Source organism: Ascaphus truei, chromosome 4 (genome assembly GCF_040206685.1).
Source record: "Ascaphus truei isolate aAscTru1 chromosome 4, aAscTru1.hap1, whole genome shotgun sequence".
Taxonomy (NCBI): domain Eukaryota; kingdom Metazoa; phylum Chordata; class Amphibia; order Anura; family Ascaphidae; genus Ascaphus; species Ascaphus truei.
In genome coordinates, this window is record NC_134486.1 from 385644147 (window position 1) to 385911955 (window position 267809).

General features: G+C 43.5%; 2 protein-coding genes and 1 long non-coding RNA gene across 4 annotated transcripts in view; 1 reads left to right on the top strand and 2 right to left on the bottom strand.

Moving 5' to 3' along the window:
* The first annotated feature begins 474 nt into the window (after positions 1 to 474).
* Positions 475 to 43243, top strand: LOC142493846 (uncharacterized). The gene is made up of 5 exons (XR_012801219.1): positions 475 to 582; positions 35132 to 35178; positions 38353 to 38468; positions 39890 to 39940; positions 42930 to 43243. It is a non-coding gene; the product is annotated as an uncharacterized LOC142493846 (long non-coding RNA).
* On the bottom strand, positions 37570 to 132847 carry OPN5 (opsin 5). The gene is made up of 7 exons (XM_075598493.1): positions 132367 to 132847; positions 86558 to 86710; positions 60771 to 60890; positions 50540 to 50710; positions 44823 to 45157; positions 42910 to 43136; positions 37570 to 41090 (listed from the first exon to the last, which is right to left on the bottom strand). Exons 2-7 carry the CDS (start codon positions 86685 to 86687, stop codon positions 41042 to 41044), a joined length of 1032 nt encoding a protein of 343 aa, XP_075454608.1. The 5' UTR covers positions 86688 to 86710; positions 132367 to 132847; the 3' UTR covers positions 37570 to 41041.
* A 119642-nt stretch (positions 132848 to 252489) lies between these two features.
* ADGRF4 (adhesion G protein-coupled receptor F4) overlaps positions 252490 to 267809 on the bottom strand; it is an 18383-nt gene continuing 3063 nt past the window's right edge. The window contains exons 2-5 of one of the 2 annotated variants that reach the window (XM_075594857.1): positions 266286 to 266326; positions 262827 to 262883; positions 255363 to 255431; positions 252490 to 253374 (exon numbers count right to left, since the gene is read on the bottom strand). In XM_075594857.1, coding sequence (XP_075450972.1) covers positions 255393 to 255431; positions 262827 to 262883; positions 266286 to 266326 — 137 coding nt within the window. In that variant the 3' untranslated portion in view covers positions 252490 to 253374; positions 255363 to 255392. The other variant, XM_075594858.1, reaches the window with a different exon arrangement.

A 267809-nucleotide genomic window follows, 5' to 3' on the forward strand; every position in this document is an offset into this window, starting at 1 on the left:
AAAGCCTGCCTCTGAGACAGGAAGTGAGACTTAGTCCACAACTGAGCTGAACAAGGAGACAGGCGTCTTGAACCTGCCAAAAGAGACTGCAAGCTGACAACAAGACACAGGGGATAATACTTCTATACTTGGATCCTGACATTGCCTTTTCACAAACGGGTGTGGACACCAGGAGAACAAAGAAGCCTTCCCCTACAGCAACCCAGCTAACAGATAAGACTTTTCTTTTAAGACTATTATCTATGTCTATCTAAGTATATGAATGTCTCTATGATTTGGGCTGGTGAATCGCTGGGCTAACCATGCAGTTAGAGAGCTGGATCAAAAGTGTATATATACTCCAGAGTGGAGCGGATTTTGTTTGCTGATTTACATGTTTGCTGTGTTTAAAGCAACAGGCGCAATAAAGCCTTATTTCATTTCACCTTAAAACAGTCTCCATTGCATACCTCTGAACACGTCTCTTACAGGGTCAAAGGAAGAAAAGATAAAGCACAGTGGCAGTGACTCTCCTGAACAGTTGCTCCAAATTCAAGTTGGCGCCCTCACAGTGAAGGATGCTGGGGACTTAAGATGCCCTTGGTGGGTGAATATTTTTATTTTTAGGATTGTGTTACTAATGAAGAATTAAATCCTTGCTAGGAGAGACACCTGGGGTTTTCCTGCAAAATGATTTGTAAACTGCTTTATTTCTTAAAAAAAAGACTGAATAGTAAGGAAAAGATCCTGGCACTTGACCGGTATCAAATCTACAGCTCTGCAACCCTGCAACTCTTGACATCTCTTATTTAGTAAGAGCCTGCATGCAGTAATCATCTACTGCAATCTGAAGGCTAATAACTCCCAATATATGCTGTTTCCATTCCATCACTGAGATGTCAACACTGCCAGGAGGGTGTTGCATCTACTACAGTAGAAACACCCTTTGCATCTTAAGTAGCAATAAGGGAAGCATAACAGACCTAGAATATGCTCTGTGCAGGAACTTGTCATTGCATTTCTCTTAGCATTCTGAGATATCTAAATCATATGATTCAGAGTAACCGTAATCTTTTGAATAATAAGGAAAACCCAATTTAGATAACACCACAGTCACCATAAGAGAATGGGGGATTCATTGTGGGTCTTTACGGAGGTTTGTGGGGGATAGTCTAGGAGATGCGAGTTTGTCCTTGTAAAACCGCATGGTTTGACGTGGTCATTAGACGTGGATTCAAACTAGCCAGAAATCTGTATTCTGTATTACAAATCGCATCTATAAAGTTAGACGGAGGACGATTTCATTTAGTAGTGTCTCAAGTTGTATATACACTGTGTGCAGGAAAAAAGGGAACCCTTTTGTTTTTCACCATATCGTTTATATTTCTCATGAATGTAAATTTGCACAATTATAGGTGTATTATGTACATTAACACTATATAAGCAGCACAATGTAGACAATCAATTGATGTCAACTAAATTGATGCCACTGTATTATGTCAACAAGTACCAGACACATTGCGGTATGTTCATGATGTTCATCAATGAAAAATAGGAGTTTTTCCTTTGTACTGTAGCTCATAAATGCGGTAAACTGTGGTATTCTATTCTGCAATACTAACTTTTCTCTAATGTTTGAGTTCAAAGTATGATTCGTGTGTGTTCAAAATGTCCTCCTGCTGAAACGCACGCACAAAGATGAGACCGGCATTGTCTGATTGCATAATCGATAATGCGTTGATCCAGCTGCTCCCACTTCTAAACGATACAAATTAGTTTTCTCAGTCCTCCTAGCGACCATCCATTATCAGGAATCATTTTATGTAAGCGCTTTGGACCATAATTCTGTCTCTGTCTCAAGCACTTTATAATGTGCTTATCTTCTTCACTAAATGCCATTTTGTAACTATGCACGCCGTCACCAATGCCAAAGAATATTTATTAGATTATCAAATAATTCTTAAATGTAATAATCTAATGACAGACCTATAATTGCTAAAAGTTTCATGAAAACGGAGTGATTTTTGAAAGGTATTACAACAGAATAAAAAGGGTCCACTTTTTTTTTTTTGCCTGAACACAGTGTATATTGCCTCAAACGTCCCTCTATATAACATAGAGAGAGACCCTTGTGTTCCATAAGGAGCACACCTGAGGTACCTGGGATAATTCCAATGAGACATGCAAAGGATATTCTAAAGAATCACACCGCTTAAAATATTTCCATAAGACTACTACTACCAAGTTGATGGGCACTTGGGATGAAGGGGTACTGGTGTCAGGCCCAACAGGATGAAACACCACAACCTCTGCTATTTTGGACAGCAGCTCAAGCATTGAACATAACCAGATGCTGGACAACTCTATTATTACTGCATACTTTGGAGCTCTACTACTCACATCTGTAACCCCCTCCCCTGGCTTCCTTTAAAAGCAGACCACTTCCACTTCATGTTTGTGGAATAACAAGAGCAGTGGGGTGCGGATACACAGCAGTGGGGCGCAGTGAATGGCAGATTTAAAGCAAACAAAGTAAACCACGGCAAGGTCCTTAAGCAAACAAAACCTGGTGCAACAGCTTAATTCCTTGGCAAGTAAAGTTGGACACAGCATGGGACAGAGCAGTGGGGCAAGGTGAGACGCAAATTAGGCTTATAACAAATAAAGTAAACTGTGGCGAGGCACATAAGCAAACAAACAAACAAACTGGGAGCTCTATATTCAATACACTACTGTCTCTTTATTTGGTTAAGGTGCAGTTAGCATTGAGGTGCAGTTAACAAGGTCCACAACATTGAATATAGTACATTTTGTTCAGGACACTTGTAAAATGTTCGATGTCTTTGGTGTTATCACAGGACCTTAACAAACTCAGCGTTCCGCTTTTAGCACACACAATAAACGTTTAATTCTGAACAAAATAGAGGAAAAGAAGGACCATACAGGAGACTTGTTTTGAGTTTTAAAAAACTTCAATAAAGTATTCACAGCATCAGAACTAATAAACGTAACATTTCAGGACTAATGCGCCCCTTCCTCAGACCCAGCACCCTGGGCACCCACTATGGGGCCTATGCAGAGAGCAGCGCTATTTCGAAATTCGCCATTTTTTGGAGAAAATCGCGCAGAAAGCAGCAGAAAATGGCGAGTTCCGAAAAACGCGCCAATTTTTCTTTTCTATTTGTAAAACTCGCCTCGCGGCTGGCGAGAACCTCAATCTCGCCAGTTTAAAAAATATCCGTATGCAGAGAGGCGCGAACGGCATCTAGCGGCTGTTCGCGCCAATAAAATGGCGCGATTGTCTCCGTTTTGCCTCGCCAAAAAAAACTGCCGCTCGCGGCCATTGTAAAGGGGAAAAAAAAGGCGCGAATTTGTTTTAACACATTTCTGAAGCGCGCATCTCGCCAATTTAAACTCGCCACACGCATCCATGTTAAACATAGCAGAATTCGCACTTTTCTGCATATGGAGATTAAAACTCTCCAAAAAAGCTACTTTTTAATAAATTCGCCAATTTTAAAATTCGCTGCTCTCTGCATAGGCCCCTATGTCGTTTAATTCTGAAGATAATTACTTACATTCGGAAACAGTAGAAAAATGGCTGTGCCGTCAAATAAGGTGTAATATCTTCAAAGATGGTTGCATAATCATTCTTTTCCTGGAGTTAAAGCAGCATTCCAAGCTGTCGTTTTATTTTTAATATGTGCACACACCATGATAAGTAATTAGCTAAGTTGCTGATCGATCCATTCTCCTGTGATCAATCAGCAAAGATTCGGCTCGGGATTCAATGAATGGCTGTATCCTGCAGTCAGTGGAACGCATTTGCCTATTAATATGACAATGTTCTTTGGGGAAGATCGTGTGACCAGGCAGTCACTAGATACAATTAAACTCTGTACTGCTTGAGAGAGGGCATGGTTCAAAAAGGGGTGTGCCAGAGCCAGTTTCCGAAGAGGAAGGGGATGTGACTTTGTAAATTGTTGCTATTGAAACAAAAAAGACTTGTTACATTATAATACTGTACATTATTGTAATTCAGAGGGTTTTTTTTTTTTAAATGCTACAATTATTTTCTCATAGTACAGAACTGATTTATTTAAAAAAAACAAACAACACATGTAGCATATTGCTTGGCCTGCAGCTTTAAACCTCTGTATGATCTTGGTGGTATATCTTCACTCCCTCCTGGTGTTAACCGGTTTCCTCTAACTAACTAAAAACTGCCGAATATTTATCCAGACAAAATCACCTAGTCAGTCTTCCTACTCCTAATTCTATGACCAGATATGGTATCATCATGTGTCTTTCAGTTTAAGTCTTGTATCATATCTGAAATAACTACCCACCCGCCATACAAGAAATACACTTATATTACAGAAATGATTATCTCAGCGTACCAACAGCTGTCGATTGTAACTCAAATGTCACTCTCAGAGCCTCTTCCTCAGACAACCCAACAAAGCTGCAATCCCATTATAATTTTAACCCTATCTTAATGTAACAATGAATCTACAGAGAAGATTTAATTACTAGTAGAATAGATCAAGTATGCGACATAGGGGTCTGTGCACTAAGCTCCGATACGTCACTTATCGCCACGTTATCACCACAGAAGCCTACTGCTATTCAGTAAGCTCCGATAATTCAATGATAAGAGAGCTTTTCGGCAAAATTTTATGGAGAAAAAAAAACCGACCAAACACGCGACGATAAGCCACTTATCGCCAGCTTTTCAAACTCGCGGTATTCTAGTAGCCCCAATAAGCTTATTGAAGCTAATCACCACTCTAGAATTGAGATTTCCTCTCAAAAACCTGCCACCAGAAAAAGTTGGCATGGGGGTGGTGAGAAGCTGCCGAAAAGCTGCGAGACGGGACTTAGAAAATAAAATGCATATTTCCTGCATCAGATTATGCCGGGAGTCTATGGAGCTGATATCCATTAATATCAGCACCGGAGACCCCCAGCATCAATCCCATGCAATAAAAATGTATTTACAGTCAATGTCTAACCGCTAAGGCAATGAAGGGGTTAATGAATAACAGCAGCTTTATTGGGGGAGAAGGGGGTGAGTGAAGGGGGTACTTGGCCTTTCAATCACCTCCTCTGCCCCCAATAAACATTACAATATGTTGGAATCACCAATACACAACTCACCCCCTTTGTCCCCACATGAAACCATTATTTATTTATAAAACAGGATTCATACCAGAGGCCTGCAGGGGTCCCCGGGTGGTCCCCACGGGTCTCCGGTGGCCCTAATGAGGTGCTCAGGTGGTCCCCGTGTGCCTCCAGTTGGTCCTTGTGGGGGTCCCTGTGTCATCCCCACGGTTGTCTGGGAGCCCTCAGGTGGTTCCCACGGGTGTTTGGGGCCCTCGGCTGGATCCAACGGGTGTCTGGGGGCCTCACAGGGGTCCCCGGGTGGTCCCTGTGGGTGTCCGGGGGTCCTCGGGTGGTCCCAATGGGAGTCCGGGGGTTTTAGGGTAGTGTGTCGGTGTCCGGGGGTCCTTGGGTGGTGTCCGGGGGTCCCCGCTGACCTGTGGTACGAATCTTGTTGTAAAAAAAAAAAAAATGTGGCATACATTTCAATAAATACACCTCCCCATCCCACCAAACATATACAGTATAGTAATGTGCAAAATAATTATTCTCCAGATATGGATAATAGCTCATTTGCCATTATTAAAACAAACATTAGCTAGTCAGCATAAAGTAAATAAAAACCATTCTACTTATCCAATACCATCCAATACATATTCATAATCTTATACAACAAAAACAAACAAAGATGCCAAAGCTACTTACAATGTGACAAGGGAGGTACGTCACATCTTTCAAACCATGAGGCTGTATCACATGGTATTACAGCCAATGGGATTGAAGACAATCCCAATTGTTTGCTGCACCATGTGATAGGTGATAGGTTACCTTAGTTCAAAAGGATGTGACATCATCCTTTAAAGCAGGGGGGCACAAACTTTTTTCCTGCGCCCCCCTACTGGCGGTCCCCTCACTCCTGCGCCCCCCCTAACCCCCACTCACCTGCACTCTGGCATCATGACCTTCCTGCGTCATTTTGACGCCACGTTGCCATGGCGACGCAGGAAGGAAGCCGCCGGAGCCAAGGTAAGTGAAGGTTTACAGAGGCCCTGCAGCTCCCCAGCACTTAATTTAAGTGCCTTCGGGAAGCGCGCGGGGCCTCTGTAAACCCCGCGCCCCCACACCTGTAGTCTCGCGCCCACCCTGGGGGTCGCGCCCACCAGTTTGCGCACCGCTGCTTTAAAGTGACGTCACATCCTTTTGAACTAAGGTAACCTATCACATGGTACAGTAACCAAAGGGATTGTCTTAAATCCTATTGGCTATAATACCATGTGATATAGCAATAAATATTCACAATCTTATACAACAAAAAACAAACAAAGATGCACAAAGCTACTTCCAATGTGACAAAAATACACAGTGCAATACCTAAATATTCTCTTGAAAAAGGGTAATTTAGTTTAACTCTTTGGCCAAAGCGTTTTAATCCTGCTGCCACTTTCAAGGCATGACCGTTAGCAGGTCCTAACACTCTCTGAGTGAAAATTCTTATTTACCTGTATACTTACAGGAAGAATGATCTGCATTTATCTGTCATAATCCAGCAAAATGAAACTGATGTGCCAACTTGGAAAGTGGGGAGGAGCGAGCTTAAACCTTGGGGGGGGCACTAACCTCCCCAAAACAGCTGCGGCCAGTTGCACATAGTTAATAAACACACAGATACCCAACAAGCTCTGAGAAACCCCAGCTCATGATGACCCCAGATGAAGTCCGGTGGGATGAAACATGTTGGGTCTTTTTTGATGCTCTGAGGCCACTGTACCCAATCACCTGAGAAGCCCTGATTGGAACGAGACTGCTGAGACGGCCGTGACGTGGCGGAGTGCCCCCACTGCGGGTGAGAGACGCTGGCAGAGGCAATCATGGTCTGTTCCTGACTGAGAAGTGGAGCGGTCGCATCGGGTACTGTTATCTAAGGATAAGGGTTGAAGTGCGTCCGAAGTCACTTCTTGTTTACTTACCAGCGGGGAAAGTGTGAGTGTGCTACCATCCCCTCTGTGTTGTTTGTCATCTTAAAGTAAATGTTATTGCACTATATCCTTGCATTTGTGTTTCTTCATAGGAGGCTCTACAAAGAGTCTGCTGACCTGGAGAATCTTCTACTTGGAGTTACAGTATTATGTGTTTTTCAGTGCTAAACAACACTGGGTTCATTTGCACATATTAACTGTTTTATCACTTTGCGCCATGAACACTGTTTTTGTTTAGGTATATACACGCTAAGTGTGCCTACTCTGATGACGCTGGCACTTTGTATATATTAATTAAAGCTGATGGAGATTCGCAGTGCCTAAACAGGGCTTTTGCATTATTTCCACCCCCAGGTATTTTATCTGTTGACTCAATGAAGGCAGCGGTGAGGGGCAAAACCAGTGTATGATCAATTTAGTCCACGTGTCTCAACTTCTGGAGCTCAGTAACATCACTATTTGAAACCTCCTTATTTCACAAATGTCTATGTGGAATGATCAGATCACTGATACTATATTAGGTATTATAAATATATCCACCTATCCACCCACCCTCACCTAGACACTGGGGTTTAACCCTTTGATGCCTGAACCAACTTGAGTATTATGACCGTGCATAGTTTTTATTATCAATGTGTGCACTTTCATACGATTTTAATGCAGTACATGTTTGAGTGATTGCATCCTCTATATGGCCTCATATCAGGCCACTAAAAGGGTTAATTTTTGTGCTCAAAACAACACAGTCAATTTGGAGTTTATTTCTTGTGTTCCAAATCCACACAGTGAATTTGAAGTTTATTTTTACAATAACACAGTGATATTTAAATACTCCACCAGACAGGTAAAATTAAACCTCCAGGTGGATTCACTAAAAAAATTATAATTGCAGTCATCTCTCTGCATCAAATCTAGATACATTATACATCTAGAAGTGTTTGTCCTATAGATTGGCCACAGACAATACCAAACCAATCTAAAACCATTTTTATTTGTTCCAATAAAGGGTTTTAAATTGACACTAATCACACAGAGTCTCACCGAGTGCATTCTACAGGGATTCTGTTTCTCTTCTGTGTACTATCTTCCTAGAAGTAGACTTTATCCATGATACCTGGCGATACAATAAAAACATTGTACACTGTTAAATATAGAGATGGGCGTATCAGCCCAGATGTTTTTCTCGATTTTTTCTCTTATTCTCCCACCAAATTCCATTTCATGGTGTATAATCCACAAACGGATTTGATCGGTTTTAATCCATGCGGATTCATCTAAAACCGTTATTATATATGTAGCACTCTTTCTCCCACCCTGAGTGAGATATGGCGACTACAGTTTGTGTGGTGCATTGGAATGGGGTATTGTTGTTGCCTGGAGCGCCGGGTCACTGCATTTTGTATATAATTGTGTGGTGCATTACCTCACAAAAGGCCTGAATCTCCGCCGCTGGGAGCCTGGGATGTACCTGATTCTTATGGTGAAAGCGCCTCCACCTGTAAGGAATCCCGACTTGGAGGGATGGACTCTCACAGGAACAATACTAATGATACACGCAAACAAATATATGCTAACAACCTTTTATTGAACACAGTAACATGGGTACCCTGTACCACAGAGTAAAATAGGCCCCAACCTGATAACAAAAGTGAGTGTCCCCAGAGCACATTGGGTGCCAGGCACAAATCCCTTGATGTCCCTTTCCCAACGTCAAGGCCCACCCAAAGTGTTTGAGATGGCGCTATCCTGTGGATTGTTAGTGCACTTGGTTAGGTACCTGCCCGGGGCTCCTGAACCTGGGTATTGCGGGATAACAATGAGGATCCATCTGATCCAATGTTGTCGCCCGCGATGGCGTCTGCCTCTGCGTGGGGTGAATTCCGGCGTGGAAAATATCAACTTACCGTCTTTACCACATAGCTGGTCTGGTCTCAGAACACAGGCCGCAGTTACTGCATGGCATCTCACTGGTGCTATACCTACTATATTCAGCTATTGGGGATAGTCTATAGCTATAGTCCCTGACTTTGGGATTTCCCTATAGCAGCCACAAGCTACAGTGAGTAAGGGTCTAGCTGGGGCCTAACGGGGGAGATCTGGCCTAGTCCAGGGGAGCACTGTCCCCTTCACACTACCTACTCCTCAGAGGTCCCTCTTCCGACTGCCTAGCGTGGTCCCAGCGCGCAAAATGTATCCATAGCTGAGCAAGGGATTCTCACAGCCCTATTGGTTGATTCGTGCCATGCGACTCACTGCCCTAGAGGCTCATGGGATATGTAGTCCCCGCAGAGGGCCTCTCCCTAATGGCCGCCGCTTGCGCTACCTTCTGTGCATGCGTGCTATTTGTAATGGCCGCCACACTATGGGAAGACACTGCGCATGCGTGCGCAAAGACAAGATGGTGGTGCCCTGAGTACTTGCTCCCTTCGGACCTCTGGCGAGGTGCTTGCCACCCCGGTTGCCCCCATACTCTCCCCACAACCCCCGCAGCACTCCCATCCGCAGCGGAGATGAGTGGAAGTGAGGAGGACTAAAGGGAAGCCCAGAGGGGGGACCTGGGCTATATATACAATCTGTTGATGGATTTGTAGAATTCAGTCTGTGGTTCAGCAATCTGTTGGCGGATTCTTAAAAATCTGTATTGGCAATAATAATAAAAAAAATCTGTTCAACGCGAATCGCCCTTTTTGAGATTGATCCGCAGAAATCCATCAACCAAAGGAACTAGTCAATCCACTGCAGATCCAAATCCACCCCCAAATTGTGCCCATCTCTAGTTAAAGCTGCAGTTCAGGCAATATCCTGCATGTGTGGGGTTTTTTAATAAATCACTTCTGTAGTAAGAAAAAATACTTTTAGCATTTTTTGTTTTAAAAAACAACAACTTTGAAAGACCAATTTTCTTGTATTCTATTTTAACAACCATTTGCTAAGGCACTGCCCCTTCATGTCCTGTCACAAGCTCTGGCACACCACTATGTGAGCCCTGCCCTCCCTCTTGCACATGTCAGTGCAGGAGTGCTCATGAATATTCATGAGCTTCCACTGAGTGACAAAAACAGAGGAAATACATTCCCCATATTTAAAGATGTCGCCAAACTTCGCTGATCAATACACGGAGAACGAATTGACCGGCAGCTAGGAAGTTTTTTACGTAAGTAGAGATTGCCAACATGAAACTATTGAAGTAAAATAAATAAATTAATTAATTTAAAAAAAGGGAGCTTGAACTGCAGCTTTAAATAGCAAAAGGGACACAGTCATGCTAAGATAGAGTTACTGTATATAGAAGTGCGGTAACCTTAACAGATAACAAGAGGTCCTGGGCTGAGTCTAGAGATTGCCCACACACATTAACCTTTAGTGTGGGCTTACATTAGGTCTCAGTTTCAAAGGTAAATTAATGTCTTTTTGTGGAATGCCACAGTGGAGAATAGCTCCAGGGCAACATATGTTTCATCAGAAAATAATATATCCTCAAACGGTTCTCCAGTCCCAATCCCTGCACGTGCTTGGTCTACTCTTTTTTTTGTTAACATCTCTTATTATTGGACGGTCTCTGCAGTAACAAAGAAATATGTAGAAAAACAAAAAAGACTAACCCCAAAGGATGGGCAGTCACAAGAAGTCTTCCAGAATGTTTATTTTCAGGGTCTAGCATGAATTAGGTCTTAACAGAATTATTGTCATGTGTATATTTATCGGGCTGTTGTGTCTCTATTGTTTCTTTATTGTCACAGTAATTATCATTCATGGACACACAATCCCTGCAAGCTCTCACAGGTAGTGTTAGGACCTGCATACTGGTCATGCTGTGACGTGGCTGCCGGCTTATAACACTTTGATCAAAGTGTTTAATTAAATGACCCTTACTCATGAGAATAATAACATTAAAGTATTTAATTATGTACAGTATTTTGTCACATTGTATGTAGCATTGGGTATTTTTGTCTTCTGTACAGGCATACCCCGCATTAACGTACACAATGGGACCGGAGCATGTATATAAAGTGAAAATGTACTTAAAGTGAAGCACTACCTTTTCCCCACTTATCGATGCTTGTACTGTACGGCAATCGTCACATACGTGCATAACTGATGTAAATAACGCATGTGTAACAGGCTCTATAGTCTCCCTGCTTGCGCACAGCTTCGGTACAGGTAGGGAGCCGGTATTGCTGTTCAGGACGTGCTGACAGGCGCATGCGCAAGCTGACGTTTGCCTATTGGGCGATATGTCCTTACTCGCGAGTGTACTTAAAGTGAGTGTCCTTAAAGCGGGGTATGCCTGTATACATTTGGCCATGCTCAGTAGCTCTCTTTTTGACACAAATATATCTATGATGTGATGGGTTCTGGGGTTAGAGCTTGCAAGGATTATGTGTTCATTCATTTTTAATTTTCAACTGGTATCAGTTGATTGAAGGTTAGTGGCCCCTCTTCCCAGGATTTAAGCTCACCCCACCCCACATTTTAAGTAGCAGGTTTTTCCATGTATAGTACTGTGCAGGAAGGCCCATTGAGACCACCACAGAAGAGGTAAATGAGAATTTTCCCAGGTAGTGTTCAGACCTGCATACTGGTCATGCCGTGACGTGGCTGCAGGCTTATAACGCTTTGGCCAAAGAGTTTAACTAAAACTAAACCCTTACACGTGAGAATACTAATACTAAACCCTTACACGTGAGAATACTAATACTAATAATGTATTTTGTCACATTGCATGTAGCATTGGTTATTTTTGTCTTTTGTTGTACACAGTAATTATCAGACTGGTGTTGATCAAAACCTACTGTATTTCAACCAATTGTGTCTCATAAGTTTCATGTTCAGGGCTACACTTATGTTGAACAATTTCTCCAGATGGCTCAGCATCTGCATCTTGGAGTTCTTGTATTTCAGATGATGGTGCTGTACTCTCCTTCTTTTGTGTATCAACAATGTATTCCTCTCAGGCACCTCGGTTCTTGCCTAGCTCGGATTCTGAGAGCAAAATTTAGGGGCCTCCTGAAGTGGGGGGTCCGGGGCAGTTGCTCGATTTGCCCTTATTGCCAGGGGGCGCATAAGATTAAATTTAGTGCTTCCATTTTTGTCATATGCATTTAACATTTTGAGAAAATACCAATCTCCTCCAGAGTTTTCATAATATTTTACATTAATATCAATTGTTGAGTGACTATTTACAAGATGTCATCCGCATATAGGGCAATTTTAAACTCCCTAGCACCTAGCCCTGCTCCTGAAATATCAGGATTTTATCTCATGGCTTCAACCAGGGATTCTACTACCAAGACAAATATTAATGGCATTAGGGGACCCCCGTGTCTTGTCCTATTATGAATGTTAAATGAGTCCGATAATTGTCAATTGATTTTAACCCTGGTTGTGGGATTACTATACAGTGCTTCAACCCAGGGGTATGCAAATTTGCTGTGCATCCTTGCCTGCTCAGTCCCAGTGCTTGCGCTCCCCCTTACGTAGGAACCGGTATCAAATGACACCGTGACCCCGCGACATCATTTGATGCGCGTTGCCATGGCAACACATCGCCCGAAGCCAAGGTAAGTAAGTTACAGAGGCCCCACATGCTCCCCGGTATTTCATATAAATGCCTTTGGGGAACCGCAGGGCCTCTGTAACCACAGCGCCCCCCCAAAAAAAAAATCTTGCAGCCCCAGTTTGCGCACCCCTGCTTTAACCTATTGAATGTTCAAGTACAGTAGATTAAACGTATATTCCCATTTTACTCTAGCAAACATCTTTTCTGCATCTATGGAGAGCCTTATGTAGGTATTTTTGAAGCGTGGATATGATTGATAACGTATATTATGCGCATTCTATTATCCTTTGCTTGACGCTTGGGAACAAAACCCACTTGGTCCAAATTGATTAGATCAGGTAAAATTTTGTTGAGTCTGTGTAGAAATTCTCTTCTAAGGAGTGTATGATTGATTATAGACAGCTTCTGTGATAGATTCTCTGAGCGTAAAGGGTGTGACTTTTAACTCCTAAGGATAGTGTGGCCGGAACGATTATATGAAAGACAACTGTTGATGGCTAGCACTGTGGACATGACGACTCAGTGACTTTAACTTTTAAAAGTCGTTACAAGGTTGACTTCCTTATATGAAAGATGCTATTCATACAATATGACAGATAGACAAAAACATAGTAAGGCCTTATACAGAGAATAACACTCAGAATAGGGAATGCTTACGAAGGTAGGATCCTCCATATAAAGATGTAGCAGAACACCAGGTTAGACAAGAAGGAATCCAATGGAGAAGGAATGAGTCACAAGTTACCACCTAGCAGCAACGCATGTAAGAACTTGATGTGTATACCATATATCTGGGAGTATTATTGAGGAATAAATGGTTCTTTTTTTGCCAAAACCTTGAATGCTAAAATTTATAATCTCAGAAAAATATATAATGACAAATAACATTTAACAATCTGCTTGCTAATATTTTCACTTATATTAATACCTACATTTATAATTGAGATTGGCCTGTATATGGCGCAGTTTAAGTTGTCTTTACCCAGTTTCGGTATAACAGGTATGGTGGCTTCAGACATTCATTGCGAGAGTGATCCCGATATGCTCAGAGTTTAATAGCTTTTGGAGTAAGTGTAGTAAGGTTTAAGAGATTAATAGAGTTTTATAATAGATACTTGGGAATACATCTGGTTCCCAGTTCTTCCCTGAGGGTTGATCTTTTATTAATCTTTAAGTACTTTTTCAGTTTCTTCTCTCGCAATGGGGGATTCTAATATTTGTTTGGTGTTCCTATTTATCATTTTAAGTTTTACCCCCTTTAAGAATTGGGTGATACAGGTCGTTTAATTATATTTGTCTCTGACTGGGCTTGTTACACCACTAAAGTATACAGTTCCATTTAAAGTGCACAGAACCACACTTTAAATAAAGCAATAATAAATAACCAGGACAAGATAAATAACAAGCAGGGGTAGTTAACTAAAACATGGGAATAAGATCTATTCTCCATATTTGGCAATGAGTATCAGTGTACCCGACATGGATTACACTTTGTGCTCTGTGTCAGCATTCCAGTGTAGTAATAACTTTGAGAAACATAATGAGAGGTGCAAAAAAGGGGAATAGTCCCAAGCCCCAACACTCTTGCCTCCCTGTGCCCCAGGGGAATATCTATACTGTATGTTTTACCCACATAAATTTACATTTAATACAATATTTGACTAAATATAGTTACAGTACATTTAACACTCTCAAATATTTGAATATTAATGTAGCCCTGTTTCCCCCTGAACACAGAAAGCTACTGGTGCTGCCCTCTTACCTGTTGGATCCCAGGAGGCCTGAGCCTCTGCCAATGGGAGCCTGGGGTGAATTACTTACAATATGGTGCACCACCTCCACCTGTGCAGGATCCTAGAGTATAGAATAACCCCTGACACAGAACCCACATACAGTAACCACATACACCGAAGTATAAGTATAACCGTTTACTATATGTTAGAGAAGAACATAACAACATACATCAATATATCACAGTAGTGTTCCTCTATGAAACTGACCTCCTAGGGCCATAAACCCACACCCTATACCCAGGTGTCCCAAGAATCCCAAGAGTCCCACACCCCACCCCTTAGGTGTGATCAGCGCCATACTAGATGAGGAGTATAATTGGTGCACTTGGTGTATGTACCTGCCCGGAGCTCCTGCACCCGGGTACAGCAGAACCACAGAAAGAGGATCCATCTGCGTCCACCGCCGAAGCCTCAGTGATGGTGTCCTCCCCCTGATAGGACGTCTCCCTCTGAATGATATCCCCATACAGACACTCTTATCTGTAGTGAAATAGGTCTGGTCCAAGACCACACTTGTCACACTGGTCAGAGCCGCGCAGCACTGTAGCTGTGTCCCTGACTTAACTAACTACTTAAAGGGCAAAGTCCCTAACTGCAGGGGACTTCCCTAGAGCAGCCACAATCTGAAATGACTAGGTGCCTAGCTGGGGCCTAGGGGGTAACCTGGCCTAGGACAGGAGCTGCTTGCCTCCCTGCACCTACACCCTCCCCTGTCTGTGTCCCAGCTCCTACTGGTTTCCTGAGCTCAGCACGCGAAAATGTATCTTTCTAGCTGCAGGGGAATCTGACTATCCAATTGGCTCCCTGGCATCATGTGGTTAGCAGCCCCAGTGGCTGCTGGGGGGTTGTAGTTCCTTCAGAGCCTCTTTAGCATTGGGGCCGCATGCGCGATCGCCACTGCGCATGCGTGAGTGTGTAATGGCCGCCTCAGCTCTTATGTCTACACTGCGCATGAACCTACCGCCAATCCCAACATGGCCGCTGTGTCGCTTCTGCGGTGCATGTGAAAGCCTCCGCGCATGCATGAACACATGCAAGATGGCGGCGCCCTGTAACAGATGCCACCGGGAGCCCCCAGCGACGCGCTCGCCCCCGCAGCTCCCCGACATGCCATGGGGGTCCCCGCAGAGTAGAGCAGGTACGGGGGCACCAGGGGAACCCTGCTACATTAACATTGAAGAATTCAACTGTTTGCTGCACAGGACAGGTTTAGCCTTCTGTACTAGGTTGCAGACCTACAAAAGTAAATCAGAGTTTACATGTGTGGCATGTCAGGGTTTGCAGCTTCTCCTCCTGCTCAGTCACTTTCTGTGCTAGGAGCTCGTGTGCATCTGCAACCACATCCTCCACCATTTCTAGATCTTCGATTGTAGTACCTACCGTCCATCCTCATGTCATTTCACTGTTTTTGTTCTTTGGAGACACCTTCAAGGGTTTAGAGGTATGTGAGACCAAGTTTGGAAGGTTTCTGAGTGGTTTATTCTCCTTTCCTATCTGTGCACTTTGACTCCACTACGCAATACATTTTGCATGAAAACACACCCCTATAAATCCTCCTCACACATCTAATGTTCTTCAGGTAACTACACATTTAATAGTACACTTTCTAACAATTTCCTCTCTGTACATGACTTATTTTTCTCTCACTCTGCTCTTCTTTGCTGTAACTGAGACCTGGCTCACTCAGTCTGACTGCACTGCAAGCTTCCCTCTCTTATGGTGACCTTTCTTTCTCCCACACTTCACGCCCTGATAGCACGTCCTGTTTCCTCCGCTCCTCAATCTGCCATTATCGAACCCTTCCTATATTCCTCCCTATCTTTCTTTCCCCTCCTTTTAAGCTTTTTTCTCCTCTCCTCTCAATGTAGCAGTCATCAATTACCCACCTACCTCTACTCATCCCCTTCTGTCTTTCTCTCTGACTTTGAATCCTGGTTCACCTTCTTTCTCTTAACTGACTCCCTTTCTCTTTTCCTTGGGGACTTCAACAGCCATATTGAGGACTCCTCTCTCCTTGAGTTTTCTTTATCTAACTTCTTCTTTTGGCCTTCACCAATGGACTGCAGCCAGTACCCACAAGGATGGCCACTACCTGGACCTGGTTTTCACAAAAAACGTTTCTCTCTGATTTCTCCATTTCCCACTTTCCTGTCTATGATCATCATCTCATCTAATTTTCTCTCTCTCGCTTCTCCCCTTCCCCACCTCACCCTCATTTCGGCAGAGACCACTGCTCTTTTAATCTACCGGCTCTTGATTCCACTTTGCGCTCCTCCCTCTCATCTCTCTGCTCCGCTACAGACTATGACAACTGGGTCATGAACTACAACTCTGCCCTATCCTCCTCTCTAAATATACACTCCCTTCTTTTTCTCTGCCATTTTGACATTCTAACCCCAGATCCTGGATAAACTGCTACACACGCATGCTGCGCTCCTGCACTCGCTCCTCTAAACACCTGAGGATATCTCACACTCTCTGTGACTTCCTTCACTACAAATGTATCCTATTCTGTTACAATTCTTCCCTCTCCCAGGCTAAACAAACCTACAAAGTAACACTGACAAGTCTAACCCATGTTGCCTCTTCTCTGTCTTTGATCACCATCTGTTACCTGTTTTTCTTCCCCCATTTCACCTCAGGACTGCTAATTATTTCAAGAGAAAGATGGATTCAATTTGTCAAGACATCACCTCTGTATCCGCCTCATATTCTACATCTCTTCCTAACTCTCCTCCTGCCTCCCTTGACTCTTTTTCCTCGGTCAGAGAGGTAGATGTTAATATACTCTTCTCCCTCTACCACTTTCCCTTATGACCCCATTCCCTCCCATCTCCTCAAGCCTCTCGCTCCTTCTCCAATACCCACACTCACATATTTTTAACTCCTCCCTCTACTCTGCTAACTTTCCTTCCTCCTTCAAGCATGCTGCAGTTATAGCCTTACTCAAAAACACCAAGCTTAATCCTACCTGTCTCTCTAACTATCATCCTGCCTTTTGCCTCTAAACTCATTGAACGCCTTCTATTCTCTCGCTTGCTTCTATTTCTCCACTCGTTGATCCTCTACAATCTGGTTTCCACACTGCTCATTCCACTAAAACAGTCCGCACTAAAATAACTAATAACCTTTATGCTGCCAAAGACAGAGGTCACTACAGTCTGCTCATACTGCTCAACCTCTCTGCAGCCTTTTATACTATGGACCACCCTCTTCTCCTTCACATGCTCTATTCTCTTGGTATCTGTAACAGAGCTCAATCGTGGATCTCCTCTTACATCTCCCATCGTACTTCAGTGCCTCGTTTGCTAACACCTCCTCTTCTGTCGATCTCTCTGTACCCCAGAGATCTGTCCTGGGACCTCATCTCTTTTCTCTTTGCAAACTCTCTCTTGGTGACCATATCACCTCTATGCTGATGACACATACATTTACCTTTCAAGCCAACCTTACACCTGTTGTACTGTGCAGACCAAAGTCTCTGAATATCTCTCCCCTATATCATCCTGGATAGCCCTCTGCCAACTATAACATGTCAAAAATGGAGCTCCCCATACTTCGTCCTACTGTAAGCCTGGCCCTATTGCCCCCTTCTACATTACTGTTAGTAGTACTATCATAGACCCAGTGTCCCAAACACATTGCCTAGGGGTCACATTTGACTCCTCTGTCACATTCTCCTCTTACATTCACAATGTAGCTAAAACCGGTCGTTTTTCCTCCGTTACATTGCAAAGATATGCCCGTTCCTCTTTCGCTCTATTGCTAGAACTTTAACGCAGGCCCTCAGTCTCTCCCGTCTTGATTTTTGTGACCTTCTACTACTGTTCAGCCTTCCTGCCTCTCACCTGTTTACCCTACAATCTATCCAAACACTGCTGCTAGAATCACTTTACTCTCTCCTAAATCTGTCTCGGTGTCTCTCCTGCTGAAATCCATCTCCTGGATTCCTATTAAATCCAATATTTCTCTCAATTTTCTCCTCTCTTTTAACGCTATACACTCTTCTGCCCCTCCTTACATCTCAGCCCTAATTTCTCGCTATACACCTGCATGAGTCTTGCGTTCCACTCAAAGATATTTTCTTTCTACTCCCTATCAAAATCTCACTCCCATCTAAAACCATTTTCACTCACTACCCCACACCTCTGGAATGCCCTTCCCTTCAACATCCAACTGGCACCCTCTCTCCACCTTTCATAAAACGCACCTCTTTAACAAAGCATATGGGTGATGGCTGATACTATACATCTCATATTCACTAACCTTAACCCCATGCAGATTCACTTACCAGAACACCCTCCTTCTGTCTCTGTAAATTCTCCCCACTTATCACTTAGATTATAAGCTCTTCGGGGCAGGGACGCCTTTTCCTATAGTTTTATGTCTGACGCGCTTATTCCTATCATGTGTTATAATATTATTTCATGTGTATTACTGCTGTAATGCGCTATGTACTTGGATGGCGCTTTATAAATAAAGACACACATACATACATAATCTGTCTGGATTCCCCCCGGACAAATGGATCTTAAACTCTGCGCTGGATGCCGCCGCACTGACACATGTGCTGACGTCACCTTGAGAAAGCGTCAGAGCGACGCGAAACGGCCGTCGGTGGTGGGCGCTCCTCTGTGACGTCAGCACATGTGTCAGTGCGGCGGCGTCCAGCGCAGCTCCGAGGCAACCTTGACAGGGTTGAGCTATATCGAGGCGCGCTGCTACTTACAATTATACTCTTCTCCACCCGGCTAGCTAATGTTCTGTGGTGTTCATTAATACACCACGCCGGGTGGAAGCCTTCTACATATTACTCGATCAATGCAGTGAGTGCCACGGAGTTTGGTCCTACTTATACAGGTACTATTCACTGTGGAACAACCTAAGTATGGTACACAGTAGACCATAACCTAGACTTACACTACGCAGTCGAACAGGAGGTATTCAGTGACCTGTATGGATGTATTTAGGCTAACAGATGTATCTGCCTGCCTGACACCTTGTTAATAGCGCTATTTACAATTATATTCCTTTCCATCCGGCTAGCTAATGTTCTGTGGTGTTCATGAATACACCACGCCGGGTGGAAGCTTTTTATATACTATCTGACCAATACAATGTGTGTCATGGAGCTTGGTCTCACTTACACAGGTACTATTTAGTGTGGAACAACCTAAGTGTGGTACACTGTAGACCATAGCTTAGACTCACACTACGCAGCTGTACAGGAGATAATCAGTGGGTTCAGAAGTAACTCTTCAAACAACAATTGATATACTTGTAAATACAATTTAATACTTACTTACCTTCACTCAGTCACCTGTGCTGTTTCCACAGAGGATCCTGAGAAGTAGCTCATTGTGCATTATATAATTGTATGAGCACTTCTATATAGGCTGATGCACTTTATGGTATTAACCAGACATTATTAATGTGCCTTGCGGAAGACCTTTGTACACAGTAAATCTTAGGCTCCCAGCTTGAAGATCTATTTCCCTAGCTACACAGTAGCTTTATAGTCCTATTTTAACTTATTCTTTGCGTCGTCTTTAGGGACCCTTTTTTATATATTGTTTACTCTTGTAGATTTGAGTACCATCTCTATATATATCTATCCCTATATATATATATATCTAGTATGTGAGTTTTGAGATACTGTGCACTTATCACTCACTATTTAATCACCGAGTACTCTCTTAGAGTTACAATTCATTCAGCTGTGGGTATCCTTATAAGTGTCTGTCCAGTACATCATTGACAGACACTATACTAGTTCCAACATTTATACCACACTGAGGCATAAGCCAAAATCCATTCCGCATATGCCAGTTACTATAGGGTTCCCTATATCCTTATGGTAACCAGTCTGGTACACAGGACTGGGAGCTAGCTATTTAATTCTGGTTTTAAAGTGTTGTGTGTTTCCCTTTAAACCCTATATATTATTAAAGGTTAATTTTATCTATTTCCATTTATCACTATATGAGTGCTTGTTCTAAAGGGGTCCTTTTTCTTGCCTAGGCAAGTGTAGTCCATGTTACTAGTTCCCTTACCCCTGGCACCGTTCCTTAGACAGTAGCTTGAGCTCATTCCCTCACTCCCTTTTTCCCTATTTATTTTACCTAATTCTATTGTGGCAGAATAAAAAAATATGTAAAGTGAGTAAAAATATATCAAATACATTCCACTGACTTAAATGTGCATTGTTCCCAGGTATCTCAGGTGTGCCCCTAGGTATCTCACCACATAGTTTAATCTGGTTAGAAGTGCTGTATAGTTTTACTGTATCTGTTTAGAAGTACTGTATATACAGTAATTAAATGGAGCCTTGGTCTCTGGTGTTTTTCACTCTCTTTTTCCCTCCCTCTTTCCGAAAAAGAGCTCATTTGCATGACATTTACAATGTCGGCCAAGTGAGGCAGAGAAGGGACATCCTTAAACAGATCTCAAATTTTTAACAGAATAGGACAGTAGAACAAAACTGAGAGAGAGGAGTGCAGACTGGGCATTGATGTAAAGCACTGTGATTGTAATGCTAATGAAAGGTGTTTACTGGTGGTCAAAAGTGGAAAGTATGGTGTATTGTAACAGTCCTGTCCTGTGTACTTATTGGTGTGATCAGAAACAATGTGGTAGAAATTGAAATTCACTTTGTGAAGTCTTGGGCTAGGTCCCCAGTACATGCTGCAGCATGCGCTATGGTGTGTGCTGCAGGAACAAGAACTGCCCCTCAATGGGGCCGGGCCCACTAGCTGCCTTGGCGTGCAATTTGCCGCCGCGATGCTCGACAGATTTTTCTGAAGACGATTGTCTTCAGAACTGATGACGGAACGCTGGCCACGCCCCCTCGGCGGTTCAGCCAATGAGGGCAAACCAGCTGGGTGACATCATGGCTGTGCCCCTGCCACGCCCCCCCCCCCCCCCCCATTGCAACCTCTTGCAGTTCAGCCACAGACCGGAGATCGCGGTTCACACAGCTGCACACGCCGCCAGCCTGCGACGCGCGCGTGCAACAGCTGACACTGGGGCCATAGCCTAAAGCCTGTCTTACTACTGTAATTGCACAATCTTATGGAATGAGGGTTGAGGGTCATCTATACAAAGAAACCACTGCCTCAATTTTTGTGCTCCACTAAATGTGGAGAAACGACATTAACTCTTACTTGGTACTATTGTTTTGTTACAATGATATTTTCAATCTGCTCTGCCTTGCTAAAGAAAATACCATTTTATATTTATAACTAGTGTAGCGCACTTTCCCCCACCTCCTGTGAGATGTGTGGCTGCAGTGTGTGTAGGGTGCAATAACTGTCGCTCACAGGAGGCTTGAGCCTCTGCTGCTGGGAACCTGGGGTGTACCTGAGTCGATATCGGTAGCAATTCCACCTGTACGGGATTCTCTTAAACGTATACATACAACCATCTGGTCACACACGACCATCCACTTCAACACTCTTTTTGTGCCCACACTGGATACGCAATCCCGAAAGTACATAGGGGCCCTCAGCACCTAAAAACCCTGGTGTCCACAAGAAATTAGTCCCGCCCAAAAGTGTGGTACAGCGCTGCCCACTAAAGTGTATGGTTGGTGCACATTTTGTACCTGCCCAGGCGCTCCTGCGCCCGGGTATGGTGGAAGATGATGGGGATCCACTGATCTAGCGATGTTGCGTAGTCTCTGCCTCTATGGTGGGTGGGTCCCACGTGGATTGTACCACCATGTATAATGTCTCTGTATTGCAGCTGGGTGATCTGGCCCTAGATCACCTAAGGCCAGGATGCAGCCGCTCCTGCCTGTGTACCTCACACTGAAGCTACAGGAGCAGTGTCCCTATCTCTAGGCCTGTCCCTGCAGCAACCACAAGCTAAGGGGAGTCAGGTCCTAGCTGGGGTCTAACAGGGGGTCTCTGGCCTAGTGCAGGTGCCACAGACACCTGCACCTACACAATCTACCTTATTGACGTCCCAGCTCCGACTGGCGTGCTCCTCAGCACACCAAAAGTATCCTGCTCCATTAACCCTGCAGCCCTATTAGCTGTGTCGCGCCTCATGATTAGCAGCTCCAGTGTCTTCTGGAGCCCTTCCATCTAATGGCCGCCACTCGCGCGGTTATACTGCACATGTGCGAGTCTTGCGCATGCGCAATAAATTGCAAAATGTTGGTGCCCTGGAGAGGGAGCCTCCGGCGAGCCGATCGCCACTCCACACCCCCCACAGTGACTCCTGCACCTATCCCTGCATCCGCTGTCAGGCACGACCGCACCGAGAGTTAAGGGGAGAAAGTGGCACCAGTGAACCCATGTTATACTAGAATATTTGGAGCAACAGTGATGTCTCAAGTCTGGATACATTGGACATTTTTTATATACAGTACGTTTATTTTATCTTGATACTTTCAGTAGACAGCTACCCTATCTTGTATTAAACTAATCTTTTGATATGGAAATCAGTTTTCAAACGAGCTACATTTCAACTTGAAAGAAGTGAAACAAGTCCAATATGGAAATAAGACTTTCTGATATTTATGTATTTCTGTTAGCCACCCAAATGTCCCTTTTCAGTGAATCTGAAAGAAATACAACATTAGGTAGTAATACAGTTTATTTTGTTTGGTGCTTAAATAAAATGCTAATCTGATCATTTAATACAAACAAATGAAAGGTGTTAATGTTATACTGTATGTACTACACAGACACAATTTGTTAGAGAACAAATATAAAACATTTTCATGTAGAAATAATTTCCATCAAAACAATTTATTACAAATCTGTTTATTCTTTGCGTTATTTCATGGTGCTTTAAAAAATATATAATTGCATTTTTTCTGTCACATTTTAAGTATGCAATATGAAGCATGATGGAGCACTGTAATTACTTATTTCTAGTGAGGTGGGTCAAGATTACTAAACAATGCAAGCTTAAATGGACCTTTTGGTGTACTAATGCTTAGCACTATTTAGCCTAAAAGGACAAAAACAGAAAAAAAGAGTCACTCAGAATACTTCTTGTTGTCTTGTTTAGCTACTGTGACATAGTCCCAGGATATTAGGCAGCTTTGTGCTCGATTTAGGTCAGAAAGTACAGAAATAGTCTAAATGGATCCATCCCACAGCTTCATATTTACTGAGGCTGGTGGATAAAGAATCAAGGCCAAAGTTTATAGTGGTTCTGGTTCCCCCTCACCTGCTCACCTAATTACAGGAACATGTGTTTAGGGCAGAAAGGGTTGCTGTTTCAGTCTCTCCTAGAGCCTGGAGATAGCGCCACACTCCCCTGTATCCAGTTTGGGGAGAACGCCCCTTCATGTTTTATAGTATATGGAAGGATTGCAGAGAATCTATTGGGAGTCTGTCCCCATCTATCAGATAAGAAATCAATGTATATGTCTGTGCCTAAATACTGTTGATATTATTGAGTATATAGTAATCCTAAATGGAAGTGTGTTATTTAAGCTGGGGAACAAGGTTTGTTGGCCAGCAACAATTAGAGAGAGACTTATGCTGCTGTATAGTTAGTTTCCCTAAAAGGGATATGTGGTATTTTTATGATTGGGTTTCTTAAAGTGACAGGGTGACAGAAACATTGAGTGTCACTAATGTAAGAATAAACTTCTGAAGGTCAATGGCTGAGTGACCCAATATGTACCTGTTGAAGCTGCAGTCCCCTACTGGGACGCAGCTCCATCCCCAACAGTCAGTATGACCAGGAGAAAGAAACCTGGGAAAGGCAATCTGATGGGACCCTAGCGACGGGATTGGCAGAGTTCCTAAATGTAATGAGGGATGCGTTGATTCACACTTGGAACCAGTGCCAGGAATAGATGGAGGCTCTGAGAGCAGAATTGTGAGAGGTACACAAGGAACAGGATTCTCTCACAAGTTAACTAAACTTGTTGAAAAGGGAGTAAAGCATTTGAATAATTCAGGAGTACTGGAAGCTCTTATCCAAGGAAGAAGAGAGAAAATTATCAGCGTAAACACGCCGCAATTGTCGTCCTACAGGATGCCTACAGAGGATTGAAAATTCGTCAGTTTAATCGCCGAAATAAAGCAACCTGTGTTCTTCAATTATTCTATCGTGCCCACATTGTACGAAACAGGTTCCTTATTATGAAAGGAGCCAATATAAAAATTCAATCTCTGACTAGGATGAGACAGATCAGTATTCACTATCAAACCCTGATAAACACATCACTGGTTATCCAGCTGCACTTCCGCCTGAATAAATGTATGCCTCAAGAAAGAGAGGCCCAAGACGACATGTCTGCCGACTGCAAAGGAAAGATCCTAAGGGGTACAGCCAGAGTTAGTGAGAACACCATCAAGATTGAGGTGCTCAGGTTTAATAGTGCTTCATCTTCTAAGTACCGTATAATTGCCCCAAAGGGAAAAGCCCACATTTCTGATGAAAATGGTCTTGAGAAAAGAAATTGCAGTAAGCAGAGTCAAGAAGGTTCAAAGATTGGAAAGAAAAAGTGACAAAGGTCAACTCTAGCCTTGAATAGTTACAGATCTCGCCACTCTGGGCCACAATATAAAGAGAAGAAGAATCTATCCCGGAGTTTCGGCTGAATCTAAAGAGACAGTCCAACCATGTGCAAGAGACAGAAAGCGTTAAAATGAAGTCTGAAGATATAATGGACTGGGAATCAAGAAAGGAGAAAAAAAACACGTGTTGGAACTAACTTATTAGGTTACACGTGCGGACTATGTCACGGACTGTTTAGCCTTGCAACACAATTCGCTAGTTCAGTGACAATATATCGTATATTGGACCCCTAGAATGAGCAGTGCGTAAATATTACAATATTGTATGTTTCTCTTCTTTGAAAATGTAGGTTCGACTACAAGTGAATATACAGGGCTTACGTCTTTCAAGATTACAAGGCTGTATCTTCTAAAAATATTGGTAGTCCACAATGTAGTATAAAACGTTAATGGTTTATTTTTCCTGTAAATAAGTAATATTTGGTCATATCCTACAGTAGAGAAAAACCCAGGGAGGTGAGAGAAACTGTCCGGTTTCGTGAGTACAGGCATACCCCGCTTTAAGTACACTCACTTTAAGTACACTCACTTTAAGTACACTCGCGAGTAAGTACATATCGCCCAATAGGCAAACGGCAGCTCACGCATGCGCCTGTCATTACGTCCTGAATAGCAATACCAGCTCCCTACCTGTACCAAAGCTGTGCGCAAGCGGGGAGACTGTAGAGCCTGTTACAAATGTGTTATTTACATCAGTTATGCACGTATATGACGATTGCAGTACAGTACATGCATCGATAAGTGGGAAAAGGTAGTGCTTCACTTTAAGTACATTTTCGCTTTACATACATGCTCCGGTCCCATTGCGTACGTTAATGCGGGGTATGCCTGTATATACAGTTAATGTTTATCATATACTGGGTTATAGGAAATTGTTGCTAGAAAAGTATTTTTTGAAAAAAGTTCCCTATTAGAAGGCAACAAAATATTAGACAAGAATAGTATATTATAAAACTTATTGTAAAAGAAAAATAAGATTGCTAGAAAAGTATTTTGCAAGTGGTTGTTTATTAAAAAGGCACAACATATGGTAACTAAGAATAGTGTGTTATGACGAAACCTAATGTCCATAATTGCCACGCAGGCTCAAATGAAAGTCCTAGGAAAAAGGGTCACATACGTTTTCAGTGAACGCTTAATTTTGGGGAGTTAGCTCAAGTCTTTCAGATGACACCCCAGTATATATCCATGGCCGCTCCCCCCAGTAGGTGTGAGCTGGGGAGGGGGATATGTGACACAGTTCCAGGATACTAGGCAGCTTTCTGCCCGATTTAGGTCAGAAAGTGCAGAAATAGTCTATAAGGATCCCTTCCACAGCTTCTCATTTACGAGGCTGGTGGATAAAGAATCCAGTCCATAGTTTATATTGGTTCTGTTTCCCTCACCTAATTACAGGAACAGGTATTTAGGCAGAAAGGTTTGCTGTTTCAGTCTCTCTCTCCTAGACCCTGGAGGCTGGGGGTATTGCCACTCCCCTGTATCCAGTTTGGGGAGGACGCCCCTGTCATGTGTTGCAGTATCCAGAAGGATTGCAGAGAATCTATTGGGAGTCTGTTCCCATCTAACAGATAAGAAATCAATGTATATGTCTGTGCCTAAAGACTGTGGGTATTATTGAGTATATAGTAATCCTAAATGGAAGTGAGTTATTTAAGCTGGGGAACCAGGTTAGTTGGCCAGCAACAGTTAGAGATGCTTATGCTGCTGTATAGTTAGTTTCACTAAAAGGGATAGGTGTTATTTTTATGATTTAATTTCTTAAAGTGACAGGGTGACTGAAACATTGAGTGTCACTAATGTAACAGGGTGAGCGAGTGGCTCAGTAATTAAAGACACTGACTGGCACTGAGTTTGAAGCAGGGGAACCTGGTTCAATTCCCGGTGTCGGCTCGTTGTGACCTTGGGCAAGTCACTTTATCTCCCTGTGCCTCAGACACCAAAAAATAGATTGTAAGCTTCACGGGGCAGAGACCTGTGCCTGCAAAATGTCTCTGTAAAGCGCTACGTAAATCTAGAAGCGCTATACAAGAACATGCTATTATTATAAAGAATAAAATGCTGAAGCCAGACTCAGCCAGAGTGCCCCAATATGTAACTGTTGAAGCTGCAGTCCCCTATTGGGACAAAATAAAACAGGCATAAGCCTGAATTACACAATATAATGCTTTGTATTATTCTGTTGTTCTCATTAACCCTAGAAGAACGTGTCGTGGAGAGCCCAGACAGACGTCAGCGCTACAAAAGAGGTACGTGTGTCGTATTACATAATCCATGTTTACCGTTTATTTATTTCTCATAGGACCAAACAATATTCCCAATTTTTTGCAACAATACTTCACAAAACGGATCCAAATTGTTCCTAAGAGTTATTCCTAGTAGTCTTTGCAAAACATATTTTCATAATACTGGTAATGTGATAGAAAACCACATTTATGAATAGGGAAAACAATTTGATCATGGATATTAGTTTTCATTTTCACAAAAATGGAGAAGGGAACAAGGAAAAGAACGAGCTTTATTTATTTTTTTAATGATAAATGTATTTCCAGCATTCAAGGTGATGGCAATCCTGAGATCATATGGATATGCCACTTATATATTTTATTACATTTATGTAGTTTTTTTTTTTTAAACAAGGTGAGTAAGACTATCTCAGTTAAGTGAACAACCCTATAAGATAATTATTAGCCCCTTTATAGAAAAATGTACTGTGTTTATTTAATTAATTACTCTTCTTTTGTTACTACAGTATATGATTCATATTTATTGTCCATTTGAAGAAAAGAGTTACACTGGCGGCACACTTTATTCTTACCTGGCTGGAGCCGCAAGCCGGGAGGTGTCCCGGCTTGCTCGTTTATTTCCCTCGGCGTGCCGCGCGTCATCGATGCGCGGTCACGCTTCATCGGGAGCGTGCGTGCATGGCGCGCATGCCCAGGGCTCCCCGAGGGAGCCCTGGTGTCCCACGATGTGGGGGATTGCGGTGGGGGGGCTCCAGGGGACCCGGCGGACCCGGAGAGGGGAGGGGAAAGCCCTGATCGGAGGATCGATCCTCCGAGGCTCCGGCGCGCGCCCGGGACACCTCGTTTCTGTCGCGGCCGAGACCGGGCAAAGGTAAGAATAAACTCGGCCGTGACAGTAGTGTTTAATTTGTTGTAACTGCCAGCCCCTACACACTGGTAACAACTAGGACACACTTCTACGACACTAGGTAAAAAGTCCTTACATTTTCATAAGTTATGGCTATTCTTTAGCGTTTACATTCTTTTGTTTGACATAGGTGAAAAGCCTCCAGTGCTTAAGTGAAAGCCTTCGCATAGGCCAATTGTATGTTAAAAGTTACAGAATATAAGTCATTATTTCATTTTGAGAATTGCTATTATACTAAGAAAACTGACATATTGTAATTGCTACAAGCACACTGCTTTCTCATGAGATATATATTGTTTTATAACAGGGACAGCCAGTTCCAGTCATCAAGGTTTTCAGGACATCCCTGCTTCAGCACAGGTGGCTCAATCAGTTGCTCAGTCAAAGACTTATTGAGCCACCTATGCTGAAGCAGGGATATCCTGAAACCTTGACCTGTTGGTAGCTCTTGAGGACAGGAGTTGGCCACCCCTGTTATATACATTAAACTAGTATGAGAACCCTCTTAGACAAAAAAAAACAAAAACCATGTACAGGTAAGGTCCTATTCATTAAAATCTGATAATGGCATTTCCAAGCAAAAAGGGGTGTTTTTTTTCCAGAATTCCATCTGGCCGTGTACACTAAGCAGTTATTGCATGTCCAACATTTGCCAAAACAAATTGCACGTAACATGTTGTATGCAAATGAGAGAAGCTTGCAAAATGTCATATTCACAGGTTAATTACTCTGCAAGATTGTATATTGCCTGGAAAGTCGCAACCAGAAATCTCTGAGAGACAGAGATACGTCAATCAAATAGCTGGGAAATAGGCATATAAATAATTTGGGGACTTGTTACATATTTTGAGTTTACAATTTCCCTGCTATCACTCTCTCTCTTGCAGTACTTGGCCCACACCTCTGGAATGCACTCCCCCTCGATATCCGACTAGAAGCCTCTCTATCCACTTTTAAGATCCATATTAAAACCCAACTCCTTAAAGAAGCATACGAGTCGCTCAGTGGCTGATACTTTACACCTCATACATAAAGCTTGGCACCCTGCTGACGCACTTACCAGAACAACCCTCCTACTGTCTCTGTACGTTCTTCCTACTTACCAATTAGATTGTAAGCTCTTCAGGGCAGGGACTCCTTTTCCTAAATTTTACTTTTATGTCTGAAGCTTTTCTTCCCACTATGTGTTATTTGTATTATTTGTTATCTATCGGATTGTCACGTGTATTACTGCTGTGAAGCGCAATATGTACATTAATGGCGCTATATAAATAAAGATATACATACAGGTAGTCTCTCTCTCTCTCTCTCTCTCTCAAATTTGCATGTCTGATTGAGGAAAGATTTCTGGTCGTCACTATCCTACTGTAATTGCTTGAAATCGGGTGTAAAGTAAATGCAAATTAAATATGTCAGTGAACGTTTGTGTAGATGATTCTTAATGAATATGGCGAAACCGCCAGATTTTTCCCCATATCAAATTGCATTCTATTTTCGGGCGTTTTTGCAAAAGCAATATCGGAGTTTAATGAGTAGGCCCCATAGAATAAAAACGAGTGCTGTGTATCAAAACAATAGAAAAAAATAACATTTAGTTCCTGAAATATCGGGCTGCTTTTAAAAATAATAATAATTTAATTCCTCAAATATCTGACTGCTTTTAATTGAGTTTTTTTCCATTGTTAAACGTGGTGCTTTTTTTTTTTTTTTTTAACTAGTTTTACAGCCAGGAGTCTTTGATAAACAAACAACCCCAAGTGATTTGGGGAATACATTAAAAATCAAGATTATTCACAGCAGTCTTTTAGCAAATCATTTCTTTATCCTTTTGTGTGGGATGTAACAGCAAGTTTCTTAAGAAATGTTACAAAAATAACTTGCTAATTTACAAAGATGAGCTACATTACCATTAGCATTAAATACCAAGCAAGTGTGAAATACTAAAAACATACACAAACACAAGTGGAATAAAAAATACATGGATAGTCGTATTAAATTCTTCCACTTACAACACATTGCTAGTGGGAAATACATCTATGCATGTGTTACTGCAATGCTTTGGTTTTTATGTACATTACAGTATGTACATATGTACTTTTAGTAAACATATCATAAAGTATTTAAAGCTCATGAAAAAATCAAACATTTTGTGTGTGTATATGTATGTGTGTGTGTGTGTATATATATATATATATGTGTGTATGTGTATATATATATATATATATATATATATATATATATATATATATATTATACACACACCATACCCATATTATATAACATACAATCAAGCTATTTATATTGACAATAACTTCAAACCACCTTGTTTATGTTTATGAAAACTACCTTTGTAAGATGGGGCTTTTCTCTGATTCATTTGGGACATTTTTTCCCACACATTACAAAGACTCCAATAATTTAATCAGACTTAATTATTGACAGTTTTGCCACAGTGTAGCAATTTCATGAATACAGATATAGCCAATGCTATTGCACCTGCTGGTGGGTTCCTACGGGTGAAATAATTAGTTATCCGCGTCTCTTTCTCGCGCGTGACTAATTCAAAACAATGGCCTCTTCTCCCACTTGTGCGATGTGTATGACACGCAGCAACGCCCCAGCAGGAGTAATAGCGTTGGCTGCAGTACTTTTATAGTTTATTTTGAGGGATTTCAAAGCAAGAGGTCCCGCGTGTCATGTGACAATATCACGTGATGTTGCATCGCCAAGGCAATGCGTCATTGTGTGGTAGCAGGAGGTGATAGGCCCAGTGCACACACTCAGGGCCACCAACAGGGGGGGACAAAGGGTACTGGCGTCCCGAGCCCCACGATTTCAGTTGGCGGCCCTGCACACACTGCACCGGGCCCCACCATACTCCCAGCAAGCCCTGATTATTTGTTTCACTTGCTTTGTGTCTAAATACTTTAGGCTGTAGAACATGGCTACAAATGCATATTTTATTTAGCTAAAAGTATCCAAGTTCCTTGAGAGAAAAACATCACAAAACGTTTGCAGTATTTGAGACTTTTAACCCTGTCTCTAACTTCTGAAATCACAAAGCAGATTCATTAGATAATGTTATGTAAATCGTAGAAGCTGTAATAATATAATACACTCTATATGTGGAACTCACCACTCTGTATTATTAGTTGGATCAAATTTCAAACTAATCCTTCACTATATAGTAAACGTCAAGAAATGTTACTTGGGTGCTGTATATATCGTATACATACTGAGGTTAATGAAAAGAGGAATTTAATCCCATACTGTACATGTCACATTCCTGAATCAACACCAATAATCTCAGGAAAAGTACTATACCACTGCGGAATATGATGGCCCTTTACAAATAACAGATTGTAATAATAATAATAATAATAATAATATGAAAAGTATTCACTAACATATGGAAGCCTTTACCACCGCTATTAAAAAGAGCTTTGTGCTTTGATTAATACTCCAATCGGTGTATTCTCGAATTCTGAGAACACTATTCACACCGTATGTCTCTATGCTATGACCTCTCTTGTGATTTTCTTGAAGCCAGTAATAAAACCCACCAAGGTGACCTTCTTACTGAAGAAATATAAATCAATGTGAGATTTACATAAAATAAATGTTTTCTCCATTTTATAGACTTGGATATATTAAAGATCATTTTTTTTAAAAACATAAATGCAAATTGGCAACTGAAATACTTTAATGCTGGACAAACCCCCAATGTGCCCATGTATAAACATGTACAATGTGCACTGTGTCTGTTTACCTTTGGTTAAACAACATAGATGATGGAAAGGGAATGATAAGGTCAAGGACGTCATTCAGTAAATCATGGCCCAGAACCCCAAATTCAGTGTAAACACACAGGGCACTGTACTGTACTGTATTTCCGTAGCACCAACAATACTGTATGCTTCATTACATACAGTAGAGCAGCGTTTCCCAAACTTTTTTTTCCGTGACCCGGTTATTTTTGAACTTCTCCTTCGTGACCCACTAAAAATGTATCGCCTATAGGTAAAATAAAACAGTTATGAATGTCCATACAGATTTCATATATTCTCCCAATCCCCTCTATTCTCTCCCCCCCCCCCCATTCTCTCTCTGACCTGCACAGACCAACACAGACACTGCTGGCCTACACAGGTACACACACAGCCACTGATACACACACAAAGCCACTGATACACACACACACACAGACACAGACACACACAGACACAGACACACACACCCACAGCCACTGATACACACACACACTCTCCCCTATACACACACAGACATAGTGAATTACAGGCAGCGACGGATGTGAGTGACTGGAGTTGGGGGGGGGGGGCGTGGGGGGCGCGGGGGAGAGAGGAAAGGACGGCGATCCAAGCAGGCGGCTCCACTGCCTCCCCCTGCCTGCCAGCAACCGCGTAGCCACTATTGCCTGACCGCACGCCTATCTCCCGCACCAACTGACTGGGTGGGTGGGAGACAGTGACTTGGTGGGAGAGAGTGACTGGGTGACAGTGACTGGGTGGGAGAGAGTGACTGGGTGGGTGGGTGACAGTGACTTTGACAGTGACTGGGTGGGTAGGTAGGTGGGTGGGTGATAGTGACTGGGTGGGTAGGAGACAGTGACTGGGTGGGTGGGAGACAGTGACTGTGTGGGTGGGAGAGAGTGACTGTGTGACAGTGACTGGGTGGGAGAGAGTGACTGGGTGGATGGGTGACAGTGACAGTGACTGGGTGGGTAGGTGGGTGGGTGACAGTGACTGGGTGGGTGGGAGACAGTGACTGGGTGGGTGGGAGACAGTGACTGGGTGGAAGACAGTGACTGGGTGGGTGGGAGACAGTGACTGGGTGGGAAACAGTGACTGGGTGGGTGGGAGACAGTGACTGGGTGGGTGGGAGACAGTGACTGGGTAGGAGACAGTGACTGGGTGGGTGGGAGACAGTGACTGGGTGGGATACAGTGACTGGTTGGGTGGGAGACAGTGACTGGGTGGGTGAGAGACAGTGACTGGGTGGGTGAGAGACAGTGACTGGGTGACAGTGACTGGGTGGGTGGGAGACAGTGACTGGGTGGGTAGGTGGGTGGGAGACAGTGACTGGGTGACAGTGACTTGGTGGGTGGGAGACAGTGACTGGGTGACAGTGACTGGGTGGGTGGGAGACAGTGACTGGGTGGGTGGGAGACAGTGACTAGGTGGGTGGGAGACAGTGACTAGGTGGGTGGAAGACAGTGACTGAGTGGGTGGGAGACAGTGACTGGGTGGGTGGGTGACAGTGACTGGGTGACAGTGACAGTGACTGGGTGACAGTGACTGGGTGACAGTGACTGGGTGACAGTGACTGGGTGGCAGTGACTGGGTGACAGTGACTTGGTGACAGTGACTGGGTGACAGTGACTGCGTGACAGTGACTGGGTGACAGTGACTGAGTGACAGTGACTGAGTGACAGTGACTGAGTGACAGGGTGACAGTGACTGGGTGGGTGACAGTGACTGGGTGACAGTGACTGGGTGGATGACAGTGACTGGGTGGGTGACAGTGACTGGGTGGGGTGACTTACCTTGCCGCCGGACGCTTTCCCCCTGCTGCACCCGATATCCCCGCGGCAGCTGCCCGGGACGGGAGGTGGGCTTGGGGGCACGGGAGGTGGGGCCACGGGGAGGGAGCACGGGAAGCTGGCCGCGGGGGAAGCGGGCCGCAGTAGGAGCTAGTACTTCCCCCCTCCGTCCCACGTAACGTGCGGGCCGCAGAGGAGCTGGTACTTCCTCCTCTGTCCCACGTTGGGAGCGCGGGGGAATCGCCGCCATTTTTTTTTAACTTGAGCGGGGGGGAGGGGGAGGGAAGGACGACACCGCACGGCCAGCCTCGCTGCGACCCGGCAATTTTGGTTCCGTGGCCCGGTGCCGGGTCGCGACCCACCATTTGGGAAACGCTGCAGTAGAGCACTGCTAACACATTATTGTATCTAAAACTTTGGTCTTAGCAAGCAATCCTCACAATACGCCAAACTAGTACAAAAATAAATATTACATTTATATTAAAGGTCTATACTTTTTTTTTTTTAAGTGAAATATGTGCTATGCTATTTACACGGTTTTATCATTTTGTTGAGTCCAACTGTAAGTTACTAAGGGAAAATTCCCACTGACTTCAATGGGAAAAATGAAATGGGCTCATTATTGCCTAAATCATAGTTATTCGAGATTTAGTAAACTACTACAGTATATGGTTAGTTTAGTAAACTACTACAGTATATGGTATATGTCAGAAATTAATGCTAAGATTTGGACTGGGCACTGTTAACCAATTAGCTGTACAGCTGCAGCGGCCGTTATTCAAACGAATCACGCGTTGTGTACATCGGAATACTGATGTCATGACGCGGGATGTCTTCCAACCGTTCCGCCTTAAAATGCGAGTGCAGAAAATGGCATTTTAGAGTTCTGGCTTTTAAACACCTGAAATTGACACAGAAGCACACATTACAATTCATTCATATCATTGCACCCAAAGAAACAGAAACAGAATCCATTTAATTCAAACAAAGCAATCGCGAAAAGCGCGTGTTCCTTGGCCGATTGGCCGCGTTCATGCCGCGTGGAGTACAGCAGCGCACACGAAAACGGCGCCGTGATTTGTTTTAATAACGGCCGCTGCAGCTGTATACTGTATATTGGGATGTTATTTGGCAGCCTTTTTACTTTCTGAAATGGCTTTGTTCCTAGCAGTGCATAGAGGCAAATAAAGTAGAAAAAGTCCCAGCACCCCAAAAGGATGCTAAGCTTTAGCACGCCTCAGGTCCCATTCATATGAGTGGGAGTAAAGGCTTGCTAAAGTTTAGCACACTTTTGTTAACCTGGGCCTAATGGAGATATACAACCAAGGGAGATAATCTATTTCGTAACAGAAAATAAAAAACTGCTCAATGTGCAGCCAGTCGTATGAAAATGTTTTTACAGAAGTATGTTTCTATTCATTTGATAATTACTCTTTGGCGTCTCTTTGTAATCCCCTAAACAGGTGTTGGAACCAAATTCTCACACCAAAGAAGTCATGGGATAGTAAAGGTAAAGGAAAGCAAACTGTAAGCATTGTCCAGCCTAATAGCTCCAGCTCCATCTTGCCATTAAAAACAGGGCAAACTACAATTTTAGGCGAGCTAGTTATTGAACACTTTGGGGGTTATCTTGTAACGTTTTATGCAAAACTTGTGCAAAATGATTGCACCAGATTTATCAAATTAAAAACTCCAATTGCATTCAATTGTATTCTTTTGATAAATACACTGCGGTTTTCTCCACCAGTTGGAAAACGTTAGTAAGTAGGCCCCTTATTTGATACATTTTACTAGGAAATGATTGACAAATGCAGATCAGGGCAGATTTAAAGTTAGTCACAGCACTAATTTATGTGGAGATGGGAGGTTTGCGACTCATAAAATAAGAACTCAATTTAGAGTTAACAAAAAAGACCAATAACATTTTGTGCGACAGTTGTTAAAATTCCAGCCACAGGTCAGGCCTGCCCAACACAAATTTATTTAAATTCATTCTCCTTGGGCGTACACCTGTTAAATAGCACCTGTCTTGAATTGAGAGTTATTTTAACGTCTGTTCTTGTGTGCTTAGACGGACAAGGTGCAAATCGGTCTATACTGTGGGTTCTCAACTCCCGTCATCAAGATTCAGGATATCCCTGCTTCAGCACAGGTGGCTCAGTCGAAGACTGACCTTTTGTGGCTTCTTGAGGACTGGAGTTGAGAACCCCTGGACTATACTATAAGAGCACATGAACCATGGCTGGCCAACTTCAGTCCTTAAGGTCCACCAACAGGTCAGGTTTTCCAGATATCCCTATTTGTGCCTGAATCAGTGGCTTAGTCAAAGACTAGGCCACCTGTGCTGAAGCAGGGATCTCATGAAAACCTGACCTGTTGGTGGCCCTTGAGGACTGGAGTTGGCCACCCCTGCACTACATGAATTCTTTACAGAACAATAGATCAAGATGTAGGAGAAAGGGCAGCATGTACTATGTGAGGCAATTCTAGTTGCAGATGAAGGTCACACCCAAAAGAGTTTAGTACTTAATGTAGCAAAATATTTTAAATATCTTACGTTTTGTTTTTAAATACATTTCTGTAGTGTTAGATAATAGTGATTGATTTTATTCAACTCTATATGCCATTTTTTAATGAGTTTTAAAACATCCTTTGATTTCAATAACAGGTTTTTAGCCCAACTCGCAAGCAGTGCAAGATCTTTGCAACACTTTTATATTTGTGATAACTTGTTACCAATGTGCCCAGCAGTTTGAGCCATAAACTGTAACAATAGTCAATGTTACCTTAGCAATATAAGGATACATTATAGCTGCTGAGTTACACTGACTTTAAAAAAAATTAAACTTAAATACAGATATTATGTTAGGGACACAATCAGGATTTTGATAGATTTATAGCAGGAGAACCAAATGATTGCCAGCTAGGTAAGAATGTACATTGCCACATGCTTTACAAATAAAAAAATAAGAGAAAAGGAGGAATGTAATAATGCTGCGTTAAAGGATGCATCCGATAATACAAACGTGACATACATCACATGCGTAGCTGTTACGCACAGTCATACTGTATATCTGCAACAGAAGTGCACACACGCATGAACAATTCCTCTTCTTTATCACCTCATTCTGCCCAGATCCTAATGACTCTGCAGCTCCTAACACTACATTGCAACGTAAACACAGAAATGACTTGGGCGCAGAGCTAATATTTGACACCCAGAGCTATTTTTGCCTTTCTGACAAAACTCTAACTCTTTCCCACAGACTGCATCTTCTTTGGGGGATTTACATACAGTATAACTGAGTATAATTCTGCCAGGCAGAGAACGCAAATGAGAATTAGTATATAATACCATAGCATAGTCAAAAATAAATTAATGCGAGTAAGAATATGGGGCATGTGGATCAAGCTAAAAGAGGTCCGTTCTGGGGCACAGAATCTGCACTATATACAGCAGATCAAAGAAAAATATCCAATTGAAATCAATGGAATTTGTGTCTGATACAGTACTGTACATCAGCTGCAGTTTGTGTTGCACCAGAATTGCACCACATTTTCCTTGATATGCAGTATAGACCCCTATGTGTTTTATGTATTAAGACTTCATACAGGTGCGCCGACGAGTATTTTAACACTTGCCTTAAACTTGCCTTGGAAAATCTGGGTCTATTACCAACAAGATCCAGGTACATGCTGGGTACATGCTGGGTACATGCTGCAACATTTCAGTGACATTTCTGCAGAGACTAATGGCTCATCGGATTAACACAGCAGGGGTCCCTGGCAGTCCCATTCAGTTTGAATGGGACTGCCAGGGACTCCCGCTGTTAATCCGATGGGCCATTAGTCTGTCTGCAGAAATGTGTGAAATGTTGCAGCATGTACCCAGCATGTACCCAGCATGTACCCAGCACATACCCAGCACATACCCAGCACATACCCAGCATGTACCTGGGTCTTTTTGGTGATTGCCCCCGGTTTGTTTTAGAATAATCGTCGGCACTATCGTACATGACGCGTCCATTTTGTTTTAAATAATGTGTTGCATCATGTTGAATACCTGATTAATACAGCCTAAATGAAAACAGAATGTGTGTATTTTTTTTATGAATAACTACTATTAGTAAATGTACACAGATGGCAAATGTTACCGCCCCGGGTAACCTCAAGCATTGCGTTAACGCTGCTTTGTTATTTAACAAAAATGCTATTGAAAGCAGGGGTTAAGGAGATCGCACGGGTTATTGTGTGTGGTAGTTCACAGTAACGGGGGTAGTAACATCTGCTTCATGTGTAAATTATTACTGTAATATTACTAGGTTACTGTGATAATAATATTTTAACTTATGTAATATACCATCTGTGCTGTGACAAATAATACAGTAGCAACTGAATGAACAGTCTGTGTATGCTTTACCCCAACTTAAACTTGACGGATGAGCCGCACTTTCTCGCTTTTCGCAGCAAAAAACCCCATCATGTTCTGGCACATACTGTACCATTTACATGTGTATGCTGAATGCAGTCCAACTCTGTACCGCAAACACATTCATAAACATCAATCCCCACAACTGTACCAGTAATACACAGGGAAACAATTTGATATACAATGAAAGTATATACGGTGAAAATGAGTCAGTAGGTAATCACTTACATCTAAAAAGAAACATTTAATAAACAGGAGTCAAGACACCCGAACAAGCAAAAATGACCAGAATGGGACCTTTCTCCAACCCCGCTCCACCACTGTCGTTCAGCCGTCAAGAACAGTCAGTCGCCGGCCATTTCTCCCCTTAGGTAAGAGATTAGCAATAGGGGTTTTAGGGTAAGGGGGTTACGTTTTGTGGTAAGGGGTGAGGTTAGGAGCTTAGGGTAAGGGGTTAAGCTTTGTGTGGTACGGGGTAAGGTTACGGGTTTGGTTTAAGGGGTTAAACTTTTTAGGGTACGGTTAGGCATTTAGTGTAAGGGGTGGGGTTAGTGTAAGAGGTTAGGGGGTTAGTGTAAGAGGTTAGGGGGTTAGTGTAAGAGGTTAGGGGGTTAGTGTAAGCGGTTAGGGGGTTAGTGTAAGAGGTTAGGGGGTTAGTGTAATGGGTGGGGTTAGTGTAAGAGGTTAGGAGATTAGTGTAAGAGGTTAGGGGGTTAGTGTAAGAGGTTAGGGGGTTAGTGTAATGGGTGGGGTTAGTGTAAGAGGTTAGGGGGTTAGTGTAATGGGTGGGGTTAGTGTAAGAGGTTAGGGGGTTAGTGTAATGGGTGGGGTTAGTGTAAGAGGTTAGGGGGTTAGTGTAATGGGTGGGTTAGTGTAAGAGGTTAGGGGGTTAGTGTAATGGGTGGGGTTCGTGTAAGAGGTTAGGGGGTTAGTGTAAGAGGTTAGGGGGTTAGTGTAAGAGGTTAGGGGGTTAGTGTAAGAGGTTAGGGGGTTAGTGTAAGAGGTTAGGGGGTTAGTGTAATGGGTGGGGTTAGTGTAAGAGGTTAGGAGATTAGTGTAAGAGGTTAGGGGGTTAGTGTAAGAGGTTAGGGGGTTAGTGTAATGGGTGGGGTTAGTGTAAGAGGTTAGGAGATTAGTGTAAGAGGTTAGGGGTTAGTGTAAGAGGTTAGGGGGTTAGTGTAAGAGGTTAGGGGGTTAGTGTAAGAGGTTAGGGGGTTAGTGTAAGAGGTTAGGGGGTTAGTGTAAGAGGTTAGGGGGTCAGTGTAAGAGGTTAGGGGGTTAGTGTAAGAGGTTAGGGGGTTAGTGTAAGAGGTTAGTTGGTTAGTGTAAGGGGTTAGGGGGTTAGCGTAAGGGGTGGGGTTAGTGGAAGGGATGAAGCTTTTTGAGGTTATTGTAAGAGGTTAGGGTAAGGAGGTAAGCTTTTTGATGTAAGGGGTAAGGTTAGAGGGTTAGTATAAGGAGTTAAGTTTATTGTGGTAAGATTAGGGGGTTAGGATAAGGAATGAAGACTTGAGTAAAGTTAGGGGATAAGGGGTTAAGGTTTTTAAGGTTAAGAATAGCATTATCGGTTAAGGTTAGGGGTTTTAGGTTAAGGGGTAAAGGTTAGATTTTAAAGTTAGGGGGTTTCAGTATACATTACCTTGGGGGTCAAAACTGCCGGCAGCTAAGTGTCCTGGTGGCTAAACACCAGTGGCTAAACGGCGGTGAAGCGGCGGCGAAAGGTCCTAGACGCAAAATGACAACTTGTCATTTGTGCAAAAATATATATTGAAACAGATATCTTTCACAGTAGGACAAACAAGTCCTGGGCATAATCAAGACATAACTTCACCGGGCAAAAGGGGTAAGTATAAACAACAATGGAAATACAAATAATGCATGGAGAGAACACCTTAACATACAGGAAAAAAAATGTATATATAAAAGGCTGACACCTCACAGACTCGAGGTTTCAGGCTAAAAGTGAAGCCGTTTATCAAGAGAATAAGTCACTAAGGTGTCAGCCTTTATTTGTTATTTTTCTACATGTTGTCATTTTTGATGGTTTTGGTGCATTGACTGCAGCTCGGTTTATTCACCCAAAAAAATGAAACAACACAAATTTCAGATTAATACAAAGACGTGCACACACACATTTGCAATTAAGTTAAGCAATTAATTAAGTTTTTGGTGCGCAAAAAAACCCAGTTTGCGATGCTTGTACGGTCCCTACATTTTTGGTAAAGTAAGCGATTATGGAATTCTACCCCACTTTTCCTTTTCTTTCCGTCAATATTCCTCCTCTCTGGGTTTGACATTCAAATTCCAGCCAAAAACGTCACCAGACATGAGCATTTATTTTTTTTAATTAAGGGAATTTTTTTTTTATTTTTTATTTTTTGTTTCCTCTATGCAAAATTAAGTCAATTATCAACTATGCAATAATTAAGTATAAAATAAAATTATAACATATAATTTATGTATGTGCTGCTGTGCAATTCATAATATATTACTTGAAGTAAAACAGCTGTACTGCGTACGTTTCTTAAAATAATAATTTATAGTTTTTAAATAACGTTTTCCTTTTTCTACAACAATTCGAAGATTTGCGTGTAATGACGGTCCATTAGTAATTCACAGTTACTACTTGGGATTTGGGAATATTCTGTTCTATCATTGACAGACTGTGTGACAGTGTTTGCATATAAATATTCAGAGAGCAATTTCATGGAAGGTCATTAGGTAATTACACCATAACTTATAAATAAAGGTTTGCTGGTCTTACAGGGATGGCCCTGCCATTTGCCAACACTTTCTTGACCTATTCTTCGTTACCATGTGCAACCATAGGAAAATAAACATTTTATTTAAAATACACAGGTTTCTTCTTATTCACAATTGTTGTATTTACTGTAAACCATCATCAATAATCTACGTTTCAATGGCGTCTCTCGACGTCCATTGCTTATTCCTTCACCGACAGCGATTTCCTGGATGTACTTATTGTGTAGACCCTGTGGGAAAGATAATACACATGTTAACGCATGAAATACATCATATACATCATATACTGTATTACAATCTAGAATAGATCTTTAGAGGCCGATTTATCAAAGTGTTCAGGCCAGCGCCGGTTTAAGAATTGTAGCGCCCATAGGCACTGACCTCCCCCTCTTGCAGCATTCCGATGTCACGTGGTGACGTGTTTCCATGACATCGCGACGCTACTGGAGGAGGAAGTAAGAGACCTTTACAGGGGTCCCGGTAATCAGTTTAATTGTTGTGGAGAAGAGAGCGGGGCCTCTGTAACCACAGCACCACCCCTCTTCCCTCCCCCCAGCGAAATTTGCCACCCTAGGCCCGAGCCTATACCTAATTACGGACCTGCTTCTGGCAACAAAACTAGGGCAAATCCGTGCAACACTGCACCATATTGATCAAACTAAAGATATCTCATTGATTCCAATGATAGTCCTGGAACTGTTTTTTTTTTGCCTCAAGTGTGTAGCCGTGACACTTCAGTAAATAGATGCCTCAATTGTAAATGAATGTTTAATTCCTAGGCATCAGATCAAAAACAAAGTAAACAACTTATCAGTGTAGTTGGCTTACTTGCAATGATTCAACTCCGCTTGGTAACTGTTTTACTTATTTTTTTTGCAAAAAATAAGAACAAAACCAAGAAAAAACTATTTACTATTTGTAGCGTCAATGGCTGACAAACAGTCTTATCACTAAAATATATTAGATGGTTATATTTTGAAAAGGGTATTTTAAAAAAATGCATCGTTAGCGAAACTGTAAATTAGCTACATTTAAACATACCACTGCCAAGACTAAATTCCTTTTTGCTCTAGGAGGGAGTGCCCCTTTAACATAATGCTATTTCCACATACAGTATACACATGATGGGCCGTATTTACAGGGTGTAAAGGCAGAAGGCATTTATGATCTTTACACATGAATGTGCCTCACACCTTAGCACTCCTTAGTTCATGTCAACCATTGTGTCTAGATACATGGACCTCAAATGCTACCGGTTATACAGATGCAGCAGCCATAATTTTACGAAATCACGCGGTTTATACCTTGAATACCCATGTGATGGCGCGGGATTATTTCCAACCATACCGCCTTAAGACGCAAGTGCAGAAAACACCTGGAATTGGCACAGTAGCACAGTACTGTACGCATTACAATTCATTCATTTCATTGCATATAATTGCACACAATCCATAAAGTTCAAACAAAGCAACCGCGATAAACGCGTGTGCCTGGGGCGATTGGCTGCGTTCATGCCGCGTGGAGTACAACAGCGCACACGAAAACTGCGCCGTGATGCCTTAAAATAACGGCCGCTGCATCTGTATAAAAGAACAACCCCATTATATAAAATGCATTTAGCACAGAAATAACACCGTACAAGGCCTGTAACTCGTACGAATAAGTAACCGATTAAATAAATCCCTATGACAAAGGAAGTTTCTTTCAATGTAAAATAACGGACTAGTGTGCAAGGTATGAGCAGAATATACTGTGACACCAGCAAAGATAACAGGAAGAGATGTCTTTTTAATGTATCTGTGCTGGTGTATTGCCAGGGTGGCCAACTCCAGTCCTCAAGAGCTACCAACAGGTCAGGTTTTCAGGATCTAGTCGCGTCAGTACTGGTGGATCAATCAGACCCTGCTTCACTGAAAACCGGACCTGTTGGTAGCTCGTGAGTACTGAAGTTGGCTACCCCTAGTGTATGATGACTGAGTGTATAATATGACTGCATGGGTGCTCATGCCCTGTTAACTTAGGAATCAGAGAACTGTAAATCATACATACGTTGAATGTTTCTTCTGCAGTGATTTGCCAGTTTTGCAGCATGAAAATTTACAGCCAATGACTTGGTAAATAATCGGATTGTACATAGCCGCTGATTTTGCCAGCAAAGTTGGTACCACTGAAAATTGTATTGGAACAGAGTCTGGTTGTCCAAAAGCTGACCAAACAGATACAACCGCATACGGAATCCAAGCGATGAGGAACCCTGCACAGATCAACATTGCCACCTTGTGGGAGAAAAAGGAACAAATGAAAGGGAAAAAAAAAAAAAGATTACAAAATCAAGTTCAAATGTATTTTTCATACAATTAATTTTGCAGCACAAATATCAACTTTCACACAGAAAAATATCTTTATGTTTAAATCTCCTTACTTTTTATACAGAGGCTTAACTTTCACTTGCAGCAAATAAACAATGTTCAAAGAAGGAAATGTCTGTCATTTCTTCCTTCCTGCTACCCGTAACCCTAATATTTCTATACAGTATCCACTCATTGGTAAGCCAAGGTAAGTGCAGCAACAGAGACCGTTAAAGAGTGACTAATACACGCACAGTACTACGGCAATTCTGTAGCAAAGGTATTGCAGAGACATTTTCACTTTGCTCTTCTTTTTGTCAATGTACTGTATCCAAGCACTTTGTCTCGATTTTGCACCATGTGCACTAGTTTGCAGAGTAGTTATCAAGTGCGCATATAATAATGTCTTGCACAAATCTTGCTCCATTTTTTTCCTTTTATTTGTGCAGAAAAAAAATGCATCCGGCCAGATGTAAGAAGCTTTGCAGAAAATTGAGCAACTGCACCAAATTACATGCATGCCTGTTATGTTTCTGCTGCACAAAATATTTAACTGTGTTGCCACTGTTATTTTAAAGGAGCAATACAAGCAGGCTCAATTAAAAAAAAAAAATAAAATAAAATGTCATTTTTTTCCCCCCATAGGATTGAAGCAGGGGGTCTCCGGAGCCGAACCTCGTTCATTTCAGCTCCGGGGACCTCCTGCTTCCCGGGATACTTAACTCCCTAGGGGGTGCTGGTATCTCCTGCAGGTTTAAAGCTCCAGCATCACGTGGGCCAATAGGAACCCGCACCAGATGACATCACAGCTTCCTATTGGCCCGCAGGACACGGGAGCCTTGAAAAGCGGCCAATACGTGAAAACCAGCAAGTGTGCTGGAGCGGCTACCGGCACCCCGCATGGAGGTATCTACGGAAGACGTGGCTCTCCGGATCTGAAATTAATGGGGTTCAGCTCTGGAGAATCTATGTAATATATATATATAATCTCCAGTTTGGGATTGCAACTTTAAACTTGTGTAGATTTTACACACAGTCTGTTTTTTCATAGAAGCAGTGAACCCTTCAAATACCGACGGTTCCGGTAGACTCTTTAGTAAGGGGAAAGAGGGCTACACATGATTCTAAGGAATACATGTTTACAGTGGCAAAATCTGACATATCCATGCAAAAATATTGTTAAAACGGCAGGCATAAGCTTATAGGGGTCCATGTTAAAATGGATAAGAAGAAAAAGGTGACACTGTGGGCAGGGTTGCAGACCTGTCTCAGACATGTGAATGTGCTCACAAGTGGTATTTTTATTTGCTATAAAAATGGCATAAATCACAAGCTCACATTTTGCTCATACAAGTGAACATCTAATGGTTGTGACAAATTGCAAACAAACCAGTCTTCATACAGTACATTTAATAACATGGATTATTCTAAAACGTATTCACTGTGGAATGTACGAACACATTAGACATAGTGAATAGCATGCAAACTTGGTGACATTAGGGTCCACAAAAACATATAAAATACAAAAAGATCCACAGTTTAACCCCTTGTGTGCCTGAGAGACCATACTACGTAAGCGCTATGTATACATGCTTTTAAAGGATCGTAGCATACCTTGGTCAGTTTTATTTCCAGTATGTGGCTTTTTTGGTTCCTGGTGTCAAAGTGAGCAACTTCTTTGGCAGACGATTTAACTTTGGCAATGATTTTTATGTATGAAAAAACAATGACTGCAGTTGGGAGTAGGAGACAGAAAAAAAGCATGCTGAGAACAAAGACCTTTCCACTTATTGAGGCCTGTGCCAGCCACCAATCCAAAGTACATGATGTTCCGAATGGCTCGGGGGCGTAGTTCCCCACTCCAACTAACGGTAAGGTCGCCCATAATGATGCATAGGACCAAATGATTATTAAGCTGATGAAAGCGTGATGTCTTTTCAGCCAGGTGCCTAGAAGACAAAAGACAAACATAACCAGGTAAACACCAGTAGCATGGGCTCCACTTTCGTTAATTAATGTTCTTACACAGTTTGGCATGTTCAAAAATAGCGGAAAATGTGAAAAAAAAGCCCTATTCCCTATTGCAAACCGCATCTTCTAAACTACAACTATAAAAAGGGACAAGCTGCATGGTTTAACAGCCAAAACGACCAGATTGTACAGGTTTTAGAAGCGGAATGACCTGAGGCTGTGCTAACCCCACCCCCAGTCTGACGTATAGGTGCTGCTCCTTCAGCCGACCCCATATTTCGGGCTCGAGAAGTAACTTGTAATACCAATCTCACCACATTTGAGGTGGCATGAAAAAAATAATTGAGTTTTTAGAAGCGGTTTGCATAATGGAGCGACAAGAATTGTTGGTGTTGTCCAAAAATGCGAGTTGGAGGCTTTTTTGACAAACCGATCGGATTGGCAGAGCCAGAGGGAAGCCCCTGCTGGAAAAAAACCTTTTAGACACGGATTGGGCATGCAAGAAGGGTTTACAGTTCAATTCCCGGTGTCGGCTCCTTGTGACCTTGGCAAGTCACTTTATCTCTCTGTGCCTCAGGCACCAAAAAATAGATTGTAAGCTCTACGGGGCAGGGACCTGTGCCTGCAAAATGTCTCTGTAAAGCGCTACGTAAAACTAGCAGCGCTATACAAGAACATGCTATTATTATTATTATTATTATTATTATTATTAATAATAATATTACAGAATAGCAAAGTATGCCAGTCCGATCGGAAAAGGCTCTTTAGCAGCAGATTGACACACTTCGAAGCTACGAGAATAGGCCCCAACGAGTGTAAAATAAGTCACGGACAAACGTTTCCATCTGTTAATAGGCCTGCTGCAATGGTTAGAGAAGACTGTGGTGGAATGAGTGACGTGGAGAGCTTACGGTGTAACTGAAGTGTGCATTAGTAAGTATTGTGAGATGAGAAAATCTATTACCAGGAACTTTTTGAGACCAATATTATCGGTGCAATCCTTTATTCAACGTGATGCCAATAAAGACTATAAAGATTTCAGTAACAATAGGGAAGAGGCAAGAAGGTGCTGCTGACATTAAAATCAGTCTACCTGTGTCTGGTTCAAAGAAATAGGGGAAGGATAGGTTGAAGGTGATGGCAGAAATAATGGCAGGAATGACAGCTGTAAGGAAAAGACAGCTAAAGTTTGGAAAAAAAATGCAATTACAATCTGTTCTACTGGTGACAAAAGAAAATAAGTCAGATGAGAAGTCCATTACAGGAAAAGTTCAAGTCATTACCAGGTTACAAGGTTGAAGAAAAACAAAGCACAGCAGCAGCAAAAAGTGAAGGGGCTACAAAAAAAATGAACTAAAAACATTTTTATTGAAGTGGTAGCAACATGCCCCAAAGACTCTCTTTCATGGTGAGCAACATTCCTGCATATGGTTATTAACCCCCACACACCATACTGTAATTAGGATTTTCTCTACAAGCAAGTTTATTCCTTCAGACCAATTTCAGTATTAATACTAATTCAAATGTGTAAATCATGTTTTAGCAGCACCGATTATGGAACATTGTTCTGTTACTATATAATTACCAGGTTAGGCAGCCTCCCTAATATCTACTGTACACGTTATTGTTGCATCACTTCTGGATCAATCCGGTGCTGAGAGATGCAGTGGGGGTGAGAGATGGAGGAAGCTGAGAAATGCCGGGGATGAGAGATGGCGGGGGAAGATTTATGAGGGGGGCTGAGAGATGCAGGGGGGCTGATAGATGGACGTGGATGGATGGAGGAGGGGGGCTGAGAGATGCAGGGGGGCTGAGAGATGGAAGGGTGCTGAGAGATGGACGTGGATGTATGGATGGAGGAGGGGGCTGAGAGATGCAGGGGGGCTGAGGGATGGACGTGGATGGATGGAGGAGGGGGGCTGAGAGATGCAGGGGGGCTGAGAGATGGATGTGGGCAGAGAGATGGAGGGGAGAAGAAATAAATGGAGGAAGAAGGGGGAAAGAAATGGAGGAAGAGAGAATGATGGGGGTTAGGAGGAGGGATGAAATGAATAGATGAAGGGGGAGAGAAAGATGGGGAAGGAGAGAGAATGTGGGAGAGAAACTGTGTGTTTGTCACTAAAATATATCGGAAATGTATGGCTTTAAATAAAAATTTCCTACTACATTTCAACATCCCCTATCATAAAAACTTAAATGTGGCAATGCTAAATGTGGCTAGAATGTTAGTGGTGGTTACAGAGTTAACGAAAGATGTGTAGAAACACCAACAGTTGAAACAATTTATTGTACCACATAAACACATGAGACTGAGAACGTAGGATGTACCTGATAGCATACATACACTTACACATGGTATATAGAGTTCAATACTGATGATATTGTAAGCTGGTATATTTTTTACTTTTATGGCTGCTACACTCCTGACCAAGGATATATAAAGTCTTACAAGTACTGAAAGTTTTATAAGAATTTAGTCATCTTTACTGAGCTGTTCTAAGTCATAGGATATCTTACGACCTATTCAAGGGAGTAGGCAGAAATGTGACTTGTGGCGCCTTAATGAGGCAATCCAAACATGCAATTTTTTATTTTGAATGTAGGATTAAAGCAGGTCGTCTCCGGAGCTGAACTACATTAATTTCAGCTCCTTTGACCCCCTGCTTCCGGAGATACAGACCTGTGTTTGGGGTGCTGGTAGCCACTTGGCTAGAAGGGTTCATGTAATGGCGGAATTTCAAAGATCTTGCACCCAGCTGGCCAATAAGAAGCTGTGATGTCATCCACTGCAGCTTCCTATTGGCCCACGTGACGCAGGAACTTTAAACCTGCAGGAGATACAGGCTCCCCCTACAGAGGTTAGTATCGCGGGAAGTAGCAGGTTTCTGAAGCTGAAAATAATAGGGTTCAGCTTCGGAGATCCCCTGCTTCAAACCTACAGTATGTTAAAAATAATAACTTTAAAAAAAAAAAGGGCACGAATTGTTCCTTTAAGGTGTCAAAAAGCTTAAAACGGGAATGGTAAAAATGACACACTTTACTGCAGAAATGTAGAGTCCTGGTAAGAGTACAGTATACGTAATGCAATGATGTACGGCTGGAAGGCCGGACCCGCACAGCTGCAGCTAGATGGGACAAGGCAACCAATGAGTGGCAGAAAGTCCTTCATGTAGAATTGTGAAGGAAATGCAAACAAGATGTTGGAGTAGCTACACTGAAAAGGAGCATTTCTGTGTTGATTTGTCCCCCGTGACTTCGAGAAGGAAATTGTCTGAGCAGAATCACTTCGTAGTGATTCAGTGCTAATCGTCAGCAGTGTAATTGACACAAATGATATTCTGCATTTTTGTGACAAATTATAAGTAGTTAAGATGAAATTACTGTCAATGATGCATAAGAGATATTCAAATTTCAGCTAAATTGCACCGCATGAACAAATTCATTGCTTGAGTTTTGCTGTCGCGAGGCCGTAATAGACACTTAAGTATGTAAATTGATTATGAGAATATTCACTAAATAGCTTCCTACATTTGAATAGTGTAGCATGTTAGCACAAACTTCTTCATGAGGACGTCACCTCAAATGCTTGCTGATTTATGCTCGTTAAGAATGCCACAGTGTGGAACTTCATATACGTAAACCATATGCTAGTGGTAATAATTATATTATCCATGGTTCCCCATTGGCCCCATGCTGCTGTATACTGTACGATGCACCCCCATATCTGCCACTAAAGGAGGTGGGAAATGTTAGGGTTTGCAAGTTGCTACCATGGAGGTCCAAAGGGCACTGATCATGGGAAACTTTCAAACAAACAGATATTATTTATTTAAATAGTTCATTTCAATAAATATAGTAATGCTGTTTTTGCTTGAAAAGTGTCCATGAGTGCCTTTGTACAGTTGTATCTAACAGGCCTATTGATGCACGTGGGCATCTGTTTTCTGAAGGGCCTCTTTCATTTTTAAACATTAAGGAAAATGTGTTATCGTGTCTAAGTACCGCAGGCACCAGCACTAGAGGTTTCCAGTATAAGTAATTTCATCTATTGCACGAGATTCCCTTATATAGGATGAACTTCATGAGACGCTGCCATATGAGTCATCTGCACAATGTTAATCCTCTTAAGGGTCCATTAGACATGAAATAGCAGCTGCATTGATTACAACAACGCACGCTGCTTCTAAGGCACTTTCACTTCAGCTGGGAAATTGACAGTTCATTACCCAGCATAGAGAGATTTGGAAAGGGATGGCATACTAGTGATCGGGACATCATTTTTTTTTAGCAATGACATTAGTATATTAATATTCTTGCGACTTTTGGATGTTGTAATCCGTAACTCTGACTTTCACTTTCTGCACGGCTCATTTCATGACATCATAAATGAACCATCTGTATCATGTCACTTCCCAAATTTACAACATCTGAACCATAGACTAGGTCAGGCTTACAGTTTTGGTGCGAGCACCGATCTGCTGTATTCTGTTTACTTTTGGAAATATAAAGTACATCAGTAGACCTGGTATTAGTCGCACATGCTCATTACAACTGAACATGATTATGTTGTCTGTATTTCCTGTTTCTTTACCGTGCTGTCCGGCCTTCCTGACGCTTATCTGTCTCCCCTACAATATATCCTAAACGCTGCTGCCAGAATCACTCTACTCTTTCCTAAATCTGTCTCAGCGTCTCCCCTGCTGAAATCACTCCCCTGGCTTCCTATCAAATCCTGCATCTCACACTCAATTCTCCTCCTCACTTTTAAAGCTTTACACTCTTCTGATCCTTCTTACATCTCAGCCCAAATTTGTCGCTATACACCATCCCGGCTCTGGTGTTCTGCTCAAGGATGTCTTCTCTCTATGCCCTTTTGTATCTAAAGCCCTCTCCCGCCTTAAACCTTTCTCACTGACTGCCCCAAACCTCTGGATGCCCTTCCCCTCAATATCTGACTAGCACCCTCTCTATACACTTTTAAGACCCACCTTAAAACACACCTGCTTAAGGAAGCATATGAGTAGCTCTGTGGCTGATACTTTACACCTCATACATAAACCTTGGCCCCTTGTAGACACACTTACCATAACACCCTCCTGTCTCTGTACATCCTTCCTACCTACCAATTAGATTGTAAGCTCTCCGGGGCAGGGACTCCTTTTCTTAAATGTTACTTTTATGTCCGAAGGATTTCTTCCCATTATGTGTTATTTGTTATTTATATGATTGTCACATGTATTACTGCTGTGAAGCACTAAGTACATTAATGGCGCTATATAAATAAAGACATACATACAAACATACAGTAGATGTCAAAGGATTAAATACAGTAAACATATTTGAAAAGAAGTCTTACTTACCATATCGTAAGTGGCAGATTTTCAGGTACCTGTCCAAGCTGACGACAGTCATTGTAATGAGGCTTCCACAGCCAAAAAAGAATCCAGCCCACCCATACCAGTGGCAGCCACTCCATCCAAAAACCCAGCGGTGGTTGAAGCTGGACACGATACTAAAAGGCTTTCCTATAACTTAAACAGAATAAAACACATTAGTACAAGTAAGTGATTGTATCTCCTTCAAAATGTATAATTAATGGCAGATCACATGGTATGAAAGAAGTACAGCTCAACCCCGTTATAACGCTATCAGTTACAACGCGAATCCGCTTATAACGCGATGCAAGCGTGGCTCCCAATTTTCGTATTTATGAATACTTTACAACACGATTATTGGTGTCTTAAATACTTGATTGTACAATGCATACAATTGTACATTATTTCTAACGCGATCCGCTTATAACGCGATGTGATTCTTTGGACCCCAAGCTCAGCGTTATAAGGGGGTTGAGCTGTACATTTTGTGGATGATGCACATGAGTTTTCAGTTGTTTGAAACGATAACACAAAAAAAACCCAGAAAGTATTGTATTGTATTGTATGTCTTTATTTATATAGCGCCATAAATATACATAGCGCTTCACAGTAGTAATACATGTTGTAATCATATAAATAATAAATAATATAAATAACAGGTCATGGGAATAAGTGCTTCAGACACACTGTAAGAGTAACATTAAGGAAGAGGAGTCCCTGCTCCGAGGAGCTTACAATCTAATTGGTAGGTAGGGGAACGTATAGAGACAGTAGGAGGGAATTGTAGTAAGTGCGTCTGCAGGGGGCCAAGCTTTATGTATCATGTGTCCAGGCTGATCCACAGTGCTATTCATATGCTTCTTTAAGCAAATGTGTCTAAGGCTGCGTCCAGGGTTGCAGCAGCCGTACGGAGGCGCGCTAAGGCTGAGGGAAAGCGGGTGCTTTCCCTGGCCTTGGTTAGCGCGTCATCTGTGGGCGTATCGGGGGGGAGCCAGTGACGTCACAGAGCTGGTTCGCCCTCATTGGGTGAACCGCTCACGTGACCGGCCCTGCACTCCCATGAGCGCGAAATCTCAAATTCGGATAAGACCTAAGCTTCTGCACGCTTGTGGAAGCGTAGGCGAGCCCCTACTAAAGCCGCTCTCATTGCGGCTGCAGGGGCTCACTGGTAAGCACCAGCGCGCCTCAGCACGGGTCAGCGCCTAAGCGCTGACCATGCCCGAGGCCTTAAGTTGGGTCTTAAAGGTGGATAGAGAGGGTGCTAGTCGGGTATTGAGGGGAAGGGCATTCCAGAGGTGCGGGGCAGAAAGTAAAAAAGGTTTAAGGCGGGAGAGGGCTTTAGATACAAAGGGGGTAGAAAGAAGACATCCTTGAGAAGAACGCAAGAGTCGGGATGATGCATAGCGAGAAATTAGGGCTGAGATGTAAGGAGGGGCAGAAGAGTGTAAAGCTTTAAAAGTGAGGAGGAGAATTGAGTGTGAGATGCGGGATTTGATTGGAAGCCAGGAGAGTGATTTCAGGAGGGGAGATGTTGAGACAGATTTAGGAAAGAGTAGAGTGATTCTGGCAGCAGCGTTTTGGATAGATTCTAGAGGAGACAGGTGAGAGGCAGGGAGGCCGGACAGCAGGAGGTTGAAGTAATCGAGACGGGAGAGAATGAGGGCCTGAGTCAGAGTTTTAGCAGTCGAGTAACAGAGGAAAGGGCGTATCTTTGTGATATTGCGGAGGAAAAAGCAACAAGTTTTAGAAACGTTTTGAATGTGAGAGGAGAATGAGAGAGAGGAATCGAGTGTGACCCCTAGGCAGCGTGCTTGGGCTACTGGGTGAATGATCGTATTTCCAACAGTGATGTGGAAGGAGGTAGTAGGGCCAAGTTTAGGAGGAATTATAAGGAGCTCTGTTTTTGCCATGTTAAGTTTCAGTCGGCAGATGGCCATCCAGGATGATATTCCAGAGAGACATTCAGAAACTTTGGTCTGTATAGCAGGTGTAAGGTCAGGGGTTGAAAAGTAAATTTGTGTGTCGTCAGCATAGAGCGGATATTTAAACCCAAAAGATGTGATTAGGTCGCCTAGAGAGAGTGTGTAAAGAGAAAAGAGAAGGGGTCCCAGGACAGAGCCCTGGGGTACCCCCACAAAGAGATCGATGGAGGAGGTGTTAGCAAAAGAGACACTGAAAGTACGATGGGAGAGGTAAGAGGAGATCCAGGATAGAGCTTAGTTCCGAATACCAAAAGTATGGAGAATGTTGAGGAGAAGAGGGTGGTCCACGGTGTCAAATGCTGCGGAGAGGTCGAGTAATATGAGCAGAGTGTAATGACCTGTCTTTGGAAGCATGGATGTCGTCGGTTATTTTAGTGAGGGCTGTTTCAGTAGTGTGAGCAGTGCGGAAGCCAGATTGTAGAGGGTCTAGAAGAGAATAGGTGTTGAGAAAGTGTAGCAATCGAGAGAATACAAGATGTTCAAGGAGTTTGGAGGCAAAAGGCAGGAGGGAGACAGGTCGATAGTTAGAAGAACAGGTAGGGTCAAGCTTGCTGTTTTTGAGCATGTGGTATAACGGTTGCATGCTTGAAGGAGGATGGAAAAGTACCAGAGTAGAGGGAAGAGTTAAAGATCTGTGTGAGCATAGGGATTATAGAAGGAGCACAAGGTTTTAGGAGATGGGAAGGAATGGGATCAAGAGGGCATGTGGTAGAGGGAGAAGAGGAGATCAGCAGTGACACATCCTCCTCCGAGATAGCAGAAAAAGAGTCAAGAAAGGCAGGAAGAGAGTTGGCAAGCGGATTGGGATGGGAGGAGGCAACAGATGGGATGTTCTGACGTATGGATTCCACCTTTTCCTTAAAAAAGTCAGCAAAGTCCTGAGGTGAGATGGAGGAAGAAGAGGAGGCAGCCGAGGGTGGTCTGAGTAGAGAGTCAAAGACAGAAAAGAGTCGGCGTGGGTTAGACTTGTGCGTGTTGATTAGTGATGAAAAGTAGGTTTGTTTAGCCTGAGAGAGGGCAGAGTTGAAACAGGACAGCCTAAATTTGTAGTGAAGGAAGTCTGTGAGCATATGAGATTTCCTCCAGAGGCGTTCAGAGGAGCGAGTGGAGGAATGCAGCATGCGTGTGTTGGAAAAGTCAGAACTAAACATCAAGGAGGGGCCTGCACATTAAACAGGAGGATGTAAGTGGTTTTTAAGTGGTATACGGCTATAGCGCTAGAGATTTTTGGGGTGGATTTAAATCCGGCCCGGAGCAGCCGATTCCTTTAGGCCCGGGGATTTTCATGTCCCAAAAAAGGACAATCAGTAATGGCGTCTTAAAATGTCCCCCTTTCCTAATTTAAATCGCTGTGATGCAGGGCGTCTCCGGAAGCGAAACCCCATTCATTTAAACCGCAGGGACCGCCTGCTTCCTGAGCCACCTGTAGGAGGTGCCACTTCTGTCTACATCTGCGTCATTCCAAAGGCAGGCGTCTGAAAGGGTTCCCCAAGAGCTGCTCCCCTCTGCACAGAACCAGCGTGCCAAGGGTTAACACCTGCAATTTCTTGCTATGTGTTTTGTCAGCCCCCCCCCCCCCCCCGGAGTGTTTCCCGACAAATAAATGCCCATTACATTACATGGGCTGGACTTTCATAGCACAGCTGAATTAATTCGAAACCCCTTCAGCCTATATCTGCGTCACCCCAAAGTCCGCAGACAAAGAGTGTTAACTATTTGCTGCCATTCGCTACTGCTTGTTAATGTTACAGCTGCTCTGTAACAATCCAAAACACACCAACCGTCTCATCCTCCTGTACTCTATATTCCTTCCTTATAGATTGTAAGCTCCTTGGGACAGGGCTTTTCTAGCACAAAACATTGCAGGCCTATACGATCACTTCTTACACCATTTTAACTTTGTCAGTAACGGTTACAAACGCCCATAATCATATTATCTCTAACTGTCCATGAAATGTCTGTAAATTGAAGTTACAGTATTACCACTGTTCATTTTAATGTAACCATGTATTGTCATACTGTAATTCTTTGCCCAGGACATACTTGAAAATGAGAGGTAGCTCAATGCACTGTGTTACTTTGTGGTTAAACATTTTATAAATGTAGCCAGGTCCCCCTCTGGCTCTCCGGTTCCCTGTTTCCCATCTGTTACCTCCGCTGCTGTGGGGGGTGTGGGTGGTGGGCGACAGGTTCGCCGATGGCTCCCTCTTCATGGGGCCACCATGTTGGTGGTGCATGCGCATCGCGAAGGGTCGCGCATGCGCAGTAAGAGACGCGGAGGCGATTGTATAGTTGCGCATGCGCAGTAAGCTAGGCGCACACTGCGGCACTAGGAAAGCGGCTCTGCGGGGACTGCAGCCCCCACAAAGCATAGGGGCAAGGAGTCATATGGGCGCAAAAGGTCAATAGGGCTGCCAGGATCATGGGCAGCTAGGAGAGAGGTTTGGCGCGCTAAGGGCTTGTGAGTGAGTCGGTGCTGGGACACAAGTAGGGGAGGGTGTATGTGCAGGGCGTCTGTGGACCCTGTACTAAGCCATAGACCCCCCAATAGGCCCCAAATCTCCTATTAGCATTGCGGCAGCTACAGGGACTGGCCCCTTAGGTAGGGACACAGCCCCTTTAGCTGGTTAGAAGCAGGGACACAGCTACATCGCTGCAGAGCCTGTGGAGAGTGATCAGGGCTCAGATCACTTGGCAAGATACCAAGACTGTCTGTAAGTGGGACACTCCAGCTGGATACCACCCACACGGAGGAGGACCCACCACAGAAGCATCGCTGGATCAGCGGTGTAACGGTTATGCTCACCACAAACCTGGACCGGACCACGGGGCTGAGGTGGGGATAGATATACACCGACCTTAGATCACAAAGCCGGATCCAGGTTGCAAATTCCATGGTCGCTTCAGCGTAGAGAGCAGGAACTGGAGCTACTGTTTCAGTGTAGAGAGCCGGACACTGGAACTACGCCACTTCAGCGTATAGGGCAGGAACCGGAACTGCGCCGCTTCAGCGCAGAGAGCAGGAAACAGGAACTGGGGATCCAGTGCTTCAGCACAGAACAGCACCCCCTAGCCAGGTACAGCTGAGAGTGGTGGAGGCCACTGGAAGGTCACCGGGAACAGGAACTGCAGACAGGACAAGAAACACCGGGTGCTTCAGTGTAACCGCTTCAGCGTGGCAGCATCTGCCAGTAGCACAGAGGATCCAGCACTTCAGCACAGAACAGTACCCCCTAGCCGGGTACAGCTGAGAGTGGTGGAGGCCACTGGAAGGTCACCGGGAACAGGAACTGCAGACAGGACAGAAACACTGAGGGCTTCAGTGCAACTGCTTCAGCGTGGCAGAGTCTGCCAGAGACTAGGAGCAATGGCAAGAAGGCCAAAGCAGGCCAAACAGAGATGCTGTGGCAAGCACAGTTAATTGAGAATGTCTATGTTCAGCAACTTCCTGGGGGAGGGGAAGGAGTTAAATAGAACAGGCAGCCAATGAGGCAGAGCTGCATAGGAGGCAGCAAGAAGCAAGCTGCAGTCTAATTGCAGGAGCAGGTGATTCTTGATTGCAGGTTCAAGGGGGGGTTAACAAATAACAATAAAAAACAAGTGCGCAAATAAAAATGAACTAAAAAATGTGCATAACAGTGATTACAAATTAACACCAAATTACCCAAATGAGTGATAAATAAGTGATAATATTGATAAACCTATGTTACCAATCAGTATGAGAGCGTCTGCTGCTGTACAGAGGGTAGCCCAAGACCCTGGGTAACTAGAGACAACAAAACAAAACCCAGTGCACAACGCTCATCGTGAATTAATAAAAAACCAGTGTTTATAAAATAGAGGTTTTAAGGTTCTGCGTACATCAAATAGAAGGTAAACAGGCACAGAATGCTACAATGTAGCTGTTACCACTCGATGCGACCTGGAACTGCAGAGGAATGATGTCGTCAGAAATCTTGCTTCACATCATACAGCTATGGCCAAGATGAAATCACAGCCGATGTACAGCTGATCCAGTGCTCAAATAGTCTTTCAAAACAGTCACCAGAGTCCAAAATGATGTAAATAGTACTCAATGGGATCAGAGAGTAATAGTCTCAACCCCTAGGACCCCATTGCAGGTACTAACTATGGTCATGCCTTGAAAGTGGCAGCAGGCTTAAGACGCTTTGGCCAAAGGGTTAAACTAAATGACCATTTTTTCAAGAGAATATATAGGTATTGCACTGTGTATTTTTGTCACATTGGAAGTAGCTTTGGCCACCCTTGTTTGTTTGTTGTTGTATACATTTAGCCATGCCCACTAGCACTCCTTTTCACACTTATATACGTATATATATATATATATATATATATATATATATATATATATATATATATATATATATATATATATATATATATAATGTGGTAATGGTAGGGGTTTCTCAGAGCTTGTTGGGTATCTGTGTGTACAGCAAATAGTGAACAGACAGTAGAAAACATGCAGGTGCACCATGTGGCAAACGTAATTTAGACTGTAAGTATTCCAAAAAGCATTACCAGCATTTTTTAAAGCAGCATTAAATCAGTGAAAATAACATAATGTTAGCCAAACCAGGAACATGCATTAAGTCTATATTCACTTAGCTACAATCATTTGTATGCAGAAATAACTTCAGTAAATCAGTTCATGAGAATATGATTAACAGGGGAGAACTATTTGATGTTCCCCCTTGTCCAGTATAAATCTTTATTATAAGGAGGACATAAAATTATGGAGTACTGTTATTTTTTTATTTATTTTTTTAATTGGTGTGTATGTGGTTTTGCAAGTAATGTGCAAATATAGTGATTTTAAAGTGTGAAGCTGGGGGCAGTTTTGTATTTTATGGATTTTGGGATTATTGCTATGGATGAATTGTTCATAATGTTTTGATTCCTTGGGTGGTCTTGCAACTTGAAACAAATAAGTCAGAACTAATATATCTACTGGACCTGTGCAAGTCTGTCAAGTAACCCAGGGGGGGCTCAACACCAGTCCTCAAGACCCCCAACAGGTGAGGTTTTCAGGATATCCCAGCTTCAGTTCAGGTGGCTCAATCAGAGGCTCAGTCAAAGGCTCTTATTGAGTCACCTGTGCTGAAGCAGGGACTGAGCCACCTGTGCTGAATCAGGGATATTTTGAAAACCTGACCTGTTGGGGGGCTCGAGGACTGGAGTTGAGCACCCTTTAACTAAGCAATGCTTGGGAGTAAAATAATTGCGGTATTTCCCAAAGTTAACCATAATACTTTAGTGGAAACGAATCTGTGATGACTTTGATTTACGTCTTTATTATCTCATTGACATAATACGAGTAAAAAATAATGCTTACTATTTTAGAGCATAATACACTGATAAATAGTATGTTATTTGCTTTGGTGCAAACCGCATTAATAAGCACATGTCTAGTGCAGGTGTGCGTAAACATTTCCATCAGTGCCCCCCTGCCTGCTCTCACCCCCTGCTCACAGTCATCCTCCCTCCAACCCCTTACCTGCTCGCTGACATCACAACGTCATTTGACGCTGCGTTGCCATGGCGACACGTGACCAGAAGCCACCGGAGACCAGGTAACGGAGTTACAGAGGCCTTTACTTTAAATGCATTGGGGAAGAACGTGAGGCCTCTGTAAGCGCCGCACGTCCACCCACCCCAGAAAAAGTTGTGCACCCTGCTCTAGCGGCATGTTAAAATGCAAATAATCTTTGATAAATCTGAAACAGTTCTGTGCATTTGGAGAATACAATGAAGTGTTAATAGCTGTGCCTTTTATGATAGAAACTTTTCTTGTTTGTAATGAGATTTGGCACATTTCCTGCTCGTGAACATGTAAGATAGATAATTACTGAAAAAAACAGGTGTATCCAGGATTTTGCCCGGGTTAGCACTTGTCAACTTGATGGTAGGGTGTGACTAAAGCCCTGTGCAAGGCACTGCTACCGGAGCAGATTAGTGCTGCGCTAAGCACGGCTTGCTGCAAAGGTTACCTGGCATTGCACCAAAACAGTCAGGTTATACTCTGTGGCACTGTATAGTGTAGTCTCAGAGGATAACCTGACACAGAATATAACCTGCACTAACCACTGACACTAAGTATTACTTGACTTCAATGCAGTCAGGATATACTCTGTGTCAGTGTACGTATAGTGCAGTCATATTATACTCAGGGTCAATGTACAGTAACGTCTGAGACAGCACTATACACTGAGTACAACCTGACTGCACTGGCCCAGGTGACAAGGCTCTCCTCCCCTGGCTGCCCCTGGTCTCACTCTTTGAAAGGGGGTAACACATGGGAGAGGGGGGCACATGGGGGTGGGGAAGCAGTGGGTGACACACAAGGGGGAAAGCAGTGGGTGACATGTATGGGGTTGTGGGGAAGAGGGTGACAGATGTTTGTGGGGCTGGGGATGACACACAGGGGGAATAGGGCATGGCATGTGGGGTGGGGGCTGTGTTTTTAATACAGCACGGTTCCCTGGTGCAGTTTTCAGTGCCCGTATTGCGTTTTTCTTAAATGATTTGAATATGTAAAGCATGTGACAATGTATAATTAATTCTACATTCTTACCCAAGGGCCGTTCTATAGTGTGTGCGGCCCTGCGCGTGCCTGTGCGAACGCGCATGCACGTGCCGCACGCTTTGTGTGTGTATGCTGTGAGCGAGGGAGGTATTGTGTGTATGTATGTGTGTATGTGTGTATGTGTGTATGTGTGTATGTGTGTATGTGTGTATGTGTGCGTGTGCGTGTGCTAAATAAGTTTTAAAATAAATAAATACATTAATAAATTGTTTATTAACATTGTACATATACACACACATACATACATACACACACACACACATACATACACACATTTCAGCGGCGGTAGCGGCACAAATTCTTTATTTTACTCATCTTCCCCCTGTCGGCCGGTTCCACGCTCCCTGTCGTGCGCCCGCGCGGCACCATTATAGAAAGGCTGACTAACCTCAGCCAACTAAAACTGCCGCGTGCACGGCGCAGTAAGCACGCGCACTATAGGACAACCCTACGGTGGCAGTAGTTTGGTGCTCCTGTTATAAATCTGTATCAATCCGGATTGTGTGCCTAACATAATGGCCGCCTTTCAGTTTCAGTCAATCCTTCAGTCGGTGTAACTCTGCAGCTACAATGTATCCTTATATTACTAAGGTAACGTTATCTATTGTTACAGTTTGCAGCTCAAACTGCTCAGAACATTTGCAACAAATGATCACAAACAGGAAAGTGTTGCAAATATCTTGCACTGCTGGAGAGGTGACCAAAGCCTGCTATAGGAATCAAAGGATGCTCAAAATATTAAAACTCATTCAAAATGTAATTATGAGTTGAATAAAAAAAAAACACAGTCACTTATCTAATACTATAGAACTGATTTATATTTAAAAAAAACAACAACAAATAAGATGTTTTGCTTCTTTAATCTTCCTTGTTGCTCTATCACCTTAATAGTAATTTAACAGTCAGAGTCTGTTAAAATGTTTAACAACGAGATGGAATGTGGATAGTGTTATCCAGACAAGTTCCTCTATTCAATATGGTGTAATCATTATTTATTAAGGAAGTCATTTCAATACATTCCTTGCTCAGGGAGATTGCAGATGAAGGGACCTAAAATAGTCCTGAAGAAGGGAATGTGGTTTCACCGTTGGAAGAAGCCAGCACACGGACTTAAGCAAGATGCTTTATTATCCCAAGTGATCCGACGTTTCGGCAGTGCAGCATTTTACAAGGTAAGGACCTTACAGTACCTTGACACATGGGGTAATGGGGGCCTTTACAAAAGACCTTACCTTGTAAAATGCTGCACTGCACGGCCAAAATGTCGGATCACTTGGGACAATAAAGCATTTTGCTTAAGTCCGTGTGCTGGCTTCTTCTTCCAACGGTGACAACTACTGGGACTTAAGGAGCACCCTGAATGTCACGCACCGGCAGCTAAGTACCCCACCTACTAACCTCTTATATAGTGTGCATGCATCATCCCTACTACGAATGTGGTTTCACAATATATTAAATAGGGGCCAGTGCATATGTGTGATTTTAAAGTAGCTAAAGTACAAAAACAATGCAGAAAATATATTTAAAATCAGATTTTAACCACTCGACTTGATTTTTGTCTTTTTTACTTAACACAATATTTTTTGGGTAAAACAACATTTGCATTTAAAAACATGAAGGGCATTACCTGAAATCCCCAGGTCACATATTGCTAAATTGACGGTCATTATCTCAGCTGGTCTCAGTTTCTTTTTTCTTTTGAATGATAAAACAATGACATAGCCATTTCCCAAAGTTGAAAGAATACCTGTAAAACAAATGACAATGAAATGCAAATTAAAAAAAAAAAAAAAAACAATCTCTAAGAAGTCAAAGAAAGTGCCTAAAATAGATCGCCCTACAAAACAAATATTTTAGCTGTTAATGTGAAAAAGCTGACCTTTAACATTTTACTACCAGTGAATCACAATATATTTGCTGCACAACACAACTGTGATAAATACAAATATTAGTACTGTGCAGTATGCAATTCGATGCTTACTTGATCAATATAGAATGTTCCGACAAAATATAGCCTCAGGGAAAAACACTGAACAGAAAGATTACTTGTTATTGATTACAACTAGATGTTCTGTGCCAAACATTTCACAGAAATCAGTTTTAAAGAAAAATTCAATCATGTTTATGCCCGCCCCTATGCCTGGCTGCTGTCTCTTTAGGCCTGGGCCCCTTCTGTGGGCCTCCAGGGGACCTATCCGCGGGACTGTAGAGCCCTCCCCTTCTCCGTCTGTCGCTCATACAGCCTGGGCCTCTGTTTTATGTGCCTCTAGGGCTTTCCCACTCATCAACCGCGTTCCTCTGGCCCAGGCCTCCATTTTTGCAGGGCTCCAGCGGGCTCATCCACAGGCCGCAGGTAAGGCCACGGTGCCTCAACGTACTATGCTCCTTGCTCACCCAGACCCATTACCTCCCTATACCCCTCCTCCCTAGGTGTATTATCTCCCTATATCCCTCTTCCCCAAAGGCATTACCTGCTTTAATCGCCCCCCTCCTCTACCCCATGCCCAGAGCTTCTTCAACCCAGTTCGGCCTCCCCATTTGCCCATTCCTCCTTTTACCGCCTCCCCGATGCACCCCCCAAGCTTTAAACCCCAGTCGTAGCAGCTATCGTTCACCTCTGAAGACCCGAGGCCTCAAAAAAAGTGTAGAAAAATAATAAAACATTGGATCGCTGTAAGAGCTGCTCAGAGAGACACAGAGAGAGACAGCTTCTCTCGGGGACACCTCTATGCAGCTATTACAGACTCTCAGGCTCAGAACAATTAACACTGCTTTACTCCTCCCGGGCCTCAAAATGTACAGCTTTCAGGTGCCACACAGAGGCTGCAACTTTGAGGCAGCTCTGTATTTACATCTGTATGTAAATACTGTACCTATATTATTTAAATGTCAGACAAAGAAAACAAGAGAATATTAAATATTAAACCGTAGAAATTGTGTTTATGAATACGAGAACTACGTTTTTTTGTTGTTTTTTTAAAGTTGTTCTTTATTTTAATTTTCTATGAAAAAAGGTGGGGGAAGGGGTACAGAAAATAAAAGGGCAGCATGTTACTCATATTTTACAGACATTTATAAACACACGTACGATACCTTTATATTAGTGTAGACATGAATAACAGCACTTTAATACAATACAAAAACAACAAGCTAAACACTATCAAATGATAAGACAGAAAAAGGAGAAAAAAAAAAAACTTAATTACATGTATAATATTTTCAACGCTTTGGAAAACATATAATATATAGTATATTCAATCCCTTGGTGGAATATAGAATATCCTTCCGGGTCTGCTGTAATATTTTGTTAAGATTCAAACCACATTTCACTGAAGATACAGTACTTCCATAATTATACCTTTAATTTTAATTTGTGGGTCTCTATGTCTTTCCTACTTTGTTGCTGTTCAAATTTGAAGAGTTCCCCTGGTAAGAAATCTATCCCCTATATACTGTAGTTCCTCCATTGTTCCCACACTTGTAGGAAATGCTATGTTGTCATGCTTTACATTTGTATAGACCTCTGTTATATGTATTAACGCACTTGCAGATCACAAGACAGTCATGTATTTTTCCTGTGACTCATTACTGAATAGGTTTTAAGAAATGTGAATGATATGAGTTAATGTGATTAACATCATCATTATTCCATTCACACAGCACAAGATTGTTCTTACCATTCTGGTCTTCTGCAAATAGTGTTATCTTTAGCTGCAGTATCTAATCCCCAAGTGTTAAACTATTAATTTTTTTTTTTTTTTAAAGTCTCAAAACAACAAGAAATTCTTGCTTCAGCCTAAATTATCTGGGAAGGGTGTAAGCACAAGAGTAAACACACAGGAAATATAAAAAAAACGGGATAGAGACTCATTTGTCAATGCACTCAGTACACACACTTTATAAAAGTTGAAATGTAAGCTTCAATAGTATTTACCGATATAATCAAACATTCATTCATGAAAAAAGGCCCACACTGCTTCATTGTGCACTAATTAGGACTGATGTGTAGTTGAAGCTATGAATAGCTAAATCCAGAAAATAAACCATCAATACCCTCCACTAAGTAGCACTCAGACCAGACGTTTCAAAGAAGAGAGAGTTGTGTAAGTATAATATTTTCCTAATACTATTATGTTTAAAGTGCTTACTCCCATTATGTGTTATATTATTATGTCATGTGTATTTCTGCTATGTACATGGATGGCACTATATAAATAAAGATATACCAACATAGAAATGTAACCTCCCTCCTGGTGTTGGTTACTAAAGTAAACAAGGAGTTAACAGTGAGAGTAGATGTTAAACTCTACCCCGTGGTAACACAGCAGTACTGTGTCAGGAGAGGAGCAGAGGATTCTGGAGGGTGGAGTTCCAGCATGGAAGAAAGAGGCTTCACAGAGTAAAGCGGGGGAAGATGTTCCCCAGAGAATAGCATAGATTAGGCCCCCCTTTTATTGTGTTTCAGATAGGGTCAGTGCCCTTCAGATAGGATCCAAAAGCATGGCAATAAGGCTGAGTCCATGGTGACTTCAGCCGTGCGGAGGCGCGCTGAGGCTGAGGGAAAGCGGGTGCTTTCCCTGGCCTTAGTTTGCGTGCTGTCCGGGGGCGTGTCGGGGGGGGCGGGTCAGTGACATCACGGAGCCCTCATTGGGCGAACCGCTCACGTGACCGGCCCTGCGCTCCTGTGAGCGCTGAAACTAAAAAAAATTAAGAGCGATGCCTCCGCACGCCTGCGGAAGCGTGCGCGAGCGCCTGCTAAAGCCGCTCTCATTGCGGCTGCAGGGGCTCACTGACAAGCAATAGCGCGCCTCAGCACGGGTCAGCGGATAAGCGCTGGCCATGGACTCAGCCTTAGAGAGAAGAGCAGGTCCCAGTAACGGCAATTCCTCAGGGATGTCTGGGGACCAGTCGTACTGTATATGTAGATTCCCACCCACAGTATTCAGAACCCCTGAGGGTTCCCAAGTAAGGGTTGGAAAGCAACCGTAACGTTTTCCAGAATAGGCCAGGATATCAGAATGGGCCCACAGTAAAAGGCTCTATAGGATTTCCTACTTACAACAGATGAAAAATAAGCTGGCAGTGGTCTGACTCAGTCAGGATATGAAGAGGTTAAATTTCACATGTGTAGCGGTCATGTAAAATGCCTACAGTCATCTCTCCTGCTAGCAGTAAGGCCTGGTAAGTGTGGGCATGCCAGCAGTAATCATGGAGGTTTTCCCTCACACCTTGGTGGGGTGCCCTGTGTATGGATGGGACTGGTCACATGCTCTGAGTCCATGGTTAGTGATGTCAGAGGTGTGTCAGCCTCAGAAGTTACATAAGGCACAGCACTGTGTTCTAAAGTGAGTTCTACCTGAAGTCTGAGTTGAGGAAGGAGTTCGGCTAAGAGGAGTAGTTCAAGTTCTGCTAGAGTGTCAGTTATGTTATAGTAACTCCATGGGAGACTGTGTCCAGGGACCTGGCACAGGGCAGTGATTCCTGCGGGAATAGTGAATCCCTGATTTAGGTGACATACCTATCAAAGGGGAGCACGGGCGAGATGATCGGCTAAATACACCCCATTGTGGAGGGCAGCTATGCCCACCGTGACAATAAAGATGGAGCTGATCAGAGAAACCCCTGTGTGTGAGAGTCAAATGATTACACAGGAGGTTGCACCACCGAGGAGTTCCTCACCAGGACCATCCCCATGCGGACGCAGGGACCCTGATGAGGTGGAGGCGCTGCACTGGAACTAGGTGAGACTCAGCACACTACCTCAGCTGCCTGTCTGGACGGGTCCTCCCCATACACCATCATGCGGGAGACTCAGGAGTCCTGTTGCCAACAGGTGCACCACCAGACACTACCACACTGTAATGGGGACCGGTTAGACCACAGGGGCCAATGTGAGATTGGGTGGGTCAGGCCGGGTCAGAAACACCGTTACACATGTAATGGTATATTCTGGCTCAGGAAACACTCAGAACACGAACCTTGTAGATGTCATGTTGCTCAAATCCAGGTGAGATGGGATATATGTGGAATATATAAACAAAACGGACCAATGGTCTAGATTGCAAGGAACTTTTATCGCACAGAAATGGAATAAGAGATGTACTTACAATAAGTACATTGTAAGTACATCTCTTATTCCATTTCTGTGCGATAAAAGTTCCTTGCAATCTAGACCATTGGTCCGTTTTGTTTATATATTCCACATATATCCCATCTCACCTGGATTTGAGCAACATGATATCTACAAGATTCGTGTTCTGAGTGTTTCCTGAGCCAGAATATACCATTACATGTGAAATTTAACCTCTTCATATCCTGACTGAGTCAGACCACTGCCAGCTTATTTTTCATCTGTTGTAAGTAGGAAATCCTATAGAGCCAAGACATCCACTAAGCTCCGATTGTATTGATATACTGCACAATTATTGTTTTTATTTTTCTTTATTTCTATGATGTGTTCCTGATCTCATCGCTCCCTTCCCACCCCGAACCAAGACTGCATCTGTAGGAAATCTTTGCAAATTTCCCGGAAGGTTGAGAAGTATTTTTTTGGGTTACACTTCATATTTATTATTTATATGTTGAAATTTACATCTGTCAATTTTGTAGGAGATTTGGCGCTTATTCAAATCAGTTGGATTCCCACAGTAAAAGGGACATTAAGGATATTGCTAAGCAGGGAGGTCCGGTCAACAACATGAAGTCAGTAAGCAACAAGTAAATGTACCTCCCATGTGTGTTAAGAGTGGGCACCCAGGGAAGACCATATCAAGAGTGATAGGAGTATGCATGAAAAGGAAGTGCACCTACAGTATGTCAATCTACATGTACTGGGACTGCAGTGTTCTCAAGCCCGGGAATATAAATAGAAATTGAAGTTGTGCTATAAAAACTCCTGGCACCCATCTTTTCCATTGGCCAGCCAATCACAAACAGCACCCTAAGACAAGGTAAATAAATTCTGATGTTCAATACACCACTACGCAAATTTAACCTCTCTATGGAACTGGACAGGGAGGGTTACATTTGGCGCCCATCGTGGGGCTGGACAATTATAAGTGAGGATGTTTTGTGTTTTGCTCATATTGGAGTTTTTGGAGCAAAGAGTTTCTTTTATATGGACAGTAATTCAATATGTGTTTTTGTCAAAAAGGAAGTTAAAATGGTAGATGACTAAGGGTGGCTACATGAATTCCCACCCAAACAAAATGTCACCCCTCCCAGAAACATGTGGTACGGCAACATAAGAAAAAAAAATGTGGCAAAATGGTTGCTAGTAACAGTCAAGCATGGATAAACTGTGTAGTTAAAATGGGGCTCCTTTCAAAAATAGGATGCTGTGAAGAGATGACGCTAGCAGTACGGTGTCACGGTTGTGCTCGCCACAAACCAGGGTCGGACCGCGTGGCTGAGGTGGGGTTGTATAAGCACCGACCTTAGACCGCGCAGGCTGATCCGGATTGCGCAGTTCGTAGTCGTACATAGCAGGGTCGGGACTGGAGAAGGCAGCATCATCAGTGGACGAGCCAGGGTCAGGATTGGAGACTTCAGGGTAAACGTAATCCAAGCGGAGTTTCGGCAACAGGGAGTCAACAAGGTCCCGCTTCAGCGTAATAGCTGCAGGGCGGGAGCGGGTTCTGTGCGTGCGGCGACCACGGCCCATGGTACTGGTCACAGGAAGGGATAGGCAGACCGGAGTGGGCACACCGCCTGGCAGCACTGGTAAACCAGTGCTTCAGCGCAAGAGTCCAGAGCGGTCCTGTGCAAGGCGAGAGAGAGCTACAGACCTCAGGACTCGTAAACCGGCCTCTGCTAAGGGAAGGGCAGCAGGCCTCAGTAAACAGGGAGCTGAAGTATACACTGGAGGTGCTCCGCTTCAGCACAGGAACCAGGACACGGCATCTGCAATGGAGAGAGAGCAGCAGGCCCCAGGAACCGGTAGATAGGCCTCTGTTATGGAAGGACAACAGGCCTCAGGAAACAGGGAGCTGAAGCACACACTGGAGAGTCCTCCGCTTCAGCACAGGAGTCAGGAACAGGCCTCTGCGTGAAACTAGCAGCAGGCCTCAGGAACCAGTAGATAGGCCTCTGCTATGGAAGTACACAGGCCTCAGGAAACAGGGAGCTGAAGTCAACACTGAAGAGTACTCCGCTTCAGCACAGGAGACAGGAACAGGCCTCTGTGTGAAACTAGCAGCAGGCCTCATGAAAGCAGGTCTCTACGTAGAGAGTAGTAGCTGGCCTCAGGATACTCAGAAAACACAGGCCCCTGCATGAAGACTAGCAGCAGGCCTCAGGAACTAGGGAATAGAACTAGAGAGGTTAGTACACAACGGAGCCAAGCCTAGGGCTTGTGGCAAAACACGTGTAACATCCAGGAAGGATTATGCTCGGCAGGGAAGCATTGTGGGAAGGCTGTATTTAAAGGTCAGTGAACCAATAGCAGAAGGGGCGTGTGACAGTATTGCTTTAGTGAGTGAATCCAGGCTGCAGTAAATATCAGGGGAAGTGTTCCAGGACTGCACAGGTCTGTAAGGCAAGGTAAGCAGTAAACTAAGGTGCGGATCCGTTATATATGGCAGCCAAAAGAGGTGACAATGTTTTAGTTCAGAAAATTCCAAAACGACATTGTTTTAAGAAAGTTGATGCACAGACTGTGGACCCAAACTCCCCCACTACTGGAAACTGTTGCTGGATATCTAAAAGACTGAGTTACCCACCAAGTGAATGGGATTGAGAGTTTCCACCAGGAAGATTCTTGCCATCATGCTAGCACTCCTTTTGACACTTAAATACATATATAAATTATGTGGTAATGTTTGGGGTTTCTCAGAGCTTGTTGGGTATCTGTGCCTTTATCATCATACTAAGATGCAGCTAATTGTAAAGTCTGTGAACAAATGGTGCAAATATGTAGCTACGCCCCTTAGCTACGCCAATGACTGTCCATTGCAGAAGCGTTAAATAGGATTTGTTAGGGTAGGGACCAAGGACTTGAGCTCTCCCACCACATGTAGCATACTGTAGCATGAAGGATCGAGACCGCACTTGAGGTCTCAGTGGCAGAGACATCCCCAGCACGGAGATAGTAGTACTGAGAGTTGGAAAACAGCACAAGATGTCAGTGGCAAACTGTCCATATAAAAGAAACTCTTTGCTTCAAAAACTCCAAAATAAGCAAAACAGTTACAAGGGTAGGATAGTGACACCACACAGGGGAGCTGTGCTGCAGAAGCTCTTGGGGAAGAAGAATGTATGAAGTCTGTCTTGTCAAATAAAGTCCCCTGGCGCCCTTCTTACTGTACATCAGCTTACAAAACCAGCCAGCTCGGACGCCTTCGCCGAGAAAAAGGTATGAGAGTCTAAGCACTAACACCCTGCACCAATCTATTCCACGAACTTCGTTCGAACCCTCCTTAGTGGGAGCCGGGCAAGGAGGGGTTACATATATAAATAAAAGAATACGGTGTAACTGGGCTATGCAACAATGTTTCAACCAATAAATGGTTGTTTCCTAGTTTGTTATGTAGCTACACGTAGGAAGTAGAACTGTATCTCTAATAATATAAATAGCATTGAGTGTTCTCAGAGCACAAACCTTTCAGAGCTAATTAATGCAGCAAATACACACTGCACATCCTTACAGAGGAATCGATTAGTGTCTTTATTTGTGCAACTGAGTATTACACAACTGAAGACAGAAAACTGGCCTCAGGTTAACATTGTTCCACAAGTATGTATTTACTTCCTTTTTTCAACCTCAACAAACAGTTTAGTATAAAAGTATTATGTACTTTTTTTTTATTTTGATGAAAAAGTGACAATTTTTGTGTGTGTGACGGTGAAGGGGTTAACCAGGCTCACTAATAAAGGTTAAGCCCACTTGGTTACCCCTGTTCCATGTGCTAAGGTCCTAGAGTGTCAGCTCTTGGACCTAGATGTCAGAAATACTTTACTGTGACTGTGTGCAAATTATGCGACATTAAAGATTTTTCTGTGTTTTGCCTTTCTTGGGGTGCTGGGACCAAGAGATTTCTAGGCTGTAAGTTTCAGGGTGGGTTTGCCGGAGAAAGTCTTCACAGAATGTGTCTATGTATCGGGGTTCCAGAGTTATGGGATACCCCAAAAGTTGGATCGGGAATTGAGTGAGATTCTCATATGCAGCCAAGCACATTACTCCGGGCAGACTCTGACCCTGAAAACGTTCTTGCGACTCACCGCCAAGATCCCTGCTGCAGTATCTTCCAGACAAGGTAAACGGGCATGAAGGGGTTAGTGTATACCTGCAAACATACAGGGGGTCCCTAGTATACAGACGGCTCCCTTATATAAGGAAGGGTGTCTAGGTACATGCCCAGGTACCCTGAACTTTGTATAGGGGTTCAGGGGATGCCCAGCTATATGATAAGGCGGAGAGTGATTGCTTGTGTGTAAAAAGATTAAAAGTTATTTTTAGAGTGTGCCAAGAATGGGGCTAGTGAGTGTTGGCAGTATATCCCCTCACTCAATCCCTGACACCAGAATAAGGATACAGGTCACAGTATATTTTATTAAAGATTTATGTTTAATAAGTATATATGCTGATAACCTGTGAATGAATTGTGGGATTTCCAAGTCAAGGATTCCGAGGGATCAGCTGGCTACCAAGCTTGGTGCCTATGGGTCTGTGCGGAGTTCGGACTTGAAAGCCTCAGGGATGCCAAAGTGTTAGAATGGGAGGGGTACTGCAGTTCTGCTTGAGTATCCGCATCCTGGGCTAACACAGGGCTATCCGTCCACCATTTGCCAGAGCCCAGACTCTGTGGAGCCTGGCCAGCGGGTGGGCTTCAGTATGCAAAGAGGCAGCGGTGCCAGTTTGGCGCATGCCCCTTTGAAGAATTATAAAAGTTGCCCACCCGGCTTTACAATACCGGCAAATCGGTGATTGGCTAATTCAATGATGATCTGTGCTGAATAGACGCAAGCCAGCTTCAAAGATTTTGAGTGAGAAATTTTTCCCACTTTTGAGAACGTAGCGGTCGGGGCTGGCATTTCATGCCGAAATCAGTTACAGGACGTGAGTACCTCCAGGTCATTGGAAAGGGCTCCTACAGAGGTATTTTTTGTGAATTTCATTTATTTAAAGGACAAGTTTATTCTTCAGCCCTGTTCCCAGTAAGTGTGTTAACAGTGCAAATTGTATTACATTATGTGTATGTCTTTTCCTGAAAAAAAAATACAATTTCTTTTACCTCCTTGCTTTGCTCAATCAATGATCCCGGTATAAAAAGGTGTTGATAAACCTGGTCTCCTGTGACAGTGTGGAAAATGGCAATCGCTGTAAACACAGTGCTATCAAATCTAGCCTCGATTTACTGTAGATCTGGAAATGCTGGTGGATTCTTTCCTCATCGCGGTGAGATACCTTTACAAGCAACAAACAAAATAAAAATATACAGGAGTACATGTTTTTTAAACCAATATGTTTGCTATTGGTTTGTTTGTATGTATTTGCAGGCTGTGGCTACAAGGTTGAGTACTTCACTACAGCTCAAATACATGTTGCTAAGTAGAGCTGTATCAGTGGTGGATTAAGACCCTTTGGGGCCCCCAGGCACCATGACTTTGGGGTCTCTTTCTCGTAGTTTGTTTAAAATATATATATATTTTAAAAGCCCGAAAATGTTTTAGTAAAGCTAAATAAAGTTTTCAACATGTAACCTTAAATGTCACCATCCTACATAAGTGTAAAAATAAACCATAAAACGGAAGTGGTCAATTTCCAGAATAGCAAATAAAATCATACAGAAATGCACTGTAGTCTATCTCTGACCACACCTTGAATATGGAGTACAATTTTGGTGACCACTCCTTAGAAATGACATTATGGAACAAGAGAGACGGAACTAAAGAGAATGCAGAGAAGAGCCACCAAACTATTAAAGGGAATGGGCAATCTAATTTATGAGGAGAGGCTAGCAAAATTAGATTTATTTACATTAGAAAAGAGGCGTCTAATAGGGGATATGATAACTATATACAAATATATTTGGGAATAGTACAAGGAGCTTTCAAAAGAACTTTTCATCCCAAGAACAGTACAAAGGACTCTGGGCCATCCCTTAAGGTTGGAGGAAAGGAGATTTCACCAGCAACAAAGAAAGGGGTTCTTTACAGTAAGGCAGTAAAAATGTGGAATGCCTTTCCTATGAAGACTGTGATGGCAGATACAATAGATTTGTTCAAAAAAAGGTTGGACATTTTTTAATATGTACTTTAATGTGGTATAGTTTATTTTTATTCACCTATTCCATGTTGGTTTATTTCAGGGATGGAAATTTCTTGCTCAGGCACCTACAAATGCTTGCTCAGGCACCTACATTTTGTGTCTATGGCGCTGTCAATCACCACTGCAGCTGAACACAGCGCACCCTATCCTGCTTCACTTGCCACTGCTTCACAAAATCGGATTGGGCGTACTGTGTGCAGTGACAGGTAGTGTGGCATTTGTGAGGGGAGGCCGGAGAAGTGAAGAGTGGGTGCCATGAATGGAGGTCACTGACAGGTCTGGGAGAGCAGTCCCGTTTAGTGTGAGCTGGAAGCAGAGGCACGTCAGGGCTTGGCGAGGGGGACAGGGGAGAGTTGCAGGACTCGCCCAGTTTCTCCTTGAGGTCAGGGTCAGTGGGAGGAGCTTAGAGTTACTGTGAGCATGTGACTGATCTGTGTCTGTTACTAAAGCTAAATGTTGAGCAGCAGGGGACGGGGAGGGGGGGCGGCCTTACCCCTTGCCACTTAACAAAACTTTGGCTCCTACAAATTCTAACTGGCCCCTACGTTTTTTTTTTTAAATATATGTAGCCCTCTTACCCCCACCCTAAGTGAGATTGAGGTGGGTAGGTGCATCTGACTACTTATCAGTGTGGTGCTGTACCTGTTTGTAACCAGGAGGGCTGAGCTTCCGCCACGGGGAACCTGGGGCAATACAATACTATGGACAATCACTTACAATAGGTGCAGCGCCTCCACCTGCGATGGCTCCCACCAGAGGGGGATTGGTTCCTCGCAGGACAATCAATAACCACGTACAACAGAATTGATAATGACTAATACCTTTACTACTATGCATAGAATGAATACAACATCAACACATATCACCAGGTGTCCCTCGCTAAGGGCAACCTGACCAGGGCGTCTCGCCGGACGCTACCTTGCACTACAGCAGTAGCCCACACTCTATGCATCGCGGCGGACGCTACCACCTTAGGCGCCTCGGCGGACGCTAACACATAGGCGTCACGGCGGACGCTAACCTTAGGCGTCATGGCGGACGCTAACCTTATGCGTCACGGCAGACGCTAACCTTCCAAAGAGTGATCCCACCCTGTGTCCAGCAACCCCAACCCAATGTCTCGTGCTCCCAAGTCATATACCAATGTGTGTGTGTGACTGCGCAGTCACTATGTCTGGTGATAGGCCTTGTTGGTGCACGTGAGTTTGTGGGTTACCTGCCCGGGCTCCAGCCACGGGTGCCGCTATACCACTGGGGGTGGGATCCGCCGGGATATCCTCCTACGCGTGGGGTGAATTCCAGCGTGGATAATATCACCGCAGCTCCGCACCGTCTGTACCTTGGCGAGGATCTGTCTGCTGCCAGCAGGCCGCAGTCACTGCTAGCTTGGTCTCCGTGGAGATAGTCCAGCTCCCTCTTAGCAACCGATCAATGTTCGTGGTACACTACTAGCCAATAGATAATGGGGCAGGGTCCCTAACCTAGGGCCTGTCCCTACAATACTCAGCTAGGATGACTCAGGGCTGTCTGGGCCCTAGGGGATTGCTGGCCTAGTGCAGAGAGTCACTGACCCCTGCACCCTACCTCCTTCCCCTAGCTGCTCCAGTCACCAACTGACGTGTGCAAAAACCCCGCGAAATGTATCCATTCCCTGCAAGCAGGGAGCTCCTGCAGCCCTATTGGCTCCCTGGCGTCAAATGGGGTTCCCTAAGGCTCATGGGATCTGTAGTCCCTGGCCAATCCCTTACCTGGTAGGCTAGGGCTTCGCGGCTTTATTTAGCTCCCTTCTGCACATGCGCGAGCTCCCTAGGGCTTCCTGACTGTTCCCTATTCTGCTCCGGCCGTCCAGTGCCTTCCCTGCGCAAGCGCGAGTGCTGTGGAATGGCGGCGCCCTACTCACCGGCCGCCGGGACCCCTGCAACGCGATCGCGGCCTCGGCAACCGGCCCGATCGCCTCCCCGGCATCCGGCCCGCTTGAGTCCCCGGCAACCGGCCCGCTCGTGTCCCCGGCAACCGGCCTGACCGCGTCCCTGGCAACCGGCCGCACAACAGAAGGAGGGGGTGAGTGCTCAAGGGGGGACATGGCTACATCCTCCCCCTAGTAAAATCCCCAACGTCCTCGCTTGGGACACAACTCAATGTAACTATATACAGCAGTTATATAATGAAAATGCATTTGAAAACATAACTTAGCGCATGCATGACTCTACACGAGATTACACAATTCTGTGAGCATCACAATCACAGATTGGATCTTGCTCCGAGAGCACTGCTGAGCCTCATAATGGGGTGCCCCCATCTGATCATAGGTTACCCGAGTTGGAGGGTACCTGATTCGTTGGCTCCGTCGGAGTTGTTCTTCTGCAACTCCCTCGGGGGAGTAATAAGCACAGTCCTGAGGCTCAGCCTCTTCCCTTGAGGGGAGAAATGTCTCTGCACAGTCTGTTAGGCACAAAGCTCGGGCTCTGTGGATCCAAAGGCTGGCCTGTTGGTGCCACCTTAGTAGGCGTTGGCCTAAGGGGGCCTTTACCCATAGCTCCTCCGGGAGATGCCCCTTCTGTGGAGCAGTCCCTTTGAGAGGGTCCTTCCATAGGATCTTCAGGAGTTTCAGAGTGGGTCTCGTTATTGACAGTCTCTTGACCCAGCTCTGATAAGTCGGGTTCGCCGTTGAGCGGTGTAGCCAGTATCTCTGTCTCTTCATCTTCCACTTGTGGAATGGGGAGAAGATGGTTGCGGTGCCATAACTTTACCCGGCCGTCAGTGTCTTTGATGCAATAGAATCCTAGATGCCTGGCCTTCCGGTCTATTTCATAGACTCCGTCTCTCCATCGATCGGCCAATTTGTGTTTGCCTGGTACGCCCAAGTTCTGAAGCAACATAGCATCTCCTGGCCGAAGTTCCCGATATCTGACCTTATGGTCGTATCGCCTCTTATTTTCAGCATTTAGCTTAGTGGTGGATTTCTCTGCCTGCTGGTACGCCTGCTGCAAGCTGTCTTTGAGTCGTTGCAGATATTTGAAGTGGGTAGCATTATGTATCCCATCCGTTGAGACTCTAAGACGCACATCCACTGGCAATCTCGCCTCTCGCCCAAACATAAGGAAGTATGGGGAGAATCCAGTTGACTCGTGTCTGGTGCAATTGTACGCATGCACCAAAGCTTTCACGTGTCGACTCCACTCCGATTTCTGAGCACTCTGTAGTGTTCCGAGCATGTCTAGTAAGGTCCGATTAAAACGTTCGGGTAGTGCATCCCCTTCGGGGTGATACGGGGTCGTTCGGGATTTGGCAATGTTCAGCATTTTGAGCAGTTCCCTGATCAATGTACTCTCGAAATCCCTTCCTTGGTCACAGTGAAGGCGGTTGGGAAGGCCGTAATGTACAAAGTACTTTTCCCATAATATCTTCGCCACGGTGATGGCTTTCTGGTCTTTAGTAGGGAAGGCTTGAGCATACCAAGTGTAATGGTCTGTGATGACCAGCACGTTGCATATTCCCCGGCTATCAGGCTCAATACACAGAAAATCCATACACACGAGGTCCATAAGACCAGAACTTTTTAGATGGCCCATGGTGGCGGCTCGGGTAGGTAGGGTCTTGCGCTGAATACACCTAGTACAGCGGCGACAGTGATGTTCAACGGCCTCTCGCATCTTGGGCCAGAAAAAGCGATCTCTGACTAACCCAAAAGTCTTGTCTATACCAAGAGGTCCATGATCATCATGTAGGGACTTCAACACCAGGTATTGTAAGTTCTTAGGGAGGACTAGTTGTCGCCTATCCGGGTGGTTGTGGTATTGCACCACCCGATAGAGCAAGCAATTGTCTATTTCGAATTTGTCCCATTCCCGCACGAGCAAGGCCACCAAGTCACTGGGCGCGCGTTTCAGAAGGGCTGGGTTCTTCTTTTCAACGGCGTTCCGGATGATACTAACGACCGGATCTCGTATTTGGTAGTCTACCAGATCTTTCCACCGGAACACCTTGTCGTGCGTGAGGTGCATCCCTTTTGGGTCGCAGTAGGCGGCTGGGACAGCCTGCGACTGGCATCCCAAGGAGTCGGCCACTGGTAATTCTGAGAAGGCCACTTGGTCATTAACTATTGCGGCAGTTTTACACATAGCCCGCACTCCGGGTCCTGGGAGTTCTTCCCATTCCTCATCATCTGGGGTAGCAAGTAGTCCTGGCCTTCGGGAGAGGGCGTCCGCCCCGATATTCAATGGTCCCGGCTTATACTTCAAGGAGAAGCTGTAGTTGCTGAGGGCGGCCTGCCATCGGTGGCCTGCTGCATCTAATTTGGCCGACGTATTGATGTATGTGAGGGGATTGTTATCCGTCCTTACCTCGAAGGTGACACCGTACAGGTAATCGTGGAGCTTCTCGGTGATAGCCCACTTGAGAGCCAGAAACTCCAACTTGTGGACGGGGTATCTCTGCTCACTGGGTGTCAAGCTGCGACTGATGTAAGCTACAGGCCGCAGACCCTCCGGATGCTTCTGGTGCAGGACGGCGCCTAGTCCATTTAGACTGGCATCCACATGCAGGACGTATGGCTGTTCGGGATCCGCATATGCAAGCACGGGCGCTTCGGTCAGACACTTCTTCAGTTTCAGGAAGGCCTGCTCACACTCAGATGTCCATTTGTCACCGAACGGTTGGCGGGCCGATACAGCCTTCTTCCCGGTCTCTGAAGGGTATATTTTCAACAGATTGTTCAGGGGTTTAGCCTTGCTCGAGTACCCTTCCACGAAGCGAAGGTAATACCCACAGAACCCCAGGAAGGATCGCAACTCTGTGACGTTCTCTGGGCGAGGCCAGTTCACTACGGCCTCTACCTTGGCAGGGTCGGTGGCGATCCCTTTGGCGGACACTATGTGCCCCACCTAGGTCACCGAGGTATGGCAAAATCGGCACTTGTCTAGGGATAATTTCAAACCTTCGTTCCCCAGACGGTCGATCACCTTAAACAATCGCTCTTCGTGCTCTTCCAGAGTCCTTCCGAAGACGATGATATCATCCAGGTATACCAGACACTCCCGGGGAATCATGTCCCCGATAGTCTTTTCCATCAACCTTTGGAACGTAGCAGGCGCCCCACATATACCTTGCGGCATACGGGTAAATTGATAGAATCCCAGGGGGCAGACGAAAGCTGTTTTCTCCTGGTCTTCCGCATTCATAGGCACCTGATAGTATCCCGATCGGAGATCGAGCACGCTAAACCAGTGACTTCCATTCAGCGCATTCAGGATCTCTTCAATGCGCGGAAGGTTGTACTGATCCGGGATCGTGCGATTGTTCAGAGTTCGATAGTCGACACACAGTCGTACGGACCCGTTCTTTTTCAGCACCACCACTATGGGCGACGCGTAAGGTCCTCGAGATTCCGTCACAATCCCAGCGGTTTCCATGTCTTGTATGGCGTTCCTCACATCATCCACATCCCGAGGGGTGATGCGATGAGAATGTTCCCGGAACGGAGTGGCATCACTCATTCGAATGGTATGTTGGGCACTGCGGCTGCACCCCACATCCATCTCGCTCGTGGAGAACACATTTCGTCGTTGAAGCAGCTGGGTGGTCAACCGTTCTTTCCACTCGGTGGACAGCGTCGACTCGCCGAAGTTGAAGTCCAGATCGACTACCCGCTCATGCGCGGCCGCCGCCTTCACCTGAGGCGTGGCTTCCACCGGGCTGACCGGATATATGCATCCCAACTTCTGATCGACATCAAATTCCATCGGAAAGGGGGAGAGATTCTGCACATACACGTGGGTTCGAAGAGGGATCTTAGCCGTCCATTCCCTCACTTCGGGTAGTACTCTATACCCTCTATGAACCTCCTCTTCTTCAGGCACACTCTCCAGCGAGAACAGTTGGTCGTTCTCGTCTCGGTCGGGATAACAACACCAGACGGCCATCTTTTGCACTCCCCCTGGTAATATGGTCGTCAGTCCGCGTTGACGATTGTAGAGGTCCCCATGACGCTCCAAGGCATATACCCGGTGGCACTCTTCTCGTAAAATGGGGTCTAGGAGCGAATCGGCCAGCGGCAATTCGTTGGTCTCTTTCAAGTAGGCTCGGATTATAGCTTGTACTATGTCCGCATTGGTTCCCAAGATGATTGGGTACTTGCAATGGTCTTGGGGCTCCGGGCATACCATGGCCGCTACCTGCATGGGGTGCTTCTTGCCGGTGAACAGTTGGAGTATTTCCAGCTGGACCCTTACAATCCCATCGATGGGGTAGTCTTCATTACTTAACCCCCTAACCTTCATATGTTCGGCCGGCCTCAGGGGGCAGTGTTGAAGGTGCTGGTCATAGAACTTGCGATATATTATGGTTACTTGTGACCCTGTGTCCAATAGGGCCGATGCGTATATCCCTTCCAGTACCACGGGCACGATGGCCGCAGGGCCCACTTGACTGTAAGCTTCACAGGGTGAGGCGTCATCACTGGGGCCAGCGTCAGAAGGGGCATCCGTGGTTCCAGAATGAGGGAGTTCGGGGTCAGCTTCTGCCATAGGTACACTGCAGACCATTGATCGGGCTGATTTCCCTCTATCGGAAGGGTGTTCCTCTGGATGACCTTCTCTTTCTGGACAGTTACGGAGGACGTGACCCTTCTTACCGCAGTTATAGCATACAACCGGGCGGCTTTCCGGACGACTCGTGGACGGGGAAGGTGGTCGGTCAGGGGGTCTTGGTTTGTACCCCTTGGACAAGGCAGCAGACTCTTCCTTCTTTTCCGTAGAGCCCTTTCCTTTGGAGGCAGAGGGGCTCTTAGGTTTAGTGGCTGAGTGTAGCATAACATGAGCCTCCTTGCCGCAGCAACTCGGTGAACTTATAGGGGCCCCCGTCCATTATCTTGCTGCGGAGCATGTTGGCTATGGGGTGAGTGGGGCTTGATCCCCGCAGATACTGCTTATGGAGCGCTTCATCCATCCCAGAGGCGGGAATCAGCTTACGATTGAGGAGGGTTCCCAAGACCAGCTGTAGGCGGTGAATAAAAGCCGACAAGTCCTCTCCCTCCTTCTGATAAAGATGGAAGTACTTCGTCCAGATCGCTCCTTCGTCTTCTGCTAGCCCGTACGCTTCCAACAGGAACGCCACCATTTCCAACGCCGTCAACTCGGGGTGTTGGGCCCTGTGGATAGTCACAATGGTAGAGGCGGGAGGCCGAAGACATTCCATGATACGCTGCCGCTTTACATTGTCAGTGCACGGCCATTCCTCTACGACTTTTACTGCATTCTCCCTCCAAAGGTCTATTCCCTCCTCCCCCTGGGGTATTGGAAGTACTCCCGAGAAGGCCTTAAGTTTCCGGTAGCCTTGGGACTGGGAGGCCAGGGTGAAAGCTTCTACGAATTGAGGTAGAGTCACCCCCATTATGGAACCTTCGTTCGTTACCCTCTCTCTGGTATGCCTGGGGTGTACCTCGTGGGGTACGGGGTCGGGTAGAGAGGGCGGACTGTCAGCCCAGCTATCCGCTTCCGTGAGGGCGCTTGGGGTAAAGGAGACTTTGGGTAGGGGACGGTCACCCCGGTTTGGGGTACTTGACACGGGTGCAAGTGGTGTCCAGGTACTGGTGGACGGTTCATCTGGATCTTGAGGAGAGGCTCTTAGTGAAAACATTTCCCTTATTACTGGTAAGTCCGAGTATATAAGGGGGTATCCTTCTGGCGGGCACTCGGGGGCTACTAGAGTGTTCGGGGCCGCTTCTGGGCATATGTCCCGCCCCACGGTGAATAGTAGGGCGCTCCAATGACAAGTAGAGTCGAACACCCGGCCACGGTACCATATTTTATCTGGCCCTAAGAGCTTTCTCAGTGAGTCCCGGATGTCAGTTTCTGCCACTAACGCCACAACATGTTTAGGTGGTTCACGGACGGTGGTAGCCCACGCGTGCACCTCTTGACGTGAGGGAATTACCATGTTGCTGATCTTTGGTGATACTGTTTTGAATAGGGCACCCCAGGTCTGAGAATCTCAGCAGCGCCTCCAAATGTAGCCCTCTTACCCCCACCCTAAGTGAGATTGAGGTGGGTAGGTGCATCTGACTACTTATCAGTGTGGTGCTGTACCTGTTTGTAACCAGGAGGGCTGAGCTTCCGCCACGGGGAACCTGGGGCAATACAATACTATGGACAATCACTTACAATAGGTGCAGCGCCTCCACCTGCGATGGCTCCCACCAGAGGGGGATTGGTTCCTCGCAGGACAATCAATAACCACGTACAACAGAATTGATAATGACTAATACCTTTACTACTATGCATAGAATGAATACAACATCAACACATATCACCAGGTGTCCCTCGCTAAGGGCAACCTGACCAGGGCGTCTCGCCGGACGCTACCTTGCACTACAGCAGTAGCCCACACTCTATGCGTCGCGGCAGACGCTACCACCTTAGGCGCCTCGGCGGACGCTAACACATAGGCGTCACGGCGGACGCTAACCTTAGGCGTCACGGCGGACGCTAACCTTATGCGTCACGGCGGACGCTAACCTTCCAAAGAGTGATCCCACCCTGTGTCCAGTAACCCCAACCCAATGTCTCGCGCTCCCAAGTCATATACCAATGTGTGTGTGACTGCGCAGCCACTATGTCTGGTGATAGGCCTTGTTGGAGCACGTGAGTTTGTGGGTTACCTGCCCGGGCTCCAGCCACGGGTGCCGCTATACCACTGGGGTTGGATCCTACGCGTGGGGTGAATTCCAGCGTGGATAATATCACCGCAGCTCCGCACCGTCTGTACCTTGGCGAGGATCTGTCTGCTGCCAGCAGGCCGCAGTCACTGCTAGCTTGGTCTCCGTGGAGATAATTCAGCTCCCTCTTAGCAACCGATCAATGTTCGTGGTACACTACTAGCCAATAGATAATGGGGCAGGGTCCCTAACCTAGGGCCTGTCCCTACAATACTCAGCTAGGATGACTCAGGGCTGTCTGGGCCCTAGGGGACTGCTGGCCTAGTGCAGAGAGTCACTGACCCCTGCACCCTACCTCCTTCCCCTAGCTGCTCCAGTCACCAACTGACGTGTGCAAAAACCCCGCTCCTGCAGCCCTATTGGCTCCCTGGCATCACATGGGGTTCCCTAAGGCTCATGGGATCTGTAGTCCCTGGCCAATCCCTTCCCTGGTAGGCTAGGGCTTCACGGGCTTTATTTAGCTCCCTTCTGCACATGCGCGAGCTCCCTAGGGCTTCCTGACTGTTCCCTATTCTGCTCCGGCCCTCCAGTGCCTTCCCTGCGCATGCGCGAGTGCTGTGGAATGGCGGCGCCCTACTCACCGGCCGCCGGGACCCCTGCAACGCGATCGCGGCCTCGGCAACCGGCCCGATCGCGTCCCCGGCAACCGGCCCGCTCGCGAGCCCATCAACCGGCCCGCTCGCGTCCCCGGCAACCGGCCCGACCGCGTCTCTTGCAACCGGCCGCACAACAGAAGGAGGGGTGAGTGCTCAAGGGGGGACCTGGCTACATATATATTTTTGTCCATCCAGGATTTTAGGTTATTTTTGTCTTTTGTGTATAACACTTACACCCCCCACTAAGGGTGATTTGCATGTTACGTTATGGTGCTAACCTGCAGGCTCACAGAAGACCTGGGCCTCCACTGATTGAGAGCTTGGGTATGCAGGGTGCAGCGTCACCACCCGTGCGGATCCCAGCGTTGTTGGGATGGCTCCTCACAGGAACATATACAGTAATAACCACAACACAGCAATGATAACCAATACTATTTACCAACAGGTCCCTCCTGATACACATACAGCAATGAACATAACACAGAAATAACAATAGCACACAACTGGTAGTGCACCCCAATTGTCCTTGGGCACCCCAACAGGCTGGGTGTCCAACAAGGCAATCCCAAATGTATGTGAGAGCAGAACTACCCTCCCTGCTGTATTTGGCAGTGCACGTTGGTTACTTCCTGACTTCAATGCCATAGCCAGGGTATCCTCTGCTGATATCGGGAGCGGTATACTTGATTCTACATAGCGGGGCCTCCCAACAATATGCCTCTCACTCCTTACTTCCGGCAGCCTCACTGTAGTGCTCCCTCACAAGTCGTTTTGCTCCATCGCTCCACTGGTACTCAACTACCAGGAATGTCCCTGAGGTTCGGCTGTCCCTAAAGCACTCATCTAGGGTGGCTCAGGGCCTAACTCGGCCTATGGGGTTCGCTGGCCTAGTCCTGGGTCGCCTACTGGCTCCCCGGACACAACCGTCGTCTCCAAAGGTCCCGTCAGGTCTGACACACTGTTCCCAGTCTCCAAAGGATATCCTGTTCCGCCAGGGGATATCCTCTCCGTCTAGTCCTGTGGGAGTTCCAGCATGGCCGCCACACCTCTGCCTAAGAGTCCGAGGAGCTGCATCAGCTCCCCTTAGAGGTGTGGAGGACTACCCTGCTACATCTGTATTGGCCAATATGTCAATAAACTGATTTTTTTTTCTTTCTCACAGCAGTTAATAAATATCTAAATGCAAATGTTCTTGAAGTGGCTTTTCTGCATGTTCCTGGAGTTTGATATCTTGGAACAACATCAGCTGGAGGTTCACTTGTTCATCCTTTTTACATGCAGTCTTTGAGAACAAGCCAGGTCTTTGTAAAATGTAAATTGTTTGCATACAGTAGTTGGAAGCACTAAGTGGAGCAATTCTGGAGCAAAATAACTGCACAATATCGATCAAAGAAAAAAAAATCCTATTGATTTCAAAAACCCTTTTTTTTCCGATAGTTTGATACATACAGTATGGTGCAGTTATTTTGCCCCAGAATTTCTCCTTGTGATGTGTTTTTTGCAGGTTCAACTGGAATCAAAAGGAGCTAAAGAATCAAATGAAAACATCAAAGGTAAGAGCTGGCAACATCACGATTCTCTCTCCAAAAGGCTCCAAAAAGCTCTACAACACAAGATCTGGTCCAAACCCAAAAGTAAAAAAACATCACAAACTAAATCCCTCCAGACGAAAAAATTCTGTATATACGAATTTACAGAGGCAAAATCCAGCAAGGAAACACATTAGTAGTATTAAGTATAATTAAACAAGGAAGTGGTGCAGCAACGTTTTAAGGGATTACTACTTAGAAACATATTTTTCAAATGTTTAAGTACAAGCTGTATACAACAAAAGATGCATACTCTAAATAACTACTTCATTTTACAAATGTAACATATCATATAGTCTGTGCACAAAAACAGGGATCGGTTGCCTCACTGAACAGGTGTAAAAGTGACATTCATTACCCTCTGCCCCTTTTTCTCTGTCACGGAAGCTCTCATCCCCTTTTGTGTGAATGGAGCTCGGCTTCCCTGACATAAGCAAGTGGCTTTGGAGCACTTTGAATAGGTGTGGTAGTAATTGTATTAATTGGTATCTTTTATTACAATAGGTCATGGGACTGGCATTAAAGCTTCCACTAACATTCACCATGGTGTTCTATCACGGACATCGCAGGAAGTTTAGCTGGGTTGTGCAGAAACGAGGAGGGAGGCTCTCTCAAAAGATAAGGAAACCATTCTTTAGTGTAGAGTGAAACCTTTAAGAGAAGTGCAGGGATTCACTAGTACGTCCACATCAGTTCCTGCTAAAACCTAATTTGTACAAGTCTACTATAATGTCCTATTTCTCATGGCCCCTTTCATCCTTATTGCCCTGTCTGTCTATTTATTTACCATTCTCTATACCATTCCTTTCCCACATCATGTGCCTTAGATCAGGGGTGCGCAAACTTTTCAGCCTGCGCCTCCCTGCCTGCTCTCCCCCTCCCTGCTCGGGCCCCCATCTTTACCTTGTCTCCAGTGTCCCATGACGCCACGGGTTCACGTCATCATGTGATGCCACGTTGCCATGGAAGACAAAGTAAGGAAAGCTGGAAAGGCCTCATGTGGTCTCCCGGCATTTAATTTAAATGCCTTGGAGAAGAGCGCAGGGCCTCTGTAACCGCTGCACCCCCCCCCCCCCCCTAACAAATCTTGTGCTCCCCAATTTTGGACTTGTGTATCAAGGCAAACCAGGTGGAATATTGGGGCAAAGAAATGCTCTGCTTATATCAAAGAAAACGTTTATATTGATTTCAATTGGATTCTTCCCTTTGATTTATATGGTGCAGAATCCTTGGTCCTAGAATTGTTCCGTTTTTGACTTGATATATACAGTGGATTCATTAATAGAACCATATAGATTTCTTGTCCATGTGTATGGTCAGAGCTTTGGTAACCTACATGTCTCCCCTAGATTTGTACCGCTATGGAACATTAAAGCTTCATTAATTTCACTGGGGCTTAACACTTCCCCCACAAGGGGAAGACCTCTTTACAGCATATTGAATAAGGGCCTAAACTGCTAAGCAGCATCTGCAATAACATTTTAGTTGTGCCATGAAAGATTGTGAAATCTCACTTTTTAATAAACAGATCTTTTAGCTACACAAAACTCTAACTCAGCCGCCAAGTACCAACATTCTCTTCATAGCATACAGTATGTTCTAGGATGGTAAACCAAGGTCAGCTACAGAAGCCCAGATCTACAAATCTCTTAAATCACTTAATGTGAGGTTAAACTAACTTAATGGGACGTTAAAGGTGCAATTCATGCAATATCCTACATGTGTTTTTCTTTTTTAATATAAATCTATTCTGTATTATTACATAATACTATTTTTTTTAAACTAAACTCTTAATGCCATTTTTAATGAGTTTTAATATAATTAGCACTCTTTGATTTCTATGGCAGGATTTTACACTTCCCCAGTGTTCTTTGCAACACTTTCCTGTTTGTGATAATTTGTTGTCAATATTCCCATCAGTTTGAGCTGCAAAATGTAACAATAGATAATGTTACGTTAGTAATTTAAGAATACATTGTAGCTGCTGAGTTACACTGACTGAAGGATTGATTGAAACAGAAAGGCAGCCATTTAGTGAACCTACGAAGCAGGATCTTTGCCGATTGATGATGGCAGAACTAATTGATCGGCAGCTTAGGTACAGTAGTTCATTTTGAATAAAGGAAATCAAAGTCTGTGTATATTAAAACAAAAAGCAATGTATTTTTTTTTAAGTGCCACGCGGACTGCCTCTTTAAAAAGAGATTGTTTCCGTTATTTCCTCCCAAGTTAAGGCCAAGCTGCCAGAAAGCCTTTAAAAATAACGATTTTTCAATAAAAAGGCAATCAAAAGCTGTATATATTAAAACAAACACAACATAAATAAATAAATATATATATTTTTTAAATTCTGCTTGGATTGCCTCGTTAAGAGTAACATTTCAGAACAATGTTAAGTTTTCTCCAGTAAAGAGTATAGCGTTTATTATCGCGGCCATTAGTGATGACATGCACATGAGGACTTATCTTAACATTGCATATCTACAAAGTGTGTTATGGTTAATGTGGGGACTTAACATTACATTAGTTAGGTGAAGGTCCTATCTAAACTCTCATTTCTAAACTCTCATATCTAAACTCTCATATCTAAACTCTCATATCTAAACTCTCATTTCTAAACTCTCATATCTAAACTCTCATATCTAAACTCTCATATCTAAACTCTCATATCTAAACTCTCATATCTAAACTCTCATATCTAAACTCGGCGTTACTTACAAACAGGGTCTGGATAGGTGTAACACCACAGTAAGCTATGATTGAACTAACATAGCGTTATTTCCCTATGCTTTCCTCTCTTACACCACTTCAGTCGAAGACCTATTTCCGGGTCTTTATCAGAGTAACACTGAGAAAAACGTATCACTGTCACGGGAGACCAGGACTCTTTCACGGGACCAAGTACCAGACAGGACACAGAGATCAAATAAACGGGTGTTTATTTCAGCCAGAGCCAACACACGCAGAACAACATCACAACAGAGCTTATACTCACAAACGTCAGCACAATACAGAGGTAATCCCAACCGCTTAGGTGTCCGGTGCCACCAAAATGACTTTGCCAGAGCAGCTTCCACTTCTGTAGAAAGTTCAGAGTATCCAGGCAGCGCTGGATGCAAGTTGGAGCAAGTGTAAATCTACCACTTCAAAAAGGCAAGCAGCCTTGTCTTGGGTGTCTCTGGCATAACCTCAGAGAACACCATTTAGTCCATCTCCACGCCAGTCCAGGGGTGATCTGGGGAACTGAGATCAGCCGTCTCTTTTCTAGATTTCTGTCTCCCTAGGAAATCACGGGGAATAGATGGAGACAAACCACAGCGTGGATTCTGCGTGGTGACCAATCATAGCATGGATGCTATGTGGGCCAATCAGGGGCCAATCAAGCGAGCTAGATAGGCCAATCAGGCCAGTGGGAAATTCAAACTAACCAACCACTGAGAGCAGAGAAGTTGTCTTCCCTAAAACTTCTGTGTTTCAGCTGGATACCTCCTGTGGAAATGGATACCTCAGAGTCTGATCTGAACAATGGCCCTGCCTTCAGAGTCACAGTTTCCCAGGACTGAGTACACACCCCTCCCTGAGTCCCAGCAATCGCCATTTTTCCAGACGTGGCTAAACAAAGGGTTTTTCAACCCTGCATGTCCAGAGACCTTGTCTATGCTTTAAAACACATTTTATGCTTGCTGTTTACACATATACATTACTGGGTTTAACACATAATATGTTGGCCACATGAGCCACAGGTAGATGTGTGTACAGGGCAATCCTACAGATAGGGGCCAAAGACTGGGCTTAACCTTTAAAATGCTGGTCTCTGCTCCCCTATCGTCACAATCACGTTCTTATAACATATTGCTATGTTATGCTACAATTACGTGACGTTAAACCTATGCTGATGAGATGTGGAGCAGTCATTATTTTTGCATGTAATAAGCTTTGAGGATCCTCGTTATCTTCAGGGAACAAAACGTCTGTTCTCATTTTAGGTAACATCACATTTTGAGCCCTGATTTTATGGAGCTTTGTGAATTGAGCCCAGTGTGTGTCGCTCAAGAAGTAATTAAGCCCATAAATGTGTGTCTTCAAAACCAACACTTTAATCACTACATGATAACTCCTTCACTTTGAATATGCTGAGGCCATAAAAAAAAAGGGAGAGTCCCCTATTACCTATTATGGGATTCTTTTTATCGCAACCAAACGTATGCCAAAAAACAACATTTTTCTTAAAATAATCAGCAACCTTACCAATGACTGTTAGGTAAACCCCAGCAATGATGTCCGCTTCCACGGAGAGCTTTGATGCAAAGGGGTCAGCGTCCTTTGCATAGTGCGGAACATAACCACTGTTCTGCAAATTACTGTTATTCAGTGCCATTCTGCTCCTATTTTCATTGGTGCCTGGAAAGAAAAGCATTGTTTATTGTTTAATTGTGTAACTTCAAATGCACTGGATAATCATGGACACATGATACATAAAGCTTTGCCCCCTGCAGACGCACTTACTAGAATTCCCTCCTACTGTCTCTGTACGTTCTCCCTACCTACCAATTAGATTGTAAGCTCCACGGAGCAGGGACTCCTTCCTTAATGTTACTTTTACAGTATGTCTGAGGCACTTATTCCCATGATCTGTTATTTATATGATATGTATTACTACTGTGAAGCGCTATGTACATTTATGGCGCTATATAAATAAAGACATACAATACAATACAATTTTGTGGTGACAGAACCATTTGTTACATTATTTTCTGAAGTCATTTTGTAAAATGATTCACGATGAAGTTGCTACATGAAAGGAGACTGATTAAAAAGAACAAACATTCTGTTCTATTCCTGCTAATAAGTGTATCATTTGTATCAGATCAATCTACAAAAATCAACACCTGCCCCTGTGTCTTCAATGACATAACTAGCATTGTGTAAGTAATTGCTGAATAACTATTTTGTAACTCCACTATATTACCTCAATATCTTAATCCCTTCTAATAAGGTGAGGCAATTACTGCTCATAGTGCCCAGATCTCTTTCTGGGATTAGCAATATCATTCTTGCATTTTACTGCAGCCGATTCAAATGTCTATTTTGTTGTTTTCCATAGCAGTAGGTTTAACTACAGAATGTGCCGGCAGAGATATAGTATAATCCGTATATTTTTATTCCGAGGACAGAGTGGGGATGAATTACTCCAGTTTTTTGTTCTTTTCAACGCAGCATCGCAGTTTGCCCTTGCTTTCACTCGGTTTCTAAAGATTGAAGAAAACGACTTTTATGGTGCTTAGATAATTGGTATATTACAAACTTTATCTGTGAATTCAAACCCAACATGGGCTAGTGTTCTGCTCCGCTGCTTGAAACTCCCCCGTAAATCGTGAGGTGGTCATACATGCAGAGAACTGGAAAAAAAAGTGCAAACACATTGCACTATCCCAAATAATTCAACATTAATCCATACTTGGGGTGATGGTATCAAATATTGGGAATAGAATATCCCTGGTATAAACCAGAACTTGGCTTGAAAACCCGATGAAAAAATATTTAGTAAAAGCTGATTAAAAACAAATGTATGAACAAGTTTTAAAAAAAACAAAAAACAAAAAAACAAACATGACATATTTGCTGAATTATACTTTTCTTGGCATCAACGACGGTAAAATTGAAATCTACTCACGAGAAATTGCTTGAACATGAGCCAGATAAGCAGATGGTCATGGTGTGTATGTAGCTGCTGGCTGGCTTGTTCGTGTGGGCATGCTGAATCGGCTTCTCCTCGCCGGTTGCGTTCGCAGACCAGCCTCTCTGGATGACGTCACCGATCACAGCGGGGAAACCTCCAAAATCAAGATTTTCCAGCACCCCTGAGGAAGCTACACTCTAGTCGTGAAACGCGTAGGGTGAAGGGTTAATGCAGGAGTGGTTTGGAGGTTTCCCAGCTGTGATATACAGCGCGTTCCACTTCTCTGCATGTATGACTGCATCATGATTTACGTAGGATTTTCAAGTAGCAGAGTTCCAAGAACACCAGCCCACATTGGGTTTGAATTCAAAGATCAATTTTGTATTATACAAATTGTCAAAGCGCCATAAAAGTCGTTTTCTTAAGTTCTACATTTTTTTATTTCCCTTGAAAAATCAGTAGTTTTTTAGGCAGCTGATGGACACTAAATTAATTTGTCATTGAACACTGAATGATTTAATTTATGGGTGCACCCATCACTTTTGTATATGTTATACCTAGCACTTTGCACTAATTATCACTTCACAAGTTTCTAACGATATTTCACAAATGTGCAGATACAGTAGAAATAAGGTAAAGGAACATGAAGTGAGCAATAAATGCAGCCCTTTAGGTAGGCCACATCTGTGCTTGGAATCTCTTGCAATATGTCACTAGGTGTGCAGCTCACTTCTTGCCAATTGTTATGGTTACAAAGATGAACTAACGCCAGATTAAGCACAAGTTTTGATGGGAATGCATCGTGATCCAATTTGCTTGCCATACATGTTGCGTTACAACTTGTGTGTTTAAAACTGACACAGTAACACTTGTTTTCTGTTCCATTAATGTGTTTTAAGTAATGGGTGCTACAGCTGTACAATTTTGCAGCCCAAAAAGCTTCTCCATTAAGTGAAAGTAAAATTAGACAATCTAACTTGTATAACATTAAGGCCCATTGATTCAGCCACCTGTGCTGAAGCAGGGATATCCTTAAAACCTGATCCTGTTGGTGGCCCTTGAGGACGGGAGTTGGCCACCCCTGCACTACTGTATTTGCATCTGACCATCACAGAGAGTCTGCTCTTCCTTCACTTTTTGTGTATACTGTATAGTATGTTTTAATCAATTAGTCTGCATAGTGCTAACAAGTTAGGGACCATATCTTACTTTCTTTTCCTCTTCCACCTTCAAAAGTGGGAATTTATTTAAGAGCAGTAGTGCTGATCAGGCACTCCTGCAAGGAAACGCCCATCCAAGTCAATGAACGTTTTTCTAGAGTATTGCCTAATCGGCTTGATCACACATGAATGCATAACCCCCAATGAGTAATATAATGTCTTAAAAGACCACTAGTTATGGATATGTAGCGCATATATAATAAATTAGGGAGCAACCTTGTGGACAAAAGTGTATTTAATAAAATGGTCAACCTCTCTGTCCCAACCTGGACATTTTTCATCTTGAGAGAGGTCCAGGTTGGGACCGAAACATCGACCATTTTATTAAATACACCTTTGTACAAGTCCACGCATGTGCTCTCTACCTTTATTATTTAAAAGATTACTTTTGTCCAGGCATTTTGTGCCTTATATGTATAACATTGCTCGTCTCCAATAGGAAGCAGACCCAGAAGAGCTAAAGGTAGGGTTATATGATCACCGACCAGAGCCAGGGGACAGAGTCCTGTTAGAGAAGTCATAGTCGGGATGCAGGCAGAGGTCAAGGCAGATGGCAAAGGTGCAAAGTCGGAGTAACAGGCTGGGGTCTGCAACAGGAACAAGGCACTCACGGGGCCCAGGAACACATGGGATAGAAACAAATGATCGGGCCGGGGCTGGGAGTAACTGACTGCTATTTAAAGCCCTGGAGCCAGTTACCAAGTCCAGGAAGAGATTTACCAGGATCAAAGATGGCTATAACAGCCACGTATGGGCAAGGTCCAGCAAAACCCAGCACTAGAACCCTTACAATATGTTTGCATTTGATTGTCTTATAATTCACTGTATGCTCCATTCTTAAGTTTTTAAAATGATGGAAAATGTCAACCATTTCAAATGGGTGGAGTTACCTTGCTAACCCAATGTGGATATGTATTGTTGTGGGTGCAGCCTAAGAAATGTTTTTGTAAACATATTTGTGTGCATAGTGCCACACGTAGACAGAAGTCCTATATATGGTGCACACCTACTGGTAATAAGTATGTTTGACAAAATGGTTGATTAAATAAAATGTAACTTTTAATATAGCTTTGTACAAAAAGTACCCTACAATAAGAAAACACTCACAAATTCTGGTACTAGTCTATACTTTAATTAAGTGCATGTGAGTGTTTAGTAATAAATATAAAAAGATAGCCCCATGGGCAGACTGTGTCTCCTTACTGGGAGTATGACATATACCTCAGCCTGATTCTTAGGACAACTAGAGCATAATCCAGCTCTGTATACAGCTGAATAAGGGGCAGGACCCTAAATCACACAGGTGTAAGTAGTGTGTACCTGTTTCAAAAGGCACACACTAATAAAATATGCACTTAACACCCAAAAATCTGTTGTACCAAAATCTGATTCAGAAAATGTAAATTACTCTCTACAAAATGTGCAAGTTTAATCAGAGCCTATATATATATTAAAGTTTAGAGTAATATACAAAAGTAGTACAGTGCTTAGTTTACAGAAAAAGATTATTACAAGAACATGCAATACAGTAAAAGCAGACAGTTTCATCAAATAAAAAGGATAAACAAACAGAATTCCCTAACATACGTTACAAAGCATTTGAGGGTTCCCTCAGGGTCTTGAGACATCATTTAATTGCAACTGTTACAATAATGAATCTGCCATTTTTATGATAATTCAAGAATGTGAGGTTTCTTTGAGGCTGAGAACCTAAGATCTGGGCATTGTCACCAGACTTCCATGATATACATATTTCACTTTGACTGGTCCACCCATGAAATACACAGGTCAAGCTCACTTTCAAGATCAACATAGAAACAGAAATAGTCTTTACCTGTCATAAAAACAATTCTTGCATTTTTAAGACAATTAAGGCTAGAAAATATGCTTTTTCTAATGAGGCAGGTATTGCTCATTAGATTTAATGTCCCGTTAGAGACTTTCTGGACTGTATCCAAATTTATGTCTGTATTATGGGAGTTAGCTAAAGATCAGGACTGGATATTTCATATTTCCTTGCATCATTTTCAGTACCAGATGGTACTCAACTGGACTCTTAAACATTGTACTGTATGTATGGCCTGTCCCAATATTATATATATACATATATATACATATATACATATATATATATAATCAAAAAATAAATAGATGATACCATTCTGTGGCTAACGAAATGCTTTTATTTGTGCGAGGTAAAAAGGGATAGGTGTTTGTTGTTTTCAAAAGTTTCGCTGAAGCAGTGAATACAGATGGTGACCCACGAGTGGTACTGATTTTGCAAATAAAGGTTGCCACAGCTTTCGAGATACACTGATCTCTTCTTCCGGAGATGTTACAATGAATGAAGCAAGGACATCGCCGGAAGAAGAGATCAGTGTATCTCGAAAGCTCGCACAAATAAAAGCATTTCGTTAGCCACAGAACGGTATCATCTATTTATTTTTTGATTATTGAAGCTCGGCTAACACGGTACTGATACCTCTACATGTGTATATATATATATATATATATATATATATATATATATATATATATAATCAAAGGCTCCTTACCAGGCAGACCAGAGAATCCAGGGAATCCAAAGCAGGCACAGCAAGGAAGAGACAGCACACTTGTTAGCAAAAAGAATTGTATTAGTGAAGCAGGCACAAAACACCAGATGTGTGCCATCTGCTCTGTTACCTATATTTGTTTATTATGAGATGTGCACCTAAACAATTATGTGTGTTGGATCCCTGGATTAGTGGATCCTTAAACCTAGATCTATTATCTATTTTTCCTCTTTTTACACGGAGTGACCTATTGTGGGATGGAAGATTATCCAGATATTACTGGGATTTTGTCTGGTGTTTTGTGCCTGCTTCACTAATACAATTCTTTTTGCTAACAAGTGTGCTGTCTCTTCCTTGCTGTGCCTGCTTTGGATTCCCTGGATTCTCTGGTCTGCCTGGTAAGGAGCCTTTGATTATATTCATTCATATGGGACTAAGCACCTGTCTTCATCTGTATTTGTGTGCCATCTGCTCTGTTACCTATATATATATATATATATATATATATATATATATATATATATATATATATATATATATATATATATATATATATACACACACACACACACACACACACACACACACACACACACACACACACACACACACACATATATATATATACACACATATACACATACACACACACTGTGTGAGCGGCGATGCATCAGTTTAAAGGGGCTCCATGTGAATGGATATTCCAGGCAAAAGGTGACACATTGTGTGCTCATTTGCATATAATTTCCCAGAATCCCTTGCTGCAGTGGGAACACTGTATGATTGGTGATAATGGTTAAAAGACAGGGTTGCAGACCTGTCTAAGAATGTGCTCATGATACAACAATGGGGGAAGGGAAGGGGATGAAAACCCTCGCATCAGCCTATAATTAAGTGAAATAAACAACGGTGCAATAAGGGGAAAGAACAGGATGAATACTAGAAAACAAAGACACCCTCAGGGCAGCACTCGTTGTATATGAAAATGTAGTGATGATAGACTTAAAATTAAAATGCTTTAATTATGTTAGTTAAAATAAGTGTCAAAATCGTTGAAATAAATGAACAACTGACAGTGGTAAAACAACACACAAAACAGACAAAAATACACAATACTTAAACTGACATCTAGGGGGAAAGGTAGAGATCCTACCTATCTGCTAATTAGCAGTGATGAACAATTATTAACTGAATAGTTTGCCCCCTGGTTCAGCAATAACAAGGTTGAAAAGCCTGTAAAATAGATACAGGTGACGGTGGACTGACATGCAAAGATATATGCCAAAAAATGTAATGCAAAATATGCAGTAATAGAGTGAAAGCTCACTGGTGATGGTATAGTGCAGCCATAATCAACTAAAATGTTGAAATAGCTCTGGTCGTGGAGGATCCCTAATTATGGGATAAAACAGCTTTAACTGTAAGTTGGTAAAGTAGGTGATCTAAGTGTTGATAAACAGTGTGCACAAGAGCTCACAAAGTGTGATACTTAGCTCTGGGGCACGGTTCTAGTCCGTATCCAGTTATAGCCCCCTAGTTCAAATGTGCCATTGTCACGCTTATTGAAGCCTCTTAACACGCAGAAAACACAGATAGTTGAATAGTTAAATGACTGTCGATAGTTAAGTGCACAAGAGCTTACAAAGTGTAATATCCAGCTCTGGGGCACGGATCTCGTCCGTATCAAGTTATGGCCCCCTAGTTCAAATGTGCCACTATAGCAAATCCGGTAGCAGGTAGCAGAACCAAAGTGAGCAGCCACATATAGTTAGCAGAGGGAAGGAAGGGGTACATATATTGCAGTAATAGTAATATGCAGCAGTTACATTTGAATATTCAGGGTAGGGTAATAGTAAACACACCGTGCCCCTATCATAAGTATATACCAAGCCCTCGTCAGAGCTTGCGCAATGTAGTAACGCTGATGTGAGTTAGTTGCCAGCTCAAAATTCAACAGGCAGCGAAACAACATAAAATACAGAGTGTCTATTGCATATAAACATTGTATCCCTTCATGCATACATTGTATGCATATATCGGCACTTAGCAGTGCCTCTCACCCTCTGCCCGGCAAGTGGTGACGTGGAGAGCTACACACAAGGTATATATAGCATGTTCCAGGATGAGGGATTCACTAGGAGCTGGGATAGCATTCTGGGCAAGTGCTCAGTCTCACTTATGAAATTATTAATTGAATATCAGAATGAGAAACTTATCACCGTAAAGGCAGATATAAGAACACATTTGGATAATATTGATCAATGGAGAGATAAAACTGATTTTATTGAATCAGAAAACAAACTACAGACTAGTATTGACAAGTTCATAAAAGAGCTGAAAGAACGTAAAGCAAAAAAATTTCATAGGGACACTATAGACTACGAGGGGGGTAAAATCTACAGACACCATTTTTCTGAAAAAAGACACAGACCCAATCATAATGATTCATCAACAGATTGGGACACCTCAAATGATGAGGCAGAAAATAGTGACAGACCTATCAATAAACCAGACTCAGAAAGGATGAATTTTTTAGAGCAAGGCCCAAGCTATCCCCTGTTTTACAAAAAGGGAAAACAAGGAGAGGGCAAAAAGGATGGACTAAGAGACAGAAGTGTCTGGGCTTACAGGGGCAGACAGAGAAGACGATACAGGAGACAGAGGTAAATTCCCTTATCACCAATAAATCGACGAATAATCAGGTTATCAACTTATCTGACAAAATTTTGACATCGGATCAGATTCTAGCACTGAACAAAGGCCTGTCATTCTCTCCGTCAGAGAATTTCAAGATCTTTGACTGGGTAAAAGATACCAATCTATTCGGGAGGAAACTCCTCCTACATAAATTCTTTAAACGACGTGAGACATTTCAACTTAAGAATGACGGTCTACTTCATCTTGATCAGTTGCATATTGATAATATGCGGGACCTTACAGCACTCCTGGAAGAATCTAATCGAACTGAAGGAGAAGGCCCTTTCTCTGACCTGAAACCCAGGTCTAAATTTACTCCTCCACTTGTAACAAGTCCAAATGTGGAAATATTTATGAGACTTGTAACAAGTGATCTGGAGAATCTGAATCCTATTAACAGATTTGATAACCTTTCTGCATCCGAACGTCAAGGTCTTAAAGACCTACAAAATGATGTCACGATCACTGTGAAACCCTCGGATAAAGGGGGCAACACAGTGATCATGAACACTGGTGACTATGTGACAGAATGTACACGCCTCCTGTCTGACCCCACATGCTATAAGACGCTCAAAAAGAGTCCTACAGAATCTTTTAAAAAAGAACTCAAAACCATCCTAACAACAGCCTTAGAGTCTAGGATCATATCCAAAAAAGAATATGAGCAACTCCTAACCCCCGCACCAGTCCTTTCCACCTTCTATTGTCTACCGAAGATCCACAAGGGAACCTTGCCCCCCCCTGGGAGACCCATTGTGTCCGGTATATCTAACCTTACGGAACAGAGTAGTAAATACATCGACCAGATACTACGACCGTTTGTTGACAGTTTACCATCGTTCCTTAGAGACACCAAGGACGCCCTTAATCGACTAAATGACATAGTACTTGATAAGGACACACTACTGATTAGTCTAGATGTTGAATCGTTGTACACCTCTATTATACATCAAGTGGGTATAGACGCAGTCTCCTACTTCCTCAAAAGCCGTAGCTGTGAATTTGTGAAACACAACCAGTTGGTACTTGACTTATTGCGTTTTATACTGACACATAATTACTTCACCTTTAATGGTGTCATTTACCACCAACTGAGAGGCACGGCAATGGGGACCACCTGCGCTCCCACCTATGCGAACCTGTATTTAGGTTGGTGGGAGGCGGAGGTGGTCTTCCATGAAGCCAATGAAGCCTATACCATCCAGATTTTACTATGGGTCCGTTTCATCGATGATGTCCTGGTCCTATGGCAGGGGACCAGGGCGTCATTTATTGAATTCATCAACATACTCAACAATAACGAGTTTAACCTCCACTTAACCTACGAAATCGATACACAGGAGGTTACCTTCCTTGACCTTAAAATCTCTAGAGGGGCTGGTGACCAGGTGGAAACTACAATCCACAGGAAAAAGACAGCCACCAACAGCCTCTTGCGCTATGAAAGTCACCATCCAAGGCGACTTAAGGATGGTATCCCTGTTGGACAGTTTCTGCGGATCCGCAGAAACTGCTCTACCATCACAGCTTTTGAGGATGAAGCATTAAAGATGAGAGGTAGATTCAGGGAAAGGGGGTACAGCAACCGGTGTATAAGAAAAGCCTATCGGAGAGCAAAATTCACGGATAGAACCTCTTTATTGAGTAACTATCGTCCCCCAGTTGAAGACTCTAAACTTATCAGATTTGTGGGTACCTTCAATAATCAATGGTCGGAGATTAATGCCATTTTGAAGAAACATTGGCCGGTCCTCTTGGAGGACCCAGACTTTAATGATGTCCTGCGACCTACACCAACGTTGGTTAGCAGGAGGGCATTAAATCTCAAAGACCAGCTAGTTCATAGCCATCTAAGACCACTAACATCAAGTACATGGCTAACTAATAGATCAGTAGGGAACTTTAAATGCCAGGGATGCAAGGCCTGCACCCACCTGTCGCTTTCTAAAACCTTCTTTAATTGGAACAATACCAAATGTTTCAAAGTCAGGCAGTTTATTAACTGCAGGACTAAGGGGGTTATCTACCAAGTCAGTTGTCAATGCACCAAAAAATACGTGGGCAAGACCATCCGTGAGTTCCGCCAGCGTATTTTGGAACATCTAGGGGCAATACGGAATCATCTGGACACCCCTTTAGCCAACCACATACATCAGGTGCATGGTGGTGACATTACTAACCTTTGCTTTACAGGGATTGAAAGCGTCCCCCCAAGTCCGAGAGGGGGTGACTGGAATCGCCTCATTTTACAGAAAGAGTCCAAATGGATCTATCTATTGGGTACTTTGGCACCTAGAGGGATTAATGAGGGTTTTCTATTCTCTCCCTTTATTTAGAGCACAAATATCACCACACCTAATCCCCTGGGCCCTCTGGTCCCCGATATTTAAGAAACATCTACCCTATACAGGGTTTGGCCGCATGACCATATTCTGCGACCCTGTTTCCCTAGATACACCACAGCGTTCATACAGCCTCTGAACCAATAAATATCACGTCTTGTCTGTTCTCAATTTTATTGCTTGGTGCAGGCTTCCAATAGGTTCCGTCTGCAGCACCAAGTACTTCACCGTTCTCCTGCAATAGAATTAACTGGTTAAACTCAGCTGCCCTGCATTAGCTGGTCATTCAACACACACTATATATACCTTGTGTGTAGCTCTCCACGTCACCACCTTTGAAAAAGCGCCCCAGCGAAACGTGCGTCAGGTGGGAGGCGGCTACAGGACTGACGTCATCACGTATTGACGTGTACTTGCCGGGCAGAGGGTGAGAGGCACTGCTAAGTGCCGATATATGCATACAATGTATGCATGAAGGGATACAATGTTTATATGCAATAGACACTCTGTATTTTATGTTGTTTCGCTGCCTGTTGAATTTTGAGCTGGCAACTAACTCACATCAGCGTTACTACATTGCGCAAGCTCTGACGAGGGCTTGGTATATACTTATGATAGGGGCACGGTGTGTTTACTATTACCCTACCCTGAATATTCAAATGTAACTGCTGCATATTACTATTACTGCAATATATGTACCCCTTCCTTCCCTCTGCTAACTATATGTGGCTGCTCACTTTGGTTCTGCTACCTGCTACCGGATTTGCTATAGTGGCACATTTGAACTAGGGGGCCATAACTTGATACGGACGAGATCCGTGCCCCAGAGCTGGATATTACACTTTGTAAGCTCTTGTGCACTTAACTATCGACAGTCATTTAACTATTCAACTATCTGTGTTTTCTGCGTGTTAAGAGGCTTCAATAAGCGTGACAATGGCACATTTGAACTAGGGGGCTATAACTGGATACGGACTAGAACCGTGCCCCAGAGCTAAGTATCACACTTTGTGAGCTCTTGTGCACACTGTTTATCAACACTTAGATCACCTACTTTACCAACTTACAGTTAAAGCTGTTTTATCCCATAATTAGGGATCCTCCACGACCAGAGCTATTTCAACATTTTAGTTGATTATGGCTGCACTATACCATCACCAGTGAGCTTTCACTCTATTACTGCATATTTTGCATTACATTTTTTGGCATATATCTTTGCATGTCAGTCCACCGTCACCTGTATCTATTTTACAGGCTTTTCAACCTTGTTATTGCTGAACCAGGGGGCAAACTATTCAGTTAATAATTGTTCATCACTGCTAATTAGCAGATAGGTAGGATCTCTACCTTTCCCCCTAGATGTCAGTTTAAGTATTGTGTATTTTTGTCTGTTTTGTGTGTTGTTTTACCACTGTCAGTTGTTCATTTATTTCAACGATTTTGACACTTATTTTAACTAACATAATTAAAGCATTTTAATTTTAAGTCTATCATCACTAAGAATGTGCTCACAAGTCATATTCTTTATTGGCTATATGCTAACTGTGGAGGTTTTTTGTTGCCTTTTTCACCCACCATAACTTAAAATGTATATTGTAAACCTACCCAGCCTAGAAATATTTAAAAGCAAGTGTAGCCGTGACCCCTGATCAGCCCCGAAAGAGCGGGAGATTGCACGTGTAGGGTTCTGCAACAGCCCGCGAGGGAGGGGGAGCGCAGTTGGCGGGAGAGGGAGTAGATCCTTGACCCAGCAGCCCCGGGGGGGGGGGTGTCATGGATAGGAGGGAATAAAAGGAAGTGGTTGCGCGCACGTGAGTTAGAGCGCGTGGGAGAGGAGAGGAGATGGATTGTTGGAGTAGGGGAGGTTAAGCCGCCCCGGCGTAAGCCGTGTGCCCCAGGCCCAGTTTAGCCCTGAGTCACCGTAGGGACGAGTGGAGTCAGGGATCACCCTAGATAGGTTCCAGTTCACTACCCTTTGTGTACTTGTATCCGGACAATCCTATTTGGCGGGAAGTCGGGGATCATATCCCGCGTGGTGTTACTAGTGTCCGGGTGGGATCGCCCTGGACCAGAGAGAGAGAAAGAGAACGGGAGGAAGGCATCGTCTGGCGGAGACCCTTTGTGAAGATCATGCAGATCCGAGTACTGGTGTGCTCGGCAGGTATTTCAGCAAGGGCCCCAAACGGTACCATTCCCTAATCCAAGACACAGTGGCTGTGCAGTCACCAATACACACACAGAGTGATTATCTGTGAAGTAACGGGACAGTGTTGTTTGGGGAATTGGACACGGGGTGGGATCACCCGGTGGCGGGTTTGGGGATTGTGGCGTCCGCCGTGGCGCATGAGTGTGGTAGCGTCCGCCGAGGCGCGAGTTGGTGTTAAGCCCGCCGTGGCTTGTTATGTTGGGTGGATTCAGGGGATATTATTGTGTGTAAATATATCTGATCTTGGCCTAAGAGTAAAGGAAGTTGGTTACGGTACTTGGCTGTGTGTCAGCAATTATTGCTTAGACGTCCTGCGAAGACCCACTCCCCCGCTGGCGGGAGCTGTCGCAGGTGGAGGCGCTGCAGCAGTGATACTAGTTGCGCATACCCCAGGCTATCCGTGGCAGAGACTTAGGCCCTTCGAGCCTACAGGTGATACAGCACATAGTAGTAGCTTGCTAGTGATAGGAAGCAGGGCTACACAAGCATAAACCAACCTCACACTGATGATACCCATCAAGGTTGAAACATGTCTGTGAGTGGTTTGTACTTGCTTTGCTAGTCCCATGCTGTGTTTAAAAGCTGTGTGAACAGCGATGCATCAGCTTAAATGTACTCCATGTGAATGGATATTCCAGGCAAAAGGTGACACATTGTGTGCTCATTTGCATGTCATTTCCATGTCATTTCCCAGAATCCCTTGCTGCAGTGGGAGCACTGTATGCTTGGTGTTAATGGTTGAAAAGAAGGGTTGCAGACCTTTCCAAGACATGTGAATGTGCTCACAAGTGATATTCTTTATTGGCTATATGCCAACGGTGAAGGTTTTTTGTTGCCTTTTTCACCCACCATAAATATATATATATAAATATGGTGAAAATTTATTCTCGACATTTCGGCTCCCAGTGGAGCCTCTCGTACACTAACCCACATTTATACATTACAACCCCTGGAAAAAAAAATGCCAAAATCCCACTTGCCAGTTTTTTCAGGGGTTGTAGCACTGGATTAGTGTATAAATGTGTTCACTGTTGTTTGACTTGTGCTGCTCTTGAGAAAGGCTCCAGTGGGAGCCGGGGAGAGAGGGAACACCACTGACTTGATCAAACATATATAATAAAGGGTGCAAACCTGTCCAGAGGGATGTGTACAAGGACAGGCACACCAGAGCAAAAAAAGTGATTAGTGATAAACGAGTTATTAAACATCACTTATTTGCTTTGGAGTGCCTGTCCTTTTTTCCCTCTCAAACCACCTGTGTCTGTCCTTTTTTCCCTCTCAAACCACCTGTGCTCAGACCAAAAGAATAATATAATTAAATATATAGAACCTTTTTGGAGTCAAATAACAGCAAGTAAATAAAAAGAAAAAAACTCCAAATAAGATGCTGATTCGACACAACATGTACTTCTCTTTGATTACATTGGTGTACTATTCTATGGAGTTTGCACGCTCTCTGCTTTATACCTTGTTTACTCATACAAAGCATATCTGAAAACATCACAATTGGGGATCTAATCACTAACATGTGAGATGGCCACTACCAATTGAATACACCTCCAAAAAGTCATACCACACTAATATTTTGTTTCAATTTATTGTGGTATATTTCGTACTTTGCTTTATTTATAATATGTAGGGTGAAATTGTATTTTTTAATCCGAGAAAAGTTATAAAATACAAACGACTGTAGTTTCCATTACAGTTCCATATCCTGTAATTCCTGAGAGAAAACGTCTTATTACAATGCTATGTTCCACCCAGGCATGTGAAAATGAACCTGGCACACAATAACTGGCAGCACTTCTTAAAATACATTTTGAGAGCAAACGTTTGCAGTTCATTCTGTTATAGATTCTCAAAAGTATTTAACAGTAACAACAAGGGACCCATTTGTTAAAATGTCGTGAATTGTACGTTAAACAAAATTATCATAGTTTTGTTTTGTTTTTTTTAGGCATCAGCAATTTAGTTCATACAATTTAGTATCACTGTCCTTATTGGACCCGAAATTGGACTGCTGCCTTAAATGTACAGTAGGTCCATCTTTGATGAGGAAGGATTTGGAATTAGAAGTGCTTGTAGACAACGGGCTTGGCAATAATGCTCAATGTCAGGCAGTAGCTGCAAAGGCTAATGGGATATTATCATACACAAAACAGGGAAAGGGAAAGGGAACACAGCATAATTGTACCACTATATAGATCCTGCGTAAAACCACACCAGCATATGGAGTACGTTGTTTGCAACTCCCTATTTAAAAGACATAATGGTACTGGAAAAATTGCAGAGAAGATCCACCAAATGAATAAAGGGGGTGAAAGGTCTGATTTATGGGGAAAGACTACACAAATTAGGCAGGCGTGAAAAAAATACTTATGCTACTACCTCTGGTACGTAAAGCTCTGCTGTATATGTTAGAGCATACACTCCCCCTTTCCTGCCAATGGCGATCATTAGAGCTGCATTGTGGTGGGGAGTGTGTGTATCGCCATTTGTGTGTCTCTCCAGACCTGTTCAACACACTCCCCTCCTCTAACTCCCCACCGCGCTCTCTGTTCCGCGCTTCTGTCTGCATCAGAGCAACAGGAACAGAGTTAGGAGAGAGTAAAGGAGTTTCTGGCCCCTTCCGAAAGCATGCAGCAGCTGCAACAAAGCATACAGATCTACTCTACCTTGAAAGACAAGGACCAGAGGGTCACGACCACTGTACCTCAATTCCTACCTCCTCTTGGGACTATAGATGTACTGTAGCAGAGATCAATGCTCCCGCTTGGGCGTTGTAGCACGACACACACAGAGAACCAGCGGCAGTAGACACCTGTGTGTTTACATTAGCCCTGTGCCAGCAAGTGCAACAACATCTGTACATCTTAACCCCTTCCCCAACCTGGGACTACATCTTAATCCCTTCCTCCCCCTGGGACTACATCTTGAACCTCCTTTCCCAGGACTACATTTTAACACCTTTACCTCCCTGGGATTACATTTTAACCCCTTTCAGACAACATTTTAACCCATTGTATGTCTGTCACTGTGTGTGTGGGGAGGGGGCGTCTGTGTCCTTGTGTGTGAGGAGGGGGTGTCACTGTCACTGTTTGTGTGTATAGAAACCAAGAATTTGAAAGCAGATAAGAACCACAAGGCCCACCTAATCCTGTATTATGCCTTTGGATTTTTGTGACCCCATTATTTTGCACTTTTTGGCATTATATCGTGGTTACTACACTCTTCACCATTTCTTCAATCCACCTAAATCCTTAGTGATTTTGTTTGCCCCTCTTCCCCCCGAGTGTCAACCCTCTTCTCTATTCTACCACCTTAGAGTCTAAGCCCAAGCATTGCAACTTTTTTATCAGTCGTCTATGTGGGACAATATCAAATGCCTTACTAATATCTAGGTATGCTAAATCTACTACTCTACCCTGATATATTACCGTAGTCACTTAGTAAGGAAAAAAATAGATTTGTTTGACATGATCTCCCCCTAGTAAACCCTGCTGCTTGAAGCTTGTAGGACTTTAGATAGTCAACAATTCTATCTTCCAGAAGTATTTCCATTCATTTTCCTCACATGCCTGTACTTACAGTACCAGCCTCTTCCATGCTTCTACTTTTGGGATGTGGACTATACTTTCTCTTCTCCAGTCATCTGCAACTACACCTGTTAATAATGACTGGACAAATAGTTCTGTTAACAGTGTTGCCGGCATACACCTAAGCTATTTTAATATCCTTGAATGCATCCTTTCTGGCCTCATTGACTTGTCCACATTCAGTTTTCAAAGCTCCAGTATGACTTTCTCCTTCGTAAATTGACTTGTGCCCAACTCCTTTCCATTTCCATTCCTGTTACCCAACTGTGGTCCCTCCGCTTCACCTTTAGCTGTAAAGACTGAGCAAACATAATTATTATAGTGGTCTGTTGCCCTCAATAAGATTGTTTTTCTCCTAAGGACAGAAGGGAACAAAGGAGGAATAGCAACACTTTCGCTTATATACAGCACCACCCCATTACCTCCCCCAAAAAGTTTCTATATTGACCGAGTCATTTTCTCTTCTGCTTGAGCTTTTGCCAATTCTGATTATTTGCTTAGCCTCCTTCTGCCTAGCCTGATATAGTTCTCTATCCTGGAGAAAAACGTCAGTTTAATTGAATTTATCAAAAGAAGACAGTTCAAGGACCTGTAGTTTTTAGCATTATATGCAATTTAGTCAAAGCTGAAAATGACACCTATAACAGCCTCTGTATTGTGTACTTTAACTTATAAGCAGGTAAGTAATGTAAGCTCTCTGAGAAAGAGACTCCTATTCCTATTGTGTGATTGTATAGTTTATGCATTTTTTGTATTATAATTCCCTGTATTCGAATATCTATTTTGTAAAGCACTGCATTATTTACATACATACATACATACATACATTTTTCAGCCAGCAATGTGTGTATTATACAACAACTCTCTCCTACAGTATTTATCACCGAACTGATAATTACAACCAGTTTTGATTTTTAAGATTATATTTATAACAAATTTGTTTTAGTATTTACAGTATAACCCTTGGTTTGTCCACACAATCCCAGAGTGATCACTGATGCTTACCAGACGTGTGTGAAGATCTAAGGGCTTAAGTGAGTTATGAAGTTTTCAAGGAAAAATTCAGATTTTATAGAGTTGGCAGGTATATTGTGCTGTGCTGTTTCTATGCTGAGTGTGTTAGATTATATATGGTTAGTCCCTGGAGGGAGTTTATAACATTTTATTTTAGAACTCCACTTTTTGCAGTTATTCCTTTGGTGCCTTTGGAACAAAATGTATTGGCTTAAAACACAATTTCTGGAGCCTTTTCAAAATAACTAAAAACAAACCACAAACCACATGCACCTAGTGGTTCTCTGCACTTACAGTATAGATTATGAATAATTAAGCTGACACTATTCTGAAAGATACTGTACATCATACGTTTCTGTATTTGTTGATATGTCAAATATTTTAGAAATCTGTGCAAGGTGTACAATACTATTTTATGTTCCCCAAAATTCTGCAGGCAAGTCGTTCTGCTACTGCCGTCATACTTGCCAACGTTTTCTCTGTGGCAGTCAGGAGGTTTGGCAAATAAAAGTTTATTAGCCCTTCTCCTCCTTGGCCAATCTACCATACAGCACCTGCCTGGAGCTTCCTCACTCTTCCTTAGTGCTGGAGACAGATCTAATCTGCACCATTTTCTCCCTGCATTTGCACCAAGTGTGAGAGAGCATTTTCAACATTTGACAAAGAAAAGTTTGCACCACTGAAAATCTGGCAGGTTCTATTTTGATGCTAGTAAAAAGACATCAAATGATAACACTGATGCAGAATTTGACACACGCCAAACATAGAGCTTTGCAGGCACACTCAGTCTCTGTCCCATGCAGCTGAAGTACAAGGAGATTGAGTGAGTGGCCAAGGTCACAAGGAACTGGAACTGGACCAGGTTATCCGCTTCAAACGGTAGGGATATTACCACTGAGCTCCTCCTTCAACCCACTGTAATATCTGCATCATGTACAGATGAATCCCAACTACCTTTCCAACCCACGGAAACCCCTGGCTGCAGAGAAAGCAGCAGGCTAAAATGGAGCAGCAACGGTTGTGAGAAATTGAGTTTGTGTAAGGAACCAGGAGTCACGCCACCCTCGGCGCACTCCCACCTTACCTTCACCGTTCACCGCGCTCTCCGCTCCCGATGGCTCATCCTTGGGACCCGCGCTTCCTCCCCGTGGTTCACACCCGGCTCTTGGCCAAAGACACTGGCGGACAGTCCCGCCTCCAATTTGCGCTCGCACAGCAGCGGCGTGCGCACGTGATGCGTGCACAATGCACACAAACTCCACATCAACAGTGATAATCCCTTACATAGCCTACACCTGTCCCTGCACCTCTGCCTATCCCTGCTCCCGCTGAGGACTCACCTCCGTTCCGCCTCTTCTCCCATTCGTTCCTCACTTCCTTATATGCTGAGCTGTGCCACTGGCACATCGGCTGAGCATAGTTCTTGTTACGTTGTGGTTCTCCTCAACTCTGCCTCCACAATATTGCCTTGCCTAGCTGAACCTTGTTTTTGTACTGACCCAGCTTGTTTCCTGGACTCCGCACCTCAGTACTCCTGACCCCAGTTATTCCTGACCATCCGCATCTCTCCTACCCTGACCTCGGCATTCGGACTATGACAACTCTCCACTCTTCAACCCTGATGACGGCTAATAGTACCTTCAACGATCCTGACCTCTCCTACCCTGACTCCAGCAAGTATAATGACAATCCGTACCTCTCCAACCCCGACCCGGCTACCTCGACCAACCTACACTCCAGACGCGCCCACGTGGCTGTGGGTGGCGTTTATACCTATTTCCACCTCAGCTCCGGGGTTCCGCCTTGTTTGTGGGGAGCACAGCGTGACAGTATGCTCAGCCCTACAAACATGGACCCAACTGAGGTGGGACGCGTCTTGACTGCACATGCCAGCACCTTTACTAGACTAGAAATATACCTACAGCAGAATGACCGATGGATGGACCTGTTACAGCAGAATCTTTTGGCTCTCATGCTTCAGGTGCAAACTTCCACTCATACGATCCCATCGGTCTATCACCTACTCCGCTGGTTGACGCTATTTCTTCTGAGCCTAGAACCCCGACTCCTAACTGCTATGCGGGTGATCCCCATGGATGCGAGGGTTTTTGAGCCAATGTGTTATACAATTTGAAATCAAGCCTTCTCGTTTTCCTTCCCAAAGATCCCAAGTGGCATACATCATCTCTTTACTCCCGGACGATGCTCTGGCTTGGGCTTCCCCCATCTGGGACCAGAGGTTGGATCGAACGCAGGACATCGAACGATTTGCCAAAGAATTCCGAAGAGTTTTTGACACACCTGGCCGCAAGGTAACGGTTGCCTCATCTCTATTTCATATTTCCCAGGGAAATTGCCTGGTTGCCAGATACGCCTTAGAGTTTCGTAGCATTGCTGCAAAGACAGATGGAATAATGAGGCATTGTCATCAGCTTTCTGACAGGGTCTTTCGGAGTCACTAAAGAATGAACTCGCCGCTCAAGGGCGTCCAACAGATTTGGAAGAACTCATCGCTGTCTGCATCCGCGTAGACCAACGCCTGCAAGAAAGGAGATACGAACGTTCTTGCCACTGACAACTGCTCTCCAGGTCGCCTGCCTTCCATTTCGCTACGCCAGAATCTTCTTCCTCTGACACTCTGGAACCCATGCAACTGGGTGGTATTAAGTTGTCCTCGTCCGAGAAGCAACGTCAACGCACTACCGGACTCTCTCTCTACTGTGGCAATCCCAGACACCAAGTGCTCCTTTGTCCCCACAAGTCGGGAAAAGCCAACTCCCAATAAGGTACAGGGGAATTTCATTGGGAACAATCTCCAAAGAACTCTTATCGACCAGAATTATGATCCCCGTGTCTCTTACGGGTGAGGGTTTTCGCGCCACAGCATTGGCATTTATAGATTCAGGATCTGGAGGTAATTTTATCGACCAGGGTATTGCGGAGAGAACAAACATCCCACTCATCCGCAAGAGGGTCCCGGTAGGATTGGAAGCCATCGACGGTCGGCCATTACAACCGGCTTTCATCTCACCACAGACTATTTCTTCCTTGTGATCCTCGCCTACTAAAAGAAAGAAAGCAATCTACATGGATGTGATTCACACTCCTTCCGTTGAAATGATCCTGGCCTTCCATGGCTTCAACGCCATAATCCCCGCATTGACTGGACTAACAAGGTACCTATTCAATGGAGCACTCATTGTGCTGACAGCTGTGTGGTTCCTGTTCAGAAGATTTGTGGGTTGGTCACCCCTGGAGAGGAGACAAGTATCCTACCCAAGATATACGTGGACTTCCTGGACGTTTTCGATAAGGCACGATCCGAAGTTTTACCGCCTCATCGCCCTTTCGATTGTCTGATTGATCTTTTGCCAGGTTCTGTTCTTCCCAGAGGAAGGTCTTACCCACTCTCACTTCCAGAGACAAAAATGTCAGGATCGCTGCTAGGCTCCCCCCTCATCACGCGTCATTACCTGTGATGCACGCAGACCTCTCTCTGTGCATGCGCACCGACGCGATACTCCGCCCAAGGAGGCACACCCCCACTGCATCACCACGGTGCCTGATCTCCCTGGCGACATGCCCACCCTAAGCCACGTTCCTCGTGGGTGCGCATGCCGCGTGGCAGCGAAGACCAACAACATAAGCTGTGTTACACTTGCAACCAATCCAGCACCATCCTATCGGCTGGTAGCTTATATCTAATGTCATCTTTCTGCTATCTCCTGATTGGTTCCTCCTCCTCTATTTACCTTCCTGATTCCCGTGCATTGCTGAGCATAAACTAGTGTTTATGTGCTTTGCTCGCTGCTTCCTGTATTTTGCCTGTTCCTGTGCCTTGCCTGACCCGTGTTGTGACCCCTGCTCTGGACCCATCTCTTCTGTACCCCTGGACTTCGGCTTGTTATTTGACCCCCGCTCTCTCCTCTCCACAGCTTACAGATACTGACTACTCTCCTCTCTCCAACCCCGGACCACAGAAGTACGTCGACATACCCGAACTCTCCTACTCTGACCAGCAACACAACTCTGACTCTGCACTCCGGACGTGGCTCTGTGGTCCTGTTTGTGGTGAGCACACATGACACTAAAGACATGAACGATTACATCCAGAAAAATCTTATAAGGGGTTCAAACAAAAATCCTCGTCTCCAGCCGGGGCAGGGTTCTTTTTTGTCAAGAAAAAAGACGGATCTCTTCGCCCATGCATTGACTATAGAGGGCTTAACAAGATCACCCTCAAGAACTGATCTCAGAACATTTTGATCGTGTTCAAAGCTCAACTATCTTCCCCAAGTTAGATTTGCGTGGTGCCTATAATTTGGTAAGGATTTGTCAGGGGAACGAATGGAAGACGGCCTTCAACACACGAGATGGCCATAATGAGTACTTAGTCCCTTTGGTCTCTGCAATGCTCCGGCTGTTTTTCAAGACTTTGTCAATGAGATCTTCTCAATCAGTTTCTCATTGTCTACCTCGACGATACAGAGGCGGCACACTTTATTTTAACTCGGCTCGAGCCGCAAGCCGCGTGGAGTTCCGGTTTCTTCATTGTTTTCCCTCGGCGTGCCACGCGTCATCGATGGAACCCTGGGTTGCTCCTAATGTGGGGGATGGCGGTGGGTGGCTCCGGGGGACCCGGCGGACCCAGAGAGGGGAGGGGGAAGCCCCGATCGGAGGACCGATCCTCCGAAGCTCCGGCGCGGGCACGGGAGAATGCGGCGGGCCCGGTATCTCTCACGGCCGAGACCGGGTAAATGTTAGAATAAACTCGGCCGCGACAGTATAATGCTTTTTTCCAAGTCTCTTCCAGAACACATCAGTCATGTCAAACAGGTACTATTACGCCTTAGCGAGAACCATCTCTACGCCAAAAAGGAGAAATGCCAATTTCATCAAACTTCCACTGCATTTTTGGGGTATATCCTTTCTGACTCCGGGTTCTCCATGGATCCAGTTAAACTCAAGGCAGTTATGGACTGGCCATGCACTACCACTCTCAAAGCTATACAACATTTCTTGGGTTTCGCGAATTACCGCTGGTTTATTCGGAACGTTTCTTCCACGGTAGCCCCCATCACAGGCTTGACAAAAAAAAGGGGCGGACGCTGCTTCCTGGCCACCAGCAGCCCCTCAAGCCTTTGATCTCTTGAAAAAAAAGTCTTCATATCTACATCCATCCTCATTCATCTGGATCCTAAGTTGCCGTTTACTTTGGAGGTGGACCTCATGCCAGGCTCCACCTCTGAGCCTTTTTTTCTAAAAAAAATTATTCGGCTGAGCAGAATTATGACGTTGGTAACTGGGAACTTCTGGCTATTGGAGGGTACAGAGAGTCCAATCACCATCTTAATGGACCACAAGAATGTCCTCTACATAGAAGGTGCTTGACGTCTAGGTGCTCGTCAGGCTCATTGGTCACTTTTTTTATTCTGTTTCAATTACATCATATCCTTCATACCAGGTTCCAAAACCCTGAAAGCCGATGCTTTCTCGTCCGTTCTTAACCGAGGACATGTCCGAGGACCATATGGAGACAGTTCTTCCGTCTAAGTACATTTTATCCACAAACACATCTAGACATTCTTCTGGACTAATCCAGTATTCCAGTGGGTTTGGAGTCCCAGAGGGCCACCTCTTCGCCTCACCACATCACTGGAGAAAGGTATTGGAGTGGGGTCATTCATCCAAGTCTGCTGGACATCCCGGTACCAGAAGAACCGCCGATCTCATCGAACGAACCTTCTGGTGACCCGGCATTCAAGGAGATATTAAGGAATTCATCAAATCATAGTCCACTTGTGCTCACAATAAAACTCCCCGGAGCAAGCCACCTGGTCTTTTACACCCCCTTCCCATCCCAGATCGTCCCAGGAACCATTTGTCTATAGACTTTATTGTAGAGTTGCCTGTTTCCAAGGGAATGGACACCATTCTTGTCATTATTGATCGTTTCTCCAAACAGACAATTTCATCCCTTTAAGAGGTCTTCCTACTTCTTCCAGTGTGGCGGATATTTTTGTCAAGGAGATCTTCCGTCTACATGGGGTTCCACAAACCATAGTATCCGATCGGGGATCACAATTTGTCTCCAGATTTTGGCATTCTTTCTCTCAAAATATGGGCATTTCCTTACATTTCTCTTCTGGATATCACCCCTAACCAATGGTCAAGGTAAATGTGTATGAAGTGGTTAAACTATATCTGTGGTTATACATGGGGTCAGTAGTATAACAGGGGTTCCCCAACATAGCAGAGATACCCAGATGTATACCCAGGTACACTGAACCTAGTGTAGGGGTTAAGGGCTGCTCCAGCGAGGTTATAAAGCTGAGCAGATTTTACAGTGTCTAAAAGTTTAACAGTATTTTCTCATGTGTGCCAAGAATGACGCTAGTGACTGTAGGGAATATATACACTCACTCCATTCCTGACACCAGAATAAGGGCTCATAACTTTTAGCACACAGAACACAGGACACAATAAATTTTATTAAATGGGTTCAGTTTAATATGTATATCTTTTGTTAACCTGTATATGATCTGAGGGATTTTCTAAGTCCTGGATTCCAGCCAGTCCAGATGGCAACCAAGCTTGGTTCCTCTGTGTCTGTGCGGGGTCCGTACTTGAAAGCCTCAGGGATGCCAAGGTGTTAGAACAGGAGGAGTACCGCAGTTAGCCCAGGACGTGGGTACTCAAGTATAACACAACGCTATCCGGCAACCATTTGCCCAATCCCAGACTCTGTGGAGCCTGGACAGCGGGTGGGCTCAGTATGCAAAGAGGCAGAGGTGCCAGGTTGGCATATGCCCCTTTGGCAGACTGATAAAAGGTGCCCTCCCGGCTTTACAACCCGGCAAATTGGTGATTGGCTGGCAGGAGAAATCCCACACTATGATAGACTGTAGAGGTTTGTGAATGGAAGTCAGAAACCCATAACAATCTTTGCGGCCAATCAGGAGCGCAGATTCCAAGCGCCAAACCAACAGTGGCAAATTCAAAGATGCTCAGAACTGAATAGACGTGAGCCGGATTCAGACATTTTCAAGTCAGAAAAGTTTCTAAGTCCCGATTTTTAGAAAGTAGCGGTCACAGCAGACCAGTCATTGGAAAGTGCTCTAAAGAGGTAATCTTAAGGAATTTCGTTCCAGAAATGGATTTATTCGTTAGCCCCATTCCCAGTAAGTGTGTTTAACTTGAATTGTGTAACTTTGTTTGTCTTCTAAGAGAAATAAATTACCATTTATTTTACCATCTTGTTTTGCTCAATCAATGATCCCGGTTATCAAAAAGATGAAAAGAAACCTGGTCTCCCGTGACAATGATCAATTGCAAAATACATTAATTGCATTAATATATCACCTGCAGTGAGTATTCAACACACGAAAATAAATACAGCCATGTCGTCTGAGCCCTTTATATCTCCCAACTAACCCCTAGATGTCAGTACATATTGTGTCACAGCTGGTTCATTTGGGGGGGGGGGATTTGAAGTGCTATATTGTTGCTTATAATGCATCACTTTAAAATTGCAAACATAAGTGAATATAACCAGCTTGATATGGTTATAAATCACAGGTATACAAATACAGCACCTTCCTAAAAATGTTGTACACATGCTCATCAATAAATAACACTGTCCTGTTTTTAGTTACTTTTCTTAATAAGGATCACATTCAGAATAGTTGTAAAAGGAAGTAAAGGAATACAAGACCTGTGAGGTTTTAAAAGTTCTGTACCCTATCATTTCAATTAAGAACCTAACATTGAATAACAAATCTAGCTGGACAGGGAACACCAACCAGTGTGTGTGTGTGTGTGTGTGTGTGTGTGTGTGTGTGTGTGTGTGTGTGTGTGTGTGTGTGTGTGTGTGTGTGTGTGTGTGTGTGTGTGTGTGTGTGTGTGTGTGTGTGTGTGTGTGTGTGTGTGTGTGTGTGGGATAAGCTTTGCCAGCATCGCAAGCCAGTTAAAAAAAAAAAAAATAAACTGCCTGCCTGCCAAAAATGTCTTTGGCCTTTTTTAAAAGCTTCACATATCTAGCAATCACTATCCAAATACCAAGGATTATTTAAGAAAAATTAAAATACAATGAAATCCATGTTCAGACTGTAAGCTCCTTCGGAACAGGAGAGTCTTTTTTTCTCTCCAGGGTCTGGATAAGTGTAAGACCACAGTTAGGCAAGATCTACCCATCATATTGTTAATTACAGACTTCTTTTCATCTCCTGTCTTTTACTTGAAATAACTATTTAAGGACCTGATAGAAGTAAGACAGGCTTATTTAACTCCATGTTATCTGAAGCTAATGCACGGCCGTGCTAACTTCACATAGCGTTAAGCCATGCTAATGAGATCCATAACGACCATTGTTTTTATATCTATTTAGCTTTGCGGGACCCGTTAAATGGAGGGAAACTAACGCCTCTAACCTAATTATGTTTAACGGACCTCTGAGGATCTACCCCCTAGTTTTAAATATTTGGGGGGGGGGGAGGTTGCATCCGATTTCCTCTCTCTCCTTTAGCTACAGTACATAAAACAGCAATTTTATGCGGTCAGCGTGAATGCATTAGAAAATATAGTGTCAAAATTTTTTTATTTACAAACCAGGAAGACCGGTACTTTATATTTACAAACCCAAGGTACACATAATTTTTATTTATAAACTCAAGAAAACAGTACTTTTTATGTACAAACGCCAAAACTTCATTTTTTTAAAATCTATAAACTTACTGTACAACTTGATTTTCAAATTTCCAGAATTCAGGCACAGTACCACTAATTCCTTATGGATATTCTGAGTATGAAGATTCACAATTTCTCAAAATAAAGCTGTGTTTAATGTAATTTTTTTTTTTAAATGCAAAAAATACACACATTTTGCCAAATTAGTGTAACACATGTACCCCCAACCTCTAGGTCAGGGCTGCACAACATGCGGCCAGCCTGGGCTCTCTGTGTGGCCCGCGGTGACTCCGGCCGGGCGCCAGTTAATTAATTAAATAAATTTAATTTTTTTTTTTTTTAAAGTTGAAAAAAATGGCGGCGATTCATCCCCCTCCCCTCCTCCACTGCCCCCCCCTCCTCCACCGCCCCCCCCCCCTCCTCCACCGCCCCCCCCCCCTCCTCCACCGCCCCCCCCCCTCCTCCACCGCCCCCCCCCTCCTCCACCCCCCCCTCCCCGCCCCCGGGTTTTGCAGTGCGCGGGGGCAGAAGCAGCATGAGGAGGATGCAGGATGCCGGGGAGGTCAGAGCTTGCTTGGGGGCGGGGCTTAGTGCCGGGGAGAGGATGTGCTGATCTAAAAGAGGTAGAGGTGTGTGTGTGTGTGTGTGTGTGTGTGTGTGTGTGTGTGTGTGTGTGTGTCTCTGTGTCTCTGTGTCTCTGTGTCTCTGTGTCTCTGTGTCTCTGTGTCTCTGTGTCTCTGTGTCTCTGTGTGTCTGTGTGTCTGTGTGTCTGTGTGTCTGTGTGTCTGTGTCTGTGTGTCTGTGTTTCTGTGTGTGAGAGAAAAACGGGCTGGTGGGGGGTGGGTGTGAAAAACGGGCTGGTGCAGAGGTGGGGGGTGGGCTGCTGACATGTGAGGGGGTGGGCTGCTGACATGTGAGGGGGGGGGTCTTGACATGTGAGTGGGAGTGGGCTGCTGACATGTGAGGGGGGTGGGCTGCTGACATGTGAGGGGGGGGTGGGCTGCTGACATGTGAGGGGGAGTGGGCTGCTGACATGTGAGGGGGGGTGGGCTGCTGACATGTGAGGGGGGGTAGGCTGCTGACATGTGAGGGGGGGTGGGCTGCTGACATGTGAGGGGGAGTGGGCTGCTGACATGTGAGGGGGGGTGGGCTGCAGACATGTGAGGGGGGGTGGGCTGCTGACATGTGAGGGGGGGTGGGCTGCTGACATGTGAGGGGGGGTGGGCTGCTGACATGTGAGGGGGGGTGGGCTGCTGACATGTGAGGGGGGGTGGGCTGCTGACATGTGAGGGGGGGTGGGCTGCTGACATCTGAGGGGGGGTGGGCTGCTGACATGTGAGGGGGGGTGGGCTGCTGACATGTGAGGGGGGGTGGGCTGCTGACATGTGAGGGGGGGGGTGGGCTGCTGGCATGTGACGGGGGGCTGCTGGCATGCGAGGGGGGGCTGCTGACATGTGAGGTGCAGGGGGGGGAAGTGATGTGAGGTGCAGGGGGTGTATGATGTGAGTTGCAGGGGGGGAGAGAGTGTCATATTGAGGAGAGGGGGAAAGAGTGTCATTGAGAGGAGGGGGAGAGAGTGTCATTTAGGGGAGGGGGAGTGTGTCATATTGAAGAGAGGGAGAGAGAGATGTCATATTGAGGAGAGAGAGTGTCATATTGAGGGGAGGGGGAGAGAGTTATATTGAGGGGAGGGGGAGAGTGTGTTATATTGAGGGGAGGGGGAGAGTGTGTCATATTGAGGGGAGGGGGAGAGAGTGTCATATGGAGGGGAGGGGGAGAGAGTATCATATTGAGGGGAGGGTGAGTGTCATTGAGAGGAGGGGGAGAGGGTGTGATTTAGGGGAGGGGGAGAGAGTGTTATATTGAGGGAAGAGAGACATGGGGGGGATGCTGACTTGGGGGGGGGGCTGCTGACATGGAATGGGCTGGGGGGATGTGGAGGGGGTATTGTGTTTTTGATGTGGAGGGTGGTATTGTGTGGGTGAGGGGGAGAGATGGGGGTATGAGAGATAGATGAGGATGATGATGATGGAGAGGTGCTGGAGGAGAGATGATGATGATGATGATGATTTAACCCGTGCGGCCCAAATTTTTCTTCCTTGGAGCAGTTCGGCCCTTCTCACTTTACGAGTTGGGCAGGCCTCCTCTAGGTGATACTGCTTCAGCTACAGGTGTTTGTGGTGCGGCATACCTGTGAGGGTTCAGGAGAGCTGTGTAGTCTGAGGGGATATGGAGACCAGTACAGGCTTTTGGTAACCTCTGATGCTATTTCTCTGGTGATCAGCGCCTATACTGCTGCGGCAGACTTTATTCTAACAAATCACCGGTTTGTACCTGGCAGGTACCTGGAATGTGACACTGTTCACCTGGAGCATGCCACGTTCCAAGCCAGGGGTGATGCCCGGCTGACGCGCGGCTGATGTGTTAATTTATAATGGTTCAGGATTTATTAGGCTGCAATGCTTCGCGTGTCCGCCAGATGGCATAAAATCATGAATTGTAATGCAGTATATATATACTGTACAGTATATATATATATATATACTGTATAACAACAACCCCTATAACCCCTAACATACAGTACTGTACACATACAGTACTGTATATGCACATCAATGATACTATGGGCCGGCGGGGCGAGATGTGTTTGTAGCAGAGAGAGATCCGCTGCTCTCTCTGCGCAAACATCGGCACATTAAAAATCTTTTCAAATACATTTTTATTCATAGTGTAGATGTGCAGGGGGTCTCCGGAGCTGAAGCGCATTGGTTTCAGGTCGGGGGACCCCCTGCTTCCCGAGATACAGCCCCCTTTATGAGGTGCCGGTATCCCTCTGCGTTTAAAGGTTCTGATCACGTGACCGTGACCTGTAAACAAAGCAGAGGGATACAGGCACCCCCTAAAGGGGCCTGTATCTCGGGGAGCAGGGGGTCCCCGGACCTAAAACCACAGCGGTTCTGCTCCGGAGACCCTCTGCACATGTACAGTATGAATAAAAAACAAATATAAATAAACACTCGTTCCTTACCTTAGCGGCTATGTGCTACGGTAACGAAGCAGCATTTCTGTATTTTAATAATATTGTACAGTGAGCAGGGGGTTCCCTGAGCCAGAAATTAATGCTCAGGGGACCCCCTGCTCCTGCATAATATTATTAAAAATACAGAAATGCTGCTTCATTACCATAGCGTATAGCCGCTAAGGCAATGAAGGGGTTAACCCACCGTGCCCGCTTTATTGTGGGTAGCGGGGGTGGGTGAAGGGGGTATTTGGCCCTTGGTGTGAGTTTAGGACTTGCGGGGGGGTTGCAGGTGCACTTAACCCCTTCACGACTGTAGCATTTAATACCGCTACGGTCATGAAGGGGTTAAGCCTTCCCGCTACCCCCCGCAAGCCCTAAACAACCACCGTTGGGGCTAATACCCCCTTCACCCACCCCCACTACCCACAATAAAAAAAATCACACACAGCAGCTGCCCAAAAAATAAATAAATAAATCTAAATAAATAAATAAATCAATATAAATAAATATATTTGAAATACATTTTTATTTATAGTGTAGATGTGCAGGGGGTCTCCGGAGCTGAACCGCGTTGGTTTCAGGTCGGGGGACCCCCTGCTTCCCGAGATACAGCCCCCTTTATGAGGTGCCGGTATCCCTCTGCGTTTCAAGGTCCCGATAACGTGACCGCGGCCTGTAAACCAAGCAGAGGAATACCGGCACCACATAAAGGGGCCTGTATTTCGGGGAGCAGGGGGTCCCCGGACCTAATACCACAGCGGTTCTGCTCCGGAGACCCTCTGCACATGTACAGTATAAATAAAACACACACATCAATAAAGAATCGTTCTTTACCTTAGCGGCTATGTGCTATGGAAACGAAGCAGCATTTCTGTATTTTTAATAATATTGTACAGTGAGCAGGAAATAAATTAATGCTCAGGGAACCCCCTGCTCCTGCACAATATTATTAAAAATACAGAAATTCTGCTTTATTACCATAGCGTATAGCCGCTAAGGCAATGAAGGGTTAAGGCAGAATAAACAATAAATACATTACATACATATTTTTAATGTGTGTTTTAAACCTCCCTGCCTTCACTGTAATCTATGTAAAAAACCCTCCCCCTATTGTGTGTGTTAAGCTTCCCTGCTTTGACTAATCTGTGTAAGCCCCCCTCCCCCTATTGTGTCCGTTAAATCTGCCTGGCCTGTGTTTCTGTGAGTGCAGTGTACTGTATGTAAATGTGGGGAGGGGGATCCCGTGTAAATAACCACACCCACACCCACTACCCACTACCCACCTGCACATGGCCCCTCTGCTGCTGCAAAGTAATGTCCCCTAACCCCTTAATCACCATAGCGGTTATTAACCGCTACAGTCATTAAGGGGTTAACCCACCCTCACCCACCACTCGGGATGCCTACATACCCTCCCACACTAACCCCCCCCGTGAGGCCTAACCACACAGTACCCTACAAGGGATGCCTACCCACATACCGTTTGGGTAAACACCCCCCCCCCCCCCACCCCCAGTACCCACAATAAAAACAATACACAGCCCCACAATAAACAGCATTATATTTATTAAATACATTACCCACCCCCTGTGCCCCCCATAAATACAAGATTTATTCTTTTACATACAGGGTTCATAACGCAGCCCCACGTGAGTCCCCGGTGGGCTGGTGGGGCACCTGGACAGACCTACAGTTTACCAGCAGCCCTTTTTACACAGGTTCTGGAGGCCTGCTGGTGGGTCCCGCCAGCACCATGGCCCCCAGGTGGTCTCCTTGGGTCACCGTGGGCCACAATTGGGTCCCCACGGTAGGCCCGCGGATGTCTGGGAGCCCCGGGTCAGACCCACAGGTGTCTGCGGGGCCTCAGGTGGTTCCCTCGTGGGTCTGGGGAATTCACGAGTGCTCACTACGGGTCCGCGGTGCCCCCACAGAAGTGGGACCACACATCATCATCCCCGCACATATGGGTCGGCGGTGCCCCCACAGAAGTGGGACCACACATCTTCATCCCCGCAGACTACGGGTCGGCGGTGCCCCCACAGATGTGAGACCACCGCTTCATCCCCGCATGTGTCACCCATGGAACCACCAGCCTGATACCCTTGGGATACCCGAGGATACCCGCAGGTGGTCTCCAGAGGTCCCACGCAGAACCACGGAACCAACCCTGAATGTAAAAAAAATAAACCTGGCTTATACATTCAATACATACACCCTCCCCCCAACACCTACAGTACAATAATGTGCAAAATAACTATTATCCAGATATGGATAATAGATTAATTGCCCATTATTAAAAACATTAACTAGCATATTCAAATAAATAAAGTACTACTGACCTCATGAATACGAAGTGTCCGTCGCCAGCAACATCCTTGTCTTGCCCACAACATACATAGCAAATACAAAACCAATACATTGCAAGTACATTCAGATATCAATTAACCCCTTAAACACCTTATCAGATAATAACCGCAAAGGTGATTAAGGGGTTAAGCCACACTGGCCCGATACCCACCCTTCACCCATGAATTTGTACAGTGGATTCATCATGCAACTATATATATATACTGTATATATACAGAGAGGGAGAGAGAGATATATATATATATATATATATATATACAGTATATATATATATATATATATATATATAAAGGAAAAAAGAGAGGAGAGAGCGCACGCCCATAGCGTAAAAGAGTAAATTTAATGAAGGGAAGGGGGGAGGGGGGGTAAAAAACGCACTTACAAGAAGTACAATATAATCAAGCATATGTGATAATAATCACCACCATCCGGTCTAACTGCAAGCTCTTGGGGCAGTCCCAGGCTCCGTTGGTGAAGGAGCAGCGTCTCAGCAGGTTTCCAGGACTGATGTAAATCATCCGGTCAAAGTGCAGACTTTTGGGGCATTCCCAGGCTCCGTTGGCAAAAGAGCAGCGTACCAGCAGTTTCCCAGGGCTGGTGTGCTGTAGATAGTCCAAGACAAAAGTTCCGTATTGGTAGTGCCTGTAGCACTAGCGCTTGGATCAGTCCGCTCCAGCGCTGGGTGTAGACTTCAATGTCAGTGCGTCTGACGTCATGACGCTCCCTGACGCCACAGGGGGTGAATACCGCATCAACTGCCAATTAATATATGCAATGTCTAAACCTATCTTAACCAGAAAAAGTAAATCTCAACAAAGATGGCTGATACTGTCAGCACCCTTTCAATGCACATGAGCGGGATGTGGTCCCCTGGTCTCGCGGGATTTCGTGATGTCATTCAGCTCTACATTCAGGAGCATAGAGAATACAGCATGTATTACGAGAGGTGACTTTTTCTGGTTAAGATAGGTTTAGACATTGCATATATTAATTGGCAGTTGATGCGGTATTCACCCCCTGTGGCGTCAGGGAGCGTCATGACGTCAGACGCACTGACATTGAAGTCTACACCCAGCGCTGGAGTGGACTGATCCAAGCGCTAGTGCTACAGGCACTACCAATACGGAACTTTTGTCTTGGACTATCTACAGCACACCAGCCCTGGGAAACTGCTGGTACGCTGCTCTTTTGCCAACGGAGCCTGGGAATGCCCCAAAAGTCTGCACTTTGACCGGATGATTTACATCAGTCCTGGAAACCAGCTGAGACGCTGCTCCTTCACCAACGGAGCCTGGGACTGCCCCAAGAGCTTGCAGTTAGACCGGATGGTGGTGATTATTATCACATATGCTTGATTATATTGTACTTCTTGTAAGTGCGTTTTTTACCCCCCCCACCCCCCTTCCTTTCATTAAATTTACTCTTTTACGCTATGGGCGTGCGCTCTCTCCTCTTTTTTCCTTTTTAGATATCCTGTGGACGTGGTGGTCCACACTGAGAGCTGCCGGAGACCCTGCACACCAGCACCCATATTAATCATCGGAACTATTTGAGGACTGGTTTATCCTTTCATTTGCTTTTTTCATGTGTTGTTGCTGTATGTTTGTTATGGGCCTATCTTATGTTTATAGGTCCGTATAACCTTTACATTATTGCTTAGACAATTCAGGTTTTACACTAGATAATTCCAACATAGACATACATAGTGTATATGTTCCTTAGAGGCGCAGCTTTTTTCCCTTCTGTTTGATATATATATATATATATACACACAGTATATACACACACGATGACCCAATATACAAATAAATGTAGAAGGGTTATCAAAACCATAATGTCCTACAAATAACACTTCTCCATAGAACTTCTCCATAGACACACCACATTAAAATCAATTTCCTTTAATAATCCTAACTGATTTTACAATCTAAATCATCACAAACCAATGAAAAGCCAATTAAACACCTCACATTCCAATATAAATGATGGATAAAATCTATGCGCCATATACATTCTGCAAATGAATCAACCAAGTAAACAAAAATCAATTAGCAATCATTATTTACATCCCTAAACAATTCACACTCCATCCCGAACAATGAAACAATTAACTAATTCACGCCTGGAGCAGAACAATTTAGCCTGTGAAAAAATATAAGTACCGGCCAAAATACAACCTTTAAAACCAAGGCTATCCCTGACCTCCCTCAAACACACAATACAATACCAAGGAATACATCTATCTAATTTTAAAGTACTTTAAACTCACAATAATGCATAGCAGCATAGACAAATTAATTTAAAACACATCAAATCAAGCTTTTAAAACAACATCATTTCTTACCCTGTATGTATATATCTCTCTAGACATATATACATACATACATACAGTGGCAAGAAATGATATACCACAAAAAAAAAAAACACATGTTAAAAAACCGTTTGAAAAAATTAACAAGTTATATAAAATACATTTCTTTAGTTCACTTACCATTACTTGCCCCCACCGATTCCCATTGCGCAGCTTACTCACGAACCAATCCACCAGGCACAGGAACCCATAAAATAATAAACCATAAAAAAATAAACATTAAACTAAAAATCCAAATCAATCCACGGGTCTTTTACTTGTAATCCATCTTCATCTGTATTCTTCTTTCTTCTATCTTCTTCCGGGCGGGGCGGGGTCTTCTTTCCATCTTCGGCCACGCCCTGGTCTTCTTACCTCCCCGGAGATCCTTCCTCCGCGGCGTCTGGCTTCAAAATGAGACGACATAGGCTTTTAAAGGCCTATGACGTCACATTTTTCATCATGGTTCCCACGGTCCTGATTGGCCCGTGAAAACCATGTGTTTTGGCCGACAAAAAAAAAATGGTGACGTCACTTAAAGGCAATGAAAGCACAGCCAATCAGAATGGCTTTGCTTCAATTGCCTTTAAGATGACGTCATTAAAAGACACATGGCCGTGCACACATGGTACTAGAGCCAATCGGAGCGTGGGAACTCCATCCCTACTCTGATTGGCTCTAGTATACCATGTGACAGAGGCTTGGGGGAGAAAGGATGTGACATCAATGAAAACCTGTCACATGGTACTAGAGCCAGAGCGTGGGAACTCCATCCCTAATCTGATTGGCTACGGTACCATGTGACAGGTTTTCATTGACGTCACATCCTTTCTCCCCCAAGCCTCTGTCACATGGTATACTAGAGCCAATCAGAGTAGGGATGGAGTTCCCACGCTCTGATTGGCTACCGTACCATGTGTGCACGGCCATGTGTCTTTTAATGACGTCATCTTAAAGGCAATTGAAGCAAAGCCATTCTGATTGGCTGTGCTTTCATTGCCTTTAAGTGACGTCATCATTTTAATTTTTATCGGCCAAAACACATGGTTTTCACGGCCCAATCAGGACCGTGGGAACCATGACGAAAATGTGACGTCATAGGCCTTTAAAAGCCTATGTCGTCTCATTTTGAAGCCAGACGCCGCGGAGGAAGGACCTCCGGAGAAGAAAGAAGACAAGGGCGTGGCCGAAGACGGGAAGAAGACCCTGCCCGGAAGAAGATAGAAAAAAGAAGAATACAGATGAAGATGGATTACTAATAGAAGACCCGTGGATTGATTTGGATTTTTAGTTTAAATGTTTATTTTTTTATGGTTTATTATTTTATGGGTTTCTGTGCCTGTGGATTGGTTGGTGAGTAAGCTGCGCAACGGGAGTCGGTGGGGCCAAGTAATGGTAAGTGAACTAAAGAAATGTATTTTATTTAACTTGTTAATATTTTTTAAAGTTTTTTAACATGTGTATTTTTTTTTTTGTGGTATATCATTTCTTGCCACTGTATGTATGTATATCTACAGAGATATATACATACAGGGTAAGAAATGATGTTGTTTTAAAAGCTTGATTGATGTGTTTTAAATTAATTTGTCTATGCTGCTATGCATTATTGTGAGTTTAAAGTATTTTAAAATTAGATAGATGTAATCCTTGGTATTGTATTGTGTGTTTGAGGGAGGTCAGGGATAGCCTTGGTTGTAAAAGTTTGTATTCTGGTTGGTACTTATATTTTTTCACATGCTAAATTGTTCTGCTCCAGGCGTGAATTAGTTAATTGTTTCATTGTTCGGGATGGAGTGTCAATTGTTTAGGGATGTAAATAATGATTGCTAATTGATTTTTGTTTACTTGATTGGTTGTAATGTATTGATTGGAATGTGAGGTGTTTCATTGGCATTTGATGATTCAGATTGTAAGATCAGTTAGGATTATTAAAGGAAATTGATTTTAATGTAGTGTGTCTGTATGGAGAAGTGTTATTTGTAGGACAGTATGGTTTTGATAACCCTTCTACATTTATTTGTATATTGGTTCATCATGTGTGTGTATATATACACATTATATATATATATATATATATATATATATATATACACTGTATATATAGTTGAATGATGAAGCCACTGTACAAATTCATGGGTGAAGGGTGGGTATCGGGCCAGTGTGGTTTAACCCCTTAATCACCTTTGCGGTTATTATCTGATACGGTGTTTAAGGGGTTAATTGATATCTGAATGTAATTGCAATGTATTGGCTTTGTATTGGCTATGTATTTTGTGGGCAAGACAAGGATGTTGCTGGCGACGGACACTTCGTATTGATGAGGTCAGTAGTACTTTATTTATTTGAATATGCTAGTTAATGTTTTTAATAATGGGCAATTAATCAATTATCCATATCTGGATAATAGTTATTTTGCACATTATTGTACTGTAGGTGTTGGGGGTTGGGGGTGTATGTATTGAATGTATAGGCCAGGTTTATTTTTTTTACATTCAGGGTTTGTTCCGTGGTTCTGCGTGGGACCTCTGGAGACCACCTGTGGATCTCCACGGGTATCCCACGGGTATCAGGCTGGTGGTTCCACGGGTGACACATGCGGGGATGAAGCGGTGGCCTCACATCTGTGGGGGCACCGCCGACCCGTAGTGAGCACTCGTGAGTTCCCCAGAACCCCGTGGGAACCACCCGAGGCCCCGCAGACACCTGTGTGTCTGACCCGGGGCTCCCAGACATCCACGGGCCTACCGTGGGGACCCAATTGTGGCCCACAATGACCCAAGGAGACCACCTGGGGGCCATGGTGCTGGTGGGACCCACCAGCAGGCCTCCAGAACCTGTTTAAAAAGGGCTGCTGGTACCCTATAGGTCTGTCCAGGTGCCCCGCCAGCCCACCGGGGACTCACGTGGGGTTGCGTTATGAACCCTGTATGTAAAAGAATAAATCTTGTATTTATGGGGGGGCACAGGGGGTGGGTAATGTATTTAATAAATAGAATTATGCTTATTGTGGGTCACTCTATTGTTTTTATTATGGGTACTGGGGGTGGGGGGGATGTTTCCCCAACGGTATGTGGGTAGGCCTCCCTTGTGGGTACTGGGTGAGGGTGGTTAGGCCTCACGGGGGGGGGGGTTAGTGTGGGAGGGTATGTAGGCATCCCGACTGGTGGGTGAGGGTGGGTTAACCCCTTAATGACTGTAGCGGTTAATAACCGCTATGGTGATTAAGGGGTATGGGGACATTACTTTGTATATTTAAATTTTTGTCTCTGTTTTGCAGCAGCGGAGGGGCCATGTGCAGGTGGGTAGTGGGTAGTGGGTGTGGGTGTGGTTATTTACACAGGATCCCCCTCCCCCTCCCCACATTTACATACAGTACACTGCACTCACAGAAACACAGGCCAGGGAGATTTAACCGACACAATAGGGGGAGGGGGGCTTACACAGATTAGTCAAAGCAGGGAATCTTAGCAGACACAATAGGGGGAGGGGGTTTAACATAGATTACAGGGAAGGCAGGGAGGTTTAACACACACAATAGGGGGAGGGGTTTTTACATAGATTACAGTGAAGGCAGGGACGTTTAACACACACAATAGGGGGAGGGTTTTTTACATAGATTACAGTGAAGGCAGGGAGGTTTAACACACACATTAAAAATATGAATTTAATGTATTTATTGTTTATTCTGCCTTAACCCTTCATTGCCTTAGCGGCTATACGCTATGGTAATGACGCAGCATTTCTGTATTTTTAATAATATTGTGCAGGAGCAGGGGGTCCCCTGAGCATTAATTTCTGGCTCAGGGAACCCCCTGCTCACTGTACAATATTATTAAAAATACATTCATGCTGCTTCGTTACCGTAGCACATAGCTGCAAAGGTAAGGAACGATTCTTTATTGATGTGTGTGTTTTATTTATACTGTACATGTGCAGAGGGTCTCCGGAGCAGAACCGCTGTGGTTTTAGAGCCGGGGACCCCCTGTTCCCTGAGATACAGGCCCCTTTAGGGGGTGCCGGTATCCCTCTGCTTGGTTTACAGGCCGCGGTGACGTGATCGGGACCTTTAAATGCAGAGGGATACCGGCACCTCATAAAGGGGGCTGTATCTCGGGAAGCAGGGGGTCCCCTGACCTGAAACCAACGCGGTTCAGCTCTGGAGACCCCCTGCACATGTACACTATGAATAAAAATGTACAGTACTGTATGTTAGGGGTTATAGGGGACGGCTTCAAAGACAACAGCTCGCAAACGCCCCCTTGTGTTTTTACACGGCATTGCAGTATTGCAGCCAGCGGGAATAAAATGCTTAAATCACAGCCGGGAAAATAACGCAATACACTCCGGGCGAAAACGATACAAAACCGAACATCACCGGGATATTCTGAAATTTGCGGAACTAGCCGAGTTAGAATAAAGTGTGTCGCCTCTGTAGATTACAGTCAAGGCAGGTAGGTTTAACACACACAATAGGGGGAGGGGTTTTACATAGATTATAGTCAAGGCAGGGAGGTTTAACACACACATTAAAAATATGTATTTAATGTATTTATTGTTTATGTATTTTAAATACACAGGGGGTGTACTGTATGTTGTTTATTGCAATGTTTATTGGGGGCAAATGTCCCCAATTATCATGCTATTCTGCCTTAACCCTTCATTGCCTTAGCGGCTATCAGCTATGGTAATGAAGCAGCATTTCTGTATTTTTAATAATATTGTGCAGGAGCAGGGGGTCGCCTGAGCATTGATTTCTGGCTCAGGGAACTCCCTGCTCACTGTACACTATTATTAAAAATACAGAAATGCTGCTTCGTTACCATAGCACATAGCCGCAAAGGTAAGGAACGAGTGTTTATTTATATATGTGTTTTATTTATACTGTAGATGAGAGAGGGTCTCCGGAGCTGAACCGCTGTGGTTTCAGGTCGGGGGACCCCCTGCTTCCCGAGATACAGGCCCCTTTATGGGGTGCCGGTATCCCCTCTGCTTGGTTTACAGGTCACGTGATCGAGACCTTTAAATGCAGAGGGATACCGGCACCTCATAAAGGGGGCTGTATCTCGGGAAGCAGGGGGTCCCCGGATCTGAAACCAATGCGGTTCAGCTCCGGAGACCCCCTGCACATCTACACTATGAATAAAAATGTATTTTAAATAATTTTTAATGTGCCGATGTTTGCGCAGAGAGAGCAGCGGATCTCTCTCTGCTACAAACACATCTCGCCCCTGCCGGCCCATAGTATCATTAATGTGCATATACAGTACTGTATGTGTACAGTACTGTATGTGTACAGTACTGTATGTGTACAGTACTGTATGTTAGGAGTTATAGGTGACGGCTTCAAAGACAACAGCTCGCAAACGTCCCCATGTGTTTTTACACGGCATTGCAGTATTGCAGCCAGCGGGAATAAAATGCTTAAATCACAGCCGGGAAAATAACGCAATACACTCCGGGCGAAAACGACACAAAACCGCACATCACCGGGATATTCTGAAATTCGCGGAACTAGCCTAGTTAGAATAAAGTTGGTCACCTCTGTAGCTTCAGTGTACTCCAGGGTTTCTTGAGACTGTCCCCACCGAAGCAATCATATACACCGCTACCCACCAGACTGGAACTCAGGCAGGAGTATGTAGAAAAGAAGGGTTTTATTAAGCAGTCACTGCAGATGGGTCAAAACAGCGGATGCAGGGTGTCAGAGGATTTCAGTCCTCTGGATGGTGCTGGCTCTTCCGTAATGCAAGGCCTCTGATCTTCCTGTAGCCAACCATCCATGAGAGTCTGGCTGGCTTCTCACTCCCAGCCGGGAGGAGACGGCCCACACACCTCCACTCTCTAGGAGAGGTGTGAGAGAACTACCTGAATTTGGCACTGCCCCTCTGAGGAACCAGAAGGGGAGGGCTCAAGGTCTATACCCTGATAGGCTACACACAGACCACAAATCACCACCACCACCATCCCTCAGAGAGGAGCATGAGGGGGGGTTACTACCTGCAGGTCTGTCTGTCACAGCCTAGACTGCTAAGGACTTATGTGACAGGGGGGAAAGAGAAGCAGGGTGGACTAACCATGTTACACTAGTAAACATTTGCGAACAGTTCACACATCTCTAGCTGGGAACCGGTGCTGGAAATATTACTGAAACTTTTCTTTTAACCAGAAGGTACTGTTTCCTGGCTGCAAATCTTGGACAATACTAGTGCCCAAAAAAACACATCATTAGATTTTTTGTTTTAGATGATGATACAGCATGTGATGTTTATCAAAGCCTCTCTGTTTCAAAACTCTTGCAATATTGATTTACTAAAATGAATGGCATGTGACACAGATATACATATCTTAATTGTCTCCTCCTATTATTACTCTGCATAACCATCATCAAATCTCATTGTCATGGGAGAGGGGGTTTGGCCCGGTATTAAAGGGGTTACACCCCATTTGGCCACCCCCTGCTCTCACGTGGGAAGCAAGGGGTTAACTGGACTGTGGTCCAGTAATGTGTTTTACCCCACTTCAGCACCCAAATGTGTATTCCCCTGTAAATATGTATTGTTCCCATTCCAGTGTCTGCACCAACACATACACTGGGATCGACGCGGGAGGGAAAGGGTTAATAGTTAAGGAGTAATTATAGCCCTTTGTTCCATTTTCCCACCTTTGCAGGCTCCATTTTGCAGCTCACCATAGGTGCCGTTGCAGCTTCATACGATCCTATGGGGAAACTGGCGATTTGGGCCCATTTTCATCAGAAGACCTGCAGGTGGCGCCCGAGAGGAGGAGCGGCGGTTCCCCATTGTAAGTCAATGGAGCCATTCATTTCAATGGGGATTCCTCGACGTCGACCTCCAGGAACGGTTTGGCAGCCATCCAAACCGCAGAAGCAGATACAATATCTAAAAAAGAGCTTTGATCACACTGAGTCAAGTTCACGTACAATTGGCGTGGGAAACTTAGGTTCTAGGGCACCCAGGAATAAAATTCTTTTTGCCCCTAGACCCTAGGAACCCCCACACTCGACCACCACCGGGTCCGAGAATGAAGGACCCCGTAAAGGGTCACGCTCACCACGAGGGTCGCACCATTGAGTAATGGGAGCGGAGGTCCCATTGAATCCTATGGCTGCGCCGGCCCATGCATTTCCTATTGCGGCGCCGGCCATATTGATTCTAATGGAGGAAAGCCGTGTGGCTTTGAAATGGCTAAGTCCGAAAGTGTGAAAAGTGTAAACCCATATCTCCGGTTCTGTGAATACCAGCGGGCTGGGATTTTGGTCGCAGGTAGTCACTGTTCCGGCATGACTGCATGGCCATTTCCAGCCCTCTCCGATCAACCAGATGGAGAATGGGCAAATGTTAAAATTGTGATCTCCCCATTGACTTCAATGGCGGAGTTGCTCCATTGAAAGCCTATAGCGGCGGAGCCCATTGATTTCAATAGGAGAAAATACTGTTTTGCAAGGCTAGTAGAAAGCCCGGGAAACGTTACTGGCTCTGCTTTATGTCAATGTTCAGGGGGGAGAGAAGTGGTCTACAATAAACCCTCTGATCAAAGACTTGACCACTCTGATTGTGTACAATAGGGCGGGGAAACGCAGAGCCTGAGTGGTCTGTAAGTGACATAATTCACACTTACAGACAAAAGGGTTTCCTGACTACAAAGAAGTCTGCTATACTTTCAGGCGCCCAAAGGTTAAGGTATGGGGCTGAAACTCCATATAAATGAGTGTAAGCCCTATAACCATTGTCTTTCGTGATATCTTCATCTGAACCTGTATTGCTGAATGAATTGAAAATCCTGTACCTAATTGCTTCATTGTCCAACCCTTAAGTAAGTGCTATTTATTGTCTGTTATTTGTATCATCTTGTGTTCACCTAAAGAATAAACTCTCTATATTATATCTAAGTCGTGTTCAATTCAACCCAGATATTTTGGTGTGTATTATAACCTATCACTAGCTACCGTGACACTCATACAGTCATATGCAGAGCAAAAGAGTACAGTACAATGAAACAAAGTACAATGAAACATGTATGCACAGACAGCACTGTCCATAGCAGGAGTTCTCAAACTGTGATCCATGGAGCACCAGAGGTCTTAAATGACTGATGGTTGACACTAAAACCTCTTAAATTCAGACACTCCCACCCAGAGCCGTCTACAGAAGAGAGAGCCAGTTATGCTGTCACAAGCACTGTTGGTTTAGGGGCCTGACCCCCTTCTCACATTTCGTCTGCCTGCAGGGGGCTCCTTGAGCTGTATCCCTTCCTTTCTGCTGAGTGTGACGAGCCACAGGGAGGAAAGCAGTGTAGGGCTGGAGCATGTGGTAGAGACAGGCTGAGAAAGAATGGCCAGATCAGCGGGAGAATGGCAGACATGCAAGGGAAAGAAGATATATACAGTAGAAATGAAGAGAAAGGCCAGCAACGAGAAAATAAAAGGAGAGAAGAGAAATACATAAGAGGGAAAAAGAAAGACACGAGTGGAGAATAGTAGAAATAATGATATGAACGGTGTAAGAAAAGAAAGATATGCTGGGGGGACAAGAGAGAGAAATACTGAGGGTAGAGGAGAGAGAAAGAAATGCTGAGGGGAGAGGAGAGAAATGTCGAAGGGAGAGGAGGAATATGCTGGGGGAGAGGAAAGAGAAATACATGCTGGGGGGAGAGGAAAGAGAAATACATGCTGGGGGGAGAGGAAAGAGAAATACATGCTGGGGGGAGAGGAAAGAGAAATACATGCTGGGGGGAGAGGAAAGAGAAATACATGCTGGGGGAGAGGAAAGAGAAATACATGCTGGGGGGAGAGGAAAGAGAAATACATGCTGGGGGGAGAGGAAAGAGAAATACATGCTGGGGGGAGAGGAAAGAGAAATACATGCTGGGGGAGAGGAAAGAGAAATACATGCTGGGGGGAGAGGAAAGAGAAATACATGCTGGGGGAGAGGAAAGAGAAATACATGCTGGGGGGAGAGGAAAGAGAAATACATGCTGGGGGAGAGGAAAGAGAAATACATGCTGGGGGGAGAAGAAAGTGAAATAAATGCTGGGGGAGAGGAGAGACAAAAGACATGCTGGGGGGGGGGAAGAGGAGAGACAGACATGCTGGGGGGAGAGTGGAGAGAAACACATGTGGAGAAAAAGAAGAGAAAGACATGCTGGGGAGAGGCGAGGACATGCAGGGGGAGATGAGAGATACATGCTGGGGGTGGAGAGGAGAGAGAAATATATGCTGTGGGGAGAGGAGAGAGAGAGACATGCTGTGGGGAGAAGAGAGAGAAAGACATGCTGTGGGGAGAGGAGAGAGAGACATGCTGTGGGGAGAAGAGAGAGAGAGACATGCTGTGGAGAGAAGAGAGAGAGACATGCTGTGGGGAGGACAGAAAGACATGCTGTGGGGAGAAGAGAGAGAAAGACATGCTGTGGGGAGAATAGGGAGAAAGACATGCTGTGGGGAGAAGAGAGAGAAAGACATGAAGGTGGATGAGAGAGAAAAACATGCTGTGGAGATGAGCGACAAAGACATGTTGGGGCAGTGGAGAGGAGAAAGACATGCTGGGGGAAGAGGAGAGAGAAAGAAATGCTGGGGAGAGTAGAGAAAGACATGTTGGGGGGAGAGTAGAGAGAAAGACATGCTGGGGGGAGAGTAGAGAGAAAGACATGCTGGGGGGAGAGTAGAGAGAAAACATGCTGGGGGGAGAGTAGAGAGAAAACATGCTGGGGGGAGAGGAGAGAGAAATGAAAAAAGTACTACTTTGCATCAAATATATATATATATATATATATATATATATATATATATATATATATATATACATACAGATGGCACACACGTAAAGCAAAAATAGGTGCTTGTCCCATACAGGAAGTATGCATAAATAGACTCCTTACCAGGTAAATCCAGGATCCCAGGACCACAAAGCAAGGAAGAGACAGCACACTCAGGAATATCAAAAAACGTGTATTAAGAAGAAAAAGCTGGCACAATCACCATATACATAAATTATATATATTCGATGCAAAGTAGTGTACTATATTGGAATGGGTGATGCAAAAAAATATTTTATTGTGTTATCCAGATCGGCCGGTCAAGCAAAAAAGTGTGTAAATGTACAAGGATGCAACCACTCACAAGTAGAAAAACATGGATGGAATAGAACCTGCCTACTAAAGAAAATCCAAGAGGGGCATATGTCTAAACCACTGCATCGATGATTTAAAGATCAGAACACAGGTTTTTCTCAGAGCTTGAACAAGCTCAACAATTCAAAACAAACTCCTGTATCAGAAAATAGTAGACCGCAAGCAGAAGTTTACTGCAACACAGTCCAGAATAGTGACGGGTCAGCAGGTCAGTAAGAAACAAGGAGCATCAGTGAGACAGCATATCAACTGTCTTTTAGCGGAGGTAAGGAAGGGGTCCTCGCAGACCACCCCGACATACACATTGTGTGCTCATTTTCATGTCATTTCCCAGAATCCCTTGCTGCAGTGGAAGCACTGTATGCTGGTGATAATGTTGAAAGGCAGGTTTGCAGACCTGCCCAAGACATGTGAATGTGCTCACAAGTGATATTCTTTATTGGCTATATGCTAACGGTGGTGTTTTTTTGTTGCCTTTTTTTCACCCACCATAACTTAAAAAAAATTAATTATATATATATATAGGTTTGTCGAACACTGTGTATATATATATATATATATATATATATATATATATATATATATATATATATATATATACACACACACACATATATATATTTATATATACACATACACACACTGTATGTATTAAATAGCCTGTAGTGGTAGTACCCCACAATGATTATGAGCATTAAAAAGGCTTTATAACCCCTCATCTACAAGACAGAGAATGGGATTTTAGTTTATGCCCATAGTTTTGCAACTTTAATGTTTTTGGGATGTTTAGATAAATGAAACATTGAATATTTAACTTTTATAAAGAGACACCAATATATCTGCTATTTGTAATTGTATGTTAATTAAGCTAATTCATCTGTTAGCTTTATACAGTATAATACACCTGATTGTGTTTTTTTACATATTCCGATGATGGCGTCTGAATAAGCTGAGATCGGTGCTTTTTTAACATTAAAAATACAATATTTAGATGTAAAAAATTTTTTTTTAAATCGATGGGGATTTTGGTAAGGAATATTCCTTATCCCATCACGAAGGGTCACGGAATAAATATCAAGTTACTTTGAAATAGAAAGATAGCATATATTGTGAGTAAAATAGAAGATCCCAGGTATTCCTTCAAAGATCCTTGGAAGGTTTATGTTTATGACGTACATACCTGCAATTACTCATGAGTCCAATTGAATGTACGACAACAAAAAAAATATGAGCTGCTTTGTCTATCTAAATCAAAGCAAAACAGTTGTACTATCAATGTAATGCTGAAGCCAGCCTCTATGGAACTTTAATACATACAGTATCCCACTTTCTTCCTATTTTTCTTCTCACCACCATTTAGCAGTTTTTACCTAGAAAGGCTGGAATAGTTCTGACCCGGATGAGAAAACTTGGGCAAAAATAAAATGCTGCAAAAATTATGGGCATGATCACAAAGAAAATGTAACTTAGCACATGACCTAATAATTCCTGTTCACTGGAATCCTATGTTCTGTAAAACACATGCTTCCCATCCTGATTTGTCTAATGTAATAAATGTGGGGAAATGCACAGTTTATACTGTATGTCCTACAACAAATAACAGATTACAACCATTTTGCACAATGTTAACACTTTCCTACCAGCATATAAAACAATGCAGTTGATAGAATGTCATGTTCTTCATACTGTAACATAATAGTTTGTGTGTGAATAGCATGCATCTTCATATTTATAGAAAAGTGTTATATTTTTCTGGATTAAACCAAACCAAACATATCTGCTTTGCTAACCTATCCCTTTAAAATCATCAATTAGGAAGGCAAACAGCTGCTTTCTCAGTGGATCTATTACTCATACACACTGTCAAATCAAGTCAGAACGGAATACCATGCTCACATTTGGACGGATAGAGCACTAATCCATCACAGTACATTAGTTCAAATGAATAGTTCACTGCTTACTGATGAGTCAAATCAATGTTCTATAGTGTATGCATAGAAAGTGACCTTAATGTTGCTCTTTTGGAAGGAGGACCATCATGTGATGTGAATGAGCATGATCAGCAGCTAGTGTACTGCCTGTACTTTCAGGGTCAAGAGAAACATGAAATAACTACTGCATACCAGGGCATATATACAGAACTTCCATACTCAAGACATTGGAAAATGAAATGTTACCTTTGCTTTGGACTCCACATATTCCATACAAGAAGGGTTTCAAGTCCTCCTGCTGTTTGAAGGCTACTGTATATCGGATGGGACGTCAGAAACTCACAATCCAAAACAATTCAACACCAAGGTTTTCTCTTCCTCTAGTCCAATGCACAAGAAATAATGAAAGAAAAAACACTTCTTCCACGAAAATCAGTTTTCTTTTTTTGTTTTGGATCTAGTGGACAAGTGCAGCCTCACTGTTTTGTAACAAGGTCTTTGCAGTAAGTGGCAATCAGAGCTGATGAAATAATAATCAGCTCCTTCTGATGTATCCAGTCAACACATGGAAATTGTGCAGTTTCCACTTTTCTTGTTGCACATCAGCATCTCTTTCCTGTCTGCCTCTGTATGTAGTGTTGAGCTGTGGTCAGGATGGCAGTGCTTCACAACAGGGCTGAAGGATGACTCCTTTGGGAAAGAGGTGTTGTTTGTAATTGCTTGCAGAGTCTTTTATTGGGCATCCAATCGCCTTCCAAAGACCTAAGCTGGGAGGGGCCGAAATTGTAAGGCCACCTTATCATTTCAACAAAAACGGGCTGACTGTATTCGTTAAGAACAAAAAACAGACCCAATATGTACAAAATAAAGGATATAAAAAAAAATCTGCACAGGGCTAAATATTTGCCCAGTCAGTCTATTTTACTGCTATTTTCTGATTACAGAGTATATCAAAGAAAATGTACATGTGTACAGTGTGGTGTGTGATGCTACAGATTTTCCCAGGCACGTGTTCAGATACTCGTGGCTGCATCTGTATCCTATTATGGACTAACTACATTTTGAAACATGCTGCTATAAGTGCAGTAGTGCTGACACCTCTAGTAGAGGAGGGGTTAAACGAATGCCTTTTAAACTAAAAGTATTGTTTTTGAACTAGAAATAACTTACAGTTTAACCCTTAGGGTGCCCAATGATGTAGTTGTTACATAATGATGGCCAGCATGCCTAGAATTACGTGACAGGGCCGACAAGAGGTGTAGCGAAGCTGGTACAAATTACCAGGGCCCGGGGCCCGACTATGTTGTATATGTTTTTGTCTTTCTCTGTAGTAACATTATTTTTTAATTCCTTGCTGCCACCCTCCTTCTCCTTCTGAGCCCGCAGCATCAAATGACGTAACGGTTGTCACCAACGTGACGCCACACGGCATCTCGTTACCATGGCGGATCAGAAGGAGAAGGGCAATAGCAAGGAGGTGGGAGAGAAAAGAGCTGCTAGGGGGTCCGAAATGTTGTTTTTTAACTGGGGCCCCGAACATGCTCACGGCGGCCCTGCACATGACGTACTATCTACTGTATGTCATGCTCTATAGCACATTTTCTAGAGCAGAGGACCCCCTTTTCCGTTCGTGTCATTGCGATGGCAGCACAGTCATGTGATCGCTGAGGAGTGATCTCATGCTCGCAACTTGCCCAAGGGCCCGTGTAACTGTTGTGCCACAGCCCTTCCAGCACTGAAAGGGTTGAAAGCTCCCATACACAAATACCGAACATACATTAAGGTGAATGGGCTGTCGGGTGCCTTGTGGCTTAGCATTACTTAGTAAACATGGTCCTAAATGGTAATTACTATGGCTTAATGAAGGGAGAAAGTTAACTCCCCGGAGAGTTGAAATATCTTCTGTCTAATAATCAGATAAGTTATTTTGGCTACTAAAATGTAGTTTTTGCTTAAAGTACAAAAGAAATCTTAAATATTACATAATACTGCATTATACATTCTGAAAGTATGAATACAGTATAAGAAACTGTTTGTACACAATTAGTAAAATACCATGTATTGTATTGTATGTCTTTATTTATATAGCGCCATTAATGTACATAGCGCTTCACAGCAGTAATACATGTGGTAATCCAATAAATAACAGATAATATAAATAACAGATCATGGGAATAAGTGCTTTAGACATTAAGGAAGAGGAGTCCCTGCTCCGAGGAGCTTACAGTCTAATTAATGTGTGACAATGTATTGTATTTAACCCCTATAGTGCCATAAAACACTTTTCTAACAAAGTGATTAAGTTTAAGACAGTAAAAAAAAGCTGTGTGTGCTGTGCACGCGCATAGTAAGTGAAACTTCTTTGACTTTTGTCACAGAAATTGACTTATAACGTGCGTGCTCGGCACACGTGTCTGTCAGTGTATGTGTCAGTCAGTGTGTGTATGTGTGTCAGTCAGTGAGTATGTATGTGTGTCAGTCCGAGAGTATGTATGTGTGTTTGTTTGTGTGTCAGTCAGTGTGTGTATGTGTGTCAGTCAGTGTGTGTATGTGTCGGTCACTGTGTGTATGTGTGTCGGTAACTGTGTGTATGTGTGTCAGTCACTGTGTGTATGTGTGTCAGTCACTGTGTGTATGCGTGTCAGTCACTGTGTGCATGTGTGTCAGTCAGTGTGTGCATGTGTGTCAGTCAGTGTGTGCATGTGTGTCAGTCAGTGTGTGCGTGTGTCAGTCAGTGTGTGCATGTGTGTCAGTCAGTGTGTGCATGTGTGTCAGTCAGTGTGTGCATGTGTGTCAGTCAGTGTGTGCATGTGTGTCAGTCAGTGTGTGCATGTGTGTCAGTCAGTGTGTGCATGTGTGTCAGTCAGTGTGTGCATGTCAGTGTGTGCATGTGTGCATGTCAGTGTGTGCATGTGTGTCAGTCAGTGTGTGCATGTGTGTCAGTCAGTGTGTGTGTGTGAGTGTGTCAGTCAATGTGTGTGTGTGTGTGAGTGTGTCAGTCAATGTGTGTGTGTGTGTGTGTGTCAGTCAATGTGTGTGTGTGTGTCAGTCAATGTGTGTGTGTGTGTCAGTCAATGTGTGTGTGTGTGTCAGTCAATGTGTGTGTGTGTGTGTGTGTGTGTGTGTGTGTGTGTCAGTCAATGTGTGTGTGTGTGTGTGTGTGTGTGTGTGTGTGTGTGTGTGTGTGTGTGTGTGTGTGTGTGTGTGTGTGTGTGAGTCAGTCAGTGTATGTCTCTCTCTCTCTGTGTTGTGTGAATGTCTCTCTGTGTCGGTCAGTGTGTGTATGTGTGTCAGTCAGTGAGTGTATGTGTGTCAGTCAGTGTGCATGCATATGTGTGTCAGTCAGTGTGCGTGCGTATGTGTGTCAGTCAGTGTGCATGCGTATGTGTATCAGTGTGCGTGCGTATCAGTCAGTGTGTGTGTGTGCCAGTGTGTGTGTGTGTGTCAGTCAGTGTGTGTGTGTCAGTCAGTGTGTGTGTGTGTGTCAGTCAGTGTGTGTGTGTGTGTCAGTCAGTGTGTGTGTGTCAGTCAGTGTGTGTGTGTGTCAGTCAGTGTGTGTGTGTGTGTGTGTGTCAGTCAGTGTGTGTGTATGTGTGTCAGTCAGTGTGTGTATGTGTGTCAGTCAGTCAGTCAGTGTGTGTGTATGCGTGTCAGTCAGTGTGTGTGTGTGTATGTGTGTCAGTCAGTGTGTGTGTATGTGTGTCAGTCAGTGTGTGTGTGTGTATGTGTGTGTGTGTGTGTGTATATGTGTGTGAGTAAGTGTGTGTGTATGTGTGTCAGTCAGTGTGTGTGTATGTGTGTCAGTCAGTGTGTGTGTATGTATGTGTGTCAGTCAGTGTGTGTGTGTGTGTGTGTGTGTGTGTGCCAGTCAGTCAGTCAGTGTGTGTGTGTGTATGTGTGTCAGTCAGTATGTGTGTATGTGTGTCAGTCAGTGTGTGTGTGTGTGTGTGTGTGTGTGTCAGTGTATGTGTGTCTCTCTTTCTGTGTCCTGCCCCCTCTCTCCTGACTCCCCCCCATCCCAGGCGGAGCTGCGGCTCTGTCTGAGTCTCTCCTCCTCCCCCCCCCCCCCACGGAGACGCGGCCGCACCGGGCCCGGCGTATGTGAGGGGATGATACCGTGCTTAAGAGGCCCCCCCATACGGCAGTGCTGCGTGGGAAGCGGCGCGCTCAAACCCCCCGCTTCCCGCGTTACCGGAGCAGGAGCCGTGTGAGCACGATAACGTGTCTGTGCGCGCATGCGCGGCACATGCTGACAGCGCAGCGGCCGTTAGCGAAATCCCCTTCATGATTCCGGGGCTCCTCTCCTCCTCCGGTCCCGGCGCGCTCAGTCAGCGGGACACAGGGAAGGGGAAGTGTAGGTAGAGAAGAGGGAGGAGAGAGGCTGAGCAGCGGCTCCTCCTCTCACAGCGGAGGACTTGTGGGGCTTCCGCCATCTTAGTACACCCACAGTACCGGAAGCTCTGCGCCAGCCATCTTGGCATACCCATGGCAGCGGACATGTGGGTGGGATGGCAGCCGTTAGGAGCGGCGCCGGCGGCGATAGTCACAGCGGGTGTGGGAGGGGGAGCGGCGGCCGTTAGGAGCGGCGCCGGCGGCAATCGCTGCCGCCACCGCATGTCACAGCAGGCGTGGGGGGGGGGGGAGCCGTGACATCACGTTACGTCACTTACGTATTATTTTCGTCTCCATCGCTCCAGTTTTGCCCCATGAGAATAGGTGCCACTAAAGAAGTTTCACTTCAAAAAACAAAACATTCACATCACATAATACATTTGGTTACTTGTGTTCTTAACAAACCTGCCAACTAACTCCAGGTTACTTGTGTGATAATAATCCAAAACGCCCTAGCATTATACTATTTAGATGTGACTGTCTATCAAAATGCCCTTACAAAGAGTAAGATAAAAATCAGCTTATCAGATTTTGAAGTCTGCTGTCTCTCCATATACTGTAGTATATTATGTCAGCAAGTTACCATGGGTGCTTCTTGGCGTCTGTGATCCAGTGTATTTTCTGGCGGAACTGTGCAATTTAACCTATATAAATGTGCCTAAATCCCTTGTTATTGGTCAGTAGTCAATTAGTATTACGAGAGGTTAAGCTTACTTGTCAAGATGGTGACCAAGTTTATAGGGTTAACTGGCCATCTCCATGCTGAAAAACGGCTGCCAGCCCTGCTAATATGTAACCCTGAGTTAGTTATTTGTAGAACACTGTTTAATATGTTAATGTGTGGTTTCTGTACATTTCTGTATGTGATTCATTGTATGTTTGGGCCAGTAACAATGGTGAAGTGGCTAGCATACAGTACAATGAGTTAGAGGTTAGCCTTTGTGTAGGGCCAGGGCCAGTGTCTATGGACAAAGGTGAGGTGGAGAAGGATGGGCCCGCCTGCTGGCAGAGTCCACATTTCCAGAGCAAAGGCATTGTTCCTCGGCAGCCAGGCGTCTACTGCTTCTGGAGGTTTGGTGCTGAAAGTTGGAGCACTTTGGTCCTAGCTCCGTCGCCCCAGTTTTAATTAGTGGGTTCTAATTTCCCACACTCCCAAGCCACCACCCACGGCCCTAATTGGTCTCTCCCAAGCGAGCCCCGGCTCCTGATTGGCTCAGCTGAGGAAGGGTCCCCGCTAATTGGTCGGCACCTGGTTCTCCATGTTTCCAAATGGAGGCCTGGAAATGATAGACGCCTATCAGAGCTCCATAGTTTTCCATGGTTGGTCTTGATTACTAGAGACCATGTGGAAAGTGAAAAGTGGACCGAGAGTTAGCGATCCCTTGTTATCTCAAAAGGATTTAAAACAACTAAAAATGTACATATACTGAAGAAATCTAATGTATTATATTGCTAAAATATTAGAATTGTAGATGTAGCTACTGGCTACTAAAACCTTTGCACTAGGTGCTCCTAGGCATGAGACTGTCTGTATCTTGCCACGATAGCTCTATCAGCTCTGCTTAATTTTGTCAATTTCCTGTTCCCAGCCTTTCCTGACAGTACCCAGAATTTAGGCTCCTCAGGCGCAATATCATCATATAAATGGATGAACCTTTGGGTGTCACTACTTTCTGCATGATCTCTCTCCATCTGTTGTCAAGTTCTTCGGCAACCTCCTGCTTAGAGAAAGTGGCTACAACCCACCAATGGTCTACTACATCATCTTTAATCAATACAAATCGGGTGTGTTCCATCCCTTTATCATACCCCTTGAATAAGGGTGCTCACCATTTATCTCGGTGCTCATATGAGGATGACACACTCATACATTCCTCTGAATCAGCTCTTGAGAACACACCAGATGTCTCTCTATCAGTAGAGTGTGAACCTTTACATTTCCCTCTAATGACATGTGTGTATACAGTGGGGTTCATTTTGGGTGCCTTATGACTCACAGGACTCTTCTTGACAGAAGACTGGGACCCTCTGGTCCTACCTCTGGGTACAGGATTAAAAACAGTGGGGTTAGGTACAGGTATACGACTCGACTAAGGTATCTCCCCATTAGAACCCTCATCACTCGAAACCCAATCCCGCCAATCAGTAGAAAACTTGGGCATCTTACTCGGCTTACTCCCACTAGGACCCGGTGGTAAAAAACGTGACGGGGGTGCATGCTGGGAGATTGGAGAGCATGGAGGCATAATCCTGTAGCTCTGTGCCCCTCTCCAACATAAGTAAGCAAAAAAGACGAATAACTACACCGATTTACACCAAAAAAGCACAAACGCTGCACAATAACCCCAGGATGTCAAAGAAACTGGCGAAAACCCCAGGAAAGCGGGGCTTACCAGCATATTTCGGCGAGAGCAGAGCCCGCAGAGCGGCCTCAGCAATGGCCCCCGCATCAAGACCAGGCTCTGAGTCAGAAGGAGAAGAGAACCCAGACAACCAGGGGCTGCTGCCGGATATTGAGCGGCTCTTTCAAGATTTAAAAGACGTTCTGCAAGCAGAGATAAGAGCCCTGGCCAAGGAAGTAGGAGGTCTGGGGGCCCGGACACAGGAGTTAGAGGTGCGGGTCGACGCGAACGCAAAAGCAATTCAGAAGGGCGCTAAAATCACGGCGGATCTCCAGTCCCAGATTAATGAAATACGGAACCGGCAAGAGGACGCCGAAAACAGGGACCGCCGCAATAATGTGCGCCTTCGCGGCATCCCTGAGGACATTGGGGACTGTGAGGAATTTGTAGGGAGCTGGATGGAGCATATCTGCCCGGAGTCCCCAAAAGAGAGGCTCGTGATGGACCGCTGCCATCGGGCATTGCGCGCTCGCCCCCAGCCCAATGAACTCCCTAGAGACGTTATAGTGCGTCTACATCATTACCGCACACGGGAGGAGATTCTACAAAAATCACGAAATACCCCCTTCATGGCGTTTGAGGGAGCTAAGATTGCGGTGTATCAGGATTTGTCACCCATCACACTGGCCAGACGGAGGGACCTGTGGCCTGTTACCAGGGTGCTAAGGGAGAAAGCGGTCCGGTACCGGTGGACGTTCCCCTTCGGCCTCATGGTGATCCGTAACGGGCGACCCATACACCTCAAGGCACCAGAGGAGGGGAACAAGTTCCTACAGAAACTGGGACTCGGCACGGCACCTGGCGCTGGCAACGAGGAGCCTGAAGCCCCGGCGGTCAGCCCCGTGTGGAACACAGTCGGGAGCCCAGCCGGAGGAGGGGTCGTCTAAGTTACTAGTTTATCGCTGTTAAAATAAACCCCCAAGTTTTACAAGTTTTAAATGGTTCTGGATTAAAGTTGCACCAGCCCCAGCGAATATGCTGACACACGTTCCATATGGCGGGACTCCCCACGATAGAGGACCGGGGGGGGGGAGGAAATAGCCCCCGTAATCTCCCACACGGCGCTGAGCCCTACGGAAGGAAATGGAGACTGAACAAAAATTTCTGCTTACCTCGTGGTCCAGTCATGGCGACCGAGGTTGCAATGGCGGCCCCCCAGCTTGCAACGCAGAACACGGAAGCGGAGAGCGCGGGAAGAGCTCACCAGGCGGGAAAATGGACCAGGTAGGAGGAGCGGCTTCATCTGCGTCTTCCTCGGGCGACTGCCTACTCCAAGATGGCGGAGGGAGCAAGACGTCACAGGAAGGGGCGTCCCCAAAGGCGGCCATCTTGAGTGGGGCGGAACAAGGGGGAACAAGGAAGGACGTGACGCACGGAAGTCGACGCGGTTCCGGCGGCGACGGCCATTCTACACCGGAGGGAGGCAGCATAAGGCGCAAGAGGAGAAACGGAGGGACAAGCGCAACCGGAGAGCAGAGGCCGAGCGGACAGCCGAACCAAGCCGCGGGGAAGAGCGGCATAGCAACAATTAGACAGAGGGAGGGGATGAGGGAAGACAACAAGGGACAATAGGAGCCCCGGTAGCAGCTTAGTAAGGGGAGTTAGAGAGATAGGAGAAACCGGACGCTGAGTAGGTAGAGTAGATGGTATTGAGTGGTAGAAAGTGTGGGGAAGTGGCAAGCACGAGCGGATAGAGAGAGAGTATTGTAAGTGAGAGGCAGAGGTTAGAGCTAAGAACATAGGTGAAAGGAAAAGCAGGGGGAAGTGAACGCAGAAGGGGAGGAGTCGGAGTAGCAAGTGACGGGAGCAAGAAAGAAAAGTAAGTGAGAACAAGATGGGGATAGGCAAGTGTGCAGGGCGGTGGCAGGTTATAGGGCACGTGAAGGAGAAGGAGGTGAGGCGAGAAAAGAGGTGAGGGGAAAGGAAGCCTAATAGCGGCAGAGTACCTAGGGAGAGGTAAGAAGGAAAAAAGAGGTGAGAGGGGGAGCTAGAAGACAATGGGGAGCTCAAGGAAGTCAGCTGCAGAGGAGCAGAGTACTTAGGAGGTGGGAGGCACGACATATGCTGGAGCAGACTGGCATAAAAAAGATATAAAGAAAAGGGGAGGGAATTAGCGGGGGAGAAATTAGCCAAGTGGAGACAGGAAGTCCTCATAGGTAGAGAGAGAATGTGAGAGAGAATGTGGAAGGTCACATAGTGGGCAGCACAAGAGGTTGGGGGTGAGATGCAACACGGGGTTATTAGTGAAAGTTATAAGCGTAGTTATTCGTTCATTTAGAGATAACGGGAAACAAACGGGGAGGGGCGGGGGGGTAGAGGCCTGCCCTGATCTCCGCATGTGCTCCGAGTCGGGACTGGCTGGGTTTAGGCTAGTGGATTCCGACAAAGTCCCCTGGTTGGGTTGGGCGACGGGGGAGGGGGAGGGACGCCAAGAGGGAGGGCGGGAACCCCCCCCCGTCGGTTACCCAGGGGCGAGGATCACGGGCCTGCGGCACGGGTGCCAATGCCACGTGACCCATGTTCTGATATCTGTTTTTTCTTTGTTATTTGTCTATATGTTCCCCTCCCCACCCCCCTTTTGTGTCAGCCCTCCCTGGATGTCAATCCCAGAAACAAAGGCTTGGTGCACGGAGAGAGATAAGCGGGAGACTGATCGGAGAAAAAGACATCAGGAGACAGGATACCTACCGGTCCAACAACGGCGGTTACGTAGATGGTTCACGATATACTGTTCAGATGAGTAATGAGATTATTATGGTTTCACATAATGTGAAGGGGTTCAACAGTCCCGTTAAGCGGAGAATTGCCTTTAGGGAATATACCCGGCGGAAGGCCGACATTATTTTCCTACAGGAAACTCATTTCTCCCGCGTAAACCACCCGAAATTTCTAGATAAGAGCTATAAAACATTCCACCTGGCATCGGCAAATGTCAAAAAGAGGGGCGTAGCAATTATCACGCACAACAGGCTTGCCCTGACCATAGATAAGCAATACTCTGACCCACAGGGTAGATTCTTAATCTTAACGGGCAAGATACAAAATCAACAGGTAACACTAGCGTCAGTATATGCCCCGTGCGAACAAAACCCTGTTTTCTTTGAACAGTTTTTCTCCATACTACATAATATGGCAAAGGGAAATACCTTCCTCGCTGGGGACCTGAACCGCACACTGGACCCTGACCTTGACAGATGCACCCAACCTAACACTACCCACAGACAGGACATATTAACCCTCCGCAAGGGCCTTCAAGACTGTCAGTTGACGGATATCTGGAGAGAGCAACACCCGGTGACCCGAGAATATACTTTCTACTCCCATCCCCATGACAGATATAGCCGAATAGACTACTTCCTGGTATCAAACAGAGTGGTTCCAATGGTGGGCCACACAGAGATTCACGAGATCTCGTGGTCCGACCATGCGCCTATAGAGCTGAGGTGCACGATTGTAGGGCTAGACAGACCCGGAGCAAACTGGAAGCTCAATGAGCTTCTTCTCAAGGCCCCGGCCACCGAAAGGGCGATACGGGACCGGATAAAAGATTTCTTTAGAGAAAACGAGGGAAGCGTACAGTCGCAGGCCACGCTTTGGGAAGCCCATAAGGCTACTCTTAGGGGGTTCCTTATGAATATCGCTGGTAAGCGGAGACGAGAGAAAGCTTCTAAAATACATGAGCTGCAGGCGAGATTGACACTTCTCACTGCACAACACTCCGCGGATAAAAACCAGAACACGTGGCAAGAATTGTTAGATATCAAGGCGGCCCTTAATTTGGTGTTATCATCCCAGGCCGAGAAGGAGTTAGCTTGGTCCAAACGCAGATTTTATGAAAAAGCCAACAAGCCAGATACCTTACTAGCCAACAAGCTCCGAAACAAGCTTCCAAACTTTCGGATAGCAGCAATTAGAACCCAGCAGGGTGATCTTGCCTCTGATCCGAAACAAATAGTGGAAACATTCCGGAAATACTATGCTACACTGTATGATGGAGATAAGGTCACCCATAACCAAAAAACATCGGCTGCCCTCAAGAGGTTTCTGTCTGAGGCACAGCTTCCGACCTTGGGCAGGGTTGAGAAGGAGGCCCTGCAGGGTGATTTCACCCTGGAAGAGATCACAGAGGTAATTAAGTCCCTCAAACCAGCCAAGGCCCCAGGCCCTGACGGATACTCAAATTTATACTATAAAAATTTTTGTAAGACCCTAGCCCCTCATCTTCTGAAGTTATTTAACGGGATCCTAGAGGGAGAGCCCTTCCCGACCCAGATGCTCCAGGCGTCTATCTCGGTGATCCACAAGCCTGGTAAGGACCCGGCAGACTTCAAGAGCTACCGGCCAATCTCCCTGATTAATTCGGACATAAAAATCTTCTCCAAACTATTAGCAAACAGGGTGGGTAGTGTCCTTCCAGGCCTGATACATCCGGATCAAGTAGGCTTTATTGCAGGTAGACAGGCGGCAGATAACACCAGACGGATAATTGATCTAATAGATTTGGCAAGACAAAAACACATTCCGTCCATGGTGTTGAGTCTGGATGCCGAGAAGGCATTTGACCGTATCGATTGGTCCTACCTCCGAGGGACGCTGGGGGTGTTTGGGTTTGGGTGCCGCCTTCTTGAAGCAATAATGGCCCTATACGCAGGCCCCACAGCGAAAGTGCGGCATCAGGGCTTCCCTTCCGAGCTATTTAACATTCGAAGTGGAACTCGCCAGGGTTGCCCGCTGTCCCCTTTACTTTTTGCCCTTTGTATCGAACCCCTTGCAGCCCACATTAGATTAAGCCCTAATATATCAGGAATCCAATTGGGGGGACAGCATCACAAAGCTGCGCTATATGCAGACGACGTGATCCTGACCATCTCTAAACCGCTGACAACCCTGCCCAATGTCTTTGAGATCTTGGGCGCCTTTGGCAGGATTTCAGGGTTCAAGATTAATCAGGCCAAGTCTGAGGCGCTCAACATCAATCTACCTAAACCAATCGAAAAATTATTAGAATTAAATTTCAATTTTAAGTGGCAATCCTCCGCTATCAAATATTTAGGGGTATACATCACTAGGGATTATAATACTTTATATAAGGCAAATTTCCCCAAGATGATGAAGAAGCTCAAGGAAGATCTCAGGGTATGGGCGGGGTACGGGATATCATGGTTCGGCAGAATTCATAGTGTCAAGATGAATTTACTGCCCAAAATGTTATATCTGTTTCAGACCCTACCAATACCTTTAATTAAATCTGAGATCCAAGCCCTTCAAGCTCACATCATCCAATTTATTTGGAACAAAAAACGCCCACGAATTGCAAAAAGCCTACTGACAAAACCAGTAGTAAAAGGAGGACTTTCGGTACCTTGCTTGATGGCGTATTATAAAGCGGCACAATTAGGCCAAATCATTCAATGGCACACGGACCCCACAAACAGAAGATGGACAGAGCTAGAAAGGGAATGTTGTGCCCCAGTGGCACTTCAAGATTTGATCTGGCTACCAAAACAATGCAAGAAAGGCATTGGAACGCCGCTCTGCGCAGTGGCGAACTCCTTAGCGGTCTGGGAGACATCTAAATTTAAAGCTAACTTAACCACCCCCCACACATTAATGTCCCCCCTATGGGGCAACCCGGACTTTGCTCCGGGGCTGTCGAGTGATAAATTTGTAAAGTGGACGCAGGCAGGGTACAACCGATTAAAGGACCTGGGGGGTAAGGGATCTATCAAGACGTTCGATTGGTTTAAAGAGGCATCAAATTTCCCAAATTCAGAATTATTTAGATTCCTCCAGGTCAGGGCATTTTATAACAAATTTCCTGTTCGTCCTGCACGAACTAATTTTGAACAGCTGTGCTCCAGACCAACGGACACACGGGGACTGACATCTCGGATGTACAGGGAGGTAGTCTGTCCGGCTGGTAAGGACTCCCCCCGCCTACGATACATGCGACAGTGGGAGACAGAGCTAGGGGAGACATTAGAGGACGACGACTGGAAATACATATTGCAAACTGCAGCGAAAAGTTCAATATGTGTCACATTAAAGGAGAACGCATATAAAGTCCTCATGAGGTGGTACCACACCCCAGTCAAATTATCTAAATTTGTCAAAGGTTATTCGCCGCTCTGCCCTAAACAGTGCGGAGAATTGGCTGACCTTAAACACATGCTGTGGTCTTGCCCAAGGGTGGTCCCGATTTGGGAAAAAATTCGAAACTGGCTGGAAGGGATGCTCGACTTAGAGATCCCCCTGGACCCGTGGCTGTTCCTTGTGGGCAGGCGGCCCCAGGGCATGTCTAGAACAACACATAAACTGGTCATGCATTTTGCGACCGCCACCCGATGCGAGATCGCAGCACTGTGGAAGCAGAATGAGATCCCAATTATCCCCAAAATCAGGAACCGAATTTGGCACGTCTGCCAGATGGAGCAGTTGACGAGTTGGGTCAACGACTCTGGCGCTAAATTTCTAAAAGTCTGGGGCCCGTGGCTGGAACAAACCAACATCCCAGGGGTGGACGCCGCCTCAATTTTGCACTAATAGTATGAAAAATGCGTTCTCCTTGGATGGGACAGACGGGACATAGACGTAGGGAGACGTTATTTAGGGCCACCCACACACTACAATGAGCAACAGGCCTATCAAAGTGAATCTCCAGCTACTTGTAGTCGCTTCAACCCCTCGCCAGAATATCGCAAGAACGCCCCCCCCCCCTCTTCCCCCTCCACCATACGTCTCCTCCCCAGTCCTGTAAGTCAAGTACGTCCTGTCTTAAATCCCTAATTGGGGTTCGTTTGGTGCTGTCAGTGTCGACAGCTGTTTTCTCATAAAAATGTGGTTTGACCATAATGTACGCCCATGGGCGGTGCGTGTCTGTAGATCGGATTTCCACAAATAAAAATGAAAGTTGAAAAAAAAAAAACGTGACGGGGCAGGGGCAGTGGCTGGGGCAATGGCGCTAGGGGCGGTGACCATATGATCGCCATAGTTCATCACAGTGTCTCTTAGTCGGGCTATGCCGCGACCTGTAGATGCTCTTTTACCGTCTCTGGCTGTAGCATGCCTGGCTCCTCTCTTAGCCACTTGCACTTTAAATTTCTCATACTCCTCCTCTTGGCCGGCTCTCTTCAATGTGTCGAGTAAAGCTTCCGGGCATCGGTTCCATGTCGACACGGAAGTGACGTCATCATTGGTCATCGCGGAATCTCCATCCACATCTAGGTCCCTCACCGGAAGGGGCAGTGGTGGACCTGCAGGGTCGCAGACAGGCAGGTAGGCCTCCGGACTCGCTCTCTCTCTACAGGTTCCTCCTTCACCTGGCAGAAGTAAGGGGTGGTGGAGTCATCTTAAAGAAGTAAGGGGTGGTGGAGTCATCTTACCGCTGCCTTGCGATGCTCTGCGGTTCCTCAGGAGCAGTCTCGGGTCCCATCTCCGCCACACTGGGAGTAGCCACGGCCGTGGGACTTCTACGTGGTTTAGGCCGCACCAGTGCTCACCGTCGGGGTCTCCAGACTCATCCGCTCCATCTCTCGGGTAAGTGGACTCTGTATTTCACTGCTGGGGTGGTCCGCCGGCCGGCGCATCACCACCGATGACAGGCTGTCTTTCTCGTCCTCCGACGAGGACAGCAATGGCACCTCTGCTGGGGAGCCACATCTTGTCCTCGCTGCACATCAGCGTCGCTGGAGAGGCCTCTCGCGGCGTCAGAATGGTAGGGCATGGCTCGGTAGGCCAGATGAAGAAAATGCCACACTGTTGGCATCGTGCTGTAGTACTTGGAGCAGGCCCGGGTGACCTGCATTTTATGCACAGGCACCGCAGGTACTCGCGGCCATCAACCTCCACAACCAGGAAGTCTCCTGGAAGCTGATAAGTAGTCACACTCAAATCAGCCATCTTTTGCGCAGGGGTTGAGTCAATCAGCTTGCTTGCTCGACAATTAGCTCCCTCTGTCGCCAGCCAAACAAGAGTGAGGTTTCTGATACTCACTCCTTCTTCTGGGGAGGAAGGCTGTGATTGGCTCTTGGCATGCCCCCTCCCTCTGGTGGATGTTAGAGGCGGGGCACTCAATCTCTTTGGGTGACGTGAGCTCGTCCTTTGGCCTGTCACTGCACAGGTGGGCGCGGCCACAGATTTCGCGCCGCTTAGCTGGGGTTCTGGTTTTGGCGCCAAACCCTTGCACATCTCTCTCCACATCTCTCGCACAGCCTGCTTGCATGCAGCACTTGTGCGATCTAGGCTTGGCGGGAGTCGCCATTTTGGATCTGCTGCAACACACGTTGCAGTGAATGGCACCGCAGTCACCATTTTAATCTCCCCCATGGCCCACAGAGCACATGTACCTACAGCTGCCATCTATAGTGAACCTACTAAGCCCCCGATAGCGCTCTCAGTGCCTGAAGTGCAACTTGTTCCTAGGTACTCACAACACTCAATGTTAGCTCTAACCAGTGATAAAAACGCATGGCATACCCCAGGTTATGCAGAACTCTCTCCTTGTACACCGCACTCGCTGACAGTTCATTACAAGCACTCTGCAGTGTGTATTCTGGATACTGGCAAGTGTACTAGGACTTCCAGCAGTACTTGGCGTCAACCTATTTTTGGCCACTCATAGTGCAGATCCTATGCTGAAGTTCCAGTCCCAAGTTAACCAGGCTTACCCCATAGGCATCCAACACTATCTGCCTCAAGGTGACTAGGACAGCTATAGCCGAGTGTACCCAAATCTACATCACCCTCTTAGGGCACCTAGGGTGTACTTTGCGAGAGAACAGTCCCTCCTGACTACCCCTAGTCTTCTCTAATGCCATTCCTTCTGCAGCACGTTCTCTGAAAGTGCACATACTGTTTCCAGTCCTGCTTCGCTGAAAACCTGTCCTGATTATCTCAGCAGCGCCTCCAATTGTAGCCCCTCGACTCCCCCCCCCCCAAACTCACATAGGGTGTCCTAGGGTGTCTCAAGCTCTGGCTACATGTCTGAATGTGGTGCATACCTGCTGGCAACAGGAGGGCCTGAGTCTCCCGCGGTGACATGGTGAACAACAGGACAGGTTTCTGGGGTTGTGCCTTCATTTTCCTCAATGGTGCAGCGCCTCCATCTGTAGCGGACCCCAGGGATATGGGGTGGAATCCCTACCGCAGAACTCTCCTCCCAGGGATGAGAGATTCCAGTTTCACACACTGTCTCTTTACAATCAGAACTCTTTATTCAAGTCCTCAGCAGCAGCAGCTTACAGCAGGTACAGGCAGTCGCTCTCAGCTGGCTGTCTCCCTACAGGATGTGCCCCTGATGCCTAGGGCACCCAGAGTGGGTCTAGCTCTTCCCCTGCCCCCTAAGCAGGGCAGGAGGTATTTGGTCTACCTATTGCCCTATAGGTCTAACAGCTCTACTCCTCTCACTAGCTAACTCACACTGACAGTTATCTCATTGTCACTAAATAGGAAATGCAGTGCCCTAAGTAGTTTCAACAGGCACCGCCCCTGTATCTCTTGATTGGACACAGAGTCAGGTGACCTGCCTTCACTTCCTTAGTGCAACTTCTTGAGGTGGGGGAAACCCATGATAACTCCAGGCAAACCTGCCCTTACACAGGGATAACTGCAAGGAGGAGGGTAGAAATATAGCCCAAACCACACAGGGCTACATGTATATAAAGTAAACTTTACATACAATTAATGGAGTTTAGTAAGCATAACTTGTACTGACTTCTGGCCCCAAAGAGTTTATAACTAAATTTTGGTTCCTGATGCCGAGGGAAAGTCTGTGGGTTTCCACCAACACCTAGATCCACAAAATGTCCCGTTTTAAATGTTTTCTGTAACTTAGAATGTCAGAAGGGGAAATATTGTAGTTTACATTGCATTTAATTTTCTTTCTCTAAATATTCATACAGTATGTAGAAAGCATGGGACCATGAGACATTGAATTGAAACAATATATAAAAGCACTTCAGGGTGTGATAGGGTTTTTAAAGTATAAACGTGACTGCTATTCCCTTCTTGTTAGTAAGTTTCCAAATTCCACCTTCCACAAATGTCTGTCCACTGTCCATGTGTATGCTGCACACATCGCTCCACTGTGCTGATCTCTAGAGATGGGTGGACTTGTCTGAATCCGTTCCGTGGTTTTTCCCGGTCCGCTCTGATCCGTGGAATGAAATCCGCGTCGGATTGCTTCATTTTAAGGCCGTCCGGGTCTTCAAAATCCGTCGTTGGATCTTGGCCGCATGGATTTGAAAGAATCCATTGTTGGATTCCACTAAAATCCGAATCTTCTTTAAGTCTTCACATTGATATTCATCTACTCCTCCCATAATAATTCCGTTTGCCAGATTCGGATACCTTTTGCAGGAGAAAAAAAACCGAATCTGCCTTTTTGAGACGGATCCGCTGCATTCCACGGATGAAAGGAACTGGCCAATCCGCAGCGGATTCCAATTCCGTCAACATTTTCACCGATTGCTACTGGTCTCCAATCATCAGCTATGACTGGTCAGCTCTCCCTCTCGCATGCACTACAGCGAGACCTAGAGATCTGACAGAGGAGCGACGGGTATCTGGTTAATTGAATCTCAGCATGATGGATATCAGCAGGCAACACATAGATGAAGCCCAATGCTACATCCAACATGACAAAAATACACAGTAAAATACTTATATATTCTCTTGAAAGAGAGGCTTCCCTGTCGTCTGTTGTATACATATGCCACGCTCAATAGCTCTCCTTTTTGACACGTATATACAAATATATTTTGTGGGGGCTCAGGGGTTCCCAAAAAGAGCTTGCTGGGGTTTTGTGTGCTTTTTTAACACATAGATGAAGCCAGATTATGTTTCCCTGGAGCTGTGAAAAACAGAAAAATATTTAGCCACAGCTCCGGGGAAGGTGAAATCCACTGCAGCTCAATGTTAGCTTATGGGCTTCCCGGGGCTTTATTTCCTGGTGCTGGTGAACACCACGGTCAGGTTCCTGAGCAACATCTCCACAGGTACATCCGTGTATCAAAGTATCTGTTCTGTTAAACTGGTGAAAGTAGCACCTGATCCTCCAGCTATTCTAAAGTGTTCAGCTAGGTGGCAGATGGCTACATCCTTTTTCATTGCAAAAGAAATATAAATGGGGAAAAAAACATTATGCAGTCCTTAATATGTTCTGCAGAAATACACATATAATGAATAGAAACTGGAAGAACTAAGCTAAGCTGTCCCTTGTCAGGTGGTGTTTGGATTGATTTCAAACTGTATTTGTCCCTTGGTTTCTGGTCCTGGCGAAACATAAAGTTAACATTCACTTGGCATGAATGCGGGATATCGCACGCCATTCTGTCATTAAATGCCATTCAAGTAAGTCAATGGCAATTAACGCCGGGTCGAGGTGCAATAACTACAGGTGGGCAAAACGTTTGTGGTAATTCGCGACCGCCACGGATTAGCCTGTTTCTTTCGTCAGCGGAATCTAGCGGATCAATCAGAAAAAGACAGATTTTTTTTTTTGAATACTTGTAATCCGCCTGACGGATTTCATTTCTGAATCTGTGAATGGAAGCCGCATCCACAAAGCATAATGGGAGGAGTATATAAGTGGGGTGCAGCCTCAAGTTTAAGCCATTGTGTTGTAGGCAGGGTTTAGCTGTTGGGGGGTTGGTTAGGGCTGCTGCTGCAGTCAAAAAAAGGCTGCCCTAGTGCTATAGTTCAAACACTTATACATTATTTACTTACTAAAACTTGTAGTTTAACCATAAACCTGTGACTGACTGATTGGACTGACTCCTGTCTCCCTCTCTGTCTCACTCCCTCCCACTAACAATCCCCAGCGCACCCTCTCTCTTCTCTCACCCAGAAACTGTGTGCCGGCAGCATGTGAGTGGCAATTTATATTACTTTTGGTTTGAACTACGCGTCACCCACTAAATGGATTATGCATGATCTGGCCGCACAGGATGCGGTGGCTTTTGTACGTATCGCCTGGACTCACGAGGGTATAGTCCATCTCAGATTTTGACACTGCAGTTGAGATTGGACCCCCCAAAACCCAGGAACGTCCTTGGAGCAGATAACGTCACGTTTGCCCATCTCTAGCAATATCCCGCATTGGTGCTCAGTGAATCCTGAGCAAAGTTCTCAGTCGCATAGTTAGACGAAGCATAGCCAAGCTAATGTTACTTCTTTACCACATTATATTTTTGGTAAACTTACATTAGGGTTTAACAATGAAGAGTGCTGTTAAAGCTGCAGTTCAAGCTGCTGTTTGAAAAAGGATTAATTTTTTTCCATGCAATATGTGCATCAGTACAATCTGCACACTGACAAGTGATTAGCTGAGCTGCAGATCGATACGTTCTCCTGTAATCGATCGCCGAATAGGGGGTTATTTAATTCACTGTTAGGGCTGCACAAGAGTACCCAGGATGCAAAGTTTTGTGTGGAAGATCATGTGACCAGGCAATTACTAGATACATGTAACCCATAGACCCCGGGTCAATCGCAGATGGGGCCCCCTACTCTGTACTAGGGTCTGGCTACATGTCTGTATGTGGTGCATACCTGCTGGCAACAGGAGGGCCTGAGTCTCCCGCGATGGTATGGGGGATGACAGGAACTGGTTTCTGGGGTGGATGCCTTCGTTCTCATTCAGTGGTGCAGCACCTCCATCTCTAGTAAGCCCCAGGAATGCGGGGTGGAATCCTTATCACAGAGTTTCCCCACAGGGATGAGAGATTCCAGTCTCACACGATTGTCTTTCTTTAAAAGCAGCAGGTCTTTATTCACAGCAGCAGTAGTATCATCAACAACAGCAGCAGTAACAGCAGACAGGTACAGGGTATCCACTCCACTCTGATTGCTCTCCTTCAGGATGGTCTCTTCCCCTGCCACCACCCTGGATCAAGGACACCCAGGGTGGGGCTAACTCTTCCCTCACCCCCTAAGCAGGGGTGAGAGGCATTGGTCCACCTCACTACTCTACAATCCTAGCAGCTCTACTCAGAGGCTGCTCCTCTTCTTCTTCTCCAACTGTAAACTCCAGCTCCTAACTAACACCTGTCACACTGGACCAGCCAGTAGACAGACTCACACAGTTGTGTGTCACTAAATAGGAAGTGCACTGCTCTTTATGATTTCAGCAGGCACCGCCCCTGTGTCTCAAGCCTTGACACAGGGTCAGGTGACCTACCTCCACCACTCAGGGCAGTGCTTGAAGTGGGGAAACCCATGATAACTCCTGGCATCCTGCCCTTACCAGGTATTACACCAGGAGGAGGATAGAACTATAGCCCTATTTCTTACCAGGGCTCCATACAATTGGTGCACTGCAATAGAGAGGGTGGGGCTCCAGAGCCAGAGCCCGTCTCAGAAGAGGAAGGGGTTGTGACTTTGTAAATGGTTTCTATAGAAACAAAAATGCTTGCTACATTAGACTACATTAAAAATTTCAATTTTTTTTAAATGCTACAAGTATTTTCTCATAGTACAGAACTGACTTATTTTAAAAAAAATACACATGTAGGATATTGCTTGGACTGCTGCTTTAAACTGGCAAAACAAATGAAGCTCAGTTAATGTGTACAACAGTGTGTTGAGAAAAACAAAGCATGTCATGCTTCACACGGTTTAAGAGACCCTTCTATTTGACACATCTCACATATAATTAAGAAATTGTGTATGTACTGTACAGTTGACAAAGTAACTTATTAAAGTAGTTGTAATAATCCTAATTTAAAAAAATCTACATGTATTAAACATTGGGGCCAATATATAAGCAATATTTATGCTATTCTTGTCCCAGTTTAGCAGCCAGGAGACTTTATTAAAAACAATATTAATAATAATAACTTTATTTCATATTGCGCTTTTCTCCCACTGGGACCCAAAGCGCGTCACAATTACAGTACAGTGCGCAGTACGCAGCACGTAGGAATGTTACAGACACAGTCCCTGCCATATGATCTTACAATCTATGTTTATGACCAACATAATATAGTACTCATAATCTGACATCAATACATCAGCTTGTTGGGGCTCTAAGCAACTGCTTAGTTCACATGTGCTCTATGTCCACCTTTGTATACAGATTTAGGGGCCATTATTGTACCCACTAAACTTGGCTGGAAATCCATACTGCAATATTTAGAAGCGGCTCCATGCAAACATACTGTATGCCTAAAATCATTGTGGGATTCCACTTCTCCTTATGTTCTAACTACAATATCAGGCACCACGTCTGTATCATGTGTAATCTTGATTTGACTGTGTGCAGTATTTAGTTAAAAAAAAGTCGTGGAAATGTCACCGATGTAGGGGTTTATTTATCAAAGTCTCTCTGCTTAAAAGAAAATCTGTGACACATTAGAAGCCAAAGTAGATTTAACAAAGAAATAGGATGCCATTATAAACAATGGGATTTTCTTCTGGATGCTGTAAATCTGATGCAGATATTGTGCACTAGTTATGGACTTTTGCAGCCACGAGAGTTGAATAAATCACCCCCATTTTGTTTTCAACAACATGAAACTGGTGTCAAAATAAAGATGTACATGTCTTACTTTGTCTTGTATTCATTCTTCCCTCTCCTCCCTCTCGATCCAGGGAGAAATCTGATTGTCAATGTTTGGAGTCAGGAAGGAAGGAATTCAATTTTCCTCTTAAGAGAAATCATAACTGTGTATATATGTTGACATCACATATTTTATATTAATAGATTAAAATGCCATTATCCATGGATTTGGATTTAAAGGAGCAATCCAAGCAATATCCTACATGTGTGTATGTTTTTTAATAAATCAGTTCCATAGTATTTCATAATACTTACTGCATTTTTTTTATTATTCAACTCAATGCCATTTTAATATGTTTTAATATACTGAGCATCCTTTGATTTCTATAGCAGGCTTTAGCCCACCTCCCCAGCAGTGCAAGATCTTTGTAACACATTCCTGTTTGTGATAATTTGTTGCCAATATTCCCAGCAGTTTGAGCTGCATACTGTAACAATAGATAATGTTACCTTAGTAATATAAGTATACATTGTAGCTGCTGAGTAACTCTGACAGAAGGATTGATTGAAATGGAAAGGCAGCCATTTACTGAACCCTGGGAAGCAGGATCTTTGCTGATTGATCATTGGAGAACGAATCGAACAGCAGTAATTTGTTCTCAATAAAGGTAATCAAAGTCTGCATATACAGTATTAAAACATAGATTTTTTTTTTAAGTGCTGGTTATATTGCTTCATTAAATGAAATGTAAGAGCTTTTTACTAAACATTTCTAGCTGCACAACCAGGACAATCAGTGTTAAAGGATGGTACTAGATTTATCAAAGAAAAAACTGCTTTCATAAATAAAAATAATATGGGGCTGCGATTTTGTTTTTTGCCCCAGTTTTGTCTCTGGGAGGCTTTAGCAAATAACTCGTTATATATGTCATGCATTTGCCTTCAAATCAACTGGATATACATTCAATAAAAGTTTTGTCTTGGCTTGACAAGATTTCTAAAATTCCCATCACGGAATAATAAAAAGAAGGCAAATTGAGAGAGAACCTTTTTTTTTCTAATGTCCAGTTAATATTTTACTTGTGTAGGCATCAACATTCTAACTCCGCACAGCTGCTTCACATGTTACTTGATAGACCTATTCAGCTGATGATTACTTTGGTCTAATCTTCTGCAGACTGCTTATTGTGTTCCCATCAATATGATTAAACCATGCAAAAGCAAAGACAAGGGTCTTAAATGGCACGTTAAAGTGATTTTAATCATACATTTTTGTGGCGATATGACCAACCAATCTTTTCCGATGTTATTGTTTTGCAGCGTGAATAAAATGTAGTAAACCAAAGGCAATGCATATGGCAAAGACTCCCTATTATTAAACGTGGAATCAGATTGAAATGTATTAACATTATTTAAGTTAACATTATGTTGAATAATACTTCAATTTAAAAAAATCACATGGAAATTGTGGGTTTGCAAACAGAAACAAAATGTATTCAATTTGTACTTTAAACCCATTTGGTTAAAATTGTTACTTTACTACATTCTTTCTAATAAAAATGTAATACACTGTGTTGTGTGTACTGCAGTCAGTGTGTATTCTGCTTATCTATCCAGCTGCTGATATATTTCCTTTAATACAGACACAGAATCTTCAGTGTAATTTTCATCACCACTTCCTACAGTATATTTGACATTTATCTCTTTTATGGTTTATCTTCAACTAATACCCAGAATTTTAATCTTTCCATAGCTATTGCACGGAATATTTCCTCCTCCAGCAAGTACAGTGACAAGAAGACGTGTCTGTAATCGACTGAGCAGTAAAAAAACAAATGTTTGCAGATTGGATGTCCTTACAAAATGAAAGAAGGACCTTCACAGTCCCCTTATACATTGCATTGGACCTTTGTAGGTAGGAGAAAATCCATTTGAAACCCAATGCTGGGATAAAACAACATGGCAGATAAAATGAGATGGTGCTTTAATTCCCATTTGATAATGACACTGCCCTCACTTGGGAGAAGCAGGCAATAAAAAGGAAGGATAAGACGAGCCCAGGATTCTGGACGTGGACATAGCAACTACAGAGTTTCACTGATATAGTCGAAATGCTGAAACCAGCAATCCCGCCCCTTTTACCCCAAGGGATTTGTTTTTTAAGCTTGCCTGAACAAGGGAGTCACCCGGAGCTGATCCATGGTCCCTAAACCTCAGGAGAACCTCTGGTTCCAGAGATAGTTATCGTTTTTTGGCTATTTTTGAAACAATAAAACTATAAATATGGCCGTGGGGTCACACATAGAAGGTAAAAATGTGAACTCCTGATGATGTTGCAACTTTGAATTTGCCGCCAGAGCAAGTCCTGCAACCATGGCCATTTTGGCTTCCACTGGGCCAGTGGACAGATCTGCTTAGCGATCAGAAACTTAAATGACATAGTTACTGTTCATAGTAGATGAGGTTGAAAAAAGACGTGCGTCCATCAAGGTCAACCAATGCTAAATTTAGACAACAGATACTTTATCCTATATCTATACTTACTTATTGATCCAGAGGAAGGCAAACAAAAAGCCCCAGTGTCATATCATCCAATGATATCTCATAAGGGGAAAAATAAATTCCTTCCTGACTTCAAGAATTGGCAATCAGATTACTCCCTGGATCAACATCCTTCCCATATTTACTTATTTGGTACTGTATATCCCTGTATACCTTTCCCAATATATCATTCCTTTCACAGTCTCCATCGGTAATGAATTCCACATTTTAACTGCCCTTACTGTAAAGAACCCTTTCCTTTGTTGCTGGTGAAATCTCCTTTCCTCCAACCTTAAGGGATGACTCTGAGTCCTTTGTACTGCCCTTGGGATAAATAGTTCTTTTGAAAGCTCCTTGTACTGTCCCCAAATATATTTGTATACAGCTATCATAATCCCTCTTGGACACCTCTTTTCTAATGTAAATAAATCTAATTTAGCTAGCATCTCCTCATAAGTTAGATTGTCCATCCCCTTTATTAATTTGGTGGCTCTTCTCTGCACTCTCTCTAGTTCCATAATGTCTTTTCTAAGGAATGAAAAATAAACACAGAAGCGCACCAAGGGTCAAGATATATGTAATAAACAAGTAAAATAGTAACAAGTAAAAACTTACATATAAAATTATATAAGTCCAGTAGAGGCCAGTGCACAGGTAACCAGTTCAAATGAATGGTAGGCGCAGGAGGTATATGCTGAGGCTCACAGATCAGTCCTGCGCGCTGGGGCTGGCTTGCTCGGCATAACTCAGTTGTTACTTCCGGGTTGCGGCTTCTCGCAGGACCCGTGTTGAGTAGTCCACCACAATCGCCGGTGTTCTGTACTTTCAGCACACATCCCACTCGAGCGAACCGGATGGAAGTGGCTCAAACCTCTGTGGGAGGGCTGGAACTTGTACAGCCAAGAGTCTGGATCCCTGTATGCACTGTGTGAACTCCGCAACACGTTTCACACAATTCAGTGCTTCATCAGGCAGTGGTTTAGGACACCTATAGGGGGGCCTTTTATACAGTCACTCCAAAATCTTTATTTTTATGTAGCCATGCATAATAATGGACTGCAGACATCTTCCCTGTTGGCAGTAAGCCCTGGTAAGTACAGGCATGCCAGCAGTAGTTATGGAGGTTTTCCCTCACACCCTGGTGAGGTGCCCTATGTACGGACGGGAGTGGCTGCATGCTCTGAGTCCCTGGATAGTGACATCAGAGATGTGCCTGCGCCCTGAGGTATATAAGGCACAACACTGTCAGTTAAGGGTTGTTGTTAAAGAGTTTGGCTCCTGTAAAAGGGATTGCAGGATAGCTGTGTGCCCACTGGTACTGTAACTAGTGGCGCGAGTTTCCAGATCAAGCCTGTAATTTTGTTTTGAAGTTGCGTGGAGTCCCCAACTCTCACTGTACCCTTGTCCTCACGGGCATTAGTTACTGTGGGATACTGGTGCTTGGGCAGAGCCAATACCTTTTTCCGTATTGGAGGAATCTGTGAGTTACTGGTCTGCAGAGTCTCAACCTGTTTGAGTGCATCTTGCAAGTCTCTTCTCAGGGAATTTATCTGCGCACTTTGCTTTCTCTGAGTCTGTATCAGAGTCTCCGTCATATTCTGGAGCTCTGTAATTTTTGTCGTCAAGGTTGCCGCTGCGTCTGTTTTCTCCTTGGTGTACTGACTCAAGGGAATGGAACAGTCTCTCTGTCTCTCCAGCTCTTGCTCCAGTTTCTGAGCCTTCTCACGCTCCCTCTAATACAGAGTCACCTGGTATTGAAGCTCCACTTCCAACGATGCTGTGAAGACATGCAGCGTGGCCTTTAGCTCCTCATACTGCTCTGTGGGGACGTATTGGGTATTCAGACGTTCCTGCAGCGCTTGTACCTCTTTAGCAGACTGCAGTTTTTCTTCCTGCTTCTCCTCAGCATACTGGAGGTGTGTACATAGACTTTGCAGTTGGTTCTGCAGTCGGTGCTCTGCGTCCCTTGAAATGTCCAGCTCCTCAGTGAGACTGTGTAGTTCCTTTATGGAAACTTCCAGGTCTGTGCGGCAGCTGTTGGTCTCATGATGTGAGGCATCCAGTGCTCTGCGGAGTGTCTGAACCTCTTTCTAAGATACGTCCACCTCTATCCGGACACTGTTGACCTCCTGTTGTGAGGCATTCAGCTCTATACGAAGAGTGTGAACCACTTGCTGGAAGACTGTCATCTGCTTCAGTGCCTCCTCATACTTCCGCTTTAGCGTAGCCACCATTTTATCAGATTGCTCTGCTTTTCATCCATGGCGGAAATAGTAGCATTTGCAGTATCTTGCTCAGTCTTGAGATCGTCCAATTCTGTCCTGGCTAAAGCGACAGAACATAAAACACAGACAGGGCTCAGTCTGGCTAAAGAGTACATTGCGAGCCCATATTCCTGTAGCTTCACGTTATTTTTCTGTAGCTCTGTGTAACCATCTTCCTTTTGTTTCAATTGTTCACGGAGCATATCACAGTCATGCCTGGCATTTTCCTGGGCATCTTCAGGGCTGGTCAAGGGATCGTCACTCACTGGTTCCGGCTCCACTTCCCAGGGATGGTTGGTTGAGGGTTCCTCACTGTTCGCACCGGACAGACACTTCTTTGGGGTACCCAACTTCTGCCTTGGGCCCTCTGGATATTCCGTTAACCGTGGGATGAATTCTCCATTTTCTCTAGGCTGCAGGGCAACTCGGTCCCCCTTTCTCTCCACAGGATCTGCGGACGTGTCTGTTACTTCCACGGTAAGTGAAGAACCGCTTTTCTTTTTCTTCCTTTTTGATTTGGATGACACCGTCCCTTCAGGGATACTGGGGTCTCCATCTTCATTTGAAGTTTTAGCAGCGTCACTGGATCCACCCGGCTTTTCTTGCAACTGTAATAGCTGACGGAAAATTTCGGTGATCTACTGCTCCCGCTCTGTCTCCTGCTGATCATATTCGTCATCAAAGGGAGCGGTCTTTTCTGTTCGTGCCGAGTTCAGGCACCCCCACCATTCTTGGGTTGATTTGTGGGTGTGACTCTGTTCGGGTTCCCCGTAAGAGATGTCTTCCTCTTTATTGGACTGGAAGGGCCACTCTTCCGTGGGGTAGGGTTCATTACAGGAACTCCATTTTTAGGCTATCAGGTGTAATTTTCTTCCTGACCTCAGGAGGCACTATTGCAGCTGTTGCCACTGTATTTGCTAGAACCCCCAATTGTGGTAGTCCTTCAGATGGGCATATTTTGCTTGTAGAGGTCGTAGCTCTCACAGGCATCTCTGTAGACTTTTCTTTCTTGGGTAAATTCTTTTTTTTCAATATCAGCAGTACTGTGCATGCATTTTCTCTTATCAGGTATACAAGATGTGCAGTTGCTAGGTAAAAACATCTATTTGCTTTACACCATTTACTTGCTAGGTGAATCTCTCATTAGGTATGCTGAATGTGTGGTTTATTGTGCCTTTTCCTTTTCATCAGGAAACCATCCAAACACAGGGGGGGGGGGAACAAAGCTTCTATTCACTTGGGAGTATTTCTAGTGAAATACTATGCAATTAATTCACAACTCCCTAAGTTAAGCAGGTCTCCCAGCCCCAAACACTTAGCATGATATAAGAATATATATGAAGTCTCTTAAGAATGAAAGTCTTATCTGGTAGCTGCTGTAGAGTAAGCTTCTCTGCTCTCCTGGAACCGCACCCGTGTGTGCACAGAAAATGTCAGCATCCAGGTTTAGAAGTCTTATTTGTCAGCTCCAGAGATCTGTGTTCTCTTGGTCAGTCTATCCTGGGAGACTCAAGAACCTCTGCTCTGTCTCCAAAGTTCAGCTCACACGTATGAGCTAAGGAAACACTTCCTGTCTAAAAGGCAGGCTTTTTCTACCACCTGTAATCAGGCAGGTGGTGTTAGTTAATTTGTTACCAGCAGTTAACCACCACACTGCTGGATTAGAGGCACATTTGTGAACAGGGATAAGTCCCTTGTTACACACCCCCACAACAACACGCTGCTCACCCCCTTACCCATAACCCCCATCACCTCCACAACCACCCCCACAACAACACGCTGCTCACCCGCTTACCCACAACCCCCATCACCTCCACAACCACCCCTCGCAACAAACTTCCCTTTCCCCCTCACTCCGCACAACCACCCATCCACAACACCACACTCTCTGCCTCACCACCCACAACAACAGCCCCTCACACTTTGTATCGAACACCACTTGACTAGTCCTTGTCTTTTGTTTACAGCTGCTTCAGTCAGCGCACTTCTTCCTCTGTGAAGTGGACAAAAGATGTAACAAAGCGCTAATGTCTAAACTCTAAATATAAACAATATTATATTAAATAAGGTTTATTAAGTGAGATGGGGAATCTCAACCCCCCAAAAAGTGCTATACAAAAAAAGGAAGACACCCTGGTGCATGAATAAAGTACTGATGAAAACACAATTTATTAAAATATATAAGTACAACTGAAGAATCCCCAGGCAGGAGTCTAACATACAAATACTCCTATGACTTGATTAAGCTTAATCAACCCACATAGCACATACACAATTAATATAATAAAATATACAGCAAATGAATCAGATTCCTGGACTGAAACAAATATAATGAAAAATCCACTATGATGTGTACAAGTGGTTTGTTCTTCTAATGTCCCAATCTCCAAAGGATATATATTTAATGGATATTCAGTACTGTGATGTAAATTAAAAGCTTTTCAGCATCTGATCCCCTCTTATTAGAGGAAGTCTTATTTGAAAAACTTTGTGAAGTATAGTTGCACACTAGATCATGTTATTTGGGTGAAATGTACCTAGATAAAATGAGATGAACAGATGTCTACTATGGCTTAAACTAAGTATCCCTATTTTGTTCTTAAGAGACAAGTCTTATTTGAAAAACTTTGTGAAGTATAGTTGCACACTAGATCATGTTATTTGGGTGAAATGTACCTAGATAAAATGAGATGAACAGATGTCTACTATGGGTTAAACTAAGTATCCCTATTTTGTTCTTAAGAGACAGTGTGCTTACTTGTGCTCTTCAACATTGCTTCTGGAAAAAACTGAATAGTCAAAGAATCTGAATTTGTTCTGTTCTAATTCAGGTATTAATGTACTTTTCTGTCTGGCCCACTGAGTTTATTGCTTGTTATAACGAACAAGGCTTGGATGATATATTGACACAATAGGTATCATTACTAATTGTCTTCACTTGACTAGAAACATGACCTATTTTGATAACATTTTCAGTATTAAAAAGACTGTGCTGATGTATCAATAAGTGGTAAGGATTGTAATTAAAGAGATAAATATAGGTCTATATATATTATGGATGCATAATTGAACCACTTTACGATACCTTCAGTAAGCAGAAACCTGTGTCATAGAATGATTTGGTCAGTAATCATTATACAATACTTGTGCTTTTAGAAATAACAGACAATGTGGAAAATATTATACACATCTTTTTAACAATGGAAACAGAGTCATACTGTAGGTTTTTTTATTAGACACGTTCTATGATTGTGAAGGCTGAAGAGATTTTTATGGAAACATTTGGAGAAAATGGGCGCTTAAAAGTGTTCCTAAATATCTTACAATAGCAAAACCTTTTAGTCAAACAACATTTTTTAAGAAATTGAAAAACTTTTAATCATATTTATTTCAATGTTTAGAACAATCAGAATATTAACAATAGTAACATTGCTAGAAAACAAAGAAAGTAATTTGAAGAATGAAAATACAGATGTGGCAGATGTTATCGCTCCCGCTGGCACGTTGTAGCGCGACGCACACCCAACAAACCGGCGGTATCAGAGACCATTGTGTCTGCATTAGCCCCATGCAAAAAAAGGGTCGGGGCAACACTTTATTGCATACAGTACGCTGGTGTGTGCAAGAATGAAGCAGGCACACGAGCTTAAGCAAAATTATTTAATGTGCCTAGTATCCGTTGTGTACCAGCAAGTGCAATAATGTCTGATACATCTGTAATATAAAGCAGGGGTGCGCAAACTTCCTGCCACAGTCTTCCCGGTAGGCCTAACCACCCACCCTTGGCCAAGTACCCCCTTCACTCAACCCCTCTGCCACCCAAAAAAATGGTAGTCTGCCTTAACCCCTTCATTGCCTTAGCGGTTAGCCGCTAAGGTAATGAAGCTGCTTTTATTTTATTTTGATAACATAGTACTGTAGCAGGGGGTCTCCAGAGCAGAACCGCATTGATTTCAGGTCCGGAAACACCCTGCTTCCCGAGATACAGGTATGTGGTGCCGGTATCTCCTATGCGTTTAAATGTCCCGGTCACGTGACGTGGGACAATTTAAACATGGCCGCTGGGATACTGGCATCCCATAACGGGGCCTGTAGCTAGGGAATCAGGAAGTCCCAGGACCTAATATCAATGTGGTTCAGCTCCGGAGACCCTCTGCTACAATAGAGTATTATTAAAAATAAAAGCCCTGCTATCGCCTGATAGAGGCGCGCAGGTAGAGTGACTGATTACGTCTATCTCTGACTGCGCGTCTCTTACAGAGAGCTGGAACCCGGTAGAATTCAAACAGCGGGAGTCCCATTCAAACACAGGGACCCCCCAGGGTTAATCCGATGGGCCATTAAGTCTGCTGCGGACCATCTCACGGCGCGCGACGGGGTTAAACGGGGTTATTTATTTACTAAGAGAGAGAATCCCCTTGTGCGGCACTAAAGAACATCCTCAAGTGTATAAAATAAACTGTATTGGTATAATTTAATATATATATATGTTTGGGAGTAACAACGACAAACGGAAGAAAAAATAAAATCCATTAAAAATGGAGTACGGCTTATGTGTGCTACTGAGGAAGCTATTGATGGTGTTAATCTGTCCTAATAGAAAATATGATTACACCCAGAGCTAATAATTAGCACAGGAAATACCTATTGGAGTTATAGTAGATAGAAAAGGGTCTAGCTACTCAACAACAAACTAACATCTGTATAGCAGTGAGAGGTTCCAATACTAGGTGTCTGCTCACCACTTTGGGTTACCATTTTGCAATAAGAGGGACAAGGCTTCGGTATTTTAAGCTCTATATAGCTTCAGTATATTATATTATCCTGTTACCAAATAGTGACAAGGTAGAGGGGGGGAGAGAGAGTGAGAGACAGAGAGGGGAGAGAAATAGAGGTGTGAAAGGGGAGGGTCTGCATGGCCGACAACGTGGGGGTGGCAGCAGCAATGGGGGTGGGGGGCAAAACTCAAGTCCTGGGTCCCAGGAAACCTGTCTGTGGTCCTGGTTCTGAGAATGGAATGGTACTGTACAGTGTCTCCAAGTTAAGTACCGGTACCTTAAAATCAGGGACAGCATGTATGTAACCATTCTGGGACAGGAATGCAGTATATAACTAAATCGGTTACCAGTAACCCAATATTCTTTTTACATACTGTGATAGATAATGTAACTTTCTGGATAATCAGAAACTCATTTAACAGTGTCCAACATAGTGGACTGATAAACAAATTGCAATGTATGGGGGGTGAATACTTTAAAGCAGTAGTTGAAGGGTTAACAGAGAGGGTTACCATAACAGAGAGTTAATCAAGTCTAATCAGAGGAGGGGAAGCCAATGAATGAAATACCTTCGGGATCCATGCTGTAACTGGTCCCCTTAATGTATTTATCAGGATGGGGAAGTGGAAGTGAATGCATGCCTCATATGATTAATGACAGTACAATGTCAACTATCATCAAAGAAAGGCACCTGTCAATATTTTAAATGATATAAAGGAGGGCAAACAATGTAAAACGTAGGCCCAGATCCACAAAAGGGTGCTGAGTTTTAGCACACATTTTCTCGCATTCATTTGAACTAGTGGGGAATTACATTCTCATTTCTGGCGATCATATCTTCAGTAGAAAATACTGGAGGTGGGGGGGCTAATAAAGTAATGGGATTGGGTTAACACAAGGGATTCTAACTGTAAAAAGCCTAGGATCTAACTGGGCCAGAGCTTTCCAGCAGAGAGTGAAATGAGCAGATGTACGATAAGTGGGATAAAGGGTTTTCATCTGCTGTCAATTTCTACTGTATGTTTCCATATGAAGAAAATAGAAGATATCTGTCTACATGAGCCTACAACTTCACAAGTGACCTGGAATGTAAATGAACACAGATACTCATAACACAGACCCTTCCTCTTAGTCATTATATCAATAATTCCACACTGTCAGGTTATATACTGGACATGAAGCAAACCCATATAATGTCAGTGGCATTTGTAACCAAGAGTACCTTCCAGCTATGAAGTGAAGCCTTTGAGTGCCAGCTAACTTGCAAGGCTGTGAAATAAATGTGCAAAAAGTCATAATACATATTGTCATTTCTCCTGGCAATGTTCTCACTCAATACTCATTAAAAGTGATGCTAATTAGATGGTAAAATTATCTAATTCGAGCTTTATATATTGTGACAGCAATGTGTTAGGATACCTCCCGGAGAATTACAAAATAATAATTTGAATATTATTATTGCTGACTCTTTTATGGTGCAGAACATATACGCTGTACATATTTAAATATCAATAAACACAATATAGGAATTGGTACTAGAGACATAAGTGGAAAGAACATAAGAGGGAGTCCCTGTTCTGCTAGAATATAAATGTAAGCAATGCAATGGGTAATAAATAGATGTAGCCAAGTCCCCTTGCCCCTCTAACACTGATTCCCTGGCCCCTCTAACACTGTAAGTCCCAATAAAAAGTGGGCAGTGTTGGGAGTTATTCCTGCAGGGTCTTATATATACACTTTTGTGTGTATTATCAATAAAGTTCAGGAGTAGCCTGTTATTGTAAGGGGGGTCTATGACTATAGGTAGGCCGGCTTACAAGCCACTCACCAAGGAAGGAGGAGGGTTTCCCCTCTATAGTTAGAGTAGGTGTTTCTGGGAGTAGCTCTGGGCTGCCCTCCATGCTATGAGGACACAGCAGAGAGCCTCTCCCAAGTAGGAGTAGGCTGATGCCATGCCCCATTAAGGGGCAAGGTATATTGAAAAGGGATATTCAAGGCCTCAAGCCGGGTACTATATTCAGTGATTGTATCCTGTGTTATCTTGCTGTGTACCCAATAAACCCCAGTTATACCAACTCTGGTGTGCTGATTGAGATATGACTACCCAAAGAAGTGGTGCCCCTGAGGTCCATCCTGGCCGCACCAGGATCCTCTGGCCTGGAGGTGCTGCCACTGACGATGAACCAGCCGTATAGCCTGTTCTGATGCACTCCGTATATATCGCCGGCCTCCTGTTCCACTTCACAGGTACGCACCAGCACCAGAATACACCGGTAGCGACTCAATCTCACTTAGGATGGGGGGAAAGGTACTACACAGACATAACATAACAGTGTAATCATGGTGTAACGATGTGTGGAACACGCCCCCTGCGGCGTGTTCCTTCCTTGCCTGTTTTCTTCAGATCACCACCCTCTAGCTGCGAGTCAAGATCCTGTGTCTTTAAGGATTCTGAAGCTTATGACGCCATCTTGCTTCCTGGCAAATCCTGCCCTCTTCCTCCTAACAGGAAGTAAGCCTCTCTTTTGACTTTCTCTTTGCTATTGGTCATTTACTGCCTGCACTGGTGCCTGCTAGTACTCATTGCATGCTGTTCCTGCCTGGACCTCCTTGGGACCTTTATTCATCTCCTTTGGAATCTGGAAGACTGGGACAGTCACTCGTATACTACAGAGGTTAGTTTACCGTCGGGTAGTGTAGGTACCTGCTTATTAGGTTTCACCTTGACGTGGTAGCAGGCTTATAATTCCTTGGCCAATGATTAGACTAAGAACCCTTATGTTATATTTAGTTTCGCTGCACCTTGCTGTTTCTGGCACTATGCCTTTAAGAGGCTGGACGTCCTCAAGAAGCTTCTCCCTTGTGGATGAGACCTTGTGCTCTGGACTCTTTCCTCCCAGGCTCGTTCCATGTTCATGTTCCAGTTCCATGTTTCTGTTCCTAGTTCCTGGTTCCCGTTCCAGGCTCCTGTGCTGAAGCGTTGCCTTTACCCTGCGTTTTTGCCTGAGAGCACGCACGTCCCCGCTCTGTCGCCGGGCATGCGTGCGCGTGCAGCTGGGCTAGTCTTGTCTCTGAGCTTGGCTCTGCACCTCTGGACGCGTAGCGCATTCTCCTGCGCGCGGCGCGCTCACGTGACAACGTGCGCCGATCCCCAGCTGCGCGGCAACTCACTCCCATTCGTCTCTCCTGTGGATTCCCCACCTCGCTATCAGGTCCCTTCCCTTTCCCTGCGCTTGTGTGGGGAGCACAAGCGTGACAAGTGAATGATGAAAATGTAGAGACCTTGTGGATAGAAATTAGCAGTGGAGGTAAAAGTATAAAGAAAATGTTTGTGGGAATCTACTATATATTTGTGAAATCACTGTATGTCTGCGTCCCAAGGGTCAATCGCATTGGACCTTGGGCCTGTCACTCCTGCTCAGGCCATGCCCGCCCCCGCACACCTCTCATTGGCCTACGTCCAACACCAATGCCACACTGTCCCACCCCTCACTGACTCTCATTGGCCTGCGTCCAATGCCCGCCCCCGCACACCTCTCATTGGCCTGCGTCCCACCCCTCACTGACTCTCATTGGCCTGCGTCCAATGCCCGCCCCCACACACCTCTCATTGGCTTGCGTCCCACCCCTCACTGACTCTCATTGGCCTGCGTCCAATGCCCGCCCCCGCACACCTCTCATTGGCCTGCGTCCAACACCAATGCCCTAATACTTCCACACTGTCCCACCCCTCACGCTTTGCTTTTGCAACACCTAATCCTCTAATCCTCAACCTGCTCTGGGGCCACGCTTCACAGCTATCAAAACCTTCACGTCTGCTACCACAGACTGCCGAATCAGGTACAGCAGTGTTTCCCAAACTGTGCGCCCTTGGCTAGAGGGGCGCCGCGATCAGGGCCGCCAGCAGCGGGAAACAAGGGCTGCTAGCTCATTTAAAAAAAAAAAAACCTCTGAGGGGAAGCAGAGGAGCGGTCACGTGACCGCTCCCATCCAATGGGGCTGCAGCCTGCCCAGCATTGCAACTACAGAGCCACCAGACAGCACCAAGGTGTGTGTGTGTGTGTGTGTGTGTGTGTGTGTGTGTGTGTGTGTGTGTGTGTGTGTGTGTGTGTGTGTGTGTGTGTGTGTGTGTGTGTGTGTGTGTGTGTGTGTGTGTGTAAAACGGGCTGCAGGGTGTGTGTGTGTATATATGTGTGGTGTGTGTGTATATATGTGTGGTGTGTGTGTGTGTGTGTGTGTGTGTGTGTGTGTGTGTGTGTGTGTGTGTGTGTGTGTGTGTGTGTGTGTAAAACGGGCTGCAGGGTGTGTGTGAAAAACGGGCTGCAGGGTGTGTGTGTGTGTGTGTGTGTGTGTGTGTGTGTGTGTGTGTGTGTGTGTGTGTGTGTGAAAAACGGGCTGCAGGGTGTGTGTGTGTGTGTATATATGTGTGGTGTGTGTGTATATGTGTGTGTGTGTGTGTGTGTGTGTGTGTGTAAAACGGGCTGCAGGGTGTGTGTGAAAAACGGGCTGCAGGGTGTGTGTGTGTGTGTGTGTGTGTGTGTGTGTGTGTGTGTGTGTGTGTGAAAAACGGGCTGCAGGGTGTGTGTGTGTGTGTGTGTGTGTGTGTGTGTGTGTGTGTGTGTGTGTGTGTGTGTGTGTGAAAAACGGGCTGCATGGTGTGTGTGTATATATGTGTGGTGTGTGTATATATGTGTGGTGTGTGTGTGTGTGTGTATATATGTATATATGTATATATGTATGTGTGGTGTGTGTATATATATATATATAGTAGATATATATATATATATATATATATGTGTGGTGTGTATATATATGTATGTGTGGTGTGTATATATATATATATATATATATATATATATATATATATATATATATATATAATGTGTATGTGTGGTGTATATATATGTGTGGTGTGTGTGTGTGTGTGTGTGATGTGTGTGTGTGGTGTGTGCGTGTGAATATATTTATCAAAGTTGCACAATGTTAATAAATAATTTATTCTCACATGTTTTTTTTTTTTTCATTTTTAAATATTATATAATACACACACACACACACACACACACACACACACACACACACACACACACACACACACACACACACACACACACACACACACACACACACACACACACACACACACACAGCTACCAAGTGACAAACACACACAGTGATACCCGCCTACCAAGCACGCTTGCTGTCTCCTCTGCCAGGACAGCGAAAAGCTCCTGGTAGAGCGAGCGGCAGCAAGCAAGAGCGAGCAGCAGCACCTAAGCGCTTACTATGTCCCAGGCCAGAGGAACTATAGCAGCGCTGATTACAGATGCAGGGGCTTTGTGCATCTGTTCAGCCCGGCTCAGCGACGCTGAGAGAGGGAGGCCCGGCGCGCACGCTGGAGGAGCAGCACCGGGAGACTGAGAGAGAGAGTGAGGTCAGAGAGAGAGTGATGTCAGAGAGAGAGAGAGAGTGAGGTCAGAGAGAGAGAGAGTGAGGTCAGAAAGAGAGAGTGAGGTCAGAGAGAGAGAGAGAGAGGTCAGAGAGAGAGAGTGAGGTCAGAGAGAGAGAGAGAGTGAGGTCAGAGAGAGAGAGAGAGTGAGGTCAGAGAGAGAGAGTGAGGTCAGAGAGAGAGAGTGAGGTCAGAGAGAGAGAGTGAGGTCAGAGAGAGAGAGTGAGGTCAGAGAGAGAGTGAGGTCAGAGAGAGAGTGAGGTCAGAGAGAGAGTGAGGTCAGAGAGAGAGAGTGAGGTCAGAGAGAGTGAGGTCAGAGAGAGAGAGAGGGAGGTCAGAGAGAGTGTGAGGTCAGAGAGAGAGAGAGAGGTCTGAGAGAGAGAGAGTGAGAGAGAGAGAGTGAGGTCAGAGAGAGTGAGGTCAGAGAGAGAGAGAGTGAGGTCAGAGAGAGTGAGAGTGTGTGAGAGAGACACCAACTGCGCACTGCAACTGTTAGGTATGTATATACACCTTTGTTTTTACTCTGGGCGCCGCGTAAAAATCCTGATCGCCTTGGGGAGCCTTGAACCGAAAAAGTTTGGGAACCACTGAGGTACAGAATCTACACACAACGCACAAACACAACACACACACACATTCACACAACACCAAACACTGCAGACTGCCTCTTCAAACCCCCCCTCCCCTCCACGCCACACATCTCCCTCCCGCAACCGGACCGCGAGGCCGCGGCCTACACTCACACACCATGGCAACGATGTCCCTCCCCCTATCCCGCTACCTCACACAGTGTAGCTCCCGCGAACCGCACAGCACGCCACATCTCCTGCACCTCACACAGCTCCCTACCGCAACCGGACCGCGAGGCCCCCTACCCCGCTACACCATGCCACCAATGTCCCTCCCCCTATCCCGCTAGCTCACACAGTGTAGCTCCCGCGAACCGCACAGCACGCCTCACATCTCCAGCACCTCACACATCTCCCTACCGCAACCGGACCGCGAGGCCCCCTACCCCGCTACACCATGCCACCAATGTCCCTCCCCCTATCCCGCTACCTCACACAGTGTAGCTCCCGCGGACCGCACAGCACGCCTCACATCTCCTGCACCTCACACATCTCCCTACCGCAACCGGACCGCGAGGCCCCCTACCCCGCTACACCATGCCACCAATGTCCCTCCCCCTATCCCGCTACCTCACACAGTGTAGCTCCCGCGGACCGCACAGCACGCCTCACATCTCCTGCACCTCACACATCTCCCTACCGCAACCGGACCGCGAGGCTGCGGCCTACACTCACACACCATGGCAACGATGTCCCTCCCCCTATCCCGCTACCTCACACAGTGTAGCTCCCGCGGACCGCACAGCACGCCTCATCTCCTGCACCTCACACAGCTCCCTACCGCAACCGGACCGCGAGGCCGCGGCCTACACTCACACACCATGGCAACGATGTCCCTCCCACTATCCCGCTACCTCACACAGTGTAGCTCCCGCGGACCGCACAGCACGCCTCATCTCCTGCACCTCACACAGCTCCCTACCGCAACCAGACCGCGAGGCCCCCTACCCCGCTACACCATGCCACCAATGTCCCTCCCCCTATCCCGCTACCTCACACAGTGTAGCTCCCGCGAACCGCACAGCACGCCTCACATCTCCTGCACCTCACACATCTCCCTACCGCAACCGGACCACGAGGCCCCCTACCCCGCTACACCATGCCACCAATGTCCCTCCCCCTATCCCGCTACCTCACACAGTGTAGCTCCCGCGGACCGCACAGCACGCCTCACATCTCCTGCACCTCACACATCTCCCTACCGCAACCGGACCGCGAGGCCGCGGCCTACACTCACACACCATGGCAACGATGTCCCTCCCCCTATCCCGCTACCTCACACAGTGTAGCTCCCGCGGACCGCACAGCACGCCACATCTCCTGCACCTCACACAGCTCCCTACCGCAACCGGACCGCGAGGCCGCGGCCTACACTCACACACCATGGCAACGATGTCCCTCCCCCTATCCCGCTACCTCACACAGTGTAGCTCCCGCGGACCGCACAGCACGCCTCATCTCCTGCACCTCACACAGCTCCCTACCGCAACCGGACCGCGAGGCCGCGGCCTACACTCACACACCATGGCAACGATGTCCCTCCCCCTATCCCGCTACCTCACACAGTGTAGCTCCCGCGGACCGCACAGCACGCCTCATCTCCTGCACCTCACACAGCTCCCTACCGCAACCGGACCGCGAGGCCGCGGCCTACACTCACACACCATGCCACCAATGTTCCTCCCCCTATCCCGCTACCTCACACAGTGTATGACAACACCTACCACTGGAAATCAGATGTTCGTTGAAATAAAATATGTTTTCCTAACTATTTTACTGTCTGTATAATGTACACAACACTCACCCACACAAAACCCCCTCATACACACACACACACACACGCAAACATCCTGTCATTCTATGCCACACACTACACTCAAAAACATGCCATTTTTAACATGTGTATGACCAACAACACGCACTCACACACGTCACACACACAACATGCCTCATACACACACACACACCATCACACACCAGCAACACACACACATGCTCTCACACACACCACACACCATGCCACCGATGTCACTCCCGCTATCCTGCTACCTCACACACTCTACCTCCCGCGGAACAACCAGCACGCCTGACATCTCCTGCACCTCACACATCTCCCTCCGCAACCGGACCGCAACGCCGCGGACTACAGTCAAACAGCATGCCACCAATGTCACTCCCGCTACCTCACACACTGTATGACAACACCTACCACTGAAACTCAGCTGTTCCTTACAATAAAATATGTTTTCCTAACAATTTCACTGTCTGTATAATTTATTCTAAAACACTTCTCACACCACCACTCACACACAACACTCACCCACACAAAACCCCCTCATACACACACACACACACACACACACACACACACGCAAACATCCTGTCATTCTATGCCACACATAACAACAAATCACACCTCACCTTCACCCTCATAATACACACACTACACTCAAAAACATGCAATTTACAACATGTCTATGACCAACAACACGCACTCACACACACAACATGCGTCATACACACACACATGCCATCACACACGCCACATACACACATGCTCTCACACACACCACACACCATCACACACAACACACACACAAATACACAAACACATGCACACACACACGCACTCAGCAACGCCACACGCCCTCAACCACGCAACACACGTACTCACACACACACACCAACCTCCTCTGCTGATACAACACACAAAACAACACTTCAACATAACCTTAACTACCACACACAACACAACCACCACTAAACAAACACACACACCCAACCCACTGTTCCAATTACCTACCCTTCACCATACACACTACACTGAATACAATGCACATTTACACGTCTCACCACCCACTCCCATTGCACATCCACATCCCACCACACACAAACATATACAACAACACAACACCTCCGCTACTAACACACCTAGCACAATAAATCACCTCTTCCTTTCAATAACATATTTTACACAAAACATTACTATTTACACATCTGTCTAATTTATTGCACACAAACACTCAACTAACCAACACTGACACACACACTCACACACCACACACTCACTATCACATCACACACTCACTCATCCACACACACACCCCACACAATCAACAATCACACACAATAATTACATACACAGTCACCCACCCACCCACTCAGTCACCCACCCACTCAGTAACCCACCCACCCACTCACTTAGTCACTCAAAAACTCACTTAGTCACCCACCCACTCACTCAGTCACCCACCCACTCACTCAGTCAAGTCACCCACCCAGTCAGTCACCCACCCAGTCAGTCACCCACCCAGTCAGTCACCCACTCACCCACCCAGTCAGTCACCCACTCACCCACCCAGTCAGTCACCCACTCACCCAGTCAGTCAGCCACTCACCCACCCAGTCAGTCACCCACTCACCCACCCAGTCAGTCACACACTCACCCACCCAGTCAGTCTCCCACTCACCCACCCAGTCAGTCTCCCACCCAGTCAGTCTCCCACCCACTCTCCCACTCAGTCTCCCACTCACCCACCCATTCAGTTTCCCACTCACCCACCCATTCAGTTTCCCACTCACCCACCCATTCAGTTTCCCACTCACCCACCCATTCAGTTTCCCACTCACCCACCCATTCAGTTTCCCACTCATCCACCCATTCAGTTTCCCACTCACCCACCCATTCAGTCTCCCACTCACCCACCCATTCAGTCTCACACTCACCCACCCATTCAGTCTCACACTCACCCACCCATTCAGTCTCACACTCACCCACCCATTCAGTGTCACACTCTCCCACCCATTCAGTCTCACACTCACCTACCCAGTCTCACCCAAAACCACCCACCCAGTCACTGACCCCACCCACCCACTCACCGACCCCACCCACCCACTCACCGACCCCACCTACCCACTCACTGACCCACCCAGTCACCGACCCCAGTCACTGACCCACCCAGTCACCGACCCTGAAAAAGTCACCCAGTCACCGACCCACCCACCGACCCAAACTCACCCACCCACCCACCAACCCAGAGTCACCCACCCACCCACCTACCCAAAGTCACCCACCCACCGACCCAAAGTCACCCACCGACCCAAAGTCACCCACCCACCAACCCAAAGTCACCCACCCACCGACCCAAAGTCACCCACCCACCGACCCAAAGTCACACACCCACCGACCCAAAGTCACACACCCACCGACCCAAAGTCACCCACCCACCGACCCAAAGTCACCCACCTACCGACCCAAAGTCAAACCGACCCAAAGTCACCCACCCAGTCACCGACCCAAAGTCACCCACTCAGTCACCAACCCACCCACCCACTCAGTCAAGTGTCACCCACCCACCCACACAGTCACCCACACACTCAGTCAACTCAGTCACCCACCTAGCTGTCAAGGGGGGGGGGAAGCCTAACCCTGTCGTACGCCCCCCCCCAAAATTACATCCCGGGCAACGCCGGGTCTCTCAGCTAGTATGCTATAAACCACCAAATATCTGTGAGATTGAGGAAGCTAAAATACTTTTGCAAATGGAGAAGGCATCAAAACTGGGTCATGTTTTCATAATGGGGGATTTTAATTATCCTGACATAGACTGGGGCAATGAGATTAGCGTTACAACAAAAGGGAACAGGTTTTTGGGGGTGCTTAAAGACAATTATATGACCCAAATTATTGAGGAACCAACCAGGAGAGGGGCAGTTCTGGATTTGGTCATATCAAACAATGTAGAAGTAATAACAAATATTTAAGTCCTGACCCATTTGGGTAACAGTGATCATAACATGGTCTCATTTGAAATAAATTATCAAAAAACAGATTACTTGGGTTCAACAAAGACTTTAAACTTTAGAAAGGCAGATTTTAATAAACTGAGTTCTAATCTAGTAGTAATACAATGGGTTGATGTTTTTGCAGGGAAAAATGTAGAAGATAAATGGGCAGTCTTTAAAACATTGTTAGAAAAGCACACTTATCAGTGTATATCCTTGGGTAATAAGTATAAAAGAAATAAGTCAAAACCAATGTGGCTAAATAAACAGGTAGGGAGGAAATGGACAAGAAGAGGAAGGCGTTTAGATTCTTTAAGTCAGAAGGGACAGAGACATCGTATCAGAATTATAAGGAATGTAACAAAAATTGCAAAAGGGCAATTAAATTAGCAAAAATGGATAATGAAAAAAGGATTGAATAGAAAGTAAGGTCAACCCTAAAAAGTTCTTTAAGTACCTTAATAACCAAAAAATGAGAAAAGAAAATATAGGACCCTTTCAGTGTGAGATGGGTAGGCAGATTATTGGAGATAAGGAAAAAGCAGAGGTATTAAACAAATTCTTTGCCTCTGTGTTTACCAGGGAAGAATCAAGTTCAATAGTAGCGCCACAGGAGGAAGCCACAACCTCCATATTAATGACCAATTGGTTAACTGAGGAAGAAGTTCATAAGCGACTTGAAAAAATTAAAGTAAATAAGGCACCTGGCCCCGATGGCATACATCCAAGAGTTCTCAAGGAGTAAAGCTCAGTAATAGCAAAACCATTATATTTAATATTCAAGGACTCCATTTCCACAGGCTCAGTACCACAAGATTGGCGTAAAGCAGATGTGGTGCCTATATTTAAAAAGGGAGCTAGATCACACCTGGGGAACTACAGCTGTAAGCCTGACTTCAATAGTAGGGAAACTACTTGAAGGTTTAATACGGGATAAAATTCAAGAAAACAAAATTATTAGTAATAGTCAGCATGGATTTATGAAGGATAGATCTTGCCAAACTAACCTTATTTGTTTCTTTGAGGAGGTAAGTTTAAATTTAGACCAGGGTAATGCAGTTGATGTTGTCTACTTAGATTTTGCAAAGGCTTTTGATACGGTTTCACACAAGAGGTTGGTGTACAAAATAAAGAAAATTGGACTCAGTAATAATATATGCACCTGGATTGAAAACTGGTTAAAGGACAGACAACAGAGGGTTGTCATAAATGGAACTTTTTCAGGTTGGGCTAAAGTCGTGAGTGGAGTACCTCCAGGATCGGTACTGGGGCCCCTGCTTTTTAACTTGTTTATTAATGACCTTGAGGTTGGGATCGAGAGCAAAGTCTCCATCTTTGCTGATGATACTAAATTGTGTAAGGTAATAGAATCAGAGCAGGATGTAATTTCTCTTCAGAAGGACTTGGAGAGACTGGAAACGTGGTCAGGTAAATGGCAAATGAGGTTTAATACAGATAACTGTAAGGTTATGCATTTGGGATGCAAGAATAAAAAGGCGACTTACAAATTAAATGGAGATATATTGGGGGAATCCTTGATGGAGAAGGATTTAGGGGTGCTTGTAGACAGCAGGCTTAGCAAAAGTGCCCAATGTCATGCAGTAGCTGCAAAGGCAAACAAGATCTTATCTTGCATCAAACGGGCAATGGATGGAAGGGAAGTAAACATAATTATGCCCCTTTACAAAGCATTAGTAAGACCACACCTTGAATATGGAGTACAATTTTTGGCACCAATCCTAAGAAAAGACATTATGGAACTAGAGAGAGTGCAGAGAAGAGCCACCAAATTAATAAAGGGGATGGACATTCTAACTTATGAGGAGAGGCTAGCTAAATTAGATTTTTTTACATTAGAAAAGGGGCGTCTAAGAGGGGATATGATAACTATATACAAATATATTCAGGGAGAATACAAGGAGCTTTCAAAAGAACTATTCATCCCACGGGCAGTACAAAGGACTTGGGGCCATCCCTTAAGGTTGGAGGAAAGAAAATTTCACCAGCAACAAAGGGTTCTTTACAGTAAGGGCAGTTAAAATGTGGAATTCATTACCCATGGAGACTGTGATGGCAGATACAATAGATTTATTCAAAAAAAGGTTGGACATCTTTTTAGATGGGAAAGGTATACAGGGATATACCAAATAAGTATACATGGGAAGGATGTTGATCCAGGGATTAATCCGATTGCCAATTCTTGGAGTCAGGAAGGAATTAATTTTTCCCCTTAATGGGGTTTTTTGTTTGCCTTCCTCTGGATCAATAAGTAAGTATAGATATAGAATAAAGTATCTGTTGTCTAAAGTTAGCATAGGTTGAACTTGATGGACGTACGTCTTTTTTCAACCTCATCTACTATGTAACTATGTAACTACTGTATGTAAGTGGATAATCAAGCAGTCTACTTGCAGTGGAACAACTGTACTATAAGTAAAAATGAACAAAGATGGAGGAAGTAAACAGAGGTTGACTGAGATATGTGGATGTAATTTATTAAGATGGTGCAGTTTTCTCCAAACACAGAACAAACATTTTCATCTGCATTAGTTTGCACCAGTATCATACTGTATGTATATATGTAAAGCTTGTTACAGAGGTTAACACCACCTGAAGCCTGGAGGATTTATCTGACACAAAAAGAAAAGAAAATAGCATCAGTTATAGGTACAAATTTTGATATATCTCTCTTATCTCTTTCTAAAATCTCTCCCCAAAATGCTCATAGTCTACAAGCCCCTGAGGAAGCCGGACAAAAGTGAAATGTGTGGGGCTACACACATTCCTTGCTGACAAGCCACTGAGGAGGTTATCCAGTAAGAGTATCTGCAAGAGCACCGACCACCCTCGGAGTGAAACCAAAGGCCGACACCGTGGATCCACCCACGTATGCGTTCGAGGAGAGGAATTTAGAACATTTTTGCTGCTGAACCAGTGAGCTCAAAACGCCTATGATCTGTGTGCTATTTTTGAGTGCACTGATTTTACTCCCATATTTATAACATTTTTTAAATAGAATCACACTATGTCAGTATGCTATCTCTCCTATGTGTAATGTGTACTGTACTGTACATTCTCAACACTTTCCTGATATCTGAGAACGACGTCTTCACCATATCAGGACTACTACTTTCATTTATCCAAAAAGCTTGAAAATGACTCAGAATCTGTAAATGCATATGTGTTTTGGTCATCACTTCATTGAATCATACTGTGTTGCACTATTTTTGTGTTATCTCTCCTCTCTTTCATATGGAGATTGAAAGATGCTCTCCTGTTCCCTTCAAAATCTGCGTTTCTGGACCATGTAGAAATGTCTACATGGAGCAGAACCTCATTTTATAGGGGCTGTGTTAATTTCTAGTCTATATAGTGTATGATTTCACCTATCACTATTTTATATATATCCTTCAATCACAAAAATAAGTTGCACTGAAACATTGTTTCAGGTTTTACTTGAAGATAGGAGTAAATATACTTTTTTGGAATATACCTTATTGTACGTAATGTATTATGAGGGTGCGCTTTCCTCAAAACACAGAACAAACATTTTCATTTGCATTCATTTGCACCAGCATCATACTGTAAGTAAAACAAATCTTTACAGAGGTTAACACCACCTCAAGCCAGGAGGATTTATTTTACACAAAGAGAATAGAAAACTGTATCAGTTGTAGGTGAAAATGTGTATACATCTCTCCTATCTGCTTCTAAAATTTCTCCCCAAAATGCTCATTAGTCAAAGAGGAGTCAAAATTATACAATTTACACCTGTTTTTGGAGAAATGTTCCAGGTTATGACTCTAGATACATATCCGCCTGTGAGTTACAAAACAGAGATACTGTAGAAAAATAATGAAATATTATTTAACCAATCAAAAAAGGACATATTTATTTTGTGTACACAGACTCACAAAAAGCTGGTAATTTGATTACTTTGTAGTCCAAAAATAAATTGTAAACACACTCAGTGCTGCTTTACTGACTTCCTCATAACCAGGGGTGCAGCCAAGACTTTGTGATAGGGCATTTAGTGAATGGTAATAAAAGGAGAGATACTTTCCAAAATAGGCACAACCGGTTGACTTGTGCAAAAGGTGATCTTTATATCGAAATATTCGGCATTTCATGCCATACCCGTACCTTTGTCTGGAAACAAAAAAGGAAGTTGATTGGTCTTAACAAAGACCCCTGTGGGGGGCGAACCATAGAATATTTAGAAATAAATTATCACCTCGGGCACAAGTCTACTGGTAATGCCTGTTAGGGGAGGTATCTCTCCTAGTATTATCACTCAGGGTTGCGTTTTTATGGAGCACCCATGGCAGACGTCTAGTGTTAACAGAGTGCTCTCCATCTAACAATTGTTGCATGTTTATGTGTAAACACATTTATTTCACTTTCATTAATCTATCGCTAATGTATTCTAATACTTTTAAATACATACTAAAAAAATATTCATAAGGTCCTACAAATAATCTTTTCTGCCCAAATGGATACTCTTGTCTACTTGTACTATAAACACGTGACTATCAAAAAATCTTTTAGCTTATAACTACTTTGTCTTAGTTTCTCTGGCAGATGCATCAATGGGGTTGCATGGGATCAGGCATCACTAATCTAAATAATAACTTCATTTATCAATCTGTTGACAGTACACTTGAAGAAGAAACCTATCAATTTTCAATTTTCTGTACACTATAATTTCATCTACGATGAACTCTAATTTTTGTCCGCTAAAAGGTATCACAACCTACAAATGAAAAACTTAAACTGTACAAAATGGTACACCTGCTGCTTCAAAAATGAAGGGATCACAAGTCAAGAATAGTGTCGGAGATACTGTATCATGATGGATAAATATTACATCATCCATTCCCAGAGAATCACCATAAGTTACAGCAAATTATGTTGCAGCAAAATAACTAAATCATGAAAAAGTGCAAAAAGCTACACAGGAATAGTAGAGCAAGATGATTCTGGCGCAGCAACCAAAGAGTGGGTCCCAAACAAAGGAAGTTAAAAATGATACTTTATTGGTCCATCTAAAAAAGTGGAGGCACTAACCCTCCTATGCGTTTCGTGTTTCCAAAAAACACTTTATCAAGGAGTATATATTGTACCAGTAGTGCTTGTTTATATACACATACAAATGCCCCGGTTTCGCGCCGAAATGACGACGTAGGACCGCCCCCAATCACGCGCTCATTGGCCACGCGCCCCCCAATCGCTATGAGGCCAAACAGAGTGGTAGCACTCACTCCCCCACAAAACCATGGTCGAAAATACTGCAGAGATGCCCCTCAAGTACCCAACACTTGCACAAAGTGAGCCCCTACTCCGGTGATAGCGGAGACACGGGGAAAAACCCAGAGGACCGTGTCATCAACGGGGGCGGCTCCTCATGAGCAGTGTCATACCCGTGGCCACGCCCCCGCAGCCATCCCAAGCCGAAGTGCAAGGAGTGAAAGATACGCCCCAAAAGACCAATGAGCCAATGGGTGCATGTCCCAGAGAGTGGGCACACCCCTACCTCATCACTTGTTGCCAGACAGAGTGGAAATAATATATGACAGATATATTTAAAGCCCAAGTCTGACTAAAGGCATTGTTACCACTCTTATTAAGGGCAAAAATAAACTTTTAAAACTATGACAAACATACACATATACCTTAGCCTCCTGAAAAAACTGTGCAGCAGAGATTTCTAAAGACTATATAACAAAGCTATTTATAAGTAATACTAACATCTCTAATCTAAAGAAATCCATCTGTCTAAAGTTGAAGAAAAACTGCGTATATAATGATGGTTAATACAGAAACATATGTAAGTGTTTTTTGGAAACACGAAACGCGTAGGAGGGTTAGTGCATCCACTTTTTTAGATGGACCAATAAAGTATCATTTTTAACTTCCTTTGTTTGGGACCCACTCTTTGGTTGCTGCGCCAGAATCATCTTGCTCTTCATGTTTACCTCTTCACTCCAGCCTGCACGCCTACCAGGACATCAGGATTAAGAGATCTCAGTGAGTACTTTTCAATTCATGATTGCTTTATGTGAGCCAGGGACCATCCCAATGAGGGTTTGATGGGGGTTTCTTAGCACCACCCCTTACCCTTCAGGGTACCTTGGCCCATCTGGGGACTTTACTACTTTTAAGCATTTTCATATCCTTATCCTAGTCCTGTGCTATGAATATATGAATATGTTTAATGGATGCAATATTGAAGTGCCTTTGTCACTTGGAAATGGGACTGTACTACACAGGAATAGTAACTGTGGTTTAGGACATACATAAACATATGTATTATTATTAAACAAGTCAAGCTCTGCGTGTGCCAATGCTAACCTTGATGTTACGTAATTGGTGGTTGGTGGTCGACCTGCAGTGCCTTTTGTCAAATGCCAATTCCAAACTACAGTAGATATTGTGGTGCTATTGTATGGCATAGCACAGCAGCTTAGGTGCTGGCATGTTTGGGCCCCCACTACATGGTCGGTCCAAAAATATCTAACTATTCTAATTCATGAGGCCATATTTGACCATTTTGGTTTTGCAATGGGAATGAGATAAGTATTAATGATGATGGTGGTTGCATTGGTGGTGGTTGTTGAAAACACACGCTAGTGACAGTGGCAATGTCAAGTCATTCCGTGGCCAATTATGTAACCGCAAATCTTAACTAAGTGTAGTTTACGTTAGCCTGACAGCCTCTCTGACCGGTTGTGTTAATAATGACTTGTTACTGAGTTATTCAGCTCATTCGGAGCCTCATTACTACTAGACTAGTGTCAGTGGAAAATGCATTGATTCACACAGGAGGGAGGGAGTTATGACTCTGATCTTTCCTTCATTCTTCACATTCATTCCCTCACAAAGTCCTGCCATTTCTCCCGCCAAAACATTGCCAAGATATGCTCTTTTCTCACCCATGATGCAATTAAAATCTTAATTCGCTCACTCACCTTGTCCTCTTTGACTACTGCAACCTTCTCCAAATTGGCATTCCTGTTATCCAAATATCCCAACTCTAATCCATCCAAGATGCTGCTGATGGGCTCATCTACCTCACTCACCGCTCCACTTCTGTTGCTCCACTATGCAATGCCCTTCACTGGGTTTCCATATCTCTAGAATCAAATGTAAAACCTGACTTGCAAAGGTCTCAATGATGCTGCCCCACCTTACATCTCTGCCTTCCTCACCAAATACATCCCTAAAGGCTCCCTCCGTTTTGCCCACTGTATCCACCTTTTCTCCTGCCTTATCACCTCCTCTTACTCCCATCTACAAAATGTCTCCCATGCTGCCCCTCTCTCTTTAATTTCCTACCATGCACCATCAGACTCTCCCCCAGCTTTCATACATTTACAAACTTTCTGAAAACTCATCTTGTCAAGAAAGAGTACTTAGCATATCCCTAACTTCAAACTCCCTCCTCCCCCATCTCCAACCCTATTGGGACCAGCTGTGCGGCTAAACCAATCTTCATACTATGTAACACTCCCTACCAACCCCACCCCAAACCTGAATGGAATCAGCCAATTTACCGTTTTGTTTCAACATTGTCCTTCATTACCTTTAGATTGTAAACTCTCTCATGAACAGGGCAGATACAAATAATGGATAGACACAAAACAAATTAGCCATTCATAGCTCCAAGAGTAGCTGAACAGAGAATAGAACTTACATAAGTCCCACAATGTGATAGTGTATCATACATATACAGTAGAGGCAGCGATTATTCTATCAAAAACCAGTGGCAATTCCCCAAAAGACCCAGGTACACCCAGGTACATTCTGAATACATGCCTTAAACTTTCCTTAAACTAGCCCCAGCATTCCTGCATTGATTAATGGCCTATCAGATTAACAGCGGGGGGTCCCTGGCAAACCCATTCAAACTGAATTGGACTGCCAGGGATCCCTGCTGTGTTAATCCTATGGGTCGTTAGTCAATGCAGAAATGCCTTAAACGTGTCTCAAACTAGCCCAGAACATACCCAGCACATACCCAGCACATACCCAGAATGTAACCCGGCTAGTTTAGAGCAAATGTTAGAATAAACGTTGCCTCTACTGTATATTCAGAGTCTTGGCAGCAGCATCAGTATGCAGGTAAATTAAGTATAATAGGGACTTGTTGAATCCAATGTTTAGGATATAGGAGATGAGGATTGACAGAGATATGTTCTGGAATCTGTAATAAGCTTACTGTGAACACTTGGTGGGGGTACGCACAACAGAGGAAAGAGTGAATTACCTCTGAAGCCCCAGTCCGAGTTAGCGTTCTTATTCCGTGCTTTCCGTTATCGCGGTGCAGAGTATGGCAACTCTGGATGTAGCACCGTCTCCCCGAAATGAAGTGTGCATAGCGAAGTGTCAGAGCCTGCAGGGCTGCTGTGCGTCACTCCTATCCGAACTCAGGATACAAAAAAAGTAGCAAAGGATGGGCTGGACTGCAAACTCCTACGAAAGTTCTCAACAACTCATCGGGGTTGTATGAAAATAAAAAAAGTTTATTAGACTACATGATTAAAACAAAAAACATAATAGGACAAAAACAGGGGGATAGCACTCCCATGAGTTCCACGCTTAAACAGCGCTTTCTCAAGGAGTACATGAGAAAGCGCTGTTGAAGCGTGAAACGCGTAGGAGTGCTATCCTTCTGTTTTTGTCCTATTCTGTTTTTTGTTTTAATGATGTAGTCTAATAAACTTTTTTTATTTTCATACGACCCCGGTGAGTTGTTCAGTGCTTTCATAGGAGTTCGCTGTCTAGCCCATCCTTTGCTACTTTTTTCAGATACAAACAATCCCTCTTGATACTGTATATGTTTGTGCTTATTTATATTTGTATGCAGTTTATGTAGTTATCAAATCCCCTGTACCCCCATTGTACCGCGTTGCGGAATATGTTGGCACTTTACAAATAAAGTATAATAATAATGCGCATAAACTTGAGCAGAATTAGTATGCATGGTATATAGCATGTTTTCCATGAAAATGCCTCACAAAGCAATAGTAGCGCTGTGTGATTTGACATTACTACACTTTGCTACACACAGACATGTTGTGAATACACTGCTCCTTAGACCTATGGTAGCTTCACTAAAGTTTGGTGAATTGGCCGTTATATTTGGCGTCATTAAAACAATATGCTGTTTTAATGTCCTATTCAACAATCACACCTATTCAATATACTCCAAAGATGCGACTTCTGACCTTTTTTTACATAATAAAATTTAAAAATAAAATACGCCATCTTCTCCTAATTCAATAAAGGGTGAATAGATACCCAAAGCACTTCTGTTGAATGAAAATGACTATTGCAAGGGGCTGTCTTCCTAAAAGTAACTATTCCCCTGTATTCAATATGTTCCAGGTAAACTATCAGGGGAAGAGGGTTTAGGCTAGTCCGGTGGTCATTAACCGCTTAAGTACCATTAATGCTACCTAGGCTTTAACAACCTTTAATAAATGTACTACAATATATTAAACCCCTAGTGCCAGCAAGTCATGGACTAACCCATGTCTATCTGGCACTTTATGTTACGAAAAGTCTATTAAAGACATAGCCAGACTTACCTGCCCTGGAGCCACTGTGAAAAAAAGCAAAAGGCTGTGACACTGGCAAGGCATTAGCCATGGTTACCTGTGGTGGGTCTGTTCTCCTGTATCAGAACCCTGCAGTATTAATCCCCATTCTGTTTCCCTAAATTAGACTGACTACATCTGTAAATAACTAGTGCTAGACTGCCTATCCTCCCTCACCCATCTCCCCTATCCCCAGCCCAACACCCTTCATAGCCCCCCCTCTGAAAGACAGATATATAGCCCTATTAGCCAAAGCTGGCTAGTAGGGCTGTAGGTAATTGAATAAATATAAATGAAATATACAAAACTAAAATTAACATACCATAGAAAAACATTATTACAATATACATTTCAATACATTTCAAGTGGTCAATAACCCAATGAGTGCCAGTAAGATAGTTAATGATAACATACTACAATGATAATACCAGGATGAGGTGTTTCATGATATTAAGGTTTATGAACCCTTGGAACAACTCCACCATGATAATCCAGTGCCATATGGCATCCATTTATGTTCCTCGATGGGCCATCCTCTTTCTTGCTAAAAACCCACAGTCCTCTCATGCTTATGGAATAATCCTCTCTGGATTAGTTGTAGAATAAGGACATTTCTATGTTCGCTTCTCTCTTTATGAATGAACATCCATCAGATTAGTTGATTTACCACATGTTCACCGCACATACCAATGACATACTGCAGGACATTGATGACATGAAGACAGAGGGGGGGTTAGGTGTGTTGGGGTGAGGGCAGTAGGGGTGCATGATGGGGATAGGTTCCCCAGAGAGAAGGGCTGGATTCACCCATGGAAATGCCCTACCTGCCTTTATGACATGCAATAGGTAGATAGGTAGTTAGGTAAGCGGGTTGTAAACCCCAACACTTGTGCTAAGCTGACCATATTTCCTTGAGACAAAAAGGGGACATTGGGATGGCAAAAACGGGATGGGGTTATGTAATATTTCGTATTCATGAAAAAGTAAGATGATAAGTAAGACGAGAACAAAAGTTTTATTACATTTATATATTGAGCTAACAATTCTCTCTCTCTTCTCTCTCTCTCTCTCTCTCTCTCTCTCTCTCTCTCTCTCTCTCTCCCTCTCTCCCTCTCTCCCTCCCTCTGTCTCCCCCCCTTTCTCCCTCTGAGCTGTGACTTACATCTGCTAGTCTACCTGCCCACCCCCCCCCCCTGGCTCCCAGGGGCCGCAGGCTGCAGCTTCACACAGGGACCTGTCACCCTGAGCTAGTGCCTGGTGAATGGGAGGACACAGAATTACATGTTTCCTCTCCTGTGTCCTCCCAGGACACTGCACATTGCAGCCAGCGGATACACACAGTCCGGGTGACATGGCTTTAGGGAAGGTGACACTGAGCAGGACAGGGAACTGTCACAGGTTCTTTACATCACGCAGATGGAGACAATGTTCAAAGTGTGATGCCACTAAACAGGGAGTATGAAGTACTGTACTAATACCTTCTATACACAGCAAGAGTACTAATACCTTGTATACACAGCCAGAGTACCAATACAATATATATATAAATATATAAATATATATATATATATATATATATATATATATATATATATATATATATATATATATATATATAGACCATACGATACCGGTTGCAACACGACATCAAGGGACAGCACGCAGGTAAGTAAATCATAAATTTTCTATATTTGATAGAAGACACAAAAACCGACGTTTCGGTCCCCCAGTGGGACCTTTCTCAAGGTGGTGCGTTTTTCATTCAATTGCATTGGTAACTCTATTACTATCTGGCTAGCAGTGCACCGCTTCTTCCGCATTTTCCTTAGATAGGTTGTTAGTTAGGAGCATTAACCCTTCAGTTAGCATAGCAGATATGAAGGCATGCATGATGCATGCCTTCACATGATTACTATGGTTACCAAGAGGTTAATCTTTAATTACTGATTAGGCTATATATTACAATTCAATATACAGTATACAGTACCTAGCATCTTTGATAGGGAAGATAGAAAATAGCAAAAACAATTAAAATAATTGAGCCTTTCAGAATTCTTTGCAATTTTGTAAGCCACGTCTTGCCCTGAAAATATCCCAAATATTTTTTCTATTGAATTAGAAAAAAACTTTAAAAAAATAATAATTATGGGGGGGGGAGGGGGGTGGCAAGCTGAAGAAGGAATATTAGAGTATATTGAATAGGGCTCAAAGAATTCGACAACTGTAGTAATCCCTACAATCGTTGGTGGTAATCACTATTACAATTTCCTTCATTATTGTAGATGACCTAGCATCAGGGGTAGGTAATAAAAGTCGGGGTAGCCTGATATTGCTAGGTAAATTAGTAATTTTGTCACAATGCACGCAAAAAATACAGTATCACTAACTTATCGCCATGGTAAAAAGACTGTTTTAACTGTTATAAAGATGGAAATATTGCTTCAGTGAATTTATTTGATTTATTTCTATTTATAAAATATTTTACCAGGAATTAATACATTGAGAGTTACCTCTCGTTTTTAAGTATGTCCTGGGCATAGAGTGAATAACGCCAAAGCTAATTTATAGCGGAAGAGAATGGTGTCCTCTGGCGCGTAGACGCAAGCGGTGGTTCCAGACACAAAGAAACGCAGAAAAACACAGCAGCGTCTTACTATGTATATAGCTCTTATTATCTAATAAATTGAGTTAATACACGCACAGATTTAAACAATGAATCGTTGATTGATGGTTGCCTGCTGCAGCAGTTTTAGATATGACAATACTCCCAGTTTAAGCAGGAAAAATGGCTCACCAAAATAAAAGAGAGAAAATCACGGCACAATACATTTAATACAATGTGACTGGCATAAATCAACAATGCACTCACACACAGCACTGGTACTGTATATCAGCCTTTTGAATTCCTTTCCAGCAGGTGACGATAGTCTTCCCACGCTCCCTTACTGATGGCACCCGTGCGAGTGCTTGACCACAGATGCAGGCTGGCTCGGGAGGACACCGCTGTTATCCCATCACTGCTAGGCTGTGCACAATGAGACATCGTTTAAATCTGTGCGTGTATTAACTCAAGTTATTAGATAATAAGAGCTATTTACACAGTATTACACTGCTGTGTTTTTCTGCATTTCTTTATGTCTGGAACCACCGCTTGAGTCTCCGTGCCAGAGGACATCTTTCTCTTCCGCTTGCTTTTTTTGGATGGACGTGGAACTCTCTCCTTGGACTCTGGCAGCCGGACTCAAGTATCACCTCATTCGGGGACATTTCACTACGTGAGCTATTGATGTGTTTCATTATATAATTTTGTTACCACATATGCCCCATTGTAACACGTTCACTTCATTAGTCTCGTGTAAACGCAAAGGTTAGTGATTAACGCTACTTTCTCTTTTTTTTGCACAATGCTATTTTATATTGTTAGTTGGTGCATCTCCCCCTTGGTACTTATTTATTTTTTTTATTATTATTTAAATTACTATTTATAAAGTATAAACATTTTAGTGGAAAGAAAATTAAGTGCAAATAAGGTAGAAATACATAGCTAAAATGTATTTGATGTAAGTGTATGCACTTTAAAAAAACGTTAAATAGCTACACTACATTAAATACATTTCTGCATTATGGACCACAGTGAACTTTAACACAAAAGTTGTTCAATTGTTTGAGGGGGGAAATTGTCATAGTAACACAAAATGAATGTTTTATGGGAAAATGCAATAGTTGCTTTGTAGATAAATAAATGTATTACTGATGGAGCGCATTACAGCAATTTTATAATGAGTGTAAACCATTACTTAAGGATATGCTTCTGAAAGGATTACACTGGTACGTTATCCTCTAATGTGACTTGGATGTTTCATATATATTATGTGTGACCTATATTTTTCCTTAATGCATGGATTTATTTGCTTATTGCTTTTCAATTTGTATTTAATTTTGTAACCATTACATTTACAATTCCCTTCTGTTGTAATTCCATCTCCCCTGGTAGCCTTCCCAATTCTTCATGGATTTTATTGCTTCTGCATCTTTTCTGGAAGGACGCATGTTACATCATTGGTGGTTTCGTCTAGTTTTCCCTTTGCTGGACTATGCCCTGTGTTAACGTACAATTTGATGTAGATATCCTCAAGCCTCTTTATAATAAGTGCACCGTCTTTTATTGTTGATCCATCGTTTTGTTTCAGTGCAATGATTTGCTTCTTCCCAATCATAAATCATTGCTTCCTCTTCTTTAAACTTTGTTATCTTCTTCTCCATATCACAGTTACATTTTTTCCATCTTCAGTTGTCTGTTTTCGGATCGTCTTGCACAGCTCTGCATATTCTTGTTCATGTATCTTGGGATTGCTTCATGTATGTATGTACTGTAGTGCAGACGGTTATTCTAACACAAACCAGTGGCAATCGCCAAAAAGACCCAGGTACATGCTGGGTCTAGTTTAAGGCAAGTTTAAGGCATTTCTGCATTGACATGGCCCATCATTTTAATAGTGGGGGTCCCTGGCAGTCCCATTCAAACTGAATGGGACTGCCAGGGACCCCTGCTGTGTTAATCCAAAGGGTCATAAACTAGCCAGGTTACACCCAGCATGTACCCAGCATGTAACCGGGCTAGTTTAAGGCAAGCTTTAGAATACTCGTTGTCTCGTCTGTATGTCTTTATTTATATAGCACCATTAATGTACATAGCGCTTCACAGTAGTAATACACTTGACAATCATAAATAACAAATAATACAAATAACAGATCATGGGAATAAGTGCATCAGACATAAATGTAAAATTGTAGAAAAGGAGTCAGAAAAGCTTACACACTAATTGGTAGGGAGAACGTAGAGAGACAGGAGGAGGGCAATCTGGTAAGTGCGTCTGCCGGGGGCCAAGCTTTATGTATCGTGTATAGTATTAGCCACAGTGCTACTTATATCTTCTTTAAGCGTGTCTTAAGGTGGGTCTTAAAGGTGGATAGAGAGGGTGCTAGTCGGGAATTGAGGGGAAGGGCATTCCAGAGGTGTGGGGCAGTCAGTGAGAAAGGTTTAAGGCGGAAGAGGGCTTTAGATACAAAGGGGGTAGAGAGAAGACATCCTTGAGCAGAAAGCAAGAGTCGGGATGGTGCATAGTGAGATATTAGGACTGAGATGTAAGGAGGAGCAGAAGAGTGTAAAGCTTTAAAAGTGAGGAGGAGAATTGAGTGTGAGATACGGGATTTGATAGGAAGCCAGGAGAGAGATTTCAGCAGGTGAGACGTGGAGATAGATTTAGGAAAGAGTAGAGTGATTCTGGCTGCAGCATTTAGGATCGATTGTAGGAGAGACAGGTGAGAGGCAGGAAGGCCGGACAACAGGAGGTTACAGTAATCGAGAAGGGAGAGAATGAGGGCCTGCGTCAGAGTTTTAGCAGTTGAGTAACAGAGGAAAGGGCGTAACTTTGTAATAATGCGGAGGAAAAAATGACAGGTTTTAGATACGTTTTGAATGTGAGAGGAGTCGACTGTGACCCCTAGGCAGCATGCTTGGGCTACAGGGTGAATGATGGTACTTCCAACAGTGATGTGGAAGGAGGTAGTATGCTGAGTTGTATACTCAGTATTTGCTTTGTCTCATCATATGCAGTATTTCCTGTTTTTTGTTAGTGATTTCTCCATTTTGTTTCTGCGCGTTCAACGACAATATTCATAAGTTCTCCATAATTGTTTGTTAAATTGTCCCCATTCATTTTGAGCAAGCTGAAGGGATTTTGTTCCATTTGAAATCCACTGCTGCTATTCTTGATCATATTGATGTTCATTTTGTTGTCTTCTTTTTAATCAGCTTTCATCTTTCTATCTTTGCATTCAAATGTAATTTGCAGCAAACCAATAAGTGATCACTGCTTGTGTAAAAATGGATAAAGACTGTGCAGTCTTTAGGTTGGAGGAAAGGAGATTTCACCAGCAACAAAGGAAAGGGTTCTTTACAGTAAGGGCAGTTAAAATGTGGAATTCATTACACATGTAGACTGTGATGGCAGATACAATAGATTTGCTCAAAAAAAGGTTGGACATCTTTTTAGACAGGAAAGGTATACAGTGATATACCAAATAAGTATACATAGGAAGGATGTTGATCCAGGGATTAATCCGATTGCCAATTCTTGGAGTCAGGAAGAAATTTATTTTTCCTCTTATGAGATATCATTGGATGATGTGACACAGGGGTTTTTTGTTTGCCTTCCTCTGGATCAATAAGTATAGATATATGATAAAATATCTGTTGTCTAAATTTAGCATAGGTTGAACTTGATGGATGGAAGTTTTTTTTCAACCTCATCTACTATGTAAGTATGTAACAATCATGTGTTTCTTTTTAGTTAGGCTATAATCAATTTCATTATTGATTCCATTGGGTAAACTCCATGTCCATTTTCTATTTTGATTCTTGTTAAAGAATGAATTCTTGGCATGCGCGTGGGCCGACAAGATTGCCGCTTGAGTGAAAAGCTCCGTCAAACCCGGGGCGAAATCAGAAGCAAATATCCACAACGCACATCTTGGACTGGCGCCAAACTGCCGATAGTAGCTGCAGACCATCCGGCAAGATGAAGCCGCGACTGGAGAATAGGCAGGCAGTGCAAGAAGTATCACAATTCTTCTTAAGAAGTACACAGCGGAGGCACACAGGATTCTAAGATGGTGGCGGCACGAGACCACCCACAGAGGCAGAGACTGAAACAGGAGCAGAAGGAGGAATTGATGACAGTGCCAGACCCACCACCAAAGGTGATCTAGATAACCTATTGAAAAGTATGGTGCCGAAAATGCAAATAGAAATGACCAAAGAATTTTCTAAACTAAGACGAGATTTGCATGGAGACTGGGAGAAAGAACTGACTGTCTGGAAGGAGTATCAGATGAACTGATCTCAGCCCAAAATATCACCCACCATGAACTGGTAGCTTTAAAAGCACAAATAAACACTTTGACGGAAGCGCTGGAAGATACAGAAAATCGTGCCAGACTAAATAATCTGAGATTAAGGAATATCCTAGAGACTGTACTGCCAGAGGTGCTAGAAGAATTTGTGACAAGACTCTTCCAGAACATGCTCCCGGATATTACGAATGAGAAACTGCTAATTGACTGGGTGCACAGGGCTTTGAGACCTAAACAATCTGACCCTAATAAGATGAGAGATGTCATACTGCGGGCTCATTACTATACGGTGAAAGAAGCTATCATGCAAGCCTCCAGGTCAAAACCATGGACAGAATTTGAAGACCACCAGGTCCAGATATTTAGTGACCTTGCCCCCTCCACATTGCTCAAATGAAAGGGATTGCGAGCAGTCACAAAAAATCTGAGAGAACATCAAATTAGGTATAAGGGGGGCTTCCCATTCATGCTAGAATTTTGTATAATGGATCAACATTACTAGTGAAGATGCGGGAGGAGGGAGAAATAACGCTGATTAAAATGGGACTAATACAAAGAACTAAATCACCATCACCTCTGCCAACTGGTTCACCTAACAGACCTGCACGTGCACATGTCTGGACACAGACGAGGTCACAGAGAGGGAGCAAATAAAAAAAATCAAGAAGATCAAGCAAGAATTAAAAAATAATCTGGTGAATGACCACCGTACCATAACCAAAGGTTTAATCAAACAGAAGAATTTATACTGTATAAAGACTGTGGAAAAAGACTATACAACTGAACCAACAGAGGACCTTAACAGCACTCCCGCCTGGAAGTTGAGTGAGGCTCGATGGGCTTCGTTTGGAGTGACTTCGGAGCTGGCTGCCAGATACGGCTCACTTAAATACCCTGTTCAGGAGAGAAAAAGGACTCGGGAACTCTAGAAGTTATAAGCTTTTATAAGTAAAAGTTACTTATGGTTGTTTTTGATTTTATGTTTGGGGTCCCACCCCATTTCTCCTTTTGTTCTTTTTTTTCTAGGGAAACCCCTCCCTCAGAGGTATCCCCTCACCCTCCTGGGGGCTAGACTGCTGTCCTTTAATCTCCGGAAAACTCACAAGGGTAGTTTAGGTTAATAACTTTAAGTATATGTTGTTATAAGTGTAACGGGTATTCCACCCATACACTCGCATATAATGTGTGTGCGGGGAACGCAGTGTTACCAGGTATGGTGCGTTACCTGTTGGGTTCACAGGAGGGCTGAGCTTCCACCACGGGGAACCTGGGGTAATTATATTAAGAGTAACCCTGTACTCGGTGCAGCGCCTCCACCTGCGATGGTTCCTAGCAGAGCAGGAATTATTCCTCGCAGGACACATATAAAGAACCAACACAACGTATGTAAACAATCAATGACTTTACTTGCATCAACCATAAACGTACTTGCATCAACTATATATATCAACAGGTGCCCCTCCCCAGAGGAGACACTGACTACTGCGTCTTGCAGGACACTACCAATCATGCACCACGGCGGACGCCAACAATCCCCGAACCCGCCACCGGGTGATCCCACCCCGTGTTGTCACCCCAACCAATGTCCCACAGTCTAGAGAGAGAGGATATGGGTGACTGCGCAGTCACTATTAAAGCTAATGGCCAGTTGGTGCACGTGTAGAATTAGAGTACCTGCCAAGCACTCCAGTGCTCGGATGTGCAACGGGCTTCACAAAGGATCCAATGAGCGAAGACACCGGAACCACCATCCAGGGCGATCCCAACCGGATGACTGCTGCAGCTGCAGCGGGGGTCTGAGCCCAAACCTCGAAATGGAACCGCAGCATCTGCTGTGTCCCTAACTGGCTCTGAATACTGTTAAGGGCAGAGTCCCTAACCTGGGGCCTGTCCCTACAATACTCCACTACTGTGACTCAGGGCTATCTGGGGCCTAGGGGGCTTCTGGCCTAGTGCAGAGAGTCACTGACTCATGCACCCTACCTCCTTCCCCTAGCTGCTCAGGTCACCAACTGAACAACGTGCTGCAAGCCCGCGAAATTGTATCAATCTCCTTGCAGGGAGATGCTGCAGCCCTATTGGCTAACTGGGGTCATGTGGCTCTGCCCTTGTGCACCCTGGGGGTAGACTGCCCTTCACTGCGCATGTGCAACCTCTCTGTATTCCTCCCGGCGCTCCTGTGCCTTTGCGCATGCACAACGCACCTAGCAATGGCGGCGCCCTGCTCTGCGAGCCGCCGAGACCCTCGCGACGCGACCGCGGCCCTAGCAACAGCCCGATCGCGTCCCCGGCAACCGGCCCACTCGCGTCCCCGGCAACCGCCCCGCTACCGGAGAGACGCGCTGTGCTCTTGCCCGCACTGACAGGGGACCTGGCTACATAAGTGTTGTTGTTCTTTTGTTCTATGTTCTTCCCCTCCCTCCCCAAAGTTAAGGCAAGGGATAGGCTGTAAACACAACAGAATACAATTCCAGCTTTCACACAAAGCAACAAGAATGTCTAGGAAACATGGTATGGTTTTAACATGCTAAAATTAGGTACCTTGAATGTCAAAGGGCTAAACAATCCCAGAAAAAGAAAATTTGCTTTACAGGATTTTAATAAGCAATTGTTGGATATTGTTTTTGTACAGGAGACTTATTTCAGGAAACAGGATCAGCCCAGGTTTTTCAACAGAGTCTTCTCTTCAGTGTTCTTTGCCCTTGAAGAAAGTGACTCGGAAAGGTCGTTTTTTGTTCCTCAGGGGTAAACTCGGAAACACAACTATCTCCTTTCCTATCATTTATGCTCCAAATGAGAATCAGGCACATTTTTATGAGACGGTATTTCCTAGATTATCAAAATTTGCTGAAGGAAAAATAATTATGGCAGGAGATTTCAATGCAATATATGATATAAAATTAGATAACTCAAACCCCCCCCTGAAAAAACACTGAGCACCAAAGACTCAAAAGTTACAGCTTTGGTGAGATACATACAAGACATACAGTAGCACTATGGGATATTTAGAGACTACAGCACCCTAAAGAGAGGGACTATACCTTTCATTCAGCACCACATTTAGTATTCTGGAGAATTGATTATTTTTTTTATTGAATTTTCACTAATCCCACCAGTAAAAGATACAACGATCAGTGCAATTAGCTGGTCTGATCACACACTGGTAACTTGTATATTTAAAGATATTAACCCTAATATGGTGAGACCTATGTGGAAGCTAAATGATTCACTTCTGAGAGATCTCACTTTACTTGACGAGATAAACATACATATAACAGAATTTGTTTTTTCTATTAATGACACACCCGATATGGCTCTCTCAATGATCTGGGAAGCACAAAAAGCATGTACTAGGGGAAGGTTTATTGCCATTCGCCTCACTGGAAAAAAAAGCAAAGGAAGAATAAAATTACAAAATGTCCAATAGATCTGGCAGAAGTTGACGCCACATATGAAAAAAAACTCGCAGACTTAAATGATCAAAAAATGCTTACAAGTAGGGGAGATGAGAATTTTACAAGTTAATAAAGCAGAAAAAGCCCTAAAATTGACAAAACAAAAAAGCTATAAAGTGGATAGACTACTGTCACAGAAATTACGAAAAGTTCACATTTCCACAACTAATAAACCAATCAAAATGAGAAATGGAGATATCACATTTGATCCAAAGATAGTCGGAAAAAAATGTATAGCATATTATTCTTTGTTGTACAATTTACAAAATAAGCACAAGCAGATGTATTTAAACAACAATTGGAAACATAACTAGATTCCTGTCAGTTATCATTCCTGAAGGTTGAGTACTATTAAATGCAGAAATTATGCAAGATGAAATACTGGCAGTGGTTAAAGAACTTAAAAAGGAAAAAACTCCTGGTCCAGGTGGACTCTCTAACAGCTATTATAAAACATTTAAAACATGGTTAGCACCATTTCTAAAAATACTTTTGAACTCTTTTATGAAAGGTACAGAAATTCTCCCTTCAATGCTGAGAGCATAAATTTTCATGATCCCGAAACCGGACAGAGATCATAACTATTGCAGTAATTATTGACCCGTTTCATTCCGCAATACTGATATTAAAATTTACAGTAAATTTATTGCAACAAGACTAATTAAACTACTCCCCAGAATAATCAACCCAGACCAAGTGGCATTTATTTTAGTGAGACAAGCAGCTGATAATATTAGAAGAGTGATAAACCTCACCCATTTAGCAAATGTAACAAAAACACACACATTGTTAATTTCACTCGACGCTGTAAAAGCGTTCGATTGTGGAGGCTGGTCATATATGTTTATAACCTTAGAGAAATTTGTTATCAAAGGAAATATATTAAATGGAATTAAGGCCCTTTATAATCAACCAGGAGCCATGCTTAAAATGGCTGGAATCAGCACTGGAGTGATCAATATAAATAATTGGACTAGACAAGGTTGTCCTCTGTCCCCTTTGCTATCTGGAGCCTTTAGCAAACAATATTTGGATTAATAAAGATATTAAAGGTTTGGTAAAACAGTCCAAAGAATTTAAAATAGCTCTTTATGCAGGTGATATTTTTCACCAGACCGCTGACATCTCTGCCTAATCTACTGTATTTGAGGAGATTTCGACATTCCATTTTTTCTCAAATGATAAAATTAATAACACAAGATCAGAAGCACTAGCATTGGGAGTGGAGCCAGGGATGCTAAAACTGCTGAAACTAAATTTTAATTTCAGATGGAAAGAAGATAGTGTCAAATATCTGGGGTATATTTGACCACTACAGTAGGTATTCGGAGCTCTACAAAGCTAACTACACAGCATTGTTTTTGTCAATTAAGAGAGATCTGGAAGAGTGGAATAAATACTGTATTTTGTGGATTGGTAGAATAATATTGGTAAAGATGAATTCCCTCCCTAAATTACTGTATGTATTTCATGTCCCAACCAAAACGATAAGTGTTATACAAAGCAAAATGTATACATATTTCTGGGGAAAGAAAAAAACGAGAATAAAATGAAGCGTACTTAGTGCATTAAAGAAAGATGGTGGTCTGGCCTTACCATCATTAAACAAATATTATGCTGCAGCACAATTAACTAATTTACCAGCATGGTATTGTCCCACACCGGCTATTATATTGGTGGAGATAGAAGCGAATAAGATCCCCGTACAAAATATAGATTCATTACTGTGGATCCCCAAAAAGAATAGACCCAAAGAGTCTGTATAACCATCGGGTTATTAAATTGACTGTAAATATTTGGGATATACAGTAAGTGAAGAAAAAAAAGGATTAAAGGGACTACCCTCGCTCATGACCCCTTTATGGAGGAATGAGGAATTGTGCCCAGGATGTATACCAGGAAGGAATAATAGCTGGATTGTTAAAAGTATAATTAGGATTAAAGACAATATGTTTTTGGGGAAAATGTATACATTTGAAGAAATAGAATATTCCAGCTTCAGAATATTTCAGATACACACAAGTCAGGCATGTTATTATTTCAAAAATTTCCCCATGAGGGAATACACATCCAACTGAATTTGAAGAGAAGTGCACAACACAAACACATCAGAAAGGACTGATTTCAAATATATACTGCTCTGAGTTTCCTAGAGAAGAAAGAAAAACACTCATACAGTATACTGTATGACTCGGTGGGAGAAACATATTGGAAAGGAGATTTCTGGGGAGGATTGGGATGAGATATGGGAGGCTGCGGCGAGCCCGTCTGTCTGCACTATAATGAAGGAAAATAGGTACAAGATCATGATGAGGTGGTATTTAACACCAGATAGATTAGCGCATATTTATAAAGAAGCAAGAGCACTGTGCTGGAGAAATTGTGGACATAGAGGTACATTAAAAAACAAAAGAGGAGAGCACAAGCTCCATAGCTCAAATCAATGAAAAATGGGTTTATTAAGAAAAGGGTCAAATTGGTCACTCACAATGGTAGCTGGACAAAAGCATATAGGACTGAAGGGAAAGCAACAGATAGTATCGGCGGTGGAGAATCAGGCCGGGAACGAGACATCGTGTCCAGATGATGATGCACTTCCGCTTCCGTTAAGGTCGTGACCGAGCGTCCCATCGATCGTGACCTGACCGGAAGCGGAAGTGCGTCAACATCTGGACACGATGTCCCATTCCCGGCCTGATTCTCTGCCGCCGATACCATCTGTGGCTTTCCCTTCAGTCCTATATGCTTTTGTCCTAGCTACCATTGTGAGTGGCCAATTTGACCCTTTTCTTTAAATAATATGTTTTTCATTGATTATAAACCTCAATTGATTATAAACCTGAGGCAGCGGACCTCCTGGTGAGAAACTTCCAGCTGATATCAGTTGCTGCATTTCTAATGCTGGCTACTGTATACAGTATGTTGAAGACTATACCACCTTACTTTTCTGGAGGTACAATACTGTAGTGCCAACGAGTATTCTAAAACAAATCTGGGGCAATCACCAACAAGACCCAGGTACATCCTGGGTACATCATGGATACATGCTGGGTACATGCTGGGTACATGCTGGGTACAAGGTGCAACATTTCCCTGACATTTTGCAGACAGACTAATGGCCCATCGGATTAACAGCGGGGGTCTCTGGCAGTCCCATTCAAACTGAATGGGACTGCCAGAGACCCCTGCTGTGTTAATCCGAAGGGCAATTAGTCTCTGCAGAAATGTCACTGAAATGTTGCAGCATGTACCCAGCATGTAACTGACTCTTTTTTTTTATAACTTCAAGTTTATTGGAATATTTTCAATATAAATAGCATCGCAATACAAATAACACGAACATTCACAGTATTACAGTCATGTACGATACTGCTACATTCTCCTTCTGGAGCCACAAGTGTTCATGCGTTGCACATGATATCTCTAAAACCAGTTGGGATATTTATGTAGGTTAAACTTGGGGGAACAACACAAAAAAAAAGTTAATTAAGGTGGGGGAGGGTGGGAAGGAGGGAAGGGGGGGGGGGCGCGGGCACGCTGCACTGCCACTTTCCCATAGGTGGCTGGTAGATTTACTATACACCGTTTGTTTGCCGACTTCTCGGGCCGCCCAAAGTGTTCACCTGGTGAGTCCTCAACTAGGTCACGTAGTCCGTTCCGCTTACTTTGTAGGAGAATGCACTTGGAATAATCACTGCCATATCGTGGCTACCTCAATCCCCGGGATGTCTGTCTGTTCCAGCCAAGGCGCCCAGACTTTTAGATATTTTTCGCCAGTGTCATTGACCAGACTCGTCAATTTCTCCATCTGGCATATGTACCATAATCGATTCCGAATTTTTGGGATATTTGGGATCTCTGGTTGTTTCCACATAGCTGCGATCTCGCACCTCGTTGCTGTTGCAAAATGTGCAACTAGTTAATTACCTGATTTTGAAAGACCCTTCCATGGTCTGTTCAATAGGAACAGCCACGGATCAGGGGGAATTGTGAGGTCAAAAATCCTCTGGATCCAATGTCTAATTTCATCCCACAGGTGTGAGATCCGAGGGCAAGACCACAGCATGTGCAACAGGTCCGCCGATTCTCCGCACTGTTTGGGACACAGAGGGGAGTATCCTGTGACAAACCTTGATAATTTTAATGGGGTGAGGTACCACCTCATCAATACTTTATATGCATTCTCCTTCAAAGTAGTGCATATGGAGCTCTTGGCAGTAGCCTCTATTATAGCAGTCCAGTCGTCCTCCTCCAATTCCTCCCCAATATCTGTTTCCCATCTAAGTTGGTATGTCAGTTTTTGTCGTTGCTGTGAGCTCCCAGAACCGACCACTTCTCTATAGATCTGCGATGTAAGTCCCTGTGTGTCTGTTTTCGTCAGACAGAGCCTTTCGAATGTGGTTAATGGTGGGAAGGGGGAGTTTTTGGCGAAGAACGCTCGTATCTGGAGGTAGCGAAAAAATTCGGAATGTGGGATGTTTTTTTCAGATCTAATTTGTTCGAATGATTTAACTCTGTTCGGTATACCCTCCAGATCTCTTAACCTAAGATATCCATATTTTTTCCAGGGCCCTGCGGCATTTGCCACTAGTCCCGGTGCAAAGTTAGGATTGCCCCACAAGGGGGCCATCTTAGAGCGCCTTGTGGTCAGGGTATGTTTATATTTTGTAGTCTCCCATACCGACAGTGAGTTGGCCACCGATGAGAGCGGTCGTTCAGCCCATTTAATAGCTGTTTTGGGTAACCATAGCAAATTCTCTATCTCTAGTGGGGTACAAGCCCTCTTTTCCAGATCCACCCATCTTTTCAGATCGGGGTTGGTCTGCCATTGTGTGAGTTGACACAATTGCGCCGCTTTGTAGTAAGAGACCAGGCAAGGTACCGCTAGGCCTCCTGTCCGCGTGGTTTTTTTCATAATTGTCTTATTTACTCTCGGTTTTTTCCCTCCCCAAATAAATTCGGAGATATCAGACTGAAGTGAGAGTATATCCTTCAGTCTAAGTGGCACTGGTAGAGTCTGAAACAAATATAGGATACGGGGGAGGAGATTCATCTTGACACTATGGATCCTTCCTTGATTAGTTTGGGGTAATTAGCATCATAGACGCCCCTGTAATCTTTAGTGATGTAGACCCCTAGATATTTAATATGTTTTGGTTGCCAATTGAAATTAAAGTTCAGACTCAGTAGTTTTTCAGTTTCCTTTGGGAGGCTGATATTCAGGGCCTCTGATTTGGTTTGATTTATTTTGAATCCTGATATTCTATTAAATTTATCCAACAGGTCAAATAGGTTCGGCAGGGAGGTTAGAGGCCTGGAGATTAGCAGCAGTATATCGTCTGCGTACAGGGCAATCTTATGTGATTGTGAATGCACCGTAATCCCTGAAATATCCGGGTTGTTACGGATTTGCGCAGCTAAAGGTTCCATACATAGGGCGAATAACAGGGGGGATAACGGGCACCCCTGACGTGTGCCGCTTTTAATTTGAAATAAATTAGAGGGGAAACCCTGATGTATGGCCTTGGCTGCGGGGCCCGAGTATAGCGACATTATCGCCCCACTCACCCTTTCCCCAAAGCCGAATGCCCCAAGCGTCTGTTTTAAGTAGGGCCAGTCAATCCTGTCAAACGCTTTTTCCGCATCCAGACTCAACATCATAACGCTTAATTTCTGATTAGTGGCTATTTCTAGCAGATCAATGATTCGTCGGGTGTTGTCCGCAGCTTGTCTACCCATTATAAAGCCGACTTGATCTGGATGTATGAGTCTGGGCAGGATAAGACTTAATCTATTGGCCAGTAGTTTGGCATATATTTTAACATCTGTATTAATTAGGGAAATTGGTCTATAACTTTTACAGTCCTGCGGATCTTTCCCAGGTTTACAGATAACTGAGATTGACGCCTGGAGCATCCGCTCCGGGAACGGGGCTCCTGCTAATACAGCATTATACATTCGGAGCAGCCATGGGGCTAGGTTCTCTGCGAACGCCTTATAATACTGCCCCGAAAACCCATCTGGCCCCGGGGCCTTTGAGGTTTTAAGGTCCGTGATGACCTGGGTAAGTTCTTCTAATGTGAAATCAGCCTCCAACCCCTCCCTGTCCTGCTCGCTCAGCCCTGTTAGGTTGGACCGTACTAGAAAATCTTCCGTGGCCCTTGCCGTTTTGGGATTATGTGCCACTTTCTCTCCATTATATAAATTTTCGTAGAATGATTTAAATTCCTCGACTATGCTTTTTGGGTTGGATGTGGAGGAGCCGTCCTTCAGACGCACCGCCTGTATGTTATAATTAGGCTGTCTAGTGTTTAGTTTGCACGCTAGCATGGTATCCGGCCTGTTCGCCTTTTCGTAAAATTTCCTCTGTGACCAACTCAGAGATTCATCAGCCTGGGAGACCAATAGTAGGTTTAGTTCGATTTTGATATTCTTTAACTCCAATAGGACCCTCGGATCTTGCGTCAGTTTGTGTCTTGATGTGAGGGAATTTAATTTGGATTGGAGGGCTGCTATCTTGTTATTACGCTCTCTCTTTCTACGGGCGGCAATACCAATTAAAGTGCCCCTTATGGTTGCCTTATGGGCCTCCCAGAGGGTGAGGTCGGAGCTCACCGAACCATAATTAGTCGTGAAGAATTGATCTATCTCCTCTCCAACTGAGTCGCATGTAGCTGGGATCTTAAGGAGTGACTCATTTAATTTCCAATTTGCACCGGGTCTATCAGGGCGAATTTGGTTGCACCTCAGCTCTATAGGCGCATGGTCTGACCATGAAATATCATGGATCAAAGCCTGGGCGACCAAGGGAACCAGTCTACTAGAAATGAAGAAGTAGTCGATTCTGCTATAGACGTCGTGGGGGTGGGAGTAAAAAGTATAGTTTTTTTCTGTGGGGTGAAGTTCCCTCCAGATATCTACTAGCTGGGCTATCTTGAGACCTGATTTTAGGGTGTCAATCACTTTCTTACGACCGTTTCTAGCGATTCCCGATCTATCTAGCTTGGGGATCATAGTAAGGTTAAAGTCTCCTGCTAGGATTATCTGACCTTTGGCTACCTGCGTCAGTTTCTGAAAAAAATCCTTGATAAATTCGTGTCCTTGCTCACCCGGGGCATACACCGAGGCTATTGTCAGTGGCTGTTCTTGTATTGAACCCACTACTATTAAGTATCTGCCTTCACTGTCTCTCCTAACCGTGTCCAGTGTGAATGGAACCCTGTTGTGGAAGATAACTCTGACCCCTCTTTTTTTTTCTGCAGCGGACGCCCAATAGAATTGTGTGAATTGTCTATCTAGGAATTTGGGTACACTGTTACGGCTAAAATGTGTTTCCTGTATTAGGAGGATGTCGGCCTGTTTTGCCTTAAAATCTGTAAAGGTGACTTTTCTTTTCGTAGGGTTGTTAAATCCCTTTACGTTTATAGATATAAAATTCAGCGCCATATAGTTAGGTTAGTGTCTGGGATCTGCGTAGAGATGTTATGGTTCTGAGGCGGTCCAAATCTGGGCCTCCTATTATCGTGAGTGTGACCTGTGATAGGTATGTGCCCCTGGGTTGGCCTTGCCCTGCTCTGATGGTAGGCCCGCAGCCCCAAGGATAGGGAAGGGGGGGAGGAGAGGGGGAAGGAGAGGGGGAAGAACTGGGTAAATAAAAAGAAAAAGGGAAGAGCCTTGTCTGGGCTGATCCAGAGTCGGCTCTTATGCCCTGTTTGTCGGACCGCCGACTGGCACCCGTCAATCGGGAGTGCAAGTCTTTGTGGGCATGTCCTCTGTAGGGCGTGTTGGCTCCCATGGACTACCTCCATGAGATACCTTGTGAGGCGCCGGCGAAGACCAAAGGTGTCTCGCACCGACATTGAACTTTGTGTGTGTATTGCGGCATCACATAACATTCTTTATTACAACTTCAAAAAGTAAAACAATAACTATAGACTTAGCGTAATTCAGCTTCGGCTCCACGGACGCATCCCGGCGCTCGGGGGCCTCCCCGGACCGACGTCTCCCCACTCCCGAAGTTAATGCCTCTGTGGGATTCTGCGTTGGGGGCTTACGTATCCTCGCTTGCCCCATCCGTAGATCTCATGCGGAGTGGGGGCCTGTGTCTCGGTCACGGAGCGGTCCACCGAGATGGGACCCCATCGAGGGTGCCCCCGAGCACCCCGATACCCCGCCAGCCGACCGCCGTGAGCGATTCCTGACCCTAAAGTAAACAAAGTGCATTAATCAATAGTCATCATGTAGAGTCAAAGTCATTAAGGTTGAACTAACAAACCTGGGTCAAACATGAACCCAACAATAACCTTTCTCTCTTGGGCCTGTAATGTCTCCTATATGCAAAATCCCTTTAAGATGTATATGTGTCAGCCTGGCCCTGGCAGGAGCACCCCTATGGCGGAACTTCTTTCTCTCCCTTAACTGCTCTCCTCTCATCCCATGGTGTATTGCTCATCTCCCCCCGCTTACTGTTAGTACAACCTGTGGGGGGAGGGGTGGAGGGTGGAGGGGGGTGTGGGGGGGGTGTGGGGGACAGGGAGGGGGGTGGAGGGGTTAGGGGCAAAAGGTAGGGTGATGCAGAGGAGGGGAAATGATGTGGGGGGGGGGTGGTGAGGGGAGAGGGAGGGGAGGATAGTGGGAGGGGAAGGGATGAGTGGGGGGAGGTTAAGGGGGGGGAAGGGGGGTGGCGGGGAGAGGAAGGAGAAGGGGGGGAAGGCGGGGGGAAGGGGGGTGGCGGGGAGAGCGGAGAGAGGAAGGAGAAGGGGGGGAAGGTGGGGGGGAGGGGGGCAGACAGGCGGGGGGGAGGAGGCCATGGGTAAGATGAGATAACGAGGGAGAGGCGGCAAGAGGAGGGGGGGGGACCGCGAGGGGGGGAGCGGCACGGGTGAGCATTTCCAAACCCTTCTGATGCGTCGCCAATGCAGGGCTGCCCCTTACTCTGAGGGCTCTATGGCACCTATCAAGGTGCAAGTCCTGGGCAGATTTATCAGGCAGTATATGCTCCAGCCACTGCTGAACAAATTCCTCAGCGTCTGTTACTGTCTCAGGCACCCCACGGATACGGACATTATTTCGTCTGTCCCGATTTTCAGTGTCCTCTTGTTTGTCTGAGAGGTCACGGATCTTATCCTGTAACTGGGCTACTGTTTTGTTTGTCTGTTGGATGGCCCTCGTGTTAGCGTCCATTTTGGTCTCTAGGGACCCGGTCCTCTCCCCCAGTCCATCGAGGTCCCTCCGCAAATTCCACAGCTCTCTGTTGAAGAACTGTTTCATCTCTGCACAGAGCTCCCTGAAGTCTTTTCTAGTAACTGGTTCGTTGTCATCCGCTCTTGCAGCCGGCCTGGTAACCTCAGCCTCTGCCGCCATCTCTGCTGTAGGGGGATCAGGACTGTCTCCTGCTGCAGGGTTTTTTTTATTGAAATAAGTCGTGACCGAGGGGTCTTTCTGCTTTGCTTTTCCCCGTGCCGGCATCACCAGGTATTCCCCTACTTGAATTCACTGGACTGATTCGTGGGGGGTCACTTTGATTGCCGCTTTTAATAGATTATTATGCCGATGCGAGCAGAGCTAGAAACCTAAGCTTCCATCTACTCTGGCTCTTGTTGGTGATAGCCCCAGATTTTCCAAGGCAAGTTTAAGGCAAGATTTAGAATACTCGTCGGCGCACCTGTATGTTACAAGAGCACACAAGACCATAAATGACTTTCGTGTCAGGCAGTTAATATAATCACGAATCACGTATTATTTTTCTTGTGTACTATCAAAAATGTATTTCCTCACTTTCACAAAGGGACAGGCTTTACATGAACCGCAACTATCTGCAACATTTCCCAGACTTGTAGCCGTTATATTAACCCTTGGCTGTAATAAGAGTTTCAAATCCCTGCCAGTATACAGTATAGACCAATGTTTCTGCAGAACTTTCTTAATACCCTGCTATTGTGCATTGTACGGGGTAACGAATCGAACGATGTGTCCATTATGTCCAACCCCCACATGTTTTTTGGCATTAGTAAAGTTTCATGTTTGATTCTACATGCCCTCCTGTAAGCCTTATAGATACATCATTTTCTGTACCCTCTTTGCAGCTTTTCTGCAATAATAATAATAATTTAAAAAAAAAAACGATTTTAATGATATACACTATACTTGTGCTTGGTTAATGCACAGTTTTCATTTTTAAGGTAAACATTAATAGCTTAATTGTATCTAACTTTGGTGACTGCCCCCACCGGCACAAATAGATTCAGAATGAAAACGGAGCCATATGCGACATTTTCACTCCAAATTTGGTTTGATACAGTACAGTACATCACCCCATAATTGATCAAAATTTCAAAACCTATTTGAAAAAACATTTCCAGTTCCTTGATTAGACAAATGTTGAATCTTTCATATGAAAGGTGTATTTCCAATATTAAGACATATTTATTAAGACATCAGGTTGTATAATTGTGTTAGCTTTAAAATTGTACCTGTGAAAGGTGACTGTAATGGTCACATGGAATATTGTGGCCGCTATTCAATATGATGAGTAGAGCAACGTACATTGAATGGAAGTTAATGCATCGGTAGCTATTTGGGACTTCTTGAAACAGATCTACGTTGCCTGCAGCTGGTGAAGAATGCTAATACTAAATAGACTTGTTCCTGTCATATAACACCTGTTCTTCGTTCTATGCACTGGTTACCTGTAAGTAGAGGTGGGCACGTTTTTTTTTGGCGAATTTGGATCTGCAGCGGATCAGCCGGTTCCTTTTGTTCACGGATTTCAGTGGATCAAATTCAAAAAGTGGCAATTCCCATTTTGAGATTTTTTTTACTCTTTTTACTACACTCTGTGGATTCCGCAACCCATTGGTGGGTTCTTAAGAATCTTCCAACAGATTGCTGAATCCGCAGATTGAATTCTACAAATCCGTTGTGTCCAATGTCGATTTTTGATGTATCCACATGGATTAAAAGAGACCATATTCGTTTGCGGATTTCACTCCGCAAATCGGATTTGGGGGTGAAAATGTGAGAAAATCTGGGAAACGGATTTAGGCGGATTCGCCCATCTCTACCTACAAGGTGGTGAATCTATTTCAAGGTAGGCTTATTGGCATATAGTATAAAGCCCTACATAATCAGAGTCATAAAGGAGTTCCGGTCTCCCTATAACCCCACTCATTCACTTTTTTTCCACAGGTGAAGGTCTTGTAAAAGTTCCCAGTATCTCTTTGACATTCTTTTGGGCCAACCCTTCAGCTACTGTATGCTGCTCCTACTCTCTGGGACTCTCTGCCTCACATGATCCTCTAGATACCCCCACTCTGGAAATCTTTAAAAACAGGATAAAGTACCCGGGCGTTTAATTGGTGCATGCCCACGTGTCCTGCATTTATTATTAAATTTTCCATTCCATATTTTGTTGCATCCTATATTTCTACCTTGTATTTGACTTCTTCAATAATATGTCAATGTTTTTCTTTTTCTTGTAATTGTGAAGAGCTTGGAAAGAAGAAAGCGCACTGGGAGAAGAAAGCTGTATACAGGCATACCCCGCATTAACGTACGCAATGGGACCGGAGCATGTATGTAAAGTGAAAATGTACTTAAAGTGAAGCACTCCCCTTTTCCCACTTATCGATGCATGTATTATACTGCAATCGTCATATACGTGCATAACTGATGTGAATAACACATTTGTAACAAGCTCTACAGTCTCCCCGCTTGCGCACAGCTTCGGGAAGGTAGGGAGCCGATATTGCTGTTCAGGACGTGCTGACAGGCGCATGCGTGAGCTGCTGTTTGCCTATTGAGCAAGATGTACTTACTCGCGAGTGTACTTAAAGTGAGTGTCCTTAAAGCGGGGTATGCCTGTACATACATTTCTTATTTTTAGTTAGATGAAACTCAGTAGTCATTATTTTCTCAGGGCCAATGGCTACCATCTCAACTTCTTTGTTAAATGGTTACAGCAAGTTTTCAAACTGAGGAAACCTGCTTTATGTTTATTGAAAACACTAAATTACTGTGAAGATTCTAAATAGAATAACAGTTTGAATGATGGTATGAAAAGGCTTTTGTACAGTTAGAAATATTGTAAGTCTTTACATTTACATTTAATAGCATTCGGATATTAAGGACACTAAGGGTATTGAATATTTTGAATTGATTTAAAAAAAGCAACATCCTTTTTAAAGCTTCAAAGCTGGCTACTGTACTACCCTTTTGTTAAATTGGGTGGATATTTTTAATAAAAGGCCTTTCAACATATGATAAATGCCATCATTACACTGTCAGTCATTATTTACGTGAGGTAGAAAATGGAAGTTGTACAACCAGTTATTATCGTATTGATATTAAGTTGTTGACAGACTTCATTGAATATGACGACTGTGATAATCGATGCCTAACAAAAAAATAAGGAAAATCACGTTTTAAATCAAATTTTTATTTTAAGTACATGTCATGGTTCTAGTGCTACAGTTTTGGCATTTGAGGAGCAGGAATGAGAAACAAAGAATTAAACAAACTGATGACGGACGAGGACCACTTGATTTACCTTATCAGCCCTTTTACTAAAATGCTAAACAGTTCTGAATGTAAATCTGGTGGCATGTTTTTAGAATAAATATGTATCAAATCATACCTGCAACCCCTCAAAAAGTAACCTAGCAGTAGTTACACATTTTTTTTTATCATTTTGAATTATTACAAAAAAAAATCGCTAAGCCTGACAGTGTTAATAATGTTATGACATTAGTTGCAAATGCTGCATTTTTGCCAGCTTTCAATGACATTTTGCAAGACATGGATTACAATTGTAACAAGATTTGTTGTTTTTTTTCTAACTGTTCTTGGTAACTCATGTTGCTTAAAATCAATTCATTGTCAAATGGAATTACTTTAAAAACGGGAACATTTTGCCAAAATATCTTTTGATATCCAGTAGATTTATTGTTCCACTCTACTTAACCCTATGCCAATTAAGTCACATTCTATGAAATTCCCTGTGGTTATGACATGCAGATGTAGCAAAAGTTACTGTTTCCATGAAAGTGCTTAACCAAATAAAGTTCCCCAGAATTTCATTGTATGTGGCAGCCCCTGGGACCGCTGGTGACCCGCGGCTGCCACATTGAGTTTTGAGCCTGTCTTAGTACTTTGTAGTAACGATAGGTGGTGCTAGTGTGTCTTTAACTTACAGTAAATTCAATGTAACCCATTGTGACGGTAGGGCAGCCCTGTTCAGTTTATTAAAGGTTAAGCCCACTGGTTGCCCCATCTGTCAAGATGGCAACCTACAGTAGTCCCTGGGTCAGAATGGCCATCTAAGTATAGCCAAAATGGCTGCCAAACACTGTTAATATATGTTCCCTCAGATAGCCTTCTGTAACACCAAGTTTATTTTGTGCTTACTGTGCTATCTGTCGGATTCATTGTATACTGGGCCCATGATTCACTTATCGAAGACTATCCCTTGTATTGGGCTAGGTTAAGTGTTGTGAGACAAAGGTGAGGTGGGCTGGGATGTTCCCACCTGCTGGGAGAGTACAAACTTCAAGGCTGGAGTATTGTCCTCTACCCAGCAGTGAGGTGTCTTGCCATGCGGGAGGTATGGAACTGAAACCAAGGAGCAGTGTCTCGCTCACTCCCTATTGGCCAGTTAATATTTCCCTTTCCCTTAAGTCTCACTCCTTGGGGCCATCCTGCAGCACTGTACCAGCCCCCAGTCCTGATTAGTCATCAAAGAGGAGACCTCAGCCTCTACTTGGCTCAGCGATGACAATCTCTTCGCTGATTGGTTGGCACCTAGTTTTTCATGTTTTCAGATGGAGGTCGGGCTCCTATATGTATCCCCTCTATTATTACTGTACTTCAGAAATATTAGAGGCCTTATAGTACTGTACGTGCCTGATGCTGAGGTGGGGGCCTACGTCCATACACCTATGTCAGCTGCCACACGTGCGTGGAGCCAGTAAGAGGGCACAACACTTGGATGAATATAGCAGATTTATGTACATGGTATATATAGCAAACAGATATCAATAACTTTGTGATCCTTAAAAATAGGATCAGTGCACCGCATACATATCACAATAGACATTATCATCACAGTTCATATAAGTGCTGTGCATGTGTGTGCATAGTCAACGTGCTGTGCTGTGCATAGTCAACGTAATAGGCCTCCGTGCATAGTCAACGTGCACATAAGTGCTGTGCTGTGCATAGTCGACGTAATAGGCCTCCCAAACCTGGGAGGTCAGGCCTATATTTGGAGTACCAATACACTGTTGCAGGCCTGTACATCGCGAAGGGTTGTGTTTTGGTACCGCTATTCCTATGACCTGTCGGGTGATCCCCTCCATTGGCAGTCTCTCTCCCTAGGCTCTGGCTCTCTGCAGCTGGACTCTGTCCAGTCAGCCCTTCTTGTCTCAACATGGGACATGTCCAGGTCCCGTGTCACAGGAGTCTCTGAATCAAGCCTCACTCTCTCAGTTCTGCGCGGATTTTCTTTATTGTCATGGCTGCCCCCCTTTTAAAGCTCACTCTCTCTCATTGTCCCTCCTTCTTCACCAGCCTTTCTACTGGCTTATCACAGCCACATGTCCATGGAGAGGAACCTGCCAGGGTGCAGTGTTCAAGTGTTACTTGGTATTCACAGGGGGTTACATATGTATGCCAATGCCGATCAGAGTTCCACAGTTGTTTGTGGTCTGTTTTAGTGACTAGAGACTGACAAGACACTACAGTATAGTGTATATATCATTTGTACTTAAACAAAACATGAAATTATTATAATAGGTGCCGTATTCACACTTACTCTGGTAGGGAAAACTAGCATCCAGATGTGACCCATCATGTCCCAGTATTCCCGTGGGAACAGCCAGTGCTGGAATGTGGGGATGGTGAATGGGGTCCAGGAAGGCTCTGGGTTGGCCGCCTAGATGTGTCCCGGCCATCTTAGAAATGATTAGAAATGTTTAGCAGGGGGGCGTTAAATTGTTGCTCTTATTTATTTATTTCGAAAATTTTCTAACCGTGAAACTCAGTATTAGAGCACGTGTAGGCACTTTGGTACGATACACATCACAGACTTACAACCGGGACCTACCGAAAGAAAACATATAGGGAACAAAGAGCAAGACCATCAAAGAGCAGGAAACACGATGGGAGCTTGACATCTAGTTGCCAGTGTATTAGGGACTGTTTGCCATGCTTTGTTTAAAAAGGAAGGTTTTTAATTCCTTTCTGAATGGAAGCATAGCCCCCTAATTTCTTAAAGCACCAGAGAGCCCACAGTCTAGGAAACTAGAAAACGTTCTCCCTCCAGCTTTATTGACCAATGGTCAATAAATAGCCCTTTGAGCTTTAAACAATGTGTTTCTTGCATAAGATACACTTGTATCAGGTATTTGTGTAGAATGTTAATCACAATACCCTGCAAATAACACACTGATATAGATACATGGAGATCACTACTCCTCAAAAGTCGCTAACTTAATCAATTTTAGGTCATTGGACTCGCACATACATTATTAGTGATACCACAAATTTATATTTGTTTTTCATGTATATACAGTGTCTGTGTTATGTATATTTAGACATACCCTATACTTTTTTTTATGTTTTTATTTAAAATACGTTTTTTTTTAAATAATTAATTGCACAAATATCAATTATAATGGGGTTCTCTTCAGTTTTTTGTGCTAAAACTGCAAACTAGCAACATTGTCTTAATGTTAGTTTGATCTGTACTGTCTAAGGAGAGTGCACAAAGTCTAAAAGGGGTTCTAGAGGAATAACTGCGTCTTATGCAGTGACCCCCACTTTTTTGTTCTATAACCAAAGTGTTCCCTGCAGGTGGAATCTCGCGCCTTGTCATGGTACCAAAGATAGCAAGTCTTGCTACATCTGTACGCATTCATTTAGGCATCCACATTAATAAAATGTATCCCATGAAACAATATCACAATTATGAATGTACTGTACATATAGGTCAATGTATTGTATGACCCTGTGGATTATACGTTGTGGGAAAAACATATTGTGATGATAAAAATCAGCTATAACTAACTTCAGTAATCAGACAAGACAAACGACCTTTAGGTAAACATTACTGAACAAAAACATGATACTGCTCCCTTCTGATATTTTTTTTTCCATTTAACAAGTTTCCCTACTACCGGTGCCTGGGTCAACTACTCAGTTCATAGAAAAACCTTTTTGATTTTCTTGGATACAGTACCTTAGCTCTGAAAGACAAACAGATATCCAGAATTGCTCAGCTTTTTGTGGGAAAAATGTGGCAAGTCATATTAGTTCTACCGTTATAAAAGAAAAGCCACATTTAATTTTTTTTATTTTTTATTATTAACTGGCACAGTTGAAACACATATTGCTTATTACTGTACATTTACATTAGTGTGTGACACTTTTCTGGTAATTTAAGTAATGACAGCATTCTAACTGAGGGTTTATTAAACTCCAAAGATTAGTCCAAATTCGTTTTTTTAAACTTGTTTTTAAACAATGAATCAATCAATCAATGAAGATACAACAAATTATCATTAAATATATATATATATATATTTTATATCAAATTGATGTTGGCATAATTTAGGATTTTCTATGGGATCACAATTATATTTTTGCACATGGTTGATTTATTTTATCATCTTTAACATTGACTAAATATTTGAAGAATATGTATTCTTGACTCCCACCAGAGGGGCCGCCACCTGTGTACGCCAAAACATCTATGGCTTCCAATGCATTGGGGAACCTTTTTCCGGAGCACAGAGGGTGGAACATCTAATTTGGGACTCCTATTAAATCCTACGTGGTACGGAGGTATAGCACTCTTTGACAAAGCACAGTGTTGCGCGAAACGCGTTAGACTGTCCCACTACTCCTTTTTGGTATGTTGCTGATGACCTAATACATTTTTATTCTACGATCCAGCCTCCATCATTTTTTGGAGCAGTACTCCGCCTAACTCTTCCCCCATGGGAAGCACTTCCTGTGTATATGACTATATGAATTAAAATATTGTGTATTGATGTCTGCACTAGTTTTGCTATCACACCTTAATGCTGTTCTATGATTTTCATGGACATTGAATGAAACATATGGATATTAGATGAGATCAGTGTCCACCAGCGCTTTCGTCTTCTGATGGGCAACACTTTATATATTTGATCTATTAACAGTTAGGCTGCAGCCCCGCTGGCGCTAACCGCGCTCATGCTTGAGAGCGGTGACCTCACCAGCTCTCCAAGCATGAGCGCTGGGTGTCCTAGCTATTTTGCAAGCGCACGTGGGGGTGGGGGCTGGAGGATGGGGGGGGCATGTGTGCCCATACATGAGTGCGTGTGCGTGAGCGGGGATGGGACAATTTAAATTGCCGAAACAAAACTCGACAAGCATTTCGCAGTCAGCACGCTCAGCGCTAGCGTGGCTGCAGCCTTATAGGACCGTGCGCATTTAAAATGATTATATCCTGATTTTGGATGCGACTATACAAAGTGTAGGTCAGTAGTCTGGCCATCACGTCTGAGTTGCAATTGGGAAAACAGTAACATCGAAGGAAGTACAAATACGTGAGACAAATAAATGAACATAAAAACTTTAGCTACTGACTGGATGCTTAAGGTACTGTAGGACTACAAAGGTTTAGATTAAAGACCGATAAGACACATTTTAACCTTACACTACTCATCTTGAACACAGTAGGAGCAAAAAACCATCAGATTGGCTGCCAATTTTTGTTTCATTGCAACACCCGGACTGCTGTGCAAAAGTCTTCCTATTGACGGAACTTAGATAATTCAGAGTCATTACAAACTGGATAAATTGCTTCCAAGTTTTTATCGCCCAAAATGTATAAACCACTACATAAAAAGGTGTAATATTGAAACTCCTAAAAATCCATTCCATTTACCAACGGTCCGCAGTGGGACATGCTTGTTATATACTTGTATTGTGTATTATATCAGACAGAGTACCACAGGAGGTATGAACAAACAAGATCTGCTTCTGTATGTTTTATTAAATCTAATCTGTTTGTGTAACATGCATTGATTTTGCAATGCTAACGTTACACAGTCATCCAGTAAAGGCTTCTCATTGGTAAGATGTTTGTCTTCTTGTTAAGTGCAGTACTCATAGCTTATTTATAGTCGTTTCTTTCATCGTGTTGTTTTTATACTGATATTGTTCAAATGCATGTTGTTCTGCATAAAGAGGAAATATAAATCTCATCTTATTAAAGTTTGGACTTTGCTTGTGGCATAAGCAGGTGTGCATGAACTATTGTTTGGGTGGGGGTGCTGTACATACAAAATCAGTAACATACATACTGTACATACATTACCATTATGTAAAAATGTATAAGTCCATTGGGTGCTGCAGTACCCCCCATACCACTTGGTCCAGCCCCCATGAGCATAATAGTTATTCAGATGATTCAGACCCTGACAGTTTATGGAGAGTCATGTCCTTATATAATCATTTTAAATAATGTGTTTTATGAGCATCAATAATACATACTGTAATGTGCTGTAAGCAATTAATTACATAACTTTCTCATGACATGATATGGATGATATACTGTATGAGACATATTGTATTTTTATGGCTTAACTTAACATTTCCAAGTGCATACTTGGTGTTAGACCAGGGGTGGACAACTCCAGTCCTCAAGGCTCACCAACAGGTCAGGTTTTCAGGATATCCCTGCTTCAGCACAGGTGGCTCAATCAGTGAATCACTCAATCGAAGAACTGGGTCACTGATTGAGCCACCTATGCTGACGCAGGAATATCCTGAAAACCTGACCTGTTGGTGGCCCTTGAGGACTGGAGTTGTCCACCTCTGGTTAGACACAGGGTTCATAAGAAATAATTGTTAATAATTATACTATGCAAAACTATATTTATCTTACATTCATTGCCATGAGTTTATCCATCTCTTACCAATTGCATCTTGTAGTTATCACCCCATTAATTTGTATTTATTTATTTATTTATAAAATATTTCACCAGGAAGTAATACATTGAGAGTTACCTCTCGTTTTCAAGTATGTCCTGGGCATAGAGTTAAGATGACAAATAATGCATAGTTACAAATACAGTTACATAAGTGAAGAGGGTATACATTATATACAAGACATAGCATGCACAGTTAGAGATAATATTCTAGATGTATGTCGCAGTTACAAACAGGTTAAAATGTGAGACAGCTTTAGTTTTGAATTAACTTAAACTGGTGGCGGCTGTGAGAGTCTCCGGTATATTGTTCCAGTTTTGGGGTGCACGGTAAGAGAAGGAGGAGCGGCCGGATACTTTGCTGAGCCTTGGGACCATGAACAGTCTTTTGGAGTCTGATCTCAAGTGATAGGTGCTGCATGTGGTAGGGGTGAGGAGCTTGTTCAGATAGATTGGTAGCTTGCCCAGAGAGTATTCGAAGGCAAGACAGGAAAGATTAACTTTGCGCCTAGACTCTAGTGATGACCAATATAGTTCTTGAGCATTTTGCAGTGATGTGTGTTGTAGTTGCATTGGTGAACAAAACAGCAGGGTGTCAAGTTTGCTAAGGTGGGTTTGGGGTGCCTAGCCGTATACTATGTCCCCATAGTCTATAATTGGCATTAGCATCTGCTGTGCGATATGCTTTCTGACCAGCAGGCTTAGGGAGGATTTGTTCCTGTAAAGTACACCTAATTTTGCATAGGTTTTGGATGTCAGGGTATCAATGTGCATCCCGAATGTTAAATGGGAATCAAACCATATGCCCAAGTATTTGAAAACGGTAACAGGAGTTAGGGTGGTGTTAGCGTTGGTTCTGGGAAATTTGTCTGGGTATAGCAATCGCTTAATTGGGAGTGAACACATTTTTCCATGACTTTGGATAGAATTGGGAGAAGAGAGATTGGCCGGTAGTTTGAGACAGTGTTTTTGTCACCACTTTTGAAGATTGGGACAACTCTGGCAGTTTTCCAGGTCTTGGGGATATGGCCTGCAGACAGGATAGATTTGACTATGGAAGCAATTGGTTTGACAAGTCTTAGGAACTTGGTTTGCAGTAAGTCAGGTCCACATTGGCTGCTTAGTTTTAATTTGAGAAGCGCTTTTGTCATCTTCTCTTCGGATACTGGGACAAATTGAAAATTGTGGGCAGTGTTGGGAAAGGGTGGGGCTATAGGGGTACTCCCAGGTTCATGTTTGTGGTTTGCGTTTTGCTAATAATAGTGCAAAGGTGCTAAAAAATAATGCAACAAATATATCTGTGTGTTTTACGATATTCCCACTCATACAGTATAAGAAAAAAATCAAGCGTTTTTCAAATACATGTAGACTTATGATGATGTCCTTTATCCGAAAGCGTAGTCGCGTGCTCCAGCTGGAGGAGCAGAGATCTGCTGCTTGCACGAGTGGGTCTCCAGATGGTGTCCCCAGACCCTGTGTGGTCTAAAAGTCCTTTTATACTACGGAGTTGGTGAGTGTATTTTTACTGCTTCGTTGCATATTTTATCTCTATAAAAAGTTATTGCACCCTTTTTTCTTTCTAGATATCCAATGAGAGGCTAATCTCTTAAAAGCACCATAAAAGGAAAAAAAACAAATAATCCGTAGAAGTCTTACTGTACATGTACTTGAAAAACACTTGACTTTTTCTTATGTACATTGATACCCTGACATCCAAAACCTATGCAAAACTAGGTGTACTTTACAGGAACAAATCCTCCCTAAGCCTGCTGGTCAGAAAGCATATCGCACAGCAGATGCTAATACCAATTAGAGTGTAAGCTCCTCGGACCACGGACTCCTCTTCCTAAATGTTACACCTATGCCTAAAGCACTTATTCCCATGACCTCTTATTTATATTATTTGTTATTGGTATGATTACCGTGTGTATTATTACTGTGAAGCGCTATGTACATTTATGGCGCTATACAAATAAAGACATACAATACTGTGTGAGTGGGAATTTCTTTTTTGGTGATTTGGCTGATAAAACCACCATAGGTACTAGTCTGGTCCTTATCTAGCTATTGTAGCTTTGATTACAGGACTATATACATCCACCATTGACAGTGATACACCCATTAGTCACCCTCATATTTTAATTGATTTTAAAAGTTTGAGTGTTTTTAATTATTTATATGATGTTTTAAAGTTTATTGTAATTGTATTCTGATCTTACAAACACCCTATACATTCAGGTATTTGTGCCTACACATTCAACCTATGACCCACATGAGAACAAAAATATTGGGGTAGAGGCCCCCAATCAACCAGTGCTACAGAGCTTGATATAAACCCACTGAAAAAAATAATGTGTCATATTGCATTTAAACCGGATCACATGGTGTGATGATGCATGCTTGAGGCTGTAGGCATTAACCCCTAGATGGCATAAGGTCTAGCAGAGATATGCAGAGTTGTAAGGGGGAAGTCCTGGAACCCCCCCAAAACCTATCCAGTCTCTCTGGACTATATTAACCTATGTGCCTGGGGCAGCTCTCATGGGGCAGCAAATGTACTCACATATGAAGACCAGTTCTGTGTGCTCCTCGGCTGATGTTAAGGACAATGTAGAAGGCACCTATTCCGGTAAGTACAGCACAGTCCAGCCTCAGCATTTTTTCTTCATGCATCGTGGTGCCCGCTGAATTGCCTCTCCTTACCTTAAACATCATTCTATTTATTAAATAGGTGCCTTCTATATGACCCACATGTCAGGGTATCGCTAGACATAAGGAATAAGGTTTATTTGTGCTTAGAGATACCTCAACCGGCACGAACACTCGCATAATGTCTATCTTTCATCGGCTCACATCTGGGATAATTTAGGAGTGCACCAATCAAAAGGATATCTCTCTTCTCTCTCTCAGTCCCCCATTTTTTGCATACATTAAGCTTCCTAGGAAGCTAAATATCCTTGGTGAGCACCCTACAGGTAGAGCGAACGTTCTCTGTTTTTTGTGTCTAAAGACTACTGATATTATTACTGTAAGTATATAGTAACCCTAAGTAAGAATGTATTGTTTAAGCTAGGAACCAGGTTAGTTGGCCAGCGACAAGTAGAAAGGCTTATGCTGCTTTATAGTTTAGTTTCCCTAAAAGGCTTTACTTTTATGGGGTTTTTTTCTTAAAGTGACAGGCTGTATGAAATATTGTGTCACTGATATAAGAACAATCTGCTGAAGGTCAATGGCTGAGTGCCTCCAACATATCTGTTAAAGCTGCAGTCCCTTAGTGGGATGAAATAAAACAGGCAGAAGCCTGAATTAAGCAATAGAGGACCATGTCGCGAAGAGCCTGGGCAAACGGCAGTGCTACACAAAGAGTCGTTTGACACAAGAGGATGTGGCTTCCTCCAGTTGCAATATTTTTGCAATTAACTCCTCCCTGGTAAATACTGTACAGAGGCAAATAATACCTCTGCTTTTTCCTTATCCCCAATAATCTGCCTGGCTATCTCACACCGAGATAAGCCTGTATTCTCTTTTCTAAACTTTTTGTTGTTTGTACTTAAAAAGCTTTTTTTTAGGATTGATCTTACTTTCTATTGCATCAGTTTTCATTTTCAAATTGTTTTAATAAATGTAGCCTTTTATTACCTTTATTGAAAAATAATTACCTAAGCTGCGACCCATTCGTTCTCCCTTGGTCGGTCAGCAAAGATCCTGCTTCCCAGGGTCCACTAAATGGATGCCTTTCAGTTTCAATCAATCTTTAAGTCAGTGTAACTCAGCAGCTACAATGTATTCTTATATTACCAAGGTAACATTATCGACTGTTACCGTTTGCAGCTCAAACTTCTGGGGATATTGGCAACAAATGATCACAAACGGGAAAATGTTACAAAGACCTTACACTGCTGGGAGTTATGCTAAAACCTCCTATAGATATTAAAGGCTGCTCAGTATATTAAAATGAATAAAAAATGGCATTAAAGCTGCAGTTCAGTCTTTTTTTTTTTTTTTTTGTTTACATTTATTTTTTTACTTCAATAATTTCATGTGTGCAATCTCTAATTAGCTAAAGAATTGTATAGCTGCAGGTCAATTCATTCTCCATGTATTGATAGGTCGAAATTTGGCGTCATATTAAAAGCTGGGATTTGTTTATAATCTGCTTGTCTGTCAGTGGAAGCTCATGAATATTCATGAGCATTCCTGCACTGACAAGTGCTAGAGGGAGGGCGGGGCTGACAAAGGGGTGTGTCAGGGCTTGTGACAGGACATGAAGGGGCAGTGCCTTAGCAAATGGCTGTTAAAATAGAATACAAGAAAAATGGTCTTTCAAAGTTGTTTTTTTAAAAACAGAAAATGCTAAAAGTATTTTTTCTTACTACAGAACTGATTTATTAAAAAAAACACACATGCAGGATATTGACTGAACTGCAGCTTTAAGAGTTGAATTTAAAAAAATTGGAGTAAGTTTTATCTAATTCTACAGAACTGATTTATTTTAAAAAAAACACACATGTTGGATATTGCTTTGATTGCTCCTTGAAGAATTGAAATGTTTACCTTTTCCTTTCCATTTCATCCCCTACCTGTTTAATTAGCCACATTGGTTTAGACCTGTTTGTTTTATATATGTATTGCCCATGTGTACTTATCTAACAATGTTTTAAAGATTGCCCATTTATATTCAACATTTTTTTCCTGCAAATAAATGTCATCCCAATTTGTTCCTTGTAAATGATTCCTCGGTTTATTAAAGTCAGCCGTTCTAAAATGTTAAGTCTGTGTTCAACCCGTATCATATGGTTTTTGATCATTTATTTCAAATGAGACCATGTTATGAATTGATCACGGTTTCCAAAGATATCGGGTGTACTCTAATTTTAAAGTGGTGGTGGTAGATGCTGTAGGAGGTGCTCGAGCAGGAATAACGCTCTGAAGACTTCAATAGGAGACAGAATCCTGTGGCACTCAAAAGTTATACCAAGAATTAAATAGACATTTGTCTTTTTATTATTGCAGACATGGTGCAATAATAACAACATTTGGGGGTGAACCCCTCGTCAGGTACTATACATACAGGGGACCAATAAAGTGCCAAGGGTACATTATATACAGTGGTTACATGGTTAATTCCACCCCATTTATGCTCTCAACATCACGGGAGTACCTGCTACATCATTATTTCTTACTGCATACAGGGTGTTGCATTTAGCTGTATGATCACGGAGCATACTCCCAAATCCAATAGGGGGAAATGAACACAAAAGTGACGTACAAAAAGGACAAGGAAAAACTGCAGATAAATATACTGTACATGCTGTAGGGTACTTCATATTAACAATCTTTATATAAAATCAATAGTCCTACGGTAGTACATTTAGTTCGGAATCATACACATACAGTATTCACTACGTTGATCAGTTCTTCTATGTTTCATAATGGAACCTCTTCTAGGATCCAAAACTTAAATTGTGAAACGTGTTTGTGAGTATCAAAATGGATTCATTTATTTTATTACGGATGTCACTTTTACTGTATGTTCATTCAGACTTACTTTCATTGCTCTTGATGCCTGCCCACACAGTATTTCCCATGTGAGCATTTAAGAGCAGATATGACAAATGTTGAGTTGTATGTAGTAAAATCATGTAATTTGATGGACTAACTTGATGGACGTATGTCTTTTTTCAACCTCATCTACTATGTAACTATGTAACGAATTTAATTGCCTTCCCTGTCACCAATTAAACTAAGTGATTTTACTACACGCAACTGCATTTGTCATGCATGCTGTCATGTATGCTCTTAAATGTCCATGTGGGAAATACAATATGGGGCAGACTTCGAGAGCAATGAAAGTAAGGCTAAATGAACATAAAAGCGACATCCGTAATAAAAGAAATGAATCCACTCTTACTAGACATTTTGATACTCACAAACACATTGTTTCACAATTGAAGTTCTGAATCCCAGAAGAGGTTCCGGTGCCAGTACATAGAGGGGATATAATTAAGAAATTGTTGCATAGAAAGGCTTGGTGGATACACCACACTCCCCAGTACAACTACCCCATCACCCACCTCACAAACCCAGCCCTCCCCTCAAAAAGAAATGCTCCTGTCTAGACTAATGTCCAATATTCCCAAAACAACAGAACATTAAAAATATATTTAAACCATAAAAACTATTGATTATCACTGTGGCTACCTAGGCCTTCTCAATACCCTGGTGTCCACAAGAGTCAATCCACCCAATGTGTGCGACAGCGCTGCCATAACTAAAGTGGGATTTGTTGGTGCACTTGGTGATGTGATGATACCTGCCGGGGCTCCAGCACCCGGTAGCGCCGACCTGAAGACAAGGGGAAGCTGTCTGGTCCCACGCCGTCATCGTCAGCGAGAGAAGAGGGGCAAGAGATGGACAAGAAGGAGGAGAGAGTAGGGGAAGAGGAGAGCGAGAGAATGGGGAAGAGGGCGAGAGACAGGGGAAGATAAGAGAAAGCAATAGAATAGAGAGGGGGAAGAGGGAGAGAGAGGGGGAAAGTAGAGAGAGAGAGAGAAAAGAGAGAGGGGGAAGAGAAAGAAGAGAGGGAGCAATAAAGTGGCTTGTGAATTTTTGTTGGAGTATGAATATTGAATTTTTGGGGGGATTATGGCTTTCTATGTGTGAGTATGACTTGCCTTGTTGACCTCTTTTATCCTCCAGATTCATTATTCTCCTTGGTAAGTCTGACATGTTTGAAAGTAGACAAGACGTATTTTATCTGCAGTGTAATTTACAGGCCAAAAATTGTATGTGATACCTGAAGATAATAATCATGCTACTTAGAGGTGAATATGTGAACATAACCAACAACCCTGGTGTGCAACTCTTACAAACTGCTTGATCAACGGTGGTGAGTTTTGCACCCCCCTTCCATTTGATTCATTCATTGTACATTTGCAGTTGCTTCTATATTGAGACTATAAATAGAGCACACACACCATGTTCGCTCACTGTCTGCTGATATTATACTGAAAGCCTAATAATTAGTCCTGTGTGACTTGGCAAAACATTTTGCAGGAAATCAAATTGGGAAGAGGAAAAAAACACTTAAAATCTTGTAATTAGTACAGTGTTTGCACTACTGGATCACTTGAACGTCTGCCTCTTCCAGTCACCAGTAGTACTCAGCAATTCTCTTTCCAACGATGGCAAATAGAACACTGGATATAAGAAGACTGAACCTGAAGAGAGGAGTAGAGAACTGGACGTTTCTATTAATGCTGCAGCAGATAGGTACTGGGCAAGGTCCTTTTTGTAGGCACAGTAAAAGCACACCGTGAATAACTAGTATTAGTTCAAGCGAAAGGATTGGAAAATAATATTATATGAAATGAAGGATCGGATAGTTCCATGGACAAATAATACAAGTTATCAAATACACGGCTGAGTATATTATTAGTTCATAAACCTTGGTAATTTCCACTCAGCCAATGATAAATGATACAGATGAGAGGCCAAAATAGGTAAATGCCTCCTACAATTCTTGGAGTACACAGCTGCATACAGGTTGGGCATGCTAGGAGCAGTAATGCTGATAAGATGAACTTTCATTGAATTCTCTTAAAGGTAAAAGCCCTACATGACTGTGAATAACTCTGCCTCAAGTCAGACACACATTGACAGGGAAAACATCAAGGTTGAGATGTACCGGGTGGAAAATAATGCAATATGGTCAGAAAAAGATTATATTGCAAGAAAGCACCAAATAAAGTAGGGGTCAGCAGGACCAGGGTCAGGGAGACTACAGCTTTCAATGAAATGTATTTTAATTTAACAAATGTCGTGCAATGTCGGCCTTATGTTTGCAACAGGGAAACTGTGAAAAAGAATTGCAATATTGTTTATAGCGTTTCTCAACTGGGGTTCTGAAGCACCCCGGGGTGCCATGGGATGATCAAAGGGGTGAACAACAAAAAAGAAAAACAGTCTGCTCAGGACTCCACTTACTCAAAAAGATTTGCATAGTGATGAGTAAAACTAAAATCCACAGGTGGAGGAGGTGTGTGAGAATAGGTAGGTAATACTATTAAAACACATAAACACACAAATATCTATTGCTTGATTTGCACTCAGAGTACCAGTAAGGTATGTACAGAATAATAGCAGAGATACTGTATAAAATAAACCTAAAAGTTCACTTTTAATATATCATTTAAGATAATGTACACATAGATATGTCTCCAAAAACCAATAATATAAGATGCCTATAGCTAGCCTTAAGACACAGGTGCTGAGGGTAAGAGGATAAGATCTATAGCAGTGATTTTAAACCGTGGTTATGCGAACCCCGGGGTTCCACGATCACCCCTCAGGGATTCTGCAGCCGCCAGTGGGGGGAGAGCTGGAACAACTCTCACAGCTCTCTCAGGCCCCGTGGCACCCCACGTAGCAGTGACCCGGCGGCTCCCAAGCTCTTCTCCCAGCTTCTGCCGGCGCCGGAAGTCGCATCAACTTCCGGCTGAAAGGAGGGAGCGAAAAGAATCAGGTAAGAGTATGCTGTCAGCTCCCTTCAGAGTGTGTGTGTGTTTTCTCACATAATATGAGAATATATTGTGACATAGTCCAAAGATGTTAGGCAGCTTTCTGCCCCATTTTAGGTCAGAAAGTGCAGGAATAGTTACAAATGATCCATTCCACAGCTTCCCATTAACTCAGGCTGCTGGATGGAAAATCCAGACCACAGATTACAATGGGTCTAGTTCTCCCTCACCTGCTCTTCTAATCACATGCACAGGAATTTAGAGCAGAGAGGTTTGCATTTCAGTCTCTCTCCTTAGAGCCTGGGGGCTGGGGGTGTCGCTGCTCCCCTGCATCCAGTTTCGGGGTGGACGGCCCCTCCAAGTATCACAGTACCAGAGGATTTACCTGGACACTTGGGACCGAGTTCCCACCACGAACAGATAAGACAAACAAATACGTTATGCTGTTTTTAAAAGACTATGCTGTATCTAGTGACCCTAAATGAGAGGGCATTGTTTTAAGCTGGGGAACCAGGTTAGTTGGCCCAGCAGCAGTTAGAGGCTGATTATGATGTGTAGTTAGATCCCTGAAAGGGATAGGATTTTGTTTATATAATTTGGTTTCTTGTTACTTGAAATAACAGTGTGGGAAATACTATGACACTGATATAAGTGAACCGCTGAATGAAAATGTCTGAGTACCTCTAACCTACACCTGTTAAAGCTGCAGTCCCTTACTTGGATGAAAATAAAGCAGGCAGAAGCCTGAGTTAAGCAATGTAATACTTTGCATGATCCTGTTTTTGTATAAATAACCCTAGAAGACTGTGTCGGGAAGAACCCAGACAGACGTCAGCGCTACAAAAGAGGGGCGTTTGTCACAATATATATATATATATAGAGATAGAGAGAGAATGTGTGTGTGTGTGAGCAAGAGTGTGTGTATATTTATGTGAGGGGAGAATAAGTGTGTGTGTGAGGGTGTGTGTGTGTGTGTGTGTGTAATTGAGGGGTGTGTGTGTGTAAGTGAGAGGGGAGAGAAAGTGTGTGTGTGTGATGAGGGAGGGTAGGAGGGAGAGACGTGTGTGTGTGTGGGGGGGGGGTTACTCCTGGAGTGAGAGCCTTGTGAGGAACCTGCATACATGCGTCTCCTCATATGCCTCATCAGTGGTGATGTATCATGGACTTTGGACTTGACCTACATTGATTTTTACTGGAGGAGACTTTAATGTTTTGTTTAGGATTCTTCACCTACATGCTGGGCTTTACTCACACTCGTTGGAAAACTTCTCATGAGCCTTGATCGCGCTTTAGAGCCAGCCCAGCTTACATATATCATCCTGTCATATTTCTAGCCTTTCTATTCAATACTTTTATGTGGAATTTTCTGCTTTGCCTTGCGTGCCATCAGGAGCATTTCTTCATCGGGATTAGTGCTTTGCACACTTACCCTGTCCCCTCCACTCTCTATTTATTCCTCACTAAGGCTTACCTACGTATTTGTCTACTGTCACACATGGCACTCAGTTGCCACCATTTGCAGATTTACTCTTTAAGTGCGTGGTTCATACTTGTCACACTTTATTAATTTTGTGCACAATAGGCCTCTGCATATCTTACCAACATCAGAGGGCAGCCCCTATAGTCTCACCAGCACTGAGACTTAGGCCTTGGGCCGCGCTGATCCGCGCTCCTGCTCTGCCTCGCCTGCTCAAACTGGAGCTTTTTTGTGTCCTGGCAGGCGAGGCAGTGAGTGCGCTTTGGGGGCGGGTGGGGCAAAGGCATGGCGGAGGCGGAACGGAGGCGTGGCGGGAGGCAGGGCTAGTCCCTTGCTCCCATTGGATGTTAGCGGTCACGTGACTGCTCCTCCGCTTCCCTGAGCGCTAAATTTAAAATTTGCCTGTCTGCTCAGAATTTCTCAGCCTCTGCACGCATGCGGAAGCGTGCGGAAGCAGCTGCTAAAGCCACGCTGATGACAGATGCAGGGGGTAAGTGCATCTGCTCAGCGCGACTCAGCACGGCCTACGGTACTATGTCCCAGGCCTGACAGTACATTAAAGAAATGGAGACAAAAAAACAGCGCACAACGCAAATAGTGAAGTATGAAAGTGACAAGTGTATATTAAAATAGGGGATAAATATTCTGCGTACATCAAGGTATTAGGACATATAGAGGTATATAATGATCAGACTACTAAATTGTTTCATAGGTTTAGAGAGAGAGGCTATCCCAGAGAACTGCTTGAAAAAGAGATTGAGAGGGTACGCAGTATGGATCGTAGTGATATGTTAATCCAAAGTGGATCCAGAAATAGGAGAAATAAAGAACAGATAACAAACAATGATACTTTAAATGTGGCTTTTATTACGGACTTTAACTCTGTGCATAGAGATATAGAAAAAGTCTTTACAAAACACTGGGGCATCCTGTGCAATGATTCAATTCTGGGGTCACATTTGAGCCCGAAACCACGATTTATCTATAGAAGAGCTAAAAACCTAAAAAATCAGGCACCTAGTGACATATACCAAATCACGGATACATCACTCCAGAGAGGTTGGTTGGGTTCTAAACCTAAAGGTAATTATATTTGTGGTAAGTGCTCAATTTGCAAATATTCACACCCAGATAAGACCAGGTTTTATTCTAAGATTAGTAATGAGATCTTTCCCATTGATGACTTTATGTTATGTACGTCTACATATATTGTATACCTATTGGAATGTGCGTGCGGTTATCAATATGTTGGTAGGACTAAACGCAGCCTTAAAGTTCGAATACAAGAACATGTCAGAAATATTAGAAATGGCTTTGATAAGCATAGTGTGTCTAGGCATTTCCTGACTCACCATAATAAAGATCCCTCAAGTCTGACCTTTAAGGGGATTCAACAAATTCCTGGTAATAGGAGAGGTGGAGATAGAGTTAAAACACTATCTTCGAAAGAAACGTACTGGATACATAAATTAGATACGATGTCCCCGAAAGGGTTAAATGAGGATGTTGACATCTGGGCACTCTATTGATTATCCTAGCCCCTTTTCATATTTAGTACGTATATCTCCTTCCATCTTTATCTGTTCTGATAATGTTTTGCCAATTTTATTATGCTAATTATGTGTTTCTTTTAGTGCAGAATTCTTTTTAACTCTTATATTAAGTGTTTTATATGTTAGGATGTATTTTAGTTCCATTGTTAATAAAGTTGTTGTTTCAATTGGTGTCCGCATTTCCCCAGTCTCTCTGACTATCACACTACCCAGGTGATTGATTAGCTATTCGTAAATTGGCTGACCAATGGGGTGTGTTTGAGAGGTATATAGCACCTCTGAGAAATGTTAATTTTATTCCCTGAAGAAGTAGTTGTTACTACGAAACGCGTAGGATGTTATTTGGTCTATGTGTTTATTGCTATTTTTATCATTGTGTGCATTTTTGGGCACCTTATAGACTATTTTCCACTCTTGCTGTTTACTTTGTGAAATCGCTACGGTGACGTCACTACGCAGCGTCCCGTTACGGAGCGACAGCGTGGCATACTGGAGTTTCACTCACAGCCAGCTGATTCACCTCCGTTTGTGACTGCACTAACCGGAGAGCTCTGCGAACCACTCTAGCCCTCACTGACCAATCCGGGGACCCTCTAAGTGCGTCTGCAGGCTACAGACTGCTTTACGTACCTGGAGCCCAGCTGTGCCTTTGTGTATCCACGAATTCTGGCAGATACATACTCTAGCAACTGATGCTTTGCAGCACAAACTCCCCTAGGGAGGGACATCACGTGTTAGCCTTTTAAACACTGAAGGTGGGCGAGCTACAAGTCCAGTCTGTGTTTGTGTTTTTGTGTCATATATACACCTCATCTAGTATGCTTGAGTTAGTGCCTGATAAAAAGGTCTATGTATAGGACTGCCAGGACCTATTAATAGGAATTATAGTTGCTAGCTGTGTGCTTACAGCGAACTATATAGGCTTATATTGCTCACTCCACTCCCTGCACCCACTCCCTGTTTCTTTTAACATTTGTGTTTAATAAAAGTGTTTATATTATATTTCACTAAATGGTGTACAGGCATACCCCGCATTAACGTACGCAATGGGACCGGAACATGTATGTAAAGCGAAAATGTACTTAAACTGAAGCATTACCTTTTTCCCACTTATCGATGCATGTACTGTACTGCAATCGTCATATACGTGCATAACTGATGTAAATAACGCATTTGTAACAGGCTCTATTGTCTCCCCACTTGCGCACAGCTTCGGTACAGGTAGGGAGCCGGTATTGCTGTTCAGGACGTGCTGACAGGCGCATGCACGAGCTGCCGTTTGCCTATTGGGCGATATGTCTTACTCGCGAGTGTCCTTAAAGTGAGTGTCCTTAAACCGGGGTATGCCTGTATGGGTTTTTAACCCAGGGATTGAATTCTTCCCAGCCATTTAATAGTATAAGGGAGTGCAAATAGGATCTCTTTTGGGTTACTCTTTAAACCCTTCCGTGTGTTGATATATGTACCTATTTCCCGTATGCACCCCTTATCTATACGTATATATTCCCTATACATTTGGCGAGCGGCAATACCCCTTGTTTTAGTGGCTACAGATATTTCCTTGTCCTTCAGAGGAGTCAGTTGTGGGTTCCCCGCCATTTTATCTTTTCTCCCCTGTGTTTTATTGTGTTCATTAATTGTGATATTTTCGTTGGTAACCTGAGTGCTCCCATAAGGAATCTTTTTTTGCTGTTCTTACATTTACTTTATCCCTGGAGCACCGCCAGCGTAATCACATGGTATTTATCAGCTGGTTTTGAGGTACCTTTATTTGTAGGGGTACATGCGGTATCTTCTTGTCGGTCTTATATATGTATGTTATGAACTAAAATAAGCAAACTTTTGGGTTTGTGAATGAGAAAAATCTCAAATTTTAACAAGAAATAAAAGTTACAAGTTTGAAAAATGTTAAATAAATTTCTTCTTCAGATTTTTTCCCCATCATTTTTCTTAACAATAATTAAAATAAAAAAAAAACAAGACGCCAAACATTTGTAGATGCAGAACACCAGTTCATGTGGCCACCCCTAGTTTAAAATGTACAGCATACATTTTAGATCTAGCACACGAGGCACAGGATGCCTATGGGATGCTAACTGAATATGCTTGGAGGCAGCCACGTGCCTGTGGGTTGAGTACTTGAGAGATACAGAAAGTACTTAAAAGGTGTGGGAACATTCTACCATGCAGTCCTTCCTGCCACAGTTTAACCCCAACCCACACCAATATTTCAGCCTGTCAGGAAACTCCAGCTTTTAGGTTACAGAGAGTCAAATAGTATCTGGGCCAGTAGATTGTGCTTGCCCAACAGCCCAAAATGTGACAGCCCACCCCTGAAAGCAATTTTAAGATCAGATCCTGGGATTTTGTTTTATCCCAAAAATATTTTATAGGAGAGAATGCGTAGGGAAAAAATTAGAAATTCATGCTGAATGGTCTGCTTCCCCACAATATAAATATCATTATTATACAAGGTGCTTCCTAAAAAATATTCAGCAAAGTACAGATTATACATTGCACACTTGATACAGATAATGGGCTATTGTATTGTATCCATGTGGATTGCTCGATGTTAAACCTATCACCCTGTAAAACCATTTTTTATGCCGTTTGTCTTTTAGTTTTTGATTTAGAGGGATTCCATATATGTGTTTCATTAAAATTGTTACTATAGGTATTTGTGTATTATGTCGGACATTAGCCCCGGCCCTTGGGAGGGTGATAGGTTTAACATCGAGCAATCCCCACCACCATTGGAGGAAATGATGCAGGCAGCTGATTGGAAGAATGACGTCACATACGACTCCCGATTGGTTGTGCTTCTGCATATTGTGCAAGCCAACCCCTGACAGGCACCTAAGACTCCTGACGAAGCTGCCAGCGAAACGCAGACGTGCCCTTGCGTTGAGTCTCTGGTTCCTGTGCCAATAGAAGCCTGCTGTGTCCGCAGTGTGACGCTGTCACGTGGTGCGGAAGACTAAGTGAGAGAATCAAACCCGGAAGTTCTGTGGTGGCTTGCAGTGGAGGAATCGCCGACGCAGCTTGACCCCCTGCAGCAGTTTCACCACTTACAGGTTTTTTAATTCCCACAACGGACACTGACTGTGCTCTATTTCCATTTCTGGGGCTTTCTTGTAAGTTCCCACTGCATCTGTGTGCTCCATGATGTTTATCTACTAAACCGATTTGTTATTTTATCCATCTGTGTAGCATTTTCTTTTTTGTCCACCTTCCATGTTCCCATTTTAGTTTTACCATCCCTTAATCTTACAGTATTGCATTATTATTTGTGTTATGTTTTTTTCTTTTTATGTTCATCCTGGTGTCTGCGCTTACTTAGGTTTTGCACCATATCTAGATAATACATTGCATTTTTTAGGCTGAATTTACTTTGTAAAGAAATTGCTGTTTATGCTACAAGACAAAGACCAACACTCATAGACTAACTCTAAATGGATCCCCCATTACAGCAGCAAGTCATAAGCACACAACGAAGGACCTGGAAAATACATTACTGTTAATAACAAAGATTAACAAAGATAATAATGATTTTAAATCAACCTTGGTCCCCAAAGAAATGTGTTTGAACAACTGCCTGTCAAGGCAAAATAACATATACAGAGAAAAACAGATTGCTGAAAGGAATAGACTTAATGCCTTGTAAAATGTGTAATGAAATAACTGCAAGGTCACAGTCACTGAGTAATGTTGAAAATTGCAATCCAGAAAGCATTCTGTTGTCCTTAGTCTACATTAACCTAATACAAGGAACACCCATATAAACACATCGCTCACCTAAGACAAAACATAATGTAACCGGTGCAAGGGGGAAAAAAAGCATATAAAGAACAAGTGTGTGTGACCACAGATGGTCACTAAGGTCCCTATAAATTGCACACTTGATACAGATAATGGGCTATTGTACTAAAAGTAGCAGTGAAGTACCTGCTACCACAAAACCCCAATGGGAACAGACCTCAAACGGATCCCACTGGACCACTACACACAAAACTGAAAACAAAAACTTATATTAACTGTAAAAAAGTTATCCCTCTATGTCCAGTTTAGTGGATGATTGAGATATATAAGTAGCACTCAGGAAAGACACAATGATGTACGTGTTAAAATAAAAAATAAATGATAATGTTGGGAAATAAGCAACTTCTATTAAATTGCTGCACGGCAGACTGCACACCCCTTTTGCATATCATTAACACTGACGGCCGGTATAGTTCAGCAGGCCGTCAGCATTCTGAAGATCCCCATTAGCACTTTAACGAGACATTAACAGAAGTTGAGATCTCTTTAAGGCACTAACAGAGCGCTGTGGATGTACCCCTTTGTGTCTGTGAAATTCTATGTACAGAACTGCCTACACTGTCAGTGTCATGAGTGTGATATACAGTAAGAAAAAATAAACCATTTTGTACAACTCTAATCTCAAACATGTTTTAAAATGTAGTTACGTTACTAGGTTATGTGGGGGTTATGTCGTTTATGTGGGGTAAACATTTAAGAACTTTGAGCATATTATACTGACATAGATTAGCTATCTGCACAAACACATTTCTGTTGACTCCAAAACCTACTAGCCTAAAGGTAAAAATAATAATGGTTGTATACAGCCTGTGTAAATAAAAACTGATGATATCAATTTTCTGCCATACATTCCATGAAGAAATTCCAAGAGTACTATGAATAAAATGTTGTTTCTTGTATCATAAGACCGATCATTAAGCTAGCCAACTAATTCTTTCTGTACTCTATAAACAAAAAATGAATTATTTCAATCATTTTAGTTGTTTTCAGGCCATGGAAAAGATTCAACGGACGGGAATAACATGATTTGGTTTATTTCAACATTTTAGTTGTGAATGAATTGGCTGTTTTGTATTTTGATTTTGCAACGCTAGCAACATCTGTAGCCATGTCCAATAGCGAAAGCTGCCTTAACACCATCCCAATAGTGTAACCAAAGGAAAATAAATGGCTAATCATTTCTACAGCAGTGTGGGGTGGATAGAATATTTTAACATAAGAATGATTTATTTTATAAATATGAAAACAATGATAGCACCTGTATGTACATAATAAGAGGTAAAAGTACAATTTGTATTCTATTAATATTAAAACATATACAAGATCATAAGAATCATCACAGATTACCAAAAATTATTAGGTATGCATGTGGATCGATTTACATTAAGTCTATGTTCCTATTAAATCTTCAACTCTATCTAGACCTCCCAGAGTGCCTATGTAAGGTCCAGAAAAAGGTGTCCTATAGACACAGTGTGGCTAGACAATGGGCCTCATGCAGTAAGCGACGATTATGTGAAATCGGCAAGCTTATCGATTAGTCATGTTATTGGTGTTTTTCCCTCTCCGTATGCAGTAAGTGCCGAATACATTCAAAATCAACCAGAAAACAAATCCGCCCACTCTCACGATGATGAGCCGATCACACACAGGTGTATCGGCGTGCGTGGCGGGGTGCTGTTAGGTTGCACAATCACAAATCTTGCTGAATCAGGCGAAACAAGCATGTTTTTGATTGCGCGCCATATTTAAAGGCAACGTGTACTGCTAATCATTCTCTGTGTTGTTGGGAGTGAGAGAGAGAGAGAGACGCACAGAGCTGGACGATTGAAGATTTGCATATTGACTGAGAGACTTGTTGTGTATTGGGTGAGCTTTGTCCTTTGTTGTTTTGTTTACATCTTTGTCTTGTTTTATATGTGGAAGTGGGTCGTGTGATTGCCTGTACATTTCTTGTCTGTTTTTTGTGAGTGCTGGAAGTATGCCCGCAAAGCGTGGGAAGAGTGATGCTGGTGGGAGTGGGAGTGCTACTCGTGGGAGTACGCGTCGGAGTGAACGTTCTGTTCAGGGGAGTGATGTTGCTGGTGCACCGAGTGGTGTTGCTGGGAGTGGGAGTGCTGTTGTTGGGAGTGGGAGTGCTGGTGCTGCGAGTGGTGTTGCTGGGAGTGGGAGTGCTGTTGTTGGGAGTGGGAGTGCTGTTGTTGGGAGTGGGAGTGCTGTTGCTGTGAGTGGGAGTGCTGGTGCTGGGAGTGGGAGTGCTGTTGCTGTGAGTGGGAGTGCTGGTGCTGGGAGTGCTGGTGCTAGGAGTGTGAGTGCTGGTGCTAGGAGTGTGAGTGCTGGTGCTAGGAGTGTGAGTGCTGGTGCTAGGAGTGGGAGTGCTGGTGCTGGGAGTGCTGCTGGTGGCGCAGTTGCTGATGGGGTGTCTGGTGGTGGCGTGCTTGCTGGTGGCCAGCTTTTGGAGGCTCTTCCATTGGAAGAAGGAGAGTCCAGTCAGCACCAGCCAAGCTCTGACCCTAAACCTGCTCGGAAAAAACGTGTGGAGAAGCCACGTAATCCTCGCTTCAATGACCAGGAAAATAGGGCTCTTGTCACTGGCATTCTGGAGCACTATGACAGTCTCTATGGACATTTAGTAGGTAAGTGTAACTTTACATTTATTATTCAAATACATGTGATCCTAGGTCATCTGAGTTTTGTTCATATGCAAATATGGGTACACAATATCTTTCTATGTTCATTAGTGTGGAAACACAGCTTTTTATCATGCCTTACAAGGACAAATAAACACAGGCGGTCAATTTGCCAGAACTGCATACAATATGAATGCAACCTTGCTTACATGTATAGGTTTAGTAGTGAATGCTCATGTGCTGCACATATTACACATAAAACAGCATGTTTGCTATCTCTTGGAACAGCTAGCAGTGTAGGAAACTGGTGCTTATATTATTATTAATTTACCTCATATCTTTTATATGTTTTTCAAGGGCGGACAAGTGCAGCAAGCAAAAAAGAAATGTGGGACACAATAGTCATTGGTGTCAATGCCTGTGGGAATAGTGTCAGGGACAAGTATCATTGTCGGAAAAGATTTGATGATATTAGGTCCAAATTGAAAAAGAAAATACAAGACCAACGCGTGCATGCTACTGGCACTGGAGGTGGGCCCACACCACAACGTCTCATATTGACTCCATTGGAGGAGCTGCTTCGGCCAAAATTACTTACCGTCGTCGTGGAAGGCTTGGCTGGTGACCGTGACATTGGAATTTATCCGTCACAATTTCCAGCAGGTGATAAATATTACTGTACTAGGCGTGTCGTTGCTTACAGTTATTTTGCATATTTACACTGCTTTTTATACTGTCTTCACAATATAAGCATACCTGCATCTATATATGTATATGTCTGATTCTGTATATATATATCTCAAAATAGACATATATGTAGTAGTCCTACTAAAAGCAGTAACTAATATAGCACGTGCCATTGCGTGCTCATTTACATGTGAATTCCCAAAATGCATAGCTGCAGTGGAAGCAATTGATGGTGGGCGAAGATGGGGAACAACAGGGTAGTACACATGTGTAACACATGTTCATGAGAAATTATTAGTAGCTACAGGTACAGAACAGAAATATGTATCATATTATTGTGTATTTTATTGATTTTACTCCGACAAACATGACATTACTGCCTATTTTAAGCATGCATCAAAGAAATTGCATGTAACGGCCTACAAACATCACTGGCACTAACACATCTACAGTTGCTTATGAAAAGGTCCATTTTTGCTTTATGTCATATACAGACAGCATAATGAGGCACACGTATCATATGTTATGTCATTGTTTTCATAACTTAAACACTGCAGATGACTACTTAGCTCATCTACCATTGTGTTAAAGCAGCTGCAATTAATATCTCATCACAGCATACACTTCAACAGAGGGGGTGGGGTTCAGCACACACACTAATTACAGCCTCATTTCACGGTCAACTTAGTTCACACCATTTGCACCTGTTTCAAGTCATTGAAAGGTGTGGCTGATTAGGCTTTTTGGGGAAGGGAATACCTTTCTTACAACCTGAATAGGACAACTGAAGTTAATCACACTCATTTGAAAGCTTAACTCTAGCTACTAAATGCCCCAACAACTCATTACTTATCAAAGCGTACGTCACACATTAGTTCACTCATATCTATAGTTGAACTACTATGAAAGACACATTATCACACACTGCATGTGTTGTCTTGTTGAGTCACAGCCACATTCAGGTGTGCCACATCTTCGATTAATGTACCACACATATCCTCTACCAAAAACAACACTTTTTGCAATATGACCACCTTCATGATAACCATTGTGAATGGTCATCTCATGATAGTTATGTACATTATGATACTGATATCACTACACAACATATGATTTTTATGTACTCATTTAATCTATTTATCCTCACGCATTACTGCAGAAACATAGTATGTTGTATGTTAGGGAACTCAAAAATTCTAAGTACACAGGCATGTACAGTGTTATTACAACTATTTATGTTCACTTTCACACACATTTTCGGTTAAGGAACTGATGTTGTTAGTTAATCATAAATACAGAACATACAATAAGTGTTTGTTCAATATTTACACATGTAAATGTAAAACTTATGTTATTGTTATATATAGTTGCCCCTGGAGGACATGTGTCACCTGAGATGGAACAAGTGTCTTCACCTGGGTCAGCCAGCTCAACACTACTAGAAGGTGAGTGTATCATTTGCTGGCCATATAATATGTGCTCTTCTATATGTTATGTTGTCATGTGCATTATTTGTTTTGCACATCTTCTTTAAATAGGATTACTTAGTGTCAGTGAAAATTAAGTGTAAGGCAACATGTATTGTGTTAGTGATGTTAATTATCATGTAGGACTTCTGAGTTTAGAGCAACTTTTCATTCATTCATATTTCATACTGAGTCCAAACATTATTCGTAAGTCAAGGTAGTTTTTAATGAGGTTATAAAACGTATGCTAACATGTTAGGTGTTACTTAGGACACAGTACAATTACATAGTAACACAGCATACATTAACATGCCATTTAATAATGTGTACATTTCTTTTTAGAACATCATGGTGATGAGGATGATGAGTATGATGAGGATGACGCCACAGAAGAGACTGAAATACAATCATGTGACCATGAAGAGGTGCCAATAGAAACTGTTGTACCGCCAAATCGTCCATCAACTTCCACATACGATGCAATTGTAGCTTCAGAGGGAAAAATAGTGGACGCAGAAAATCGTCGCCATTCAGACATGATGACAGTGCTGGAAAGGATGATTGGACTGCAGGAAGAAACAGTATCACAATTGGCACATCTCCACAGAGTCTTCATTGAAGTGCCTAAACAGTTGCAAAAAATCAACACCTCATTCGAAGCATTAGTTGTTCAGCAAACACAAGCTAATTACTGGAGAATGACTAATGTACCACAATTCAACACCTCCCAGCCAGGATCTGTTCATGCAGGTCAGTTTTCACCACATTCATCTGATATTCATTCACCAGGCCCAAATGTTACCGGTCAAGTAGCAGACATTGCTGTGCAGGTTCCTGATGACATCCTACCGCTGCCATCTGTACAAATTCAGCAGCAGACACCTACAAAGGAGGCGACAAAAACAAAACAAGACACACATGAAACAGACCAACCATCACTTGTGCAGTGTCTACCAACTTGCTCACATGTGTCACTGGGCACAAGCCCTGTCCGTGAACAGTCACTACCCAAAAGCCCTGTAGGTGAATCGCTGCCCAAAAGCCCTGTAGGTGAGTCGCTGCCCAAAAGCCCTGTAGGTGAGTCGCTGCCCAAAAGCCCTGTAGGTGAATCGCTGCCCAAAAGCCCTGTAGGTGAATCGCTGCCCAAAAGCCCTGTAGGTGAATCACTGCCCAAAAGCCCTGTAGGTGAGTCACTGGCCACAAGCCCTGTAGGTGAGTCACTGGCCACAAGCCCCGTAGGTGAACAGTCACTGGCCACAAGCCCTGCCCGTGAAGTGCCAGAGGCCACTCAAAGTGGCTCTGTTGTGCCTAAAGTTGGTGGCAAAAGAAAAAGGAAAATTCAAGAGACAACAAGCAGGCCTGTTACTCGCTCGCAAAAGGAACAAAAAAAATAAATGTTATAATTCAGAAAATATGTCTTTGGCCTTGTTTTGTTGACTTCAGATTATCTAATTACTATTGTATGTATGCTGAAGACTGTGTTGTTTCCAAACTTTCAACTATGTTCTTGTACACGTGAAGTTTTGGAAATGTTAACACTCATAATTAATTGTGTTATAAATATTTATGTTGTAATCGTCTGTTCAGTAATGGTCCACCAGGAGCCAGTTGCTAAGTTTAGAGAAGCTGCCATTGACTTTGCAGCAAAACATTGCATTTGGGTGTGTTAATTGATGTAAGAATTGCATATGCATATTAGTCACATGCAATTATTAAAACACCTAAGTAAGTGCAAACATCTTTCTTGTACGTGTACAGCAGGATTATGTGTAAATTATTACTTACCTTTGCCTTGCTTGGCCATTGTAATTTTGTCCTTTAATCAGTTGTGTGTTCGTTTCTATAACATCTCAGAATGTATAATAATATATATACACACACACACACACACACACACACACACACACTGAGTGAGTGTGAGTGTGAGTGTGTGAGTGTGTATATATATATATGTATATGTGTATATATATATGTATATATGTGTATATATATATGTATATATGTGTATATATATATGTGTATATATATATGTATATATGTGTATATGTGTATATATATATGTATATATGTGTATATATATATGTATATATGTGTATATATATATGTATATATGTGTATATATATATGTATATATGTGTGTATATATATATATATATATATATATATATATATATATATATATATATATATATATATATATATATATATATAGTACTATATAAACTGGTATACACAAACTAATACACTTCATGCTTCCTTGTGAAAGCACACTATTTTAATAATACAGGCCTAATGTTTGAGAAATATCCTAAGTATGAGACTCTAACAGTATTGTGCTTAAACAAATGTTTATTACTTCATTCAATCATGTTTCTCACCATTTAAATAGGTTTCATACAAGGTATACTTAATGCCATCAATGTTGTGTGTACTCCTGCAATATAAAAAAAAATAAAATATTATATATAAATATATATATATTTTTATAAGAGATATATTTATATATATATATATATATATATATATATATATATATATATATATATATATACACACGTATTTAAACTCATGCAGACAGGGAGTTAACCAGACTTTCACATACACACAGAAATGTAAGCGGGGAAAAAACATTTCTTTTTGCAGGTGTGTTTTTACTGATATGCCTGGCTAAGAAATATTTTCACACACTGGTCTTTGTTAGTTTTCAAAAAAACACTATGTGAACGCATTCACAGTCTAGGGATGTTTTTCACAAACGAGATAAAAGAAGGAGAAATGTTTCTCCCACAGTCCCATATCACGAACCACAACTGTTAACCCAATTAGACAAACAAATCCAATTGGCGTTTGAAATAAGGAGTCAAAGTAGTTACTTTTGTTGACCTTGACAAGGAAAAACAGGAGTTTGTTAGCCATTCAGCACATTCATTTTGATGAGCAAATAACACAGACCTGCACACAGCTTTTGTGCTACTCAGACATGGCTGATGAATTCGTTAACAATATTAATCCCCTTTTAGGGTATAAGTACATGATCTGTGAAGCCATCTTGAACAGTCGCGGACAGAAAGCAAGCACACGCCAAATCGATGATTTCATTCGAGCAAAATATCCTTATTACCAAGACCGTAAGCATGCACGGAATTTTAATTCCTCAATAAGATTCACTTTATCAAGTAATGACTTTTTTGAACGTGACCAGGATAAGCTACAACACACCTATGGTTTCTGGAAGATTGCCCCGGAAAAACAATTTATCCTGAAAGACGGCACTTATATTGTCGTGAAAGGCATATTTATTCCTAATGGCAATAGCAATGTATCCGCTACTACTGATCCGTTTGAATCGATACGTGCTGCAATATCTGCAGCCTCCATTCCTGAAACCCACATTGTACAAGAACAAAAGTACTATGATTATGTACCAAGCCTTTCAGCTGAAATTGCATTGGAATGGGAACCGGAAGAAATGAACCTACCTCCCGACCAATTATTTGAAGAAAGCAGTGGCGATTCCTATGAGCGCATCCTGGAGGAGATATGTGCCATACTGGATTCAGCGGTTGGGTTAAGCGTGGATGAAAATGGCTTGCATTTCTGGAGCGACCAGTTGCAGCCAGGCGAAGAGTTAATTCTAGAAGAATGGTAAATATAACAATCGTTATGCGTTGACTCTGCGTTTAAATTTTTTTTTTTTTTGTAACCACCATTTTCACTTTCAATGCGTGGATACAGCGTAACATTGCAGACTGCATAACATGTAGCGATCACAAACAAATTGTTTCCTAATACAATATAGTAGGACCTGAAAGAGTAGTACACATTGCTGACGGAATAAATATACGTACTTTCCTATCCCTTTAAACATATTAGCAACATTTTACCATTACTCTAACACATACCTGTTTTGTTATCATGCAACATCTACAACATTGAAAACCGGGTCCACCACGTATGACGTGGGACCCTTGTCATGGGCCAAGGCGTCCTTAAAAAGGATTAGTGATGTAAGTCCCGCCCCCAAGCGACGTGCGCGCCTCAAAGCCTATTGGCTGTCATGTTTTGTTATAGTAACGGTAACTGCAGTGTGTGATGCGTGCGGCTCAGTGTTTGTAGGCGTACCCTGGGCGTTAGCCGAATGTTAATTGAGTGGGAGGAGTGTTAGCGTGCGTTTCACGCTGGCTTAACATGACGTCACACGTATTGCATTTGCGCATTGTGTTATCGGCCGTGCTTTCTGTTCAAACACGTCTGTTTAAAAAGAATACAGATGTACTCGTTTAGAACGAATGTAGCTTCGTCTTCATTGTATTTGAAATAAAGATGTTATGTTTACTGGTATTTTCAACATGTATTGAACGCACAACGTACGCTTTGTTTTGCGCATGCGCTAACAGTTAGTGGAGCCAAGCGTGAAGTGCGTGCGCACACAAAGATGTGCGCGCACATCTTTCAGTATACAGGCAACGTTCACTTCTTATACATAGTTATGCCTGCTACAAATTTAAAGAAACATTACATACTGATGAACAGTTTTACTTCTAACATATAAGTGAGTGACGTGTGTATCTACACAATCATATAGAGCTGCGTAACGCGTTGTCACGGATGCATATCTAGTAAGGTGCCATCTTTGACCATCATGTGTTTGCTGTATTTCAGAGATGTCGGGGAAGATACAATCGGATCAATGTATGATTTCAGAAGAGTCTACCTTTATATGAGATGATTGTGAGGAGGAGCCACCGACTACTATACTACATATGGAACTAATTTTATATTGCTTGCAGCGCTTATTAACAAACAATTAAAAATGTGATACCCTTATGCCTATATTGCATAAGCACTTAATTAACATAATGATGTTGCAAAAGAGTGCCTCATGAATTTTTATTGAGTGTTCTTTAATGACTACTAACATTTTATGACATGGTGTGTTTTATATATAACAACCATTCCCACTCTGCTAACACATTTGTGTATTCTAATATGTAATGGAACGTATGACTGTCGAAACTATGTAACAATAATAATAATAATATGAGCATGTTCATGTATAGGGCTGCTAGTTGTACGCAGCGATTTACAGACACATGTTTCAGCCTGAGGTCCCTGGCCCGTGGAACGTACAAATGTTTTTTTGCCGCATGAGGCACAGGGAGATAAAGTGACTTGGCCAAGGTCACAAGGAGCCCACACCGGGAATTGAACCAGACTCCCCTGCTTCAAACTATCAGTGCCAGTGTGTGTCTTTACTCAGTGAGCCACTCCTTCTCCCAATGTAAAGGACACTTACAACCAAGTAGCCATTTATTTTTAAAATCTCTTGTTACATGGGTATGTAGATAAAATGGTTTGGGACTGTAGCAAATAATGTTACTGGCCAGATGTTATGGTCCCCTCCAATGCATGATGTTCTGAATATGACATCACCATCATGTTATGAAGTACGTTTCTGTGTATATTTCATTAACCTAACTAACTATAGTTTACTGTGTTTATTAATCGTTTAGAAATACATAGTATAGTCAATATGATGATATAAGCTACCATAATAAAGCTGGTGTTATCATTTGTCGGTGTTATACATGGATCCTACACCAATTGATAGAGACACAAACAGTTGTCTTAAAAAGTGTGTCTATGCTAGTGATGAATGTGCTCCCGTAAGTAAACAAATAAGTACAGTTATCCCCTTTTCTCCAACCACCTCTATATTACATTAATGGAAATTATAAGGAAACATACATAAAATGTGATGAAATGTGAGTAATCATTTTGTAATACAATGCACATGAAAGCTCAAGAGTAGCTAAATGCATATACATGATACAGAAAGTACATATATGTAACATTTGTGTTTAAACCAATATGTTGGGTTTTTAGTTCCAATAATTATAGGAAGATTGAGGTAGCCACATCTTATGAGAGATGTCAGCAAATATACATACCATGATCAGTCATACTGGAGATATACCTATAATGCAAAGGAACAATATATAAATTGCAAACATTGACATGCCATCTTCAGTACCGTAAACAACACAGCAAAGTGTGTATTTGGTGTTAAATGTACAACACCATGTATATTTCATGACATTCAAAATGTAAATCAGCCTGGTGTACACATCATATGGATGTACATGTTACACTGCACCAATAACATTGTATGTAAGCATACTAGAAGCATGAATGATTATGGGCATAATATGTGTTTTGTCTTAGCATAAGGAATAACACAATGCTAAAATATTATTGCTTTGTTACCCAAGTTGTATTCACATACACACAACTAAAGTACAATTGAAGAGGGATTATATAACCTGTGCAACAATAACATACCGGTGCCACATCCCTTTGTGCACACAGCAGAGAAAAGAAAGGTGTGCAACCCATATTCATCTGTGTCCTAACAGAAGGTTATATAAAGAAACATTATTGTTAATATAACATAATTAAACTATAAAAGTAGTACTAGGAACATATGAGTTTGTACTTACAAGAAAAAAATGAATTGATGAGATTCTGTCGTGTCTGGCCACCACTGGCTGTTTGTTCATTTTCAGCAGCTACATGGGTGGGATGCTCGTCTACCAAAGCCTCAGCTAGGTCTGACTGTACATTGTGCCTGAGTGCAACATTGTGCAAAATGCAACAGGCAAGGATAATATCAGACACTTTTTGAGGCTTGTATAGAAGAGCCCCACCAGTTCTGTCCAGACACCTAAACCTGGTCTTGAGTAGGCCAAATGTCCTCTCTATAACAGATCTTGTAGATATATGGGCTGCATTGTACCTGTCCTCTGCTTCAGTTTGAGGGTTTAGCACCGGAGTCAAGAGCCACGGCCTAATTCCGTATCCTGAGTCACCTATAATGAATGGAGCACACATAAGCTGACATTAGTGATCAAATTGTACAATGCCAACATTCCTAAATCAACATGTGTTTTGTGTTAGAACATGTAAATATGTACTCACCCAGCAGCCAACCAGGTTCAAAATGTCCCTCTTCGAACGCATGGAAGACTGAAGAGTTCCTCAGGATAGAGGAATCGTGACTGGAACCAGGGAACTTGGGTACCACATGCATTATCCTCATCGTGGCATCACATACCACCTGTACATTGAGTGAATGGTAGTGCTTCCGATTGCGGTACACATGCTCACTCTGACTAGGTGCAATCAAAGCAACATGTGTGCAATCGATTGCACCCAGCACACATGGTATCCCTGCTATATTATAAAAGCCAGTCCTGACTTCCAGCCACTCTGTCGCCTCTGTAGGAAAATGAATATAATTCCTAGCGCGTCTATTGAGTGCATAGAGAAACTGGGTCAAGGCCCGCGAGAATGTAGATTGCGAGACCCCGCCCACTATGCCCACAGTTGTCTGGTATGACGCGGAAGCAAGATAATGTAATGAGCACAGCATTTTAACAAGCCCAGGGACTGCACGACCTCTGGCTGTGAAAAAATCTAAATCCCCCCTTATCTCCTCATAAAGAGCTAAGATTGCTGCTGAACTCAAACGATAGCGACTTACAATCTCCTCCTCACTCATCCCATCTAACAGGGTTCTCTCCCTGTACAGACGCGGACGAGGCACAAGTTGTCTCCTCTGTCTTCTCCTCTGATCTCCTGTCCCTCTACCTGTCCCTCGGCCTGTCCCTCTCCCTGTCCCTGTCGTATCCGCGTCACTGTCACTGTCCCTCGGTGTGTCCCTCCCTTGCCCTATATGATTGTCTTCATCATCAAGCATGTCATAGAAAAGAATGTTCCTGCGTCTCCTAAACATTCGCAACATTTTGAAATGAGTAGCTGTGAATGAGCAGGTAATGTGCGTCCTTTAAATAGGTATGTGATGATGTCAGGTGACATAGTAAAATGCAAGGTGTTACATTAACATAATAAAGTACTTCTGTGGCAAGCTGTGTGCACTTGTTGTTCTAAGTATTTGTTGTGTGTATTCTGCAGGGAATGATGATATTTGGCAATGATGTGACGTGAAGCTTTGTACAAAGATTGCTTGCAAATAAATAGTTGCATGTGCAATGCATGTAACACTTGTGAACGCAAGAGTCAGTCATGTAATGAGACAAAAAGGCTGAGATTGACGTGGGAAAAGTTTTGTGTAACATGTGTAATTATCCATGTTATTGTGACATGTTGGCAACAATGAATAGTCGTGTGCATATGCATGCATTTGTGTAAGGAGGATAGTTGGTATAGAATGAGTTTACAAGGTGTCCCAATGATGAATTACTGTACATGTGTGTATAAGTTAGGTTGAAGTGCTTGTAATGCAACGGTTACAATGTAAACATGCAATGTGATTGAGCGTCCAATAAGTGACGTCATGAAAATAGGGAGGACCCAAAAGTATATGTAAACATGAGAAGACAGATGTACATGAACGTTTAAAGATGCGTGTCACATTACAAGCATTGTGTAATGTAAAGGAAGATGAATATACTGTGTATGAGTGACATGTGTGACATGTGTGACATCATGTAAATAATTGTCGCTGAGTTGAGTAAAATGTGTGATATGATGTGAGGTTCTCCTTTAAGAGTGTAGTATAGTATTTTCCCTTGCCACATCATCACATGATGAGTAATGTGACCCGCAAATGCTGAAAACATGTAAAAGTCGAATGTTATGCAAATAAGACACATCAGCTGTGACACAATGCAGGGAATGCCCCCACACTGTAATGCAAATCCCCCTTGTATTGTGAGCAATGAAACGTAAACAGTACTATACTGTTATACGTCCCCGCTCCATTGACTTCCATTGATGTACAGAAGATGTTTTTTTTCTAAGTGCCGTTCCGGCAGCCTTAGCGATCGTTCTCCCGTCCAAACTGCCAACTTTAGTTGGCGGGAGAAATCGGCCATAACATCTCAATTTCGTAGTGCTGATCAGCCCCGATAAGCTGTTTTTTTTTTGTTGAATCCAGCCGATTTAAAAAAGTGGCGATCAGTGTCGAAAACAGGCTTATCGGCAGGCGACTGGCCATAACCAAATTATCGGCTCCGAAACCTGGCGATATGAAGCACTTATCGGCGCTTACTGAATCTCAAACCCAATTTTGGCTATAACATGGCCATATTTCCCTTATCAACGCTTACTGCATGAGGCCCAATGTCTTCTATCTATGTAAATGCATTTACACAAGACACGGTCAGAGTTCCAGAAATGGCTTACTAAATACAACATTGTGGCATCTTCTACACAACATTGGAGCTCCTTCCCATACCAGTCCACCCTTTAATAAATCTCTATCATAATACTGCATTGTTCAGAAAATACTTGCAATTTGGTGTCCGAAGTCAAATCATTTCTATCAGCCTAAGCAGTAAGAATATTTTGAGACTATTGATAGTATTTTCATCCTATGTTTTTTTTTTTTCTAACTTACATTTTATTGAGGGTTTCATGGGATTTGAACACAAAAAAAATGGAGTGGCGATACAGAAGAGAGGGGAGGCACATACAATTGTAGTACATATACATGCATATACAGAATTACATATTGCCATGCATCTCTCCTGCTGGCAGCAAAACCTGGTAAGTTACAGGAATGCCAGCAGTAATCATGGAGGTTTGCCCTCACACCCTGGTGAGGTGCCGTATGGATGGGAGTGGCTACCTGCTCTGAGTCCATGATTAGTGACATCAGAGATGTGCCTGCCTCCTTAGGTATATAAGGCACTGCACTGCCTAAAGATAGTGTGTGTGTTGCTGTAGGTTGATGCTGCAAGGTCAAGGTGAAGCAACAAGTTCTATAGATGCCAACTAGTGCAATAACTAGTGGCCCCGTTCTATATCTAACCAGAGAAGGTCAACTGTGTCCAGGGACCTGGCACAGGGGTGATCTCCCTGCGGGGAGAGGGGATCCCACTCCATTGGGAGGGCGTACCTTTTAAAGGGGATCACGAAGAAATGTGCGGCTAAAGCAATGACTGTGAGGGGCTGCTGGCCCTTATCACCACGCACAATAAAGATGACTTGTTCAACGAGAACCCCGTGGTGTGAGTCTGCAATTACTCTCCAGGGGCCCTCACCACCGAGAAGGAGTTCCTCATCAGGACCCTCTACCTGCGGACGCATAGATACTGATGAGGTGGAGGCGCTGCACGTGATGTAGGTAGGACTCGCACACACTACCTCAGCTGCCTGTCTGGCTTGACATCCCCTATACCATCATGCGGGAGACTCAGGAGTCCTGTTGCCTACAGGTGCACCACCAGACACGAACTTGGAATGGAGGCTGGATAGACCACAGGGGCCAATGTGAGATTGGGGGGGTCAGACCAGAGGGAACACCCGTTACATACATATCCCAAACTTGGTATACTTTATACAGTAAACAAAACACACAGAACCCCAGAAATCTCTTTTTGGGAACACCTGAGCCCCCACAAAATATATTTTTTATATAAGTGTCAAAAAGGAGAGCTATTGAGTGTGGCATATGTATACAAGAAATGACAGAGAAACCCAATGCTACATCCAATATGACAAAAATACACACTAAAATACTTATATATTCTCTTGAAAAATGGTCATTTAGTTTAGCCCTTTGGCCAAAGCATTGTATGCTTGCGAGCCACGTCAAGGCAGACCCACTTCGCAAGTTCTACAGTAACACTACCAGATAAAATACTAATATACCACTATTAGGATTACAATTCCCATTTAGCTCTATTAGGAGGGAGAAAGACCACATTGGATCTATATCCAGTAGAATGAAAGGACCTACTAACTTGGGAAGTGGGGAGGGGCGGGCTTAAAACCTAGGAAGGAGGAGCCACTAATCTCCAACAGCCGAGACAGCTGAAAATAGGTTAACAAAACACACAAAACCCCAGCAAGCTCTTTTTGGGAACCCCTGGGCCCCTACAAAATATATATGTATATAAGTGTCAAAAAGGAGAGCTATTGGGCGTGGCATATGTATACAACAAACGAAAGAGAAGCCCAATGCTACATCCAATATGACAAAAATACAAAAATACTTACTTATTCTCTTGAAAAAGGGTAATTTAGTTTAACCCTTTGGCCAAAGCATTGTAAGCTTGTGAGCCACGTCAAGGCAGATCCAGTTCATAGGTCCCTAACATTGGTAAATCCTAACACAACCAGATAAAATACTAATATACCTCTATTAGGATTGCTTTGGCCAAAGGGTTAAACTAAATTACACTTTTTCAAGAGAATATATAAGTATTTACTGTGTATTTTTGTCATATTGGATGTAGCATTGGGCTTCTCTGTCGCTTGTTGTATACTTTATACAGTAGGAACAACTCCTCCCGAAGACCACTGATCAGAAAGTGCACTGCACAGCAGATGCTAATGCCAATTATAGACTATGGCGACATACCCCAAATTCACCGTAGCAAACTAGACACCCTCTAGAACTCAATATGCCCTTTCTACTACAATGTAACTACAACACACATCACTGTGAAATGCTCAAAGAACTAGATTGACTATCCCTTGAGTCCGGACGCAAAGTACTGTTTTCCTGTGTTGCCTACAAATACATTCTGAGCATGCTAAACGCCTATCTGAACATGCTACATGATCCTACTACACGCAGCTCTTATCACATTAGATCTGGCGCCAAAAGATTTTTCGACAAGAAATTCTGTCGCCCCTCCTTCTCTTACCATGCACCTCATGCCTAGAACAACTTACGAAATACTATCAAAGCCACCTCCAGTATTTGTAAGTAATTTAAAGACTTCGGCTGAAGATTTGAATCTTGTCTGTAACTATTACATATGCCCATATTTATTATCTCTAACTGTCGTTGAAATGTCTCTAAATTGAATTTATAACCTCTGTTCATTTAATATAACCATGTATTTTCATCATAATTATGTGCCCAGGGAATACTTAAAAACGAGAGGTAACGCTCAATGAATAAATGTATAGAACCTTTTATAAATAAACATAGGTTGTTCTTTATAAACTGACATTCGTTGGAGCAACAATCCTTTAAGGGCGGGGGCAACCAATAGCTGTAGGAGACTCGGGGTGTACCTATGGTGGATCACAACCCCCTTGAGTTATATTGCCATGGAAAAGAGCTCAGGGGTCTGGATTTGTGGAACCTGTTCCAGGGCTCCAATGTGGGACCTATTCCAGGGCCCAGAGGGGAGGGCTGATAGGTAAGAACTCAGAGAAACACAGTGGTTGGGTCCAGTCCAGGGATACCCATATAGGTGAGCTGGAATTTATAGCACGAGTCCTTCAGGAGACTCGTTAACTTCTCAATCTGGAATATAAATCATTATAAGGCTTATAGAGGAGATGGGTGAGTTCTTGCTCTGCATCAACAGTGTTGCAAGTTCACGCCTGGTCACCATGGCGATGTGGGTTCCATAGTAGATGAGGTTGAAAAAACATACATCCATCAAGTTCAACCTATGCTATAATTAGATGACAGATACTTTATCATATATCCGTACTTACAGTATATTGATCCAGAGGAAGGCTAACAAAAAAAAACAGTAAAATATCATCCATGATATCTCATAAAGGGAAAATAAATGCCTTCCTGACTCCAAAAATTGGCAATCAGTTTACTTATTTGGTATATTCCTGTATACCTTTCCTTTCTAAAAAAAAGATGTCCAACAGCAGCTTGGATCTAAGCAGCTTCTTCTGCCTTTGAGGGGACTAAGGAGGAATAGCCAGGGATCAAATGTGAGGTCTATGTTTAGTATCCTTTGTGCCCAGGTCCAAATCTTTTTCCAAGGGCAGACTATCAAGGGACAGGTCCACCACACGTGGATGAAAGAAGCCCCTGTATGCAGTCTTTGGGGCATAAGGATCAGTAACCAGAAAAATACAAGGATAGCACTAGGGGGGTCTTATACTGCCTCAACATGACCTTCTTGCTTTCTCTTTTATGTTGTACAGATGGAGTTGGTAGCCACCACCTCAAATATATCCCACCAGTCATCCCCTTCCAGCTCCTCACCCAAGTCTGTCTCCCACTGCCTTATGAACCTTTATCTTTAGAGAAGGAATAAATTGCCTAGACCACAGATTTGAACTCATCCCTTAACCTTGTGATATTAGCCTTAACCCAGTGCAGGAAGGTGCCCTTCGATAAGCCTGACTTGAAGTCTGAGTTATCCAAAAATGGGGTCATTACTTTCTAGACGGAGGTTTGTATTTAAATCTGTGGGTATTAAACCCTGCTTTGGAATTAGAGAAGAGTTAGTGAGCCATAAAAGCATATCCAACCTAATAGGATTGATTACAGAGCCCTGAAGAGCAACCCACTTACTTCGGTTGCGCATTGAGTGCTAAACCACCAATTAATTGGCTTGCCTGAGCCACCTTGTAGTAGGAGATGGAGGGGAGGGTGAGACAACCAACTCTTGTGGGGAGGGTGAGGATTTATCTGCAGATTCTTGGCCTTTTGTTTTCCCATACAAAAGTGGTAATCAGCGATTAAAGGTTTAGGATGTTTGTGTTGTTAATTGGAATGGAAAAAGTTTGAAATAGATAAAGTAAGTGTGGCAGTAGATTCATTACCGACTGGATTCTTCCTATCCAGGAAATGTTGAAGTTCGTTCAGATCCATAGATCGTCTCAACAGGGTAGGGTAAATAGCTTGTTAAAGAGTGCTATATTCTGTTATAAGGAAGACCTCTAGATACTTGCTGGCCTTGGGCTACCATTGAAAGTCAAAGTTTAACTCTAGCAACTTGACCACTTCTCTTTTCGGATTGATACAAAGCTTCTGATTTGCAGTTATCTTGAAACCAAGCGTGAAAGTTCATTGTTGAGGTTAGGCAGAGAAGTCAGTGAGCAGGACAAGGACAGTATGAGATCGTTCACAAAAAGGGCTAGTTTAAAGACACAATTCCCAACCTGGATACCAGGAATGTTAACGGTATCCCTAATGTGTGCTGGCAGTGTCTACAAGCATAGGGCAAGCAGGAGAAGAGACAGAAAACACCCCTGTTGTGTGCCGCGTTTAATCGGGATTAGGCCTGATAAAAATCCTTGGCTAACTAACCTGGCCATTGTGTGTGTATGTATGTATGTATGTATCTATGTATGTATGTATGCATGAATGTACAGTATATCTTTATTTATATAGTGCTTCACAGCAGTAATACACACGACAATCATATAAATAACAAATAATACAAATACCACATAATAAGAAGAAGTGCTTCACACATAAAAGTGACACTTAGGAAATGGAGTCCCTGCCCAAAGGGCTCACAATCTAATTGGTAAGTACGATAGTAGGACAGTAGGAAAGTGTTCTGGTAAATACGTCTGCAAGGAGCCACGGTCGATCTATGATGTGTAAAGTATCAGCCACAGAGCTACTCATATGCTTCGATAAGAAGGTGGGTTTTAAGATGGGTCTTAAATGTGGATAGAGAGGGTGCTAGTCGGATATTGAAGGGAAGGACATTCCAGAGGTGAGGGGCAGTTAGTGAGAATGGTTTAAGGCGGGAGAGGGCTCTGGACACCAAAGGGGTAGAGAGAAGACATCCTTAAGCAGAATGCAAGAGTCGGGATGGTATATAGCAAGAAATTAGGGCAGAGATGTAAGGAGGGGCAGAAGAGTGTAAAGCTTTAAAAGTGAGGAGGAGAATTGAGTGTGTGATACGGGATTTGATAGGAAGCCAGGAGAGGGATTTCAGCAGATGAGACGCTGAGACAGATTTAGGAGAGAGTAAAGTGATTCTGGCAGCAGCGTTTAGAATACATTGTAGGGGAGATAGGTGAGAGGCAGGAAGGCCGGACAGCAGGAGGTTACAGTAGTTGAGATGGGAGAGAATGAGAGCCTGTGTCAGAGTTTCAGTAGTAGAGCAACAGAGAAAAGGGCGTATCTTTGTAATATTGCGGAAGAAAAAATAACCTGTTTTAGCAACCTTTTGAATGTTTGGGGAGAATGTGAGAGAGGAGTAGAGTGTGAGACCTAGGCAGCGTGCTTGTGCTACTTGGTGTATGATAGTGGTTCCAACAGTAATGTAGCAGGAGGTTGTAGGGCCAGTTTTAGAAGGAAATATGAGGAGCTCCGTTTTTGACATGTTAAGTTTAAGTTGGCGGAGGGCCATCCAGGATGATATCGCAGAGAGACATTCAGAAACTTTGGTTTGTACAGCAGGTGTAAGGTTAGGGATTGAAAAGTAAATTGGTGTGTCATCAGCATAGAGGTGATCTTTAAACCCAAGAGATGTGATTAGGTCACCTAGAGAGAGTGTGTAAAGAGAAAAGAGAAGAGGTCCCAGGACAAAGCCCTGGGATACTCCCAAAAAAAGATCGATAGAGGAGGAGGTGTTGGCAAAAGAGACACTGAAAGTACGATGGGAGTGGCAAGAGGATATCCAGGATAGAGCATTGTTATGGATACCAAGAGTATGGAGAATGTGAAAGAGAAGAGCGAGGTCCACAGTATCAAATGCTGCAGAGAGGTCGAGTAATATGAGCAGAGTGTATTGACCTTTGTCTTTGGCAGCATGTAGGTCATTCGTTATTTTAGTGAGGGTTGTTTCAGTGGAGTGAGAGGACTGTTTTTAAGAAAGAGCCTCCGAAGTCAAAGGCTGACAAGATTCCTTGTATATAAAACCAGTTGATTCGGTCAAGAGCCTTTTTGGTATCCAGGCCTAACAACACCAATGGAAAATTATCTTTTTTTGCCAGGGCTATTAAATCAACATTTATTCTTATATGATCAGCTGCTTGCCTGCCAGGCACAAACCCAACTTGGTCGTTATGGATAAGGGAGGATAGAAACTTATTAATTCTGTTCACTAGGATCTTTGAGAATATTTTTATGTCCGAATTAATTAGAGAAATATGCCTATAGTTACAACAATATTCTGAATCTTGGATATTAAGGCTTAGCGCACGCTAGGTGGAAAGGAATACAGATCGGCAATTTATTTTGGCAGATTGGGATCCACCTCGGATTTGACAGTTCCTTTGATCCTTAGATTTCTGTGCATAGTCTCAAAAAGGCCAATCAGTCTTTTTCAGACTTTTTTTTCTATCACCGACAATCCACATAACAAATTAATAATCTGTGGTCGAATTGTACTGTCGAAATACCCACTCAGATTAAATCTAAGAGGGGAAGAGAGAGAGAGAGTGCAATTGTTTTTTAAATCCACCCGGATTGTATACAGTAACAGATTTAAGAGAGTGGTAAACCTCTTGTGGCGCTGAGGATAGAAGTAGCCTCTAAAGTTCAAATGGACTGTTGAGATTGTCCCGTTTTCTGAATTAATTACCTCAAGAGAAGGGAGACAAAAAATGTGGAGAAACACTACAATAGTGCATTAACCAAGAAACATCAACATTAAATGTATAGACTGAGCAATTTAATAATCCAAGTTGGAAAGATAAATATGTGTGTACCTGTACATCAAATAGTTACTATTACTATTTGATGTACAGGTGTACACATTTTTATCTTTCCAACTTGGATTATTAAATTGCTCAGTCTATACATTTAAATGTTGATGTTTCTTGGTTAATGCACTATTGTAGTGTTTCTCCACATTTTTTGTCTCCCTTCTCTTGAGGTAATTAATTCAGGAAATGGGACAATCTCAACAGTCCATTTGAACTTTACAGGCTACTTCTATCCTCAGCGCCACAAGAGGTTTACCACTCTCATATCCATTACTGGTTGTGAGATAACCAGAGCAACTTTTTGGCCAGCTTAAAGGACTATTTTCGGACTCGAATACACAGGTTTTATTTATTATTGTCACATATTGTTTTACTTATTTAGGTTGTCACGCGAGCGCTATATTGCACTTATTTTTCACATGTATAGTAGCAGATTTAGATTAATCTGCTCTGATTTTTAGTACCTAATCCACAAAATGGATTTTGGTGGGGGCTCAGATTTGGTCAAAACAATCCCCGAAATTCTTGGCAATGGATTTGGACTGGTTCACGGATCCCCAGAAAGGATCACTTTAAGTATAGCGTTAAATAAATTCACAATTAGGATATGTTTTATAATATACAGTAGGTTGGTGAACCCATCAGGGAATTTAGAAGATCAAACCAAGTGCTTCTTCCAGGCCACTCCTGTTTACATTTTATAGTTCCAAAAGCCAGAAGTAATGGCGAAATCACACAACATATTTGACATAACAATAATAATAAAACCAATTACCACAACTGGAGATACTGTACAGTAGAATGGCATTCACTTTTTAGAGAAAGATGGAAAATGTTAGTTCCTCATGAAGTCCATTAGTGCCCATAGAATCTAAATTTGATATCTATCTTGATTTATTTTGGAGAAAGACTTTATCCCAATCCCCATCCATAAAGTCCGGATTAAGCACTTCCAAACCAACACATTTCAATGATTCAACATTATTATTATTATTATTATTATTATTATTATTATTACCATTAAAATGTTTTGATACACTACTTTTTTGATTGTTATAAATATCTCTATAGTGTTTTAAAATTATTATTCTTAATTCCTTTTTTGTCTTTCCTATGTAGATTTTAGGACACTTACAGTACATTGTAACAAGTAAAATACTCCCTTACTGTTGCAGGGTGGTGAAAGATTGAATGTTATATTGTTGTTAGCATCACAAAATGTTTCTTGTTTTTACATAAAATAAATTGATACATAAAACAAATAGATACAAGCTTTACAGCTTCCACTTTGAAAATTGCCTTTAGTTGTTAATGTTAGTCACATTTTAGATTTACCCTTACACTTGGAGGGAAAAGACTTCTAATCTTTTACGTTGCGTGACCTTCTTGTGGTGTTGAATTGTGGGTCGTGTAAGAGAATATTCCAATATTTACCCCAAATTTCTCTTAACTTGCTTAAACGAGTACCATAAATGCTTATGAGTCTTAACTTGTCGTCTCTTGTTTTAACAGATTCTATGAACTGTAGATCTCTCTTTTTATAACTTTTAGCTTTATTATAACCCTCCTCAATACTTTTCATAAAATAGCCTCTTTGAATAAATCACTCTGAAAACTCCCTGGATCTATTCTGAAATGACTTATCCAGGGAGCCCTTCCTCCTTATTCGCAGAAACTGCCCCTTTACGAATACCCCTAATTAATAGTGGCACATGATGGCTCAAACCTAATAACAAACTGCTGGCAGCTCCTGGGCTTCCTATAAGAGGAACAGCTGTGTGACTCACTTCATATGTTAGTATAAGATTGAAATCATTGGTATTTAATTGTGTTACAAAGGTCTCTAATTTGCTCTCACGTCCATCCCAGATGATAAGAAAATTGTCAGTGTATCTTGTATTCATACTGCCACGTGTGCCACAAACACATCCAGTATCCCACCAAAAATCAACTGGTGATCCTAACAGCTCAGGCAGAGGCACCCATCACTTTCCCTATATCTATAAATAGAATTTGCCATTAAACACAAAATAGTTCCAATCTTTTTATTTCTCTTTTTAGTATTGTCACATACTTTTATTTGTAAGAGATTGAGGAGAATAGGGCTGAGGCCGGAAAATTAATGCCAGGGATTTCTGTAGAAGACAATATTACCCCCGAAGAAATAACAATATGTTAAACTCGAGGATCTTCAAGAATATTTGTAAATGAGAAAATAAAGGTTATGCTCATGAGTCTAGGGGACATCATAATATTAAATTAGCTTTAAGTGCATTTTGAAGCGGGATGCTCCGTTAAAGTGTTCAATATGCTTTTTTTTATTTAAATCTCTTAATTAATAATGATTTTTACTTCTTCTGAAGCTTATGCCAAAAATCCCCCACAGTCATCCTTAACCCTTTTGTTGCCTGAATATGGAATTGTGATGATTGCTTGTGGTAGCAATCACATTGTTGTGTGAACACTCCAGATGACATGAACAGAAGCGGAGCGCTGAACTCACTCTCCCCATGGAAAGTGAGCAAACGTTATGATGTACCCTTAACGTGCTAAGGGCCCCCGCATGCTGGTCTTTTTGATATTCAGGTTATGTCATGAGGGCAAAAGAAAGACGAATGGCGCACAGCCAGGGAGCCAGGTGTAGGATAAAACTGCTATTCTTTATTCGTGCATGCAGGAGGACAGGCAACCCCCTTGGGGAACAAACAGGAACCTCCTACGCGTTTCGGACCTGGGGGTCCTTTATAAGGACCCTCAGGTCCGAAACGCGTAGGAGGTTCCTGTTTGTTCCCCAAGGGGGTTGCCTGTCCTCCTGCATGCACGTATAAAGAATAGCAGTTTTATCCTACACCTGGCTCCCTGGCTGTGCGCCATTCGTCTTTCTTTTGCCTTCACCTGGACTGTGGATTCCTTCATGGCTGGCACGCCTGTTCTACACCCCTGGAGATGACGTGAGTGGGTTTCTTTATGGGTTTAGACTGTCATGGTTAAGTTGGACAACTGTCATTATGCTTACAAAAGTCTATATTGTACCCACGCACTCCCACTGGTATCTCCAGGGTTTTCATTTGTAGTCCACCGAGTTGGATGGATTTCATCTGGGTTGAGCACCCTATTTTTTCTACTTATGTCATGAGGGCAGCCTAAGGGCAAGTCACAGGAAGGGTTAATGCTCACTGTGCCATCGGTAGTTAAGAGATTAGCCTTGGGCAGATATCTCCTCGTGTTTTGAGGCATATGATTTTTTTCTACCTTTAAACACGGTATGAATTGTATTAGTATGTGAAGGATTTTGGGTTGGGTTCATCCTACGAAGACAAATACTTCTATGAGGATAACGACTTTTGTTCTTCACACAGTATACAATTTGCAACCAATGCATGTAAATCATGAAAAATGCATCTTATTTTAGCAAGTGTAAACTATTAACTTTTATAAATAGAAAAGTACCAACTTTATTTTTTCTATACAATAATGAAATATGGCATTTTAACATAAATCAAATATAAAGCACGGACACATTATATGTATTATATACTGTAAATTAAATATAATTGTTGCATATACTTTAGAAGTTTTTGCAACCACAAGTTCTGGCCAAGGCAAGCTTAGAGTTTATATATGATGCATACAAAAATATACATTTACAATTGTAGAAAAGTCTCTTTCCGCTTTAAACTTGACCCCTTTGATAATATTTACTGAAGTAAATTAAACAAAATTAATATATTGAACATTCTTTACAAGCAGGAACATGTAATATTAGTTCTGGTTTAATATGGGATTTAATTACATTATTATGTTTATTGTGCTAAACTGTGACTAATTTGCATGCAGATATCACTCCGATATCATACAGAATGGAATCGGCAGTATTGACATTGAGATATGTCCCTAATATGAAGTGGCTAATAAAAAATTGCAATATTGTTCCAAGATCAGATGTTAACAAGTAACATGTGTGATAAGGTGGTCCTTTGTCACGGATGTTTGTCCAATATCTAGGGCTTCTGGGGCTAGAAGACACAAATTCAAGAATGTGAAAATTAGAGGATGTTCATCAAAAACAAAGGTGCTGTGCCTTTAAGACACATTAAATAAAATAAACAGGCCTAACTCGTGGAGCATTGACCATACCCGTCAGCATTGGCATAATTACCAAGCCTGGTCTAGCAGCCCCCCACTCACTCCAGTCCAGCTATCTAGCACAGAAAGCACAAGTGCAAAGTAAAGTTGTTGTTTGTTCCAGTCACCATGTGGTTTGGGAAGTGCAATAATAAATAAGAACTAGGCAGAGTTACATGAGCCACATAGTGTTATGGTTAGTACCAATTTCTGGGATTTTATGCATCATTGTTTTTTCTCTTATACTCAACTAGACTCAAAAAAATCAAACCAGGTCTGAGATGGCAAAAACGTCCCTGAGATCATGGCACTAAGACCACTTATCGTTGTGTTTATAATCCGAAACCCCAATTTTCCACAAAGCCCTGGCCTGGATCCTCTGATGATTGAAGATTTTTCTGAAGTATTTCTTTCTTCTTTTCAGTCTTCTTCTTTCTTGAATATTCAGCCACTGGGCGTGGCCTCTTGATTAGTTGGTAAAATCTAATGGAGAGAGGCACATGATACAGCAAACAATATGATTGGTTGCTCGTCTTCTGCGACAGCCCTAGGCACTATAAAAGGCCAGGGCCCTCACAAAAGACCGGAAGTCACTCGTGGCCCCATCCGGTGGCTGAAGATTGAAGAAAAAAGACTGAAGAAGAGTTAAAAGAAGAAATAAGTACTTGGGAATAATCTTCAATCAACAGAGGAACCAGGGCTTTGTGGCCATCAGGCTTTTGTATTAGAAATAGGCCATTTGGCATGGATTGTTTTTTTTTTTGGGGGGGGGGGTGGGGGTTTGTGGCCTTGTATTCATTTTTATGGCTTATGGTTGGGCATTGGCCTTGAAAACTAAGAGGGCCTTCATAAATGGGTTGTGTGAAAATGTTATTACAGTTTGCCATTCACTGCCAATGTAGCCAACTAGGCTCCTGTTGAGAGGGCCTAGGTAGCCACAGTGAGAATAAAACAATGTTTTTGTGTGTACAGTATATTCTTTTATTAATGTAAATAAATGTATTTTGTATGTTTGATATTTTTTTGTACTTCTATTGGCCATTACGCTACAGGGGGGTGATGTTTGATTTAGGTTGGAGTGGGGGTATGGGGGATGGCTGTTGGTTGTTTGAACCCATAGGGGGGAAGGTTTTAGAGTTAACCTCTTGTTTGTCTTAGGAGTTAGTAGGGGTAGGTAGTGTAGTTTTAGTTAAGTATTAACCCCTTTATAGCCCTTAGTGGTCAGCTTGTCATGCAAACCCATGACTAGCTGACCACCTGGGCTATTAAGGGGTTAATGTGTAGTTAAATGTGTAATAGTTTATGTTTTATCACCTATTTCATTTTGGTGTAACTTATCTTGTATGTGTGTGTGTGTGTGTGTGCGTGTGCGTATATACATACACACATACATATATATATATATATATATATATATATATATATATATATATATATATATATATATATATATATATATATATGTGATATTTTGGGGCATTAGCTATCTTCTGATAAATATCGGGGCTTGAATTGACACCAAAATTAATACATTTGAAGTAAGTATTTTAGTGCTGGTCCCGATATTTATCTGATGTGGTTAAAAATGCGTTATGTTTGCAGTATAACATTGATGAATTGCACCATAAAAATAACGCTTTTTTGGCTTCTATACAACATTTTTTGCCTGACAGCATTTCATGACTCTAGGCCTAAGGGCTTAATCCTATATTTGGTTAAGAAGCTGTTCTGAACAAATTTTTTCAGATGAAAATTCCCAAATAGCCACTTTGGAGTATATTGAATTTACCGCTAAGGGCCATATTTACTAAACAAAGCTAAGCCATGAGGCTATTGGCACTACTGAATGTTGCATACCTGTAGTGGTATGCAAGTTTACCTTCATCTGAAGTCTTGCCCATACAGTACCCTAGGTCAAGGGTTCACTTCTCGGGCTGTTTGATGTATTCTGGAGTTATAACAGAGAAAAAAATACAATCATATTACATTTTAACTCAATGTTAACTTAGGTTATGTTACAGTAAGTAGACTCACAGAGAGCTCATTGAATACAATAAGAGATATTGTGCAATAATACCCTGCTCGGCTGTTTTGCGGTATACTGAATAATTCCTTACGTTTCTTTCACCCATATCTAAAGCTTTCATCCATAGAGTGGCACATTCTCTCCACATTCCCTCTATGTTCTACTTACAGTACTGCATCTTCTTTTAATACCTTTCAGAACTAACACAGATGAGCATTTGCACACTGCATGTGAATGTCAATACCATTATTTAATACTTTTTTATTGCACTTTCGGTAATACATTTGACTAAATCAGCAACCTTCTCTAAGAAATATTTAATTAACAATGATACTGTATGCATATTTTATAATATTTTTGCACATATATATATATATATACATACATACAGAGGTCGACAAATCACCAAAAAATCTACTCGCCACACAAAAAAATCTACTCGCCACCTAGTACCAAACGTGTGCTGCTTGGGCCAATAGGAGCTCGCCACGATGTTAAATCCACTCGCCCGGGGCGAGCAAATGTATAGGTTTGTCGAACACTGTATATATATATATATATATATATAAATATATATATATATATATATATATATATAAAAGTATACATTACCGCATAGCAGCAAAAAGGGAGACAGCACTCAGGTGAATGAAAATAAATGTATTAAATACAGCACATAACTCCAACGTTTCGATCCCACAGGGGGATCTTCCTCAGGGTGGTGCAACAGACACAGGACAGTGAGTGACTTATATACCCCAACACCCAAGTGACATAAACATCTCCACATCATCAGAAAGCATCATCATCGGGCGACAAAACAGCTGTGCATAATACAATCTAATTAGATCATGCTCCAACTCCATGTCTGTACTCCTATTGGGGAATCCAAGTCACATGATCAAACCCAAGCTGTCAGTGTCATTGCATGTAAACAAACTGATGCTGCATCAGCAGGCCCGGTTTTCAAGGCAACAACATGTGTGCTCAACTCTTTAAAGGCAGCAGACACCGGTGGTTGTCATGTGTACTGCACGTGTATAGATACACCACTGCAAATGTGTATGTGCTGTAGCAGTGATGAATTTACTTCTAAACAGCACCTAAGAATAACAGATACTGGCATGCGTATATCAGTAGAATCCTATGACAGATGGAACCCGCTGTAATCCCAGTCGGGTAACCCATAATAAACCTGTCGGCGTCACATGCTGCATGGATATACATAGGTTGCTAGTTAACCCCTAGTATATATCGGCGGGGTCGGAATGTGGGGGATTACCTCATAAAGGCGGACCCAGTGGATAAATATGCAGCGAAAACGACCTGGCTAACAAAAGCTCCGGGGGTGCACAAGTGTAGAGGTTGTGTAAATTGCCAGTATTTAATGCTGGGCAACACTTTTATGCATCCGCATAAAGGTTATCCAATTAAAATTGTGGATTTTCTCAATTGTGACTCAAAATTTGTAGTCTACATTATCAAATGCCCCTGTGGGCTTCTTTACGTGGGCAAGACATCGCGTATGCTTAAGGAACGAATAGCAATGCATCGTTCCACAATACGCAAGGCCCTTGCTGACCCCACCAATTCTGATGATCTTAAGCTGTTACCAGTGGCAAGGCACTTTAAGCTTAAACAGCACAGCTTAGCCACCTTTCGTTGTATGCCCGTTGTACAAGCCCATACTCCAACCAGGGGAGGAAATAGACACAGGCTTTTGCTCCAGCTTGAGGCGAGGATGATTCACAGACTGGATTCTATGGCCCCCAAAGGCCTGAATGAGGACATGAACTTGGGTTGTTTTTTGTAATTTTTTGTAATTATTACTGTTCAACATCAACTGTATGTATACATGGATCAGCGTAGTTCAAAATGATTATGTAAAAGGCATTTATTATACAGTATATTTTACTACAGCTTGTATATTCTTGTCGTTCAGCTTCTTCCATTGATTTTATTTTCCCCTCCCGGTTCTCTTCACTTTACCCTCACTGTGTATTGAGTGTTCTTTATTCCACATTTTTGCAGGTCCGTACATTGTATATTTATGTAGTTCTACAGACAGTATGTTCCTTTATTTGATCGCACTTTGTGTCTTTAGCAGTACTGGTATACTAGGGGTTAACTAGCAACCTATGTATATCCATGCAGCATGTGACGCCGACAGGTTTATTATGGGTTACCCGACTGGGATTACAGCGGGTTCCATCTGTCATAGGATTCTACTGATATACGCATGCCAGTATCTGTTATTCTTAGGTGCTGTTTAGAAGTAAATTCATCACTGCTACAGCACATACACATTTGCAGTGGTGTATCTATACACGTGCAGTACACATGACAACCACCGGTGTCTGCTGCCTTTAAAGAGTTGAGCACACATGTTGTTGCCTTGAAAACCGGGCCTGCTGATGCAGCATCAGTTTGTTTACATGCAATGACACTGACAGCTTGGGTTTGATCATGTGACTTGGATTCCCCAATAGGAGTACAGACATGGAGTTGGAGCATGATCTAATTAGATTGTATTATGCACAGCTGTTTTGTCGCCCGATGATGATGCTTTCTGATGATGTGGAGATGTTTATGTCACTTGGGTGTTGGGGTATATAAGTCACTCACTGTCCTGTGTCTGTTGCACCACCCTGAGGAAGATCCCCCTGTGGGATCGAAACGTTGGAGTTATGTGCTGTATTTAATACATTTATTTTCATTCACCTGAGTGCTGTCTCCCTTTTTGCTGCTATGCGGTAATGTATACTTTTATTATTTATATGGGACATGCACCTATTCATTATTGAATTTCTATTGGAGTGCCAGTGATTTTTTATCACAATATATATATATATATATATATATATATATATAGCAACTGTAAATATTACTGTATGTTCATTTGCATGTCTTAGACAGGTCTGCAACCCTGTCTTTCCCCATTGTCACCCAGCATACAGCGCTTCCACTGCAGCAAGGGATTCTGGGAAATGACATGCAAATGAGCACTCAGTGCCACCTTTTGTCTCAAGCTCGTATTACACAAGCCAATCCTCAAGCCAATGCATGCTGTTTTAAACACAGCTTTTAAACAGAGGCTGGGATGAGATGCAAAGCCATTAGACCTACTTACATACATACATGTTTCAACCTTGATGGGTATCATCAGTGTGAGGCTGGTCTTAATAGCAAGCAGGTTTGAGACTAGACTAGGTAATCACCACTGTCATTAAGGTTATGGTGGGTAAAAAAAGTGACAAAAGCTGTGTATAAAACAGCATGCATTGGCTTGAGGATTGGCTTGTGTAATACGAGCTTGAGACAAAAGGTGGCACTGAGTGCTCATTTGCATGTCAGAATCCCTTGCTGCAGTGGAAGCGCTGTATGCTGGGTGACAATGGGGAAAGACAGGGTTGCAGACCTGTCTAAGACATGCAAATGAACATACAGTAATATTTACAGTTGCTTTATGCTTTATTGTGGAGGGTTTTTGTCACTTTTTTTACCCACCATAACCTTAATGACAGTATATATATATATATATATATATATATATATATATATATATATATATATATATATATATATATAGCACATCATTTTACATATATAATTTTTTATTTCAATAAGTGTGTTGGTGGTATAAATAAGGAGAGAGAGACATTCATTTTATATACAGTATCTCGTGGCTAAAGTCCAATATTGACCAGTTTTGTGTGAAAGTTTTGCATATCTTCACTATTTATAATTTATCCCCAAGCATAAAAGTCATGCAACACAATTTAAAATGATACAATGCTTCACAAAGCAAAAACTGCGCAGTGTTCTGTGTTGCAATGTGAGCATTTTCATTAGTCTCGTAGCTGTTTCTTCTGAAGAAATACTTAAAGGATTAGAAGGTGAATAATACAGTATTTGAGGTGCTTCCCTTTTTTCACCCTGGAAATATTTGATACTGTATACAATCTGTAATATATATATATATATATATATATATATATATATATATATATATATATATATATATATATATAAATATATATGTGTGTGTGTGTGTGCGTGCGTGCGTAATATTTGCGACACTCCTTTAACAATCCATTATATATATTGGTAATCACCAGACACTCACAGGTCTTTATTACTTTAATTAATAAAGACCTGTGAATGCCTGGTGATTTCCTATATCTATACAACTATATCTATATTTACAGTACATATTTATAACCTTTCTATCCTCCTTCAAACATGCAACAGTTATACCATTACTCAATAACAACAAGCTTGACCCTACCTGTCTTTCTAACTATCGACCTGTCTCCCTCCTGCCTTTTGCCTCAAAACTCCTTGAACGTCTTGTATTCTCTCGTTTGCTCCATTTTCTAAACACCTATTCTCTCCTAGACCCTCTACAATCTGGCTTCCGCACTGCTCACTCCACGGAAACAGCCCTCACTAAAATAACTGATGACCTCCATGCTGCCAAAGACAGAGGTCATTACACTCTGCTCATATTACTCGACCTCTCTGCAGCATTTGACACCGTGGACCACCCGCTTCTCCTTCACATTCTCCATACTCTTGGTATTCGGAACAAAGCTCTATCCTGGATCTCATCCTACTGTACCTCTCCCATCGTACTTTAACTGTCTCTTCTGCTAACACCTCCTCCTCTATTGATCTCTCTGTGGAGGGGGTACCCCAGGGCTCTGTACTGGGACCTCTTCTCTTTTCTCTGTACACACTCTCTCTAGGTGACCTAATAACATCTTTTGGGTTTAAATATCACCTCAATGCTGACGACACACAAATGTAGTTTTCAACACCCGATCTTACACCTGCTGTACAAACCAAAGTTTCTGTATGTCTCTCTGCTATATCATTCTGGGTGGCCCTCCGCTGCCTTAAACTCAACATGACAAAAACAGAGCTCCTCATACTTCCTCCCAAACCTGGCCCTACTACCTACTTCCACATTACTGTTGGAATTACGATCATTCACCCAGTAACCGAAGCCCGCTGCCTAGGGCCCACACTCGACTCCTCTCTCACATTCGCCCTTCACATTCAAAACATATCTAAAACCTGTCACTTTTTCCTCCGCAATATAACAAAGATACGCACTTTCCACTGTTGCTCGACTGCTAAAACTCTGACTCAGGGCCTCATTCGCTCCCGTCTTGATTACTGTAACCTCCTGCTGTCCGGCCTTCCTGCCTCTCACCTGTCTCCCCTACAATCTATCCTAAACGCTGCTGCCAGAATCGCTCTGCTCTTTCCTAGATCTGTCTCAGCATCTCCCCTCATGAAATCCCTCTCCTGGTTTCCGATCAAATCCCGGATCTCACACTCCATTCATCTCCTCATTCTCCCGCCTTAAACCTTTTTCACTGACTGCCCCACACCTCTGGAATGCCCTTCCCCTCAGTACCCGACAAGTACCCTCTCTGTCCACCTTTAAGACCAACTTTAAGACACACTTGCTTAAAGAAGCATATGCATAGCACTGTGGATAATACTGGACATATGATACATAAAGCTTGGCCCCCTGCAGACGCACTTACCAGAACTCCCACCTTCTGTCTCTGTACGTTCTCCCTATCTACCAATTAGACTGTAAGCTCCTCGGGGCAGGGACTCCTCTTCCTTAATGTTACTTTTATGCCTGTAGCACTTATTCCCATGACCTGTTATTTATATTATCTGTTATTTATTTGATTACCACGTGTATTACTACTGTGAAGCGCTATGTACTGTACATTAATGGAGCTATATAAATAAGACATACAATACAAAAAAACTGCGCCCCTCAGGTAACTGTCTCTCCCAACACTTAGATGCTATGTAAAATAAATGAATTTAATACATATATATAAGTGACCAATTTGATGTCAGCGGCAATATCTAAATAATACAAATACACACAATAATATAAAATCAATGTATAACTAAATTAGTGTGAGCTAATGACCAAATGTCCAAAAGTATCCTTATAAAAATTTGCAAACAAACAAAAATCAATAAAAATGATAAAATAAAAAAAAACCATATAAAAGAAATAGTCCTGTAAATATTAGGAAAATAGATGATGGCCCACTAATCTGGATACCGGCTGCTCTCTGCAAGGAACCAACAACCTCCCAGTGAATCTACAAAACGATAAGAAAGAAAGCGCCCGATCCTAGTGTAATATGAAAATATACATTTAATAACCAGTACTAAGTCCAACAAATTTAAACTCACAAACATATGTGAAAATTAAGCATGTAATGAGTATACTCATTCGCCAACTGCCGGAAGACACTGCTCTGCTCACACGCCAAACTTTTCCTCAGTGAAGTCCCAGTGTGTCTGAGCCACCATCCAGCAGGGGTCTCAGAAGGTAACACAACCTCTCCCGATGTAACCCGGATGTTCACCGCTCACCACAGCAACTCCGGATGGGAGGAAATGGCAACGTGACCCCGTAGAGGAAAATGGGCTGATGTATCAATTCGCCAATGCTCAGCAGCGTTTGCAATGTCCCAGCAGCAGCCAAGGTATGAACGAGTATATTAACAGACTGTCAGTAGCTCACACTACCATTCCCAATGCGTTTCTTCACACTACGGTGATTTAGTACTGGTTATTAAATGTATATTTTCATATTACACTAGGATCGGGCGCTTTCTTTCTTATCGTTATATATATATATATATATATATATATATATATATATATATATATATATATATATATATATATATATACACAGTGGTTGACAAATCACCAAAAAATCTACTCGCCACACAAAAAAATCTACTCACCACCTAGTACCAAACGTGTGCTGCTTGGGCCAATATTTACTCGCCCGGGGGTTAAATCCACTCGCCCGGGGCGAGCAAATGTATAGGTTTGTCGAACACTGTATATATATATATATATATCAACAGGATCCCCCTGACTGAATGGGTGCGGCTAGGTGCAATCCCCCCCCTTTCCCGCTCAACAACTTTGACTCATCATACCCCAAACTCTCCACGTACCCCAGTCAACAACTCTGTCGTGCCCAAATCACAGCTTAAGTCTTGGGCCTTGGAAACCTGATGACGGGTCTGGTCCACATATCTGTCTTTCCTAGAGCTGTACAAACTGTGTGTCCTGATACATAGAAGTGCCCCATAAACATTAAACATCTACTTCACATCAGATTTCAAAATGACCACGACCTTGGAAGACCTGGCATTCAGTGGAATGGGACAATATTCTTCTCTAGGATGGGAAGAGAACTTCACATAAAGTTGATAGGAGCTACAGTGTGCTGCAGCTGGTGTCAGGAATTACCTTTATTTGTGTGAACCGTGTTGCTTTAGAAAACTTCATATTTAACTTTTCCCGTACCTAATTCCATAACAAATATAAAAGTCATTGTTACTCAATAGGAATTCTTTTAAAACATACATGCTTTTATAGATGTATCTTGGGTTATTGCCCATAAAACAGTGTACTATTTCTAATAGAAATTTGCTCCACTTTTGTATTGCATAGTACAGTACATTTGAAAGACATGCAGTCTGAAAATAGTACAGCATCAACAAAAGCAAGAAGTTCAATCTACGTATTCATAATGGGTTGGTTACATTTTATAGAGCAATCAGTGTGTGAAGCTTTTACATCCCAGAAATTAAGTCTCTTCACAACAAGGGAAGGTGTAAATACCATAGGAGCATTTGGTTATTGAAAAGTAACTTTATATTAGAAACTGGAAGCAAAAAATATTTTTTGAAGTAAATATATATTAATGAACTACCACTCACGCTGAAAAACATTAATGGGTAATGCATTAGAGTGATTTTTATTTCATCCTTTTATTTAGTAAATTAATTACCTTTATAAGTGTAGCCAGGTCCCCTCTTCATACCTGCTGCCCTGCGACCCCTACCTCGTTACTTCCGCTGCCGCGGGTCACTCGATGGACCCGCCGGCAGGTCTGGAAGATGGGGGCCAGTGCAGGGAGCGCTTTGGAGCTCCGGCGGTCCCCGGCGGCTCCCAAGCAGGGTGCCGCCATCTTACTATAGGTCGCGCATGCGCAGTGAGTCCCGACGGCCCTGCCGAGTTGCGCATGCGCGAGGATAGCGCGAGGGGAGCACGCGAAACCCTAGCCTACCAGGGAAGGCTCTTGGAAGGGACTACAAGTCCCATGAGCCTCAGCAGCACCCCAGGTGATGTCAGGGAGCCAATAGGGCTGGAGGATGGCCTGCAGGAGAAAAGAGATACATTTGGCGGGCTTGGAGTACGTTAGGCAGTTGGTGTAAGGAGAAGCAAGGGGAAGGAGGTAGGGTGCTGGAGTCAGTGACTCCCTGCACTAGGCCAGCAGCCCCCAAGGCCCCAGCTAGCCCTGAGTCATCCAGTAGTGTGAGTTGTGTTAGGGACCCTGCCACTTACTATCTAAAGCCAGATAGGGACACAGCAGAAGCTGCGCGTCCGTGCAGAGGTTTGGGCGCAGACCTTTGCTGTTGCTGCATCAGCCATCCGGGTGGGATCGCCCCGGATGGTAGTTCCGGTGTACAGTCGATGTCGGGATCCTCTGTGAAGTTCCTTGGCAGGCCCGGGTACCGGAGTGCCTGGCAGGTAATCTACAAGTGCACCAACGAGTCCTATCACATTCACAATGGACATAGTGGCTGCGCAGTCACACATATCATTCTCACTTGAGGGTGGGGGAAATACTGTGTGGGGTTACGGGACACTGGGTGGGATCATCCAGTGGAGGTGGAGGTAGCGTCCTGCGCGACGCCGTGTATAGTGTCTCCTCTAGGGAGGGACACCTGTTAATATATGTGCATATGTGTACGATATTGCATGCAAGTAAAGTCATTGATTGTTTTACCTACGTTGTGGAGTGATATATATATTTCCTGCGAGGAACCACTCCCCCTCTGGTGGGAGCCATCGCAGGTGGAGGCGCTGCACCAGTTACGAGGTTATTCCTATTGTGTCATACGTGCCCCAGGCTTTCCGTGGCGGAGGCTTAGGCCTCCTGTGAGCCTAACAGGTAAAACACCATGCTGGGTAATGCATATAGATCCCCTTACATACACCCTATCTGCGATTGGGGGGGGGGGGAATATGGGTTACATAAGTAAAATATTTTATATTAAATAGATAGGCCTTTTCCTTGCACATAAACATATTATTTTGTGTTGTGTTTTTGTTCTATACATTTTTGTATTGTGTTGTATGGTTTTATTGCCATGTTACTCACTGCCATGTTTGAATGTATCTTTATACGTGTACAGATGTGTCCAGACTTACTGTTCTCGATGCCACGGACCAACGAGCTGAAATCGGATGGCCCGGGAGAATTAATGCCTGGATCCCCAAAGAGTTAATCCTCCCAGGCGCTTACTTTTTTGGGGGCCGTGATCGTACGTTGCTGCAGTGCAGTCCGGCGACCATGCGTGAACGTGGCACTGAGAACAGTAAGGCCGCCTTACCGTGCTGGCGACGTGACCGATGACGTCACCCGTCGCCATCGCCACTAGCGAAAGTTATATTTTCATTTTAAGTGATGTCACTGGCAAAAAGGCCAGTGACATCACAAAGGGGGCGGGCAGGGCTCTATGATTGGTTTAGAGACAGTCACATGTGGCGACTGTCTCTAAAAATTCAAATTTACCCGGCTTGGGACGGAGTCAATGGATTTGTTTTGGAGCGCCGTCGCGTCGCCGTCACCAGGTACTATAATAATAATTATATGTTCTTGTATAGCGCTGCTAGTTGTACGCAGCGCTTTACAGAGACATTTTGCAGGCTGAGGTCCCTGCCCCGTGGAGCTTACAATCTATTTTTTGGCGCCTGAGGCACAGTGAGATAAGTGATAAATATATATATTGTTCCTACTCAACTTGTGTAACATTAAACTCTGATAAATATTGTGATCATGTGAAATCACAGGCCTTTATTGAAATGCTGTGATACTGATTCCCCTTGTTGGGAATAGACCATTCAATAGACTATTCAAATGATTGGGACTCCAATATCCTCCACCACCGGAAGTGACTTCACTGCATATTGAATACGGGCTCAGGACACAGTATTTGTCCTGTTCGTTCTGTTGCGGGCTGTCTGTAACTGCGCAAAGGAATGGAAGCTGGCACACGGTCTTTCTAAAGGTGCAGTTTATTGTGCCACCAAAGGTCCAACGTTCGGCAAATAGATTGCCTTTATCAAGGAGAGGGCCTCTCCTTGATAAAGGCAATCTATTTGCCGAAACATTGGACCTTTGGTGGCACAATAAACTGCACCTTTAGAAAGACCGTGTGCCTGATTCCATTCCTTTGCTCAAGTACCTCTGGGATGTCTGGACCTCCCTGGATACAGCGCACTGGCAGATAAGTACCCCCCTACAGCACCAACCAGCGGTGTGCATGTGCTTCTACATATGACTGTCTGTAACTGCTACATAACTGATTGGAAGTGCATTGTTATATGTTGTCGAGTTAAATTTGCTTTTCTATAGCCAGGTGCTGCTTGTGCTTTCTCTTCCTTTGAAGTACTGTATTTTGCTTGTGCTGTTGCCTCCTGTGAAGTACTGTTATTAGCTCCGATTTTGTAAATGTGCTAAGAGAATGCATGAAATGTTTCATGTTATGCAGTAGTGGTGCTGCACTAATGAGCAGGAATGCAGGACATGTGCATGCCGTTGGCTAAATTGTAAGAAAAGGTCCCATTATCTGTAAAACCAGGCTTGTTTTACGTTTTGCAAAACAATGCAACTTATTGTTTGCAGAAAATACTCACTTTTTTGTCCATCAAGGTTCCAAATATCAATATTAGTAAGCCCCTGAAAAGTTTAGAAAAAAATTGATGCATACGGTAGGTGAAGTCAATGATTCATACCTTACAAATTTCAAAAGATATATATATATATATAAATATATATATATATATATATATATATATATATATATATATATATATATATATACACAGTGTTCAACAAATCACCCAAAAATCTACTCGCCCAACCAAAAATCTACTCGCCACATAGTCCCGCCGCAACCCCGCCCCCAACCCCGCCCTAGTCCCGTCCCCAACCCCCATAGTAATGCCCCCAATCCCACCCCCTAGTCCCGCCCCCAACCCCGCTTTAAAATAAAATATATAAATAAAATACATTTAATAAATTCCTAGTCAGAACAACATTCGTTTTTGACAAATGTATTTATTACATTATACTACAATTAGTCCTTGTTACGTGTGTGTGTGTGTGTGTGTGTGTGTGTGTGTGTGTGTGTGTGTGTGTGTGTGTGTGTGTGTGTGTGTGTGTGTGTGTGTGTGTGTGTGTGTGTGTGTGTGTGTGTGTGTGTGTGTGTGTGTGTGTGTGTGTGTGTGTGTAAATGTCGGATCTAGACATAAAAGCCAGGTGTGAATGACTAGTTTCCTGAACCCTTTAACCAGTGTCTGGACGTCCCCGCTTCACAATATCTAAAGCAGCAATCCCGCCTGGGAACTTACCTGATCCGCAGTCCCTCAATGTCCAGGTACCTTATTCGGCAATGTTATAAGTTGGAGGGGAGGTGTTCCCTACCTGTCTTCTGGGTTAGGGGGGATTCCGATGTCTTCCGTGTGAAGCTTGAGTCAGATCTGGAATAAAGCAGTATAAGTTATTTTGGTGTAGTATAGGACAGTTAAGATATATAGGGTATAAAAGATATCCAGATATAGAGAGGGGAGAGAGAGAGGAGAGGGGGAGGAGAGGGAGAGAGAGGGAGAGGAGAGGGAGAGGAGAGGAGAGGAGAGGGAGAGGAGAGGGAGAGGAGAGGGAGAGGAGAGGGAGAGGAGAGGGAGAGGAGAGGAGAGGAGAGGAGAGGAGAGGAGAGGAGAGGGAGAGGAGAGGAGAGGAGAGGGAGAGGAGAGGGAGAGGAGAGGAGAGGAGAGGGAGAGGAGAGGGAGAGGAGAGGGAGAGGAGAGGGAGAGGAGAGGGAGAGGAGAGAGAGAGGAGAGAGAGAGGAGAGAGAGAGGAGAGAGAGAGGAGAGAGAGAGGAGAGAGAGAGGAGAGAGAGAGGAGAGAGAGAGGAGAGAGAGGATGAGAGAGAGAGAGAGGAGAGGAGAGAGAGGAGAGAGAGAGGAGAGAGAGAGGAGAGAGAGAGGAGAGAGAGAGGAGAGAGAGAGGAGAGAGGAGAGGAAGGAGAGAGAGAGAGAGAGAGGAGGGGAGAGGGGAGAGAGAGAGGGGATAGGGGAGAGAGAGAAGGAGACAGAGGGGGGAGAGAGAAGGAGACAGAGGGGGAGAGAGAGAAGGAGACAGAGGGGGAGAGAGATGAG

Bases quoted from the DNA above. Each gene is read 5' to 3' on its own strand.
- OPN5 (XM_075598493.1), bottom strand. From the start codon at position 86,687: ATGGCACTGAATAACAGTAATTTGCAGAACAGTGGTTATGTTCCGCAC. The intron at 50,711-60,770 runs GTAATGCCCTTC...ATTCTGTTTAAG, and splicing joins ATGTGACCTGGGGATTTCAG to TTATAGGAAAGCCTTTTAGT. The intron at 43,137-44,822 runs GTATGCTACGAT...TTCTCCCACAAG, and splicing joins TGGAAATAAAACTGACCAAG to GTGGCAATGTTGATCTGTGC.